The sequence below is a fragment of the Dermacentor variabilis genome, chromosome 3, assembly GCF_050947875.1.
Source record: "Dermacentor variabilis isolate Ectoservices chromosome 3, ASM5094787v1, whole genome shotgun sequence".
NCBI classification, from domain to species: Eukaryota; Metazoa; Arthropoda; class Arachnida; order Ixodida; family Ixodidae; genus Dermacentor; species Dermacentor variabilis.
The window spans coordinates 129,035,913-129,324,270 of record NC_134570.1 but is presented as its reverse complement, the minus strand read 5'-3'; the positions used below and the strand labels follow the sequence as shown (position 1 = coordinate 129,324,270).

The following is a 288,358-nucleotide window of genomic DNA, read 5'->3' as shown; positions in this document are numbered from 1 at the left end:
GGGTCAAAGGTTAAAATATCCACGTATGACGCTCCTCTTGCTCCTCGCTGCCCTCTTGGGCAACTCGAAGTAGTTTTTACTATAAGTGTAGGTAATTAATTAGCAATAATTTATTACATGGAAAAGCATAAACTTCAATGTGGACGTTGTAGGGTCTACTGACAAATGTCCCAATGATTATGTTTCCCGGTGATGGCTGCTGTGGTTTCAATATTTGTGGGTTGAAAAGAAAGCGCACGAGATCACAAAGAGTAAGTCGTGAATACTCGCTGGCGCGCAGCGACATTAGCGCCGCCAAACATTCCACGGACGAATGATCGCTTCTGCGTGCAGTAGTTGCTGAAAGATGATTGAAGCTGGTAGGCCATTCACATCAATCGGTTTTCATCGCGCTCTCACCAGATCTACCAGCGAAATGACTGGCTACGTGCGGTCTGTAGGCAGCAGTACCTACATTTCCCAGCAATTGAGACGCGACACTCGAATCCCATGGTAGCCGGCGCCTTTTGCCCCCGACTGTATGAACTGGGGCCACCGAGTTAATGTATTGGGGTACACAGTGAGAGCGAGAACCTTTATGACGCATTGTGACAGCATTTGGTCCCACGGCAGTCAGCTAGCATTCACCTCTGGCGCAGAAAATAACAAAAGAAGGTGGCAGCCGCTCGCTCCGAATATTGTGCTTCAATCGCTGAGCGCTGGAAAATTTTTGAAGTTGCTACGCGTCTTGTAGTATTAACATTAATAAAGTAACTGTTCATACGCAAGAGCTTCGTGTCCCTTAGGAATTGCCTGTCTTCGCATCCGGAAATGCAACGGCCCCTGTACTTGCGCTGCGAAGGCGAACTCTCAGACTTGTAGTCTCTATTTTTGCCACCTTATCAGGGCATCAGTTTCCTTTTAGAATATTTTGCTTCCTCGCACTTCCCAACTTTAGTTCATTGTGGTACATAACTGTTTGCCCTGCTTCTATGGTGAACCCAAACGCACCGGCATGTTCAAACTTGCCGCCACCGGCTGTTCCCGACGCGCTAAGCTGTGTGAAATTGACCATGACCGAAGATAGGGCTAGTTTCTAAGACATTGGAAATAACGAAACATTGCCAAGATAAATATAATTCCAACGGACAGAGAACGGGAATTTACAGACACATGTGCTATAGGCGAAGCAGCTCAAGAAACAAAAAAAAAAGGGAGACGTGCATCTCCTTTTTTTTGTCCATCATTTTAGAGTGCAGCCCTATGGCGCCCGTCCTGAGTTGGCCGTCTGCGCAACCGAACAAGCGAGCACAGCGAAGGTGGAAAGAGCAAACGCGGAGCGCAGAAGGGCATGAAACACGGCGATACCAAAGATAGAGCGCGAGGAGGAAAGCGGAGGAGGAGGGAGCAGCGAGACCTTCAGGGTGAAGAGGGATGTAGGGAGAAAGCGTGTGAATAAAATCGTAGTGCCGCGTTAGACGGGCTCTGCGGCGACGACTACAAGACTCCGCCAGAGTAGTGCACCGATGGAACGCTGAGAGCGCGTCGACCGATACTATATTTGGTAGTAAAGCACGGCATGACCGGAGGTCCGTCTGTGGCGGCTGCTGTGAATCGCGCCTCCGCGTCACCCACTCGCGGCCTCTCGCAATCACTCGATTAGCGAGTCAGTCGCACTACATTTCGCTCCGTTTGCAATGGGCCCCAAGAGACATGTCCGCGCCAGCCAATATATCGCGAAATAAGAACGCGCATAGATTTCGCATTAGGGGGTTAATTAATGGACGGCAAATTTTTTTACTGTACAACGAAACGGTGCAACCTGGGTCGAACCCGAAGGTGGTAGAATGTCTCGCAGCATTCTCGTAGCGTTCAGCTACGGTGGAAGGAATGGGGACTGAGAGCCGATTCCGAAAGTGGGGCTGAAGGTTAAAATGTCCCAAAACGTTCGCTTTGGTGAGGCCAATATGGAACAAACTGACTCTCCTTATTACGACCGAAGGAGGAAATTCATTAATTCTAGTGACCGAATTTAATCCAGAGCGCATACAAGTGCTCTACCTCGTGATGTGTGGGACGCGACGTATGCGTGCCAGCCATGTCAAAGAAATCTGAAGAAATGCAATTCGAACGTCATTGTGACGAAGTACTTGGGACGTCCGAAGTCCTTCATTATGCAGGTGACTTCATTGTAAAGGTCGCGCGACGCACAGCTCAAAGAAGAACGGAGACAGTGTTATTCCGTCGTTATACACGTGACTCCCTTCTATAGAGAGGTGCTCGACTGTAACAGGCGTCGGTATTAGAGAAGAATTCGTACGGTTTGAACATCGCGCTGCTCTGTTTGTTGAGTCAAGGGGCTCAATCGCACTTTGAATGCGTTTTAGAAGAAGTGTATTTCAACAAAACACGATACGAACACTGAGTCACAATGACAGCACAATTCCACCAGGACGATAATATTTACAAAGTACGAAACATTATATGCATGGTATTTTTTGAAAGAAGTGTTGCCATCAACATTCACTAAGATATAACGATATAGACACACGGAAAAGCAGTTACAAATATACTAATTGTCACATTACACAAAATGATGTTCAACTTGTGCAATTGGTTATGGTTATGTACAATGAGGATGTGACTTTACCTAATTTTGACGTAGTAGTTCTGCGGAAACCCGCAAGGTGGAGAGAAGTAATGAATAAAGGGAAAATGAGACATCCACCCGTTCGCAATTGCTGCGAACGGGTGGATGTCTCATTTTCCCTTTATTCATTACTTCTCTCCACCTTGCGGGTTTCCGCAGAACTACTACGTCAAACTCTTGCCTTTGCTTCGTGTTGTCGACAAATTCGACTTCGCTCTGCCATCTGCTAGCCGCCTGGTTAGCTCAGATGGTAGAGCGGCTGCCCCGGAAAGGCGGTGGTCCCGGGTTCGAGTCCCGGACCAGGACGAATTTTTCTTCAACTATGAGGCTTTTCTTTCGAGGAACCCGTATGGGTTTCCTTTGTAGCAATTGCTACGAACGGGTGGATGTCTCATTTTCCCTTTATTCATTACCTAATTTTGTAGCAATGCTTTAAGAAGTGTATATAAAAACAAGATCATGCATACGATAGCATGCGGAAATCACGGGCACCTACGTATTATGCATACTCAGTCACTACTTTTGATGACCTCACTACCAGAACCAGGCTCGTCAAAAATTAAGCCATACGCGTCCACTAGCCACCGCCAGCAAATGACCTGACCACTGTCGAAGGAACTCCTCTTCCCTAGGAGGAATAACTCCGCTGACAGAAACAAGAGTAGCTCAGAGTGGAGCCCCTTCAGGAGTGGAAACAGAACGTGGCAACGATGTCCCGGGGCAACTGCGTCGCGCTGGCTATGCCACAGACAGAAGGCCCCCGCAGGAATTAAAAGTCGCGCGAAGCGGCTACGCGAGCGGCCACCAGATGCAATAAAGCGGTTAACTCCAAGGCCACGGAAACCGGCATGCACGGCCCTCCAAAATACCCTAGCGGCGATGCATTGCTGATGCATATGTTTGTTGGATTCTTGAAGGGGGCATTTCGGACTCAGCGAAGATAGTGTTATGCCCCGCCGCTCTAGTTTATCACGCGTTAGGAGCACCTACCACAGCGGACGCCACATGAAGTCGCGTAGGTGGCCAGGCAGAAAGGACGCCCTTATCGCACCCCACGACACATAAATGGAGCGTGCGCCGCACGCTAGAGAAATTAGGAGAAGTAGTAAGGCTGACATTGCGTCCACAACATGGTTTTCGAGAACGTCCACATCAGAACTTAACTTTTGTGCGTGGCGATAAAATGCCACGACAGTGGAGTAAAATGCAGGTGCGTTTAATACTTGTGGTCCGCGATTTACGTGCACCCCTAGTAGCATGTAACGAATTTTTGTGCCAAGGAAATAGCAGACGAGTTCCCACGCGGGACACTGATCATGCTGCAGCAGGTGGAGCATAAATCACTGAGCAAGCAGCTCGCAGCAGACAAACACGGATGGGAACGCGAACTTGCCGCGAGAGCGGGGTTGCGCGAACGCCGCGGGAATTTCCACTTCTGTACTGCCCGACCAGAAGAGGGAATCAATCATTTAGTAACCCGTAATAGTGACTCTGCAACGTCACAAATGGCCGCAAAATACAGATTGTGCTAAGTACCTTCTTTCCAATAGGGGAAAATTATATGCTTGAACGTCCTAAATTTTTCGTCTTACATCGTCAGAGATTCCGCTGCACCATTAATAGGCGAGTTCACGGTCCCCACATACGGTCCATTGTGATTGGAGCCAAATTGAGGACGCGCCACCCTAAGTGTTACTGCTCATAATCACCGCACTGATAGTGGCAATCTTTGCAGTCTTCTGACAAATACTTCTTCTTGCTGTGATTAACGCGAAAATCAAAACAGTATACGAGCGCCGTTTCGGTAGTAGCGAACGTCTTCTAGCTCAATAGTCCCATGTACAGCCCTTAAAGAGCACCAACGCCATATGGAAGGTCATATTTGGCAAAAATGCGCCTTTTGAGAGTCAAAAAAACATCGCTGACCCTCATTTGCAAGAAGGAACGAAGGAATTTTATTGAAAGGGGTTGGGATGAAATGTTATGAGCTCTATGGGTGGGGCCCCAAGTCTAGGCTCCAGTGGTGGCTGTTGCCTGCCTGACGTGATCCAAAAGCACAAGCTGCATCTCCGGGTGAGACCTGGCGAGTTGTGCCTCCCATTGCTCCAAAGTGTTAGATAATTGAAATTTACCAAAAAAATATTTAAATTTGGTGGTCTATTTTGGCAGCCCCACGAAATGTGATATAGCGATGGTGAGCCGTCACAACACGGACAGGTGCGCCCATACAGCGTTGGAAAATTTTGTTTAATCTTTGTAGGTTTGGAAAAACCTCCGTTTGAATTCTCCGGAGGCCTATGGCGTCCTCAACTTCTAATGATTTGTGGGGGGCGCTGTATTTTTGTCGCGTGCCGGTCTGGTGAGCAAGAACTCCGCGAGCGGCCATTCGGGATAGGTCATTGTCCTCCTCGCTGAACTTCTCCTGGAATGTTTGGGGGGATTGACAGTGCTGTCGAGGCTCTGCTCGGTTTGTGAGCCCTCTAGCAAAAGCGTCCTCACTCTCGTTTCCCTCCAGGCCTGTGTGCCCGGACACCAGATCAACTTGTATCCATTTGTCAATATCCCGCCTAGTCAGTCAGTCCAGAACTTTACTGAGGTCCTGAGGAGGTTTAAGCCGTTGGAGATCGCACGCGGGGAGCTCCTTGAGCCGAAACCGTAGGCAATGCCCAAGTCGGGACGGGAACGTGGTGACGCTCCGACCGTTCTTGGGCCCTCTGGACGGCCTTGAGTTGGAGTTTGAGGTCCGGGCTTATGAGGGCTTCTTCCCATTCGGGCTCACTGGAGAGAGGGCCCTCTGGTAACGCGGTACATTGCCAAAGCATGTGCGAGAGTGAGCAATAGAGTTCTGGGCAGTCTGGGCAATTTGCCGGATTTCAGAGTTGTAGTGGCTTAGTAGGCCTCGTGACGGATACGAGTCCGTTTGCAGCATTCGAAACGCGGCCGCCTGCGCGCATTCGAGTTTGGCGTGCGGGAGCAGGTATTTCATTCTGCCTTTACGATAGCGTGATGTGATTTCTTGATAAGTGAGTAGCGGGTCATTAAACTGAATGTCCAGCCCCTCGGAGGCCGTGGGACTGTCGCGACGGGCAAGTTCTCGCGCATGGTCGTGGGCCGTTTCATTGAGGTTGGGTTTTTGCGGGTGAATGTCTTTCCCCATCTGAGCGGAGAACCAGGAGAGGCATCGTTTGCACTCTTTTGAGCTCGCTAGTAGTATATGCGCTACCTCTTTCGATACGTTGCCGCTTTCGTAAGCCCGAATTGCAGCACGCGAATCGGTGAGGACTTGGGTAAATGTGGGTAAATGTGGACATGGCTAAATCCCGCCTAGGAGATCTTTAACATTTATGGGGACGCGGCCGTTCAAAAAGAAACGGCACGCATCCTGCGAGTCGGAGATGATAATCGTGTGTGGTTCTTCCCTCCGTTCTTGCTCTTTGATCGCCAGGGCAATCGCAAAGCATTCCGCCTTGGCGATCGAGGACGTGTACAGGGAGGCACTGATGAACATTCTCCTGTCGCTGCGAAGTGCTGTTGCAACGACCCGTCTCCAGTTGTACCTGGAAGTGTCCACATACAAAACATTTGTTTTTTAGGTGTTTACGGAGCCATCTTACTCTCTCCTCTGTCCGCTTTTTGTTTTGGTTTGGGTCCATATTCTTGGACGGTAGTGTGACCGAGATGTTGCATCGGACGGGATCCGGGATTGCCACCAGTAGCTCGTCCAGGTTCGGGGGGCACCCTAGCGAGTATTTCTCTCCCCGCCCTCGCCTGGCTTAGCCGACTTCGCTGTGCGGTCAGTACTGCGGTCTTTAGCTCGGAGTAGGTGTTATGGAATCCGATCTCTAATAGTTTTTGGGTTGATGTGTCTACTGCTAGCCCTAGGGCCACTTTTTAGGCGCTCCTAATGATAGACTCGATGTTTGCTTCTTCACTTTTCATTAGTGTGTGGAAAGGTACACTGTACGTTATCTTACTCACTACAATGGCCTGTACAAATCTAATTGTGTCCGCCTCCTTCATTCCTTTTTGTGATACGTGATTCTTTGCATCATTCTGGCAACTTGTTTCGTCGCTGATTTTAACATGTTTATTGCGTGGTCTGTTCTTCCGTTACTGTGAACCCAGTAACCCAGAATTCTTGCAACGGTTACCTCTCTTATTTTGACTCCTTCAATTTGTATGTCGATGTCGCCATTATATTTGTATCTTTTTTCATGTACCCAGATAATTTTGGATTTATCTGGGGCACAAGTGAGCCCGCTGGTCCTGGAGAAAGTTTCAGCTGCTGTTGCAGCCCCTTGGAGTGTCTGCTCCTTGCTAGCCAGGCATCAGCGCGTTGCCCGATAAAGTGATATCATCCAAATATAAGGTGTATCTCAACTGCGGTACATCATCCAGGGCCCGCGCGAGTCTTCTCCTGGCGATATTAAAAAAGCAAAGGAGAGATGATGGCTCCTTGAGGGTACCTTTGTTTGGCATCTGAAAAGGTTCCGACGTGACTTGTGCTACGCTTATTGCAGCACTCCTCCCTGTTAGGAAAGCATTTATGTAATTGAAGATGTTTTCACCACATCCGATGTTGTTTAATTCGCATAGGATGGCCTTATGCGAGATATTGTCGAACGCACCTTTTAGATCAAGGGCTAGTAATAAATGCTCCCCTCCTTTGGGTACGGAGCTCAAGACTTCCTCCTGTAATAGGAGGAATGCGTCCTGAGTGGAGAGGCCACTGTGGAAACCCAGCATAGTGGCTGGGAATAGGCCCTTGTCCTCTGTGAAGTTTTGAAGGCGAATGTGAATAACCCGTTCAAAACGCTTCCCCTTGCACGACATCAGAGATACGGGTTTCTGTGCCTGCAAGAATGGCTTCTTCCCGGATTTCGGTGTCATCATTTTGACTTCTGTTCATTCATCGGGGATCTTCCCTTTGAGCCAATAGTGTTCGTTAAAATGGTTTGTCACCGCCTTCATGACCTTATCGCTGAGGTTCCTAATCATTGCGTTTGTAATTTGGACTGCACCAGGGGTAGTATTTCTTTTTGCCGCCTATCTGCCGCAAAGAACTCTCCGTTGGTTATTGGGCCGTCGAGGCTCTCGTTTATAACACCCGTGTAGTTAACTGGACTCTTGGTAGTATTGGTGTCTTCTCCGATGTAGGTGACGACGACGAAGTGTTTCTATCATAGAAGGCTTGTACCTTTGTCTCGCTTTATTTCTTTCCAAACTCTGGGAGCTGCCGCTCCGGTGTTGCGGCAATGGACGAAGACGCCCTCGAAGACCTTCCTGGAGCCAAGCCATCACGTGGGGTCGCGTCAAGGAAACGTGGAAATGCGTCAAGTGACACAGACAGCGAGGCAACCTAGTTGTACTCGGACAGCGTCGACTCCTCGGACGACAATTTCACGCTTGTCATGAGCCGAACCACAAAAAGAAGACTGCTGCGGGGGTCATTGTCGCCAAGTGTCTCCACCGTGAAGACAACACCACAGCGCTGGCCGTACACTATGCTCTTCATGCCTGTGGAACCAGTGTCAAATCTGCGACTCCTAAACAGGCAAGTCCTTTCTGCGTTTCTTGAGGGAATCACGCCAAACGAGATAAAGGACGTGAGAATAAACGCACGGAAGAATGTCCTTGCAGTAGATGTTCTACACCGTAGTGCACTGCAAAGCCTGCGGCACGTTACGGAAATCGACAAAGTGCAAGTGCGATCCATGATACCTACTGGCTACAATGGCACTATCGGCGTCATTTATGGTGTCGATATTTCTATAACAACCGATGACTGACCCATATTAATAAAGCCAACTACAGAAGGCACTCTTATCACGCACATCGCAAGACTTGGCAACACCCGTTGCTTGAAGCTGTGGTTTCATGGAGACCGCCTTCCCTACACGTCAACGTTTTCTACGTCCGCCATCCAGTCAGCCCATACGTACCGAAGCCCCTGCAATGCTACAAATGCTGCAAGATGGGACACGTAAAAGGTGTCTGTAGGAATAACCTCGTGTGCCCACGGTGCGCCGAATCTCATTCAGCAGATGCCTGCCTCGCAACTGTGTTAAAGTGCCCTAACTGCCATTGTACTCATGAGGCCTCATCCAATGATTGCCCGCGGGTGAGGAACGAGCGAGCAGTAATCAAACGTATGGTACGGGACCATTCAACACACAGAGAGGCTGCGGCTACTTTCAGGCGACGACCACATCGGCACCGAGGAGCAGCACGAAAAGTCACGTCTACTGAAAGATATACACCATCTTCCGGCAAAGCGGCTACCATATCAATGCCAACTTCCACAAAGACCGACAGTGCGAAAACGAAGACTGGGGCAACACTCTCACCTCCTGAAGAGTGGCCTACACTTCCACGAGCACAACCTGCCTCGGAGTCACATCAAATTGCGCCACCCTCAATGACCTCACGAACCGCGGATGGGACGACGACTGAGGATCGCCAAGTCATAGTGATGCTGAAGTCACTTATGGACGCCATGCGCACTCTACTGAGCAGCATGAAAATCCCGTCGGCACAGAGCGCACAGCAGGTACTGGACACCTTGAGTCCGGTGCTTGCGGCTCTAGGGTAAAACCACGGCCCGAGAGACTCCGTCGTTTCAAGAGGAAGTCAAGAATGCATCTGTCTTTCAGTGGAACGCCAGAGGGCTTAAGTCACGCATGTCCGACTTTAGACAGTTTGTCTTTACGCACCAGTTCCCCATTATCGTGATTTGCGAGCCCAACCTATCAGCTCCCATCAGACTGTCCGGGTATAAGTGCTTTATGTCCTCTACCCACGGACAGTGCAGCAAGGTTGTTGTGTTTATACGCCGTGACATGACTTATGTACATCACCCAGTACCTCCTGAAGAAGCAAATCAAAAATTGGAGGACGCTTAAGCTTCGCCTTCAAGAGTGGAACGCGACAGCGTTCCCGTCGACCCGCCAAGGGGTGTAAGACAATGGGCTACGGCGCAGCGACAACGCGCCCCGCATCGGACGCGGTGAGCGTCGAGCAACGCAGCGTTCGGCGCGACAACGAAATGTGCGCCTGAGCAAGCGACGCACGCCTGAGCCTTAGAAACAGCTCGTTTCTAAGGCAACACCGCGTTCACTAGAGGCGCTTTTGTACCGCTTTGAAGTATCGAACTCGTGGCTCAGTGGTAACGTCTCCGTCTCACACTCCGGAGACCCTGGTTCGATTCCCACCCAGCCCATCTTGGAAGTTGCTTTTTATTTATGAAGTTCCTGCCGTGATTTATCGCTCACGGCCAACGCCGCGGACGCCGACACCGCCGCCGACGACACCGGCTTTTCTGCGACACGAGCTCCTTAACGCTATCGCATTAATACGTTTGCCTAAGAGTGAAGAAGAAAACGCTCCCGTTCACAATTCTTGGAGCCTATTTATGTCCAGCAAGTTGTCTAGATTGTGAGCGCCTACGGGGAATTTTAACATCGACTCCACAGCCGTGGGTGCTCACTGGAGCCTTTAACGCCCACCATTACCTATGGGGAAGCTCCAAAGTTACCTCTAGAGGCAGAACGTTGGTGTCCTTTGCCTCTGAACGCGAATTTTGCTTGCCAAATGATGGAAGCCCTACTTATCTGCGTGGATCAGCGTATAGCAGCTGCTTGGACCTAACCTTCGTTTCACGTTCGCTTTCGAAAAGAGTGCACTGGTTTTCGGATTTAGAAACACGGGGTAGCGACCACATCCCAACCTATTGTAAGATCGAAGGTTTGACTAGCTCCAAGTCCTCCAGAACCGTCCAGCGCACCGATTGGCCTAAATACAAAGTAATAATGGAAGACTGTTGCGTGCCGGCACCTCCTATAACCTACAGGGCGCGATAAAGAATGCCATGCAAACAACCACGCATTTGGTTTTGAGGAGTTCTTCCCGCACCGATTTCGACATCGAACTAGCAAAACTTAGAGCATTCGCCGTCGTGCGGAGCGAAGATATAGACGCACAAAGTCCAATCATGATTTGAGATTGGCCAGATGAACACAAAAGAAAATACAGCGTCACATGAACAAGCTGGCTTCGCAACAATGGGCATCCTTTTGCGAGTCCCTGGATCCGCAAAAACCTTTGTCGATTATATGGAGGACTGTTCGTGGCCCTCGCACAACCTTTGGTCAGCGCCACCCGTTTAAATCTCTGGCACTTTATCTACAATGTAGAGATATTGACATCGCTGAATCTTTCTGCGGAAAGATTGCTGCCGAGGAAAATTCCGATGGAACGGGTACGGGAACGCTCGACCACCCACTGTTCTCACGCGATCCCCGCATGGAATGCCCTTTTTCTATGGAAGAACTAGAAGCTGCGCTGGCTTTGTGCAGGCGTTCTTCAGTGCCAGGACCTGACGGCATTACATACTGTGCCCTGTGTAACCTAGGAGACCAAGCTCGGAAGGCACTCTTGCTCCTGTACAACGACTCCTGGCAGACGGGTACGGTCCCGCAAGAGCGGAAGTCAACTCACCTCATTCCACTTCTCAAAGTTGGCAAGTCGCCTTTGGACATTTCCTCATACCGTCCGATCGCACTTGCCAGCTGTGTCGGAAAAACAATGGAAAGAATGATTTTAACAAGTCTGGAATGGTACTTAGAGTGCTATGAAATCTATCCACATGCTATGGCAGAATTTAGACGGGGCCGTTCGTCCACAGACAGCGTTGTTGACTTGTTAACATTTGTGCAACACCAAAACGCCTGTAAGCGGCTATCTGCTGCTCTGTTTCTAGATGTTAAAGGAGCTTATGATAATGTCACCCATGAAGCCATCCTTAGCCCATTAGAAGCCGTCGGACTTGGTGGTAAGATGTATATGTGGGTTTGCAACTACTTACAGAGGAGACCATTCTACGTGCACACAGAAAATGGCCCGATATCCGAACATTGCGGTAGCCGAGGAGTCCCTCAAGGAGGAGTGCTTAGCCCCACTCTTTCCAATCTCACCCTCAGTCGATTAGTTTACAATCTGCGAAGCACCGTACGACTTTCCATCTATGCGGACGACATCTGCATTTGGGCATCAGGTGTGACACGACTTCAGCTTCGCGCTCGGCTTCAGAAGGCAGCCACAATGACATCTTGCTACCTTCGTGCACAAGGACATGAAATTTCATGCGGAAAGTGCGCAATAGTGGCATTCACGAGGAAGCCAATGTCTCGTTACAGCGTATCTATTAACGGACAGCCTTTACCATACAGGAGAAGTCACAGATTCTTGGGAGTCGTAATTGACAGAGACCTGTCTTGGACTCAGCACGTCAGTTACGTGAAAACGTGGCTGACTGCTATCTGTCACCTGTTCAGGTTCCTTGCAGGAAAAAGTTGGGGAGTATCTATACACGGCTATGTTACAGCTGTACATGGCGTTGTTCGTTGGATTCCTGCGATACAGCCTGCCTGCGATATCCAACACCTGCAAGAATAACCTGCGTACGATTCAGATTATTCAAGCCCAAGCCCTTAAGATATGTCTTGGCTTACCACGCAGGGCATCAACGGCTGAAACCATTGCTCTTGCGCAGGATTACCCAATCACGACGCACATTACCGTTGAGACAATGCGTATGCATCTCAGACATTATGCTAGGACCCCTTCCCACCACTCGGTGAGCCTCACTGCTGCAAGGCCCTGCTCGACATTTAGCGGTATTGTCAGTGGACATCGTGCGTCGTTTACTTCAGGGTACGCACCTGCAGCCAAGCCAGCGTTTCCTCCGTGGTGTTTGAGCCGTCCACAAGTACATATAATAATTCCGAGACTACAGAAGAAGACAGATCTACCGGCCCCTGCTCTAAAACAGCTGAGCTTACTTCTGCATGAAAAGTACAGCAACCACGTGCACATCTATACCCATGGATTGACTACGTCGTGTAGTTCTTCTGGTGCCGTGGTTATACCAACGCGAGGGATGACACTGCGGTTCAAGACATCGCATGTCACGACCTCAACGGCGGCAGAACTAACGGCCCTGCGTCGAGCACTAGAATTCATTGATTCTGAAAGACCTAGAAAATGGGCTGCATTTTGTGATTCAAAACCGGCACTACAGTGCACGCAGTCAGTTCTCCGACACGGATGTCATGACCAAGTGACATACGAAGTCGTGAAACTTTACCATGATGTCCAACAAAAAGGTCACGCGGTCGTTTTTCAATGGGTACCTGGCCATTGTGGAATCAGTGGCAATGATTCCGCCGATAACGCTGCTCGCACAGCGCATCAAGAAGAGTAAAGCGTTCCAATTCCGCTTTCGAGGACTCACGCTGCAAGGAAGCTTCGACAGCTGGCACGCAGTCTCACAGTGACCGAGTGGAACTCTCCAAACTTACGACTTGCGCGACTACATCGACTAAACCCCTCCCTGCAACTCCGACCTCCACTCGGACTTCCTCGACGTGAAGCTACGCTTCTCTGCCGCCTTTGGTTAGGAGTGGCCTTCACAAAGGCATACTTTACATTAATTGGAGTGACTGATAGTGCAGCATGCGAGGTCTGTGGCCCCGAAGAAAACATCGACCACCTGCTGTGCCACTGTCCAAAATATGCCCCAGAGAGACAAGAACTTTCCAAAGCTTTCCAGAAACAGGACAATCGGCCGCTTTCTGTGCAGGTGCTGCTGGAACACCGCCCCCATCGCCCGTCGGCCCATAAAGCGGTGAAGGTGCTTTTGTGCTTCTTAAGGACGACGAGTTTGTGCGACCATCTGTGACTATTAATGCAATTTCTGTAAGACCACACGCGTCAGCGAACTCGCCGCAATTTCCTTCTTTCCTTCCGTCCTCTCTCTCCCTGTGATCTTTCTTTTCCCCTTTCCCATTCCCCAGTGTAGAGTAGTCAACCGGACGTAATTCTGATTAACCTCCCTGCCTTCTACTTTTCTCTTTCCTCCTCCTTCTCCGATGTATCTGTCTTTAAGGGCTTGTATTAACCTTATCCGTACCCGGAAACTCGTCCGTAATTCTCTGTAATATTTTACTCGTCACCGATTTTGATTTTTCTGGGTCGAGCATGTTCCTCAGGATGGCCCACCTTTTTGCAGTGCTCAGAGAGTCCTGCAGCGAACTGCAGAACTGGATCAATCCCTCGGATGCAATTTCGCTAGCGTATGGATTCGCCTCTTCCGCTAGAGCAGCAATACTGCGGAGGAGGTTCCTATTCAATCTCTGGTTTTTCCACCTCTTCAGCAGAATGCGCCCGCTCTCCCACAGGTGGGGCAGGTGCCTGTCTAATGCAGGCGTCTCTGCTGTTCATGCGAAGCGTTTAGATTTTTCCTTGTGTGACAATCTTATGTATTCTGACCAGTCTATCATCGACTCCGGTGCGGAGTTGGGTGGGGGACCGTGTCGTCTTAACCTTTCCCAGTCAGTGATCAACACGTCCCCTATGACCCTGTGTACTTTGGGGGTCGAGAGGGAAATGTTGATTATGTAGTGAGCACTGCCTAGATTCTCTTAGAGATTTGTCCACGTGGCATCCTTAACATTACGTGTAAAGGTGAGGTCTGGGAACGTGTCTCTGCTTACGCTGTTACCCATCCTCGTAGACGTGGTGGGGAGCGTAATTAGGCTCAACCCTAGTTTGGATACGGCGTGCTCAAGACGCGTTCACTTGGGAGAATCACTCGGATAGCCCGAAGTGGTGTTGGGTGCGTTATACTCTCCCAACGCCATAAGTCTGTCTCTGGCCCGAGCAATTTTGACGGCCTCCGTAAGGGGTTCTGCAAAGTAATATTTTCTATCTTTAGAAGGACTGTATAGATTTACTATGACTGTCTTTGCCCTGCGTCTCTTCAGAGGAAAGAGGCTAATTATTTGATGATTTATCTCTAGGCTTTCTATATCTTCTACCGTTGCTGCAATACTATTGCTAACCAGTGCGGCTACGCGGGGATAATTGAGATCTTGGAGACAGTAATATCCCCGTAGTTTGACCATCTTTGGGCCAACTTCCTGCAGGCGTATTACGTCTGGCTCAATCGGAGCCGAGTTTATGTGATTTTGGAGTGCTGCTGCGCGCTTGTGAAAAGTGCGAGAGTTCCAGTGCCAAATATTTCATTGTTCTGCACTTTTCGTATTATTTTTGGCCATGCCGTATGGGCGTATACGCGTCGTCGCGGGCCGTTATGATGATTTTTCACTAACCGGGGTGGAGAGGGGGCGTTTATGTATTGCCCTCTGCAATCCTCCCACGGCTTCGTTAGCGTACTGCCTCTTAATGCTGAGTTCTTCTCCGACGAAAGCTTTAACTTCAGACATTAAATCGCTTAAAAGTTTATTGAAATTTGCTATACCTTCCCTGTCTTCCTGAACCTGGGTCTGCACTTGCTGTATTACTTCGCTGCGTTGTGACGGGGTACCGAATGTGTCTTTGCCCATCCCGTCGTTCGTTTCATTTTTCTCTTCGTGGGTAGGACACTTTTGCGCTTCTTTCATACCGTCGTTAGGGTTGCCTACCGACCCTGAGTTTTGGAGTGTTTTAATGGCGCTTTCGAACTTTTTCTCCATTGATGAGATTGCTGAATGATACTCTCTACGTTCTGCGGCCATTTGATTTCTAAGCTGTTTAATTTCTTCTGTAATTCTTTTATTCTCTTCTATAATTTTCCTATACTGCTGGTTATCAGTTATTTGGGCACTGGCAGGCATTACCGTCACCCAGCTCACCTGGTTGGTTATCCTACCGGCGGCTGCTGTTTCTTCCTCTGCTTTCCCGACCTGGGGGGAGCTCTTCCCTCCGCTGCTACAAGATGTGTTCTTCAAGCTGGGTTTCTCGGGGGTCTCCTCGGGTCTATTGGTTTTAGTTGGTTGTTGCCGGCTCCTTGATCTTGACGGCGATCAGGATCCCTGCTGGCTCCGAGGTAAACCAGCGATGAGGCTTTTGCCAATGCTTCGCGAGCTGAGGGAATTCCCTCTCCGAGTTGGTCCATTGTGTTTTTCTTCGGGGCTGCACCACACGCGATATTCGGGGAGGCACGTTCTTCCGTTTCCTTCTGCACGATTTGTCTCCCGTCGCGTGCTCCTCACCGTATATGGCGCAGTTTGGGACACATTCGTGTCCTTGGTTTGGATTAGATGCCCCACACTCGGAGCACACGTTGGCGTTCGGAGTCTGGCACAGGTCGGTTCGATGTCCTGCTGACCGGCAGCTCTTGCAAACTTGTATGGTGGGCTTCTAGGAGTAACAGACTGTCTCTGCACCGATGAAGTAGACGCACCTCGGTAGTACGTTTCCCGTAAAAGTTATTATTGTTGACTTCAAAGAGCCCAGCATCCTGGCTCTCTCTATGTTCACCCCTTGAGTCCGTATTTGCAGGTTGGCCATAATTTCGCCCTGGGTGGTTCCGGGTGGTAGTCCGTGAACGATACCTCACAAGACGTCCTCAGGGTCTGCCACGTACGCGTCAAAGGGGTGAATCAGTCCTCTGATATTTAGCTGGCTGATCTTTCTCAGCCTGCCCGCCACTGGTTCGTGTGGCGAGGATATTACGATATTCAATCCGGGGTGGACTCGAAGTAAAAACTCTCTCCTCCAAAACTGTTCCGGCAGGCCTCTATCTCTGCCACAGAGAGCTCTGATCTGAGCAGATTCTTGACTATGAAGCCTTTTCGTGGTCGCAGAATAGCCTTTATATCCTCCTTTGGGAGGGGCGGCAGGCCGCGGCGTTTTCTACATCGGCAATCCCGCTTGGTTTGGTTCACTCCTCCTGCGGCGGCGGACGAGTTGGCCAGTGATTTTTCATTTCTCTCTTCCCTTCCCTTCTCGGGTTCTTTTTTCGCTCGTTTGATTTTTGTATTTTTTTTGTCTGCGTAATAGACCGGTGCACAAGCCGTCGTCCGTCAACGGTGTTGCGTCCGTCCACGCACAAGGGAGACCCGCGTCGGTGTTCTCGTTGGCGGGACCCACGGCAGCGTTCCTCTCGTTGTCGAAAGACGCGACACTCGACGCCCGCGTTTCCTCATTCCGCTCGTTGCCAAACGCTACTCGCTTCATTTGCGTGGTTCTGCGACGCCCGAGAAGGGCAGGGAAGCTCCTCGTCGACTTCCATATGATCGAAAAGTCGTTAAGCCTCTTTAGGCATGCAGTCGACCGCCGTTTTCCACCGCGCAAGACTCACTCGTTTCTTGACAAATACGTAGGTTTTCGCGCTCAGAAGTCCAAATGTGAGGCAAATATCGCTCACCTTTGGTTTCTTTCTTGGCGAGAGAATGTCGGAAAAAGTCAGTTTTATGGTTGTTAGAAAGTCCACGCACACACACTCGTCGCCGCACCCCGCACATACGAGCGTCTTCGCGCTGCGCCGCCGACCGAAGCCGTTGTTAGGGTTAGCTTTGTCACGTGGGTGGTCAGGCAGAAAGGACGCCCTTATCGCACCCCACGACACATTAATGGAGCGTGCACGGCACGCTAGAGAAATTAGGAGAAGCAGTAAGGCTTACATTGCGTCCACAACACGGTTTTCGAGAACGTCCACATCAGAACTTTACTTTTGTGCGTGGCGATAAAATGCCACGGCCGTGGAGTAAAATGCAGGTGCGTTTAACACTTGTGGTCTGCGATTTATGTGTACCCCTGGTGGCATGTAACGAATTTTCGTGCCAAGAAAATAGCAGACGAGTTCACACGCGGGACACTGATCGCGCTGCAGCAGGTGGAGCAGAAATCACTGAGCAAGCAGCTGGCAGCAGACAAACACGGATGGGAGCGCGAACTTGCCGCGAGAGCGGGGTTGCCCAAACGCCGCGGGACTTTCCACTTCTGTACTGCCCGACCAGGAGAGGGAATCAATGATGCAGTAGCCCGTAATAGTGACTCTACAACGTCACAAAAGTACCACACACGGCCGCAAAATACAGATTGTGCTAAGTACCTTTTTTCCAATAGGAGTAAATCATACCCTTGAATATACTAAATTTTTCGCCTTACATCATAGAGCAAGAAATTAAACAAGAGGGGACACTCATCGAAAACTGCAACAGGAAACACGTCACGCCTAGTTTCAACTCCATCCGTTAGTTGACACGAGCATCACAAAAAATGAATGTGAAATAAACTTACAGACAACGCTTTATTTTTTTTATTGTTTCCCACTAAAAGTGAAAAAGTTTTGCGTGTAAATGAACTTATACTTTGCTACTCATTTTTCTTGCGTTGTCTAGCAACAAGCTAGCGGCACGCCAGTCGCGCGTGCATACCTCATGCGCCAGACAAGCCGCAGCAGTGAGCGAGGCCGGCTGCGCATGTGAAGCTCGCGTGCTCGGCGACCCGTCTCTTTTGTATGTAGCCCGTTTTTTTGGTCTCCCACCGTTCTTTTGTGTTCCGTCTGTATTTAGACACGGCACAGCTGCACTACTGGACTACAGCAAGGTAAGGAACTTTGTTTGAAAGTCTGCAACGCACTTCAAGCACATTTAGGCTTACTGCGCAAAACTGTACCTATATTGTGACGCAGTTATCGAAAAACAGCTCCGCCGTCCAAGCCTAGTTAATTTGAGCTAATTATTCGTACTGGGAGATGTTTGCAACGCTTTCTGAGCCCAAGCATAATTAAAACCTATTTTGGTAGTTTTTGGGCGCGCTCGCTGCACCTGGCCTTGTGACGAAAGCACCTTGGCCATGTGACGCAGTTTCGCGTGTACTGAATCGTACCAGGACAAGTTTTGGCGCTTTCTCTGACCCCAGACATTATTGTAACTAATTTCGCTACTTTTTGGAGTACTTTTCAAGCACAGTGGCCGCGCTCGGCGTAGTAGCGCTGTTAGCGAAAAGCAGCTCGGCTGTTTGCCGCAGGTAGTTTAGCGTGTACTGAATATTAGTGGTAGAAGTTCGTGACGCATTCTCTGACCCGAAAAAGTATTGTAATTCATTTGGTAACATTTCGGGATATCTTGAGGCATGCTCGCCGCGCCTGGGGTTGTGAAGATGTGAGCAAAAAAGCAAGCCGGCCATATTGAGTTAGTTTTGCGTGTACTGAATTTTAGTCGGACACATTTGTGACGCATTTTATAGCCCTACAACAACATATACCTTATTTCGGTACCCACGCTTGTCGAAAACGCGACGAGCGATTGCCGAGAGTGATAACAGGGGAGTGTTGCTTGCGCCGGCACGACGCGTAAGAGATAACATGGAGGAGCTCAAGAACATGACATTTATGTATTCTAAGCGACTGAAAACAGGCTTTGCACCCACGAATCTGTCTTGAGTGCGACTAGAAGGCTTTGTGCGAGCGTGTAACGCGGTCTGGCTCAGCCTGTGTTGCAGCCACCTCTGTACTTGGCATACCATCGCGTCGACTGAGGACAAGTTGTTTTGGGAACGCGCAGTCGCCCGTGTATTTGTGCTCTTGAAGTGCAGGAAATAATGCCCGGGAAGGGAGGGATGCTTGGAAATCGGATGTTTTCTTCACATTTTATGGCATTGTTTGGGAGGAGTCTTTGCTACGAAATGTACGTAAAAGTGAGTTTATGTGTAATGCCGCTCATTCACCACTTACGCACGTTTCGCCTCTACACGCAATACTCCTGTCAGGTCTATATACCAAAATGATACGTGCATGTAATTTACTTTCTTTCAGCTGATGGCATCCGGTGGAGCTTCGTACGGCAACGACAGCTGCTTACCTGGTGCCACAACTTTGGATGAATGCAGAAGAAGCCCGGAACGAGCATTTATATGGAACAAAATAAAGATTTCATCATTTCAGAAGACGTCTTCCGTTTTCTTTATGAAATTGCGCCTGACAGATTCGGCGCAGTCTTGTAAAGGTCGTTCGCAATCAATTCTACTAAACAATGAAACGATTCCACGCCAAGGCCACGCGGGGTTCAGCAGAAGCGAAAAAAAAAAAATGCCGCGCCGAGCACCGGAGCCGGCGCGGCGTGTACCAACTGGCGTTCAAAACGCGCGCGCCCAAAACCAAAACCGGAAGGTGTTACTACCATCCGCTTGGTGTGTAACTGTCAATTTGGCCGCTGGGCTCTATGGGAGTGTCCGCTCTCGTTGACATTTCTTTCTGTATGCTTATATCGTCAGACAGTCCGATGCACCATTAATAGGCAAGGTGATAGTTAAAATCTTCCACCCATTGTCATTGGAGCCAAGCGGAGGGCACGCAACTCTACATGTTATTGCTCACAATCACCGCACTGACACTGGCAATCTTTGCAGTCTTCTGACAAATACTTCATGTTGCTCTGAGTAAGCCAAAAATCAGAGCAGTGCTCTACTACAGTTTCGGTAGTAGCGAACGTCTTTTCGCTCAATTGTCCCATGTAGAGCCCTTAAGGAGTACTAACGCGATGTGGAAGGTCATAGTTGGCAAAAATGCGCCTTTTGATAGCGTAGAAAAACACATCGTCAAAGCCGACCCTCACTTGCAAGAAAAATCGCATTACGTGAATATCACCATGTAGGTGTGATGTTGTGATACTTGCACTGACCCAAGTTGACGTCAAAAAGGGTTCATTGATGCTCGAGCGCCAGATTCCTGTGGGCTCCTGAGTCACGTGCCCAGTGGCACACACCTAACAGCCCCATGATAAATGCCCAATAGTAGGTATTTTATAAAATTTTTATACATCGTCGGTGAATTTTTTGTAGTCTTCCGCTGTTTAAATGATCATATACACGACAATGTTCACCGGCACATCAAAGTACATCTGGAATATAAATGCTGGAGCTACGCGTCTTAGCTTAGCCCGGTGAGCTCTGATGCCGAGGTGCACTTGAATCGCAATTCGCACTAGTTTCCTACATTATAAAGTACCTGATGCTAAGAATCTGGCCTGCCTGTACAAGCGGCGAACTTTTTCAAAAGGAGACATCAGGAAATTCGTTTACCGGCAGGTCAGGCCTTAATACCTGCAGTGCAAAATTACCGGAAGCTCCGTCAGCGCCTTCGTCCTGTCGTCTGCTTCACATGCCAGTGCTGTGACTTCTGCCGTTCGCGGCGCTATCCGCCAGCATGTCGCTGACGCTCCGATGGCGCCTTACGACGGGCCCCACGTGCCAACGGGTACAGAAATGGCTGTAACTTCTTTTGTCGAAACGATTCCGAAAGAAATTGTACGAGAGTTTCATCTACTTCTCATTATACTTTAGTTTACAGTGAAGCAGCAAATTTTTTAAAGTCCCGTTTGCTGTCGATAACTGGGTTACGGGAGGGAAGCAAACCGCCCTATGGTTGTAATAATAATATTGTCATTATAAATAATAATAATAATAATAATAATAATAATAATAATAATAATAATAATAATAATAATAATAATAATAATAATAATAATACCCCTATATGCATACACCCGTCGATTGAGGTAAAACCCGCCATCGCGTCTACTTTCGTCCTTCATCACGAGCGCCGCAACCACAGTTGAGGCGGCAGTATGGACGGCGACAATTCTGATGAGGAGGAGGCCTGGAATCGACATCGGAACGAGATGAAGAGGAAACGAATCGCCCAAGAAACAGACGGACATCGCTCCCAACGACTGGCTAAACGCCGCACCATAGCTAGACAGCCAGACTTACCTGGACTTGCCATCAGGATTAACCAAGGCTAACCATACTATGCCTTAGGTTTGGCTACGTGTCCCCTGGCATAGCCGAGCTAAGCCACTGCCAATTTTTTTATACGACGGCCTCCTTGCGTATTCGGCTTGTATCTTACTTCTTGATTTGTCTGTTCGTGGTAGCTCTCGCACTCCGCAGTTCATTCCCTGTTCAGATGACTTCACTTATTTACATTTAAATGGCTTGAAAACATCAATACGAGATTTTTACAACGAAGCTGTCTATGGCTAGGTCATGGTGCATCTAGTCTTCGTGGACATAGACCAGCTATTTTTGATATGTGGGCCGATCCCGAAGACAGTGCAATGCCGGGACGACCCGCTGCGGTGGTGAAGGAAGTCTTAAGTATTCTGCATATCTGGGCCAATTCCGAATTTTGTGTAATACCGGGGCGACCCGCGGTGAAGGTGATGCGGTCGTTAAGCACTCCCCGTACGAGGGCCAATCCCGATGATAGTGTAATGCCGGGCCGACCCGCGATGGTGAGGAAGCAGGCATTAAGCACTCCCCGTACCTGGGCCTATCCCAAAGATAGTCTAATGAGGGGCAACCCGCTTGCCGAGCTTAAAACAATATATGTGGTTTTACGTGCGAAAGCCAATTTCTGATTATGAGGCACGCCGTAGTAGAGGACTCCGCAAATTTCGACCACGTGGACTTCTTTAACGTGCACCTAAATTTAAGTACACGGGCGTTTTCGCATTTCGCGCCCACTGAAATGCGACCACCGTGGCCGGGATCCGATCTCGCGACCTGGTGCTCAGGTGCCCAACACCATAGCCATTGAGCAACCGCGGTGGGTCCCGCGGCGGAGGTGACGCAGGCATTAAGAATTTCCCGACGGGGGTTGATCCTGAAGCAGTGCGATTCCGGGCCGATCAGCGGCGGAGTCTTCAATATACGTTACATTTTTCTGGTGGAGGTGCGGGGTAGATGCTACCACTCCCAGATCGAACACCGCCCACAATCCCATTACGAAGCCCGGTCGAGCTGAGTGCTGTTCACGTACGGACAAGCCTTCGACTTCAAGAACTGCCAGCTGAGCACAAGTCTCTACCCAATCGAGTTAGAAGGATGAGTACATCTTGCTCAACCGCACCGACCGTGGTCTTCCTGAACGAGCCGCGGAGACTCACCTCCTTCAATGGGGACAGCTTCAAGGATGTTGAGGACTGGCTCCATCACTTTGAGCGTGTCGCAGAATTCAACGGCTGGACTCCAGAGCGCAAGCTACGCAACGCCTACTTTGCCCTCGAATACTATGCGCGAACATCGTTTGAGAATCGTGAGGCTGCCCTATCGACATGGGACGAATTCCGACGGCATCTAATCTGCACATAAGCCAGCCTCGATCGCAAGGAGCGAGCTGAATCTGCAATTCAGGCGAGAGTACAGCGGCCAAACGAAAGCGTCGCAATATTTGTTGAAGATATGTGGCGACTTTTCTGACACGCGGATCCATACATGCCGGAAGAAAAGAAGCTCAGAAACTTGATGCGCGGTGTCTAGTAAGAGTTATTCGATGGCCTAATACGCAACGCACCAAAGACCGTTGCAGAGTTTCTCGCGCAAGCCATAACAATGGAAAATCCACGGCAGCAGCGAACAAGGCAGTACAACCGCGACGTGTCGACCCTATCGCGTGGCCCTCTCGCTATGCCCTTGGACAATACCGACGCCTTGCTGGAGCTCATTAGGGTTGTTGTTAGAGAAGAGCTCCAAAAGTTTGAGGTGGCTCCGCCATCGGTACTGCGACTCGCTCTGGCTGAGCTCGTCCCGGAGGAAATCAGGCAGGCAATCCATGTCCCAGAGAGAAGTGAGACACCACAGCACTAAGTATGACAGCCACAGCCTCGCATGTCGTATGCGAAAGCTGCGCGAAGTTCGTTGTCCCCGATTTTTACGATGTGAGCGATGTCCCGGACTTTCATGGTGTTCGAGCTGTTGAACAAGCAACTGGCGACTTCAGGCCTCGCCGCAAGCCATTCGTTGCTGAAACACGACCAGCCCGCAGGACTGACGTATGGCGAACTGCAGACCGGAGGTCCTTGTGTTTTGATTGCGGTGAAGCCGATCACCTCTACGGGTCGTATCCTTACCGCCGAGCTGGGCAACGTGGATTTTCACTGAATGCGCCGTGCCCCCGCAATGGTGCACCCCCTAGAGATTGAAACCTACCTCACGGACGCCAGGACCTCGTTTGCCCCACAATTCCGTGACCCTCGGTCATCGTCACGCGCCCGAAGCAGGTCTTCCAGCCCCCTCTTCATGCCGAGCGCAACCAAGGCGTCGGTTCCCCAGCGCTGCCTCCCGGGAAAACTGAGTCGAGCGACCTGCGGAGGTGAGGTCGCTGACGTTGCGAGCGCTGTAGATCTTCCACTACGACAACCGCAATATGACATAATTGAGACCCAGAGAAAGCAGTGTAGTTTGGTGTCAATATCTTACGACGTGCGAGTTACCATAGATCACCACGATGGCACAGCTTTAAAAGACACGGGTGCGGACAAGTCTGTTAGGAGCCAGAATCTCGGGCGTATACTGAACAACGTTTCAACGCAATGGACCTAAACTCAGATACGTACTGCAAAAGGGCACCTCATAACTGCAATGGGCCAGTGCATGGCACGAGTCAACATTCAGGGCTTCATATACATCGGTGACTTCGTCATTCTTTCTGAATTTTCAAAGGACCTTATAGCCGGCATGGATTTCCTCCAGGCGAACGGTGCCATCATGGACCTGCAAGAGTCCAGAGTAAGCTTCGCTACTACGCAAGCCATAGCGAACAGTCATGACAACGACCATGACATCGCGCTTCGCGTAGCTGACGATCACGTCACGTTGCCACACAAGAACAGCGTGCTTACCCTTGTCCGATGCGACATGGAAGACGACGCCGAAGGAATTCCTTAGGCAAACATCCCCCTGCTTCTTGAGCGCCACATTTCCGCAGCCAGAGGGCTTCTTCAGGTGCGAAACAAATGTTCAGTGCTTTTGGTAACAAACTTTAGCAACGAGTATCGGCATGTACCGTGAGGAACGACAATAGCATTTCTTCGCGAAATTATTGATTTTACTGACATTGCCACATTATAAATCGTATCTTCTCAGCAATATGAGTTACCCAGCCTAAAAGGACGGATTCCTGTTAACGCTGCCATAAGAAAGAACGTCTACTGAGTCTCGTGAATGAATTTGCGGACTGTTTTTCAACATCGTCCAAAGTCCTGCCCGCGTGCATGACTAAGCATCGTATAATTACGGACAAGTCCGAACGTCCTGTCAGTCAGCATCCTCTAGCATGTCTCCGGTGGAAAAGGAAGCGATCAAGCATCAGGTGAAAGAGATGCTCCAAGATGACGTGATCCAGCCGTCCATAAGCCCGTGACCTCCCCTGATGTGTTAGTCAGAAAGAAAGACAACACACTACGCTTATGTTTAGATTACAGAATGTTGAACCGTGTCATGTTTATCATGTCATGTTGTCATGAATGTTGAACCGTGTCAGGAAGCGCCATGTTAATCCATTGCCACACATCGAAGACGCATTGGATCGTCTACAACATGCCAATCTTTTTCTTCAATGGATCTTAAAGCAGGGTATTGGCAAATCAATGTTTATGAACGGGAACGTGAAAAAACAGCGTTTGTCACACCTGACGGGCTTTAGGAGTTCAAACTTCTCCCATTCGGTGTCTGTTCCGCACGTGCCACCTTTCAGCGGATGATGAATATCGCGCTTGCTGAGCTGAAATGAAAAACCTGCCTTGCATACTTGGACGACGCCGTCGTGTTCTCGAGCGCGTTTGACGAATATCTCACACGACTCGAGAATGTCCTCGCTGTGATCCGTACTGCCAGCCTCACCACCAAGCCTGAAAAAGGCTACTTCAGTTTCCAAGAGCTCAATATTTCTTGGCCATGTCGTTGGTCCTAAAGGCGTCCGACCAGACGCCGACAAGTTAGCTGCCGTGGCCTAGTTTTCAACACCCACCGAAAAGAAGCCTGTCCAACGCTTCCTTGGTTTGAGTGCATATTCTAGGCGCTTCATTGAATATTCCTCAAGAATTGCTGAGCCTCGGAGACGGCTTACACGCGACGATGTGCCTTTCATTTGGGCGGACGAGCCGCAGCAGTCTTTCAATCGATTGCGTAAGCGCTTGGAAGCGTCCCCAATACTTTCTCATTGCGACGCAGACGCTTACACTGAAATTCATACTGACGCCAGCATTGCGGGTCTCGGTGTTGTTCTTGTGCAGTGGCTAGCTGGTGCAGAACGCCCCATTGCTTATGGAAGCCGCAATCTCACCAAGGCAGAGAAAAACTACTCAACCACCGAACAAGAATGCTTAGCGGTTGTGTGGGAAATTGGTAAATTCCGACCCCACACTTGTACGGTAGACCCTTTAAGTCTGTCAGCGATCACCACACCCTGTGCTGGCTTGCCAACTTGAAGGACCCTTCAGGCAGGCTAGCCCGTTGGAGCCTGCGCTTACAAGAGTACGACATAACAGTTGTCTACTGATCTGGGAGGAAGCACAGCGACGCTGACTGTTTGTCAGCGTCGTGTTTTACAACTCCCTACGGCGTCATCGGACCCTGACCATGACTTGCCATTTTTCGGCGTTATCGACGCCATAAAGATGGCTGACCACCAGTGCGCTGTCCCTGAGCTGCTGCCGCTGATCGAGGACCTTCAAGGAGCTGGAGGTGATTTACCCCGCTCGCTCATGCGCGGCTTATCAGCGTTCTATTTGCACAACAACGTCCACAACTGAAAAACTGCGGAAGCGGTCCAAATACGTACCTCCTTGTCATGCCGTCGGCGCTGCACCAAGACATTTTGCAAGCCTGCCATGCTGAGCCATGAACGGGACACCTGGGATTCGCTAGAACATTAGCAAGGATACGACAAAAATATTATTGGCCCCTGCCTTTTCCTTCTGTGCAACGGTAAGTGCAGGCCTGCCGCGATTGTCAGCGCCGCAGGAAACCACCAGTTAAACCGGCTGGCTTTCTCCACCCTGTGGACCCTCCTCAAGCACCGTTCCAACAAATAGGAATAGATCTACTTGGGCCATTCCCAATAACTTCTTCGCGCAATAGATGGATAGTCGTTGCTACCGACTACTTAAGCCGGTACGCCGAAAAGGGAGCTATTCCCCACGCAAACTCCTATGACATGACAAAGTACTTTGCCCGCCATATCGTCCAGCGACATGGTGCACCGTCGTTTGGTCTCATCACCGACCGTGGGGACAGCATTTACAGCCGAACTTATGCAGGACGTTCTCCAGTTGACCCATAGTTCTCACCGCAACAGCACTGCATATCACCCTCAAACCAATCAATTAATAGAACGTCTGAACAGAACGCTGGCTGATATGCTCTCCATGTATGTCGATGTAGAGCGCAAGACGTGGGACGAGATTTTACCCTGTGTGGCTTTCGCCTATAACACTGCTGTACAGGAGACTACACAGCTTATGCCGTTCTAACTTGTATACGGCCGCCACATCACATCAACATTTGACGCCATGCTACCTCTGGCTGATAATATCCCGACCAGCAAACACGTGGAAGAGATCTTACAAAGAGCCGAAGAAGCACGCCAGCTTGCTGGGCATCGTATGCGGAGCCAACAGCATACTTACACCCTTCGATACAAGCAGGGTCGACGCGACGTCCATTACAATATCGGAGTCCGTGTTTGAGTCCGGACGCCCATCCGTCGCCGTAGACTCTCGGAAAAGTTGCTCCGCCGGCAATTTGGTCCCTGCAAGGTTACACGCCGCCTCAGTGACGTGACCTACGAAGTCGTCCCCTGCAGTTCTGACCCCGGTTCGCTCCGTCGTCGTCGTAGCGCTGAAGTTGTTCATGTAGTGCGCATGAAACCATACCATGCGCCTACCTGAACGCCTAAAGGCGCCTGAGGAACTCCATTTCTTCTCGTCGCTGAAAGAAATTTATGACGCGACCGAGACGGTCACTTTTCGCATGGGGGCAATTGACACAATTATGTGGGGCTCCCGCAACGCAGGACGGCATGCGCAAATGTGGGCGCCTTGAAAGACGATGAAGCGCGTAAGCTGGAAGCCCTTCTACTGGCCCGCCATTAAAGATAAGCATCTATTTTGCAAGACTCCGTCTTGAATCTACGTTACAATATCTTAGATGTGCGTTAAGTGAGTGGGATAGTGAAAGCAGTTTTAACAAGCTGAGCTACCTCGGGATAGAGATCTCGCAGCTGCGCAGCGTTATCGCCCGAAAGCATCTTTAGAACATCTCTAAACGCATTCAATGGTGCATTGCTCTGCCTTGCTATATCTGTGAGCGTACTACGATGAACGCTGAGCCGTTCAGGCTCACAATCTTGCCCGTAGGACTTCAGCAGCTACCTTCAGTCACCATTCGTATTCGAAAACTGCTCAAACTATGTCATGTGCTCCCATATTTCTGGTGGATACCTGTCATCCATCGAGGAACCTACTGTCTTCAAGGCCTCGTACAACTGCTGGCGATTCATGTCCTCAGCCGAAAGAAATACGTGGAGTACAGATCCATTGTTATACCGTCGTGGAGCCTTCCTTCGTCTTGGCGGAGGAGCCTTATTTCTCTTTAACATTCATTTCCAATGAGCGCGCATCTACGTGTGTCTCGTTCCAAAATCGGCATAATCCACCCTTCCTAAGTCCGCTAAGAGTATCCCTGACGGACTTGACCACTTTTTCTGCTCCACCAAATCTCAATGCTCTTTCCTGCAACGCAGTACTTACTGTTCCTAATCGCGAAAACATGAGTGTCAGGAGCTTCCGGATGATGTATCGAACATTGACAGCGCTTTCAGAAATCCACTGCCTTTTGTTCCTGTGTGGTTCCATTCTTCAGATACTAGGCCATGAAGAAACGAGACCAGGTGGCTATGGTTCTGAAGAATCAATTTCGGAGAAGTAGCTCTTATTGTCCACCTCGTGGGAGGAAACTTCCAGAAATTTACGATGTCATGTTTATGAAAGGCCTGGAATATATGGAGGGTGTCCCGCGTAAATTGAACAAAACATATGAATAATACAGGTCTCTTAAGGTCTCTTAAGAACTGAACAGCGAAAGCCTTCTCTTGGTCCTCTCATCATTCACCTCTTTCTCTTTGCCTCTTCTCTTTCTCGCTTTCCTTCAGTCAGTAGTGCTCACTACGAAGCATTTCTTGCAATTTGAAATCAATTATACTCATTACAAGCCGTCGTTAGACATGTTGGTTATATCCTAGTTATTAGTAGTCTTTCTAAGTCATTTCAGTCATTATTAGTCATTATTGTTCATTATTAAGTATTCTAATTCATTTCTATTGAACTGTAGTCATTACAAGTCACTTGTAGTCATTTTAGTCATTACTACTCATTACAAGACATTTCTAGTCATTTATAATCAGTTGTGGTCATTACAATCCTTCGTTCGAGATATTGGTCATTTTGCAGTCATTAGTAGTCATTATTATTCATTACTGGTTATAATTAACCTCTACCAATCTCTATTATAACGTTATAATTCACTGTCACTATCAATCATTTTAAATTTTTTTTATCTGTTTTTAATCTGTCTTCCTATGCATGATGACGCTTCGGCGGTCACTCCGGCGGTCAGGTCTGCTGACAAAAACTTCACCATGAGCCTAGAAAGGCTTTCGTCTTAAGATAGGCAAATGCAACGTAGTTGGACACAATCAAGGTAATCTTAATAGTCGCTGCTTGGAGATACCCTGAGTATGTTTCTCGATCTGAATTATTAAATATTTCCTCTTATTCATTGTTGAACTTTTCAATATTATAATTACATGAAGGGTGTCAAAGAGAAAATTGTAGAACAACATGAGAAACTCCCAATACGGCTTTCTGTTGCTCAATACATGCTACATAAAAGTGTTATTCCTTGCGTGAAAGATGTCCGCGAATACACGCAAAGTGCCTTGAGCGACCAGCCTTTATAAAAATGAGTTAAGACTGTCTATAGCAAGTCTATAGACTTCTTGTAGACGACTTTGCCTTTCTATAGATTTGGGCTTTTGTTGATACAACGTCTACATACTGTCTGTTGACAAAAAGTGATAGGGTCCTCTTTTTTTTAGTCTACTCGCATTTTGTAGTCGATCGATAAAGAAGTCGATAAGTTGTTTGTTTCTTTTTGTCTACTTCCGGTTTATAGATTACCTACAAACGAAAGTCGATAAGATGCTTGCTTCTTTTTGTCTTCATCAGCTCTATACACTAGCCATAAATGAAAGTCGATACGGTCTCTACTTAGTTTGGTTGATTTTTTCTGCATAGACTGTCCACACATGAGAGTCGATGAGGTATTGAATATTTTTGCCTACTCCCTGACTATAGGTTTCCTTGCACACGTACACACTTATACATATATATATATATATATAAACAAAAGCTCGTCCACCAGCCGAAACATTAAAAATATATCGTGCAAAAGACAACAAATATTGTTCATTTCCCTTGAAGTTGTACCTCCAAAGCCGCCGTCATTATACAGGGTGTCCCAATTAACTACCGTGCACCAAGAGTTAAAATATGCAAACGCCACGTAGCTGGTCAGAACCAACGCAAAATTGCCGCGCGACTGGCCACTCGAGGCACATTGCATATTTTCGCGGGCCTCTTTCACGCTCGGAAAAGCACTTTTATGTAGCACGTGTTGAGCAACAGAAAGCTGTATCAGTAGTTTCTCATGCTGCTCTAGAATTTTCTCTTTGATACTTTCCATCTAATTATAATAATAGAGAAGTTGACTAATTAAGACTAGTTATCTAATCAGGAGTAATGCAAGAAATAATGTGGGTATCTCCAAGCAATGGCAAACAACGTTACCTTGGTTCCCTCCAGTTACGTAGCATTGGCTTCTTATAATGTTTGGCTTAAATTAAGTGAGAGACCCTCTATGCTTCATTGCAATTAGAATTCTCCATGGTTTCCTATATTACCGCGGATTAAGGCCATAGGATGGGACCTAACGAAAGGTGATGTTAACTTGAGCGGACAGCCCGTATACCGATTGTGGTATGGCGTGAGATGAACTAGAAATCAGCCCATACTCTAAAGGTTTTATTGCTTCAGGTTTACATGTCGTTTATAGATTGCCTATATAGAAAAGCCGCTGGAGTTGTATGCTGTTGAGATTGCTTAAGAGCCTATTTGTAGAGTTTGTCTACACATAATGGATGCCTCCGCATTTGCTTACCGCATGATATGACCTACGTAGGCGCTCTCGGCAATGCGAAAAGAATCTTCGCAGTTGTCATAGTTTGACTTTTTCGGCAGTAGAATAAAGTAAACAAAACGCCTATCCAATCGCGATAATAGATGTTATTAACGCCAACATTAGATACAAGTGGATTACAAAGAGGTATCAAGCTAACAGCACAGAGACTAGTAATGTTTGTAGCTGATAGCGTGGACTATTTCAGTGTACGATGAACCTATGTCGCGCATGTGGGGTACGCGTTCTGTGTCGTCGGATTCTCATACACTTTTCACGTTGTCTTCGTATCTCGACTGCATCACTAACATCGGGTGACTTTTCGTTGACTGATATCCTGCACAATGAGCTCATCAAAATTTCTCATTCACTTAAAATATATGCCAAATCCTCTGAGCCTATCCATTCCTTTGCAGGCGGCATGCTTGTGCGGCCGAGCCCATGCGTGCTCATTATTGCATTCATTGCTTTGACCTATCATCAGAACAGAAAATTTGCACTAACATGCGTGCAGGTATCCCATTTGCTGGTACGCTGGAAGATATGCCAGAAATGTCCTGTATTACTCATTGTCGTTGGCGATAATGCAAGCGCCTGATGGGCCTTCTAACGGCATTTCCAAACAGTGCATTCATCCAAATGTGCGTTCCAGTTTCATACGATGTAATGCAACGCGCCAACGCATTTCCTTCATCCATAAAAAACACTGAAACACGGAAAGAAAAGCAGCCCGTTTCGCGTTCAGGGCTCGCAGAGAGAGAGAGAGAGAGAGAGAAAGAAAATGAAAAGGGAAAAGGCGCTCGGATTTCTCGGAGTGCGCACACCCTCGACTAGAGGTGTACGCCGAGACGTCGGCGCGCCATTTAATTAGTACTAAAGTTTCTTTTTTAAGTCAATCCAGTGTCCTCTGAGATTTTGTGTTGTTTTGTTTAATTATCTTGCCTGTCTCAAGCCTAGAATCATGTCAAACCAAAGTAGCCCGGCTCCCCATGCGTCTGTGCCCGCGTTGTGGTCAAGTCGGCGCAACGTGGGATTTTGAAACTTCTCCTTCAAAAGTGCAATAAGGCCCAATGAGAACAAACAGCGGCCTCGGAACGTCGTAATCACGACTTGAGAGCCGTGGGCGCTGTAGCTGCTGATAGAATCGGCAATACGTCTGAAAGCGGCATCAACTTGAGAGATACAACTTGTAGCAAGACATAAATTTCTGACTGCGATGTGTTACAATATGCCGGTTACAATTTCTCGCATTATTCCGGCCTTTGCATATAAAGTAGTTATTCTACATTTGTACTTGTAAAAAAAGTATTTTTACATGACTGCTGTATGTTGCTCTTTCTTTGTAGCTTTCAAATAAAAAACTGAATGCAACTGACACCGATAGCTGCACTTAACTATAAAACAGTTTCGATGTGCAGATTAAGAAAAGAACACTTTAGTTCATTTTTTTCGAAGACAAGATACATCCGAGCGATGTCTGCATTTCTAGTAATCCACATTTCGTTCATTTAACCTGGTGACGACGAGTTAACAGAAAGGCTAAATTGATTTTCTGCCGCATCATAACATATCTCAGCTGAAAAAATATGTTAGCCTGCTGCAGAAAAAAAGGTATTTTGATTCTTTTTCGGAGAAAAAGGACGTTGTAAGGAAAGTTACAGAAGCAAAAGGTGATTAATGTTCAGAACAATTGGTTTCGCTTATTCTCCAGTCAGGATAATGTGCCTTATCACATCTGCTGATTGGCTAACCTATTAAGGGCTGAATCCAGCAAAGGTTTGTCATAGAAGAGCTCCCTTTTTTACGCAAAGCACATTGTGTAAACACGATCTTATTGAGCAAGGTTAGGGTTAAGGAAGCAAGGTTAATATATCTAGAGCGTGCCACGTGCGGCGGTGCTGGCTAAGCAATTCTAGAATTCACTGACTGTTTGCTCAATGGACAAATCGCGTAGAAACCGAGGCAATGCAAATCAAATAAAATTGTGACTACGACGCAGAAAACAACAAGTTTCTGCATATTCATGGAGGAAGGAACATGCAAACGCACTCGACATAGACGTTTTTAGATAGGTGCCCAACTTTCCTAAAATATGTCACCTGAAAAGCAAGACTTACTAAACATTTTGCATTTCTCTCACTTTCTACACCTCTGTATTCGGTCCTTTCAGCCCTTAGTATAAAAAGGCCGGAATTTCAACCAGTTTAGCAAATATGGATTTTGCGAAACAGTGTTTGAAATTTGTGGTCTCTGTTTCCAGGCCGCCGACGTGGACTAGAAACGACCACCGCGCCGCCGCCGCCGCCTGTCGAAAGTGACATGGCGCACACCTATACCCTCGTCGCCCTGAACGCCTGTGCATGCGCAATGGCAGCAAAGGCAGCGCGCCATCTGTCCACGTCAATTTGAATTCTCAGCGGCTGCGCCAGCTGCCAGGCAGGTAAACTCTTGTTGCTGCAGTGTGAGGTGTCTGCCTGTGCCTTGGTGTCTGTGTATTCGTATCTTCGTTGTGGCATCACACGTTAGCTACAGTGAACGGTAAGTTCAGTGCAAACAGACATTCTGATAAATTTTTGCATTGTAACAGCTGACTCGTTACATCAAAATAGGACGTACCCTAAAGCATCGTTTTAAATTTACGGAGAACCAACCCTGATTTCTATCAAAGAATTGGCTTAGCAGGCTTAAAGAAGGGCTTTTTTTGGCACGGTGTTGCACTACCTGTGGCATAGTGGCAGCGCTCGCTTTACCACCCTTACATGACAACGAACCGACAGTTTGGGCGCCACTTCTACAAAGAACAGTTCGGAACCCCGTGCAATATCTCAGACGACACCGTCTACGTCTTCAACCACAGGTGCAGCATCTTTACAAGGCCATGGCAAAATCGTAGCTCTCACCATACCAGAATTCGAGAACGCGCTCCTTACCACCGTGCCACCATGTGGTGCCACCATGTTGTAATGAACGGTGGCACCATCGGTACCAGCTGCACCACTCGTACTACCGCATGGCGGTACCGTATCCCCGTGCGTTATTTACTGCTGTCCTAGACGGCTATATTTTTCGGCGTCGGGCCAAGAAAATGGTGAGACAGTCACCAGAAATCGCAGCTTGGTTCAAATAATACTAGATGCATTAACAGTTTTTTTCATGGAAGGTGTGTAGCAACAATTACAATTTTTATAAGACAAAATTCCCAGCATATAGTCATCAGCGTGTCATATTCACATCGCAAAGTTTTCTAAAAATTATTTCTCTGATTGATCTGGTGGTTTTGAGCAATCAAAATTTACGAAAACTTACCAAACCAAAATTTACCAAAACTTACCAAATTTAACCGTACTTCAGAGGCTGCATTACAGTCATGCGCACTGTTGAAAATGAGCCTCACGCTGTTCAAGGGTTTCCTGTGCTCCGCAATTACGTTGAGTTTCCGCTTTCCCATACCATGTGCTCGCCATGCTAGCAACCCATTCCGCGAAGGACCTGATTTGCCGCTTACAATCTATCGTGGAATAAGCTGCATGCCGAATGCGCCATGGTTCACACACGGTTCACGAAGACACGAAGTTAACAGTGTCTTCCCATGCAGCTGTAATAATTTTCACTACAGCAGGAGACTCGCTTAAAATTTTGCAGATTTTATGCAATGTGGTTATGCTAACTTAAGCTCCACAAAACGCTTTATTATGTTTTAATGGTACTAGAGATTGAAACTATGCTTTCAGGTATAATACGACATCTGTTTATGCATGGTCATTTTTGCGCATGAAGGTGCTGAAGCGATGCCACATTTCTAAAGGGTATTTATGTTACAAGCACAGAGACAAAAGACATGTCTTACATGTGGTAGGCGAGCACTTACATATGGTTACTTTTCATAACAGCGTCACATGTTTGGTGTGTGTATGTGTGCGTGCGTCTTTGTGTGTGAGTATGTGCGCGTTTATTTTTGTGTTTGTGTATGTAAGTGTCTCTGTGTGCATGTGTGAGTTTGTGTGTGTATAGTATCTCATTGTGTTGGTGTGGGCGTGCGTGTGAGTGTGTGTGACCGTTTGTGCGTCCGTGCTTCCATATTCAACACCGTAGTTCCTTGCACACTGATGGTAAAGGGGGGAATACATTCCTTGAGCCCCCGCACGCTTGGAGCGTCTCCACCTCATTCATGCTTTATACAACCCCAGCCAGCACCGTCTCGGAACGATTATCAAAACATGACAAAGCCAACAGAGTGATCGGCATTACATTGGTCTCAGTGATGCTCTATAGGAGCATACTATGGAGGCAGTGCCTGAATATTGGGTCTAGTTCAAGAATGAACAGTTCAAAGCCACTTGAAACAATGGAACCGCACACGGCTATCAGACTTGGACAATGCGGTTCGCTCTAAGTGCTTCCGACGCGACGCCACGCGTCCGAGCTTGACACCCGCGCGCCAGTATCCCTCTCTTCCGCCCACCGTCGTTGCTATTTCCCACCTTTAGGCGAGCCTCTACAAGCCAAAGCAGCTCTACCCTGATAAGTGTCTTCACTCGCTATCGCAGCTAGACAGAGAGAGTTGCCTATCTGTCGCTGTATCCATGGCGCTTGAGCAACACTCCCTCGCATTAGCGCCTAGATACTTGAACAGCGTCCCCTCGGCCGTTTGCGTAGCCCTCTGCTACAAAGTGCGTGTCACTGCCCGGTCCTCTGTATGCCACTCTTGTTGCGTTAAGTCAAGGAGCAACCGACTGGAGACGATTCGCAGACACCATGCCTGTCACTCTGTACAACATGCCCGCCAGCCCGCCATGTGGCTTCGTGCGCTGTATTGCCAAGCACATAGGGGTCCAACTCAACGTCATCGACTTGGACTTCACAAACAATGAGCACCTAGGTGAGGACTACCTCAAGGTACGTGGGTGTTTTATGGAGCCTTGCGTTTTATTGTCGCAAAGCTTTTAATTTTCTTTCTTTGTTTTTTCAATGCTGGTTTACCAGGCACCAAGGGTCTTGTAATTTTAGCTAATCTTTAGTAAGAAATGTCGTGGCCTGCTTCACGCGAGAAGTTGGATGCTGTTGCAGGACGTTGCAGGACGGATATATATATAGATATATATATATATATATATATATATATATATATATATATATGTTCTGATCAAACAATTTGCTCTTATATATTCAAAGTTATTGTGCATTCTGTTTGTTCTTACGGAAATGATGGCTTCAAGCCAGTATTGACGTTAACTAACTTTCCTTGCGTGGTTAATGTTATTGCAGATTTTCCTTCTTGGAGGCAGTTCTCATGGTATATTCCCATTTTACACCGCATTCCTAGCGTTCTTAACTGCCGTGTTTCACTTGTGTATTTTGTTGAAACGCGGACATGTTATCCAGGTGTTTAGTAGGACATTTGTTTCATGAGGAAGTTTCGTTTACGCTCTAATACGAGTGAAAATCAAATACAGGAAGCAACAAAAATTTACCATTGTATGCGCAAGTGGAAAGCAGATAGCGTTGTTTACCTCTCGGGTACTTTTCTGAGAATGGCGGAAACGCTATCTTTAACTGTCAGCCAGTTTTCTATCTATTCGTATCTAGTTCTCGCTAACATACATAATCGCGAGGAGTTCAATAAACTCCACTATCAATCTGCTCGCTTCTTGCACGTATCTGCCTCTTGATTTCGACGTGTCATTTGCTCAGTTGTTATCGTAATTTACATGTACACAAGTCTAATTGTTATTAGTTAATCTTGAATGTGATTTAGGTCCACGTGCTTAACAACCGACTGCTTTCAAAATTATTACGGAACTCCGCACTGTAGCGTGTCTGATACATTGCGGTGCTTTATGCCTTTAAGCCCCATATTTTAAAATGAAATCTTCTCCGAAAAATGCGTTAATGTGTTTGGTAACCATTAATAAAGTACAGCTACCAACATACAAGAGAAAAAAAAAAGATTATTGTCCTTTCGAGTCAGTATAGAATTCGTTTGCTGACCACGGAGTCCGCTCGGTGCTTTCAATAATGCGCGACTACAAGAACTATTGGGTATACAGTCCCGAGCAGAACAATGTTGCGAACTCACAAATGCCGAAAAAAAGTTATTTTTTGCAGTCCTCGCTCACACCATGAAATCAAGCCGCATAGATGACATGTTCGTGTTAAACCGAATAAATCCACTGCCAGAATTCCACATTCAATGGCTATGCCAGAAGGAAATTAACATTATTTATTACGATTATTTCTAAAATGTTGCTACTTAAGTATGTGTAGCCTTCGATCTGCAATAAAGAAACATGAATGGTTAAAGTTATGCATTAGCCTTACACTATTCAACAACTGTAATAGTCCAGTGTGCGGCTTCGTAGCCACCTTTATCAGCGCATTTCTCGAAACCTGATGCACCGTTCAAAAATAGTTTTCTTCGAAAGCGAGCAAAATGCAGTAATCTTTTCTCAAAAAGTACCGCTAGTTTGCCATGGTCTCGTCGGAGTCGCCCTAAAAATGCATTTCAAGATAATCGAACGAAGCAACGGTGCAGCAGTAGCCAACTTTTCTTATTGCCAACAAGTCGACGACTTGAATGCGATATTTAGAACAACGCCAAGCGGCGATGCAAGTGAGAGTTCGGTCCTCACCCTCCTGTGACCGGGGACGCCTTTTGCACAGCATGGCGCACATCAGCACTGTCACGGGGATGTTTCTGTTATAGTGATCTCCACTCAAATCTGTAAATGCGCTTACGAAGGGTGTTGGTCTATCGGATTTTTCATTGCGAGGGACGTACATGACAATCACAAATCCACCTACACACACCTCGCTCTGCTGTATTGCATCATAATTTTCACTTTAGAAATGGCCGGCTCTTAGACGGAATACACACAGACACCCCTCCACTATCAACGCTCTGAAATTTTCTTTCGCTCTTGTTACATTGAGCGTGCGACAGCACCCGCACCATCCAGTACTTCTTTCTACTGAGAAAGGAGAGGGGAAAGGGGCATGAGAAAGAGTGACTGTGGAGCACGGCTGAAGCAGGTTACTCATACCTCGATGAAAATTATTCAATGTTGAAGCGCTTGTTGCTCCCGCTTTTCCAGGAGTTTTTTACTCACTTGCACAGACACTGCCTGAGCGGCCGTAGACCAACAACCACTGAACACGTTGTTGCTGGCCATTAGCTGTGTTGTATGGTTCGCCATTACGGGACTTTGTGTCCACCCCTGTGAGCAAGTTTGAGCGGCACTTAAGCGCCAGTTTTTGCGTGGTGCGCATTGCCATCGGTTCGGAACGAAAGACAAAAAGCAAGTCCTCCTCACTAGTACCTAGGCGCAGCCCCACGTTTCTCTCTTACAAGTTACACACGCGCACTAGCGCGAGGCATTGGCGGAAATGCGCATTCAGGTGAGAGATGCTTAACGGATGCTACAGTCAACGGCTTAGCGTGGCAGATTAGAGGAAGAGGCGGAAAGAAGTGTGCAGACCTCATGAAGATAAAGTGCAAAAATTGTGCCTGCCGTGATTACGAGGCTGGTGTCGTCCATTATGGGCTGCAGTGCTCACCGGAATTCTTCATTAATATCGCCTTTACGCACGCAGAATAACAAGAATGGTTATAGTTGAATTCCGCAGTTAAATAAAATCTAGTTCTGGTGTTTTCTGTACCAAAATGAATAACTTATTAGCGGACAAACTGTGAAGCATAATGCATCGATGAATCTGCAAATTTTGAACACCGCCTCAGACAACATGACAATAACGTGGCCCAAGGACAGGTAGCCTTTAATCCATTGGCCTAACACGTTGTTGGCAAGGGCCTCGTCATAGACTAAAAATGAACACAAATCATCGCTGCCGAAACGTCTTTATTTTGCAGCCTTTGTATTTATTTATTTTGTTTTACTGATTTATTGAAATACCTTCAGGGCCCGAGGGCATTACAGAAGGGAGTAGAATGCATGACAAACTAATGTATATAACACAGAAATGCGGCAATACAGAAGGCAAGAATAACACAGGAATGCGGAAACACAGAAAACAAAACCGAAACAAGTTAACTATGTTGCAGCAAGAGAGAGAGAGAGAGAAAAAACAAGGGTAGGAAAGGCAGGGAGGTCAACCAGAACAGCATCCGGTTTGCTACCCTACACTGGGTGTGGGGGAAATGGGAATGGAAAGAAGAAAAGGAGAGAGTAAGCACAGAGTACGTGTGGGAGGGACACCGTACACAAGGACACTATAAACGGTCTCTTAAGCCCGTGCACTTCAAGTACTGTACTAGTGCACGAATCGCTTTTCGAGCCAGTGATCGGTGTGGCCACGGTCCGAGTATCTTTGACTCGGTGAACGGTCTCGAGTCCAGTGGGCGTAAAGTTGCCCGCAGAGAGAGGCGTTGGACATCGTAGCGAAGGCAGGTACACAATAGGTGCTGGATGGTCTCCTCGCACCCACACGAGTCGCACATCGGGCTCTCGGCCATTCCCATACGGTAGGAATATGCGTTCGTGAACGCCACTCCCAGCCACAAGCGACACAACAAGGTTGTTTCGCCGCGGGAAAGGCTAGATGGCAGTTGCAGCCGTAGCGTGGGGTCCAGTTTACGTAATCTGCAATTGAAGGCACTTGAAATCCAGCGTTCTTGTGACTTCTTGCGCGCGAGTAGGCGAAGTTCTCTGGCAGCGTCCGACCTCGCCAAAGGTGTTGGACGCGTCTTGGTATCTTCGTGGGGACACCTGGCAGCCTTGTCAGCAAGGTTGTTGCCGACGATGCCAGAGTGAGCAGGAATCCATTGAAATATAATGTTGTGTCCTATTTCCAGAGCATGGTGGTGTAGTTCTCTGATGTCAGATGTCATCTGCTCGTAGGTTCTGTGGCGTAATGCGGACTTGATGCTGTGAAGGGCTGCCTTAGAGTCACAAAATACGACCCATTTCTCTGTTGGCTCTTCGGTGATGTACATCATAGCTGTATGGAGAGCGGCGAGTTCTGCCGATGTAGATGTAGTCGTGTGCGGCAATTTGAATTTAGCTGTAACGTTCTTGACTGGAACGACGAATGCGGCAGTTGAGCTGGTAGGTGAGGTTGAACCATCGGTATATATATATGTATGCGGTCATGATACGTCTGATATAGTAATAGGACCGTAAGTTGCTTCAGAGCCGGCGATGGACTATTGGACTTTTTTGTGATTCCAGGAATAGAAAAATTCACTTGAGGCTGTCGCAGGCAACACAGGGGAGAGGAAGGCTTCGCCGCCGGTGTAAAAGATGCCGGTATGTACTCTTCATGAGCGCTAATCACGCGTAAAAAGGTCGCTTGAAGTCTCTTGGCTGGTAGGGAGGCCAAGTGATGGCCGGGGATTTTTGACAGATGGCGAATGTGTGCTTTGAGAGATAATAATAATATTTGGGGTTTTACGTGCCAAAACCACTTTCTGATTATGAGGCACGCCGTAGTGGAGGACTCCGGAAATTTTGATCACCTGGGGTTCTTTAACGTGCACCTAAATCTAAGCACACGGGTGTTTTCGCATTTCGCCCCCATCGAAATGCGGCCGCCGTGGCCCGGATTCGATCCCGCGACCTCGTGCTCAGCAGCCCAACACCATAGCCACTGAGCAACCACGGCGGGTACGCTTTGAGATAGTCGACAACTACATGTGTTTGGATTATATGGTCTCCTGCGATGGCGATTGTTGCTGCTGTTGATGTGCACCGAGGTAGCCCTAAACACGTGCGTAGGGCTTGACCTTGTATGCTCTCCAAGGCGCGAAAGTTCGTATTGCATCCGTTTGACAACACTGGTAGGCTGTAACGTAGCAGTCCGAGAAACAAAACCCTGTACAGCTGCAACATAGAATGGACTGGTGTACCCCAGCTTTTTTCCCGCATAAGAATTTGAAGACCTGAGCAATGGCTACTAACTTCTTCTTCAGAAAGACGCAGTGAGGGCTCCACGAGAGGTTGCGGTCAATGATGATGCCCAGAAAGCGATGCGTTTTAACATAGGATATAGCTTGACCATTGATGGTAACAGGATACGATGACATTTGTTTGCGCGTAAAACCAAGTAATGACCACTTTTCAGTAGACACAATGAGGCCTTGTTCTCAGAGATAAGACGCCGTCATGGTTGCGGCCTGCTGAAGTCTGGCTCTTAGCTGAGGGCGAGCCACCGCAGAGGCCCAGATGCAAATGTCGTCGGCGTATATTGAGACATGTGCTGTCTGCGGTAGGTAATCCGCTAGTCCTACCAGGACGAGGTTGAACAAAATAGGGCTCAACACTCCACCCTGCGGCACACCACGGCAGATGTAATGGTCTGAAGTTGGGCCGCCTTCGGTCTGCAAGAAAAAACGCCTATCAGTTAAATAGTCCCGAATCCATTTATATATCCGGCCACCAATTCCAACAGCCTCAAGTGAGTTCAGTATGGCCTCATGGGCGACGTGGTCGTATACTCCTTTTGTATCCAGAAAAACTGCCGCAGATAGGCGCTTGAGGCTTTTTTGATTTTGGACCCATGTTACAATGTCAATGACGTTGTCGATGGACGTGCGACCTCGACGAAAGCCTTTCATGGCCTCCGGATAGATATTGAATAGTTCCAGATGCCATTCCAAGCGAGCAAGAATCATTCTTTCCATCATTTGCCCACGCAGCTCGAAAGCGCAATCGGACGATATGATGAGATCTCAAGCGGAGACTTTCCTGTTTCAGAAGGGGGATCAAGCGGCTCCATTTCCATTCTTTAGGAACGGCGCCGTTCTGCCAAGACTCATTGTAGTAGTAGAGCAGCTCATCGCGTGCGTCATGTCCAAGGTGGCATAGGGCTGCATACGTGATGCCATCAGGTCCTGGTGACGAAGAACGCGTGCAGGTCGCCAACGCAGCATCGAGCTCTTCGAGTGAAAATAGCACGTTCGTTTCTGGTACACGTGCCACAGGGATGTGGCACGTGTGCCAACATGCAAGCATGCAATGCTGCGTCAGTAATGATGACCACGCACCGAGCAACCCGTGCACAGAACTCTTCAGCCACTTGAAGTTCCCAGCGGAGTTGGTAAAGGGCCAGAGCAGCGAAAGGCTTCCTTTGATGCGGAGATGAGCGAAGACCCCTAACCATTCTCCATATGTGCGAGAGCGATTTTCGGGGATCAAGCGACTGACAAAGTCTTCCATCGCTTATCTTTCAATTTACCCATGCGACGCTGGACTTTCTTTTGTATACGTCGTGAAGCCCTCGGATCTAAGATGGACTTCGCGCGCCGATACCTCCTCTCCGCCTGTCGGCGTGCCGCACGCAGCCTCTCCAGCTCCATGTCCAAGTCTGTTCGCCTTGCTGACCTTGTAAGCGAGCAGATGGATGTTTTCAATGCCTCTGCGATTGCATCTTTGGTGGTGTGTGAGAGGCCTTCCCGACATGTGTCATCCATATCCTTCTTAAAAATTTTGACCAATCAACTGTGCGCAAGACAGTTAGGGAGCGTTGCTCAACTCCTCTAATATTTATGTATGTTGGAATATGGTCGCTTCCATGTGTTTCTGTCTGTAAACCATTGGACGCTCGAGGCAAAGCGCCGTGACACCAAAGTTAAGTTCAACCAGCTACTATAGGTCGTGCCTCGCAGAAATGTAGGGCTGCCGTCATTCACACAGCACAAATCATGGTCAGCAGCAAATGAGGCAAGGCTCCTGCCTTTGGAGTCAATTTTAGTGCTTCCCCATAGCTGGTGATGCGCGTTGAAGTCACCTGTGATAACCCAGGGGCCATTGTTCATTAGCAATATTTTCTTAAGTCGTTCGCCGTCAAAGTGACCCGCTGGGGATATGTAGGCTCCAATTAGTGTAAATGACACATTCTTCTTTTGGACATTTAGGCAGACATATTGGTTGTCGTCATGAGGCTCTATCGCGTTGGCGACATATGTCAAGTCCGTGCGGGTGTAAATGATCACTTTTGTGCTCGCACCGCATGTGGACGAGACGAAAGATTCATAACCGGACAGTCTGAGTGGAATTGATGTATTTGGTTCGCTAATGACCAGTATGGGGAAGCGATCTGCGAAAATGAATTGGCGAAAGTCTGATATACGGTTCCTTAGATCCCTGGCATTCCATTGAAAGATCGACGCACTTTTAAGTTCAGTGCGGAAAGGGACTATTGGTCGAGCCATGATGCTTAAACGATGCTAGGAAGCAGTGGATTTAGTGCGTCCAGTATTTGCAGAGCGCTTCGAGCTGCTGGTGTTTGCAGCTTGTTCAGTATAATGCGCATTGTATTAATTAGCGATTACAGCATATCAGCCACCTGCCTGTCTTGGTCGCACAAATCGCCGACAGTAGACGTCGGGGGTTGTCCAGCGAAAGTTTGCTGTGATTCTGTTGGTGAATGTTGTCGTTTCGGTAGAGCCGGCCAAGATTCGGCAGATGAGGTCTTCTCAGTGGACTTGCTCTTCGCGGTCCTTTCTACATTGTCTGACCTGAGCGGTGGAGGCGGAGGTGGTGTTGTGGGAAGTGGCATGCGCCTTCCTTGAGGAGCCCTCCTTGAGGAGCGCCGGCGACGAGAACGTCGCTTCCTGATTTTATCGGCGGCTTCGCGATGAGATGAAAGATCTCTCGCCATCTCTTTCAAGATGGCCGTTTCCTTTTTAATATGTGGGCATTTCTTCGATGAAGCTTCATGTGATCCTCCGCAGTTTGAACACTTCATTACAGTCGCGCCACATTTATCTGCAGCGTGTGGCTCTCCGCAGCGGGGCCATGCTGCCTGATTTTCGCAGACGCTGCTCACGTGTCCCAGTTTCATGCATTTGCGGCTCTTAAGAGCCGCAAAGACGCACTGCATGTCAGAAATGTCTCACCTTAACATGCGAGGGTATATACTTACCCTTGAATGCTATTTTCACGCAGCATGAACTGCCTAGCCGCTTAACATCAACGATGACCTCATCATTGGCTGGCTTGATAAGAATCTGCAAGTTGTTATTAAGGATGGCGACGTCTACGTCGTAGATAACGCTGGTGACTACGTCAGATCCCAGAGGGATGTAAGAGCGCACCTGAATGCCGTCGAGGTCCGTTACGCTGCGTAGAGTGGTCAAAGCAGCCGCATGCTGGACATCAACCGCCAGTAGATTTTTTCGGGTGTTCACTCGAATGTCCGATATTTCATTTGGCACCAGGGCTTCCAGTGACATCCACACAGATTGCCTGTTAAGTAGCTTCATGTTGACGGTGGGAAGCAGGGGCACAAATATGATGGTATTGGCGTCCGGCCCCTGCGTCTAAGTGTTTGCGTGCTTGACGATGAGGACGTCCTGGTGTTCCTTCTCTTCGCTCTGCGGCTCTGCACAAGCTGGAAGTTGTCATCGGGAGTGTCCTCACTGGTGAGAGAGCAGACATGGGTGTCCTCGCTGTCGGTGTCGCTCTGATGACCGATCCGCTTCCTGGAGGCGGCCGCCGCTGACGTGCGGGGTCGTCCACTTCCATTACGAACGAGCAGGGAGGGAGCACCAGCGGATGAACCTAGGTTTTCACAGAAATAAACCGGAGTTAGAAAGAACAGCGCTGTATCGAAAGACACTTCGTCGTCGTCCCGAAACTAATACGACGTTGCATAAAATGCATTTATGCATAAATGCATAAATGCATGTTGCAGCTAAATGAAAGATATTTAAACGAGATCTTCAATAGCAGATTTGAACAAGTCAGTGTCGGTAAATGCGGCAATTTAGGTGCGCAGGCAGTTCCAATCGTTACTTGTCTAAGGAATGAATGAATAAAAATAGGCGTTCAAGGAATGGATTTGCAAAAAAAACAAGAACTATCCCAAAAAGAAACAATGAAAACTTCTTAATGCGTTCATGACCTGACCTACGTCCGGTAATACTGCTAATAAAATAAATTACAACAATAAAACTCCTACTCATTCTTCTAGCACAGCAAATAGTTTGAATGACTACATCTACAACATGTACGGCAGTCGTCATATGACTACTACTTATGCCATTTATCGCTGTAATCATTATTTTTTTTCTCTTTCCGGTGACTGCAGATGAAGTATGTTCCATGGTTCTAGCTCTAAGGAATACTAGCACGGGCCTAAATAACATTTCTGTATATTATCCAAAACTCGTTGCACCACTTAGTTCTGATACACTTTCTATTATAGCTAATAATATTTTTAAATGTGGTATTTTTCCCACTTCACTTAAAAGGGCTAAGATTATTCCTGAACATTAAAAATTTGATAAAACGGAGGTGTTTAACTATTGTCCTATTTCTATTCTGTAGTCGATTAGTAAAGTTGTTGAGAAGTTATTTTCTAACCGCCTAAATATTTACTTAAAAAGTTTAATTTGTTGCATTCTTCTCAATTTGGTTTTCGCACAGGCAGTTCGAATAACTAAGCTTTAATATCCCTAACCGACTACGTGCATCAATTGATATACGGGTAACTTCGTTGTTTCGGTATTTTTGTACTTCAATAAAGCTTTTGATACGATTAATCATAACGTACCTTTTACTAAGCTAGAAGCCCTAGGAATTACTGGTCCAGTACTAAGATTCCTAAAACGTTACCTGCATGACAGAGAACAAAGAGTTTTTTTTGGAGGGGCTTATTCTGATACCAAAGTTATTAACCACGATGTACCACAATGCTCCATACTAGGTCTCTTACTATTGTCCATTTATATTAATCATTTGCCCACGTGTCTTAAATCGGCACATTGTGTACTATATACGCAGATGATACTACTATATGTCGCGTGACAATTCTTTAACAACCTTAATCCATAAACTAAGCAATGAGCTTGACCATATTATTGCATGGTGTTCTTCCCATCACTTAATTATCAATCCTTCGAAAACTTCGAAAGAAGTGCTCGCGCTTTGCCAGAAAGTCGACTACCACATGACCGAGGTTGAGAAGTTGAACCATATCCTAAAAGCATCGCGGACGATGCCTTCAATTTGCTCGTCTATTACGATGTTTATACCATCGACACCATCGTCAAAGAATGCCGCCGTTTCGAGGTAGCCAAGAGCCGCCGCGTCGTCCCACAGGCTTCGCGGCTCCAAAACAACGCTGCCACGTCCTCTTGCTCCGCTCTTACCGCCACACGACCATTTCAAGAGAATGTCACCCGTATCATTCGCCTTGAGATGGAAGCGGTGAGTCTGGTTCCCCTTCATCCACGACCCGCTGACTGTACCTTTGACCAAGCGGCCCCCACTATTTCCGTTATTCAAGCCGTTGTGCGGCAAGAAATTGCAAACCTTGGCATGCCTGACGCCTGCTCTGTCTCCCGACCTGATTTGGCACCCATTCCCACATCCACAACCTGTAATGACCAGTACTTCGCTCCCAGACCACGCAAACCTGCTGAATGGCGAACTTCCTGAGGACAAACCGATCTGCTTCCGCTGCCACCGCGCATGTGTCCCGCCACTGCCGCACCACCTGGTGCCACCGTACTGGAGCTCATTATCTGCTCCTCGCCCATACGCCGACGCTCGCCGTTATTCACCTTGCCGCCCGTACGCTACTTCTGATGCCCCTGACAGCTGCTCCTCCGTGCGAACGCCGTCGCCTCAACTCCGTCGCTCCCCGTCGCCGCAGGATCGCCGCATTTCCTCGCCAAACCGATGGACGGAAAACTAGGTCATGCAGCTCTTGGAGGTAGTGCTGCATCACGTTCGTCCTGCCCAAATCCTCCGTTGACGCTCCTCACCAACACCAACCTAATTGAAGTAGACGCAGATGGCTCTCCACTGATGGCAATAATTGATACTGGAGCCCAAGTATCCCTAATGAGCACTAACCTATGCGGTCGCCTGAAAAAAGTTCGTACGCCTGCCACCACTCTCATCATCATCATCATCATCATCTTCATCAGCCTGGTTACGCCTACTGCAGGGCAAAGGCCTCTCCCATACTTCTCCAACAACCCCGGTCATGTACTAATTGTGGCCATGCCGTCCCTGCAAACTTCTTAATCTCATCCGCCCACCTAACTTTCTGCCACCCCCTGCTACGCTTCCCTTCCCTTGGGATCCAGTCCGTAACCCTTAATGACCATCGGTTATCTTCCCTCCTCATTACATGTCCTGCCCATGCCCATTTCTTTTTCTGGATTTCAACTAAGATGTCATTAACTCGCGTTTGTTCCATCACCCAATCTGCTCTTTTCTTATCCCTTAACATTACACCTATCATTCTTCTTTCCATAGCTCGTTGCGTCGTCCTCAATTTGAGTAGAACCCTTTTCGTAAGCCTCCAGGTTTCTATATAACCTCCTATATGAGCACGACAATCAAAGCCACCACTCTAGGCGCACGCGTCCTCAATGGCGCTACTGGTGCCGTCAGGGATATGTGCACTGCTCGCATAGGAATTGCTGGCCACCAAGTTCCAGTCCTGTTCACCGTGCTGACCAGTTACCCTCATGACCTAATCTTAGGGCTGGACTTTCTGATGACGCATTCTGCCCTCATTGACTATGCCAGTAGTACGCTGTGCCTAGAGCTTCCTCTTCTTTCAGACGTTCACCCGAACAACCGAATACCCTCTACATTACAGCGTTTGTTTGCTTACCTGCCGAAGACCTAACCTTCGTCGAATTGGCCTCAACGGCAACCGTTGGCGACTATGTCGTCGCACCTATTGGTGATGTGCTCCTGTCGCACGACATCTCTGTCACACACTACGTCGCAACCCTTGCCGCTAACAGAATGTGTCTCCCCATTATGAATATTGGCTTGACGAAGCAAGTGGTAACTTAAGGCATAGTGTTGGCCACGCTCCGGTCAGTGACAGACGACCACGTCACTGCTTTTGCAGCCGACGTGTCTCCAGAACTTCCTAATTACCCCCAGGATGCCTTCAACCTCGACAGCCCATTACGTCCCACGGTCACTCCGGACCTCGGACCTGACCACGCAGCCGCCCTCTATCGCCTTTTGTGTTCCTACCGCGACATATTTTACACTGACAATCGACCGCTTGGTCTGACGTCCCTTGTTAAGCATCGGATAAACACTGGTGATACCACCGACCGTATCGCGTGTCCACGGCAGAGCGGCAAGTTATTCAGCAGGAAGTCAACAACATGCTCGCCAGAGGCATTGTTGAGCCCTCGTCGAGTCCTTGGGCGTTGCCGGTCGTGCTCGTCGAAAAGAAAGATGGGACGTGGCTTTTCTGCGTTGATTACCCCCAACTAAACCGAATTACTAAAATGACGTTTACCCTTACCACGTATCGACGAAGCTCTTGATTGTCTTCACGGTGCCAAATATTTGCGCTCCATCGACCTTCGATTTCGTTATTGGCAGATTTCTGTCGATGAGCAAGACCAAGAAAACACCGCTTTCGTCGCTTTCGTCACTCCACATGGCCTCTACCAATTCAAGGTTATGCCGTTCAGTTTATGCAATGCCCCGCCACGTTCGAATGAATGATAGGCTCTCTGCTTCAAGGTTTCAAATGGTCGCCTTACCTTTGTTATCTCGACGATGTCCTTGTATCCTTTTCTACATTTGAAACGCACCTTGAGCGCGTCGTAGCTTTCCTTGACGTCTTCCGCAAGGCTGGGCACCAATTAAACTCATCGAAGTGCCACTTCGGACTCCGAAAGATTACAGTGCTTGGCCATCTCGTCGATGCTTCCGGCGTACAACCCGACCCAGAGAAGGTTCGAGCAGTAACGGTTTTTTCTGTACTTCAGTGTCTCAAAGACGTCCGGAGGTTTGTGGGGCTCTGTTCCTTTTTTCCGACGGTTTGTGAAAGATTTCGCAGTAATCGCTCGACCACTCACTGAATTTCTGAAGAAAGGCGTGCCTTTTACGCGGGGTTCCCATCAGGCTGCCGCATTTTCACGCCTTATCACGATTTTCACCAATCCACCGGTCTTGGCCTCTTTGACCAGTCCGCAACTACAGAGGTCCGAACCGATGTCAGTGATTATATGATGGGCGCCGTCTTATCGTAATGCCGACACGGACCCGACCGAATTATAGCCTACGCTAGCTGGCTCCTGGCAACTGCACAACTATTCCATTACCCAGCGCGCATGTCTTGCTCTCGTCTGGGCTGTTTCAACGTTCCGCCCATATTTATATGGCAAGCCCTTCTCAGTAATAACAGACCATCATGCGCTCTGTTGGCTTTCGTCGCTCAAGGATCCTACTGGCCGACTCGGTCATTGGGCCCTCCGACTACAAGAATGTCCCTACACAGTGACTTACAAGTCGGGATGCCAAAACCAGGATGGAGATTGCCTCTATCGCTATCCAATCGAAGACGCGACCTCTACGTCGGATGCGGACACCGATGCCTGTGTTCTCTCTGTTTTTCCACTGCTCCATGTTGCCGACGAGCAGCGCCGTGACCCGTCCTTGCGTATCATCGTTGACCGCCTGGAATCGTCACTCGCCGATAGTTCCCTTCGCTTTTTCACGCTTCAAGATGGCGTACTCTACCGACACAACGTTCACCCGACGGCTTTGCATTAGTCCTTGTGATACCTAAACGCCTTCGCTCAGCAATTCTCCACAAACTTCACGACCTTCCCACTGCCGGTCACCTGTGTGTGTCACGTACGTACGACCGCATCCACCGACGCTTCTTTTGGCCAACGCTTGCTCGCTCCGTCCGTAGCTGCATGTGAGAAATGCTAGCCAAGCAAGACACCATCGACGCTCCCTGCTGGGCCACTTCAACCACTCAACATTCCCGCGGAACCATTCTTTCGGGTTTGTTTGGACTTACTTGGCCATTTGCCTCTGTCTACCTCTGGGAACAGGTGGATCGCCGTGGCCACGTATTACGCCACGCGCTACCCCATCACCCGAGCGCTTCCAAGCAGCGCCACAGATGTCACCGATTTTCTTCTACGCGACGTGATTTTATTACGTGGAGCTTCGCGAGAACTTCTCGCAGACCATGGCTGGACATTCATATCAAACGATATCGCGGACAACCCGCAGTCCTGTGCCACGAGGCACAAGCTATCTACGTCACACCATCCACAAACAAATGGCCTCACGGAGCGCCTCAATCTCACTCTCACAGACGTGCTCGCGAAATATGTCTCTTCAGACCACAGAGACTGGGACCTCGCTCAACCGTTTATCACATTTGCTTATAATTCCTGGCGCCACGACGCAGCCGGTTATTCCCCATTTTTCCTTCTGTTCGGCCTAGAACCAGCGCTGCCCCTCGACACAACCTTGCCTGTTCACGCGGCAGCGAAAAGTGAATATGCACTTGACGCCATCGCCCACGGTTTGCAAGCAAGGAAAATTGCCCGTGACCACCTTCTGAAATCCCAAGACAGTCAAAGGCGTTTGTACGACCGGCGACACCGAGCCGTGCACTTCCCACCTGGCTCTTTGGTGCTTCTATGTGGTCTCCGTCGCGGGAGGTCGGCCTGTCGTTACACAGGCCCATACCGAGTGCTTCGTGCCGTTACTCCCGGCACCTACGACATCGCCCCTTACGCCCATCTGCTTCCCAGTCCAGTGATACTGTGCAAGTTACACGACTGAAGCAGTATCACCCTCCCAGTGATGACATTTAGATGCTCCGGGACGTCGGTTCTGCCGCCGGGGGATTATCCTACACGCGCGCAGTATTTGCTTGTTTGAACGAGGCGCATGTGCGCCATCACTGGAGAAAAGAGGAAGAAGAAGAAACTGGGCTCGCGCTGTGAATCCAACCGGTCAGCGCTGCAAACGCTGTTGTAAATATAACCTGTAAATAGTTGCTCGTCTTACTGACTCGTCCTTCGCGTAACTACATGTATAACTAAGTTTACGTCATTCATGACACTACATTTGTCATTTGTATGTATTCACAGTCTTTTACGCACTGTAGGCTTGTATACAGACAACTTGTTTTCGTTGTTGTAATTTTTCTATGTTGTACTTTTGCGATTGTGTTTGTTTCTTTCAGTTCGCTTGCTCATCATTAATACATCTCTCCTTTGTTATTATTAACCGACGGTCCCGTTGCGGTCATTGATTTTGGGACCTTATTCTATATATTGTCTTTTACGCATTCATTGTATTTAGACAATAATAAACTGAAACTGAAAGTGAGACTCAGACGGGACGCCCACTTTATGAAGGTGATCTCTACGGGATGAAATCTACTCTGGCTCAGAAAGAAGGACTTCTTTAAGATGACGATGATGATAAATATTGTGAAAGAGTGAGAACCGAGACACTTTCGTTTGTAACGAAAGAAGAGGAAATTTCAACGTAGCTTTCATGGTGGACACACTAGATAGATGACAGTAGTTGTGAAGTATGAATCTGTGTTTTACTGTATGTTTTACCAGAATCTGCCTCCATTCAGTCTACTGACCACACAATACATAAAGAACGTGGCAATACGCCAGAAGTTTATCTAAGGATCAAGCGCTATATTGTCACTACCTAGAAAACGGCATTCTGTACTTTCACTCCATATTGAAGAAGGGACCCGTACGGGTCCCGTAACGTAGTTTTTTTCTCTCCTTTGGCTTATGTTATTTTTTTCTGGCAACAAGTCACAGCATCAGAGGTAAACGAGAAGCCTACAGCGTGCGGCGAAACGTCACGATTTCCTACTTCTACGTCACCACATACTGTGTCGCGACGTTGCTGCACAGGAACCTCATGGGTGAGAAAACGAAACCAAAATTGTCAGTAGGAAAGTTATTATATTAAATTATTTATCGGACTCAAAATTTCGCTAGCAATTTTCCTGTGGTGTCCAGGTCTAGGGCCTTCGTTTAACGCAAGAAAAGTATAGTCGGAAATATTAAGTCCGTATGCCTTTATTGGTTCATATTGATAAATTACCTGAGCATCCATCATTTGGAGATGAGTGGCGATGTTAATATGATTAGCATTCTTTGTTACGATGGGCCTGTAATTAGCTACGATTCGCAATGATGATATCTAGGACGGTTGAACTAACAAAACAAGCAAAATTGTGTGATATATTGTGTCAGAGGCCCCCTATGCCCATTCCAGAAGGAAGCACGTGGCGGGGTGCCTCTCCAGTCACGTGCTTTTGAATATTGCACTTGTCTTCGAACTCCTGCGTCAGCACCGTTATCATGTGCAGCCCATGCTCGATGAGTCAATTCATTTTGTAGAGGAAAAGACGGCCGGTGCACATTCCTACGTTTGTGTCAGATGTACACTTAGTACCCTTCAATACAATGTCATAGATTACTTCTCGGGGCAGAGCACACAAATCGCATTAACTTCGACACTCGCCTTTAACTTCGAGTTCCTACTCCTGCTTGCGCATATAAGCGCCACCTACCCATAATAATAATAATAATAATAATAATAATAATAATAATAATAATAATAATAATAATAATAATAATAATCAGCCTGGTTACGCCCACTGCAGGGCGAAGGCCTCTCCCATACTTCTCCAACTACTCCGGTCACGTACTAATTGTGGCCATGTTGTGCCTGCAAACTTCTTCATCTCATCCGCTCACCTAACTTTTTGCCGCCCCCTTCTACGCTTTCTTTCCCTTGGAATCCAGTCCGTAACCCTTAATGACCATCGGTTACCTTCCCTCCTCATTACATGTCCTGCCCATGCCCATTTTTTTTTCTTGATTTCAACTAAGATTTCATTAACTCGCGTTTGTTTCCTCACCCAATCAGCTCTCTTCTTTTCCCTTAACGTTACACCTATCATTCTTCTTTCCATAGCTCGTTGCGTCGTCCTCAATTTAAGTAGAACCCTTTTCGTAAGCATCCAGGTTTCTGCCCCGTACGTGAGTACTGGTACCCACCTACCCAAGTTATCCTCAAAGAACTTTATTGAAGAATGGCACATACCCAATACCACATACCCAATGATCCAAACTGGTCGGACACTTTATTTCGGACCCGGTTTTCTCGGCACAGCAGCCCTATGATCAGCCCAGTTGACTTTGACTACTGTTGTGATATTGTTCTGCGGTCCGTGGTTCGGAATCGGGTGTCACTTGAGGGTCGCTTATCTTTACCGCCGAAACGCCTAAAACATGGTAGCTGACCGGCGCTATACTGGGGCGTCACACAAAGCTGGCTAGGCGGCCCGACGCCGTCCTCCGTATCTATCGCCGAGAGTTGCTTGTTGGTGAGGAGATGAGGTGGTTAGGTTGAAGAAAACGAGACACGGTTTATTTAACATATTTATTCCACTTTCTCCAGCTATTGCACCACATTCTATGTCGCGGCATATTACATGTCTGATCACTACATGTCGGAGCATACATGTCAGCCCACACGTCACTGTAGCAAAGGTGTCCACTCTTAAAACAGTTGTTTTTCCTATGCAACGTGAGGAGGAAATCTGATGACTTTGACTCGGCCAATCATTATAGTCGAACTGTTCTCAAAATCCAACCCATGACTTCGCCCCGTTCCGGCGAAGTTCGCCTCTGATGTTGCACGATGGCAGCAGCATGCGACGCAACCACGTGGTGACTGGGGATCTGAAGTCGACGCTGTTCCCACTGTAGTCCTCGACGTTGGCGCCTTGCATGAATAAGTGTTCCCTTCGTGATGCTCAGCTTGCAGCGAGCTGGGAACCTTGGTCTTCACGGTTCTTACCGCTTAGACAGGACCATAGGGTCGTCGTCACCTCGAAGGGAGCTTCTTTGTTGACCCATCAGCAGTCGGTGCCCGGTCTCCATTGACGTTCAGATGGGTATCATCCCAGAATCCGACGTGGGAATCACCCAAGAAGTGCCCATTGCCATTTTGAGACATAACACTACCAATTGACCTAAGCTGGCGGGCGAATATTGGGAGACATTGACGGAAACAGAAGAAACAGACAGGCAGAGAGACACCGCAAAATGTGCGAAGTATCCTAACAATTCTTATCGCAATAATTATTTATGTTACGTATCAGTGCATTTCGTAGCTTACCACTAAAGCAAACGAGGACCTTCACTGCGAACGAAACACTATACATATGTAAGATGTTTCGATGAATGGTTGCGTTCTCTTCAAGATAGAATAAAATTCATCAAAGTTTATTCTCCCAAATTCAAATCTGCTTTTGTTACAGGTAAACCCATTCCACAAGGTTCCTGCCATTGACGATGAAGGCTTCGTAGTTTACGAAAGGTATTGTTCGATTGTTTTCTATTAACTTTGGTCGTCCATGTCATTCTTTAAAACGAAGAATGCTTCGATTTGGCTTCGCAACTTCGTGCCATGATAGTGTGTTTAAATTCAGAAAGGCCTGTGCAGTTTCATTATGAAATATTATAACCAAAACATTCACTGCCTGTCCGCATCTGACCAGGTGCAGGGATATCAAATTGTGCTCGCCAGAATATCTCAACTGAACGGCAGCAAGATTATAGAAGCGAAATTTTAATAAAATTCTGAGCTATTCCACGCCGTGGGTTCGCTCGCCTTGGGTTCCTGCAAACACCGCGCCGGGCTTGGTTCAGAAAGTGTATAATGCACATGGCAGGGACGCTGGAGACGCGTCTGCGGGCCCTTTCGTGCAAGAACTTCGTGGACGTCGCCACAATGCTCTCTGGTCGCTATCACAATGCCCTGTTGAACTTCCGGGCCTAGGGAGCCTACATGCAAGCGCTGTTTTAGGGTGGTGATAGCCTTTTTAAGGGTAATTGCCGCCGCCAGCTAAGTTGACGATAATATATAGGATACGGGACACAATATGGCGAAAGATCAGACGCCCGATCACATTTCCCGCAACCCTTGATGACAAATTAACCAATTAAAATAATTAACAATAGTTGAAATTGAACTAATTAACCTTTTTAATAACATTTGGCCTTAGCAGCCAGAAATATATAGCGTGTCTGAGCACAGTAAACGGTACGTCCGCGTTTTATTTCAAAAGGCAAGTAAACGTAGTATTTACCACAGCCCAGGCAAACCATCACACAACTTGTCGAGGAAATCAGACAACTCAAAACGCCACCACCCCACGACTCTAATCAAACCGAAGTAACATCAGAACCCATGGTAGTGGAAGTACCGGTCGTGGAATCCACGCGCAATCCGCATAAGAGAAAAGCCGTGACAAACACACATCCATCGAGCACGGACAGCGACATTAGGGAAATCAGGGAACTGCTCAGCGGGCTTGCAACTACCGTCGCGTCACTAAAGGAAGGGCAAGACAAACTTGCGACGACAATAGGGACCCTCAAGGAAGGTTACGACAGGGTAACGCTACAGATCAACCACATGATGGAGACGATCAACATCCATGGCGCAAGGCTCAACGCGCTAGAAATGGCAGACCACCCGTCTGTGACGTCACAGCCTACTATCACCAAGCTACCTCGAGCATTGTCGCTCGATAAACATAGCAACAACGTGGCCTCACAAAGGCCACCCAACGCCAACAACAAAGGTGGCTGTGCAAACTGAAACGTTTCGCCTTTGGCAATGGAATTGTAGGGGCTACGTCCCTCACAGAGGAAATCAACAAAATCTGGAGGAATGGAGCACTACCAGAAGACTGGAAAACGGCCCTTATCGTGCTCATCCCAAAGCCTGGCAAGGCGCCCAACATCAATAACCTCAGACCTATCTCGCTGACGTCTTGCGTCGGCAAGGTAGCCGAGCACGCGGTCCTAAACAGGCTCTCGAAACATCTCGAAGATAGAGATGTCTACCCCGCAGCAATGATCGGCTTTAGACCCGGGCTATCCACCCAAGACGCCATGAAGCTCCTCAAGCATCAGATCATTGACGCAGACACGAGAGACGCGAGAGTAATCCTAGGGCTAGACCTCGAAAAGGCATTCGATAATTTATCACACGACTACATACTCGACACGATCTCCAACCTCGACCTCGGCACGAGACTCTACGCTTATACAAAATCGTTCCTGAGCGACAGAACGGCCACCCTCCGTCTAGGGGAAATCAAGTCCCAGAAATACAAACTCGGAGGCAGGGGCACCCCGCAAGGTTCTGTCATCTCTCCGACGCTTTTTAACCTTGCGCTAGCTGGCCTAGGCAAGAAACTGGATCAAATCGCGAACGTCAAATACACGATATACGCCGATGACGTAACGCTCTGGGTCCCCGGAGGTAGCCTGGGATCAATTGAAAGCGCTCTGCAGGAAGCGATCGACGTGATCGAGGAATACCTCGCTCCCACCGGCCTGCGATGTTCGCCTGCGAAGTCGGAGCTCCTCGTCTACAAACCATCGAGGAGCGGTCCCAAACCAAAGAACGAAATCAGAGACACACACGTCGTTACTCTCAGAACAAAAGACGGAGGAACCATTCCACACGTCAGCAAAATCAGAGTCCTTGGGATGTTCATTGAGAGCAACGGCTCTAACGCCGCTACAGTGGAGAAGATCGTGACAAAGTCGAATAATGCATTGAACCTCATACGACGCGTAGCCAACAGACAACACGGCCTTAAGGAAGAAAATCTTCTCAAGCTAACACACGCCTTTGTGCTATGCCACTTCACCTACGAGGCGGCCATGCACAGATGGAAGGTAGCGGAGAAGGACAAACTCAATGTACAACTGAGGAAGCTAGTCAAACTAGCGCTGGGAATCCCCAAGAACACCGAGACAGAGCTCCTGCTGCAACTGGGGGTACACAACACACTTGAAGAAATCGCCGAAGCTCAAGAACGGGCTCAATGGACAAGACTCTCTGGAACCAAACCGGGTAGAGACATCCTAGCCAAACTAGGTCATGACACCACAGTAATCGAGAATCTATATCAAAGCGTTCCGACGGACACACGCAACTTTTACACGGTTCGCCCACTGCCGCGGAACATGAACCCGGCGCACCATCAACCCAGAAGGCTGGCACGCGGATCGTTCATCCTGCGCGAAATACGTGATAAGAAGATCCTAGCCTGTTTCGTTGACGCGGCACAGTACCCAACCAGGAAAGCCTTCGTTGCCACCACGATCAATAAGCAAGGTCAAGTGAGAAACGCTCTCACAGTCAAGACCCACAAGTCCGAGATAGCAGAACAGGTTGCCATTGCACTCGCGCTCACAGACCCGACTACCACCCACGTCTACAGCGATTCACGCTCTGCCGTCAAAGCCTTTCAGAAAGGAGCAGTTGCAAGACAAGCACTACAAATAATCAATAGATCCGCACCGCTGCAGCATCACACCATCTGCTGGTTACCGGCACACCTCGGAGAGATCGAGGACGCCCCTCGCAATCTCAATGAGATGGCTCACAGGAGCGCGCGAGACCTCACCTTCCGCGACGCCCCCTATTCTGGTCGTGACCATCCCAGCGAGAATCGGGACCCTCCCTCCACATATAACGAGATCATAAAGCACTTTTATCTAGACCGCAGAATATACAGCACACCTCACAATAAGCTCACCAGGCCTCAAGCCCTGACGTTCAGAATGCTTCAAACAAACACGTACCCCACGCAGAACAGACTACACCACTACATGCCTGACCTATACAAAACATCATATTGCGAAAATTGCCATAGAACACTAGACGTACATCACTTGCTCTGGCCGTGTGGTCGGACCCACGCAAACAAGGATCAAGACTCCGCCAGGCTACAAGACGCATTACGCAGCACGGACCTGGCGGAGCAGCTCTGGGCTGTCCAGCGAGCCCACGATGCGGCCAGGGAGTTACAACTCCCGGTCCCAACGTGGGAGTAGCCCGCTCTATGGGACCTTGCGCCCCGTAGCTCGCAGGACCTTTCTATAAAGTTACTCCATCCATCCATCCACTTCCAAAAACAGCCTTTATATACCATGTACAAGTGGAAGGCAACGGCAATACTTAATGCAGTACACTTTCTTGGTGCGATATAATACTACCACGAGTACGCCACCGTGCCTGATAACTTTTTTCTTTATACGTGACGCACGACATGCAATAGGAAAAAAATGTTGGGTGTGTAACAAGAAAAGGAAAAAGCAACTAATATTTTAAATATGTATGCAGGTTGCCTGCGCGCATGGGCATAAAACTAAATTATAGAAATTTAATAGATGGCGTGCCAAGGTGGGTGCATCAGACGGTGACAAAAACAAAGAAAAGCAGGAACGCGCCCTGACTTCTAGCGACATTGGAGACCAAAATGGCTACTCACCAAATTTGACGGTAAGTAGCGGTAAAAATTTTCGTATCGTCACCACCCTAAAACAGGGCTTGCATGTAGGTTCCCTACCCTGGCCATCAGCACAATTTCCTCTGGAGGGATCTAATTACCGGTCAGCCCCCTGCCAAAGCATTGCAGAACCTGCAGCGCCTACCTTGGTACTCAGGTGCAACAACCCCTTGGGGATACAGTATAGTAGAAAGCGAACGCCCTGATGAAACGGGACAATAATAGCCACTCTTAATTCGTGGCAACTCGCATACGCGGGATGATTGCGGTAGAAACAAATGCGCCGTCAGAGAGCATGATTCCATTGGGCTCTCTTCAATGATTGAAACGCTAATACTAGACATTGCAAGAGGTGCAGATAAACAACGCATTTTAATTCAAGGTAGGATGGGGCACGTATCTGCTACGTAAAAAAATTAACAGTGGGTATATTTTTACGTGTGGACGACTGACATAGGATGTGCAGACGCAAAGTAGCTCTAAAGCACCATGCACACCGTCAAGACGACAACACGCATGCGGCTTCAGTACTTAGACACTCCAGCCACGATGCGATACCTTCGTGGGAAGGAATTACAGTGCTGACTTCCTCGCAAGTTAGGAACAAAGACGCACGACAACTCCTCGAGCAAACACGTCTCGTTCGGTATTCTGTGTACTGCGTAGACAAACACAAGTGCTGCGCGTAAGGTAACGCTTAACATCACGTCACGACTCAAGACCACCGCCAAATATTGTCAGTGAACGACAGCAGGACAGGAAACATCGCTTACATCCATTCCTGCATTGCGTGGGATCTGCATATTAATAGCGATGCGCTTTTTAAGCTGGTGGTTAGGCCGGCGCAAGTGCGCAGAAAAACCTCGCCGAGCGATGATGTCATCACGCGCGCCAGCACAGATTAACCATAGCTTTGCCGCCCTGTACGGAGGCCGCGCATGCGCAGATGCGGATCTAAGCCGCGACGTCACCATGGGGGCATAAAAACAGCTCCGCTCCATAGCCGCGCCAATAGACCAGCCAGGTCTCCGACGAAGCGAAGTGAGGCGAGAGAAGAGCGTTACTCCCGAACAAGAGGAAGCGTGGCGGGAAAGCGGCCACTCCGCCACTCCAGATCAGATGCGACAACTTCGGTCCAATCCCGAACATCGCACCGGTGAAGCTTCTGCGAAACGCCAGCGAGTTTCAGACGCTCCGCAGTTACAAGTTATCAAACGATCGACTCGTGTGATACATTTGTAGACAGACTAGAGCACAAGTCTACCGAGGTACTTTTTGACAATGCAGAGGTTTCACTCGGGACAAGTGAAGAAGACGTCGAGGTTTACCGGATGGAGGAGCGGAGGAGAGACGGCCTGCGCATCCGCTGAGTTGTGGGCGGCCTTGGCATCCGCAGCCGCGTCGGTGATGTCATCTGCGCTCCCGAGGGGGGGAAGGGAGGGGGATGGGGCGTTAGGTGGCGAGGGTTATACGCGTCCGCGGCGTCAGCTTCAGAGGTCAACCCGCAGTAACCGCTTGTGTGACGTGATCACTGCTCCTGCAAGCGGCGATGGCGAGCGGCTACGAGTAAGACCCAATTTAACGCTCGATTGGGTGCTGCCGCCGTTGACGCTGGTGGCACAATTTCCCCGCGACGAAGGGCAGCTCTCGTCGCTGGTGGAACGAAAGCGTAAGAAGAAAACCGTAGTGCTACGCAAGATGTGCCGTCCCGCAACTAGGGCTACGATATGGCGCCAAAAAAGCGCGTCGTCTATATGGAAACATAGTGTGCTACTCACAGCGTTCTCTTCCTGAACGGTGTACCTAGATAATCACAATGCAAAATATTGACGTCCGAGATAATAACACGTATTGAATTGCATTCAAATTTCGCATAAGGGGGTACGGTAATCGCCGCTGAATTTTCCAGGCTCCCGTCGTTCGTTCACGTTCGTTCACCCTGTTTAGGCTGTGCCCCTCGGAAAAGTTATTCTCGAACAATTCGCACCTGTAGGCGAATAGATGCAGATGGGTAAAGTTCGCAGATAGTTGGGTCATACTATGACAAAGGTCTCTTATGAAAATTGGTTTTGCTCAGGTTACTTTATTGTTAGTTTGGCATAAGTTATATCTGTTGTTCACTGACGCCGTAAAGTCAGGCATTCATTCGCACAGCAACATGAACCTAACATACAAAAACGATTCAGTGGTTTCGAATTATAAAGGGAGCCTGGGTGCAATCGAGGCATGCCATTCGCTAGCGATACACTAGCATATGCGAACAGCGACCGACCGCGGACATCAGACAGGCGGCGCACAATAACAATGTAACACTTGATAATTGTTGCACCGATACAACAATGTCATAACAATTTTGTATAGTATGCTTTTTAATGTAAAAGTTTGTAAGTGTCTGCAATTCATCATTTTGTGATATACAAATGCCTCTCATAATATAAGATATCCCCACAACATTAAATTTGTGTTCTAAGTCCCTGCGGGCTTTCGCGGTTCGCTCTCAGCTGACCTCTTATTTTCGGATGCATAAAAACGAAGATGTTTGTACACATGTAATGTTTTCAATTCTTGTCTGATTTGCGGCCACATTATGTAGAGTATTATTGAACAATTGGCAAGATACTTTTAGTAAGGATTCCTTTCTTTCATCAAGCTGGTATTTCGCGTAAAAGAACATCTGGAGTAAAGAAATAGGAAAGCAGAAGTGGCTGCCAGTTTGGCGTGTGAAGAAGTGTTAAATCATGCTTATGAACTCATTTTGCAATGTTTGATTTTTCTAAGTTCAGTAGGGATAGCAGTAGCGGACTTCAGAACGGGGACGTGAAAGCTTTAGGGACAATCAAAAGCGAGAACTTAAGTTGATATCGCAAATATCGCCCATGCAAGGTCCAGTCACCTGGGTAAGCATTAGGCCATTCTGATGAACAAAGAAAACAAGTGATGTTGGAATATGACGGTGGGTCCGTCAATGTAAACGCTCATTTGTTCCTTTCTCTTCTTCCAGCTCAGCCATCGCCTACTACCTGCTGCGCAAGTACGCCCCCAAATCTGAGCTGTACCCCAATGAAATCAAGGCACGGACCCGCATAGACCAGGCACTGGCCGCACTTTCAGGCACTGTGCATGCTGTCCATCCCCTGGCAGCCGTTTTCTTCGTAAGTGCGCGTGCTTTTTTTTCGAGAGCTTGGCCGCGATGCTTGACAAATTTTTTCGGCACGTGATGAAAGTAGGCTGTGTTTTAATGCAATTAGCGTTTTTTGTCTACTTCTGCTATTTTCAGCCTATCTATCTATCTATCTATCTATCTATCTATCTATCTATCTATCTATCTATCTATCTATCTATCTATCTATCTATCTATCTATCTTATTACGGCAACCCAGTGGCCTAAGTTGTCTAATTGAATGGGCCACTATATATGTGCTCGTGTTATGTATGTGCTAGGTGCGTGTTCGTTGCGTTGTCGTCATTCAAGCCTTATCGTCCGACTTTCGTCATGTCGTCATCGCCACGCCACCGTAGTCGCACAGTCATCATAGATTCCATGTCACGCCCGCATCGTGAGATCATACGGGTGATTCCAACGTGACCACCCCAGCTTCATCATCCAACTCTCGTTATGTCGTCGTCACGCCATCGTCGTCATACAGGCTTCGTGATGTAGTTCTCGTCAGGTCATTGTCCTTATACACTCGTCGTCCTCTCATTGCCCTTATTCATTTGTCATGTCATCATTACTAGTGAGATGGGCTGTGCCATAATTCTTGATGACTAATCTCCTAAAGCGCTCCGATGGACTGATGTTTCCCAATTGTTTATTTTAGTCTCCTTATTTAGCGAACCATGTTTCGTCCGGTAGCTTCAGCTCGCTCTACGCAGCTCATTCAAATTCTGCTGGTTCTCCGGATCATGTGACGCTATAATGTAATCGAAATTCAGGCGTTAGGATTGTGCAAAAATAAAAGAAAAAGCGTATGCAGGTGTACTATACAAAAATAGAACGGTATATAAACGTAGCCATGAAAATCGGCAAAGAATGGGCCTAAATAAGAGCTTTATACTAATCATTTACTCAGATAAGTGGCCAAGCTGCACCAAAGAACAAATCGACATCAACCTTCGGTAACTACACACTTCCGCAAGTGCAACGGCACACAGGCAGCACTGGGAAGCGTGAAAGGGTTTTCTGCAAGTTGAGTCGTGAATTAGGCTTAAAGCTATATAGCTTTTGCCGCCGAAATTTTATCCTAGCAGCACAGAAACATTTACCTACTGTAGTCTATCTCGCAAATTTATCTTAACGGTTTCTGGGAAAGTAGCTAGTACATTTGAATTTTGGCAGCGCTTGCATGCAACCAGAACACTAGTTTCAGGCTCTTACGCTCATAAAACCACCTTTATCGCAATGTACACGCGACTTCTTGAAAATATCTATACATTCGTAGCAGGAAAATCTAGTAAATAAGTCGCACAATCAGCGGTGATCTTGACATATGTTGACGTACAGTTGACCGCACAGCACATACTATTGACTCACGGAGGTTTATGTCCCGTCGTAATGCTACAGCAAGACAATGAGGGCAAGGCTAACCTAAATCAAAGCACGTGATCTCATACGCGATTTCACTCCGGTTGGAATAGGGATGCTACTGCCAGCAGACACCGCAACAGCATCGTGCTAAGGCCGCCACCCAGTACCACTGTTTTTGACATCAGGAGGGTTTATGAGCTCGTTTAGGAGGAGGCGGGAAAGCCTGAGTGCATCAGATAAAAGGACATCCTGGGCGTTTCTCACGCAACTGCCAAGAACATCGCACCAACCTTTGAAGGAATGACCGCATGCTATGTAAATGTTGTTAAATGTTTTATTTTCTGTTAGGAAAGAAAGCTGACGAAATGGTGAGTCAAACATATTGGTGAGAATGTGCTGAAAAATACAAGAAGTAATGATGTATGCAACTTAGATGTGATTTACATGCAAAATGTAAAATACATTTTGTATAGCTCAGTTTCGTGCTTACAATACCGTACGGAAATCCATGCCGCTATAGTATCAGTGCTTCCCGGCAATAATGCGTTTCATCCAGTGGTAATGTTGTGCGGTAGTGTAAACATAGCCTTCACTATTCCCTGAGGCTATGTTTTTCTTCTTTTATAATATTTCACTTCTTTGTTGTATTGAAATGATAAGACTAAGAGAGCCTCTAACTTCTGCCATCTTAGCTTTATCGAAACCGTTTTCAATAGCAACGGTGCACTCAAAACAAATTCAAAACAATATTGTGAGCAGCAGATTTGTGCGACCTTGCAGAATTACACCCAGGTTTCCAGCGAAGGTGTTTCTTTCGAGCTCTTGCAGCAACAATTCCCTTTAACACTCATATTTACACCACATCTTTGGCTGCGCGTCTTTCGCGACATTCTTTTTTAGCTTTCTCTGTATTTATTAGGTAAATCACAGCGGGTGGGAAGTTCAGAACCCCAGAAAGACGACACACAGACTATCAGCTGATTTATTTGCAGGGAACACACGTACAGTCATGATTAAATGTTTGGGGGCCAAATGTGCCGCGATCGTTTTTTTTTTCGCAACCTGGGCATTCCGGCGGAAATCAAGAGCGCATGCGTACGACCAATGCATTATATTAAACCAATTCCAAGCTGCGGGGCTATGCTTGAACATTTTTTTTTTTTTGCTGCAAGTGCCGTGTTTTCCAAACTTTTGATCGCGACTCTTGAGGATGTAAAACATCTTGTTGAAGATGGAAAACAAGAATACCGACCAATATATCGACAGAGGTTTAACGTAAGCACTGAAAACCAACGTCTTTGCCTAGAAATAGATGGGAGGAGTGTTCGTATGTTGCTCTCTTACGCGGTCCATGAAATCCGCTTCAATTACTCCTCTATATTAAGTTTTTCCTTCAGCCTATCCCTAATGTTGTACTCGCCATAAAAGGAACGCAAACAGGTCATTCGCAATAATAGGAGAAGTTCCCTGCTTAAACTATTCTATGCCTGATCTGCGTTGCAGGCGTGCTTAAGCCTTCCACGCGTTAAGTCTGTGGGGTTATATAGCTTGTTATGTCTGTTTTACATCCTGTATATCATGTGCGTATACGTACCTTTGCACCGCGCCAATAAGGCCGTTGTAATTCATATGTCTGCGTGTCGTCTTTTTGGGGAAGTTCAATGTCTAATGCGCTACGATTTACCTTTAATGCAAGACTGATTGTATTTCCTTTTTACCGTATTCATATTTGGTGCCACATTCGACGCTTCTAGACTGCCACACAAATATGCGCATAACACTTGTATAACACTTCCTGATGCTGCAATAAGCAATTTACCGCAAAGGGTGGGAATAATTCACAAAGTGAAATTTGTCAGCACATAACCCTTAACATACCCCCCACCCCATTGCTTCCAAACGAGGACTCGGTCCACGTACACTTCTAATGCACGGCCTCAATTTTCTGAATTATTTGACCACGAGGTATTTTTTGTCGTTGTCATGACAGAAGGAGATGGAGGCGCACAAATGCGTGCGCAATTTACTCGTTGGCTGTTTTTAATATGACGTGTGTAGTACATACTATTGCTACATATAAAAATATATAACATAGTATAACAACGAAGTTGCTTTATCACATATATGCCTAATCTACACCATCATATTACGAAGAAACTCTCAAAGCAGTAATGTGAAGCACAATATCACATAAGAAAGAAGCAATCAAACAACAATGGGAACCACATAAATATTTCATATACGCCGTGACATTAGGAGTAAGGAATGTTCTTATAAACACAATCCATATTTTTTCATGAATCAATACAAGCCAATGATGCCACTGTCTTCCAGCCTTTTTTATGCGAATAAAGCGCACTTTTACACGGCCTTTGTTTTTCACAGCCCCAATGATTTCTTTAAGCTGAATGGTCTAGGGGTTAATGTCATAATTGTCATAATTGACGATTTAAGTTGGCGTCTTCGTGTGTCTTGATGCGGGCACATTTACATGAAAGCTTGTCAAGCTGCGATTCCTCATTCTTAATTTGGCTTTGTTGTCAAAGACCCATATCACCATCTTCTAATTCGAGAAGGTATGTATATTCTTCTAATTTGACAAGGTATATATATTTCTCGTTGTTGAAAGTCGATTATTTTTCCCGCTAACTTTCTGCGCAGCGGCCTGGCTTTTTTCTCAAGAAGACGCCCACAGCTGCAGAAGTGTCCACTTACGAAGAAAATATTCTGAACGGCATTCAGCACCTCGTCGGGGACAGCATGTATGCCGTCGGCGACAACGTCACCCTCGCCGATCTTACCGTACTCTCCCACCTCGCCATGGTTCTCGAGGTAAGGGGCGAGCAAGGAGGTTTATAATACCACGCATGAGGTTCAAACACTGGCGTTTCTGACTGTTTGCGAACTGTTGGTTTGAGTGACCCTTTTTTTTTTCTAGACTTGGCATTCGTTATTCGGCACTAAATGGTATTCACGGGTATTAAAGCTGCGTTACGATATTTTTATTTCTATTTGAAACAAGCGTGTTCTTTAGAAATTAGTATCATCTTGTGAGCGCGTTTTAGGCTTCCTTCGCATGCTACTCAGAAATCCTCTGAATTCACACCATTGAGCGCCTCGGTTTGTAAAGCAGAGAGAAAATATGTATCTAAAAGCAGGCAGGGTGAGAAGAGTTGCGTGGTTTGGGCTGGCTACTTTGTGCGGTGCAAAGAGTAAGAGAATAAAGAAGAACGCTAACGAAATAGACCAAGCACGAAGGCAATCGATTTGTAACACAGAGCATACTTAAGAGTGGCCCGTGGTGTTCAGAAACTTGAATAGGGGAGCTATAGTAGTCTGTGGTGGATTATATTGGGATTACTAGTCAAAAGCTCTCTGTCCTGTAAGTTTACTAACAAATGTCCCGTCTATCATGCACTAAACCCATCACTTCCACTTTCAACAACTCAACACTTTGGAACGCGCAAATCTTTTCACAAAAATCGGCTTTGATATGGCCGTGCCGAGCTCCTATGTTTCAAGCTCCAGGGTTATTTGGTGCCTTGCATCTGTTTTGTGTAGTGGTCTTGCAGTTGATATGCATCTTTTTATTACGTCCTATAGCTTCTTGCATACGTCATTGCTTTGTATCTTATCTTAGGTGGTATAATGCTTGTGCGGGTCAATTTGTTCCCTGTTTTAATAAAGCCACTTCTTTAAAAATTCTATACTGACTCGAAAAATGTCATTTGCGTAATTTCAAATTCAAGATCTTTACATTTCCATTGAAGCTGTTTTTCAATTGCGTTCGTGTTTACAGTGAACAAGTGGGCCACAAGCTACCAAAATCTACACGCTATCCTTGCTCACGATTGTAACTGAAAATTAAGAACTTTGTAATTGTTAGCGTATTCAGTAGAGGTGCTTTTCTCAATATTTAAATCACATTTTGTGTCTCCACCTTATATGTGATACCCTGTGGTACCAGGAGGCCCACGGTTGAAAGGGCTGCCAGCTATTGCAATCGCGTCTGCCTGATTTTTTTTAACAATGTAAAAAAAAACCTTACAAATCAATGTTCGTTCTACAAATATGTAATGAACATAAATTTTTGATATAATTGTTCATAGTTACGGTTTAATAAGTGGGAATTGTCGCTTAAGAAATGCTATACAGCATTTAGTCACGGATATATCTTTGAACCATCAATACATGCGTTTGAATCGGAGAAAAGCAGGAAAATATATCACGTTCACTGAAATCAAAATTATGCAGCACTCATCTCACTATGACCGTCGAGGGTAATGCGCTTAATATTGAATCAGTATAGTTACACAGCATAGTGCCACCGTCTAAACGAGTTATACAAGAGGCTTTTACAGCAGCGGGATTCGTCTAAAAACATTTGGCGACATCTAGCACCACCGCCACAAAGTCCGCGCGTGGCTTACGTAATGTATGGTGCGCCGATGCGCAGCGAGCGCTGAAAAGCTCGTTGCGTGGCCCGAATTGGCCCGAATTGGCAAGAGGTGCATTGAAGAGCGGCACTCAGCCAGTGCATTCATGGCGCAGCTCGCTGAAGCGTTGGCGTAAAAGACCTTCATTGAAAAGCGGCACGAACCCAGTGCATTTGTTGCGCTACCTGGAAATGCATCCGGTTGGTGTTCTTGAGGAACCCTTGCGACGTGCGTTCGATTACTCTCAGCACCGGAGAAATTTAAGGGGTATTATTCCTCATGGTAGAGTGGCACAATAGCGGTAGCACATGCCTAGTTGCCAAGTTGAGGCCAAAGACACTCACTGAAAAGTGGCACACGTATTCTGGTGCACATACAGCGGCCCACGCTCCGGCCTGAAAGAGATTACCTGAAGACCAGCGCGCACCGAGGCGCCAATGCCCAGTGCTCTAAATCGGTGTCAGAGTTTTTTTGAGCAGCGATAGCTACCCCGACCGGCATCTACAATGATCCATGTCTGCGCGAAATAGGGTCGTTGAATAGCGGCATGTATGTACACATTGCCACATACTCAGTGACTCCAGTTTACGGTAGCTTTCAAACCCTGTTCCCTCATGACTGCAGCGCGGTTCGCTGCCCTTTCGTCCATGGACTATCCAGCGATGCAGGTAGGCGGGAGAATGGTTAGATACAAACCCACGCAGATAGATAGACAGATAGATAGATAGATAGATAGATAGATAGATAGATAGATAGATAGATAGATAGATAGATAGATAGATAGTACCCTAAGAGTACGGATGCATTAAAAGCTAAAGCTTTGGGTTTATATATATATATATATATATATATATATATATATATATATATATATATATATATATATATATATATATATATATATATCATGTTGATATAAACTAAGCAACATTAAAGAACATACAAAAGGGTTTGGCTGATATGAATTACAAAGTGAACTTGTTAAGAACGGTGATTTCGTGAATCGATATGCACACTCTGTGTAGAATTACGATGTAGAATATATATATATACATATATATATATATATATATATATATATATATTCTAAGTCGTAATACTACACAGAGTGTGTATATGCCGTTAGCCGCTATTCCAAGTGCCCTAAGAACTTTTTGAGTTTACTTGAAATGTCGCTAATAAAGGCATATTAAGGTCCATGTTCGTTTTCTAGATTCTACAACACGCATCTCATATTAGAAGAAAGGTACCTAAAAGCGTTATATAGATTAGCTTTCACGCTTTGTGCTTCCATTATATTTTCGTATTGTTGTCATTCCGCGATTCTCGTATTCTGCCTATGACGTACTTGCTTTCCACTGTAGTAAAAGTACCACTGATCTCGCAAAGGAGACCGTCAATAACTGGGTCTTGCGTGTGTGTAGATAACCGAAGACCGTTTATGAAATACTTATTGGAAATTAGCGGTTCAAGTACTCTATTCGTCAGACCATGATTGTTAATGTTGCCTTTCTGGGAGACAGAAAACTTTACTACGAAAGACTGTAAGAAGTATTCCCAGCCTTTCTTCCTGTTATTCAAGTGGTACAGCTTCCATCTCCTTATCATCATCGTACCTTTCTACTTTCCTCCAACTCAGATCTCACCTTACCCTAATGCAGGATACCTTACCCTACTGTATTGCATACTTAGTAGCTATTCAAGTAGTGTGGTCATTACAATTATTTCTCCGTGAGTGTTTCTTTGGAGCTGTTTTCGATGTGTGATGTTCCTGCCGAATAACTATTTTATGCAATTGCAGCTACGACTTGTGGACGTAAGACTACGGTAAATCACGTGTTATTTGACGACCTTAATGCTCTCAGTGTGCAACGCACTAGATTCAAGTGTTCGCAGATGCAAGTGGTGTGCTGAGGCAGCTGGCTACGCAAACCTCCCAAATACCCCATATTTCGCCACATCCAAGTATGAGACTGAATTTACGTCAAAAAACATGGCGCATAAAAACACATTTCTTTATTCTGTGACAGGTTATTGTTGGTCCTGAATTCGAATAGTGAGCGATGTTTCTCTAGACATTCTGGCGTTGCGTGCTATATGTTAAACAAGGTATAAAAGGCACTCATTCAAGTGGACCACTAAGCTTAGATATTCTGATAAATTTGTGCCTCTTCCAGTTTGTCTTTCATCTTCGTATTGTAATAACCACTTGCTCTTCTTGCGAAATTTCAGATCGATTGCGTTGACCATTCCAAGTACCCGAAGCTTGTTAGCTACTACGAAAGCCTGAAGTCTCAGCTACCTTATTTTGAAGAAATCTACAGGCCCGTCATCTGCTACGTGAAGCAGCACTGGGCATCGCTGCAGTAAAGTACGGGAGTTACATTAGTGACTTAGTGGAGAAGAAAGTTGAACGCGTTCTGCCGCGAAAGCCGGTCAATAAACGACGCAATAAAATGCTCATTCCAATGAAGCTCCACTGTTCCTTTAAGTTTACTTCGCTTATGCACCGTGGACTTACATAGAAGACGTTCATTAGCGATTTGGTTATGTGGCGCACATAGCTCCAGAATTTCTAATAAAACCCTCCAGGCTGCGCCCACGCTGTGACGCACATTTTTTTTATTGTACCCTCAAGACCGAAGTCTTAAAGAGGTGAGTGGGTAAAAAACCTACACAAGTAAATAACAAAGCTGCAACAAATGATTTAGTTATTACAGCAAAATTAATTAGTTAGTTGCATCTGGGAGTGATGATATCAGATAAGGCCGAACGAAACTTTGCGTTGTCCTTGATTGCCACAACTGCGCCGGGAAGGTGATTCCATACCTGAGAGGTCTTAGGAATAAATGATTCATTACAGGTTTTGGTTTGGCATTGAATGATTCCAACTGTATGCCTATGATCAATGCGAGAGGAAATGCAGGTAGGAGATGATGCAAGATTATCGCGCAGGTAGGAATTGGGGAAATATAGTTTATGTAATAAAGCAATGAGAAAGTACTTACGCAGGGCTGAGAGAGGAGCAAGCAGCAAATTGTTTTTTATAGCAGTTACGCTTGATGTGCGGCTGTAATTGCTATGAATGAAATGTACGGCATTGTTTTGGATGAGTTCAAGTGATTGAATAAGGGTTTCGAGGTACGGGTCCCAGATGGACGAGGCGTACTCCGTTTTATTCCTGATAGGCGTTTTGTAAAGGATTAATTTTAGTGATGTAGCAGCAGCAGAAAATTTTCGGCAGAGATAACCAAGCATGTCATTAGTATTGTTAATTACCTTGTCGATGTGCAACGACCAGGGAAGTTAGTAGATTATGTGGACACCTAGGTATGTACAGCAAGTTACGAGCTCTAGGGGAGTATACTTAAGGTAATAGTTCGGCGGGGGAATATTGTTGAGGGTTACACGCATACATTTACATTTAGTTACGTTAAGTTGCACTAACCATACGTCAAACCAGTTAGAGATAGCGTTTATATAGACATAATGATGTGCGGCTCCCGCATCGCAGGACGGCGCGCGCAAAGGCTGGCGCCATGAAAGACGACGAAGCGCGTAAGATGCACGCTCTTCTTCTGGCCCGCCATTAAAGAGAAACATCTATTTTGTAAGACACCGTCTTCAGTCTGCGTTACATTCTTCTGGTGGAGGTGCGGGGTACATTCTACCACTCCCAGACTGAACGCCCAGTACGAAGTCCGGTCGAGCTGACTCCTGTTCACGTACGGACAAGCCCTCGACTTCAAGGACTACCACATGAGCACGAGGCTCTACCCAATGCAGCCAGACGGAAGATTACATTGGTTCCGTCTTCTTCCTCAACAGCACCGACTGAGGTCGTCCTTAACCAGCCGCGAATCCCCACATCCTTCCATGGGGACACCTTCGAGGATGTTGAGGACTGGCTCGATCACTTTGAGCGCGTCGCAGAATTCAACGGCTGGATTCCAGAGCGCAAGCTACGCAACGCCTACTTTGCCCTCGAGGACCATGCGTGGACATGCTTTAAGAACCGTGAGGTGGCCTTATCGACATGGGACGAATTCTGACGGCAGCTAATCAGCACATACGCCAGCCTCAATCGCAAGGAGGGAGCTGAATCTGAAATTCAGGCGAGAGTACAGCGGCCGAACGAAAGCGTCGCAGTGTTTATTGAAGATATGTGTCGACCTTTCCGACGCGCGGATCCATACATGCCAGAAGAAACGAAGGCCAAGAACTTGATGCGGGGTCTCAAGCAAGAGTTATTCGATGGCCTAATACGCAACCCACCAAAGACCAATGCAGAGTTTCTCGCGGAAGCCATATCAATAGAAAAGGCACTGCAGCAATGAACAAGGCAGTACAAACGCGACGTTTCGACCCTATCGCGTGATACTCTCGCTATACCCTTGGGCAATACCGACGCCTTGCGGAAGCTCATTAGGCTTGTTGTTTGAGAAGAGCTCCAAAGGCTTCAGGTGGTTCTGGTATCGGTACCGTGACCCGCTCTTGCTGAGGTCCTCCGGCTAGAAATCAGGCAGGCAGTACAAGTCCCGGAGCGAAGCGAGACACCACAGCACGGGGTACGGCAGCCACAGCCTCGCATGTCGTATGCGGAAGCTGCTCGAAGTTCGTTGTCTCCGACTTTTCACGATGCGCGTGACGTCTCGGACTTCAATGGTGTGCGCGCCGTTGAACAGGCAACTGGCGACTTGAGGACTCGCCGCAGGCCATTCATGGTTGAAACACGACCACCCCACGAGACCGACGTATGACGCACTGCAGACCGAAGGCCCTTGTGTTTTCATTTTGGTGAAGCCGATCACCCCTACAGGGCGTGTCCTTACCGCCGAGCAGGGCTCCGTGGATTTCCACTGAATGCGCCGTGCCCGCGCAATGGTGAACGCCCCCTGTAGATTGTAGCTTACCTTGCGGGCGCCAGGAGCTCGTTTGACCCACGATTTCGTGACCCCCATTCACCGTCACCTGCCCGATACAGGTCTTCCAGCCCCTTCTTCACGCCTAGTGTAACAAGGCGTCGCCCACCCAGCCCTGCGTCGCTCACCAAGCCCAGCGACCTGCCGAGGTTGCGAACGCTGAAGATCCTCCACTACGACGACCGCAATATGAGGTAATTGAGACGCAGAGAAAGCAGTGTAGTTCGGTGTCAGTATGTTGCGACGTACCAGTTACCATAGATGACCGCGAAGTCACGGCGTTAATCGACACGGGTGCGGACACGTCTGTTATGAGCCAGAATCTCGCGCGTGCACTGAACAAAGTTTCGACGCAATGGACCGGGACTCAGATTCGTACTGCTGGAGGGCACCTCATAACTCCAATGGACCGGTGCACAGCACGTGTCAACATGCGGAGCTTCGCGTATATCGGCGACTTCGTCATTGTCCCTGAATGTTCAAACGAACTTATACTCGGCATGGATTTCCTTCAGGCGAACGGTGCCATCATCGACCTGCAAAAGTCCAGAGTCAGCTTCGCTACCACAAAAGCCATAGCGAACAGTAATGACAACGACCGTGACATCGCGCTTCGCGTAGCTGAAGATCACGTCACGTTGGCACACAAGAGCAGCGTGCTTACTCTTGTCCGATGCGACATGGATGACGACGCCGAAGAATTGCTTAGGCAAACATCCCCCTGCTTCTGGAGCGCCACATTTGCATAGCCAGAGGGCTTCTTCAAGTGCGAAACAAATGTTCAGTCGTTTTGCTAACAAACTTTAGCAACGAATATCGGCGTGTACCGCGACGAACGACAATCGCATTTCTTCGCGAAATTATTGATGTTACTGACAATGCCACATTAGAAATCGCATCGTCTCAGCTATCTAAGTTACACAGGCTAAAAGAACGGATTCATGTTAACGCTGCCCTGCCAGACCCTCAGAAAGAACGTCTACTGAGACTCGTCAATGAATTTGCGGACTGTTTTTCAACGTCGTCCAAAGTACGGCGCAGGTTCATCACAAAGCACCGCATTATTACAGATGAGTCTGCACGTGCTGTTCGTCAGCATCCTTACAGAGTGTGTCCAGCGGAAAGGCAAGCGATCAAGCATTAGGTGAAAGAGATGCTCCAAGACATGGCAAGGTTGTTTCTTAGTTCTATCTTAAATCAGGGTATTGTGAAATCGAAGTTGATGAACAGGATCATGAAAAAAACAGTGTTTGTGACATCTGACGGGCTTTATGAGTTCGAAGTTCTCCCCTTCGGTCTCTGTTCCGCACCTGCCACCTTTCAATAGATGAGGGATACCGTGCTTGCTGAACTCAAATGGCAAACATGCCTGGTATACTTGAACGACGTCGCCGTGTTGTCGGGCACGTTTGGAGACTGTGCTCGCTGCGATCAGCACTGCCGGCCTCACCATCAAGCCTAAAAATGCTATTTCGGATTCCAAGAGCTCAAATTTCTTGACCATGTCGCTGGTCCTAAAGCCGTCCGTGCAGACACCGACTAGTTGGCTGCCATCGCCGAGTTTGCGCCACCCACAGATAACAAGGCTGCCCAATGCATCCTTGGTTTGTGCGCATATTAAAGGCGCTTCGTCGAGCGATTCTCGAGAATAGCTGCGCCTCTGACGCGGCTTACACGCGACGATGTGCCTTTCATTTGTGCGGACGGGTAGCAGCAGTCATTCAAGGAATTACGGAAGCGTTTGCAAGCGGCTCCAATACTTGCTCATTTAGACGAATACGCTAACACTGAAATCCATACTGACGCCAGCAATACGGGTCTCGGTGTAGTTCTTGTGCAGTGGCAAGCTGGCGCGGAACGCCCCATTGCTTATGCAAGCCGCAGTCTCACTAAGGCTGAGAAAAACTACTCAACCACCGAACAAGAATGCTTAGCGGTTGTGTGGGCAATTGGTAAATTCCGACCCCACTTGTACGGTAGACCCTTTAAGGCTGTCAGCGATCACCACACCCTGTGCTGGCTTGCCAACTTGAAGGATCCTTTAGGCAGGCGAGCCTGTTGGAGCCTGCGCTTACAAGAGTACGACATAACGGTTGTCTACTGATCTGGGAGGAAGCACAGCGACGCTGACTGTTTGTCACATGCACCACTCCCTACGACGTCATCGGACCCTGAACATGACTTGCCATTTGCCGGCGTTATCGACACCGTATCGACGCCGCTGGTCGAGCACATTCAAGGAGTTGAAGGTGCTTTACCCCGCTCGCTAGTGCGCGGCTTATCATCGTACTACTTGCACAACAACGTCCTTTACGGGAAAAAGTGCGGAAGGGATCCCAATACGCATCTCTTTGTTGTGCCGTCGGCGCTGCGCCGAGACATTTTGCGAGCCTGCCATTATGAGCCATGCGCGGGACACCTGGGATTCACTAAGACATTAGCAAAGACACGACAGAAGTAATGCTGGCCCCGCCTTTATTCTTCTGTGAAACTGTACGTGTAGGCCTGCAGCGATTGTCAGCCCCGCAAGGAACCACCAGTTAAACCGGCTGAATTTCTCCACCTTGTGGACACTCCTCAAGCACCGGTCCAACAAATAGGTATGGATCTACTGGGGCCATTCCTGGTGACTTCTTCACGCAACAAATGGATAGTCGTCGCTACCGACTACTTAACCCGGTACGCCAAAAGCGAAGCTATTCCGTAAGCAAATTCGTATGAAGTGGCCAAGTTCTTTGCACGCCACATCGTCCTACTACATGGTGCACCGTCTGTTGTCATCACCGACCACGGTACAACATTGAAAGCCGAGCTTATGCAGGACGTTCTCCAGCTGACCCATAGTTCTCACCGCAACTGCGCTGCATATCACCTTCAAACCAATGAATTAATGGAACGTGTGAACAGAACGCTGGCTGATATGCTCTCCATGTATGTCGGTGTAGAGCGCAAGATGTGGGTCGAGATTTTACCCTATGTGGCCTTCGTCTATAACACTGCTGTACAGGAGACTACACAGTTTACGCCGTTCTAACTTGTATACGGGCGCCACATCACGTCAACATTTGGCGCCATGCTACCTCTGGCTGGTAATATCCCGACCAGTGAACACGTAGAAGAGCGCGTACAAAGAGCCGAAGAAGCACGCCAGCTTGCTCGGCATCGTATCCGGCGCCAAGAGCATACCGACATCCTTCGATACTATCAAGGTCGACGCGACATCCATTACAATACCGGCGCCTTCGTGTGGGTCTGCACGCCCATCCCGGTCGCCGCGGACTCTTGGAAAAGTTGCTCCGCCGGTATTTTGGTCCCTACAAGGTTACACGGCCGCCTCAGTGACGCGACCTACGAAGTCGTCCCCTGCAGTTCTGGCCCCGGTTCGCCCCATCATCTTCCTCGCGCTGAAGTTGTTCATGTAGTGCGCATGAAACCCTACTATGCGCGTACGTGAACGCCGAGATGCACCTGAGGAGCTCCATTTCTTGTCATCGCTGATATAACTTTTTCATGCGACCGAGACGGTCGCTTTTCACGTAGGGGGCAATTGACACAATGATGTGGGGCTCCCGCACCGCGAGACGGCGCGCGCAATGGCCGGCGCCATGAAAGACGACGAAGCGCGTAAGCTGCACCCTCTTCTTCTAGCCCGCCGTTAAAGAGAAACATCTATATTCTGAGACTCCGTCTTCAATCTACGTTACAATATCGTCTTGTAATAATTTGTTATCAGATTTGTCCGAGATTTCACGGAGGATAACACAGTCATCTGCGAAAAGGTAAATACTAGAACAAACATCATTGGGTAAAACGTTAACGTAAATTAAGAAAAGAAGAGGGCCTATAACTGATCCTTGGGGCACACCAGAGTATACAGGATTAGTTGGGGACATATAATTGTTTGACACAACATACTGTGACCAATTAAAAAGAAAATGCTCAAGTGATGCATACAAGTTACGATCAATATTACGTTTACTAAGTTTAAATAGAAGCGATTATGACACGCTTTGTCGAAGGCCTTGGCAAAATCAAAGAAAACACAGTCTGGGAATGAATCTTTCTGGAGAATAAGATGAAGGCTGTGAGTAAAAGAAAAATGTTGAGTTTCACAAGACAAGCTTTTTCGGAAACCATGGTGTGCTTTCGGGAAAAATGATTTATTTTCTAAGCACTTTGCTAAATGTAAGTACAAAATATGTTCAAGAAGTTTGCAAGGAATACTGGTGAGGGAAATGGGGCGGTAGTTGAGGGGCGAGCTTATGAAGTGGGACCACCTTCCCCACTTTCCAATCTGCAGGTAGGTGATGGGCATCTAAGGATTGCTGAAAATTTTTAGAAAGCAGAACAGATGAAATTACAACAGTATTGTTAAAAAAATTCGCGTAACAAAGTCAGCACCGGGACTTGATGACAACTTCAGATGCTTAATTACATTTTCAACCCCATGAGGTTCAATGATAATAAAGTCCATAGGTGGGTAATTGCAACACTCTAGATTTGGAAGCAGAGGGTTACTACATACGACAAAGTTGTTACAGAACACGGAATTAGGGATATGGAGACATCCATCTTCGGGTACCGGGGAACCATTGGAATCAATCAACTGACTGAATTATCTTTGGAAGGGTTAATAACACGCCAAAACTTTTCAGGGTCATTCGCAAGCATTGTGGGCAAAGTGTGTACTTGGAATGCCTTTTTGGTAAGTTTTATAGCTTCTGTGTAAGTACTGTCTGCCTCCTTATAAGCGTTCCATTTTGATGCCAGTGAACTTATATTCGCTATTCGATACAGTCGTTTTTTTTTTGGTTGGAAAGCCTTTTTAACTTGGAATTAAACCAGGGTTTTTTAACATTGCAGGATATTACACTTGACGCAATAAACTTGTCGGTGAGCTCATGTATTTTATTTTTGAAAGCGGACCACTTCTCATCAACGGTGCGATCATCAAATTGGCTTAGGAAAGGATCGAGAAAATTCGCTAGCTTAATATTAATAGCGGCAATGTTTGCCCTATCGTAGTGGTAAATTACTTTTTTTCAACAATTGGTTTGATCAGAGGAGATAATATGTTGAAATAAAGATCCAGGTGATCCCTTAAGCCCGGTATGCATGAAACATTGCTAGCTATGTCAGGATGAGAGCATGAGTATAAGTAAAGGAGGTTAGCCGCGCTTTCCGAGATCCTAGTTGGTTCTAATACTAATTGTGTTAGGGAAAACACAGAGTACCGATCAAGAAATCGTTACTTTGGGAAGAAAAAGGATAACCGTGCGGAGGTTCAGTAGTCCAGCATGTGTTGGGGAAGTTGAAATCCCCCAATAATATAATGGGGTTCGAAGGATGCCCTAAAGTAAGGGTGTTAAGCACATCGTGAAGCTCAGCGGTGAAAGTGGATGGGTAGGATGGAGCGCGGTAGCAAACAACGATCGTAATTTTACGGTAACGGATATCCACGCACGCGCACACTACTTCCAGGTTACAGTGAAAGTGGACTTGATGACATTGCAGAGATATTGAAATAGCGAGTAATACGCCTCCGCCTTTGCGAGCGGTGCGATCGCAGCGGAAGATACGAAATCTAGACAAGTCAAAGATTTCACAATCTTGCACATGGGGCTGTAGCCACGTTTCCGTTAATGAAATAATACCAGCATTACAGCTATCGATGAATGATTCAAGTTCCTCACGTTTGCGAAAACGCTTCTAGCGTTTGCAACAAGCACGGAGGCTAGTGGCGCTAAAGATACGCAATTGCCCTTTGCGCATTGTTATGCAGTAGGATGATGACGCAGATTGTCAGGTGCGCTTGCGTGATCTGGAACGCTACTTTTAACTCGCTTAACGCTGTCACTTGTTGGATCATACATGAAACATCGTTTATCAATGAAAAGCTTCTTAAAACGTGCTTTAAATGAGGGGGAATCAGACTGGCTTTTAGCAAATTCGAGAAGCTCTTTTCGAGCGAGCATTGTCGCTGATGAGAAGTTGTCAGATACTGCAATGTTACTACCTTTAAGCTGGCTGCGCGACGAAAGTATGCTCTCCTTAATTTTGAAGTTTGATAGTTTCATTATAAACAAACGACGCTTCGTATTTGAAAAAGTCCCGCTTCGATGCGCCCGTTCAAATGAGTTTGGTGGCAAGGCATTTCCCATCGCTGACGACAGGGCATCCAGAGTTTTCTGTTCAGTTAAGAAAAGAAGAGGGACTCATGACAATCGGATATGCCGTAAAAAAACCAAGTCATTCCGCCTTGATCTGTTTCCAAAGTCGTCTAAGCGCGAAGCTATTGTGCCCTGCTGTTTTTCAACAGCTCAGCGCTTTCGTGGAGTATGGCGAAATCATTGAAAAATGTGTCTAGTGCTTCAGATTTATTTTCAAGTGATTCAAGACGGCGGAAAATATCGGTTAACTTGGCTTGATTTGCGTTTTGGCTTGTTTTCACAGCCTTCAAGTCTTATTTCAACTCGAACTGACCTTTAGTGAGCTTGACTGTCGTCTTCTTTATGTCTTTTAGAATTAATAAGACGGTGCTCATCTGATCAGAGTGGGATTCGGGGAGACTACTCGAGGCAGAATCATATTGAGCCAACCTGTGCCCCCTTGGAGGCCCCGGGTTTTCCTCGACATCACTGCATTGCAACAACAACAGCGCCACGTCGAGACAATCACACATAGTAGCATATAGGACAAGTGGGCATGGGAGCAGCAAAAGTGAGCCATTATGACTCCGTTAAGCATACAGGGTCAAATTGTTACGCACCTGTGGAGCGAAGTTGCGCATGAGACATAGTGCAATGAGTGCTGCTCGCATGCCCACTGAAGGGGTAGTTCAGCAAGCTGCTTTTGTAGGGGCTGGGAAAGGGCGGTAAATCAGCCGGTGACGTCGTCCCAGAAACGATGCGGTGTTCCTCTAGCGGTACATCGTGGAAGAATGGAAGATTATGGAGACCACACGTGCAGGTGACGGGCTCTTGACGATCTTGGACAGCACCGAAGCATATGCCCACGGTAGGGCAATTGTGGATGGGTGCAGAATATCAAACAAGGGCCAGCATCAGGAAAATATGTGATCAGATCTGACATAATATGGTCATCACAGGAAATTCACAGGAAACTGCCAACTCACGCATGTACTCCCTCGACCCTTTATTGCAGCTTCGGCTGGCGTCTGGTATGTTCTGGTCTATGTTCATGAGACGCAACTTCTCGGTCGTTGCCTTTACGAACGCATACAGTTTCCTTACTTATTAACTCAGGGGACCAATTGCAATGCATGCTCACTGACCTGGAGAGGCAAAGCAGAAGAGTGGGTCTTAAAAATTAATCTGCAGAAAACTATAGTAATGTTTAACAGTCTCGGAAGAGAACAGCAATTTACAATAGGTAGCGAGGCACTGGAAGCGGTAAGGGAATACATCTACTTAGGGCAGGTAGTGACCGCGGATCCGGATCATGAGACGCAAATAATCAGAATAAGAATGGGCCGGGGTGCGTTTTGCAGGCATTCTCAGATCATGAATTGCAGGTTGTCATTATCCCTCAAGAGAAAAGTGTATAACAGCTTTGTCTTATCAGTACTCACGTACGGGGCAGAAACCTGGAGGCTTAAGAGGAGGGTTCTACTTAAACTGAGGGCCACGCTACGAGCTATGGAAAGAAGAATGTTGGGTGTAACGTTAAAGGATCAGAAAAGAGCAGATTGGGTGAGGAAACAAACGCGATTTAATGACATCTTAGTTGAAATCAAGAAAAAGAAATGGGGGGGCATGGGCACGACATGTAATGAGACGGGAAGATAACCGATGGTCATTAAGGGTTAGGGACTGGATTCCAAGAGAAGGGAAGCGTAGCAGGGGGCGGCAGAAAGTTAGGTGGGCAGATGAGATTAAGAAGTTTGCAGGGAAAACATGGCCACAATTAGTACAGGACTGGGCTAGTTGGAGAAGTACGGGAGAGGCCTTTGCCCTGCAGTGGGTGTAAACAGGCTGATGATGAAGATGATGATGATGATGATGATGATGATGATGATGACTATTTCCAAACAGTCATGATCTGCAGTGCTTCGTGGAGCGTTTGTGATGGGTTCGAGACAAGACAGCATATTTTGATAAACTGGGCCTATTTTGACAATGAAAGACAGACATTGCGGGTTGCTTTAGGTCCACTGGACGACAGTGCATATGAAGAAGAAAAATACTGCTACCACGACCTCGACTATCACTTGTGCTGCGGGCCAGAAGAGTGCCGATGCACATTTTGAACACGACTACGACTGCCTTTACCTCTGCGATGTGAACACTATTACCTGCATATGTGCGTACGCCCAGCACTTGTTCTTCTTTTTCTGCCTGGTTCACATAAAAAAAGCCAAGCGCTCACCCACACAGGATCAATGTCTCGAGACAGCTGCTCCCTCGCTAGCAGAAAGCTGTTGCCGCTTGTAGCTTCATATGTCGCCACTGATCACAAGTTGTCGCTGCACTAGGTTATGTCTCGGATCCGGTTCCATATGGTGGCATGGTTGAGACTTCGGGTTAAAGAAATCAAAAGCTCGGAAGTTGGGAAATGGTAACCAACAGGTTTACTGGCACTAGAAAAAAAATAACCTATATCGTTGAATAGGACAAACAGAAAAAAGTCCAGTGTTTAGTAACGAGCGTCTGGATGAGCCTCGTTTCCATGGCTGCTAGCAGCTTTTCTCTCCTAACCGTCAATATAACACATCAGTTCCAGCCCTTGGTCCATAGCTGTGTTCAATCACACACAGTTCACTACCCACCAGGACGACAGCCAATCAGGAAGCACAAACAACACGGTCGCAGACGGAATGTCAGACCGGCAACTCCGGTCTAATAATTGAGAAAGGGTTGAGGGCGCAAAGGCTGAGAGAGGGTCTGACCGTGGGAATGGGAGAGATCCTTTACTTGCAACTAGTCTTCTCCGCTGCTTCTCAGTAGAGGTACTAGTTGGTGGCGGCTTTCTTCAGGGAAACATCCATGAGCCCTTCCCTTCGTGGCACTTCTTCTGTGAGGAGAGGAGGTCGTTACACGAAAATTAGTAGCACCCAGCATTGCATGGGAACTGTCTTCCGACTATTTCCACAGCGTAGTCCTCGCGTTCTAGTCTTGCGCGTGACAAACAGCATTTGTCTACCGCAGTCATAACAATAACCACTTGGCGAGGCCTGTAAGGTAGTGCGGGAGCAATACTGTGTTTGAATGTTCCAATGTTCTAGACCCCATCATAGCGATGTCAGAGAGATAAATTTTACAGGCCTTTAAGCAATGTGCAAGAAAACACGCATAGGCGCGAGTTATTTATATAAGCACTTACACAAAAACTTTGCCTCTTGTCCTTACTAGTGTAATACGCAGATCATCGCCCAGTTATTACGACAGGAAAACGCTCTTGCTTTGGCATGTGACGGTAATTTATTTAAAGCCTTGTTTATAGCGACCACTCAAAGTTTCGATTTCAGAGAGCAACGAGTGGGGACCGTACGTTTGTGAACACAGCTGGTCACGTGATAACACAAAACCGTGACACGAGTGCCGGCATTCCAGATTGAATGCTGCTGCCTGTTTTTCTCCATGTGTACGAACACACATACCGCGCGATGTCCACGCCGTCCTCATTTGATCGCTGAGCGGCGACAATTTTCGGCAGATGGGACTCGCTGCCGTATTAGAAGTGGCTGATCCCTTTAAGCATAGGTATCATCAAACCAAGTGCTTTTCCCATGTCGTCACCCTGCTTGGAGGACTGCTTTGCCTTGGGCAGCTGCCGGGATGCGACGCCACACGTCCAGGCTAGCGCAGTTTTGCAAACAGCTGGCTTGCCCATAGGCAAAATCGTATTTTTCGTTTACAGAGCAAGCAAGTAAGAGTGGCTGGTCTTATATTGAACCTCTCGAGCAATAAAATGCGATCTATCTGCCTAATTACTTTAGCGCAAAGCAAAGGTAAGGCGAAAATCTTTTTTTGTTTTTTTTTAAGACTGAAATGAGGTGAACAAATGCGACTCTCTTTAGCGCCGTCCACTCCTTGCGCCCAGTGGCGCGCGCCAATTCTGCAGTCTTTTGCCAATGAAGGCTATGGCGGCGAAACTTATGTTTTACTGTAACCAGCCCTGAATGTGTTGGGCAGACACCAACGACACAATATGCAAACGACATTGTTCGGGACTCGCCTTTCGCTATTTGGGGATGCAATACGATCAACGTATATAGTGCGGGAAATCTTCACGGGCACTACAAAAACAGTTGCAGCGACACGGAGAGCAGCCCACTGCGACTAACCGAGGAACACTGGGAGTTCGGCAATAAAGGGCTTGGTAGGGGGATGAGCGAGAGTACACGCAAGGAGCGTGGTAGCCAGCACAACCTGATTACGTAGCGCCGTCGTGGTTATGCTCTGGGCTGTTTACGAACCGGCCCTATTGATATCAATGTCGCGAAGTGATGGTCTTCGTTGAAGTTTTGAGCGTGAAATTAATGGAAAACCGCTAATAAATATGTGTTAAGCTATTTCTGCGTTTATTTTCGGTGTATACTCTATGTATGTCCACATAAATCAATCGGAACGTGTTTTGTTACGCGATGTTATATGTCTTAGCAGTGCTGTGTGTTGGGCGTTTCGGGCACGCGAACTTTGTTCGGTTATCTTGCACAACAAAAGGAATCGTTTCTTTTTTTTTCGAGGCTCGCCCCATAATCTTCTAGCCGGTAAGTTGTGTTTTTTTCACTGTTTCCTCACGTTCAACGCGTTTATACGAGCCCGACGCTGCTCCAGGCGTAGAGTTTCCCAGGAAAATTATAGCGCAAACCATGTCACTAGTGTATGCGGGAGCTGTAAACATGGTGGTTCATCCTGCATGTTAATGATGTGCAGTATATGTATTTGCATCAACTTCACCCTTCCAGCCCTGCACAACTTTCTGACTTACAAAAAAATTGCATTTCAAACCAAATGCTGCGTTATAAAAGGAACTATTTCGCAATATTTCTACATGTGCGCAGAGTCTCATTGCCTTCGGCGTTAACAAATTATAGCTCTGCTTCAAAATTTAGGCCGATACAGAAGGATGAAGCACAGGCATTAAAGCCGCGTAAACGTTTTACGAAACAAGCACGAAGATCAGGCAAATGCCTGCACCAAATATAATTCACATGCTGGCTGATCGGTCGCCGCACCAGAGCTCCCTCTACTAATTTTTTGTAGTAAGCTCTATGTTTCCAACTGCCCGACGGTCAGCTTATGCGTAGAGTCTTTCTCACGCCGTGAAAAAAAAACTGTAAGAATGAAACATGGACACAGCCAGTCCCGTCGAAAAAAAAATTGCGCTTACATTTAACACTGGAATAAGCTACATAATGCGTAACATTAAGGAAGTGCCATAGCGCTGAAATTAAACTAGGTGGCTCGCCAAGCGAAGCGCAATTCTTTATGTGGTTCTCTCACTTGAAAACTCAAAACTCGTTTAAAGCCTGGTAGACGCAACAATTTCAAGTAATTTTGGTACGTTAACTTTATGTGCGGAATTTTTTTTATTCTGTGTTAACAGTGCTAGAGAATTAAAATGAGCTTTTCGGGTAAATTCGTTAATGAGAATATGGAACGTTCTTTTTGTGCCATGAAGGTGCTGAAACGACGCCTCTTGTGTAAAATATTATTTTGCATTACAGGCACAATAGACCGTAATGCACCTATCCACTTCATGCGCTACATACCTGAGATTACCCGCCGTGGTTGCTCAGTGGCTATGGTGTTGGGCTGCTGAGCACGAGGTCGCGGGATCGAATCCCGGCCACGGCGGCCGCATTTCGATGGGGGCGAAATGCGAAAACACCCATGTGCTTAGATTTTGGTGCACGTTAAAGAACCCCAGGTGGTCGAAATTTCCGGAGTCCTCCACTACGGCGTGCCTCATAATCAGAAAGTGGTTTTGGCACGTAAAACCTCATAATTTAATTTTTAATACCTGAGATTACAACCTAAATTCGATTCCCTTCCACAAAACAAATGTATGATATGCGCGCGCGTGCCTCCATTTGTGCGCACGCGCGCTTTTGTGAGCGTGCCGGCCGGCGTGTGCCGGTTTCAGAACTACTATCGGAGAAATGCAGTGGCGCAACCATCACTATGTCGAACTCAGTGGGAGTGGGGACGTTCACTAGACGGTGTGCGAGCGTCCGGACATCGGGCCCACTTCGAGCTTTATCCGTTCGAGCACCCTCAGAACTATGGAAACTTGGACAATGTGGCTCGCTCCAAATGCCTCGGGATCGACGCCTCGCACGTGTGCTTGATATCGGCGCGCCAATATCAGTTTCCCGCCCACCGCTGCCGCAGTTTCCTGCTTTACCGCGAGCGTCTGCGAAGCGAAGTTCAGCTCTTCGCCGATACGTTCGTCGGCTCGCTATCGCGCGCAGAGAGAAAGAAAGTTGCCCACGTGTCTTACGTGTAGCTGCGTTCAAGGCCGTTATGTAACACCCCCCTCTGCAGTGGCGCCGCGCTTCGCGAAGTCTGTCTACACGGCCGTTTGTGCAGCTGTCGGCTATAAAGTGCGTGCCACTGCCGGTCGCCCTCTCTACCATTCTCGGTCCATTGAGCCAAGCGGAAACCCTCCGGAGACAATTCCCAGCCGCCATGCCGGTCACTCTGTACAACTTGCCAGGCAGCCCGCCCTGCGGCTTCGTGCGCTGTGTCGCCAAGCACGTAGGTGTCGAAATGAAAATCAAGAACCTGGACATGGCGAACAAGGAACACCTCGGTGATGAATACCTCAAGGTAAGTGAACACTTCAAGAAGCCTGTCGTGTCTTTTTCTTTCAATGCGTTATTTCTTTCAATTCATCAATCTTCTGCTAGCAGGAAAATGCTTTTGATCTTAGCGTATCATTACAAAGTAGTACTGCGGCTTATTTCACGTGCGAAGAACATGGACGCTTTAGCAGAATGTTCACCGGCTACGCTTATCCTTGAACGTCTGCCACCTAATCTTTATTTTGTGCACGAATAACTTCGCAATTCTCATTTTGAGTAATTGTGCATTGATTTTGTTCTTGCGGAGTTGGTGATTGAACCCAGTATTGAGTATAATGAAATTGTTTCGTGCTGTCGTTGCTGTTCCGTATTTTTCGGCTCGCTAGATAGTCCCGTGGTATTTTTAGTTGTTTCATAGTGGTTTTAAATGCTGTGTTCTCTTGTCTTTTACTGAGGCACGCTGGTTCCCCCCAAGCTTTAAGTAGCCCATTTTTCGTGGCGCACCATGGTATGAATCGGGCCTTGAGTGAGCATCCAAGGAAGAAGCAGAGAGAAGGAAGCGTTGTTTGCGCAATCCTAAAGCCGCTGGCGTTGTTTACGTCTCCGCTTTCGTTCTCGCACTGCCACAGACGCTATATTTATGCCTTAGCCAAGTTGCCTTTATCTAATCTTATCCAGTTCCCGCTAACGTACACGCCCGCGAAGAGTTCAATAAACTGCTCAAGCACTAAGCGCGCTATCTGCATATTCCTGGCTCTTGTTTTTCGCGTGTACTTGCTCTATTATTCTCCGCGATTAAATGTACTCTTCGGCTGTACCGTTGTTAACATACATAATGATATTGAGCAACACCTTAAGAGCCCAACATGCGAGAAATAAATCCGAAGCCCCCAACTGCACCGTATCTCATAGCATGGGCTGCTTCAAGACGTTAAACGTTATCGCATTTAACAGACTACTAGCGCCACTAAATCGGGAGTAGCTATAGTTGGAACTTGCCATACTCTGAAATCGCAATAAGCACGTAGGGATATGGAATAAATGTTACGCCCCAATCCGGCGTCGTAGGGGTGTTGGAAAGAAAGTCAGGCTTCACGGGGGAGCGTGCCTAATCAGGTGAAGTTACCGGACTAATGCCAGTGATTTCGGTCTACATGACCACTTTCAATTTCAACGTGTAGCTGGTCTTTTCAGAAAAGTGCCTTCAATTATCGGCATATATGTGGGCGGTAAAATTTGTAACTATGCAGTTACTAATGTAATTAAATTTACTTACAGAATGAACTGCCTTGTCTTTTTATTGTAAACTGTGGCCGACATGGCAGTAATATGGGTAGTGGCATAATTCCAATGTCCTGCAGGCTTTTTTTTACATGTTGCAATTTAAAAAAAAAGAACCCATTGTATACTCAAGCGGCCAGTGCGCTTCCTCATGTCGACAATTTAAATGCTCAGCTCAATGTGATGTCGACTTTTTGTATTGCATGGGCTATAATAAAGATCATTTTGATGAGTAGCTTTCAACTGAGGGAAAAGAGGACGGCACTGCACATATGTAAGATTACCTTCTGCTCATGGAGCTGGAATAAAGTGTTCAGGGGGGTAGTTTGTAGTGCGTGTTCTTATATAATATTGGGCAGGATAAGTGTCCTGCGAACAGACTAGGAAACGGCAAGGCGAAAGAGAGCAGAGTTTCGACCTTCAACTTAGTCTTTCATCCTCTCGGCTTCGTTTATTTCCCATTCTGTTCGCCGGCGCTCTCTTGCTCAGAATAAGTGGTATGAAAGTTGTGATTTTAGGGTTCCAACTGACTTTCAATTTCCTTCCCAGGTCAACCCTTTCCACAAAGTACCTGCCATTGACGACGACGGCTTCGTTGTTTACGAAAGGTAATGCCGGAGTGTTTTCGGATCGCTGGTCGCACACGTAACTGTTCGATCACACCCGAGGAAGCTTGAGTGCGGCTTGGTGACTGTGTTTGTTACAGTACGTTCGACTTCGTGAAGTTACCTACAGGGTAATTTCGACCTCTAGGTGACGTTATTTATTGACGTCTGACCACCACCACCATGGACATCATATCATGCTTGATTGAAGCTATAATAATTTGACTGCAGCGAAAAAAAAGGCAATACAAGCTATAATTTGTAACATTTTGATCTATTAGGTTGCGTGGGATCATTCTGAATAGACAAATATGTGGCGGGTGAAGTTCATTGCTCAATTTTGTTTCAGTCTAATTCATCAGAAAGCATGCGAGCGCTGGTGAGACGCCATGCAATCGTTTGGCAAATATTCTTACCTTTTAAAACATTTCCAATTAACTAAACGCCCAAGACTACCAGATTCTACCAGATTTTTTTTGTTATTTTTGAGCTGCCGAATGTAACGTTTCGTCGAATCAGTGCTCCTCTCACTCGCGCAAAGTTCACACGTGTAAAAGTGTAATCGTATCTCTCTATATTCAAAAACATTTACTCTTGCCTAATCAGTTCTGCGGAAAAGCGCAAGGTGGTGGAAGGTTCATGGACATATTTGCACCCCCCGACTGTAGCACGAATATTCGTGTAATACTCGCGGATACACCCTGGCGTATCCGCGTTAAAATGTGCCGCGTAAAATGTTCGAGGTAATGTGTTCCTAATTTGCAAAGTTCTTTTTTAGCCATCTAGGCAGGCGCATGTTAGTTCGCAACGGTCTCCGTCTTCCGCGGTGTTGGCAAGTTGATATAAACTAAATTCTTAGGCACTGGAGAGTCTTATTATCGACGAGACAATTTGCAGTTAACAATAACATTATGTGTAGAGATCACTCAATTGCTTATCTGTTGTGTTGTGATATTCAAAAGCCGTCAAGGAAATCCGAAGTTTGCACAGCACTAAATAAGATATTGAAATCAGTGCAGGCTTTAAGCAGTTCGCGTTCAGCTATCTTCTTGGTGTATTACACTTCAAGATGGCTAGCTTTTCTAGTGTTTTCAAGATTTGTTAATAGCAGAATAGCGTACAGGACATCTGTCACTGTTCTAGCATGCTTGATGTGAGCTAAACGCTACCTTGCGTATGCAAAGCGTTGGATAACTTTTAGTAGATAGATATAAAACCATCAACCCCGACTGTGCCATCTGAACCTTTTTAAGTTTTAGTAAATGCCCGAAGTCTTAAGATAAGTGTGTTTAGGTTTTTTTGTTTGGTGCAGTAGTGATAGCCGTAGCTGGATTATATTAGAACCCAGCTGTGACGACTTTGATATCATTGAGATAAGGCAGAAGCTTGTCTGCGCACGAAAATTTCGCTACAGCGACGTGTGAACGCTGACGGTAGGAGAAAGGCTATTCCGAACAAAATAGTAAGAAAAGGGCGCTTAGTTATATTGTGGCAGAAGCTTACTCCTCCTGCCTATTGGAAATCTTAAACCATGCAGTCGCTCAAGTCCGCCGTTCTTCTCTCGCAGCATAGCGATCGCCTACTATCTCCTGCGCAAGTACGCCCCAAAATCCGAGCTTTACCCCGAAGACGTCAAAGCACGGACCCGCGTCGACCAGGCCCTCGCCGCCCTTTCCGGTACTATCCATCCCCAGGCAGCGGCCTTCTTCGTAAGTTCGCATCTTGTCCTTTCAGATGTCGTACATAAACGCTTCCGTGTTAGGTATTTTGTTTTGCATTATGGTTCTAAAGTTCTCCTGCATTGTCCTGAGATGACATACACAAAGAAAACGCGAGGAGAGGATTTCAGCAGGCGTCCATGTGCATTTCGCACGTGCGTTAGCACTTCTATTTCGATAGGTGACATGCATTGTGAAATCTACATAATATCGGTAAGCAGCAGAAATTCTAAATGAGTATTCTTGCTTCACGCTTTGTTTCCTTCTGTTCTTTGTATACATGTAGAATGTGTTCTCTGAAGGTCACTAAAACAGTTGTTAATCGGTTCACTTTCTTGTGCGTGATCGTTATTTCTTCGTCTGTCTTCTGTTGCAACGATGCAGCGCCGCTTAGCATCAATGGTCAATTTGTACTAATTAGCCATAAATGTCAACAGCAGTTAGTCGAAGGTTGGGATATTTGTTGAGCCACCCACTAAGGCCCTCAACAGGGCAGATGTTCCTGCACTTCTTGCTCTTTTAATAGGCGTTCTATTTATGTATAGTTTATTCGCCCATTTGCCATTTCTAGAAACATGCGGCACATTGCAGTGCTGCAAAACAGCTGTGCAAAAAAGTTTTCGCTTGTGATTAAATACTATCGTGACTGCCCTTCAGCTGTTTCCGTCCAATTGACTCACTGTGAACAAATTCGTGAAAAAAGAATGTCTCCATGAAACCTCGTAGTTACAGCGCAATGTTACAGTGTAATGGAAATGGGATTGGGGGGGGGGGGGGTCGGCTTCAAATCAGGCGAACAAGAAACGCCCATTGCAAGTGTACGCTTGTTATGCACTCGCATAGACTGCAAAGCTGCACCAGAAAGGTGTTAACATTTTCCGCTAGGCGATTCCATACTTCCACCTCACAGCAGCGCACAGTTAGCTACGCTGGGCTTGACGGATTGGCTTGTCAACTGAGCCCCAGATTACGCGTCTACCCATAGTACATTCTTCCGCCCAATTTCTGTTCCAGCAGCAAACAAAATTTAATCTACAGAAGTCTGTGGTTAACATCGAACTTAGAAGCTTCTTGCCAGCCTCGGTAAAAAAGTACTGAGTAGGTTTCAATTTTGAAGGGGTTGTTTTAGCCGTCCATTTACAATAGCGCACATCACGCTATACCTAGTAATGCGTGAGAGCTGTAGTAAGATTTCGAAACGTAGCGAGAAAATAAAATTAGTGTGGGTATCAAGGCAATCAAGGTGCCTGTATTGAGTAGTACTGGTGCAAGAGAAATTGGTTTAAATATAAAAAGGCCCTACTTGAGCGACCTCAATAAATCAAGACCGAATTTCCAGGAAAAATATTTCTTTCGAACGCTTTCATGATATTTTAAATGATCCACTTTGAGTACAGTCATGCAAGTACACTGAAAAACGTCAAGTATAGCAATCATAAAATTGCCGCTTTCGAGTAGATGCACGACTGCTTTTTTGGCGCCTATGTTTAACGGTCGCTGTTTAAACTTTGCCTACAGATAAGCCATAACATCCAGATTACTTCGCTTGTTATAAATTCTGCGACATCAAGTTCTTCCACAACGACGGGCAAACAAACCGCATGGTTTATTAAACACCTTGCTACTTTTCAATGCTTAATTTTTAAAGATGCCTAAATGCTCATTTAGTCTTTTCATGCACGTTCATTTCCAATAATTTATGCTTTCTTTAGTAAGTACAAGTAATTTCCGCCATGTTGTCCTTGTGGTGAATGTTTGTTAGCTTATTATAACACATTATTGTAGTTTTTTTTAGCTTTGCTTGATTAGCAAAGCTATAACCAGATAGCTGATTACTATTTCTTGGATGACCTTGTATTCATTTGAGTCGCACGATATTTGCAAAAATGTGGCAACTGCTAGACCTCTCGTGCTTGCACGACACTCTGCAATGATGACACTGACACCATGTGTTGGATGAACTGCCTAGCGATATCGTCATGGCGATGAATACTTTACGCCACAAGCACTTTTTTTTTGACCACCGCGAACTTATCGTTGCCATTTTCTCTGTAGCGCCCTCGCTTCTTTCTCAAGACAAAGGCCAGTGCTGAAGAAGTGACAGCTTACGAAGAAAATGTTGTCAAAGGTATCCAGAACCTCATCGGGGATGGGAACTACGCCGTGGGCAACAAGCTCACCCTTGCCGATCTTGCAATTGTCTCGCACCTCATTCTGGCTCTCGAGGTAAGAACGCAAAGTTTTCTTTAGGATTCGTTTATTTCAATGAAGTTTCTCCCTTTATGTAATTAGAATGACGATCTGCGCAGTTCCTTTTACTTGTAGCTTGCTCTGGCATTCACTTTTCAAGGTAAAATATTGCTGCTTTAGAAAAGCTTTTGTTTGCCATTCTGGAAGCATTACGATATTTAATTTAAAAAGAGCCTAACTTTGTCAGCCCGTTATTTGATTTAATTCATTGCCACGTTTTGAGTAACAGAGAGGTAAGGCTTCATAGGAAAACATTCAGGTTAACCAACGCTAGCCATGGTTGGCAACCGTGTACTGGCGCAAGAGGAAAGCGGATGGAACGACAACTAAAGCGCACATACTTAATAAAGAGTGTACGAACTTTAGCCGTATAGCATGCAGCGTAATCAGTATGTTTGCATAGGCCCGTGCAACTCGGCAGCATGAGTGGCACAGACATAGCCTTCCGCGGAGAGTTACGTAGGAAGCACTGGCCTAGAGTTGTGAAAACGCATGGCTGTCATAGTCATCAAGCACTCTGAATATCATTTCCCTGTGAGTGCGAAAGTGTGCATGGACAGGCGCAAAGAAGTCTCTGAAAGAAATTGCAGGTATATCACCGTTCCGAGACCCTATATGCGAGGTTGCAAGTTGACACAGTGCCTTGCATGGAGTCTGTGTGTTAGTTGTCTTGTTTGGACGCGCCTTCTTACGGTTTGACTGTAATTTGCATTTTCTTCTACGAGTATTTAAACCCACTCCTGTAACAGTCACAAGTGGGACTAACAGTATATGCAATTAAATAAGTTAACAACATTGCACTGCTGCCTGATTCAGTATTCGGTTTGTATTTTCTGTGCTGTTTAATCTTTGTTTACGGTAGTTCTAACACTTGGCAGTTTGTTCTGTGTTCGCACGCAGCCACTTTGACATTTCTAAACTTATTTCAGGAACATACTTTTATTTTTATTTCATCTGTTTTGTATCGAAAATTCGGTTTTACTTGTGTGTTTGTAGTACAAAAATAGATGGGTCACAAGCTGCGATACGTATTTTATTATTCATTCTCGCCGATGGAATTAAGAATAATAAATGCTATTGTGTAGGACATTCTGTAGATATCCGAGTACACTCTGGCAAAAGAGTGGCAACATTACCGCATGTCTACTCGGCGTCTATTTTATACTATCAAGCACGAGGCAGCGGATTTGTGTTCATCTACCAGCAATTCGCTACGGCAATTTCAATCGCATCTACGAGCGTAGTTAACCAATAGTGTCTAAATACGTAATGTACCTTCATCGCTAGCTGCGCCAGTAAGCTCCCATGCACATCTGCACAATCCAGTGCAAACATCCAGTATTAGCTGAAAGCTACAGACTGCAACAATTAGAACAGATTTCCGGCTTTCTCCGTTCACTCTATTGCTTGTTTCTTTATTTGTGCAATTTTACAAATTCAGCCTGACGTTGTTGCATGCCAGTAGTGTGTTAAGTGCCGCTTTGCACATCCTGAAATGGACAGTCAGTGACTTATAGATTGGCGTGCGTTTACCATCGACCCCGTTTTAAGGACATTTTGGATTAGTGTTCGAAACACTCCCCGTCACACTGTGAAGGATACTGCGGCTTTTCAGATAGGCTGCAAACTTCGTATGCAACGGTAAAAATCGCTGTCAGTTCTTTTGCTATTTTATTTATGAGCAACAGATTCTTTCCTAAACGCCTTCGTTTTAATTTTTTTTACTCTCCCCTCTCTTTCCTTACCATCTCACCTAGTAACTTAAATAGACTAGCTAAGTCCGATGATTCAGCCCTCGTTTGTGTTACATTATATTTCTGCCTTTCCAAGTCTCTTCCACATTCCTATTGCAATAACCAGTTGCTCTGCTTGCGTCATTTCAGATCGACTGTGTCGACCATGCCAAGTACCCGAAGCTTGTCAGCTACTACGAACGCATGAAGTCGGAACTGCCTTATTTCGAGGAAATCTATGGACATGCTATCTGCTACGTTAAGCAGCACTGGGCTTCGCTTCAGTAAACTGTGAAACTTACGCTAACCAACTAATAAACGAGAACGTTCATGTCGTGACTGAAAAGCCGCCCTTAAACGGTACACTGAAAACCACGTTGCTTGAAAGCTTTCTTCTTTGGGTTTACTTCGATAGTGTATCGTGACTCCCACTGCGCACAAGCAGAAAGACCGCTGCTTGTCCTTTCTTTCTTTTAATAAATGTTTCCCCCCTCCTCTCCCATTGCCGAAGCCTTTCTTGAGTAGAACAGGCATGCAGCTAAGGCAGTTTGCGGTGTTCTAACTTGAAAAGCATTGTTTCGCCACTTCAACCACATCGCGTGGTGTATTTTTAGTACGAAAGCATTACTAGCTTACCAACGCGGATTTCGCCTGTCTGTTTGAAGCCTCTTCATAAAGCCCCATGCGAAGAGGCTGTTTCCGTTTCGTGAACACAGCATCTCCTTCTGTGCCCGCGAAGCGGCCAGCTCCCTCAATTTTCCTTGGCCAAGGCTCATTGGATCTGCCGAGCGTGACATCATTGAAATCTACTGATCTCCCTATAAAAGCAGCAGGCATGTCACGCCGTTTAATCACCCCTTCCTTGCGCTTCACCTTGAGTGCAAGCACGCCCGCTCGCGTATGTGCGAAATAAATATGGAAAGTGAATCGCTGAAGAACGACAGATTGCACAAACGTGCGAAGTGCACTGGCGAAAGGGATGAACGAGATGCCCGACCAGCTGGGGACGTTGCTATTCAGCATTGCCGGGAAAAGGGGCTTTCTCACGATATTCCGTTGTGGACACAGCCAAAGCATCTGAATTTTTGTACCTAACGTCTATCGCGGCAACTAACTTCGGTTCAATGGTTATGGGACACTGGGTACGTGCCACTCCTTAATGAGCCTCCTTCATGCAAACTTTGGTCAGTGGATATTTGGCGCTTTTGAATAAACCACTTACATGCCAACTTGGGTTGCTGTGCAAGTGCCGGTCTAAAATGAACCTGTTTCGCACCAACCTGGGTCAATAGATGTACGCCAGTCTTCAGTGAACCTCTTTAACACCGACTTGGGTCACTAGATATGCGGCTCTCTGCGCGTGCCAGTCTTCAATGGACCAGTCTACGCCAATTTGTCACGTCGTAGGGGCCGTCCTTCAATGCACTTCCTTGGATACAACTTCTGTCAATGTGGAACTTGGTAATCTCCGGACTTAAGTGAATACCACGCACAACGCACCGACGTCACAACGTGGGGCGCTAAGGTCGGCACTCTCAGCTGGCGTCTTAGTGCCGGCGGTCATAGGCGACGAGAGTAAAGATTGGCGGCGCGTGCTGAGTGCGCAAGCAAAGCAGGTGCAGTTCCCTTCTAGAAGACTGCTTCGCTGGTGCTTCTGTTCTGGCGCTATGCTGTGGCCCCTCGCGTCCTGCCCTCGTTGCCCCGGACGAAGGGATAATCGCAGCACCAACAAGGACCAGTTCGGCATCGCCAGCTACCAAGCTCTGCCTGCAGTCATGGACCAACTTGAAGAACAGTGGCGTCCACCAAAGCTGGACGACCCTTGGTGCTTGAAAATGTGTCCCTACCGTCCGCACAGCCCTATCGTGTGGTTCGCGTGCGTAGATGCACAAGTGCAGGTACATGGCGTGTCATCGCAGCTATGGCGATACCTGCTTCTCAAGCGAGAAATTCCCGCTGACGCCTTTTGTGGTCTTCACCTTCCACCACCAGACCAGAACATGTACTATGACCTGAAGATCACCTTTTTTTTCAACATTTTGACGTGCCAGTTCCCCATCAATTACGCAGCATGCCATAGTCTCTCTCAACGGCTGACGGTTCTGAAAGAGCGGCTTACACTAAGTCGTCCTCTTCGCTATTGGCGCCTCGTCAGAGCTCCCCCAATGTTCGCAAATCTTCCACCGCGCATGCACCACAGGAGACACTGTGGGGAGACAAAAACTTGGGAGTCGCTTAACTGTGCCTTTAAAAGTAGAACGAGATAGTACTACAGATCCCCTGACTGCTTCTCACGCTTCCTGGCAACTGCAGGTTATGCAACCGTAATCTTTACCGGGAAACGCTTGCGGCGAACGGTATGCACGGAGGCGACCTTTCCTGTTCTTTTTTCCTTCGCTCCGGCGCTGGCGCGGATGGTAGAAATGCGCCGCGCCGCGCCATTATTGGGAGAAAGCGGGTGATGCGCGCCGCTCAGAGAAGGATTGAAATGCTGCGCGTTCTTTGCTGATTGGTAGACATGTTTCGCTCACAGTTAACGAGCCCGCATAACGCCGCGCATGGTGCCCTCACTGGGCAATGGGGCTCTTACTAACGCTTCGATACGACGGCTGTGCCTCGATCCGGCGTCTTGTTTATCCCACGACGTGAAACAACTTCCCGCCCCACCAACTACCCAACCGGCCAGTCCTCTACTTCTCAGCAACGATACCTTGCGTCAACGCCCGAGCGTGCCAAAGCGCCGGCGTGCGCCTGACACGAGTCACGTGGCCTCCCTAATCCAAGCCGTGGAGATGATACAGTCGCGAGCCGTGCCTTGGAGGCTGGCGAGACGCATATCAGTGCGTGCGGCTGTTCCGAGTGAGATTCTGTGGCAACACTGTGGTGACATTGGTCCGCCAGCTATCACTTGCACTGCGTTTCCTAGCCACGCCGGTGTCCTTCCCGTGAAACCATTGTCTTCTACCCCAACTCTCAGTGCCCGTTCACTTTCTCGGCTTGCATGAGTGAGTGAGTGAAGTAACTTTATTTTGGTCCAGAGAAGACGCAGGGAAGACCCCGCGCCACCCGGCTAGTCCCACGTAGGGACCGCCAAGCCCATCTTGACGGCCCGATCGCGGGCACTCTGGACGGCCAGGGTTTGGTCGTTGAGTTCGGGGCTGCCCAAGAGCGCAGCCCACCTATCTTCGCTGAAGGAGGAGCCGATGGATTCACACTCCCACAACACATGGTCCAATGTTGCCCTTAGTCCACAGGCAGGGCAGTCCGCACTGGGATATCTTTCAGGGTATATGGCATGAAGAACCGCGAGGTTAGGGTATGCACGGGCTTGTAGAAGTCGAAGGGTAACCGCCCGCGCCCTACATAAGGCGGGGTGCCCCCTCCCGCACCCCATCTCGGCTTGCATGCCCCAAGACATTGCCTTGGAGCTTGCCCACACACATTGTGCCGTCAATGTACGCCAGAAATTTACGGAGTGCAGGTTGCACTAATAAACGTAATCTTTCTAAAGTTGCAATATGCAATGTGCGAAGTAGCGCAAGAGTGCGTCGTGGGCACACACACAAAGGCAACGCGTAGAAATTTGAGATTTGCGGTGACCAACTAAGATTACTGAAGAGAGTGAAGCGAAGATATTTGTACTTTTAAACCTCTGTACGAGTGCTGACCGTACGAAAGAAATGAAACGAGCCCAGTTGACACTTCCCCACAATGATCCAGAAGTTACCTTTAATACTTCTGGAACGTAGCCAAGAATTTTTGTTGGTCAATCACTGAATTGTGAAGATTATAAAATTTGTTATCGTTTACAGTATAAAAAATGCGTAGCAGCGCTAGACACGGGATATATGGAAATGTGCGAAGCAATGACTGTCAACCAAAGTGTTTTTTTTACACACACAGTAAACATATGCGGGTTCGTGAAGTGGGAAGGAGAGAGAGTAAGCTACGTGGCACAAAGGAAAGGCATGGCATTGAAAAACAAGATCATTAAATGAGTGCCGTCATCAATATGCAAAAAGCTGGATTACCTTGGTGTGGAGTACAGCGACTGCACACACACGCACCTGTGAGCTTTTTTTTCTTCAACGCAGTAAGCCTTGTATCTCTGATGGGCACGCTGGTTGCGATAGCACCTTAGTAATATAGAACCACTACTACTGCAAACGTTACGAGCTTTAATACAGGGCGCCAAGGCTGCTGGGACATTAAAAGTATTTTGGACAATGGCAGCCAACACACCTTGGTTAAGAAACATGTCTCCACAACAAATAAACCTCAAGATGTAAGGATAAATTGGTCTTACCGTCAGCGCTTTTGCTAACAGAAGTGGTGGTCGAAGTACTTGTGGAAGAATAGACGACGCAACCTTAAAACGTCAGTTCGACTTCGTTCATCACTTGATTGAAGCACTAAAAATTGCGTGGAACTATGAAGCCCTTGATCACGAGCCGAAACGCCGGTATTATGTCAGAGGCCTCTAGATTCATGGTTGGCAACTAATTAATGCCCTTTCCTTACCTCCACCAAGAAGGTTTTGCCTTAATTATTTTATCAGACCAGTTGTGAAGGACTATGCGAAAGGACGTCACTTGGGAATAGAAACACAGGGGTCGGCTTAAAATAAAAATTGTACGAGCTTGGACATATAAAGGAGACGCCAACAGCAATGAACACTTGCCTGCGTGAACAAAGTTGTATAATCTTTTTCCTGACATTGTAAGAGGAGACTTAGGCGCACCAATACTGCGGCAGCTACTGCTTGACCCTCGAATACGTGGTACATACAAAACACAGTTGAACCACAATATACACTACATATACAACATAGTTACAACAAAGTTGCGTTATCACAAGCAAGTCAAAATTACAAGACCTGATGAAAAAGACGCACTTAAAGCAATGATGCGAACATCAGTGTCACAATACAAATAAACACGCAAACAACGTTTCAAAGAACAATAAAGTCACCATATATAACTTTACACCAAAAAGAAAAATCTCCTTATAAATGATTTTCTCCACGCCTAAATTCCGCTGTATTGATGCTTTTTTATCGATAATAAAGGACAATTTTGCGTTGCTCTTGTTTGCCACAGTCTGAATAATGTTTGCGAACCAGAATTTCTACACTCGAATTCCGTTGATGACAATTTAGGTCCGCGTCCTGGCGTGTGACGGCGTCCGGGAATTCTCAGAACTGTAAGAGTTTCCGTAGCTTGAAAGCTTGTGGTGAATTCGGATGGTCGTTTCCGAGCGCTCTAGAGGGCTCTGAAAAGTGGCCATGCGTTCGGGTGGTAGAAGTCGAGCGCTCGGAGTACATTTTGATGAATCTTTCGGAGCGTCAGCCTCCAACTCGGAGCGTTTTCAACTGCTTTGACTTCGAAGTGAGAGCGTCGGCGTGACCTGGCCTAGAGGAGTTCCAGGTCACACCAAAGAGCTAAACATAGTCCGACGTAACGTAAGAGCGCACACCTTTTGTCACGTTGGGGAGAACAGCGTCCATAGTTGGACCGATGGTTCGACAGACTGGCGCTGCCAATGTAACCGGACGCTGCCAACAAGCTCCGACGCGCCCGGCGTCGAGCGGCGCTCGCGCGCACGCCGATAACATCGGTCTATAAACGCGCCTTGACCACAGAACACCTATATAAACATAGCGAAGGAAAACTGTACCTTTCACAGTGACATGACATGACAAGGACTTTATTTGAGTCCTGAGGGACTGAAATCTTGAGGAGCCAAAACCGAAGGCTCCCGAAGATCTAGTCGGTGGCTCCGCCCACGATTGTACCGGGAGATCAAGTCCCGCCGCAATGTCGAGGGCCTTCTGGACAGCCTGGAGTTGAATGTAGAGATTGCTGCTCTTGAGAGATTCCTGCCATTGTTCTTTCGTGATGGGTGGAGAGGCGTTAAGGGCGGGGCACAGCCAGAGCATGTGGTCAAAAGAGCATGAGTCATGACCACATTTGGGGCACGGCTGTGAGTGTTCAGTATCTATCTTGTTACGGGACCGAGGAGTTGGATACGAATGGGCCTACAGGAGTCTGAGTACGGTAGCTTGAGGTTTGTTCAATTTGGGGTGAAGGGGTGGAAATATCCTCCTGCCTAGTCGATAATGGGAAACAATTTCGTGAAAAGCACATAATAGATCTTTGTAGATGTTGACTTCGTTCCAAGCCTGGCTACCCGCGACAGTGCGGTGCGTGAAATTGCGCACTCTCTGGTGGGCCTCCTCGTTTGGATTACATCCAAGCGGGTTACTTGAGCTATCTAAATTGGCTGGGAACCGCGAGATTTGCTATCCTCCTTCGCTGCTCTCCCTAGTATTTGAAGTACTTTAATCACAATTATGTTCGCCCTTTCAGATATGAGGGCGGACGAGAAGGATCCAACCGCCATGTGGGAGTCCTAGAAGACGATAGCAGGTGCTTTTGAGCTTTGGAAAGCCAGAGCGATCGTCTCTTCCTCCGCCACATGGGCAAACTTCGTTAAACAGAGGCTGCATTGACCAGGTTGCCCCCCGCGTCTACCACCGAGACAGCGAACTTATCCCCACTGTTATGTCTGGCAGCATCGACAAAGAGGGCATCTAGTTTCTGCTGATTGAACTTTTTAAGGACGGACTTGGCTCTCCCGAATCTTCTACCCTCGTTATGTACTGGGTGGATGTTTCGCGGGACGGCGTCAATCATGATGCGAGTTCTGATTTGCCGGGTCAAGCTAACTTTGGTCACCGGTTTACGTCTGGGTTGGATTCCCGCTTCTTCTAAAATTTTAATCCCTGGCTTAGTGGATGAAAGTCTCATTACCTGCGCGGCTGCGTGAGCTTCTATTAGCTCATCGATGGTGTTATCGAGTCCTAGCTCCAGCAGCTTCTGAATGCTTGTGGACTGCGGAAGGCCGAGCACGCGCTTGAGGCCGGTTCTGATTAGGGAGTCGAACTTGGCCTTTTCTGCTTTACCCCAATTAAGGTACGGCGCGATGTAGATGACATGACTCAGGAAGAATGCCTGATAAGCTCTGAGCAAATTGTCCTCTTTGAGATGGCCTCTTCGATTTGAGACGCGGCTACATGTCTTAGGACATTACTAGCCTGTCCAGTGAGCCTTTTGAGGGCCGTCGAGTTACAGCCCTTGGCATCAATGAGGAGACCTAGAATCTTAACCGAGTCCATCCTCGGTATGGGATGCCAATTTTTAGCTCGAATTTCTATCGGCAGAGTTTCTAGAGGCGCGAGATTTCTGACCGCCTGTCTGGACTGGCAGTATAACAGTAGCTCCGATTTAGCGGGGGAGAGTTCAAGGCCCGTGTTTGAAAGAAAATCTTCGGTAGTCACCAAAGCGCTTTGTAGCGAGTGTTCGAGCATGGCTAGCGATCCGCCCGGCGCCCAGATCGGGATATCGTCCGCATAAATGATGTGACCCACGTTCGGGATTGCAGCGAGGCGAGTGGAGAGTTTGTGCATGGCTATATTAAATAAGAGTGTGGAGACTACCGAGCCCTACGGGGTGCCACAAGTGCCTACTTCGTAGGGTCCTCCCGTGACCATGCCTGGTAGGAGGTGTGCCTTGCGATCCGTGAGGAAAGATCTGGCGTAATCATGAAACAGCTGGCCCACGTCGAGAGACGAAATCTCAGTAAGGATGTGTTCATGCGCGACCCTGCCGAAGGCCCTAGAGAGGTCCAGTGCGAAAATCCCTCTCACGTCGCGAGTTGGGTCATCAAAGATTGCTTTCTTAAGCAAAAGCATAGCGTCCTGTGAGGACAACGCCTCTCTAAAGCCGATTAGGTTGTGTCTAAAGAGCTCCTTGTTTTCAATATATTTAGTGATCCTGTTATGTATCGCATGCTCCGCCACCTTGGTGATGCATGATGCAAGGGAAATAGGCCGCACATTATTTATATGTGGGGGTTCTCCTGGTTTGTGTATGAGTACAACTTTGCGGTACCCCAGTCTATCGGGACCTGTCCACTTTTTTATACCTCATTTATTTTGGCCGTGACTATATCGATTGCCCTATCGTCTAGGTTCCTGAGGAGTTTGTTCGTGATTCCACCAGGTCCCGGGGCTGATCTGCCATTTAGATTGAAGAGAACGTGTGTGATCTCGGACCCGGTGAAAGGTTCATCTAGATCCGGTGCCGAGAATCCCATGTAGTTCAAACGCTCTACCGGGCGATCAGCGTCTTAGGCGAGGGGGAAATAAGTACGTGCTAAGTCGTTGTCTAATTCCCTGTCGGTGAGACCGATTGCGGTTTGCTTCTTAATGAGCCTATCCGTTGCAAGGCTAAAGGTGTCCTTAGCCTGTTTATTGTTGGGGAGACTATTCAGTAAGCTCCATTTGCTACCTCTTCGCATACGCCCGTTCGTTTCGGTACACGTTTCATCTCATTGCTGCCGGGCGAGCTGGCCCGAATAGGTCTCAATCTCCTTGTTAAGAAGCGCAATTTTCGATGTGAGTCTATGATTACACTTTTGGGTTTTCCATCTGGCTGAGATGGCGTGTTTGGCCCCCAGAAGGTGAGCAAGTCTCGAGTCCATTTTAGGCACTTCAAGATCCTTAGTGATTTCTTTGGTTGCTCCTTTAACCACCATGTTCAGATTCTCTAGCAGATCTGCATACGTGTCGTGTGGCGGGACTGTTTGATTTCTGATTTTTCGATAAAGGTCCTAATCCACTTGCTCATATCTCGCGGGAAGTCTGGGTTTGACACGCAACAGAATTTCACGTATCTAGCCCCTCCTGGAGGTTGTCCCACGTGCCTTCGATGCATCGGAGGTAGGTGAGATCGGGAGTCGTATCTCGACTGACCTAATTACTGGATCTGGTGGAGAGCCTTGGGTCTGTGAGAAGTATTAAGCCGAGCTCTGCAGCGTTGAAGGCCAAGTTCGTCCCTTTTAAAATTTTGTAACCGTACCCCCATTCTGTATTGGGTCGATTAAAGTCCCCCGCAACAACAAGAGGCGCGTTTGTCGCCGCCCTAGACGTGGTGCCTAGTAATGTTTTGAAGTCTCTTTTCCTGTCCATTGGTGCGCTGTACACGTTGAGAATCGAAATGATAGAATTGATTGTTCTGTTGGATACGAAGTCAATAAACTGGACTTCGAGGCCCGCTTTGTACGCGCGGACCTCGTGCTCAATGAACCAGACATTCTTTCTGGTTAGGGTAGCGATACCTCTGCCCTTTTCTCTCCTGTATGCTGCCGTGTGCAAACACGAGAGGGAAATTTCAGCTGTAGATAGCGTTTCCTGTAACAATGTAACTTGCGGCTTTTCTGCAATAGACCTGATAAGCTGTCCCAATGGGGCCTTGCGCCTCTGGAAACTTGCGCAGTTCCGCTGCCAGGTTGTGAGATTGTTGCTGTTCGAATTCGCCAATTGGTCTACTGAGAATGATGAATTACCCCTTTAACCCCACTTTCGGGATTCGGGTTTGCCTGATTCTGCACTGTCGATCCCGTAAGCATGACTTTGGCTTGGACCTTGGGTCTCTCTAGTTGAGTTGAGATTTCTCGTCTCCATCCCGGGGAGCACTTCGATCCTAGGGTCATTCCTATGGTAGCTAGCTTGCCTCTGCTGTTAATTTTGGCAGGAGGATCGGCGGTGGTAGCTATGGCTTCGCTTGGCTCAGCCATCTCATCCTCCTCTTCTGTCTCCCTCAGCGGTTCTTGGTTGGGAGCTTTACGCTTGGATTTGCCAGCAAGTGGGCCTAGATCTTTAATTTTTGTCCTCATCGCGGTTCGAGATTTGCCCTCGGATGCTATTTAAGGCCTCATTAAGCTCTGCAAGTTCGCGCCTGAGCTGTTGATTTTCCACCTCAAGTGAGTGGCTTCGGGGATCATTCACTTGCTCTGACTGTGCCTCACCACTTGCTCTTTTGGCCGTCGTAATCTTCTCTCCCATTGACGGCGCTGTGCCGGAGCCCTTGCCTTTGTCGGCCCAGGTGGCCCGCTTCGCGGGCTGGGAGCGAGACCGGGACCGAGATCTCGATCTAGATACGCTGGATTTCCCGCCTTTCCCTGAACCGGTTCGCCTCCTGGAGCGAGAGCGCGCCCTCGATTGTGAGCGGGCTCGCAGGGTGGAGCCACCATATGCTGCCGCAGGTGTCACCGAGCTCTGTGCGTAGGAGATACTGATGTCATCGCCGCTGACCATCTGTGCTTTTCGCAACATTTGTCGTTGCCTTCGACACCGACACCGAACGATATATGGGATCTGGTAGCGTTGTTTGCATGTTCTACCCCTGGTGATATGGGGGCCGCCGCATGCTTCACATTTGGGTGTGCATTGATGCTCCTCCTCTTGTGACTCTGATGACTTCATTTTCCCACAGCCGCGGCACTTCTCCTTTTCCTCTTCGCTACTGCGGCACATGTCGTAGCGGTGACCCACGTGACCAGACGCGTAGCATACATCCACCTGCCGTTTGTACAGAAAGCATGGAACGAGGGCGGCTCAACACGTGCCTGTGTTGGGCACTCGCATGCCTTCGAAGGGTATAACAACTACTTGTGTGTTCTTTATTCTTCTGACTTCTAATGCCGTAGGGTTCCGTGGCTTCAGAATCATCCTCTTAAGGGCTCCTTCGTCAAATGAAGGGTCGATGATTCTTATTACACCTTTGCACGTGCCATCAGGGGCAGAAATGTAGGCTGACACCTCAAAGGCACCGAGTTTAGTATGTATCTTGCTGATTCTTGCATATGCCCTCGCGTTTTGATCGTGAGGGGTAGAGATAACCAAAATGTTCTGCATCTTGTTTGGGCACACGGTGTCCTCGGTAGTCTGCTGTTCCGTCAAGGCCGCCACCAGGGCCAGGGCCATGGCGATGAGTATGATATCCGTTTTCGGAACATCGAGACCTCCCTTGGGGCGCACGATGATGTTGATTTGGTCCTTGGGTAATTTCGGTAGCCTCGAGGCTGCCGTTACCTGCTTCATGAACCTTTTGGTCGGTGAGTTGGCCGTGCTGCTGCCAGCCGGCATATTCTTTGTGACACGTTGCCCGCCATATGACGGCGTACTCGTTGGTTGTTTTCGTTTGCTGCCGAGGGCGGTCGTCCATCACGCTTCATCAAGCTCCTCCGGAGCGATTTCCATCCCCTCGACGACTATGGCGCCGAGCATGGTCCCGGGCATGGAAAGCAAATGCAGATGAGACAGATGATGATAATTGTTTTGTGGCAATATACGACCCAAAGGGTGTCATGTTGTTCAAGAGGCAATGGATGTTTATGGGCAATGGATTATGAAGTTATACATTGGATTGCGTACATGTTCTCGCTGCAGCCATTATTATAGAGCCAGATAGACATGGCCGTGCTTCAGAATGATAAAGCGATTGATTCGCATATTCATTGTAAAATTCCAGGGGAACTAAAAGCTGTCATGGAGGATAACATGTCATGTATTAATTAGACAGCTTTTTCTGTTCATTCACTCACAATTTAATTATACCTTTATTCCGTCTGTTAGTATAACTTTGAGGGCCCCCTTACGGTCATATTGTGTATGTTTAGGCTAATACTACTTCTCGTTTTCATCAGAGAATTTAATGTTAATTGTTACCATAGCACTAAGCTATTTCAGATGAGTAAGAAATACTTATAAAGAAATGAACTCCTGCATAGACCACCTCACTCCCCCCGCGATCGCCACATCCCGGGCTTCCTAGAGAAATCAAGGCTTAGCGTAGTCTCAACTAATACGAGATAATTTCACGTTAAGCTTCGGCGACAATACATAATTCTTAATTGTTACTATAATTAACTGTTAATTAAATGTTAACTGTTAATTGTTACTATAGCACTAAGCTATTTCAAATGTGTAAGAAATACTTATAAAGAAATGAACTCCTGCATAGACCACCTCACTCCCCCCGCGATCGCCACATCCCGGGCTTCCTAGAGAAATCAAGGCTTAGCGCAGTCTCAACTAATACGAGATAATTTCACGTTAAGCTTCGGCAACAATACACATACCCAGGAATTCTGGACAAGCGTTTGGTTTCCTTTTTCGCCACCACGTGGCGTATCCACCTTAATGATTTGAAATTCGCGCCGTGACGTATGCCATGACGCACAACAAAAGAAAACATAATAAAAAGAAGCGCACCCTGAGACTGTTGCTTCACCTCGGTACTTGAAAACGAGCGCGCTCAAGTATCGGCCTTATCTGCTACTTGCCCGACTGGCAATGAATCGACGATTTTGTTAGACACCTTGCCAGACAGCTCGTTGGCATTCCGTGTGAGATGTCTGGCCGAGATAATGGCTCCCGCAAAGCTTCCCTTTGGTTTCCTTCGTTGTATTTTCCTATTATTTGTACACCACTGCAGCCGTGGGCTTCCATATAGTCAGCTTTGTGTTTCGTGGGTTTCCGGTAGAACCGGAATGATTGAATAAGAGGAAGCTTTAGCTAGGGCCTATCTTCGATGCCGGCCGCTCAAATACATGTAAAAGGCATGATTTTGTGCGAAAACAGCTCAATGACCTGAATGAGAATTGTTGCATTTAAGAGAGAACGTGTAGCATTTAAGAGAGAACGTTAAATTAGTGATTGCAGCAGAAATAATTTTGATTTAGGCCATATAGAAGTATTGACAAGACGTCGGAAATCAGTAAATCTGAAAAAAGAATAGAAGTACGAAGTTTACAAATCCGCTTGTTAGCATCAAAAACTGGTATCACATCTCTATATTGGAGCAGCTCAATCGGGCAAGTTTGACGTATGAATTTATGATGTATGTGAGGTTGTTACAATGCTTGTCAAGGTTTTGCGAATGCCACATTCAGGAATTAGTGGTGTACTTAAGGGTGGCATATGTTATATCATTTTCGTCCGCAATAAATGAAATATTAGGTGCAGCTTAGAGAATTGCGACATTATTTTTTGTTGGTGAGGTGCGGGGTTGTATACTTCAGGTAGCGCTTCTTTAAATTTCGCATATTTTCAGAATTTAAAAAAGTGGAAGTTAAATAAAAATTCGTGGTTTCTGCAATTTCATTTTAACGGTCTCTTGTGAGTTCAACATAACTAATTAATTTCGGTGCAGTGATTGTGAGAAGAAACCATTGTTCATTTCCCATGTAGGAGCTAAAGCTTCCGGTTAGGTTCGATTTAGAATATCATTGCTGAAAGAAGAAGCAAGACGGGTAGCGTATTTACAGTATGGGGGCCGCAATTCGATGGGGGTGAAAATGCGAAAACACCCTTGTACTTAGATTTTGGTGTACGTTGAAGAATCCCAGGTGGTCGAAATTTTCCTGAGTCCTCCACTATGGCGTGCCTCATAATCAGATGGTGGTTTTGGCAGGTAAAGCTCCATAATTTAATTTTTTGTATGTTACAGAATCAGGAGTAATTTACAGTAATTGGCAAAGACAATTACTGCAGTCTAGTTTCTGAAGCATTGTCTTCTTCAGTCCCAAGCTCCTGCTCATCTTCCTCAGCGTTGTGCAGAACTGTGTAACGTATTTCCACCTGGCATGGAAGCGCCATTCCGCTGATTTTTATGCTGAAACGGACTAGTAGCGTTTTAGGCAGCCGACAAGTACGGCGTCATGGGATGCCTGGATGGAGCGAGTAGTAGGTGCGGTCGGAGAGATCCCATAGGTTACGTCGCTTACCTGACAAAGGACCCGGTAAGGCCGGAATAGCGGGACATTAGTTTTTTCGAGCGGCCGAAGCGGCGGCTGGGAGATCGCCGAAGGACAAGATCCCTGGGAACATAATCGGCGTCCCGGTGACTAATGTCACAAATGCTTTTCTGCGTTTTCTAAGAAGCACAAAGGCTACGGTGAGCAACTAGGCATGTTTCTTGGGCTCGAGCAATTACATGGCGGGTATACTGAAACACGGGCTCTTGAGTAGTAGGCAGTATTGTAAAAAGGCAATACTGGATCTCGGCCGTACAAGGAATAAAATGGCGAGTAACCTATAGTGTCGTAGCGTGATTAATTGTAGGCGAATGTGACAAAAGTGAGAGCAATATCTGAATCAAGATGGTTTTCAGAAACACACATGGAGAGCTTGTCCGTTATTGATCGAATAAGATCGTTCGTCTGAGGGTGGGATGCTGTACGAAGTTTATGTTTGGTAGAACAGGAGCGGAGCAAGTAGACCACAACTGTAGAGAGGAAGGAGCGACCCCTGTCGGTAAGAAGTTGACGAGAAGCGCCGTGGTGAACATGATGTTGTGCAAGAGGAAGTAGGCTACGTCTGTTGGAAGGGCTCTGGTGAACCCGAACCAAGTTGTAGAATCAGTTGCGACGGCAGTCTATTTGTTGCATCAGCAAGATGTGGGGAAAGGGGCCAACAGTCGTACACCAACGCGATAAAAGGGTTCGGTAGGATTGCCAAGAGGTAGGAGTAAACCATCAGTGAGAACAGATGGCTTCTTCTGTAGTTGACGCAACTCACAAGAAGCGACGTAGCGGCGGGCCGATCGGAACAGACCAGGCCGTAAGAATCGTTGCCGGACACGGTCGCACGTACTGATTCCCCGAAGTGACGAAAAGTTGGTAGATCGTACAGCTTGGACAGAAGGATCAACAAGAGAAGGATCACATGATCTAGATGTGAGCTTGTACATGATGCCACGTATACCGGATCTCAGCACTCTTCGGTAGCGAGGTCAGCGAAGCACATAGCGAAAATGCAGAAGCAGAAGCATAGCACACAGGAACATCAGGAGCATCGTCTAGGTGGTAGTACTAGCAGTTGGCATGTTGGTGTAAACTCGCACAAGCAACCGTGTACGAGTATTCCTGTAGGCGTAGCGCCCAGTGACCTAGGTGACCGGTAGGGTCTTTGAGGGACGAAAGCCAGCAGAGCGCATGGTGGTCTTTCGTGAATGTAAAGGGCCGACCATACAGGTAAGGGCGAGATTTTGCCACTGCCTAGAGAAGTGCAAAGCACTCACGTTCAGTAATGAACTAATTGCACTCATCTGGAGAAAGACAGCTGGCGCAGGCAATGACGTGGTCGTGGCGTCGTTGACGTTCGCAAAAACAGGCACCGATTCCATGACCACTGGCATCAGTGCGGACTCCTGTTGGAGCAGTCTGGTCGGAGTGCGCAAGAAGGAATGGAAATGTTAGGAGAGAGATAAACTCCGAGTAGGCAGTTGCTTGTTCAGGACCCCAAGAAAATGAAACGTCTGCCTTCACAAGAGCAGAGGGCGGGTGACCTCCGCAAAATTGTGCATGCGGCGGCGGAAGTACGAGCACAGGCCCACGAAGCTCCGGATATATTTAGCACATTTGGCACGGGAAGCATCCGTACGGCACGAACTTTGCCCGGGTCTGGGCGCGCAACAGATGAATCAACAAGATAACCGAGGATAGTAATTTGACTGCGTCCGAAGTGGCATTTAGAAGAATGAATTTGAAGGCCAGCATTGAGAAAAGCAGAAAGAATGTGCGAGAGGCACCCCAGGTACGTGGCGAATGCAGGAGCAAAAATCAAGGCGTCATCTAAGTAACAAATACAGATGGACCACTTGAGGTCATGAAAGAGTGTGTCCATCATGCGTTAAAAAATAGCTGGAGCATCACATAAGCTGAAAGGCATGACTTTGAAATGATATAAGCCATCAGGTGTTATAAACGCGATGTTCTCTCAATCTATGTTGTCAACAGCAATCTGCCAGTATCCGGAACAAAGATGGATGGAAGAAAAGTACTTTGCACCGTGGAGGCAGTTGGAGGCGTCATCAACGGCTGGTAGAGGATAAACGCCTTTCTTGGTGATTTTGTTGAGGCGCTGGTAATCCACGCAGAAGCGCCAGCTGGCGTCCTTCCTTTTAACTAGAACGACATTGGACGCCCAAGGACTGAATGACAGTTCCACGAGTTCTCGAGATCATGTTCCTGACCTCCGTTTGAATTGTTTGTCGTTTGTGCAAGGACCACGACATGGTCGCTTGTGAATAGGGTGTGCGTCACCGGTATCAATACAGTGGGTCGTGAGAGAGGTCTGTCCTAACGGGCGACCCAAGTAAAGGATGTCGCCGAACGAGGAGAGCAGGTGGCATAACTGGTCGGCGTGGTGAGGCGAAAGTACGGGAGCAACCATGCTTGTTAGGTGAGGAAAGACAGCCGGCAAAGAAGACGTCAACAGGAGATGGCGTAATATCAGAAGTCAAAGTTGAAAATTGCGAAACTTTAGTGAACCGTCTACGAAGCTGGTCAACTCCCTATGCAGGCTCCGCTCAACCGACACCCCCTGTCTAAATTAGCCCGTGAAGGTATAAAGGTCGAGCCCGTGCCGAGGAACATCCACCCAATATATAACGAAGGTCGCAGAAGAGCGCGGGCTAGAGCCATCCTTCGACGAATAGATCCTTACGGGGCAGATGCATTCTTCGTTGACGCCGCCAAATATGGCAGCGAAGACAGGTTTGCAATCACGGTCGTTGACGCGCGCGGAACGCTTATCAGCGCCGCATCAATCTACGCCAAACACGCGAACGAGGCGGAGGAAACCGCGATAGCCTTGGCTCTTCAAGCCGCAAAAGGCCCGGCGTCCATTTTCTCTGACTCGCGCACGGCGGTCAGGGCTTTCTCGTCCGCTCTAGTTTGTAAACACGCAGCCAACATCGTTAACAGATGCTTTCGTATTAATACGCGAGAAGAAACTGCAGGTCATATCAACATAGCATGGTTCCGGACACACATGGACGATGCAACTAACCGAGCGGGTTGCAACCCTAACGAGCGGGCCAACTGCCTGGCGCGTGAATTCACGAAACGCGCCAGAGCTAGCAGTCCGGCTCTCCCGCAGGATTGCCCCTTCAAAGATAAACTTACAACCTTTCACGAAATTACGTCACATTACAGACAAAGCAGGAGAAAATTCCCTCCCCCCAGTCCGAAACTGAACAGGGCTCAGGCTGTTACTTTCAGGCTTTTACAGACGAGATCGTACCTCACCCCGAGAGCGCTTAGTTGGATAGACCCGAACTTTCCGCAATCGTGCTCCAAATGCGGTCACGCGTGCTGCTCCTTCGACCACATGCTCTGGCTGTGCCCGTACAACGCGGGCTCCGACTTTCATAACGAGTCCAAGTGGGACGCCTTGCTGAAGAGCTCGGATTTCACAAGCCAACTACAGGCCGTCCAGAGGGCCCGCGACGTCGCGGAGAGTCACCATCTCCCTGTCCCGTAGTGGGTGGAGCCACCAACTTGATCGGGGAGCCTTCGGGTGCCCCCTAATCAAGTTCCTCAGGACACTCTAATAAAGTTCTTGTCACTGTCACCACTTGGTAATGGTAGTGACGATAGCCTTACTGTGATTACTGTGATATATACGGGTTGGTCCGGTTACAACCTTAGACAGATGTCTTGGCCAAAGTAGAATCTATGCACGACCATTGTTGGTTAATTGAGTTACTTCGAGTGGTGTAGCACTCCAAACCAAATTCTTCATGCACAAACTCAGTGAACCATTTATTTTCTGGTTTTCAAATGTCCACATTGAAGTCTTCAATGATGATCACAAAGGTAGTGTCATCGCAGCTAACCAATGTAAAGTGCGTGGTAATGAACTTCTCAGTACCACACTTGGGTGTGCCTGAATATACATATATGGACAGTGGATATCATAATTTCGTCTTTCGTTTGTACGGCAGACACTGCACTCCACAGTCGGTGCCTCTCTCCTCTTACGAGTCATGTTGTATGGTTGTACATACATACATTTCCGCCTATGCATATGCGGCAATGCCTTCTGCGCGTGAGACCATGTGCGGTTCACAAATGATTCCAGCATGCCCATCGACGGGAAACAATGCATCTTTATTATTATTATTATTATTAGTAGTAGTAGTAGTAGTAGTAGTAGTAGTAGTAGTAGTAGTAGTAGTATTGGCGGAGCACTTGAAGCCTGCTTCACCTCCGCCGCGTGACAGCCCGATACTTCGCAACCTCCAGGATCGGCCAAAATTCTTGCTCCCTGACACGACAAATGCATTTCGGGGCAGAGGTACACAGCTTCGCTGTGAAAGCGCCTGTACAGTCAGTATTGCCACCCTGTATTTTGTCTCGATGGCACCATCACCATCGGCACGGTCCCGCTAGGAGCTACTAGCGGTTCGCGTTCGTTATCTTCCTTGCGTCTTGACGGCGATGACGCGCTAAATCTGCACTATCATTGCGTCGTGCACCCCTACTTCGCCCAAGCCAGCTTTCGGCGGCACACGTTCGCTTTTGTATTGACATCAAAGGTTTAAACTGCTTGATTTAGAAAAAAAACCAAACAAATGTACATCAAAAGTGCACTGGCCGCAGGGAACGTACTCACGGAGTGATGCTATTGATCACATTATCACAAAAGGCTGGGCTCTGTCAGGTCGCCCTTAAAGACGGTTTTTTTCAGCGTCAGTTATGCTTTCAGAGTTTATCTGTAAAGGATTTGTAAAATAGAAGCATGTTTATTAATTATTCGCTCAGCTAGGTAGTCTCGCGGACTGGCTCCAAGCTACGCATGTCCGTTACCCACCTAAGATCAATTATTGACAATTTAATTATCGTACCTTCGTTTATTACGAAAACAACTGCTCAGCTTACTCCGTATGTAGAGGCTACCAATTTCAACACTGGAATGATAGCAATAATGTCAGCAAGATTTACATTGCTCTATTAAAATTTGGCGCCGTTAAAAAGTAACTGCCTGGATATTCATGGTGCAGTACGCTTCTGTTAAAGCAGGTGCAAATGCTCCAACGGGTTTTCTTGTCGCAATTCAAGTTCATTAACTTAAGCACATGCGCTCAACAGTACACTTCTGCTTTTACTACGGACTCTCCTACGTTATACAAGAAGCACCTCAGCGCTACGGTATATCACACAAGGTGTGCGAGAACATTGTGCGCGCTCCCGATTACACAAATGAGCTTGGTGACATCAGGCTCGGTTTCCTGGCGTCATTAAGAATAAGAACAGCTGCCTGGCGGAAATCAATGCAAAATTATTATGGTGCATTGTATCAAATACAGTAGCGCGCACGTGTGTGTTAGAACAAAAAGTACTGAAGTATTGGAATGAGTGCTTTGCGGAATATATTTTAACTGGCTATTGTTAACACATAAAGAAAAAAATACCACTATTTTTTTTCTAGAAATATTGCTGATATACGTATGCAGTCAATGGAAACATGAGTTCCGACCTAGTGCCCGTGGTGGAAGCAGCCCCAAACCGCACGGCTACATTGGCAGACGAAATATTGGTTGATTAGGGTGAAAGTCTAAAGTGGCTCGTTGCAATGGCTCATACCGGAAAGAAGAACGACACAATCAGGAATGGCTCATACCCTCGTAAGCAAGCAAATATGCAATGGCTGAATATGAATGAAGAAACAAGAGGAAAAAAGAACGAAGGAAAGAAAGAAGGAACAAAAGAACGAAAGAGAAAACAAACAAAGACAGAAAGAAAGAAAGAAGGAAAGAAAGGAAGAAACGAAGAAAGAAAGAGAGAAATCTTATTTTGTTGTAGCGCGAGCTGAACAAGGTCAACAGAAAGGCACATCTGACACACACAACGCTAACTTTCAACAACAGATTTATTTCTCATTCTCGTCGCTATATATACACCCTCGAAACGTCATGCAGCCCGTGTGTTGTCCTTGTTCAGCTTGCTCTACAACAAAATAAAATAAGCCATACCAACAAGCCGCTATGGCGATCCTCATCGACAGAGAGAAAGTAAAAAAAAAATCATGAGCCAATCCACTCCGTGAAGGTGGTTGACCAGCGAAGCTGTTTGGCACAGGAGACCGAGGTGACATAATTTTGAACAAAAGGAACAAACTCACTTATTGTCCTAATGGGTCGTCATTATTTCCCTCGCAACTGCAGTTGATAATGTCAAATAGATGCACGTACGCCGCTGGGTTGTCGGTTGGGCCGGATCAGTGTGGCATCGCAAGGGATATATCTGCAACACGGAACGCGTAACCGCTCCCTTTTCGGTACCCACACATACGCAATGAAATCACCGATGACAACAGAGGCAGTGTCATCGCAGCTAATTCACGCAAAGTGAGTAGCCATGAACCTTACGGGACTATGAGTCGTTACATTTTTTATTGCTTACTGGGGTATGAACCATTGCTCACGGGGGTATGAGCCATTGATGATGGCATTTTTCGACATGCTGTTTTGTATGTCATATGCGTGATTAGAAAGAATTTAGGCACTGTTCGCTTCACTTTGCTGAGTGTATGTAGCCTCTGCCTTACGGGGCTATGAGGCATTGCATTTTTTGCTTGATCGGGAGTTTTCATATTGCTATACAATTTTGTCACTGACACTTTTCACCTAATTATAATATTTTAGAATTTGATTCATTAATTAAGGCTAATTATCTAATTATGCCGAAATAAAAATAAATATCTGAGTATCTTCAAGCGATGGCAAACATTACGTTGAGTCTGTACAGGTACGTTGCATTTGCATGTATTTAATGTTTGGCTCAAGTTACGTGGGACACCCTGTATATACGCATAGGTATATGCGAGAACATTGTGCGCGCTCCCGATTACATATATGAGCGTTGCTGACATCAGGCTGGGTTTCCTGGCGTCATTAAAAATAAAAACAGCTGCCTGGCGGAAATCAATGCAAAATTATTATGGTACATTATATCAAATACAGTAGCGCGCACGTGTGTGTTAGAACAAAAAGTACTGAAATATTGGGATGAGTGCTTTTCGGAATATATTTTAACTGGCTATTGTTAACACATAAAGAAAAAAATACCGCTTTTTTTCTAGAGTTATTGCTGATATACGTATGCAGTCAATGGAAACATGAGTTCCGACCTAGTGCCCGTGGTGGAGGCAGCCCCAAACCGCACGGCTACATTGGCAAACGATATATTGGTTGATTAGGGCGAAAAAATCTAAAGTGGCTCGTTGCAATGGGGGCTCATACCCGAAACAAGAACGACATAATCAGGAATGGCCCATACCCTCGTAAGCAAGCAAATATGCAATGGCTGAATATGCATATACATTGTTTGACTATGCGTATGACTTGCTGTTGAATTGACACCTTGTAATTATTCGTCTTTTCATTAATCATCATAATTCCCGATTTCTCTCTGCTAAACTTAAGGCCTAGGCTTTTCGCTGCGTAGCCACAAACATTCGCTCGTGTATAAATCACATTCATTCTCGATGGTGGTAGAATGTCGACATCACACATCATTCCGGGAACCTTCTGTTGCGCGATTTGTCAATTACTCATGCAAGATAAATCAGACCCTAATTCACTGTTCTGATTCCTGATGACGCCAGAAAACCAAGCCTGATGCCGCGAACGCTCAGAAATCTATTAGGGAGAGCAAATAATGCTACCACACACCTTTTGTGATGTACCGTGGCACTGAGGCATTTCTTGAACAATGTAGGAGAATACATTGTAAAGACAGAGGTGCATCCTTGGATTGCTTTATTAGATGCCTGCTGCACTATCATTATACAGGTGGTCTTTTTTGACGGCACCAAATTTTAAGAAATAGATCAATGTAAATCTTCCTGACATTATTATCATTAGAGTGTTCAGACGGTAACCTCCGGATACGGAGCAAGTTGAACAGTTGTGTGCGTAATTCACGAATGTATGTTGATTATCTTTTAAATAATTGATCTTGGGTGGCTAAAGCGAATGAGTAGTTTGGAGCCTGCCTTCGACATTGTATAGTTGAGCGAATATATGCTTATGAAACATGATCCTGTAAGAGTAAGAACAAATATCTTGCAATTAAGCGCTCTCTGAAAGCCTCGCTGACGCGGAAAAAGGTCGAGGGTAACGTCGACCTGACCGCTTCCAACCTTTTGAGATATTGTCATGAATGACACGGCTCCGTGAGCATGTTTCTTGCGGCCAGACGACTGTCGATTTTTATTCACATTGTTTTTTCCGAACGCAAGCCGTTTAAAGTTGAAATGTCAATATAGCAACAAACGTGCGCTGCCGAAAGCTCGATTGGTCACCGAAACGATACACGATCGAATGATAGTGTAGATTTTGCGCGTCGTTGCCTTCAAGACATTGCGCTGCCACCGACGGAAGCAAGATAACGAAGTTGAACTGCTTGGCAGCCTCTTACGGGCCGTGGTAGGCAAGGGCGGCATTACTGACATCGCAGGCGCTTTCTTTTTGCAGTATCATTCGTAGTTGTCTCGTGCATTTAAACACGGGCTTTAATGGTCTCCACATCGCGTTTGTTTCCAAGAGTAGGTGTAAGCAGGAAAATGTTCGCTCACACCCGCAAACACGCAAATACCCTCGCACACACACACACGCACTCTCTCTCCCTGGCACGAGCACACACTCTCTTCCTCAAACGCATTCACACGCCCTCTTCATCGTGCCCATCGTACGCACAGATATCCATGCGCACACAAACACGCACAGTTATGTCCGCAGGCATGCATGCTGAAACACGAACAAGCACGGTCGCACATGTGTACATTCACGCGCCGCCATGCATGCGCCGAAAGCACGCAAGCGCACACACACATGCACTAACACGCAGATGCAGGCATGCACACACGCCGCGAACGCTCACACACACATACGCGCACTCGCGTGCAAGCATATGTACATACGGAGGCACTAGCACGCGCACACACTCTCCGCTGGCACGCACACTCACGCACACTATCTCTCTCCCTCGCTTATACACACGCTCTCTTTCCCTCGCGCGCACACACATGCTGGAAACAGTGATAGGTGAGCGCGACAGTGATTATACGCCGGCTGTGCGAGATTGATAACACAGAACTTAGTTTAAAGGAAAAAAAAACTTTAAAAGAACTTATATTCTGGTCATGCAGTACAGTTTAACAAAGGAAAACATCGCAGCGTAGTACGCAACGTCCGCTTTGTCTTGTCTCTAAACAGCGTCTCTCTCTTTCTTCTCACACAAACACAAACACACACACACACACACACACGCGCGCGCGCACACACACACACACTCTGTATCCCTCGCACGCAAACGCACTCTCCCTCACACGCACGTACCCTCTCTCCATCCGTCATACGCATACACACACACACGCGCGCACACACACACACACAATACGCACGCACAGATATCCATGCGCACACAAACACGCACACATTTTTTCGCAATCCTGCATGCTGAAACTCGAAAAGCACACGTTGGCACGCGTACACGTACACACACGCCCACGCATGCACCGCAAGGGCGCGCACAAGCGCGCACACACGCAGGAACCCACATACGCTGCGAACGCTCACACACGTCGCGAACGCTGACACACGCATACACGCACTCGCGCGCATGCAAACGCAAATACGGAGGCACACGCCCGCACACTCATACACAGAGCGAACATGCGCATAGAACCATACCCAGGCACGCTCAAGACATGCACATGCAAACCACTCTGTACCATCTCGGCTGCTTCTCAAAAGCCTGCACGTGCAAACAGGCTGCATAACACTCCCTCTACCAATACCTTTTCAATGTCAGCTGTAATAAATCGCTTTAAGGTTTAAATTTGGCGCTTTTTTAAGCCAATGTGCCCTCTGGCGGGAGGGTGCAAAACGATTTTCTCCTTTCGTTGGACTTCACCGCCCCTGTCTGACTTTCTTTAACTGCTTTAACGTACCACCAATGTTCCGACTAAGTGCCAAAATGCATATGTTGCTAGAAGGGACTACCCTCTTGTTGTCGTCGTTTGAAACTTTTTGACCCTCGCCCTATATTCTGAAATATAAATTAGAAAAAAAACATTCCCATTGAGTCACACTTGTGCGTTGCTGTGAAGTTCCGAAGGAGAATGTCCAGAATTCCTGGACATGTGATTCTTACAGAACGCATCCGTGAAAACGCTATTCCTTCTACAGACTGGTGATTCCCTTAACCGTACGCGCTTACTGAATGAACTTGTTACAACTACACGTTTAAATACTCGGAATGGAACCGACTTGATCCGCAAGTTACAAATGAAGTTAGTTGGAATGCGTTTACAAAAGTAATTTAGGAGGTAATTAGCAATACCTACAAACCCTGTTTCATGGATCGCATGCTTTTAGATTACTCGTCCCTGTACCGAGTATGTATCTTGGTATGTTTAGCATTTCTTTCAAGAATTATCGTCAATTATGTGCACATGCTAGAGCTAAAGAAACCGTGCCACCAACAGAAACAATTGTAATTCTGTCTAATGCAGCTGCACAACGTACAATGGTGTAAACACAACGCATTGGTCGAATAGGCGCAGGAAGGCTTCACCATCAAATTTGAGTCTACGTGTCTTGCAGGAAAAAATAATATTTCGCTACATTTATGGATCGCAATGCATTGTTCCATAACTGCACGATGTTTCTTTCGTTGTTTTGTTCTGAGAACGTCGATTTGTTAACAGCCGTGCGTCATGTTTGATTTTATTTCCTGCAATACCAATCTTCTTACGTGCGACTATTTTCCATATGGTATGGTCTCTCTACGAGACTGACAGCATTTTAAGTAAATCAGAACTTGTCAGCTCACCGTTAGTGAGAGACGGGAATAACCAAATTAATTCCTATGAAGTGGCTCTCATTTTCTCGTCTGCTCTATTTAATTTAGGGCAGAGAGGGCGGTAGACGAGTGGTGAGGGAAGCGTTCTTCTTTTCTTTAATTGTTGGTTGACACACGTGACAGGGGTCTATTGCCACGCTGAAGCGAACTGACGCGATACATCTTTTCACATACCTTCACGCACACGTGCTCAATATGACCTCAAGAAAGTGACTATGCAAACGTGTTCTTCATTTATTTTCATAATATACCTTACCGAGTTAGGGGTGACCAATGAGCTTTTATCTTGTGTGACGTATTTAGCCGGTCATAATCGGCAACCCATCGTAAAGTTGCAAGAGAATATTTATATAGATGCAATTTGTTGCTACATACAAATAACACTGCTTCACAGCGCGTGCAGTAGGTAGAATTGTGCTGCTGAATATTCGAAGCACTGACAAGAAAAGTTATAATGTTAGACACATTACTGCTCAACGTCCATTATTGTGCAGCGCCATATGTTTAGACATATTAAGCCCTATCATATGCCAAGTAACCGCCATTTTACGTTCGATGCATATACGAAGCCGATGATTATTCTATTAAGATAGAGAGAGGAACAAGGAAATTAAGCTAAGACATACTGAGAGGTTTAACAATATCAATGTGTTGTTGGCCGCTCTGCACTTGGAGAATAAAAGAAAGGAGAAAACAACAGACGCGAAAGAAATCTGTCCTCAAAAATACGATGACGGCACCTTACAACGAGACGTCTTTATCTACCCCCGATGACAAAACACACACACACAGGGGGAACCGTGATTTTAAACTAAATATAGCTAACTAGCCTAGGTGGTCCTAACTAGGTCATTGGAGAACAGTGGTCTAGTTGGTCGAGCATAACACAGAATCCAGTAAGAAAAAAACTTTTCGAAGACACAACACTGGTTTGTCATGGGCCAGTTTCATCATCATTATCATCATCATCAGCCTGGTTGCGGCCATTGCAGGGCAAAAGCCTCTCCCATACTTTTTCGAACTACCCCGGTCATGCACTAATTGGGGACATGTTGTCCTTGCAAACTTAATCTCATCCGCCCACATAACTTTCTGCCGCCCCTAGCTACGCTTCCCTTACCTTGGAATCCAGTCCGTAAACCTTAATGAGCATCGGTTATCTTCCCTCCTCATTAGATGTCCTGCCCATGCTCATTTCTTTTTCTTGAGTTCAACTAAGATGTCATTAACTCGCGTTCGCTCCCTCACCGAATCAGCTCTTTTCTTATCCCTTAACGTTACACCCATCGTTCTTCTTTCCATAGCTCGTTGCGTCGTCCTCAATTTAAGTAGAACCCTTTTTCGTAAACCTCCAGTTATCTGCTCCGTACATGAGTACTGGTCAGACACAGCTGTTATACGCTTTTCTCTAAAGGGATAATGGTAGCCTGCTGTTTCTTGATCTGAGAATGCGTGCCAAACGCACCCCCCAGCCCATTCTTATTATTCTGAATATTTCGGTTCCATGATCGGGATCCGCGGTCACTACCTGCCCTAAGTAGGTGTGTTCCCTTACCACTTCCAGTGCCTCACTACCTATCGTAAACTGCTGTTCTCTTCCGAGACTGTTAACATTACTTTAGTTTTCTGCAGATTAATTTTAGACCCACCCTTCTGCTTTGCCTCTCCTGGTCAGTGAGCATGCATTGCAATTAGTCCCCTGAGTTAAAAAGCAAGGCATATATCATCAGCGAATCGCAAGTTACTAAGGCATCCTTCATTAACTCTTATCCCCAATTCTTCACAATCCAGGTCTCAATACATCATGTAAACACGCTGCGAAGAGCATTGGAGAGATCTTATCTCCCTACCTGACGCCCCTCTTTATTGGGATTTTGCTGCTTTCTTTATGGAGGACTACGGTGGCTGTGGAGCCGCTATAGATATTATTCGGTATTTTTACATACGGCTCGCCTACACCCTGATTCCGTAATGCCTCCATGACTGCTGAGGCACACTGGCATGGGCCAGTTTAGGGCGCCGTAATTCCATTGCTGTGAAATCGATGTAGTGTCATGGGAAATGACACGCAGTCTGTCCGATCTGCCCATGACCGTGTATACTGCTTAGCTACCCGATGTCAAAGGTAGATGTAGCAGCAAGACTTTTGACACGTGCAGTTGAGCTTACATTGTTCCAATTGCGTTCAATGTTCTTCACAAACGAGTGCATTTTTACCCTGAAGCCTCGTCCAGCAAAGGAAAGCTCCGCCTTCCACACGGTTTTCTACCGCATGAGTTGTCATTTACTCTCTATTGCGTGGAGTAGAATTAGCAATTAGACATTTTCTTCAGTAGTGGGAAATCAGTGCGCGTTATCTCGCCATATAAATGTCCCCTTACATTACCAGTACACTGGCATACGCACACATACGCAGAGGGACTGAGAGACACAGCAGTATTTATTTAGATTGCGTAAACGGTTTTGCAAGCTTTTCACACGCAGAAGCACAACGTTTAAAATGTTCGAGAATGATGATAAAGATAATTATTTGTTCTACATTGATGTTCCTTTCCTCCTTTAGATGTCTCAGAAAAAAAAAAAGACCAGAAAAATATTAGCGTTCTGGTCTTTTGTACTTCATCGCCGGAGGGCAGGGCAACCTGAATACTTGCAAACCATGTTTCGTGACGAAAACAACCTGCCCAAGAAGCATCCTCGCTCAACTCTGATATAATGGTTAGAGGCTCGAACAGTTGCTTCAATATTGGTCAAAGGTATTACACTCCATGGTTGCTTCCAATTTAAAGTTATGCTCTCGAGTTAGTGAAATCACTGCGAAAGAGGAAAAGTATGATCCACCCGAATTCTGGCACAAAGCTACAAAGGAAAATAAACAAAACCTCGCAGCTGAAGAAAAATTAGTCCTCCCCGCACAAACACCTTTCCGAGGTTTCCGCTCTACCATCTCAACCAACAAAGAGGCTAGCAGGTCGCCGAACAAGGGCGGATTAATCGACACCTGAAGGCACTGGGACGCTGAATATGCAAACTCCGTTCTGCGGAAGCCCTCAAGGTGAAGGAATGTATATGAAGGGGGAAAATTGTCATCCACCTGAATTGTAGCCCACAGCTACAAAGGCAATCCGTATGGGTTTTCAGTAAGAAAGCTTTGAAGCTAAGGCAAATATAGTCCCGGGCTGGGATTTTAACGCGGGATCAATGCGTTTCGGGGGTAGGTGCTAACCAGGAGGCTAGTACACTGCTGAGCTTGAGCACATTAGTCGACAACTCGATGCACTGGGGTGCCCAATACAATTTTTCCTTTACGCATAAGCTTCCTCTTCCTTGCAGGCTATCTGAGAACTCCTTTGCCATATGAAATCACAGTATAGGTATACAAAGGCCTTGGATGAATGCGTGAGACAGATTATGAATATTACATTTCACCGTTCGCTAGCACAAGCCAATATCAAGATGTTTGTCAGGATCATACCGTGCTTTGTTTTTCTAAAGATGTCCATTGATAACTCAAGCTATTTTCAAGTGCCAAACATTGCTTCAATAGGCGGTTGATTAGGATAGGTTTGGCAATGGTACACAAGATCAGCCACCACTTCAATGGTGATGTTCGAAAATATTGAGTGCATTGTGCCATAAAATTTCCTACGTGCATTCATCTGAAGCTATAGAGTGCTGAAAATTTTTTTATTAAACCGGAAGCAGAGTTCGTAACGACAACGACCAGCAAAAAGCCATAATTTGACTAAGTTGGTTACATGCATTATACTCACTGAGAGCACTTCAGCACTAAGAAAGGACTTGTTATGCACATTGTCAAAGTTAAATTTTTGCATTATAGCCTGCGCTGCAATTGCGCCCTAAAATAGACACAGAAATTAGGGGCATCATAATGATGCTTTCTGAATACTATCGAGACAAAACTTTTTAGTGAAGTACTGCCAGGATACGGTTAGTAAGAGATTGCTAATGATGCAACAAGCGCTTACACGCTAACGAGATTGTCAGAGAACAAATATTCTCGTGCACGATGCTTCCATCATGACATAGCATTTGCAATTTTTCATGCGGCTCTATCCTGCCAAGAAATGGCAAAAGATGAGGACATCTCTACTTTGTGTTCCTAAATTAAACGCAATAAAATTAATAGGTACGCCTATATATGGGCATCATTTCATTTGGTTTATGTGTTATTATTTTCAAGTATTGATGCGTCAGCCTCATACACGTTCCATGGGCTCTTTTGTAATTGTCTAAATCGTGTAATGAAGAATCCAATTTCATTTCTATTAGGAGAGCCTTGGAAATCAGCTTCACAGCATGGGTTCGGCATGTGAGCTGCGAGTGAGCTAGCAGTTAGGAAAGTTGGTCAGATATAAATGACGCTTTGGATCTTTAGAAGTGGCTACAGTTGTCATGCTTTTCTATTTGCTGTCTAGTTATTAGACCTGAAGGAACTTTTCGTTGCGCAATGAAAACCACAATGTCTTTAAGAATGAGTAAAACACATATTCTGTAGCATCTTCTGTGAAGAAAATAATAAATTAGTTCGACAGACCAGATCGAATAACATTTAGAACAGTGAAAATATTTTTATTTATTTATATTATTTTTTATTTTTATTTGCATCGAGATATTTCCGCAGAACACACGCCAGCGGAGTAGCATTACCTGTGTTTATATTCGGTGACACTGATAGACTTACACTACGTTGCAGTAAGTGAAGGAATTAATCAGGAAAAAAATTCCATTCTCCTGTTTCAAGTATAAAAGCAGGAAGGAAATAGGGTAGCAGCATGTGACAGCAAAATTACTCTTTAAACTGAGGCTGTAAATTGAGTAGGGGCAAAACTAGGTCTAGTTCTTCGTAAAGCCGAGCTGTGGATGATCGAGCTCTCATGAACCACATAAACATTAAGAAAGTCCTACATTCAGAAGTCACGCAATGCAAGCACGAAGCGAATCGCCATTCCAGTAATTTCGTTTGGAATCGCAGCGTATAGCTGCCAGCAGAAATGTACTTATTAAGTTTTGATAAAGTAAATGCGTTAATTGAAAACAAAGAAGTCTGATTTCATAGCTTATTCTGGTACCACTGTGCACTTGTCATGCCTCTAATACGGGGAAATCTCGCCTTGACCAAATTTCTCGAGCGCTTGTGTCGCGCTGTGCTCTTCATGATTTCTCCCTAGTGACACATTTCTACTGCTGCTTCTTTCTTAGATATTTATCTACATTAAACCTAAAAGAACAGCCCGAAATTGAATGGAGTAGAAGCATACCGGGGAGAGGGGGGCCGGGGGGGGGGGGCTAGTACAAAAGCTTCTAGTGGCAAATTAGGGAGGATGTTGTAGACTGCTGGTGGATATAGCCTTGCCAAGCATGCCTGCAATCGCTCCGCCTGACCGCCTCTTGTCAAAATAATTCGTAACTTTTCAGAAGCGCAGCATGAGATGGGCGAATAAACGGCTTGTAATTAATGTAATTCCACTGAGCATCATAGATATGGCGAGGTATTTTCTTCTCAGCATGTAAAAAGACCGTTGGCAGAAACGGAAGCTTTCTAGGATGTTTCTTTTTATGGCTAACAGTTTGCCGGGCACACGTTTGTATCCAATGGAAAGAAATATGTGTGTATGCATGCCTACGAATCGAATTGTCAGGTGATGTCTAGATATTTAGCTAAGGAAAAGAATACGTCTGTTATTCGACATGTTACTCGCGCGTGATATCCTCTTTGGTAGGCGGAATCTATGCTCCATTTCAGCGCGACACGATCGCATCATACCGGCTTCGAAAGTACGCTCCTTATTCCGAGGTGTAGTATATCGGCTTTAGGAAACATACTCGCGTTCTGCTGAATTATAGAATGTGCTCAGAGAAGTGTGCTTGACTACCGCGAAGTGCATACGCTCAGTAAATAAAGTTTCAACTTTAGCTTTCCGTTCACGCATGACAAAGACGTTCCTGCTCGACGCACCTCACAAACAGCATCGTTCCTAGGGTGACCTTGCGGCGGTGGATTCAATGAAAGCACCAAGCATGCATTTGGCAGTGATCCAAGTCTGGAAAATGGCTACGCGGCGAGTTGAAACTGCGTGCTCAATGGCTTAGTAGTAAAGGTAAAAAATGTATTGTGATTTGCTGTATTGTTTCCTTTGGCATTTCAGCTTATCCTGGTGAGAAATTCGACGGTCAGTCAGCAAGTTGAGGTATTAAGGAAGATGATAATCATAAAGATAGTGCTCGTGTCGCCATGTTGCCCTACGGCCTCTTTGCTCACACATACGTATATCGATTATCCGGAAGGATATTTGATGTAATGTGCCTCTTTAGACATACATGTACCAATAACTTGATTCCCCTCAAGTATGCGTGGCAAGTTTGTTCATCATCAATAGCCAATTCCAAAACTATTGATTTCGTGCTCAATGACTAATATTTCGCGGGCATTTTTACGCCATATAGCGACTCTGTGTATGGCGGGACACAATCAAGACTGTTGAGGAAGTGACGGCAGTCAATCAGCGCGTGGTCAAATGGCTCAAGCGTCTCGTCGGTGATGTTAGACGGTCGGCCACATGGTAACACGGCCCCATCTCGCCATCGCCGGTCACATCTCACTAGCTGTTGAGATAAATGTTCCGTCTGATGGTTTCGACTTGCCTCGCTGCTGTAATTAACATGCAGCACTGTAGTACCGCTCCGAATACCGCATAGCATTGAGTCCAAACTCAAGTCACTCATATTGCAGACGAATGTTGGGCGAGAAATACCGTAGGAAACTCCAGACGCCTTCAGTAAATAACTAGGCCCTGCCACGTGGTTGTTTTTCGCAACAATTTCGTGTCTCGCAAGTTTGTTGCTTTGTAAAGACTAGCCATTATGCCTGGAAACGCCGCCTAAAACGATCTCTTTTAAAGCAGGACCCAGCGGATGGTTGTAGCAGATTGACACAATTGAAAGCGGCCAGCCACAAGCACTCTCAAACAGTCGGGCATTGCACAATTGCCATACGTGCACGAAAGACGAGAAAGACAGTGTCGCAATACATGAGGCACGGCACTCGTTTGACGACAACCTATAACTTGAGACACCAGCAGAGGGCAAAAGAAGGGGACCGGATTGAGAGACACACACGTCGCCGTAGTGTGTAGGCACCGGATGTGCCTTTCTATCTTGTCCCGTTTTTTCCGTTATGGTGGGGTTACAAGCAATGGCAAACACGGCTCAAGCCTCTGCCTTTCGCCTAAAAGCGTTGCCCGAGACTAACACATCGTACTGGCGCTTGCATGTAGGAAGAGGACGGTAGCTTGTTCCGGCGGGGGCCTTGCTCCGGGAACCTTGCTCCGGAAATGCACACTTATCTTGGCTCACCAGACGTTTGGCTGGCGAGGTCAAACAGTTCAAGGACGTGCTAGCGCTTGAAAGGTGAAACTTCTGGAGAAACGCGTTATTCATCTCTTTAGAAGAAAACAAACAAACACACAGTTCGTTTGTCCTCGTGTCATTTGGGCTCCAAGAAGACAGTTTACAGCGCTAAAGTATCTCTGAAATATGTGTTACTAAGGCCGAAATAAGTTCCCCTTAAAATCTAATTTGTTCGCTTAACGAACAATGTGCACAGCTACGCTGAAAAATGGCAACAAAGGAGGCTTTCCCCGCACGTGCTCGCTCACCAGTGCCACTGCGCAGTCACTGATCGACAAGTGGGATGTGTAATATAACTTGAACACTATAAATGAAATGCGGTATACGGCGGATGTCATCAAGCGGTCATCCCGCGTCGTGTTTGGCACGGTGGATATGCTACAGTAGCTGAAGCCTGCTGTACCTATTTGCATTGTAATGCATAACGCAATTCGAAATGCTTACGCTACTGTAAGAATCTCAAGAAGGGCGATGCCGGGAGCTCTAAATTCAGCAGACGGGTCTGCTTGCTTTAACGGGAAAAAGCGAAAGCGTCTAATAACTTGCGATTGTCTTTTTGTGACACAATGCGCGAAAATAATTGCTGATTGCGGTGAAAAAGAGACACTAAATTACTTTAATCCTTCTCAGGGGTTAAGTGGTTTCTCTCAGCTGCCTGCGTTTCTTATGTTTTCTCTTTCTGAATAGATTGATAATTTTTTTAGCACAGCCGCGTTGTCGTAGTTTACCTCAGTACTTGTTTTTTGTGTGGTTTATTGTCTCCAGAAATTGAGCAAATATAAACTTTTTAAATTTCACCAAGCAATCAAACCGACCACAAAAGTATGAGGCTTCTATCGGATTCTAAAAGATTAGCACGATTTGTTACTAGTTGTGAATATGAGGCTAACATTATGCTCGGTCCGTTCGAGTCTGCTACTGCATTCAAACACGCCGAGATGGCACTTTGACAATGCGCGGTGAGCCGATATCAACGGGTACGAAGCGTCGTTCTTCTCTCATATTACCTTCCATGAATCGGTTTTCTCTTTTGCCTTCCACTCTCCCCTGTCACGTCATGCGCTCTCTACGGGAGCCTCTGTCTACCCCCATCAGTGCCGCGCCGACCGATTGGTGGAGTTGCTGTTGCGCCCATTGTTGCGTCAACCAGGCTTCTCTTCGTTCAATGTCTTTATGTGACACCTCATGCAGCAGCGCCCCACCCGGCACCGCCCGCTTCCACTAAGCCGCAGGTGCAGGTGGCCGCTATAAAGCCTGTCTCACTCAGCGGTCCGACTCTAACCGCTCTCGGTCGGATTTTGGGAGCGATCAACCCCTGGAGGACAAAGTTAGGAGCCATGGCCATCACTGTGTACATCTTGCCGGAAAGCCCACCTTGCGGCTTCGTGCTCTCGCTCGCCAAGTATCTAGGCGTGGAAGTCAAAATCAGGATTGTGGACGTGGCAAACAGGGAGCACCTCAGTGAGCAATACCTCAAGGTAAGAGCACTTCAAGGAGCCACGATTTTGTTTATTTCAAATATTGTAATTATCTCTTTCTTCGAGTACCAGGTTGTTACATTCATCTACTCATAAACGAAAACAAATGAGTCGAACTGTACTCGACTTAAACAGGCACCCTTAAATAAAAAGGTTGTGTGCCGAGAAATAAATCAGTGTAGGCTCCTTGCTTGCGTCACGATATATTTATTTTTGCGTTGAGAACATTTGCTATTGCATTTTATGTTGCTGTCTATTTGAACATTTTCGTAGGGGTAGTAATCTTAAACTTGTAGTGATGCTAAGCAAATTACTATTTACAGCGACGCTGACCCGCCACTATAAGTGCAAGAAAATTTTGTACGTGGATTTTCCCATTACCCTGAGGTAACTGAACAATGCACCCAGTTTCAACTGGGATGATTTAGTGAACACGTTAAATTTTATATGCGGGCGAGCACTGAGGCAGAAGCTCCTCAACACGTATTTTCTGTCTGATTAAAGGTGTTATATGCAACACGTAGACATTTTTATTTTTGTCGTTCGAGACACGCATGCGTGAGTGACTTAAAATTTGAAAAACATGGGTCGTATGTTGTAGGGGACGTGAGAGGAGAGTAGTGTGCAGGTTAATTGGGCACTCTGGACATAACATAATCACTAAATAGTTGTTTTCTTTCTCTGTAAACTCATAAAGAAAGTCACAGTTTGGGCTTAAAGACGAAGTATTGACAGCGATAACAAAATAATCGATAATTACACGAAATAAGAATTGAAGTTTTATACGATATCTAAACTACGGGAAACATATTTAGCAAGCCTGGTATCAGGCGTCTACAAACAAACATAACAAAGTGTGCTACCCCTCGCTTCACCTGTACCACGTCTCCAACATTGAGTACTCATGAAGCCACCAGCATTCGGGAATAGACCTTAAGCCTGGCGCCCGCCACTGATGACTTCCAACGTCCAGCGTGCGGGCCTCGCATATGCACGTATGAGCTAGCAGCCATGAGGAGCAGTGGGCTTATTTATGCACAGGCACTCTCGGGCTAGACAAAAAAACACACGCTCTCCTCACTCAGCAAGCTCCATCACATGACCTGGATTGTTAGGTTTGAGGGAACACGACTCACATCATGCCTAAATCCTTCTGGAATCACACTTAGCACGCATGGTTGAAGTGTGCCGTCTAGGTGACTCCGTACAAGTGCAATCGTGCTTGGGATTTTGTGTCCGATCATTGTAGAAATTGCTTATGGGCTAGCAGGTTAAATTAGAGGATGAATGTACGTGATGCCACATTTCAGGGGCGTGCAGGCCGTTCATTCTTCTCGCAATTGGGCACAATCGGCGGCGGCCGTAGTTCGCCGGCGGTGTCTGTATAATTGTTATCCCAATGAAAATTTCCGTTGCACATTTTAACAGCCATGGCGTAATGCTTCTGGGCACGGGGATGACGATTTAACTTCTACCCAAGGAGTTATTTGTCCTTTCGGATGATGCCGAATTTCAAGAAATGCACCCGTATATTGGGAATGGCTGCCGGCTGATGACAGACACTTGCTTGTGACAAAAGAGTTTCTGAATTTGGTCGCATAATTATATCGAGGCGGCCATGCGATAATTCGAGCGTACTGTCTATGGGAGCATGAGATGGGTGCATATTATGCGTGCGTATTTGTTTCTGAGCATTATCAGAATGGCCTATTGGCTAGCAGGTTAAATTATAGAGGGGATGGAATTACATGATGGCGCATGCAACTAATATAACCTATCCCAGACTTTCCAACGTTACATGGGCAAATTCCTGCTACCTGAGAACTTCTATCAGGAAAAAGGATTGCGAAAATTCCGGTGACACTTAAGCACTTCTTAAGAATTGTCGATGATAAAGCAGTTACGCACCGTTGAACGCCACTGAGCGGTCCTTCGAGTTATCAACTGCTTGCGAGCAAGTGAGCGCATTTCGACGCATAGACAACAGTTCCTAGATAGCACAAGGCCGGTGCACCTTGATCCGTGACCTCATGCTACCTTGACAGAGTGCTATATAATCTAATGAGGACGCTCCCTAGAAAGGCGTGGTGGTTTTTGCGTCGCCACCTTCGTCACTCCGGGCTTGGCAATGGAAATTTTGGTGCAGGTAGCATGATGTCATAAAGCAGAGTGCACAAGCCTGCCATCTAGGTGGCGCTGGCTTAGCCCAGGGAGTAAGACACTCGGCTTCTCAGGCTGGGGTCGTAGGCTCGAATCCCACTAAGGCCAACAAGTTTCCTTTCAACTTTATTGGGATTTTTATACAATACATGCCTTATAAGGGTTACCGAGCCGACTTGAAAACGCAATTTCGATCTTGCACGGATAAGGAACGCGCAGATCACACAGGCTTCGAAGAGCGATAGACAGAGAGTCGTTGCGTCGCGGCGACGCCCTCTTCCTCACGCAACACATGGCGCGCTGGCGAAGCAGCAGGTGTCCCATTTCGGCCGCTCTGCTTCGCCGAGGTGCGCACGTGACTTGCTGTCGCAGCCAATGGGAATTTAGGTGGCATTTGGCTGCTGCAGATGACAGACGTCGGCTTTTTCACTCAATGGCCATTTTGATGCTCTCGCATCAAAAATAAAAAAGAAAAACATCGATTGACTAAGCGACTCTGGGGGTACTAGTTAATGAAATGCCTGAGTAGCGAAGGTTAGTGCCATTTGTAGAAGTTTCAAGCGATTTTTACTACCTTTAGGCTGAAAAATACCCGGTATCACTGAAAACTGCCTGGCATCAGAACAAATCAGACAGCGTCGGAGTCACTGAGACGAGGTATATGCATTATTCCTCCCGTCAGGTTGGCGTGTTCTATGCCCAAGTATTGGAACCTTGTGCTCCTAAGGTTACGCCACGATAGTGCGTCGGGTATGCTCGACATTTTAAATACTAAGCTTCCTGTAGCATTCGCATTTAGAGAAAGATAGTATGTAGAAACATCTGTGAGGAAAAGAGGACGCACACTATTTATGCGATAATTCTAAATTAGCCGTTCGATTGCAGTGATGTCAAGAACTTTTTAAAATCATTATTGTCCCAAATGCAATTCAATTTCTTTTCGCAGATAAATCCATTCCACAAGGTTCCGGCGATGGAAGATGACGGCTTCGTTGTTTACGAAAGGCAAGGACCTGGAGTTTTTACCTCGCACTTCTGTAAACGGCAAGCGTTTGCAGAGAGGCGGTTGTTGTGCGCGATGCAAGTGCCCTTAGCCTTACGCAGTGATATTCTGTTTTATTATAACTTTTTCGAGGCCACAAGTTTATTGCCTGAATGCCACAGATCCTGCCATTTATTCGTAGAAATTGAATCGGAGAATTATGACTATCGACACTGAAAATACAGAAGCCTTGCAATTTATAATTTGCTTCCATGAGCATCATCACCAAACCAATGCAACATCTGACCTCACGAAATGTTTAGGCACGACAGAAATCGCCAATATACCTTCATGCAATGCAATGTCTGTTTTCATATATTACAGCGTCTACAAGCTGTGTGAAAATTAAGCACCAGTTCATACGGTGCATTTTGTGAGGCGGTGGCATAGCGAGGTCAGAGGAAGTAGACGTAATATATCTGGCGAGGGAACAATAGTCTTTAGAGCGGTATGCACGGAGAAGTTCGACGCATACCTGAATGCACTTGTAACCTTTGCGCCACATTGACACAATCCCATGCTGGCCGCAACCTAGAATGGGAGGCACAACCAGTGCTGCATAGCAATCTACACTATAACTTTAGCAATTGGAGTCATGATGGCTATTTGCCGCAATTTAAAACAGGAAGCTACGAATGTGGTTACTTAAATAAACCACTAGCAAATATTTTTTGCTGAAACAGACGGCTTTCTAGTATAGGAGGAGGAGGAGGAGGAGGAGGGAAAGATGGAAGGAAAGGCGGGGAGGTGAACTAAACGCACGTTTGGTTTGCTACCCCACATGGCATAAGGAGATTAAGGATAAAAAGAAAAAAACGAGAGGGAGCGAAGGAGGTACTTTAAGTATAAACACGCTCGGTTGTCCATGACTTCACGCCTACAATCGGACACTGAGGCCAGTGCTGCCAGTTCTTCATAGAACAAGCTTCGAGTTCAAGGAAAAAGCATCGAGCCATTTTTGTCATATTGAAAACTTATTACAAGGAACACGGTTAGAAGTTTTAATTCCCTATCATCATCAGCAGCAGCAGCAGCCTAGTTACGCCCACTGCAGGGCAAAGGCCTCTCCCATACTTCTCCAACTACCCCGGTCATGTACTAATTGTGGCCATGTTGTCCCTGCAAACATCTTAATTTCATCCGCCCACCTAACTTTCTGCCGCCCCCTGCTACGCTTCCCTTCCCTTGGAATCCAGTCCGTAACCCTTAATGACCATCGGTTATCTTCCCTCCTCATTACATGTCCTGCCCATGCCCATTTCTTTTTCTTGATTTCAACTAAGATGTCGTTTACCCGCGTTTGTTGCCTCACCCAACCTGCTCTTTTCTTATCCCTTAACGTTACACCCATCATTCTTCTTTCCATAGCTCGTTGCGTCGTCCTCAATTTCAGCAGAACCCTTTTCGTAAGCCTCCAGGTTTCTGCCCCATATGTGAGTACTGGTAACACACAGCTGTTATACACTTTCCTTTTGAGGGATAGTGGCAACCTGCTGTTCATGATTTGAGAATGCCTGCCAAACGCACCCCAGCCCATTCTTATTCTTCTGGTTATTTCAGTCTCATGATCCGGATCCGTGGTCACTACCTGCCCTAAGTAGATGTATTCCCTTACCACTTCCAGTGCTTCGCTACCTATCGTAAACTGCTGTTCTCTTCCGAGACTGTTAAACAATACTTTAGTTTTCTGCAAATTAATTTTCAGACCCACCCTTCTGCTTTGCCTCTCCAGGTCAGTGAGCATGCATTGCAATTGGTCTCTTGAGTTACTAAGCAAGGCAATATCATCAGCGAATCGCAAATTGGTAAGGTATTCTCCATCAACTTTTATCCCCAATTCTTCCCACTCCAGGCCTCTGAATACCTCCTGTAAACATGCTGTGAATAGCATTGGAGATATCGTATCTCCCTGTCTGACGCCTTTCTTTATAGGGATTTTGTTACTTTCATTGTGGAGGACTACGGTGGATGTGGAGCCGCTATAGATATCTTCCAGTATTTTTACATATGGCTCATCTACACCCTGATTCCGTAATGCCTCCATGACCGCTGAGGTTTCGACTGAATCAAACGCTTTCTCGTAATCAATGAAAGCTATATATAAGGGTTGGTTATATTCTGCACATTTCTCTATCACTTGATTGACAGTGTGAATATGGTCTATTGTTGAGTAGCCTTTACGGAATCCTGCCTGGTCCTTTGGTTGACAGAAGTCTAAGGTGTTCCTGATTCTATTTGCGATTACCTTAGTAAATACTTTGTAGGCAACGGACAGTAAGCTGATCGGTCTATAATTTTTCAAGTCTTTGGCGTCCCCTTTCTTATAGATTAGGATTATGTTAGCGTTCTTCCAAGATTCCGGTACGCTCGAGGTTATGAGGCATTGCGTATACAGGGTGGCCAGTTTCTCGAGAACAATCTGACCACCATGCTTCAACAAATCTGCTGTTACCTGATCCTCCCCAGCTGCCTTCCCCCTTTGCATAGCTCCTAAGGCTTTCTTTACTTCTTCTGGCGTTACCTGTGGGATTTCGAATTCCTCTAGGCTATTCTCTCTTCCACTATCGTCGTGGGTACCACTGGTACTGTATAAATCTATATAGAACTCCTCAGCCACTTGAACTATCTCATCCATATTGGTAACGATATTGCCGGCTTTGTCTCTTAACGCACACGTCTGATTCTTGCCTATTCCTAGTTTCTTCTTCACTGTTTTTAGGCTTCCTCCGTTCCTGAGAGCCTGTTCAATTCTATCCATATTATAGTTTCTGATGTCCGCTGTCTTACGCTTGTTGATTAACTTAGAAAGTTCTGTCAGTTCTATTCTAGCTGTAGGGTTAGAGGCTTTCATACATTGGCGTTTCTTGATCAGATCTTTCGTCTCCTGCGATAGCTTACTGGTTTCCTGTATAACGGCGTTACCACCGACTTCTATTGCGCACTCCTTAATGATGCCCATGAGATTGTCGTGCATTGCTGCAACACTAAGGTCCTCTTCCTGAGTTAAAGCCGAGTACCTGTTCTGTAGCTTGATCCGGAATTCCTCTAGTTTCCCTCTTACCGCTAACTCATTGATTGGCTTCTTGTGTACCAGTTTCTTCCGTTCCCTCCTCAAGTCTAGGCTAATTCGGGTTCTTACCATTCTATGGTCACTGCAGCGTACCTTGCCGAGCACGTCTACATCTTGTATGATGCCAGGGTTCGCGCAGAGTATGAAGTCGATTTCATTTCTAGTCTCACCATTCGGGCTCCTCCACGTCCACTTCCGACTAACCCGCTTGCGGAAAAAGGTGTTCATTATCCGCATAGTATTCTGTTCTGCAAACTCTACGAATAATTCTCCTCTGCTATTCCTAGAGCCTATGCCATATTCCCCCACTGACTTGTCTCCAGCCTGCTTCTTGCCTACCCTGGCATTGAAGTCGCCCATCAGTATAGTGTATTTTGTTTTGACTTTACCCATCGCCGATTCCACGTCTTCATAAAAGCGTTCGACTTCCTGGTCATCATGACTGCATGTAGGGGCATAGACTTGTACCACCTTCAATTTGTACCTCTTATTAAGCTTCACAACAAGACCTGCCACCCTCTCGTTAATGCTATAGAATTCCTGTATGTTACCAGCTATTTCCTTATTAATCAGGAATCCGACTCCTAGTTCTCGTCTCTCTGCTAAGCCCCGGTAACACAGTACATGCCCGCTTTTTAGCACTGTATATGCTTCTTTTGTACTCCTAACCTCACTGAGCCCTATTATATCCCATTTACTACCCTCTAATTCCTCCAATAACACTGCTAGACTCGCCTCGCTAGATAGCGTTCTAACGTTATGTGTATATGTACGTATACGTATACGCATGTGTACGTATACGTATGTACGTATATGTACGTTATACGTATATGTGTATTTTAATCTGTTGTGCTGTTAAACTGATGTTTATATGTATCTGCTGCCTGCAATTTTATGCATGTAATTGTTCCATGGATCGAAACTAGCATCAAATAAACGCAAAATAATGTCAGGATTCCTTTAAAAGGTCTGTGTCCTTTTGAGACATGAGTCGCATCATGCCTACAAGTCGCAATTTATTTTTTCAACTTAACATAAGGTGGCTACACGTGCACAACATTCTCCCTCAAAACGAACTGCTATATCGTCGTAGCCTGAATATATCTTCATCTTTGGCACCCACGTGGTATATCCTCCGTGTGTCTGCTCTCTTCCTCGTTATATAACTCTGGTGGAGGAAGTTTCGCTGCGGAGATTCCAGGCCCTTACTCCTTCAGCAACCGCCGTCTGAGCCCTAGCACCTGACGAACACGTGAAATGCCCAAGGTGATCAGCTCCGTGTCTGCAAAGGACGGTAGTCATTTGCTAGGGTCAGAAACACAAAAAAGTGCTTAGAGTTTCCGGGATACAGACAAAGCAGTTCACAGATTATGAACAGTTAATTAGCGACGATGAGTTCCTCAGCCATGCCATGCAGCTTTTTCACGGAGAAGGAATGACCAGACTGTTTATTGTTTTAAATAAAGTTGGTCTCTCCTTCTCTCTCACACATACACAAAAAAAGAATACCCAGTTGAAAAAGACAACAGGAATTCCTGTCGCAACTACAGAAATTTCTGTCGCGACTACAGAAATTTCTGTTGTACGACAGAAGTTCCTGATGTTTCTGTAGTTGCGACAGACATTTCTGTCGTTACGACAGAAATTCGGATGTCGCAACAGAAACATTCAGTCGCGAAAACCAAGAGTTCTGAAGTCTCAACAGAACCGTTCTGTCGCGTCAACAAGAGTTCTGAAGTCGTTACAACAGCTTTCTATTGTGACAGCGATTCTGACGTTACGACAGAAATTCTGTCGTCGCAATAGAAATATTCTGTCCCGGCGACGAAGAGTTCTGAAGTCGCAACAGAAACTTTCGGTCACAAAAAGAGTTCTGTAGTCACAACAGCTTTCTATTGTGACAGCGATTCTGACGTTACGACAGAAATTCTGTCGTCGCAATAGAAATATTCTGTCCCGACGACGAAGAGTTCTGAAGTCGCAACAGAAACTTTCGGTCACAACAAAAGTTCTGTAGTCACAACAGCTTTCTATTGTGACAGCGATTCTGACGTTACGACAGAAATTCTGTCGTCGCAATAGAAATATTCTGTCCCGACGACGAAGAGTTCTGAAGTCGCAACAGAAACTTTCGGTCACAACAAGAGTTCTGTAGTCACAACAGCTTTCTATTGTGACAGCGATTCTGATGTTACGACAGAAATTCTGTCGTCGTAACAGAAAGATTCTGTCGCGACGACGAAGAGTTCTGAAGTCGCAACAAAAACTTTCTGTCGTGACAAGAATTCTGTAGTCACAACAACAGCTTTCTGTCGTGACAGCGACTGACTTTATACGACAGCAATTCTGACGTCGCAACAGAAACACTCGGTCGAGACGGCCAAGAGTTCTGTAGTCGCAACAGAAACGTTCTGTCGCGACCCCAAGAGTGTATGAAGTCGGACCAACAACTTTTTATCGCAACAGGAACTCTCTGTCGGGACTACACAGAAATGTGCTACTTTTTGTGGCTGCGAGATAAGTTCTGACGCCTCGACAGAAGCGCGTTCCGTCGCGACGCTTTAAAATTGTTTGTCAGTTTCGCATTGGTGGTGTATACTGTACTTCTTTCTTGCACGGTATTCAATCGTGCTTCTCTGATGCCGGCAATGATGATAGCACCGACACCGGTATTAAAGTCGACGTGGCGAATTGTTATAATTCTGCCTTACGACGAGGCACTAGCAACGCCATACTGGCCTCATCAAAATCATACCATCTGCGGGAATGGCCGCGTATCCGTTTTACTTTATTTGGTAAGATGTGGCACAGAGGCCTGTGGAATTACATGTGCCGTTACACTGACACATTAGTTAATTTCCCAGAAATATTGCATAAGCTTTTGCGAAGCGAAAAGGAAGTCTTGGGTTGTTCCTTAAAGTTGCGTGAAAAGCTGTTTCGCTCTGGTCTCATTATTCTGGTACAGCGCAGCGGTGAGAAACCAGTATGCTGTCAGAAAGCACTCATCCACGAATGTTGATGTAGCTATTTTGCATTGAACACACGAATTATGTGCGCGCTCAAAAGTGTAAAGAAGGAGAGACAACTGTCGAAATTAGCAGTAACAAGCCCAACAGTCACCGTTGTCTATTTCTGAATTTCTTATTTAATATGGACATCGTATATCAATATTGATGTTCTAGCACTGCACGATGTACCTGTCGATGGTAACAGCACTTTTGCTCTTCTAAAGATGCGGCAGTGAACGCGGTGGAGTGATAGCGGATCTTGTCGCTTAAAATGCAAATGTAAACATCAGCACATCGTACTATTGACATGGCCAAAATGTACGCTTGAAAGACGTGGGTGGTGTGGTGCAGTGGTAAGGTGCCGAGCTCGGAATCGTGAGGTCGCAAGTTCGAGTCCACGACGGGGACGGTTTTTTTTTGTTCTTTTTTTTACGTTCCTTTTTTTTCTTTTTTTCTACTAACAAATTTACATAGCCTTAAGTAGGTCTCTGTCAATTTTTAATTAAATATTGATGAAGCACTACAGAACTTTCTACTACAGGACGTCACACTACAGACAACAGAACTACAGGCATCAGAACTACAGAAACAACGTCCCAAAATACGACAGACTGAAATTTCCTGTTGTGTTTTTCAACTGGGTACGGACATTTATTTAAACAATAAGCCATATCGCAAATTGTGCAATAAAAAAATAATAATGAGCTGCACAATCTGGTGGCGAAAAGCCCGCCGCCTGACAATGGGTTAGACAAATATTAGAAGTTTAGGCAAATAAAACGCGTTTTCGAATGTCAAGTAATTTTCAATTGAAGATGTGTGCTGTTTGTATCAGACATTTTCATGTTCTATAAGACAGGACACACAAGCGCTCACTGGCGTAATAATGGGGTTCAGATCTGAGCCGCTTCCTATCAAATGCCGATTTCCTATCTCTTACTCAATAACACAAAAGAGATGGATATAAATGATTGAATAGGACGCAAAAGAAAAACTTGAGCTTTAAAAAGTAGTGATGCACCCGTCATATTGGTGCTTCTCTCTGATCCACACTGTAGGCCATGCACACGCTCACGTGATCCGTTGTTGCCTCGCAGCTCGGCGATCGCCTACTACTTGCTCAGGAAGTACGCGCCAAAGTCTGAGCTCTACCCCGAAGACATCAAATTACGCACCCACATAGACCAGGTCCTCGCCGCCATTTACGGCACCGTTCATCCACAAGTGGCCGCCTTTTTCGTAAGTGCACATGTGGTTCGTAAACATTTCAAGCGATTTCTTTTTGCAAACTTTCGCAGCACCCATTAAAAATAGCCAAAGCTATCTATCGAGGAAACATCTCGTATATTTACACTAGACGCTGCTTGTCAAGCCAGTGTTTTCCAGAGGACTTCTCATATCGAGCAGCATGCTGTGCAACTGCCATTCCATCGTACTACACGTTCACAAATTTCCTGCGTCAGTGATGTCATATAATTGCCCCACTCACAGTTTTGGTTATTCAAAGCAATGTGATAATAATTTTTTAAAAGTAATTTGAAAATAATGATAACTGACTTTCTAGTCATTTTGCCCGAGTAAGCACCTGGTGATTAGATTCCTCAGGCATCGTATTGTGAAATACCCTGCTTCCTGCTCCACAAAATCAGCTGCACGAATGGCTTCAGGTTGCTGGTGGATAGACGAAGGCTTGCGGACTTGTGGTACTGGATATGCACCACTCTTCAATTTACACCCGGCCACAAAAGTTTACGGACCACAGGATCTCAGGAAACGCTCAATTCCCAACCGGCATGTAGCAATAGCCAGTAAAATTGTATGTGGCAATGGTGTTACCATATTCTAGTCGAGGTTCTAGATGCAAATACCAGGCTGCGTTGTGATGTTACGGAGATATTCAGCTCTTTGTCAGATTTCATGGTCCATAATATTTCGTGGCCGGGTGTACGTCTTTGACGCCAGCTTTGAGCATGAGTCTGTACTGCTCCACAATGAACCTCTTTTACGTTAAAGTGTCCGTGAAACATTTTTTTAACAACGCCAGAAAACGGGCCGATTTGTCGTAGATCCCGCTGTGAACACGTGAGTCAAATATTACTACACTTCATGCAGCACAGTATTTATAATCTCCTGTGAAACACAGAGAAAAATTGCTTGCTCTCGTATCCGCAATGTGCTCGTGCAGCGTCATCGAAAGCACCTGGGCTGCCAAGGTTATTACGTGATTTAGTGGTCACGAGAGCACTCACAGCAATACATAATTGCTAACTGTGAGCTAAGCAAGTGGAAAATATATATGTCTGCGATCCCAGAAAGACTGAAACATCATTTCGTCTTTGCACTGCTCGTGGCTGCGGTAGCCATGCGTGGACTCCGAGATGACAGCGACGTGTCGCGTACCGTAGTTCACCGCGGCCGCCACATGCTGTCGTGGCGAGTCCTTTCACCTCCGAGAAACTCACATTTAAGAAGAGGCATTGCTCTATTGGTTTCTCCGCTGTGTAGCTTCCAGCATGCTAGGGGAAGCGAAAAGTAAGAAAAAGTAAGGTATCGGTTCGATAAGTCTATGTATAGCTGGAGGATTCGATTTTTTTTGCTTTGCGCCATGAGATTCGTGAGAAGACGTCTTTTAATGGTGAGGCAATTCAGTGGTTAGTTAGTGAAGTTATTAAGGGGATATTTAACTTGCGTAAATGGGTATGTGCAAAAGGGTATGCGGCAATCTACAATGACAATGATCATCATTTAAATATCTTACATCCTTGATTCAATCCAACCAGCGCTAAAAAAGGAGCCCGGATGCATACACGTCTGGTCGTTGGCACCATGGTGTGTCGTTAGATTGCTTCAGTGCTGATTGTATTAAAGTCGACCGTCATTGTGAGGTTAGTACTGCCACGTTTTTTAATAAGTTCGCTAAATGGGTCTCAGGAACTAATGTTCTGAAGTTTGCCAAGCAAGAATACGCGACCAGTAGAATTATGCGGCTCCGACCCCTACGGAAACAGTATTGAGCATCGCACTGAGCACCGACACCGTGGCCACGGCGTGTGAGGGCGGATCCTAACGTAATGTTTTGGCAACATTATTACGTATGACAGCAGATATGTGACCCCATGAGATGTGACACGACTGTCTGGTTGGAATTGAAGCGTGCTACTCCGCACCCTTGAGTAGACTCGTTCATTACTCTTGGCTGCGTTAGGTGCGCGTTAGCAGCGTTATAGTTACGCAATATCGCTACGAGTGCGTGGCGATATGGTCTTACGGTGAATTATTTTACGCTGATGTAATACGTTGCAGTTGTCAGAACCAACATTACATTAATACTATTAACTTTCCTTGTAGACTCCTCGCATAGTTCTCAAGACGAAGCCCACTGCCGAGGAGGTGACTGCCTATGAGGATAACGTTGTCAGGGGTATCCAACAGCTCATCGGTGATGGCAAATACGCCGTCGGCGACAAGCTCACCCTTGCCGATTTGGCCATTCTGCCCCAGCTGAACTTCTCTCTGGAGGTAAGACGCATTGTGTCACAAGTACAACTGCATCTTTTCCTGGCGGTGATGTGCTTTCAGCCGTAAGCAATGCACGTAGCTCGCACCTATGTATATTATTGGGTGCAAAGTAGTACATAACGTCATATAAAGCACCATCACGAAATTTTATTTTGGAATGGTTCGTAAGCGTAACCATTCAAATTGCTCATTGTTAGGTTATTTCGCATCCTATTCTTGCATTGGTAACGTATGCAGCTCTAACTGGAATGCTTGCGAAAGGGACCTTTCAGCATATCTCCATTCAACGCCATAACTCCATAACTCCATTACGTGCCAGTTAGCGGTACGTGTCAAGGCGGCGCTATCTGCAGAAATATGTCCACCCTTCTATCGCATTACGTTAGGCTTCTGTACACGTCCAAGTTGTGCCAGGCTGCATTGCCTGGCAGATGGCTTCCTATATTATTGGATCTTCATATGTTGTTATATATGTTGTGTGTCCCGCGGCTACCGTAGACCAGACTGTTTAAAAAGGGCTAGATTATGGGGTTTTACGTGCCAAAACCACTTTCTGATTATGAGGCACGCCGTAGTGGGGGACTCCGGAAATTTCGACCACCTGGGGTTCTTTAACGTGCACCTAAATCTAAGTACACGGGTGTTTTCGCATTTCGCCCGCATCGAAATGCGGCCGCCGTGGCCGGGATTCGATCCCGCGACCTCGTGCTCAGCAGCCTAACACCATAGCCACTGAGCAACCACGGCGGGTTAAAAAAAAGGGCTACGAGATACCACGATGGGGCAAGAGGTGCTTTCTTAGTATTCACCTTGCCCACGCTGATGAATCTTTTTCTTATCATGGATGATAGATTGAGTCAAATTTAACTGCCTAAATTCAACAATTCCTGTATTATCGCGCATGCTGGAATTTGAAATTGTGCATCAAATTAGAAAACATCGTATTCGACAGTTAATAGCTCGCTCCATTTCCCAGAGAAACATTTTTTGGTGCTTTAATATTGTGGCGCAAGGCGAGAAAAAGAATTCAGAGCGATTTTCTTGGTATACTCGATTGTGGCGCGGAACACATTTCATGAAAAGGACAGAAAAATAAGCCAGTGAAGCGCCTGACTTCACTGTCGCTGCACTGTCTTGTTCTTCTTTTTTTCTGTCCATTTTCCCGAAGTGCATTTCGCGTCACAATCCAGTAAACGTAGGAAATCTAAGTACCAACTTAAGAAGTCTTTTTGGTATTCAGAGCGATGCGGACCCGCGCATTTCACGCGCGTGACAGCGGTGCTCTCAAAATTTGTTATAAAGAATCAATAGAACTCAGTGGCTCACTTCGAGAGCACCAAAAAGTGACAAGGCGACGACTTAGCTGTTGGCTGCTACTACTATACTGCAGCCAGTGCTCGATATAATGCGAATCGATCTTAGGCTCATTCCAGGCACATGCATGGCGGCAGGTCGGTAGGTAGATATGTAGGTAGTTATTTACTGTGTTGTCACGCTTCGGACTCCTCTAATAGAATAATAAAATGAAATACATTGACGACGCTGTAACTTGAACTTGGCCCTGATTCACAGTAGGCCGATGCAATAACCACTTTGTCACACTCGCACGCATACTCATCCCATTCGAACGATGACTAGCCTATTGTTTGAATCATTTGGCCCGTGCTTCACGTGCTACTTTATTGCATTCACTCCTTGTTACAGCTCGCACTTTAAGACGCTGCGTTCGAAAGCACAATCTTTCCAACGGGACTCCAATCCTCAGTACAGTCCTCTTAGCAGCCAACGCTACGTAGACACTGCGCCACGTTGTACCGCCTTCATTATCGGCGCAGGTTGAAGAGGTGTTACGGTTTGATCGCCGTAGATCAAATTCCATCGACGCTTCATTATATATATATATATATATATATATATATATATATATATATATAATGAAGCCTCCAAAGCCGAAGCATCGATTGCTATCGCGATCGATGCTTCGGCTTTGGAGCGAAACTGCGACTTTTTCGCCTGATGATCTCAGTTCAACTTGGGGCGAGAGGGAAACATGTGTTGGTGCTTTAGCAGGTTGTGACAGAGAGAGAGATGATGATGATTATAACCGACTGCATTCGTGTCGCCATGTTACCTTCCAGCCTCATTGCTCACATGTACACCACATGACATAGCCATGGGAACGTTTGACCATATAACCCGTAGGCACATTTGGTGTTTCTTTGGCTTACGCCCTCATTCAGTACTTGTGTCGAAGCCAACAATCGGTGCGCCGTAAGCTTGCATACAACGGCCGGAGTACAGATCATGTCGTCACAGTCACGCGATCTCCGTCCTCATTGTCTTGCTGCTGTCGTCACAGACGCGCTCGCGTGAGACACATAGCTGCTCCTCATAGACAAATATGTTGGTCCACATAGGAAATTTTTTGCGTAATTCCAAATGGTCGTCGGAAGCCATAGCGACTACCAAAAGTGATTCGCAGAACGTCGATTTCCACCCTGCGGTGGAATCAATTATTCATTAATTTTGCTTTAGACGCATTGCTTATCGCCACCGTAAGCCGATGCTTAATACTCTAGCAAAGAGCATGAGACCACTGCTTGCTCATAGCAGCATTGAGCAGCTACGCCATCGCCTTCTGACTTTTTCGTAGTCACTATGTTAGCCATCGGGTAGCGTTGATTCTTTGAAATCCATTTTAGAAGCACTCCTGTCGCACGCGCTAAACGAGCGGGTATGCTTGACTTTGCAATCTGATTAGCGTCTTGGGCCACACCTTTGGAAGGGGGAAATGAAATCTGGTGCAAAGGGGCGAGCTGGCAACCGTTGCAAATGGTGCGTTCAAATGCGATGTGCACTTTGAGATTGGCGCTTACGCAATTGTGCAAATAATTATAAATTTAGGGAATAAGTTTTGACGAATTAGCTAATGAGTAATAGCAGAAAAATTCACCAGGCTGCGCAAAGCGGCTGTTAACTTGCCACCATTGGTCTCATTGTCGTATCTCGAATTATGTTTTTAAACAGCTTGGGCCCACTTTAGCTTGGACCTACGTATCGTTTTCAAGCTGTATCCCTTCTGTTGCTCAATTTTGGTACGTGGCAGGTACTGCACAAGCAAGTTTTCAACGTTTTTTTTTTTTTTTTCAAACAAGTTTTCTGCAATGCTTTTGGGTGAAACCACTTGTTTCTATATGATAAATGAAAGTATTACAATTCACAATCTAGATAACAACCCTATGTCAATTTACCGCTTCTACCTATTCTATTTCTCTTAACTTATGGTAATTAAATGGGAGATGATCTCCGCGAAATTCTGGCTCGTATCCTTTCTGTATTTCGACTGTTCCAGAGATAGATGTTCAGATTTAACGCATGGAACCTGCTGTACTGAATATGCCGACACGCACGGGAAAGCGCATAGGCGAATGAATGGGGATATTGATATTAGTGGTATCAGCTTTAGATTTTTTTGTGTTTATGCTCCAAACAAATTATGTCAACGAGAATGTTTGTTCTTATCTCTAGAATATCATTTCTGTACTGATTGTGCATTGGTCTTGTCTGCAGACTAATTCTGTATGTAACGCGCACGATCACACGTCGTTGAAGACGAGGCACGATGCCAGCAGCGATGCATTCTAACGCCTGATATGTGATTCTCGGCTTGCACACGATTTCGCAGTGGTGTGGCAACTGTCTGAGAGCACAACAGAAGTTTACATAAGACTTTGAGATCAAACGCACATAAACATTCACAGTCTTACTTTACAAGCTTGCACGTGCATCGCGCTAGGTAAGGAGCTAAATAATGGCATTAGTACGACACTTGCAATACTTTGAATTGTTCCAGCGTTCAGTACTCATCTGGTCACCTTTATTCTGTGCCTTTCAAGCTCCCACCTTTGATTAAATTACACGATATTTTGCTATACTCAATTTGAGTCTAACTCGGAAGTTTCTTAAGGTTTTCCGCCTTTGAATGAGGTAATCACTTTCTTCTGCTCATTTTATTTCAGATCGGCTGCATCGACCCTTTCAAGTACCCCAAGCTTGTCAGCTACTACGAACGAGTAAAATCTCAGCTGCCTTACTTCGAGGAAATGTACAGACCTGTCATCAACCAGTCTAAGCAGCTGTGGGCAGCGCTGAAGTGATCTACTGAACTTACATTAAAGACTTCATAAAGGAGAAACATGAACATACACTGTATTGTGCCAGAAGAGCAGTCCACGATACCACAATATGCAGGCCGACTTCTTAGGACCCTGCAGAATACCTACTCAGTTTCCCACGAAGCTCGTTCCTTTGCGCGTTCGCCAGACACAATTTCTTTTGCCTTTACATATATCACACGCTTTAAAATGCTCCCTGCATACGACTGGTACGCTTCCAACCTAGGCCTCATAGGAAGCATTCGAGCACTTGCAAAGATTTTTTCCAAGGGCAGTATTTCATTCACATGCATCTTACTCCGACAGAACATAGGCTAAGTTATGTGCCGTTCGTGAAACACTCATAGTGCTCTAGAGGGCTTGCATACGTAACTTATTGCAAAATAGGCATTTACACAATACACTTCAAAATTTCGTTCCAGATCACCAATTTTCTATTCCAAACATTCACCAAACGCAAACTAGGGGCCTCGTTTAGTTCATCGAGGGCACCATAATAGGCTTCATATTGGGCACAGCAAAACTAAAAAAAACCTGAGCTTTATAATTACTTGTAAAGCTCCTAATTGAGCCTCAAACGTTAAGATTTAGTGACGCATTGCAATGCAAATGGCCCATCCTTGTGTTTAACATAAATTTTGTGCAACGCAGAGTTGTCTTCGGACATTGGGAAGCGTAGATGATGACAACCGCTTGACATTTTCTAGCACTAGCTCGAAGAATCTTTATGAAAAGTTGTCGTTGATCTTTGTGGCACTTGCAATATGCCACGGCAGCGTGCTCAATTTAGCATCTTTCGTAAAATAGGCTCATAAATCTCTGAAACACTTGAAAATATAATTTTTTTGCGATTGCCGCAATTGCCGCACACACTCTATACTTTTCCTATGCATTACTTATGACGTGTCTCATAGCTTCGCAAAATATAAGCAAGGTACGTTGTTTTGTTCACTTCATGAGGACTCTGGAGAAACTAACTACGACCCCCTTATGACTTATAAAGGTAGGGAAAAAATGAGGTTTTATTACACATTTTCAACATTTCTTACTAAGCCAAAAACGTGAAAATTGCGCCGCAAATTAAACTTAACATTTCCGTTATGTTCCCCGAATTTCGGATCGTTGCCGTGTAGTGTTGTTTAGGGCTGCGAGTAACATTGCTGATAATGGAACAATGACACTTTCAAACAATAAGACATCTTTTTTTTGCGAAGGAAGCTTTTAATTTACGCGCAGTTAACTTCTCGCTTAGCTTTTCTAAAAGCTTTCCCATATTTTTACTAAATTTTGTCTCCGTGCGCTTTTTACATACGGCGGGGCCGTGCGCTATATTTCGCGCCGCTCGTAGAACTGATCTGTGTATGCTTGCGAACGTGCAATTGCGTAATTTATTTTAACGGCCGTAATTACCTCATAAACTTTTAATTTCCCCGTCGCACAACCCACAAGGGGCCCTTATTTTTCCCACATAAACACTGAGTTACGCATAGCAATCCGATCATGAAAGCCACGCAAACTGTTCGGGAGCACTTGAATACATAAATTATTGCAAAAGCCACATTTAATCCCCAATATTTTAATTTTGCCTATGCATTACCCGTAATGACGCCCGTGTTTTCTAATTATGAACACGGTGCACATTTGAGTTAGCCGAGGCCACCGGGGAACCGATTACAAACATTTACAATTATAAGCAATTAAAAGGTCGAGAGTTCAGTATTTATTTGCAACACTTCTATTTAGGCCAGTAACATCGTTCGTGTTGTCCACTTCTCTTACCTTGTGTCCGTGTCTGCACGCCTTACCCCCTTCTGTGGATTATGATTCCTTACCAACTACCTCAGCTTTCTGTAGTTCTAACGTTAGAGTTTCGCCACAAGTGCAACTTAACATTTCTCCTATTTTTTCTTAAATCCAAGTTTATCTATAGCACAGTTCATTTAGGTATTTGGGAGACATTACAAAGTACCGCGGAATGACAGTCTGGAACGCTTGCATAAATGGCTCTCTACAAGGGTAGTAATTAGCCTATGCAGGTTATTAACTTATTTATTTATTCATTTATTTCAGTACGCTAAAGGTCCGTTAGGGCATTATATAGAGGGCGGGGAGAAAAAGTTTAAGCGTAAGTGTGATGTCTACAATGAAAATAATACATCAAGGCATTAGGAATAATAAAAAAAAACTGATCTAAACATCGAGCAGAACAAACAAAATAAGAAAAATAAAGAAGAAAAAGAGAAACGGAGTTTATATATTATTTGGTAGCGCGAAAAAATGCATTAGAACCTAAAATGCTATGGAGCCAACCAGTACCCATCAGAGCACGAGTCTAAGGATGCAATCGAATGATGATTGAGGTAAACAACATACGCAGATACATGTCAGATGAAACGGAATGAATTTTGAACAATATCAAGGACATGAAAACACTGTTAAATGAACATTGAAGCAAATGTGGGTTCGGACAGGTTGCTGCATTCTAAAAAGGTTAGCAGTGCGGCATGAAATGATGAAGATTCCGTGAGCGAGACAATGTTTAAAGGTAGCGAGTTCCATTCGGCAATAGATAAAACTAGAGGCGCATGTTCATAAGCGTTAGTCCTTGCAAATATAGGTCTTACTTTATGAACATGGTCTGTGGTGGTCGAGATGTGCGGGGCGTGAAGAATATTGGCTCGAGCTAATGCAATGTTGCTGTGGTGTTCGGTATTCACAAAAACTGTAATTTTTCAATAAAAAATAAACACCGTCCCTCACATAGTTCACTCAGGATAGCAGCTGAAATCAACTAAGTGCATCGTATAAGGCATAAAAATCAGAAGGCAAGTATACAGTAATTATATCGAAAACAGATTATTAGCCTGCACTCTTTAAACTTTCTGGCAACGTTACAGTTAGTTTGGCCTCTATTTCCCGCAAATATGCAATATCTGCCGCTTTAAGTCCTTTCAGTAAAGTGGGGTAACATTTTACGCGTTTCTTATAACACGTCTAGAGGGCGCCAAAATAAATGTTTAGCACTTTCTGCTTGACTGCTGTTTAATAGACAGACCCAAAATTTTACCTGAATATCACACTTAACATTTCGAAAGATTTCTACATAGCAGGAACATTGTGAGGAGCATGTTTTTTTCAGAAAACTGTGAGAAATATTATGTAAGGTTTTGGAGCGCTTCTAGTGGTACTGTAGCTTTTCTGTAAATGCACCTTCCCTGGCACCCACGTTTGCTTCAGCTTTCCTTCTTCACTGGCTTCTGGCGGGGTCCCTATTCGGAACACGTTCCTTAGGACCGCGTTCTATAGACAACCGCGCGCTTGCATATCCGTTAAAGGGCCCTTAACCTGGTTCGGTCATCCTAAATTAAACACCGCAGTGTACGCAATACGCACTGGCAATGGCGTCTGCCAAATACTTCACCAGTGCACGCTGCAAAACCAGCTGAAATTTCGAAAAAAAATGCAGCGCGCCCTTATTAAAAGAGCCGCGATTCCGGCCGGCGAGTCGACGTCTGACGCACATGTGCGCCTAGTTAATTCGCATTGTTTGAACGTCACTGATTGTGACTTGTAACTTACAGATTTATTCACCGCTAGAACAGTTATTTAGACCACGTACTGTTCAGACAAGTATTAAAACCCATAAACCGAATGCGTGCGGCACTTAGACTTCATTTTGCTCCATGCCCAAAGAAGAGGGACGTATTTCCTTTTTCATCTGCTGGTTACCCCGTCCTGCAGACGCGCTCGCACAGTGCTGAACTATCCGCCATTTTCTACCCTGTTAGAGCACGCGGTGGTGCTCCTTGAGCCACTTGCGTGTGCCTCTGTCCTCATGTGGCACTGCCTTATCGTACCGCTATTCTGGTGTTCTCGTGCACAGCGCCCTAAATTATGCGCGCAAAACAAGACAAACACAATAACGCGCGTGCGAGACTGTTGCCGGTGGTGCGCCGCGCATGAAGAACATGAAAGGAAAAACAAGGGAAAAAACATGTCGGGCCGGTGACGTTTGGGTTACGCAAACCTCCGTATTCTTTGTGGGAAATTTTCATAGTGGGCCAGTTGGTTATACCTAATTAAAGGTCTTCCTCAAAGCAAAGGAGGCACAGGACCTAAGCGAGAGAACAAAACGCGACACCCGAGCGCAAACTATCAACTGATTTATTTTTCAGAAAACGAGGCATACATATAGGTTAACCGCATGCGCATAGATGCTTTTCCCAGTCTACCTGTAGCCTCTACTATCTGTGATTAAGCTAATCTCTCCTATTTTTTTTTGCTGAGTGAAATAGCCAGCGCGCTGACACATGAGCCATTACAATTACACTTCTAGTTTCATTACGATTAAACTTCTAGTACATCGCGCCTTCTTGTCAACAAACTTCCTCCACTTCCCCGTGTATGTGTGTTCGTTGACTACAATGCAGAAGCAAGGTGATGGGCTCATGCTCAACAATGGCGTAGCGAGAGAAGTGGTCGTTCGTGGGTTTCTACGGCAGGTTGCAACCATGAGAGGCTGTTTGTAGACGAACGTGCAAGATGCTAAGGTGCGAGGCTTGGCGACAAGTGTAGTTTTTCAAGGTTAATATCAATGTTATCTGCGCCACATCCTTGCCATCGGATCTGTCAACAATAACTTACAGGTTTTTACTGAAATTGGCAAACAGAAGAAGCGAGGTACATTGAACCTCGTTATTAAGGCTTTCATTTAGGAAGTTTCCAACGTCAAAGGGACAGAACCAAATTTTCATCCACATGACGAGTCATAAGATGCCGGAGCATGTCGAAACGCTCCTAGAGAAAGACCCAAAATTTGCTGTTGAGCCACGTCCAGCTCCCGAAAATTTGGCTGCCTTAGCACTTTACATAGGCGGCAAAATGCCGGAGCAACAAAATGAGAAACGATTGGGCGACGCCATGGACTGCGTTCAAATTGCTCTAAAGAAACTGCCTAGCAAGCGGAAGCCATAAAATCCGAAGAGAACCATTCAATGACTCAAGTCTAACAAGTGCAAGTTGCTGCTTTCGGATAAAGCAGGAGTTTCTGATCTTGCAGGTAGAGCAACATCGCTATGATCCCAGAGCACCGAGGCCTTAGACAAGACTTTCAAACAGATGTCGGTGTTGAAGGAAACAATGCGCTCTGAGGAAAAACCTAGGGCTGGAAAGTTTTTCTCAAAAGCAGGTCTCCGGCAACTGGCAAAAGCAGTCAGAGCAAGTAAGGGATCAGCATTGAAACGATTCTTCTCCGCAAAACCCCTCAAAACAGGAATTCCTTTCAGAGTGATTGTATAGGACAATGGAACGTGGCAGAGAGTATGCGTCTCTCCAAGAGGATTTGGTTCAGCTTGAAATCAAGGATCATTTCCTGATCGCCAATTTTGAAGCAGTTGTAGCTTTTATGAAGATGAGCGAGCCCATGCGTGCTTTTCCTCTTGATGTCAAGGACATGATTAATAAGATACCACAGGAAATTGTAAAATTTCAGAATGAATGTGGAACTAGGTCGAAAAAGTTCATCGACCTCCTGTGAATGTACTTACAGTCACTCTTACAGTGCTACAAAATGCCAGACCTTCCTGCAGAACGATGGAATTTGTATCGACTACCGGATTGCCCCTATTCTCTTTGGCCTCTTTCTGGCCAGAGCAAAGGAGAAGTCGGAAGAGTCGCTAAGAACATTAGGGGTGACCAACCCTTTAAAGTACTTTGTCAATTTTGTTTCTTTTAATCGAGCGTAACTACCAGTGAACGGTGACGTAGGATGATGTGACGTGTCCCTGGCATAAGTTACACCGTAAAGGTACTGCGCGAAAGGGTAACTCGGAATGGTTGAATGGCGGAATCATTAAATTCATAAAACATGTCGGCTTCGAAAGATTTATTTTGTAATTTTTACAAAATTAAATGTAGGATAAACAGCCACCATGTAAAAACATTTATGACTCAAGTAGAATATCAGCAGCAGCTAGAATATAGTTACTTTTTAACGTTTTGCAATGTTCGTTAGGTATAATATATATCGTGAAATTTCGATCGGAGAAACTGCTAATGAATAAAGAACAGACGCATGCTAAATAGATCAGCGTTCCGTCATACTGCTTTAAGTGAATACAAAATAGGAGGAAATGCCGACTGACTAAAGCTTACTAGCGGCTTTCCTTCTTGGTGCTGCTTTATAATTTATTCTACAGACAATTTTAGCATGCTTGCCAAACGCACGCGAATGTGAACAGCAGATGTACAGAACAGCTACAGGAAGGCTAATAATATGGCCAGTTAGGAGTTACGTTCCTAACAACCTGTAGTCGTTGGTCAATCTATGTATTATTGAATTGAATAAAGGGTTTGTTACCATACCGGTGTTATTCTTATGAACATGCATTTTTTTTATTCCTGTTGCGCTTAATAGCATATTCAAGTGCTGGCCACTGATGGAGATAAGCTCGAATTGTATGGGCGCATAGCTGCACTTAAGACACAAGAAACAAAAAGAATAAAGAAAGAAAAACTAATATTCATTGGAAGGCGCAGAGGGGCCTGCCAAGGACGTCGACACCACATTTAGTTGGCAAGGGTCCCGCCTTTTCATCCTTTTTTTTTCTTTTGACCATGCATTAGCACATAGTCAAATTAGCCATGGGCATGACTAAGCGTAAGTTGGCGGTTTTCACTAGCAGTCCATGGCGCGCGTTCGCATTGTACCATACATATAATTAGCAATCAATAAATAACCCTGTAAATTAGACTTCCGTTAGCGTTAGTCACAGTGCTGGACCGTATAGCTACACGACCACGTTGTCCGAAGCAACATGGGCGTATACATATTTGAAGCGCTCAATCACGGTTGCTCGTAAGTTGAAAACTCTCTTTCGCTTGTTCTCCGTGCTGAGCCGTCTGCCCGCCTCTCGCATCATTACGAACTGCCTAAAACGTGGCCCGATAGCATTTGACCGGTGTTAACCCTCATACACCAAAAAAATGCGTAACCCTATCGTGTACGATACACGGCGCGTGCCTCCTTTCAAAGACGCCCCGGCACCTATGTCCAGACAACTCAACGCTGGGAATGCGGGTGAGAGGACGGAAAGGAGGAAACCAAGCGAGTGGGAGATGGGAGGCTGCATTCCACGTTGTCTGCGCCTACTACTTGGAGTTGGGTGCACTACAGTAGAAACTGCGGCTGCAGTCTACTCCACTCTGCTTCGTCGGGTCAATGACCACGTTAGTTCTTTCCTTTGACACGAATTTCACATGTTGTGAACTTGCTTGCGAATTCGCAGCCGTGGCCGGTGTGTTATCGCTCTTTTCATAAGCTCGATTTTTCCATATTTGGACGGCATGAAACTTTCTGCTAATTCATGCATGTGGAGGGGAGGCGGAACCATTAACAGAGAGGATTTTCATATATTTACTCGCATGTCTGCCCGTGTTTGGTTTCACAGCACGGTGAAGTTAGAAAAAGAAATGTTTCACCTGAGCAGTTTCTAGCTTGTTTTACTTTGAGTTCGCCTAAGGAGACTGAGTAGGCCGGCGTTATTACTAATTCAATGTTTGACAAGGTGCTGCAAATGCGAAAATCGCAGCCGACGCAATCGGTCCATGAGAAAGCATAAAGTCAAGTTCGCATTTGCGAAAATTGCACCGCGTCAAACAAGCATTAAGGCAAATAACAACAGTGATTTATTTGGGCCACCACTCTCAGCGTCGTTCGTCTTGGGGTGCCGAAGAAAAACCATTTTTGATCATAGCGCACAATTGTTAGTTGACATAGTCGTTCGGATTTCAGTACACTGATTCAGTTAGTGGACCGGGCAGTGTTACGCTTCTTTCGAGAAAGAAATCGCGTCGCTTGTGCACGTGAGTTCCAAGGAATGTACCTTTTCGCTGAATATTGCACGCTGTAGATGCAGGACGAGCACCCTAATCGAATAAATTTCAAGGTGTTGTTTTAAAGGCGGGTTTTCGAAATGATGTACCTTAAGCGTCAAGCGTAGAGGGGAACTGATTACCATTGCCTCCCCCGATAGGTGCCAAAAGAAAACAAGCGTATTAGGCGGACTCGTGAGTATTTTTGCAACGTTATTGCTATCCTGTATCTTACTGAGCATACTAGAGAGGCTGGGCGCTATCGCGGTAGTGTGTATCATGTTTGTGCTATCGTGCCACATGCTATCGCGCTTGTTTTTGTACGGATATCTGTTTTTTTTTGTTTTCTTTCTTTCCTCTGATTCAGTTCTTTTTATTCGTCATCACGTATTAAGCCAAGAGAGACCACTGCGCGAGCTGGTACGTATTCAAAACAAAGGGTACATTGCCGAAAATACAAGAATGGCACAGTGATTGTGGTGGCAGCTTTTCTGTCGTCCATGTATTTTACTCGGATGTTCTAGTGTTTTAGTTGGTTCATACTTGAACGGAGGTTAAAAGTGCGGCGAAATAACAAGGACAGCGAAAGAAACACACAACACACCACGAGCTCAGTGCTGCGCTCGTGGTGTGTTGTGTGTTTCTTTCGCTGTCCTCGTTTTTTCCCGCAGTTTTTGCCTCACTTCATGTATTTTACGAACTGTGCCATTTATCGGATCATATTTTACACCTGGCGAAGCATCTCTCGTTTGTAGCTAACCTCTCCAGTTAACATTAAACTGTATCTGCATGTGTCTGCGTGTGCGTGTTTCTGTCTGTGTTTGACGAGATGGGCCGGGTGTAATCACAGGGACCTTTCACCTAACTTCAACAAGTGCAGCCTTGGACAGCCCTGCACAGAAGCGGCTGTGAGAGAGCGTCCGCTTGCAGCTCAGCAAACTTCGGCTGCCTGTCTTGTACAGCGACCATGCTCTCCCCCTTGTACTCGCACCCGCGAGGAAAGGGAGAAAATTACCGTCCGCCGAAGCGACCTTGCCCGCTACGGCGGCACTTCGGCGGAAGCGGTGGGTGAGGGCGTCGCCGGGCAAGCCACGCCGACGTCCCCTTCCCCCGAGGACGGCAACGAGAGCCACAGCTCCTCTGGAACAGAACGAGAACGGAGCAGGCACCGGCTATCGCGCGGAACGCCAGCAACCATTTTGGAGCATTTGCCTCGTGCACAGCACCACCCACCCCAGCGCGATGCCTTACACCATGTACAACCTCTACGGCAGCCCACCGTGCGCCTTGGTGCGGATGCTGGCGAAGCACATCGGCGTCGACTTGGAGCTGAAGACCGTGGACACTTTCAAGCGCGAGCACATGTCGCCGGAATACCTCAAGGTGGGTTGGGTGGGTCGGCTCGCCGGACCAGTGGGCGTTGTCTGCGTGCGTTGGCATCGGTCAACGCTGATCATTGGATAATTTTAGATCAGGGGACGCAAGCGGCTTGCGAACGCAAGAACTAGGGGCGACGGTACTGTGCATGCGCAGCACCGTGGCCGCTAGTTCGTGTGTACGCAAGCCGTTTGCGTCCCCTAATCTAAAGCTATCTGTTGTTAACGGCCGCGGCGCTGCCAAAATGGCGCCGAGTGCCAAACTTGGCAGCGGTCCTTGTTTCGTAGGAGCCTGCGTTGGCCGACAGAAACACACAAGTGACGAAGAAGCCTTCGCGTAATTTCATTTAGTCGTGCATGTCTTGCACAAAATTTAATTCGTTTAAAACGTGCATTTATTGCGGACGCAATCACAATACATAATAAGTCAATCTAAGCCAACAATGAAAGTGCATTACTAAATTCTATGCAGCAAAACCTTCGCTGCTGTGTCAAACAGGGGCTTGCCATCTATCATCGCCTTAGAGTTGAAGTTTTTTTTTTTATAGCATAAGAAGCGACACATTTGCTTTGCTGTGTATTATATGACCAATACATCGAAGCTGGGCCCCTCCGATATTGACTTTTGGCTTCACAAGAGGTATTCCATTTGTTTATTTTGTGAAACTTGTCTTGTGAAAATTTACGCAAGGAACACTTGAACCCACGCTCATTCGGAGGCCATGAACCAATCCGCAAAGAATTTTCGCGAACTCAACAATTCCCTTGGCAAATCCACTTGTACAGGCCTTGCCTAACATTATGGCTAGGTGAAAGCGCAAACGCTACTTTCTAGCATATTTTCATTAGAAGCGCAACAGCCTACCGAAGCAAACGGAGCGTACGCTATTCAGCATTTACATCAAAGTAGTCGACCCGCAGGTGTGGTGCAGTGGCTTTGCGGTGGTAAGCCGAAGGACCGTGGCATCAAATTCCCGCCAAGAGGGTAGCATTTCGATGGGGACGTGATGCAAAAAAAAAAATGAAAGCTGTGTACCGTGTATTGGGTACGAGTTAAAGAACACCAGGGGCGCTAAACGTAAAGCTATTCCAAACTTTTCTATTCCAATTCTGCTATCAGCCCTCCATAATTGGTCAAAAAATTTTCGGGCCACCCGCACTGCGCCTGTCTGTCAAAATACGTCACGCAAACCGCGATAACTCCCCATCTAATATGACGTGTACACACCGATCATGCATGATCGAACCGAACGAAAGAAAAATAGTTATTTCTGATTCGACGCCTTTTTGCCAATAACCCTCTGCTATTGGTCGGAAATTTTCGGGCCGCGCCCACTTCACTTGCCTTTCACGCAATGTCACAAAACCACGAAAACTCACCGCGTCAAAGTGACAGGCAGGCGTTACAAATGCATTAGTATGCCGGACAGTGCCTCTCAGGTACTGGCCGCTCGCACCTGCCGGGAACATGCGTTTATTTGTGTATAATAAAACTTGGCGTGTCTATGTGATGTTTTCGAGCACTTTCGGCACCTTTTCGACGTCGCTCCGCCAACTCTTCTTTGCTGAGGATCCGTCTTAGCGGCATTTCTGACTCTCCGTTGCACGCCGCCGCGATTTTCGACCAGCCACCTCAAGCTAAAATAAGGCAAAACGGGCCAATCGCAGACGCCGGCACCACCCTCTTCATCCGGTTAAATATTTTCAGCGCGCTGGCTCGGCCACATAGAAATCCTCTCCCCTTTAGCCTTGTCGTCGCCTCGTATCACCCAATTAAATAAGAAAAACTGTTCAGTGCAGGCAATACTGTTCGCTTGGAAGGCAAAAAAAAAAGTGACCTCCTTTAAACGAGGAGTGCGGTTAATTCGGCTTTTCAAACAACGCTGCAGGTTACCTCCCGAAGCTTGTGTCGCTGGTTACGTCAATGTGACGTCAGGAGATGGAAATAAAAACAGATTGGAACAGTTTTACGTTATAGGGCCCCAGGTGGTCAAAATTGATTTGGGAGCCCCACTACGGCATACCTCATTCATGTCGTGGGTTTGCCCTATAAAACACCATAATTTGATGTTATAATCAACAAATTTGCTGGTAAACAGTCCTTGCATGGTAACACTAGTTCAATGCGCTATCATACGCACTGCTAGAGCGTTCCGCAAACACAGCTAAGAGCGCCGCCCAATCGCTAATTCTTTACTTTGACCATTGGGTTTTACATCGTAGGTGCGGACGCTCGTGGACAAGTCACAACAACACCTGACAGCACCGGCGCAAATGTAAAAGAATCTTAGAAGGCCGACCTAGTTGGTATGCATCATTCGTCTTAAACAAATCGACAAGCCAGTATGGCATGGATCGGCCAGGAGAAGTTGCAACGGTTTGCCCTTTGTTTCCATGACGCCGTCCTCACCTTTCACGGCTGTCCTAAAAGGAGCGCACTAAGTTTGCCATGGGAAATCTGACCTCATGATGTCGCCGGATATCGAGGCATTGACAGGTGGCCTGATGCCCGATTACTGTGGTTTTCATATGAACGCAAAGTTTCTACGGCAGTTTTTTTGTAAATTATTTTACTACATAGGAGTGACCGACGCTTTCAATCAATGTTAATTGGGTGTTTTAAATTTTGCTGTTCTCGGGTGTGCCCACGAGGCACGTGTTGAAGGGCGCCTGCAATTTCCAAGCGTCAACCTATTCCGACAAACTCATGTGCTTGATGCGCCGACTTCGTTCAAACACAGGCATATTAGTTCGCCGTTACTTCACTGTAGTGCGCTTGAGCTTTTAATTTCTTTCAACTGCTTTCGTTTGGTACCCAGCAAGTCCCGTGAGCCCTGGCTGGTAACTAGCTTTAAAGGTGACGTGCAGTGCCTCTCATTGGCAGCTCCTTCCCACAACAATCAGTCAACAACAATCAATCAATCAACAATCAATCATATGAACTTGTTTCATATGATTTTAGGATCCTCGCCAGGCCCAATCAAGTGGTAGGAGGAAAACTCCTCCCTCGCATGCAGAGAAGCCCCCGTTGCTTTGCCCTAAGCGCGCGAGCTGTTGCAGCACTTGAAATTTATAACTGCGATTTGCTAGATTGCTTTATTTTCACAGCTTAACAGCATTTGTGTTTCCAGTGGTCATTAAATGAAAATAAAAAAAGATGTATTTATACAAAGCTTGAAAATATGGAGATAACGTATTTTCCCCGTAGCGCCCACTTTTCAGACAATGCTCTGTAATGAGTATTTCGCAGTCTTTCAGGTCATCACAGCCGCCATCATCGTCATAATAAAGTCCGGTGTCTTGTTATGCGCTGTAAATTTGCACCTTACCGCGTACCTCTACCTTGCGTAAATTGTTGCATTGGAGGGACCGGAAGGTCCGTTATTGCATGACTCAGAGTGTCCTGGCGGATATACAAGCACCAGCAGGGACGGAACAACTTCAAAATTGTTGTAAAAGAAAGCACGTCTGCAGATTTACTTGAAGGGGCTGTGTTCTATAAAAGCATAACAGTCAGAAACGCATGTCAGTATATGATGCATGTTATTTTAAGAGAGGTAGCTTCTACTGGGTAAAAATTTCAAGCTTTAACACATTTTTTAAACTCGCTTGTGGTAGACGTCATAATTCTATTCCTAGAGCAGGAATATGCAAAGAGATGGACATTACCTGCATGATAAATCGAAGCGCATAATCACCTATTTGATGAAAATATAACAATTAGCCTCCTAATTACTTTACGGCTCATATTGCTATTTAGGAATTGTACCAAAAGCGTATCAATTTACAAAAAAAAAATTTGACTATTGCATGGTTTCGAGAGAGGCACCATGAAACTCGCGGTAAATATGCACTGTGTTTCCACTTACTTCTTTAACAAAATGCTCTTTTATGCATTGAAGCTCAAAATCGAATGGGGCGCCCATGTGTTTCGTCACGCATTTGGCAATGAACATCTGGAAACTGGCCTCATCATGCGAATTCTTGCTATATGGATACGCTTAGCAAGCTCACCGGGTACAATTAATAAATATTCATATCTGCCGTAAGGTAAGTAATTATTAAGATAACTAATGAATGCACGCTAATTAGTTGAATATGTGTTTGAATTTCTCGTGCAAGTAATGTCCAGCTTTATATATTCCAGCTCAAGCAATGTAATTAGGCTGTCTGCCAAAGGTAGTTTTCACAATTGCGGTGAGCTTAAGTGACCACTCGGTAAATAATGGTAGGCACACAATGCCTGCCACACTGCCAAATTAGGAATTTTAATGCCTCTGCCAGCGGCTATATGCTTCACATGCGCCTTTTTCTGTTTTCGGCTCTTAGTGTGTTTAGTTTTTTCGAGCAAAGTCAGTCGAATACTATCGTTCCTCCTGCTCTGCTTCTTATGTTCCAAAACGACTAGGTAATATGCAATAACATCGGGACCTAAATATTTATTAGGCATCACGTGCTCTCACCACATTTTGGTTTACTATTATAAAGGAGAGCACAAAGTGTCGTTTTCCAGTGCAGGACATTAAAAACATAATTAGTGGTCTCATTTATTCATGAGTATGTATTTTCACTAGTCGCAATACCCATAAACATATCTATACTGCTCACTGGAACAGCAAGGAAGCATTCGGGCCCTACAATGTTTATAAACAATCTGTGGAATAGCGCAAGCTATTCATATGTCATTATTTTGTGTTTCTTGCAGATGAATCCCTTCCACAGGGTTCCTACCTTCTCTGATGATGGCTTCATTGTATACGAAAGGTAAGATCCAACACATACGTCTTGGGGTATGTCGGTGGCCGCTAAATACTATTAGAGCTTCCAAACTTAACGCTCTGAAAAAAAATTTCCTAACAACGCTTTGGCTCAGTGTCCCTTATTGAAAACCGTGTGCAAGAACAAGGGAAGCAAGAAGTAGATACTGTAGGAGTGGCCGTTCAATATCTTCTTGTGTTTTTTGACCAGCAGTCCGCTTGACTGCATATTCTTGTTTCAATGTTTCATTAGGAATGCAGCGATATTCCTTCCTCTTCAGTGTAACCATAAAAGTGTTGAACAAAACTGTACGATAGAAACACTGAATTAAGCTGCATGGAACGGAAACAAACCACGGGCAGGGAATCACCGCAATGTCTCTTCGGCTGAATGTGGAGTTACCTTGGTTACGCGACTATGACTGCTGGCGATTATCGTGTCGCGGTTTCTATTACGTATTGAAATATTTTTTTTAACTGTATCGGGCTTATATTTGAATTTGGATTGTGAATTTTAGAAATTATATTGGCAGCATGCGTGACTGCAGGAAACATGAATACACGAACAAAATTGGGACAGAAATATTTTTCGTTCACTGAAGTGGTAATGAGCACATCGTAATTTAGTAGCCGCAGATGTATCTTCGTTTACTGGTTGTAAGCTTCCAAATGATACGCTACCAAAGAACCTGCAGCAGGTTTTTACAGCGATGCTATCACATGCCAGCTCACGCAGTTCGCATGAAGGTGGCTGGTCTTACGTCTGCCTCTGATACTCTGTTTGAATGCGTGATCTTTTCGAAGGCAGCTCTTAAGACCAAACTACACGTGCGCTTGCCGGCGTGCGAAAGCTGACGCCCACGCGCCTTGCGTTTGCCGCACCTCCTGAGTAATGGCGTTAAGAACCTACAACGCGCGCTCCAGCTCGCTTCTAGTTGTCTCATATTTTTGACTTGGTAGACATCTTTTCGTGTTTCTGTGATACAGCCAGAGCACCTATACCAGCGTGGAGAAGATTTAGAACGGTTTTAGAATCGCCTTTGTCGCCTAACGTACGGTAAACACAAGCACCTTTGCGGGACCCTTTGTGGGCGTCTCTTCAGCACTTTTAGTTCAACGTACGAGAACGCAAAGGCAAGGAAGCTTTATTGAGTGTGATGTCAAAACGTAATTTTTCTCAAAGAGAAAATACAGCAGCGTGGAGCTTTCCACTTCCAGATTCAGTGACCGAGCATGATGCAACACGTACGCGATGAAAAGCTCCGCCAGCGCCGGCACATTGACACGTCGACAAGTTGTCACGTTGACAAGCGCAGGCACGTCTTGACGTTGTAATTTGCGCAGGGTTCATTTGCAGCTTGTTGCTCTGATCTCTCCTAGGGTTTGCCGTCATAATCACTTTGTGGGATCATAGTCCGAAAAATGTTCTTTCTTCCTTTCTCGGGCATCATATTGCAGACATTAGCGGAAGCACCATATTATTGCATCTGTGGTAAACATTTCTTAGTCCACAACATGGGCACAATCACGCTTCAGGAACTGTACCTTAAAGTGTCCTTCACCAACAACCGGTGTGCGCTACTGCCCTTTTCAGAGATAGAACAAAGCTGCTTTAGGCAACCGTGATCTACAGTTCAGAGCGAAGAAATAAATGTGCTTGTTGATCTTTTCTGAAGCAGAAATACCACCACAATTTGGGGCGGACTCTTATTCGCCATCGGAGATGAGGTACCCCTAAACATGCCGCTTACATTTTCGTCGTAAAAGCGTCATCATATCTTAGCAACTAGCAAACACGCAATAACAGAGACTTGTATGTCCTCATTGAACAAACTGACGTCTACAGATGGAAGTATTTTACTCTGCGCGCTTTATTGGTTGCGTGCCGCCTGCCACAAGTACCACACGACACGCGCCGCAGACAACCATTGTACTGAGTGCAGCGCCATTTTGGAATCATGGTACGGAGCAGAGGGCAAATACGCTTCAGACGAGTCGCCCTTTTATGTGTTTCTTTATGGGTGGGTCGGCCACCATAATCCTGTTATTAGACAGTTGTAGCAGAGCGTTTGCTTTCGCTCCGCTCCGCACACGTTTCACGCGCACCGGTGGCTGCATAGAATGCATCGATTGCGCTTATCTAACAAGCGCGTCTCCCAGAGACGTACGTCACTGACGTGCTCTAAGGTTGGCGGTAAAACGATTACGAAAGCAACTACACGCTCCCTGACGCACCGCTAAATCGGGTTCCTAGCGGAACGTGGTCAGCGTCCCACGTTCCGCTGCCGATATGTGTGCTGTGCGCACGCGCGTCAGAGTTCCCGGTAGCGTTTTGCTAAGCGGCTGCGTGCGAATTGTTGTGATAGGCCGGTCTGAGCGGAGCGGACCGTAAACGGTCTGCTAAAACTCTCTATTGCTATGCGAACGCGTCCCGTTAGGCTTACGCGCGTCACAATCGCAGAAGGATCTCGCAAATTGCACGCGCAAGGCGCTCCTACCTAATGTTTCAGGTGAGCTTAGAGAAAGCGAAAGCTCATTTCAATAGTCCCTGGCAATCAACGCGAGTGAGAACGGAGCCACCACGAGAAGTCACGCTGAAGCGGGAGCCATGGGTGTCGCACATTGGACACCGCTACTTTCGAGCGTGCGTAAACATATCTGTGCTTGCGCCGCGCTTCGACGCGTACGATCTGCCATGCACCATCTGCGCATGCGTGAGGCTCGCGCGCACGCGTACGTGTAGTTCGGCCTATAAGCACCCGTCTCTGCGGTGAGCGGCGACGTCGGCCTCCACGCAACCGAACGGACGAACAAAAGAGCGAACGCGGAGAGGCAGATGAAAAAAGACGCTAGCCGCCAATGGCAGAGAGCAATCGTAGCGGCCCCTTCAGTCAATCTGGTTTCATGCGGAAGTGCCCGACCGCTCGATGCGTAGTCGTATCTTCGTCTCAGCCGGACCGCTAGTTTCGTGCTATCATCTGCTCGCATCAGCTATTGCTCGCGCTTGTTTGGTTTGGTCTCGCTTGGGCTTGTTTGGGTTGTCACGGTTTGCGATTGCTTGGTAATCCGATTGCATTTCCGACGTGAATTTTGTGGCATTTTGTGGAATTGGGTCAAACAGCATCAGCAATTTCCCTAGAACCTTCGACAAGTCATGTATAAAAGCCGACGTCATTGACCCGCGCATCAGATTTTCGCTGAGTGCCAACTCTGGCACATGTCTCTCTCAATTTCTTTGCCTCAATATATCGCGAAACGAAAACACGGACAGAGCGGCGTTCAAATTTCGCATTAGGCAGTCTTGTAATCGTTGGTGGTCTTTTTTCCTCCGCAGTTCGGCTATCTGCTATTATCTGCTGAGAAAGCACGCCCCCGACAACGAGCTCTACCCCAACTGCCCCAGGGCCCGTGCTCGTATCGACCAAGCTCTCGCCACGATAACAAGCACCGTTCAACCAAACTATTTCAAGTTCTTGGTGAGTTAAAATAGGCATTCTATCACGATTAGTGGCCTGAAGTATAGGGATACTCATTTTTCATGTTCTCTTTAGGTGCTGTCATCGGTCTGTGCTATACATTCTTCAGTTTTTTTGTCACTTTCCTTTGTTATACCTTTTAAAAGTTATTATTGTTTTCTTTGTTGTAGCCTTGGGATAGGTGATTAGTTTTGACTACGCATATAACATTAGGCATGAACTACTCGCACTCATGTTTCAAAATAATCTATTCAATGTTTTCTAACATAGAAACTAACGAAATAACTGTTCTCCTCCAAATAAGCAAAGGATAGGAAGTTTTCATACGGAAAAAAAGAACTTTTCATGCAATGCAAAAAGAAAATAGTTAAAACAAGCTTTGCTTTGAGCTTCTCGGCGAAATTCAACACTAAAACTTGTAACTTTTGCTTGTAATCTTACGTAATGTTTCTGGCAGTTTTGTAACGTAACATGCTTATCTTTTTGTCTTTTACGCTTTAAGCATGCACTGCCGTTTCCCTTGTACAGACCCTTTGACAGTTCCGGCGGCACGCAAATTCTTCATCCGCTTTTTCTCTTCTATTATCAACAACTTCTGATCTCCTTTCCATAACGGTTTATTTTTTATTTTTTGAAAGATAAAGCATAAAGCAACCATTCATTCTTGGAAAATGTGCCATTCGGTATTAAAAATGCTCAGATCCTATTAGTTCAGTTACTTTATCAACAAATACTGATCGTGTGGTTGGACAGATTCCAAATGTCCGTGATGGTTGGCTTCAATTTTTAACTATTCAGTACAAGCGTGATAGCTGACTCGAGCGAAATAAATATTTATGCTGCGAATATATGCGCCTGCGCTTGACTATCCTATATTCGATTCCATATTCTGTACTTACTCTTCGTATACTGTTGGTATTCGAAAATGATTACATTCACCCACCTCTACTGTAGCGTAATCGCAGAATTACCTGGTATATTCATTACCTTGCCTGTTCGTTGCTTCCTTGTAAGGACCCACACCATTTCTAGCTCCATACATGGAACATTTTGCTTGTGGATTTAGGATCAGTGTATACGTGTATACAAGTTGATCAGTGTATAGTGTATACAAGTTGCGGCCTGCACACATCTGAAAATTCTCGATTCTCGTAGCCGATTCTATCTGTTGTCTTAGTTGTCCCCGAATTTTTTTATAATCCGATTGCATGCAGGATGCGAATAGTGTTGTGCATCTAAGAAGTTGTGCGAGCGCCAGCGATTACGCTGGAACGCTCGATGAGTCAAGTGCAGTTGCAATAAAAAATACGCGAATAACGCCTTCGGTCGCAGGAGCGGCTGCGGGGCCACACCGCGGCGCTGTTATCTGCATCCGGTGCCCGCTTTGAGGGTGCACCGAGTGATGCAAATCTTCGCCCTCACTCTCGTGTGGCCGTCACGCGCTTCATAAATTTTAAGAGTGACGTTCGAATGTTTCGCAGCTGATGGCCAGTGCACAGGACGGCGCTTACATTTTGCTTTGTTCGCAGTGCTGATAGTAGTTCTCGGCACGACGGCGGCGGACGGCTTCCGGCCACGGCTGGCAGGTTCGGACGGATTCGGCAATGTGAGCCTAGTTGCACTTTCACCTTAAACGATGATGGAACATTAGTCAGGGCGGGCGTTGACACCAACAAAGTGGTGGCTGTTTACTTGGTACTGCTAGGCACCAATGCCTTTGCATGGCGTCTTTCGTCGAGACTCTGCATACACTTGCGCCGTCCGTTCAAACGCCAAGCACGGAAGCGCGGCACAGACGGGCGCGAGGCGCACGTAAACACGAAACGTGAAACCAAATCGGACGCTGCCAGGCACACGTTCCGTGCGCTTAGCCGAACGGCCGAACACGACCTGATGCGGAAAGGAAGGCAAGCGTAAAGTCCCCAAGTTCAGGGGCTTTGCGCTAGCGCGCACTGACGAACCCACTTTCCAGCTGACCATCAGCCGCGAAACAGCCGAACACCGCACTTGAAATTTCTCAAGCGCGTGAATTAACCACCCGAGAGCGAAGGCGAAGATTGGTGTCACTCGGTGCACCCTCAGAGCAGGCGCCCGATGTAGGGTGTTGTAATCTCGCCGCTGGCACGAGTTGTTGGGAACTCGGCGCTGACGCCCGTTGTTGCACCTGGGTCGCAAGCCCCAAGGGTAGCGTTGCCCTGGCGGCCTGGGGTACAACTGGAAGCATCCGAAGGTCCCGGCAAAGCATGAGTCGACTGGTAACAATAAAACAACTTGTTTATTCTAACATCGCAAAGAGTTGGCGGTCAGGTCGACCGAAGTAGAGAGACGGGAGTGCACGTTACTCAACAGAAGAAATCGGAGCCCTCTTGGCGTCCGGGGGCAGCTGCTTTTATACTCTCGCAGTTGAGGGCAAGAAGGAACCCCTCTATAGACGAGCACGTGACTGTGCCGCTCGGGAACAATGGGATAAGGTGGCGCAGCGACGTGTCGGCGCCACTCGGATCCCCCTTGCTTCACAGTTGTTGGGAGCTCCTCTCCCCGGCTGCCGCGCTTCGACAAGCGTGGGCACAATGGGAAGAGAAGGAGGAGCAGCCGTCGTGTCGGCGCCGCTCGGACCCCCTTGCTTCACAGTTGTTGGGAGCTCCTCTCCCCGGCTGCCGCGCTTCGACAAGCGTGGGCACAATGGGAAGAGAAGGAGGAGCAGCCGTCGTGTCGGCGCCGCTCGGACCCCCTTGCTTCACAGTTGTTGGGAGCTCCTCTCCCCGGCTGCCGCGCTTCGACAAGCGTGGGCACCAATATGCACATACACTCACACACGCACATGAAGACACGTGGCATTGGAACATGCCTGGACGCGCTTGGCAGGGAGGCGTAGCGGCGGCACCGAACGGGCCAAAATGTCTGCCGCTTTGAACGAAGCCCCGGCGTCCGTTGCATCCGCGCCGGCTAAACCGCGCGTCGTAGGCGAAACGTAACAAGGGGCTTTATCCCGATGGAGATAGCAGCGCCGCTTGTGTGGCCCCACAGCCGCCCCTGCGCCTGGAGGCGCATAAGGAAAACATGACCCCTGGCCGCCGGGGTGCACGCTTATTCGCTCTCGCCACAGGCCACTTCCACTAGCATGGCAACAACTAGGGCCGAGGGCTCCGACGTTGCCTCCGAGACTTTTTGTTTACGCTCCGACGCTGAGCTACCGTCGCGGTGAGCGCGGTGTAGCAGTGGGCACTGACCCCCATTTGGTGATAGGAGCACGCATCACTTGCTTTTTGGCGCATCCGAAGCACGTGAAGCTACTTGAAATGCTTCAAGAAACACTTGTGCAACGTTGCGCAATGGTTGTGTTCAGGCCTTTGACAACCCCACGCCTCGGTGCGGAAAGCCGCGTCGCTGCGTTGTCAGTGACGCTGGAAAAAAACATTCATGCAGAACGTGGACGCGCACCACAGCGACAAGGAAGAAGACGGCGGCGGCATGATCACGGAGCCATGTGTTGAGTCTACAGCAATAACGACGACACGGTAAGTCTTTCTTACAGTTCAGAGTGCTTATTTCCGAGAACGCTAGTAGATTAGGCAAGACTTAACGCCGCATACGTTACGCGGAGCGCATCCTTCTCCAACATAATTCAACGCCGCACACAGGTTCTTAGTGCATGCCACGAGGAACGATAAGCGCGCATATATTTGCAGATCTACGTCCATAGGCATTAAAAGCGTGTTTCAAACCATAAGCACTTTCCTGCTGTCCCGCTTAGCTCTGACACCCCATTCTTCGTGGGATATGATTTTCTTGTACCGGCTATGCGTGAAGGAAAAGCGCGTGGCCAACACGTAATTGTCTCATCTCTTATTGGAGTGAAGCGTAGATCAAGGGAGAAGCTCTAGTAAAACACCGAGCTTGCTACGATTTTTGAGTTATAAAAAAACAGAAAACTTATTTCTGATAGCTTCAACGCACGGCACTTATGTAATTCGGCGAACATGTAGTGTATTGCAGTTAAGCGAGTGAGAATTTACGCGCATACGCAGTGTAAGCAATGCTTTATAATACATACTATAAACCTCACTTCTCCGCGCGTCTAGCCTGTATTATCTCAGAAGCTCACCTGATGCCCCCGCGCTGAAGCCATACAGTGTGTTGCATTGATACGAAGAGAGAATTTGGGCGTGTACTAAGTGTAAGCAACATGTTATAAAAACTGGTAACCCACTGTTCCCACGGTTGTAGACTACATTATTAACTCTGATGCGCACCTGAGTCCTCCTTGGCGCCATTTTTTTTCTTTGCTTGTTATAGAATTTCACTGCAATGCATAGAAGTATTGTGGAGAAGGTATTCAAAGCAATTCAACATGATCAAATGGGTATAAGCCCCCCTCCCCCCCCTTCCCCAAGGAAAAGAAGAACAATACCTACCAGATCAAAATTACGCGTAACAGCTTCCATAAAATGGAAGCAGAAACAGGAGCAGAGTCTTCAGAAATTCCTCATCTCGTAAATATAGGAACATGTCTTGGCTTAATTGGCATTGTTTAGACACAATTTTTTTTAAACGAATGCTTATTCAAGCAAAGTATATAATCTGAAGAAGTGTAGAGGATTCCATAATGCCTTGTGGTAAAGAGCGCAAGCGGAAATACTTGGCCCACATCTGATACGCTAACGAGAGACCTCAGAGAAACCACCTGACAGAACAAAGCAAGTGGAGAGGTTATCCACTTGATGGTAGCATATTGGTTCTATCCCTGGTCTTATAACTCGGAGATCGCTCAACTTGTCTACAAGAAACCGTGTACTGACAGGGAAGCACTTCCTAATTTGCTCTTATTTCTCAATACATGCTGAAGTAAGCTTGAGTGCCTTGTATGTGTGTGCAGAAGTGCGTTAAATGAAGATGCTTTCATCCAAACGTATAACGTTGCAGAGCTTTGTCCTCATGAGCCACAGTAGACTTGCATGTTTTTATTGTGCCAAGAAGCCTACTTCGTGATTTAGAGTAAAAAGACGTACAAAAAGGAACGCATTTCATGATGGTGAATGTGCTTTTAAAAGCTTCTCCACAATACTTATATGCGCTGCGGTGACTTTGTATAGCAAGCGAAAAGAAAAATAATACCGGCAGCCGAAGGCCTCAGGTGCATACCTAAGATAATAATAGAGACTACAACCATGGCCCAGTGGGGTTTCCACGTTTTATAACAAATTTTCTCTTCGCTTCACTGTAACACACGGTATGCTTCAGCGCGGAGACCTCAGGTGAGCACCTGAGATAATAATAACGGCTATAAGCGTAGCCGAATGAAGTTTACAGTTTTTATAGTAACGCGTTGCTGTGTATGCGCGCAAATTCTCTTTCGCTTCACTCCAATACTCCCAATCCTTGGCCCCATTACACAAACGCCGTGCGCTGAAACCATCAGAAATTGCCGTTTTCTTTTTTAATAACTGAAGAATCGTAACAAGCTCGGTGTTTTAGTAGAGTCCCCCCCCCCCCCTTTGCTGTACGCTTTGTTCCAACAATAGACGAGACAATTACGTGTTGGCCACACGCTTTTCCTTCACGCATAGCGGCTATATACAAATAGCCCACAGAGAATGGGGGTCAGGGCTAAGCCGCACGCGCGACAGCAGGAACTTGCTAATGGTTTGAAGCATGCTTTGAAGGCTTCTGGACGCACATCTGCCAATACATGCGCGCTTCTCATTCCGCTTGGCATGCACTCAGTCACCGTGTATGGGGTCGAATTATTGGGAACAAGTGCGCGCTCCTTGTAACGTGTGCGGCGTTAAGTCTTAATTGATCGTACTAGCGTTCTCGGACATATGCACTCTGAATTGTAAGAAAAACCGTCTCGTCGTTACTGCGGTGACCTCAACACATGGCTCCATGGTCATATGCCGCCGCCGTCTTCTTCCTTTTCAACGTGGCGCGTGTCCGCGTTGCGCATGAGTGCTTTTTCAGCGTCGTTGAAAACGAAGCGACGTGGCTTTCGGCAACGACGTGTGGCGTTGTCAAAGGCCCACACAACCGATGACTTCCCTACACACGCCAAAGGGTTCTATAGACGACCCCTAGTTTTTATGGACACCTCCCCCCCCCCCTTGTATCTCTAAATTTTACTCATGTCAATTCTTCCATTAACCATCAGGGCTGTTTGGTCAAGCCCCGATAAAAGGAGCAGTGGAATACCATGCTACCATCTAAAGTGATGCAGAAAGATAAAATACACACCTGTCTACTTTAATTTACGTCGCTTTAGTTCCAACTACGGACAAATTTTCTCTGCAAATAAGAAGCCTCATACGAAGCTTTGGCTGCAGTGGGCGTCAGGTGAAAAGAAAAAGGAAGTAATATGGTTCAAGGCACGAAACTATAGATGTAGAATGTTTTAAAATACAAACAATGCTCATCAATACTGGAAACAAGTGCCACAGCCTAAAGCAAATTTGATAAAGAAATTAAATCTAAAAAAAAAAAACTGCGTGCAACAGTGGTGCTTCCAATATTGACCCTCTAATAAGTAATCCCTACAGGTGGCGCCACAGGCTACAGCCACCGGAAGATGTCCCAGAACATTTCTAGTCTGTGATGTTTACCTGTGTTTAGGCTTTGTTTACGTGGCTGGGTCTCAGCTTTTCTGAATAAGATGCCGCAGTTCTTTCGCTAAAATCTTTTCCTGTAGCGGTCCTTTTTCCTGTGCCCGCTTTATATGTGCTGCATAATTCGCATACTCCCTAAACATTGTTTCTAAATTTATATTTCGTCATTAGCGCTGGCAACAAGTTTGAAAATGTCCTCATACGCTGAAAAATGGTCAGACATTTAAAAACTGAATACTGTGCTTTTTCGGTAATTTCTTAACTTCTAAAAAAATATGTGTTTTTGTAGATTACATAGAAAACACTGCCTCCCAATTGTATATAGAGAAAAAGAGAAACATACGTCACGGGGACGAGTATTTGGGTAATAGGCGTCTATTTTTTAACTAGTGGACTAAAAAAGAAAAGCTTTGTATAGCTTATCTAGCCTCCCACCTCCCGAATTATCTAGAATTTATCTAGCCTCCCGAACAAAAGCAACCCAAAGAATCCCCTCGAGTACACTCAGGACGTTCTCTCGCTGTACTCCACGCTGTAACGAAATTCCACAGACTGGGAAGAAAGGAGTGATAACTTCCATTTTTGCTAGGATTGGTTAATCTAGCCCTGTTTAGCCAGGAGGGGATAATCATAGCACGGAGGTGCAAGCATGGACAGAAAACGAGACGGCGGAAAAGGAAGAACTTGAAACAAACAAGGTCTGCCGTGTTGCCGTTCCCCCGAGTTACACTTGCGTGTTGTGTTTTTCCATTAATTTATGGCGGCAGTCGCCGGATGCATAAGAAAGTTTCAGATCAGGGTCAACACCTGGCTCAAGTTCCACCGTACGGAACACCAGATATTTCACACAAACGCCGCAACCACAGCCAGAACAAACTGCGAAAGTGAACTCAGCGCCATTTCAACGCACCTCTCTCAGCAAGCATCCCAGCGAAGAGCAGAAGATGGTTGAATGCAAACGCGACTCTCTCGCCAAGGGAAGTGCAGACGAGTGACTTCTAACACGGCGGAAGAGTCCCTTGAAAGCCGTTTTCACAACATTGCCAGATGTAGGTTTCATACACCCCCTTCTAACTGAAATTTCATAGTCAGCAACAGTCCAAGACAGCTCTCCGGTGTCACAGACGCCGACACCCCTGGCGTACAGGGACGTACTTCGAGTACGTACTCTTCGAGTACTTCCCTACAACCGCAATCACCTGTCTACTAACACGCATTATGAGTTAATTGTCACTTTGAAACTGCCTGGTACCGATGGTCGTACCTGTGCAGCCGCGATAAGCTCTATAACTTGCGTCTTCACGTTTGTGCTGATGACTATAGCTGAAAGAAAAGACACTTTAGAGTTAAAACGCATGCTCGGTGATTCATAACAATCAGTTATTTTTCTGGCGAAATACCGCAGCTTCCGTACACTCTCTAAATGCACATCCTCTACTAAGCCGTGAAGGACGATGTAAGATAATATAATGAACACGCTGAACTACTAATGCGTAATGATTCCAGAACTACTTCCCTCGGAAGTCTGCCCGTCCGTCCATCTATCTGTAACGCCTGACACGATGCGCTCCTTAAAGGAACACTAAAGCGAGACAATAAATCAGTTTATACAAATGAAGGATTGTTTGAGAACCTTGCAGGCAGTCATTTCGAAAAAATAGTTTGATTATTAGATGAGAAAATGAGGGTCCAAGTATCAGTATTTTAATTTCGCGCCGAAACCCTAGCGCCGGTACGTCGGCGCGACGTCAGGGATTCCAAAGTATATTTTCGCATTTGGGCTGCGTTGGCTGAGTAAAGGTGCCGAAAACTTGTCATGTTTAATATTTGGTTTCTTTAGAACACAATGTAGTCAATCTGTACCGCTATATAAAATTAGTAGGCTCTAGAAGATGCCATCAAAATCCAAGACGTCACAGCCACCAGGTGCGGGAACTTAAGTAGGGGTCGCCACCCGTGTTTCGTTCTTGCGCTTTTTCTGGCTTACCAAACGTCTTAACGTAAGAGTGGTGTATTTGGTGTTTTAGAAAGGTAATTTACTGATGCAGAAGAAATCATTTTTCACTTTAGTGTCCCTTTAAGTATAGATAAGGTAATATGGGAGTATATCTGGGAATGCTTTTTGACAACGTATGACTACTAAATTTATGGTTATTACTATACACAATGAGCACTGACGAGGTATTACGAGTTGGTAAGCTTGTTAAAAGAAGATTAATTGCCATGAAATTTATTAGGCCTAGGACTTCGTAGGACTGTAATGAAGGTGAAGGAAGCCTAATGGAGAATAATTACGATGAAATTACTTAACCGAAATAATGATTAGATGAGGCTTACTTATAATATTGAAGCTAATAATGTTATTCCAGGTTTAAATAACTAGTCTATTAGGGAGCAAAAAAAGGCAAAATAATGAAACCTAATCAAACTGAATTAGGGGTGGCTAAGATTATAACGTACCATTTCGATGGCATGCCAACAGAATCCTTAAGTCTAGCCGGGATTGATCAGGTTAATAAGTGGCCTAACCTAACTACAGATATTCATCTTAGTAATTATTGAGTAACATAATTATTATTACTCAGACTAATTATGCGATAATAAAAGTTAATAAAGATAATTAAACAAGAAGGAAACCATGCAAAATCATCGTCATGATATGACTGGATGTGTTCGGATAGCTGAGAGACCTATGTTTGAAAGATGAGCCTCTGGAAAGAATACTTACGCGCAATCTGACGAGTCTCACTAGGGAGCTTCCGCAATAATTGTTTTCGTAGTGTTTCCTTAATGTTTTGTATAACGTCAGCTACCAGAAGAGCTTTGCTATCTTTTTTTACATGAGATAACATTTTGTTCGATAAATACTGGGGGCAGGAGAGTGTATATAGACAGCACAATAATTGTACCAGTAATATAACTAAGAACAAGCTGAGCTTCTTGTTCTGAACTTGGTTTCGGGCGGCACATCGCTCGTGGACCGTTGTCAGTTTTGCTTCCCTGCCCACATGCGTTGGTTATGAATAAGGACTGCTTTCAGAGAAGTGTCATATCGCACAAGATGTTTTCTGTATTGTTAAACTACTATTCGGCCGATGGTGATGCACGAATGGGATGGTGAAGAAGTTTACTGTTTCTTTACAGAGACCGCGTTTCTATGATTTGAAGAAGCCCACCGCTGAGGAGGTGGAACAGTTTGAGGAGAACGTGGTCAAGGGCTTCGAGCACGTGCTGGGTGAAGGAAAGTACGTGCTCAGTGATAAGCTTAGCCTCGCTGACCTAAGCTTGGTGGCTCACCTCACCCTTGTTCTTGAGGTAAGTTGTGATGCAAACTACCTTTTGCAGTCGCCTGTAACCTCCATATGCCGAGCCGCAATAACAAGGATTAAAATTTTATTTGTGCAGTAGATGTTTCTTATACACATATTCTTTATAATGTACAACGGGGTGGTACCAAACAACTCTAGCGGTGCATGTAAGCATGACACGATATTGCACATGCGGAAAAGCTGGACATAACTTGATTCTCTTTCCATTTTTGTTCGTTCATGTTGGCGATACACTCGTGGGCAGCATTCTTAGAAATACCAATATGGAAGTCGGCCCCAATTTACAACACTTCCAGTAAGCAACATCGAGAGGCTTCGCTCTAATAACAAGCGTATTTATGGCAATTATTGGTAACTTTCCTGCTGCAATATAGTAGTGTTTTATTACTGACCGAAATTCTATTAGAACGCCGTGAAGGCTTTTTGACTAAATGCCGTAAATACGCATACTAATAAAAGGGCGTAATCTCTCCATGTTGCTCACTGCAAGTTGTTGAATTTCGAGTGGCCAACTGAAGCATAATTCATCGAAACGCTGCCCACTGAGGTACGCTGGTGCGCTGCGGTAAAGTTCCATAGATTACCGAAGAAACAATGTCAGAAATTTCTGTACATGGAGAGCTTGCGGAAATTCTCTCTGGTCTTGCAGAATCGCGAACAAACCAGAACAGCCACCTACTAACCGGATTAGAATACCTGACTTTCCGTCCCCTGCAAGGACGTGTTGATCAAGATCTCCCGTCTGAGGGACGAAACAATTAATGCTTCAGCATGGAGGTCAATACGTCGAGCTCTTTTTTTAAAATACGGAGCTTTAGCATAGCGTTACGGTCCCGCTCTTGTCAGCACGAGCTGTCACAATGGCGAATGAAGTGCTAATAAAGGTATTGGGACGCAATGTAAAATAAAATATGGAAGGGAAAGAGAGACGACACAAAGAGCGCCATCTATTATTTTATATTGCGCCACAATAACCCTCTTAGCAATGCACCAACTCTCCCAACATAGTACCCTGCGAATGCAAGGACATTACCGGGCTCACGTAGGCTTACCGGAACGGCTCCTGGCCGGTACCCTGATTGCTTAGTATAGAAATGCCCAGGCTGCCAGGTGCGGTGTTAACTGGTGCGTACTTTTCGCCGTAACTGCAAGAAATGAAGTATCGGCACCACGAGCTACTGAGATGGCACCGAGTCGATAAAGTGGGCCAAATGTTAGCTAAAAGTTGCCACCGTAGCATTTATTGTTTGTGAACGCTGTGGCGTGTTGCGGCGCCATTTTGCAGAGATAGCAATTACGTGGATGCTCCAAGCGAAAGTTCGTGGCTGGCGTCGTCGTCGCCGTGATGTTTAAATATATGAAAGTATACTTGCATAACTAAATATAAATATTATGGCCCAACAGGCGTATTCAAATACAAGACCTTTCGCGCAAAAGGAAAATATTTTAGCCATTAGGCCATGAACGCATTTTTCGGTATTGGTTCTAAATGATTTTAGTATAATGCAGAGCGACCAATATGTACACCACATCTAGACAGAAAACGACTAAGTCACGCTATGCTGTCCGGTGGAATAAAGGTTCAAAAACCTGCGAAACAAGCGCCTGCCCCGGCATGTAGATTACAACATATGTAAGAATTCCTTGCATTCAATATGCATTCCGCAATTTCCAGGGCGCTGCTCCTTCTGGCCAGTATGAGCTGACTTTCGTGCTGCGTCACACCAATATGTCTCACCTGCGTGTAGTTTAAACACCGTTGTTGCCCATGCAACTCGTGTCTCGTACGCACTACGTAGACGATTCGACAAGAAATGTGCGGTACATTTCTAGTTACAACCACAACTCCTAGAGAGCAAGTGAGCTTGAAAGGTGAAATAATGTATAAAATAAAAGCAATAATTGTAGGAAGAATCAATACCCAATGATTCAAATGCACAAAAAATAAAGTAAAAATTTAAGAATGCATGCAGTTCTTCTCTGTAAGTCATTGCCGGACTGCAGAGCAAACATCCCTGCGGATAATGATTCATGATACATGTGAATAAATCCCAAAGCAGAGGGCCGAGACGAAACAGTCCAAGCGCGACGTTGAACCTTGCCATGACTGTCAATGATCCGTCCTGCATGGGAAACTGTCACTTATTTTAAGTGTTAAGCGCCAAACTTCCCCGGCTTCGGGCCTTTTCCAAAGGCTTAGCGGCGTCGAAACAAATAACCGTTTTCAATGATGACTAAAAGAAACTGCCTATACCTTCATCTCAGCATGAGATGACAGTGAAGGATGGCTGATTTACCATTTTGTTTTTGCTGTGACGACGAACAGAAAGAAAACTGACAAATTAGTATCGAAAGAGGCAGCCTGGGGATTCCATGCTGTTAGGCAATCATGGTAGACATCTACCGGCGCCCTGTAAACACCGCGCATTTACGATCGTGGCGGCTGGTATCGAATACGGTGGGACTGAAGCGCTAAGATAAATTTTGGCCACGATAGCACCCGCTGTGTTTTCGGCTGTCTTTCGCGATCGAACGCAGCCAAACAACTTCGCGCGCTTGCACGTCAGCTAACATTGAGTAAGTGAATTTCGTCAGAATTTGCAAGCAGATGCCTTCATACCTCTGGACTCCGATCTAGAACTTCGCCTTCCGTCCGATCTCTCACGATATGACTCCGCCCTTCTTGTTGCTATCCGGCTTGGAATAAGATTTCAAACAGCCTACTATTTAACGATTTGAATGCCCGTTAGCACAGTTTCTGAATTTGGCGAGTGCAGTGAAACATTGGTTCACCTTCTGTCCGTGTGTCCTCGCTTCAATCGGCAAAGAGCAGCGCTCTCAACCAAGCTGGACAAGCCTGCACGAACGTCACCACAAAGCACTAGAAAGACGCTCCTGCGTTTCTTAAGGCGCACCGTATTGCACGACAAACAGTAACTGTGCGCTGTATGAGGTTTTATTCTGGGTAGGGCATTGATATTTTTACAGATATGTTGCGCCTTCAAGACCGTGTCGACGCTTTCATTCTTTCCGTCTTTTGCTTTCTTTATTCTTTGATTCAAATCTTTTACACCTTTTTCACATTTCCCTGCTACAAAGTAGCGCCAACCGGAGATATCCTCTGCTGACCTCCCTCTCTTTCCCTTGCTTTTATGTGCAATTTCTGAATACTGCTTGGCGGCGGCTTTGTTGTCTTCAATACCACGCTGTGTTCGCGGGTTATTAGTTTTGAATGAAATTAGAGTTCATTGCCACCCCTCTTAGCTGCCGATAAGCTAAAGGTAGATCATTCACAAGCATTCGACTAAGTTAATCTTTTCCTTTGTGTGCACCATAGAAGCAAGTAAGAGTATATTGCGTTATCCTTATGCCAAACCAGCGTGAAAAGCACGAACCCCAATACTCGGCGCTTGCAAGTTATCCCTATTACCAAGATTTCGTCATAGTATGAATCTGCAACAAAACAATTGCTTTGATCAGAAACCCACTGCATTCTTTGAAGAAACGGCCCATCAAAGAATGATTTGCGGCGTTGAATAGCAGCATGCTTTGTTACACACAAATCTGTAAGCTAAGTGATACAGTCTGATTTTTCGAAACAAAAGTGTTATCACTGAATTTCTTGTGGCACACACACAGTGACTATTTTATATGACACATACATACATGTTTTAATGCACCACTTAATAAATTTGCACAATCGTATAAACACTGTTGTAGGCATGAAACTTTAATCAGGGAGTGCTTAGTGCCGCCTCAAATTCTATTCATGAGGCTGCGTTAGGTCCTATGCAGAAACGAACTGGTTATACTCGGTTGAGTCATAAACGTGGCTGCTCAAGGACACAATACTCACAACACTTCTTCAACGTTTAAACATTTTCTACATTGTCGTAATTCCTTACCCTACAGAAAACGCCGTTTTTCCCATAAATCCTACAAGCAATAACATGCTATGAGTTATGGGAAAAAGGTGTCTTCATATAGGGTCCCATATGTTTCATATCGGATTATTGGATATCGGAGTTATTGGGCATACGTTTTTTTCAATAACGTTGTCTTCATTCTCATTGAACAATACTGTAAACAGCAGAATACGTTTTCTTTTTCGATTGTTGCAGGGATAAAATATGGATGCAAATACACTTGTTGAACTACTGCAAATGCGCTTTGTTGTATATATGCGTATGGTCAGAAATCAAAAGAACCGCAAATTTTCTCGCGTAATCTTCTGACACAACAATTTCGTGCTGCTCTGTATTTTTGTTTTAATAGTGACGATGGCTCTTAGTAAAACGCTGTGATCATCAACTTTATTAGTTCACTTCGATGCAATGTTCAATTAAAACAGAACAAATATAGCTATATCATTTCGGCGTAGAGCATTAAGCTGTGGGTGTCATATGCTACCACCCGAGTTCCAGAAATTTTACAAGAAATGCAATAGCTTTGGCTTTGCATTCCAAGACATTGCGGGCACTTGATCAAATAATGTGTATTTTCCCGATCAGCGACTGCGCGCAAAACTCGGTATGACGTTAATAACGTAAAGCCCATTGATCCTCGAAGCAAAGAAATTAAAAAATGTGCGCCAGAAAGGTTACACATCAGCGATAGATAGAGATTGTGAGACCTGCTACTCTTCACCATGAATCTTGATAAATTTTCACAGCTGCACAGAGCGTTTTCAAACACCTTATGGTCGCAGGCAACCATAATGAAGCGCCGTGAGAAGTTTTGCCGTCTACTTATGAGGCGCCTAGAAAGCTTGGCTCCCCTGATTACGGCCCCGGTTATACACCTGGCGCGTCGGCAGATGGTTATACTGTTGCTTTCTAGTAAGTGCCATGGAAAACGCTCAACTTCAATACCGCATCTGATAATGTATAAAGGATAGCCATTGTTGAGAATCGTACGCAGTGGTGAACTAATGTATAGAACCCATCTCCAAATGAATGTTGACGTTAATGCGACTAGCCTTGAAGCAATGTAGGCAGACACCGCACTACCGCTGCAAAGACGACTCATCTGTGACACGCATGCGCAGCAGAGTTCTTCGCTCGCGATCCCTTCGGGACACGCCACGCTACCTCAAGGCGCCGCCGCGACAGTTGCGTGCGGAGGATGCGTGAATCCACATTCAGACAACATTGTCTGAATTTGAACGATGCGAGTTTGATTTCGCCGCAGAATGAAAAAAAGTGTTTAATGATGTTTTGGCTATTGAAGAGTGACTCATTACCACTGAGACATACATTCCCATGAACCCAAGCAGGCTTAAAATAGGTTGATGGAAAGTTGGCAAACACCAACTGGCTCATAAGCAGGGAACGTCACAGATGTTCATTGAGGAGTTGCGCTTGCAAAGTGGCACATATCCAGGTAGCAAAGTTGGCGGGAAAGCTACTCTAGATAGATAGATAGATAGATAGATAGATAGATAGATAGATAGATAGATAGATAGATAGATAGATAGATAGATAGATAGATAGATAGATAGATAGATAGATAGATAGATAGATAGATAGATAGATAGATAGATAGATAGATAGATAGATAGATAGATAGATAGATAGATAGATAGATAGATAGATAGATAGATAGATAGATAGATAGATAGATAGATAGATAGATAGATAGATAGATAGATAGATAGATAGATAGATAGATAGATAGATAGATAGATAGATAGATAGATAGATAGATAGATAGATAGATAGATAGATAGATAGATAGATAGATAGATAGATAGATAGATAGATAGATAGATAGATAGATAGATAGATAGATAGATAGATAGATAGATAGATTCGGCTCTTTATCTGCCCAGAACGTGCCCATACTTAGGGCACCAAATTATTGTATTCATAGCAACGCGTTATGGCCAGAAACATTATGCCGATTCGTCGTTTCATTCGCAGGTGCCTTTCCTGGACGCTGGGAAGTACCCAAAGCTCAAGGCTTACTACGATCGCCTGAAGGTGGAACTGCCTTACTTTGAAGCAGTGAACCGGCAAGGAATCTCCGCCTTGGATTCTCTTTGCGCCGGTCTTAAGTAGATTCCTGCGGCACTAATGTCAAAGCGTTGTGAAAATAAACACGTGAAATAAACAAATATAAGCACTATCATATTCCGGTAAGATAGGCTCTGTTTCAAGTTTCATCCACGAGCATTCCAAGAAGTTGAAATAAGTTTCAGCAGCTGTTCCTATTAAGACTAATTCCAGGAAGTTGGGACTCATGAGTTTTGGTGAGGGTTCGCAGGGGTATGGTTTTATTGCGCTAGAGTACAGGCTTCGCACTCAAAGTTGGAGAAGAAAACACATAAACACTGACACAACCGGAAACATCAAACATAATTGCATCGGTAGGCTGGGTGAGCTTTATATAATCACATGATGCGACGTACATGCGGTTAGGTTACTGCCGGAAAATCTCGGCAGAATATATCTCGCGATGAATTTTGACGTTAATGCAAGTGCATTGAAAAAAATGTAGTGATACACCGTATTGCCGTCCGGCTCTCGCCTCTGGATATGCTGCGTCATCTAAAGCGGGAGACACCGTTTGATTCGACGTCCCATGAGGCGTCCGACGCGCATCAACGGCAGCCGGAACCGAGGCTTTTTGCCCCGACCAGACGGCTGGCGTGCGACAAGCTAGGCGCGTTTTCATCGTCCGACGCGTCCGCAACCGCACCGTCATTTTGGCCGCAGCCACTGAAAGCTCGGTTCGCATGTGACGTTCTCTGACATTCCCTCCACTAAGCCGGTGCCGGCGGGCCGGTTTCTCACAGCTTTCTTTTTCTTTTTGCCGACTAAAATTGCTTCTTGACATGAAATAATTACTAAGCCAGTAAAATAATCTCAAACACGCGCTTGTTATGCAAAGCCCCACATAAGTGCACAAGTACGAAGCTACTGGTGAGATCGGGAGCCGCGATCCATGGGCACTTCACAGGTACAGACGCACACTGTCTGCCTTGGCGAGGCAGCTCTCTTCAGAATCAGAATGACCCGCCGTGGTAGCTCAGTGGCTATGGTGTTGGGCTGCTGAGCACGAGGTCGCGGGATCGAATCCCGGCCACGGCGGCCGCATTTCGATGGGGGCGAAATGCGAAAACACCCGTGTGCTTAGATTTAGGTGCACGTTAAAGAACCCCAGGTGGTCAAAATTTCCGGAGTCCTCCACTACGGCGTGCCTCATAATCAGAAAGTGGTTTTGGCACGTAAAACCCCAAATATTATTATTAGAATCAGAATCGGTTTTTAGTGAGATGGTTAGTTAGATTACATGTTTTTAATATTTAGAAGGAGGTCCCGAAGTCAAATGCTGCAATGGCACCTCCTTTACAAAATAACGTAATAAAACAAAAGTACAGCAGCTTCAACAAATCGTTAACATAGAAAAATTACAGGTTTCAGTATGAATAGCATGATTGAAGAATTACGTATGCATAAATATCATAAAAAAGCACTGTAGCACAATCTCGTTGACAACTGATAAAGTAACAGCGTAGGTGATGTGACGAACACAGTGTAATTTGCTAACTCGAATCTATATGGGAGGCAGAAACAGAAACCTAATGGTATGGCACTGAAAATTAAATGAAGGCACGCTGAAAGAATGGTTTTGAGTATGGACAAGGCATCAGCATTCGACAGAATGTAATTTTTTAGTTGTTTCTTGAATTTTAATTGATTTTATGTACAATGGCAGTGTGTTCCAGAATGCGATAGATGAAAAAAATGACGTTCTGTTTGCCATAATTAGTATGTATTTTGGGTAAAATGAAGTTCCTATTTATTGCATCATGTGTAATTGATTTGACAGAATAAAAAGGTACCTAGGTTATGTTTAACAAGTTGTGTGACTGTAAGAATGTGATTGGTTCGTAAAAGATATGAGGCGTTGTTGTTATATGGGCTAAATGTAATTATCCTAGTAGCCTGATTCTGTTGTATTTGCAATGAGTTTAAATGGGTTAGGTAAGTATTTCCCCAGCAAGTAACGCAGTAGTTAATGTGGGGATGAATAAATGAAAAGTATAATGATAGTAATATTTAATGGTCAGGTATGTTTCGTGTTTTTAGAAGTACCCTTAGCCTGTAGGTAATCTTCTGTTTTAGTCTGGTTAAGTGTTCAATAAATTTAATATGTCTGTCGACTTCTATGCCAAGATAATTACATGAAAAACTTGCAGGGATAGGACCTGCGCCCAAAAAGATAGATAGATAGACGGCTGGCACGATTGCCCTTTGCATCGACGGAGTCGAGTAAACTAATCGCACATAACTACAGGCGACAGAAGCGTGCAGTGCCAATCGTGTTGGCGAAACTAAAACGCCTTTCGATGAATTCGGACTGGATTGCGAGCGCCGTCAGCTGCGGCATCCGCTGAGATAGGCCTTCCAGCCCTTTCATTGGCTCTCACCGGAGCCGCCAGTGAACAACGTGCACTTACATTGTCAACTGTTTTGTTCCAGGCATACGCACGTCTTTACTGACAGTGTTCGCGTACATCGAAACAGCCTTGTAGAAAGTGGTTTATTTTGCAATGCTCGACGAGGATAAGAAGTCCATCGAGAGTGCAAGCTGGGGCGATAGATCTGGGCGGATCTTACGCGCCACTCGCTCGTACGGATGCACGTCTCCAGCACCGTGAATCCTCGTATGCTGCACGCCGGAGTATGCGGCCCCGCACGTCGAAGCGGACGCAGGAACGTACCGTGTGTCGCCCGCTTGGCGGCGCCACCGAGAATTCCGCGCGTGGCGTGAGGGTAAACATGCAGGGTGTCCCAGCTAACTTTAGCCAGAGTTTAAAAATATCCGAATGATACGTACCTGGACAGAACCAAGGTAACGTTGTTTGCCGTTGCTTAGATAATTGAATTATATTTTTTTTCAGTCTGCCTAATTAGATAATCAGCCTTAATTAATTGAGCAACTTCTCAAATATCTCACGATGCGGCTTTCTGTTGCTCAATGCGCGCTACATAAAAGTGTTTTCCCGAGGGTGAAAGAAGCTCGCGAATGCAGGCAAAATTGCCGTGTGACTGGCCGCTCGAGGCACGTTGCGTGTATTCGCCGGCTTCGTTCACGCTCGGAAAAACACTTTTATGTGGCACGTATTGAGCAACAGAAAGCTGTGTCTGTAGGTTTTTGTATGGCTCTACAATTTTCTCGTTGGCACTTTTTATCTAAACAGACAATTTGAGTTGAATAATTCATTAGGAATAACTATATAACTAGGCGTAATGAAAACAAAATAATATGAGTATCTCCAAGCGGCGGCAAACAACATTACCTTGGTTCTGTCCAGCTATGTGGCATTCGCAAATATTTTTAAACTCTGGTTAAAGTTAGCTGCGACAACCTGTATATTCGCAAAATATTACATCAAACTGTATGACCGGGTTCAATTGCGCCTTACACTAGCGAAATTGGGAATATTATTATTTTTTCTCATTCAAGAACATCACGTGTTCAGGGGCACATACACAGCGGCGCCTACCCTCTGGCCCAAGTGGGTTTTCTAAAGGTTCATTGAAGAGTTCGAAAGCAAACAGCGCAGTAATCGGGATTAAAAGAGAGATACTATATGGAGCGCCGACTATACCAACTGAAAGTCTATTACCCGTATGGCGGCCTTCGAACATTTTGAATATGGTTCGACTTCCTTTTTTACCTGTTGTTTAGCTCTTCTTCAAAAGTTCTAATGTACGAAAAACTCAATTTTCATCCATATTGACCTTAGTATAGTGCGGCTTATACACAGTCGCAAAAAATCAATGAAGAAAGTTGGCGACAATGCGGTTCATTGAATAGCGGCACACTCAGTGATCCGAGCTGGCATCGCAGAGGGCCATTTAAGAGTGGCGCATGCCCACTTACCCAGGTTGGCTTGAAGAATGTTTAGTGGACAGCTGCAAGTATCCAGTGGGACATTCCCAATAGATCAAGTGTGTCCAACGGTTCATTTCCAAGCCGGTTCGAACAGCATAGAAGTTAAATGTTCTATGCTTTAGACCCTGGACTGGTTAGTGACCTTAGTTGGAGCAAAAATTATGAAACAGAAAGACAGACCGAGAGATTAACGGACGGACGGACAGACGGACGGATGGATGAATGAATACTGGAAAATTTGTGAAATACCTAAATAATGCTAATCTGAATAATACAGTTAGAATGTTGCGCTTGTGTCTGTCCCTTGAATTCTTTTTGCCCCTGGTTTGCGACGAAAGGCTGCCCCTCATAGATTACAGATACGAACTCGTCCAAACAGCCCCTTTCTGAGTTTTAAATGCAGCAGGTATAATCGGCCTGCTTTTTCATTTCATTTTCCTTCATTCTTTCGAGTTCTTATGAAGAAATGAGAGATAAGTTAAAAAAAGGCAAATATCGTGAAAGTGGGTTTAAGAATCTCTCTAATACCACCAGTATCTCGTAGGATCAAGCCCTACGGTACTATTGAAAGTGGGTCATCCTGTGCCAACTGTCCCAAAAGGGGCATTCGATTGCGTGTGATTCCTATGAAATATTTTAGGCAGTTCAGTATTGTACAAAACGTTAGTATATGGCATGTTTATTGCAGAAAAAGAACTTCCCCAGCTCAAACCCGCTGGAATTTTCACGTAAGGCACGAACGTTACGTGATACAAAGCGCATTTGAAAAGTACCTTAATTCACAGAGAAAGCAACACTAATTTGTTTTGGAAAAAGAAAAGATGCCTTGCACCTAAATATGCATTCATCAATCAGCAGCAATTTCTCCATTTTTATAAGCCGCGAAATATAACGAACGTCGTTCATATTTGGGAACATTAATGCAACCTCGGGAAAGCGAGTGCTAGTTTCGGTTTCAAGGAACATGCTCGCTACAAGCGGTTGGCGGACATTCTAACTTGCTTTCTTTTTTCTCTTTGTGAAATTTTAAACGGGCGATGCGCGGGAAGCGGTTGTCTTCTTGCCTCCGTCGAGCTTACCCCCGCTCACCCTTGTCACTCGCTCAGCGACATCACAAGTCGGATAGCTCTTCGTCATCTGCTTCGATTTTCATCGCAAGTATGAAGATGGGAAAGGTAAGGCAGAGAATGTTGATCTGGCGTGCAACGAACGGAAGACGCAGGAAATCAGGTGATGTGATGCATCCTCTGTAGCGGTCACAAAGCACACTCCCGAGCTCGAGATCGCTATTCATTTCCGTGAACTTCTATAGAAGTACTCCTGCTCCGAATTCCACACAGACGCGTCAAAATCACATGTCGTCGTATCTTACGCTACTGTTCGTCCCTCTTTTTCTTAATCTGACGCATTGAACCCCCAAACAAATATCTTCAATGCAGAAACATATGCAGTACTGTCTGCGGTAAAACATATAAAGAAATTAAAACGACCGAGCAATCATATTCACAGACTCGTTAAGTCTTGTAAAAGCGTTATTGTCTTTACAAAAGCATAGAAATCCTGTTTTTATTGAAGTTTACTCACTCTTATGCAACGTTTGTTTATCACGTAGGCACGTAGTAATATGCTGGCTTCCTGGCATAGAGGAATAGAGGGTAATGTGCTTGGCGACGAAATCGCCAAATCAATAGCATCGCAGGGTATTCGTTCTGCTGCCGTCCCTACCACAGACATGAATCCTTTCGTACGAAACAAACTGCGAAGCCACTCGCAATGCTTGTGCGACACTGAAACAAGTAATAATCTTCGCGTGATTAAGCCGAAGCTAGGTTTCTGGCCCCCAACTACAGAAGAAAAAAACGAATAACAGGTGTCCTATTGACTAGACTCAGAATAGGACACACATTTGGCGCTCATAACTTTCTCTTGACCAGTAACGAGCCTAAAACCTCTGGTATATGTGCTGACAGGCTGACCATCCTCCAGGTCTTCCTGGAGTGTCGCGAAGCCGAAAGAGAAAGGAAGACACTTTTGCCTTTTGCATACCGCTATTGTGTCCCTCTTCATCCGGCTATGTTTCTTGATGAAGAACCGCTTTTTAAGACCAAGGTAGTCCTCGCTTTCTTGAATGATGTTGTGTTTCATGTTGTAAGGCCACTAAATTCGTAGCACATCCTCTTTCCAGAGTACGCCGCTATGATAGTTCCTTCGTATAGCACATGCCTCTAGGCCCTTGTGTTTCAAGGGCTCTGTCGAAAGAGTAGCGCTCTAACCAGTTTTAACATCTCGCATATTTTCTATATCGCATCATTCTTTCGCAGCGCATTTTAATGCTCACAGTACGCGTCATTATTCGATTACATAATCTTATTACACGCAGATATTACGTAACTTACCGCGACCATCTTGTGCCCCTTTACAGCCACGTCTCATTAACTTCACAGAACTCATCAGACCACTGCGAACTCATTAACACTAGCATGGCGCTCCTTGGCCATATCTGCCCTTGCACCATTAAAGATCAAGCATTCATTTAGGAAACCAAGTCAACCAAGCCTTAGGCAAAGATGGCTAGAGCGGGACATCACATGTGTTCGCGGCTACGTGGCGCTCAAACACCGGGAATTGCAGTTCTGCGAAGTTTTTCATGTTTTCTAATGACAGAAGGTAAGCACAAGTATTTCAGTTTATTTTCTGAGCAGGTATTTATTTTGCATGAGTAAAAGAGTTCTGTGCAAGCCTGAGTAGATTGACATAGAAACAGTGTCACTCGACCTATTCGTCATGAGGGCAGCACATCTGATATAGGTGAAATACGTACACTGACGAGATTGAGTGTGTGTTTGTTGGGCTATACATATTGTGCACTCTTTATTTTTTCAACACATGCAGCCAAGGCTTGAGCAACAAAAAGAAGACACTGCCGTGATGTCTTATCAAATTTGAAGAGCAATTGGCAGAAGCATACGCAAACGTAATTTATTGTGCTGTTTTGATGTACCATTCCTAAGGTTGCGTACTGAAGAAGGTTAAACCTCTCTATTCTATCAGAATTTTGGAGCTTAGACCGTACCATGCGCTCAGTTACCTTGCCTCAGGCTCAGTTTCACTGTGTGCAAGTTTTTGAGCACTTCTATTATAACGAGGAGCAACGTTATTTGTTTTGGCGGCAAAATGTATTTTAGAATACCGGTAATACAAGTATACATTATTTAATGCTAATTAAGTACGAAATGGCAATGCCCCTTGCGATGAAGGGTGCTATTAAGTATTTTTTTCCTAATGAGTGGTTGGTTCTTTGTGTTGCTGTTGTATCAAAATAGCGTCCTAATACTCGTAGTGTTTTTCAGTATATTTAAATACGACACAGAGTATGACGACAGGCAGATTATACGTGCTTGTAAGCGCTATAGAGATATGCTCCCTCACTCGGCATGTAGTTGAAATGAGAGCGATTATAGGCTGCTGCTTGTTTATGCAGATGCATGAGCCAGGTTAAATTCTGTGGGTCCTTACTTGTCATTCTTTCAACGAAATAGATGTATTGTACTCTACCTTCTTTCTGTAAACCACAAAATGCGTCACCGTCATAACATACATTACTGTCAAGTTCTGTGTGACCAGCCCGTGATGGTTAATTTTCACATTGGTTTGGATCTTCTGGAATCTATGTTCACTCATTATGTACAAACTTCCGTGGTGAATGAAAATAGTTTCTGTAAATTGGCACTTTCGCACTGCGTGAAGGTCAGTCTTTTTCTAGTACACAATGTCTGAATGAAAACAAAAACGTTCAGCGTCTCTTTGTGTTGAGTTTTGGCTGACTGAGAAATCGGCCAGCATTGCTTGATACACTCCACAACGAATGAAACAAAATTTAACAATTTATGGTGCCAGGAAGTTTTCTTTATACTCCTCCCCACATATCTGTGGACTAATTGAACTGTAGCCCCAAACTTGACCATAAGTTAGGAATTTCAAAGCGACTACTTGCACGAAATGACGAAATGTATCACATTAGCATTACCTGGTAGTGAACGACTGTTTGCTTATAGGTAAATATTTTTCATTCTAATTGCTTGGCACTGATGTGTACGAGCGCAGCACCAGTGCTATAAAAATGAATAGAAGCTTCCAAGGTAAATGCGGCCGAAAAAAAAAAGCACTTCGTTAGCGCGGCACATTTCAGCGGGTTGTGCTCCGCGATTTCACCAATGTCGCCGCGCGGCCAGCGGAGCTGTAAGAGAGCACGAAGTGAGCCCGCTTGCATGCGAAACGGGAAAGAAGGGCATCGCGGCAAGCAGCCTCCTCTCTGCGGCACTCCCTCTCGCTCTACCTTCTAACCTCATCAGTGACGTCATGGGGGCATGTTTTTGTGAATTATTCCCAGCTGGATATCCCGCAACTGCCAGTGGTGGAAGCGGCGCTGCCGCCGCATATAGGCACGGGACAGAGTGTCCAAAGGGACGTGTGGGAGTTTCCGCACCCTGGTTAAACTATGGCTCTATGCACAACCTAAATTTAAATTTACCAATAGGCGAAGAGGTGTAGGTTAAGCAAAAATTATTTTTGCATCAGCGTATTGCGCGAAATCGTGTAGGCAGGAAAAAAAAAAAGCTTAAGAAAGTGATCTTTGGCGTCTTAGCCAACCACTGAACACTGAGCTAGGTATTCCTGGTAAAAATGCACCAGAAAGCGCATGTGATGGCTCATTGCTGTGTCTTTAAAGGGAGAAAACTGTATTAGAATACTTGCGGTTCTGAGTTAAAATATTTCTTTCGAAGGTGTACCTGACTGATTTCGAAATTTGCGTCGTGATTCGTCGTTACAACAAAGCCTATTGTCGCAAATCTGAAAGCCATTGACGCGAGCGTTCGTTTATCGACTGAGAGTTTTATAGGAAGCGCGCACTGCGCAAGTTCTTTTTTTCTCCGATGCCAGGGTAACTCTTAGTCAAGCAGAGCCACCACCCTATGTCGCTCTCGGTTGACTACCTGCTCGGCGCCTTCATGTCGCGCCTTCATGTGTACGTCATTCCATTCCGTGAAGACAAAAGAATTCAAAAATGACAGTTGACTACTGCTAATCATTCAGACATATCATAATGGCAGTAGTGATAAAACTGGAAAATGGATCAGCCAGCCATCTCTATAGGAGGTAGAAAAAACAAAATAAAATAATCATGAGCAATAATACTATAACAAAAAGCGCAGCGATCATGTGCACAATATAGTTCAAATGCAATAAATAAGTTCAGCAAAATCCGTTTCCACTAAGGAAGGAGAAGGGAACATGGCTATGCTTTAAAATTTCTGACTTGAACATGTATGTGTTACGCAGAACAGGAAAAATACATAATAAGCAAGATGGAAGTTTTGTGCATAAAACGCGTTCAGCAAGGTGGGAAATCTGCGACGTTTCCTTTGTTATCCATAATTTGTACCTTTGTGGCACAGGTCAATTCTCATAGTGACGTATGCTATGGGTTATGGTGCTCCTCTAAGGCTTGCAAAAGCGGATAAAAGCGTTTTGTTTTAGTTGTTTTATAAAGACGTGAAATAACTGATAAGAAATGAATAATGACTGTCACATCGAGAAGTTTTTGAATATTGTTTGAGGACGCCCAGCGCCCAGCGCAAATAAGGCAGCATCTTTTTTTCTGTGTAACAAAGATGGTTAGCATTAGGTTAGGTGAGTGACGTTAGGCATTCAAGGCGTCGAGTTTCGTCAAGTTGTGGTAGCTGGAGCTGCCAACTAAATGCAAAAGAAAGTAAAAACGCATGGTGTCAGTCGCCCAAAGAGTCACAAATGTGCGATCACAAGGTTGATACGAAACACGCATGCACTTGTCGAAACGCGGGTAGTTCTTGTTCATAGAACACTGCAAACATTCACAATATTCTGCGTACTGTACGTGATTTAATTCTTCATGTACACATCTGTATATCTTGGCCGGGCTAAGTAATAAGTAAAGAGGCAACTGCGCGTCCTTTGCTTTTGCTTCAGTGCTTACGTGTGCGGCCGGAGTCAGCACAAGACGCCTTTGAATAATCCGTGAATTGTTCCAATAAAGTGAGCAGATTGTACGTCAAACCCACAGTATATTCATTCGAATGATGCTGTACCTTAGTGAAAAAAAAATGAGAAAGAAATCTTTCATTTATTTAGAGGCACAAATTCCTACCGGTTAAGCACAAATGTTGGTCCATGTGTCGGAAACGCGCTTGAGGGTATGACCTATCTCCGGATGTATGAATGTGCGCCTGTCTTAATAAAAAAGAAATGTTCGCCTGCCGCACTGGATTGAGAGCACGGCAAACAGGGACGAATCAACTGGGGCGTCGTCGGGTCGACAACTGGCGCAGGGCTCCCTCAGCGGAAGTCAGCCCTGGTCACGCCACTCTCTACTGCAGAATATTCCACAGGTTTTCAGTGCCTTTCCAGGTCTCACTTTCCAGCCGACGATAACGTTTACGCTCACGTTACGGCAGATTAGGGAGTTTTGTCAACTGCTCTCCCTATCGGAGACTGTTCTCACACGGCTTTTTGCGAGTAAAGAATAGTTAGTTAGAAGAATAGTTACGGCGGTGACACTGACGAAAAGTCGAGGACGACAATGACGATCGAGCTGTATGCGATTGTGACGAGGGAACCTTGCTTCTTCATCAGGATGCTGGCCAAGCATATAGGCATTGACGTCAAGCTGAAGGCTCTAGATTACGGCAAGCAGGAACACCTGTCTGCCGAATACGCCAAGGTGAGTGTTTATCTAAAAGAAGCCACCTGTAGTAAATTTCACTGAGCAAAAAGAAAATGTAAGAGCGTTCTTTAAATGCCCGCGTCTTACTGAAAAACAGTGCGAAAGAAACATCACTGGTCAAATTCGTCGATTACGATCTCTTCAGTCACAACCGCTAGAGCAATGTCGTGGAGATGCAAGTGGCTGAGATGCTAAATCAGAAGCGGACGGCGACCAACTTTCAGAGAATACGTGTGGGCAAGCCGACGTAAATCAGGTACAACGACACACATTGTTTCAAGTCGGAATGAATTATAAAGACGTTATCCAACTCTAACTATGAGCCTGATTAAATCTCCTGCAGCACGAAGGCCTCTCCCGGTAACTTGCAGTGGGGCCGGATTATTTAACACTCCATAACACGTTTCATCTGCGACCAAAGCCATTCGGTGTCACGGACGACTTGTAAAGGCTCTGCAACTTGTTCGCCAGACCTGCAAATGCAATGCAGCCTTGTGATCACCCGCCGAAATGAGATGAGGCTTTATGTCTTTTTACAGTTTGGTTACTGAAACGCTAAAAATTTTCACGCACTGCAGCTTGTAAACACTTTTCAAATATTTCACTTTTACTTTCTTTACTCATTTCGTTCCCCCAAAATACTAGTCTGTCTAAAAGAGGGAGCAGAGTCAGGCAGGCGAAGACTTTCACGCAAAAATGAATGCACCTAAAAAAAACAATCAAACAGCAACCCTGGTTAAGCCTTCTTTCAGGATATTTAGTTACAAAAGTAAAGTACGTGACAACTGCAAGTCATTACTCTATAGTTGTAGCGAAACGGTTTGGAGAAGGCCGCTTGATCAAGCTGCATGAAGTAGTTGCTTTTGCAAATGATGACGTCAACGTCAAAACAGTTGTCGCCGTGGAAAAAAAAATAACCAGGCCTGCGCGGCACAAGCAACAGATTCACAGCGTAAGCTGGAGGACCGGCTGCATGGGCTCCAATTTCGGCAGCACGCACCGGAGTCTTCGCTGCGAACTATGTTTGGGTCGTTTTAACGAGAACGAACTGAACTGTCTGTCTGGCGACGACGGCGAGCTGCGGCTATTGCTGCTCTCTGCAGAGAAGTGTTCGGAGTCCCAAATTCCCGGGTCACAGCCACGCGCGTAGCTCTATGATTCGCTCTTTCAGCAGTGGTTCGTACATCGCAAAGAGGCGCCAAAACGTTTAGTGAACAGTAACCACAGGTCTGGACACTAGGCGGGGCACATGTCACATCCCGTGACACGTGGTACCATGCGATGCAAGAGCGACGCGATGTGAGAACTGGTGGAATACAACGCAACTGCAATGCAAAGCTGGAACGCATTGACGCTACGAAGCGCGCATGCCACATCGCGTGACAATTGGCACGATACGATGCTGGTGCTGCTGCTGATGATGATGATGATTTATTGGCATCCCATTTGATATGGGGCGGCGGCAAACATTTCATCCAGCCTTTCGATTTATTCAGGTATGCTACAGATCCTTTTCGTTCTAATATTTTTGTATACATCTCCTTCATTTCATTTTTGTTCCTCAAAACTTCTCTATCTGCCTTTTACTGCTACCTAAGCAACTTCTACATGGCGTGCCACCTGGTACAATAACATGCCACAGCAATCCAACGTGTGCAAGTATCGGCGCTACGCGCGTCTCAGATCGCGTGACTGCTCGCGCGCCAGGACGAGTCTATATGGCTCGTTTTCGCAGCAGATAGTATATGCTGGCATGACTCTATAATGGGGTAGCTGACTTCCGTGCAGAGGGCCCAGTTTTGATCCCACCGAGAACTCTTTTCTCTTTTTCTCTCTCTCATTCCTGCCCATAGCTGCGACGGACGCCGGTGGCGGCGGAAAACATCGGCAACTAAATGATCCCGTAATAGCTATTGGAATGAGTTGACACCAGCTTACCCTGTAAATTACAGAACGTGATTTGGCTTGAAGTGCCTTTGAAATGTATTCGGCTTCAATTGAAGAGTATTTTGACGCGTCCATATTTATTTCACAGCCAACTCGTGGAGTGCCACTATTGGTTTTCTTTTTCTATACTTCGATGGCGTCCAAGGTGCAACTGAGCTGTAACAGTCATAGAAGGCCGTGCATCAATTTTCATAACCACCTGAATGAAAGGGCTTTGTTAAACGGCAAACAAGGGTGGATGTGGGATGGCTATTTTTCTTGCGCGATCATGTGAGAAAGAGCAAGACTTTTCGGCAATTTTTTCGATAACTAGAGCATTTCTCAAGAGCACGTGCCTTGCAATGACAATTGTAAGGTAGTTTTAGCGAGCGCGGCCGAACAAATGCAGAGTATTCTTAAGAACGGAAAAGTCTGCCACTTAGATTGCGCATACAAGTCCTGACCTTTTCTTTCTCGAAGTTTTTACAGGCATGTAAATGTCTGATTACTTATACACGCTTCAAAGTTAGCGGCGGAAAACTACAGAGAACTACTTTAAGGGAGTTGTTAGGGTCGCACTCGCGTGCTTTCACGTACGTGGCCCTCATGCATCAGGATGAAGGCGACAATCGCCTCCCTCAATTTGCATTGTGCCAACACTTTGATTTTAGTCTCAGAGGGCACGTCGACGCATTTGGGTATTACGTGACGCTCACAAAGTGCCGCTACATTAGCGCGCATAGTAAAGCTGCTCGATAGCGCGCTCCTTCGAACCAGTTGCCAATTTATATTTCGCAGAGCAGTTAGCTCTGGAGAAACGATATGGCGCTCTCGGCGGAACACCGCACGTTGCCACAGCGAAAGCGCACGAACACGAAACCATTACCATTTGTGCACAGCTAGCGTGCAGCTGTCGGAAATGCAGCAGGGTGTTCACTAACGCACTGTGCTCCATTCAAGTTGCAAAATGTGAATCGATAGAGGCAAGGCGTGTGCAGTAGCTGGCTGCAAAAATAGTGACTGATATATTGCGTAACAGTGAATCTGTGCTGCCAAGTCGAAGGATCGATGCCACATAAGGACTTCCTGTGTTGCCGAGCCTTCTCGATGAACGGCTCTCATTGACGATTGAAAAAAAATTCGCTCTTCGTCAGCTTTGTATCGGCCACCTCCAAAGAAAGGACTTCAACTTCGGCAAGAGTGAATGCTGCTCGTCACACAGTTATAAAGTGAGTAGCGCTGCTTCCTGGCTTACTAAGTACTCCCATCGTATCGCCCACGTATCAAGAACATGTGAATGGGCGCACTTTTTATTCAATGCGCTGAAGCCCGCGTTAAGGCTTACATATATGGTACACAAATGTTTGAAGCTGAACCTGTCGTGACGGTCCACAGGGTAAGCGAATGACGAGTGACTAACGATAGCACGTCTTTGCTACAAGCTATAACAAAGTACAGAACATCTACGTTCCAAATCTTGTGTGCGCGGCAAGAACAAACCTACAACAACTGAGCACACCCACGAGTAATTAGGCAAAAAATGAACAACGAAAGTGTGATCGCACCAAAGAAGCTTACTGAGTAAGAAACATGACAAGCCGTTGTTTGAAACTGTTTGCCAATAAAGAACGTAAAGCAAAGCACACCCGTCAAGACTTAATTCGTAAGCGGAAAGACTGTACAACTTGGAATATCTTTCTAGCCCCGCTTCTAGTACCAACAGCTCAGTATACGCTGGTCGCGCCGTTTGGACAAGCCGTGATGAGCTCCGAAAGTGCTTACATCTCCTCTGTAGCCGCGACGAAAGCTTCGTGTCGTCCGCCCAATCACCGTCTACGATAGCCACCGAAACAGATGTTTGATGAGCGACACTGGCAACATGCACATCCATCCTAAATGCGAACTCAACGGAGGCAGCTGAAGAAAAGAATGGATGCGTCACCACGTGAACAAACAGGGAGGCGCTCAGGGCTCCTCTTTGCCATCAGCGCCGCTACATGGATGGATGGATGGATAGATGTTATGAGCGTCCCCTTTGGAATGGGGCGGTGGGTTGCGCCACGAAGCTCTTGCTATTATGCTGCCTAATGTCTTACCTAGGTTAAAAAAGGGAAAAAAAGAAAAAAAAGACATTGTGAACTCCCACAACCAAATTTGCTACGTCCTACAGTGCGCAGGAAGTAGCGCCATCTATGTGCACTCAGCATGCTGGCTTGAGCGAGCTCTCCGTGTTTCAAGCCAGGAGGTATACGCTCGGCGACAATTTTTGGTCATTGTTTTATTGCCTCACGTAGTTTATGTAGTTATGTAGTATGACATGGCACCTTTGAATTGGAAAACAGTTTATTTATTTATTTATTTATTTATTTATTTATTTATTTATTTATTTATTTATTTATTTAAAGATACCTTACAGACCCCTGGAGGCCTTGTGTAAGGAGGGGACAGTGCACTCAAATGTTATACAATAATTAGAATAAATATGTGAATACATATACAAAAATAGAAATGTGTAAGAAATGCGCTAACACGCTGTAATCTGGTGTTAAAAATTGCACAAAAGACAAATCGAATGCTTTTGAATGCGAGAAGTCAGTGAACAAGAAACTTTCACAAAGTAAAATATAACCAATAGAATTACAGAGCGAGCGGGATAATATTTTGCTGTAATAAAACAGTATTTGAGGGGTAGTAGCCCAATAGTAATGGTAAACTCAAGAAAAAAAATAACACGTTAGGTTACATAGAGTTTGAAAAATGCGTTGCTAGAAGATGCCGGAATTTTTGCTGGTTACTCTCATAAGCGATCGCGTTAGGAACATTGTTCCAAAGGCGAATGGTTCTTGGAAAAGCGGAGTAGTTAAATGAATTAGTCTTTCCGTAAATGCCCATGAAATTGAACTGATTGTACAGCTGGTGTGACCTGTAATGAGGAGTTTGAAGAGCCACGAATGATGGTGCTGTACTATGGACATATTTATGAAATAATGATAGGAGGGCTATATCACGACGATGATGCAAGGGCTGTAGTGAGAGGTCGAGTTTAATTTGTGTTATGCTTTTGTTATAGTCACAGAAACGTTAAATAAAACGCGCAGCCCCGTTCTGGATAGATTCGAGTTTTTCTATCAAGTATTTCTGATGGGGAGACCAGACGGAATTCGGCATATTTAAGCTGAGGTCGAACGAATGTTAGATAGGCTAGTTTCATCATCATCATCATCATCATCATCATCATCATCATCATCATCATCATCATCGTCGTCATCCTGGTTACGCCCACTGCAGGGCAAAGGCCTCTCCCATACTTCTCCAACTACCCCGGTCATGTACTAATTGTGGCCATGCTGTCCTCGCCCACCTAACTTTCTGCCGCCCTCTGCTGCGCTTCCCTTCCCTTGGAATCCATTCCGTAACTCTTAATGACCATCTGTTATCTTCCCTCCTCATTACGTGTGCTGCCCATGCCCCCATTTCTTTTTCTTGATTTCAACTAAGATATCATTAACTCGCGTTGTTTCCCTCACCCAATCTGCTCTTTTCTTATCCCTTAACGTTACACCTATCATCCTTCTTTCCATAGCTCGTTGCGTCGTCCTCAATTTAAGTAGAACCCTTTTCATAAGCCTCCACGTTTCTGCCCCGTACGTGAGTACTGGTAAGACACAGCTGTTATAAACTTTTCTCTTGAGGAATAATGAGGGACACACGCTGTGAATAGCATTGGAGAGATCGTATCTCCCTTCCTGACGCCTTTGTTTATTGGGATTTTGTTGCTTTCTTTATGGAGGACTACGGTGGCTGTGGGGCCGCTATAGATATTTTTCAGTAATTTTACATACGACTCGTCTACACCCTGATTCCGCAATGCCTCCATGACTGCTGAGGTTTCGACTGAATCAAACGCTTTCTCGTAATCAATGAAAGCTATATATAATGGTTGGTTATATTCCGCACATTTTTCTATCACCTGATTGATAGTGTGAATATGGTCTATTGTTGAGCAGCCTTTAGGAAATCCCGCCTGGTCCTTTGGTTGACTAAATTCTAAGGTGTTCCTGATTCTATTTGCAATTACCTTAGTAAATACTTTGTAGGCAACGGACAGTAAGCTGATCGGTCTATAATTTTTCAAGTCTTTGGCGTCCCCTTTCTTATGGATTAGGATTATGTTAGCGTTTTTCAAAGATTCCGGTACGCTCGAAGTCATGAGGCATTGCGTGTATAGGGTGGCTAGTTGACCAATGTCTTTCGTATAATTATGCAACTTGCGTCTTATGTACCCTAATGATCCTGAAGGAATGGCGCATATGTATTCAATATGTGTTGACCACACAAGAGTCGAAGTTAGGTAAACACCAAGATATTTATATTGAGTATCATGCAAAATAGTGATGTTATTTATGTGATAAGAAGCATAGACTTAGTGTTCTTGCGGCTAAAAGAGATAATCTTACATTTAGAAACGTTAAGCTTCATTAGCCAAGTCTTACACCAAAGAGAAATAAGTTCCAGATCTTTTTGGAGGACTGCATCATCATCGGCAAATTTCATGGAAGCATAAAGAATGCATTCGTCTGCAAAAATGCGCACGTGTGAGGAAATGTTAATGGGTAAGTCATTAATGTATATCAGAAATAGTAATGGCCCAAGAAAGCTGCCTTGTGATACACCTCAAGTAACGTGCGAAAAAGGAGACCAAAAATTATTAACTGCCGTGAACTGCTGACGATTAGAAAGGAAATTTCGAATCCATGTTATTGTAAGAGAATCTAATTTAAGAGCAGATAATTTCAAAATAAAACGGCAATGTGCTACGAGGTCAAACGCTTTTGAGACGTCTAGAAAAGCCCAATCAGTTTGGAGATCCTCTTCCAGGTTAGCATGCAAATCAGTTGTTAATTGATCGTATTGTATTGATTGTGTTGAATTGAATCAATTGTGTGCGACATATGCATGTATGTATGTTTTATTTCCACAAAAACTAAATACAGCCTTGCAGGGGTAAAGTGGGGGAAAAAGCTGCTCATAGCAGCTTGACCAGCCCCAAATACCCGTAATACAAAAAAGGAGCAGCAGAGCGGAAATACAGTTTTCCCAAGTATTTACAAATTCAAGCACTACAATATAACATCCATACGCATCGCAAATAAAAAAAAAGAAAAGAAAAGAACAATAAAAGCACGATGTGAGCAAGCAAGCAAATAACGCACAATATCTCACTGCCCTTGATAAGCATATAGGCATTGTACAACTCACATATGAGAGAAAAAATAAAAAATATCAGTAGGTGATCGACTTGGAATATCCATTTTACTAACAATAAGATAATTTATTAACCGAAGTAGCCTGGAGCACAGCATTTGTGATCCATAGTTCGTGCGCAATTTTGGTACGTGCCAGTTCACTGGCTTTCTTGTACTGCATGGAGTTTCGTGTAGCTTCAGGTTAGCCATAAAAGTAATGTAGTTCATTTTTTTTCAATGAAGTGAGTTAAGCCGACATTGCGGGATTTTCTGCAGGTGTTAAGGCGGATGGAGCAACCAGCGCGATGTGTGCACGGGTGTTTGAGCGTACAAGCAAGCCTCGAATATCAGTTATGCATTTCTGAAAATTTGTTTCATCACTGTGACCTCACTGCAGCATTCTTACTGTAATTCTAAGCGGTTGTTTAGCAGCAATGAATAGTTAAGAAACGCAAGACGATCCTATCAGCGCAAGGACCATTCTGCGGTGGAATAAGTTGTGCTGCTTACTTTGACAAGAGTTGAAACTGTTATCTTTTGATGCACTGCGTGACTGCTTCTTTTGTTCGACGAGGTTTACGCCCACGAATAAGATAGTTTTGGTTACTAAAAACAGCGTACCATACTAGTCGAGCGACTGGTTGCCGACTGCCGGTGTGTCCCAAGCAGTGGTAGAAACTGGGTTATAGATGTAGTAGTTTTGGTTTATATAGCTCATTGTCCGAGAATGCGACACGCCCATGCTAGGTCTTAGTGCGGCGTCAGTCAGTCTCCATTTTCTCGCGAAAGAAATAAAAGCCAATTTCCTTTATTTAGGTCCTGTTCGTACGCTCCTTTACGAAGAAATCACCCGTTTTATGGAAATCGTGCACTCACAAATAACCCTGGCATTCTTTTTATGCCGCCACCCTTAGATATCAGTGCTTCACAGGAGGAAGAGGCAATGCCGAACCACAAAGAATACATGTATCATGCTCGTTTACCAACCGCAGTGATCGCTGTATTGAGCCATGCCACCGGCCCGATACAGGAGGCTAACGGAGACATAGCACAGCGAGACTTGAAATTTGTGATAACGATGCCGGTGGCTGTCGCAAATATTTTGTAGCCATTTGCGCTTAGATTTGCTGGGATTGTATTGGGTTTTCCGTACACAAGCATTCTTGCTTTATTTTATACACTAAGCGAAGGAATAGTCCAGACCTTCTAATTCAGGCTCGGAATTCGGAGACGCTGCTGCTCTTCGCCGGTTGAAAGGGAATGCAGCCAAAACAGCGCACAACGCACACACACCGCGGCTGATGATGAGCGTCACATGTTTGCGCATCGAAGAGAAATTTCCGCATACTGCAGTTACCGCACAACGGAAAGGCTGCACAAACGTACTTCGGTGCCCTCGTATGAACTTACATCAAGTAAGTTACCCGAATAACGAGGTAAAACATCTCCAAATTCAATGAATGTCCGCCATATAGATATTTTCATCGGGCAAGGAGGAAAGGGCGAGTGGCGAGCGTTTCTTCCTCTCTGGCTGCGCAGCGCTGCTTGAAAGTGTTGCCGTCGCGCGCTGTGGAACAATTTTGGTAGGATCATGGCCAGGTAGGCCGGATCGGCCATGACCGGCCGCATCGCAGCCGGCGTAACAGCTAATATATGAGCCTATACTAATTTCTACTTGCTGTGAGCTTAGTATGAGGAAATGGGAAAGGCGGAAACAATGGCAGCAAAATATGGCAGCTTGTGAGCGTTGGTTGTTCGTTCTTAAGTAACGGAGTACGTCTGTTATGATAGGGAGTTATTAGTGGTGAAAAAGATCATGCATCCTGGGAAGGCACCAACCGGATGCATTGCACAGGAGCGACAACGTGATTTCGTGGTGCTTAGCCAGGGTCTCGCGTATGCAGATGTACCTTGACTCCGATGGCGTTCTGCGCATTCCCGTCCCCACCCTTTCTCTTCGCCTGGATGCTTTTGCCAGATATCGAAAAGTCTCACACTAACAGTGCTTTCAGTTTACTTTAATTGTGCAATGGACCAAACGCGCAAGGAATGGCATTCTTTCTGTGTGTGTCTGAGCTAAATGTTTAGCCGGGGAAGCAGCGAATTCACAAGTGTGACGACGACTGTGCATAGCTCGAACGACGTCTCGCCCCTCCGGTATCGCGAAATTTTTTAACGGTGACCCTATTTGGGTGAGTGTTTCTGTATGGTGAGGACGCAGTTGATGAAACAAATAAACGAAGTGCCGCGGTGTCGATGTATGGCTTCGCTGATGCGAAGCAGATCTACGCCCCGGGGCTATAGCAGAGTTCTCGCCGTCGATGCAGATGGCATCGTGCTTTCTACAGGGTATTTGCTGCAAAAGTTCTATGGTCTTATACTCCACGGTTAGAAAACAGTTGTAAAATAGTAATTGCAATTCTGCTCGAGTAAATGCCGCATCTACGCTACCATGACTATATTACTTTTTAGAGTGTGGCTGAGATCAGTATCTCCCAGAAATGCAAAGAGCGTCTTGTTCGGGCGCAGTAAACTATCCCCGTTGCCTTAAGGTACGTACAGTGCGGTGCCCTGTCAAAGTGAACATGTGGTTGTAGAGAACGTGCGAAAGTTTTATACTGGCAAGTGTCCAATTGCCGGGTTTTGCAGCAGATGGATTGTGGTTTGTGGTCCTGGAACCTTTTTACACTCCCATGGAAGCGCTGAGTAGCTGCAGCAAGCATTTCCAGCAAGATCGCAAGCAACATGAAAGTCGCATGCTGGGTTGTTTCGTTCAAAGGGGTCCTGAACCACACCTCGCGCTTGGTGAAAAAAAAACTAGCTAGGGTTCAACGTGTCTTGACCTTAGTTATACGAGCGAAAGCTCTGTTAAGCAAGATTAGACACGGTTGTTCAGTGCTTCTTCCCGGCGAGCTGTATCGGCAGGGTGCTCGGACTCAGCCTGGCGAGAGCTGACGCGCTCGCACCGGCCTGTGCGTCATCCTTGGCGGGACGGCGACCAAACGCTGCCGAATAAGTTCTTAACCCTCGCCTAGTGACGTGGTACAACAGCGGAGAGGCTCGAGCGAGCGCAGCTGCGACGGCTCTCCGCAGCGGGTTGCGTGACATGACGTCACACCTTAACAATTGCGCCATATTGCGCGCCAGCGCCTGAAGGTCAAACGCGCGCCGAGATAGACATTTGGGAGTTGTTACTCAAGCTTCCGCAGTAAAAACAGTCTGCGGACAGCATGCGCTTCTGTGAACAGCTCAGCCAAGTTTTGCTGCCGTAGGTGACGCGTACAGCTGGCAAGCGGAGCGCGAAGTCACCGTTCTCTCAAGGGCTCTTTTCAAGGAAACTTACTCCTCATTATGTTCTGTGGGCTTTATTTCTGGGCTAATAGCTGATGTCAATCAAGAAGGGTGTTTGTATGAGTGCGCTTCTTCCTACTCTTACTGCGTATATTTTTTGACAAAGTTCAATGAATAGGCTGAAGTATGCGGAAATAGGCTTTCGAATTTCGATAATTTTTACGTACTTACAAAAGAAGCCGAATATCGTCTGCTCATGTTCACTCGGCCACGGAAACCCGCGTAGGAATTTGGCCACCCTGCTTATCGGTGTCGTAGCCTGCTGGTCTCGCTAATACGGACCAGTTTCGAGCGCTGAACTTGCCTCGAACCTCACGAAACTTTTGGTTCACCAAGCGTACGCGTGTCAGCGCGCGCTGACTACTGGCCGCTTCTGGTTAGACACCTTGGTTGACTTCATCATCAGCCTGGCTTTGCCCACTGCAAGGCAAATGCCTCTCCCATACTTCTCCAACTACCCCAATCATAGACTAATTGTGGCCATGTTGTCCCTGCAAACTTCTTAGTCTCATCCGCCCAACTAACTTTCTGGCGCCCCTTGCTACGCCTCCCTTCTCTTGGCGTCCAGTCCATTACCCTTAATTACCGTGGGTTATCTTCCCTCTGCCCATACCCATTTTCTTTTTTTTTATTTCTTTTTTTCTTGGTAGACTTATAGCGCAATAAAAATGCGGAAGTTTGCTGTGGCAACTATCTTTCGGTCTAGCTGGTGAAGGACAAAGCCGGTTCCAACGATGTACCATGGCCAGACTGAAGTATATGAGTTCGAGCAGGCTCTAAGCCCTGTTGTGCTTAAGGCAAACTCTGCGCATTCGCACTGCACTTGCATGTAGCTGCACATCATCTAGTAGCGTAAATACCACTGCCGCCACGATGTGCTGCCACGAGTCCACTGGCTAAGCGCACTGCGGCTCGATGAGGACAACCTCGTTTGGCTTACGCTTGGCTTGACGCACCGTAGGCGCCAAAAGAGGAAGTAGTGGCGTCTACGCTAATATCAGAAAACGAACTTGAACTGCGCGCCGCTGTAACATGTAGAAGGCGAGGTTTTATGGGCACGCCCCGCTCCTCGTTAGCCTTTGTAGTGCACGGCATTGAAGAACGGAAGCACAGCGAAGAGCGTGTTTGATTGCCAATAACACCACGCGTGCTGAACTCATTGAAGTATACTTTACAGCAAAATATTTCTCAAACAGCCGATTTTAACTTCAAATACATCTCCTCAATGATAAAAAGTGGTTCAACGTTCTTCAAGGCCGCTTTCAGGCTCGGACCACACGCAGCACCGGCTGCCTGCCGCAGGCGTGCGTTCGTCCAAAAACTGAAAACGTCGCACACTTGGGTACAAATTTCGATTTACACTGCCTGGTGTAGTGGGAAAGATTGCAATGTTGGCACACTGGTGCAGAAATTCGGAGTTACACTGCATGCGCGAAGCCCGTGTATATCGAAATTTGCACACCGGTGTGAAATATGCGCCATTTTTCCCCCGATCGCACGGGTTCGACAGGCGGGTGGTGCGGCGTGCGCCTTGAGCATCAATCGGCGTTTAACAGGGTACCACAGTGCACATGCTACAACTCTCAGCAGCGAGAATTAGGGCTGCTTAAGTTAGGCTAGCTGTCGATATGAATGAAGATATGTATCATAATTATCAGTGTCACTATGAGTGAGAGTGAGTACGCGTGACTGCGAGTAAATGTGGACGGATCACTGGAGGCGACAGTGAGTGTTATGAGCGCTGGTCCAGTTGAATGAGCCTCTGTTCGAGCTTTCACACTTAACCGTAGAAAACAGCTTCATTCTGAGGTCCACAGTGTGCGACATGGTTCCTTGTGGGTGTGAGGCCCTGCTGGATCCCGTTGAGGATCTTGGATGAGATCCCGGACTTCCCCAAAGACATTTTTATATATTATCCCCATTAGTAGTACTCGTCCCTTTGTGTTTCCCCACCTTTACCATCTTGTTATATAAGCATAGAACAAGCGCGAACCATCCTCTCTATTCGCTGCCTGTCTGTGTAACTGGAACAAATGGGAAGGCGAATATTGGAAGTCCTTTGATATAGTCAAGTTGATATAGTTAAGGAACCGTTGATATACGTGTTCAACTACATATTAGAAACATATGTATCAAAGAGATTTAAAATTATGACCATTCAGGTAAGAAAAAAAAAGAACAAGATAGTTTACGAGAGCAGTAAGCTTTGTGTATTTCAGAAGTTCCTAAAGTTTACGTGAAGGTTACATCAGGAGAATCGAAGCAGTAAGCATAATTAAACGGTTAAACGCAAACAATGTGACTACTGCCTTGCTTCACACATCGTAATTCCATCAATTGAACTGATTGACTTGAAAAGACGAATTTTACGCGAAGGAAAAATTATAAAAAGGGAGCGAAAAGCTTTTTCGTGACATTTTACTCACTTGCTTCTGGACATTTGTTTCAATCGCAACTTCCAAAGCGATCACTCCTAAAGATATATGTATGCCGTTCGTCTAGTGTAATTTAACGTAATGTGTTTCTTAGTTAATGCGGGAGGTTTTTCTTGAATGCAACTGCCTCAGTGCGACTAACAGCACTCAAGAAAGTAAAACACGAGCTGCTGGTGGCTTTGCGGAGGTGGAAACTTACTGGAACGACGTGCATGCTTTTGCCTTCTTTTTTCAGATAAGCCCTTTGCACAAGGTTCCAGCAATCAACGATGATGGCTTTATTTTGTACGAAAGGTGAGTTACCACTGGAAACATTCAACTGCTTAACTTTCTTGTAGTTTCATTGTAAATAAATTTGAAAGAAGCAAAAGTATTTTGCGGACACACTTGTTGATGTAAGGCGGAGGACGAAGCTTTTTAACCATCAAGAAAACTACATCTCCTAAAATGTAATGACAACATATCATTCTTACCATTACTAAAGTTCTGTCTAAGCTTCCCACAATTAGATGGTACTAGTTCGTATCTACTTTAGATCGAGTGTAATGAGAGAAAATAAAGCTTGTTCATAATTTACGAACTTGTTTGATTGCTAACTATCTGAATCCTTTAATAACATCATAGGAATACCTTTTCAGAGCAAGGAACGCAAACTTTATGGGGATGATTAGTCAAAAAAACTACCTGGTTAAACCGACCGTCTCTAATTCCGTGCGCTGGTGATCATAAAACACTACCTCCATGATCCAGAAAGGGGCTGACAGATGGAATATCACACTGCAGTATAAAGTTTGTAAACAGAGATATGGTGCCTCAGAAAGGCTGGCCAACATTTAGATAGGAGGGCCTATCTTCGTCATACACGGCCTCGTCATCCTCGGCATGTTAGTTATAAAGGGTCAGTGCAGTGACATCACGTGCATTCGTCGTCGGTGGCGGCTGGATATGAAGAAACTTCAGAGGTAATGAGCGATGTCACCCGACATCTGTGAGCACCGTTCCCAAGACGAGGGGACAATTTATTTTGTTGGTGCATCTTTATGTTTTCGCGTTTTTGTTTCTGCCGGGGTGATCACTGATAAGCATTTGGAGAAAAGAGGGTGCACGTAAACAACTTTGGGAGATTAAGAATGACGTCGTCTTTAGCGAACCTAGTTGCTGACCGGTAGAGTTTCCTCTTCTGCCCCACCCGTTTTTCAGCACTGCCATCTGCTACTACTTGCTGAACAAGTATGCTCCGGCGTCGCCGCTCTATCCGAGGGAGGTCGAGAAGCGCGCTCGTGTGGATCAGATCTTGTGCACTGTGGCCAGCTTTGTGCAGCCAGTTGCTTCATCCTACATCGTGAGTGACGAGGTGTACAGACTAAGCGAGACTGCATTATGTATGTGCGAGCGAAAGGAATGAGGTGGATCTGTATACTGCTCCGTTTTTTGTTAGTCACAATTAACCATTAACAAAACTATAACGCCAGATGAAAGAAAAGAGAAACTAAGTATCTTTATTTCAAATGTAGATATAATAAGGCAAGTGGAAATGTCATGCCGAGGAGGATGAAAAATGCATGAAGAGATAACTTCCTGCTAGTGGGAGCCGATCTCACATGTCCTGCAAACGCGTCCCGTGCTGTGCTTTACGAGTTAACCTACCGCGGCAGCTGTCGCCCCGCCCGCTTACTTGTGTATCTGCGTAACGTTAATTTATTTTTTAATATTTTGTTGCTTTCTTATCTCAATTGCCACCAATTCATTTAGAATCGGTCCAGGGTTTACCTGAGAAAAGCAATTTTGCGTATTACATGTATTTGAATAGGCCGCGTCAGAGTTGGGCCTGAGCAAAAGTTTCCTCTGAATTATGTTCCATTGTGCGAGGATTGTGACTGCTTTAGCATTTCGGAACCCTCGGAGGCCTTCATTATTTTCGATCTCATGAAGTGCATTTTGTGTGTTACGCCATGACTAGAGCACGAAAATAAAGACGAGCCATTGACATCGGAAGTACACATAACAAGAAATTTGTATGGCCATTACTGCCGCTGACGGGCCTCGCCGCTGCATTCGCAGCACGACGGCATAGACTCGCAATCTAGCCACTGATACCACATTTATATATAGTCACGTAGACACAAATGTTGCGTTCCTTTGGAAACGGTGTATCGCAAAATTGATTTTCTGCTCTTCGCGGCACCGTCTCACAAGCCCGGATGAAGATTTGCTAAAGAAATACTTTGGAAATTTTCTGAAACCATGGTGCATTTGCAGCAGTATTATTGCAGGGAAGTACAATAATGAATTCGTGTTGGGACTGGTTACGTCGAAATAGGTTGGAACATATCGTTAGATGCTGTCCCAATAATGTGATCGGTTCAAGTGATCGGTTCAGTGCATGTGAGGTGGTGCAAGGAGACAAAACTTCCTTGCATATTAACGAAACGCGTTAATGATGTCCTCTATGAAAAGCTCATGGATAACACAGCAAGACAATAAGGCAAACGGATTGCGCGTAGCTCATTTGCAAGGGAAATATTTATTGCAGAATCCCACACACATTAATAACCCTCGCTGTTTTTCGTCTCGTTTTCGTCTGGTACCGGCCGTTAGATTCGCCTCTCCAGAATGGTGACACACAAAAAGCCCAAAATATTAACCTCGTTAATTACGCTAAATTCTTGAATGTTCAGTGGCGAATCACTGAAAGGCGGTCCGCATAAACAAACGCCTTCGTATAGTGACCCGTTTGATAAAATACGCCACACAATGGAGCATTGGGAGGCGCACCTAACCAACTCAGACCTGGCGGGACAACAGCTCTTCATAAAACAGGTCACGCAAGCCGCCGAGGCCGGTAAGGCCATGAACTAAACGGCGTCCGAACATTCAATGACCTTTTAAACAATAAAAGTTGAACTCCCTCTCTCTCGTATTCCGACCCAACGAAGAAAGCGCTTCTTTGATGTGGTACGAGCAAAAAAATTGTATTTTGCGCTCACAGTTATAGAAAAAAAAGAAATAACCACTGGAATTTTATTATAGATGTCGGATAAAGGCCGCATTCCTTTTAAAACGCTCATGCGACTTTCTTTTTTGCTGCCCTTCACAGCGAGGCAGTATCGTCAAGCGGAAAAAACTGACAGGAGACGACCTAAGAACGTTCGAGGCGACCGTCCTTTGTCCCTTGGAACAGCTGGTCGGCGATAAAACGTTCGCTGTCGGTAACGCGCTTACAGTGGCTGACATCCGGCTTGTCTCCATCATGGCATGTTTCGTGCCCGTGAGTATACGACATGGCGCAACCGCCATCATACCGGCTTTCCGCCCAGTGCAGCATGTGCCATGAAGGATGAAGGGAAATGTTATATCTTTCAATGTGCTCTTTTAATGGAAAGCATTCCTGTCCAATAGGGCACAGTTTTTGTGGTGTGTCTGGCATAGGGCCTCTTTCGAGAATAACAGACTAAAAAACAAAGCAAACGCAGTTTGGATAGTCATCTTTCATGACTTTTACCCAAATTAAAAAGCGTTGTGCCCCGAAAGAAAGTGCGTACAAAGGCAAAATTAACCGTGCCTTCAATGGGCCTCTTGATAAGAAGCTGCATTGCATCAAATTCAGGGCTTTCTTGCTTTATAATAAACGTTGCAATTGTAATAGTTCGAGAGTGCGCTCGAGTGCGTTGCCGCTCTGCTTGGCTTCCTTCCATAACGCTCTGAATATGCACATTGCGATCGCTCTGAATTAGACGGCTGCGAATTTCTACCAATGCCAAGCGCGACGGGGCATGTGTGATTACTTATATCTATATGAATAATTACAACAATCCCATACAAAACCAAGCATGCTTTGCATTAGTACATGTCAATTGCACTTTATTCTCACATTCTCTTGATGGTGCTCATTTCTCACGATATGTAGCTTCCTTTCACATAGCCGATTGAAGCTAGTGAAAAGTGACACTGTCGGCTGCTTGGTTGTAGTGAGCAAGAAATAATTACTGATTTTGTTGTAGTGATAAAGAGGTTTCCTCCACAGTATGGCACTCGTTCACGTCACAACGTGCTATAGCGCCTCTAGCAGGTTATATTTGAGGGCAAGAAATTTGAGAGAACTTGTACGACTAATTCCCTTGCTTATTCTTTAGCTACTGCTATTTACAATCGCACAAAAAGAACTACCGAAAGAGTGAAAGGCTCGCGTATGACTTCGCACTTTTGAATTATTCAGCAAACAGAACCAGCGTCAAAGAATAGCGCTACAATTAAAACTAAAAGTAGCAACAATGTGTATCGAAGCAGGAGGACACAAGTAGAGCTTAATGCACAGCTTCAGCTCAGCTAGCAAAAATTTACAGCGAGGCCCACGTAGCGATATTTGCAGGTGGCCAAAGGTGTTGTCTGTGGGCAAATGCAGAACATAAAAGCAACTTCAAAAGTGTTTATAGAAAATGGAGGCTGCACGCTAGCCATGGTAATACACCGGGCCGTTTATGTTAAGCCAGTGCACTCACTCTGTGCAAGGGTAAGTTGTAATACCATTACTGCGGAATACTCGCAATTTCAGCAAAAGTTGCACGAAAAACTTCTGAGAGCTGAGAGGCCTTTGTGGAATATTATAGGGGAAAGTCAAGCTAGCCAAGAGTGTTTAGAGAAAGAAAACTAAAAAAAAATCAGGTTGTAATTTGACCCAAAATCTCAGACGCTGCCATCTATAACGGTCACAGTATTGCACTGAGCATGGTTCGGAATGTCGTGCGCAAAGTCATACAAAAAAAAAAAAGAATGATGCGCCTCACGACAATTCGCTGTGCCACACGTTGATTTATCTTTCTGTCTGTCTGCTTAAGCTTTTAGGCTAAATTTTTATCTTCGGTTCCATCCAAACGAAGCACCATTTTATCACTGGAGCTGCAGAAAGGTTAGTTCGTGTGCTGTGTCGAGGCGCGACCTGATCTGCTCAGCGTGTAGGTACGGGGAAATCGCAAACCTCTGATGTACCTGCGATCTGGAAACCCGGTAATGCTTCTAACCATGACAGTTTTATTTGAGTATTATAATTAATGCTCCTGACACGCTCAAAAGCGCGAATTGTATGAAAGAATTCCCATCGCGGCACTAGTCTCACCAGGTATAACCAATCAGTTTGTACGAATATTCGAAGTTTCGGAGTGAAATTGAATCTTAATTGCTATCAAATGCGTATACTTGTGACAAATTTACTATTAGAAAGTTTTCATGTATTGGTTCCTGCTTGAATGTAAGGAATAACAACATTTAATGAAGTCTCTCGGGGGAAGAATCGTTACGAGGGAGAACTATTACGAACCATTTTACTATAGAAGAGCCGTGGCTGCAACACAGATAACTAATTTATGAGAACAAGCAGAAGGTGGAAATACTGGTGAAGAATCGGCAGTCACTAAATAAGCGTGTCTTGCATTTAGGCAGCCGCAAGTCTGTCGTCGCACTGTCGTCTCACTGTCATCACTGTCGTCAATGTAACTGTGCAAAAGTTTTTGAAAATGTGGCGATTATTGGCAAGGGAGACGAAAAACGAAAATACTTGAGTCGCTTTACTTCAGTGTACGAGAGCAAGGAAAATGCGTTACTGTATCTCCCATGTCTGTGAGCGATAGAGAGATAGCTTTACTAAGAGGCTGAGCTTTAAAGATAAGAACGTATAAAGTCGGAATAGAGAGGGCAAAACGGTGTATTTATAGATACAAAGAATGCTGAACCTTGCTCAGGGCATTGAGCATGTGTTCGAAGTTTTATGTTCGAAGGTTGATCCGTTTTTTCAAAAGATATGTCATTCGCTACTCCAGAGTTGTAGTTTTCTTTTATTTCCGTCACGTTCCCGTCTCAATATTTTCTCCTGGTTTTCTGAAGTTTCAATATGAACCAACTGTCCCAGCAAGCAGCATTTATATTGCCTCGATTTCGGCGAAGCAGCCAATTGCTTGATGAGTCTCACCATGATTACATTACATAAGCGGTGGTGTATGTCTTTCGATGAACAAAATATTTTAGGTTCATCTTGTGAAATTCTGTTCCCTCATTTGAGCACGGGCATTGCCATTGTGCACCAGATAACCAAAAGCAGTTTCAGTAGTTTCTCAGCAAAGTTTCTCAGTTTAGCGGACGCCTAGTTGTAAAGGTGGTTACGTGCATGTACTAAAAACAAGACTTTTTTTTACTAAAGATAATATATGCAATATAATTAGCATCGATTAATTTAGCCGTAAGAAAGTATTAACTTCTGGATTCGAAGATTGAAGGTCGTTCTTTTCAATGTTTGTATTCGATTTAATTAGGAAATTTCACTATTAATACACCCCTAAAACAACTTTGAATGCGTTTGAGCTCGTTTGCTCGCACTTGCAATCATGAACATTCTGTATTTACGTGGTGTGCTGGTGACGCCCGGTATGCTAAGAAAGCTTCTGCTAGCAGCCATGCGAATCACAGCCGCAACATACGCGCGCATGGATATTTGAGAAGATATAGCTTCCCATTTGTGAACAGTTCGGAGTGAGAGACATTGGGAATGCTTTTCCTGAATGTTAGAAAACATCGTAATATAAAGGCGCACTTTCATATCTCTACAAGGGAAAAGAAATGTCCATAAAACCACGAACTATCTCAACATTTGAAATTAAGTTTCGTTTTTATTTACCCCTGTGGATCATTTACACGTGGTCTCATATGTTGCTCGGACACCGAACAACCCACTTCACTAACTGTGTTTTCCAGGTGGATATGTAAATGATGCAACTAAACAATGCCAATGTCCCTACATTTCAGCTTCCTGTCGTGGACAAGTCTAGGTTCAGCAAGTTGGTTTCCTATTACGAGCGAATACAAGCCCTGGTTCCAAGTTTCCACGAGGCATGCGGCTGGATGCTTGAACAGCGGACTAAGGAGTGGGAAACATATGAATAAACTGCATGGCGCCACGAAACCACTGCATTGGTTGCGGTGCTACTATTCGACCAATCCTGTCCTTTTGGAAAGATTGCTTTTGGCTTCAATGAAAAATAAAAAGCACAGGAACTGAGCAGCTTACTTAAAACGTTAACGTCTGGTTCATCAGCATAGACTTAAAGAGTACCGTTATAGAAGTATCTGAAATTTCTTGTTCCCGTGTATATGTGAGTGCAATGAGGTGGCCAAGATTATGGGCCATTAATGGGCGTCTCTTGTGTGCCGGGAAGCATTTTCTCTTGTAGTCGTGAGCAACATGACAAGGAATGCCGAACTCGTTTTTAAAGAAATGATTACTCCTGACACAAGGGATGAAATCTGGCATAATAAATATAACAATTCACTTGCCTCCTAAAGAATTAGTATCATTGAACACTTTTATGCTCGACATAAGTCTTTAGGCACTGCGGCCACAAGCACTTGATTTCATTCTTTCCTGTCATTTTACTCGATAGGGGTTGGGTGAGCCTTTACAGCATCACCGATGAAGTATGAGATGCAACAGATTACTAATTTTCATCAATTTCTACTGTCAATTGGAATCATTAAGTAGACGGCGCCATGGTCTAGGCGCTAAAGCTTTTGCAGCGTATGACAGAAAAGCACAAAGAATCTGAACGGAGAGCTCAGCTTTAGGTGGAAAACTGTGACAAGAACTATTGAAAATGATGCTCAAAGTCAGCCATAGACTTCATGTGTAACTTGGTGCCTATCGTCATGCAATCCTTCAATTACGAAGTGTTATGGGCACATCAGCGGAATCTAGAACTGTCAATCTCGCGCCCAACCATAAACCATTTGGTACCACAAGACAGTACATTTTGTTCTGATGTGATAATATCCGTGCAACCCCCATTGTCGTTAGCATTCTTGCTCAAACTTCGTTTACTACACATCCATCCTACACACATCCAGCAGCCGCGGTCGAGGGGGAGGCCCGTTGCGGATGGCCCGCTTTCAGCTGGTGCGTGATGACTTCCTCACCTCCTCCTTCCTTGTGCCTAACGTCACCGTCACGCGCGCCAATTGATTAGGTACCTTGCTCCTCTCCTCCGCACCTGCGCTATCCCTCTACCCTAGGACAGTGAGTACTTATCAGGGCACATACTCAGTGACCCGAGCTTACTAGGAGGCAAGACAGAACCCAGTAGGTACCCAGTGGTTAAATAAGATAAATAGGAAAGTTGAACAGGGCGGCAAAAGAAAAGAAAAGATGATTGCGGCGTTAGTCATGTGTCCCCTTTTGTGCCCTGTAACAGTGGTATAGTTTATCAGACTCCACTTAAGTGCGGGAAAACTTACATTTGAGAGAGCGGCCAGGTGTTTTATTATTAGACTAAAGAAATAAAAACAATCACCTAACAACCCTAATGCTTCACATCTATTGTTACATTATTTCGTTTTCAGTTGTAAGCCTTTGTTCGAAGACAAAAAAATCCTTTCAAGACACAAATGCCAAACCACACGGGAACTTATCAAGGCATTTCACAGCAAAAGATTAGGAGAGCCTTGCGCTAGCCACGCATCATTGTCGCTGTTTGAAGGCGAATTTCAGTATCTTCACAGCACGTGTGTTAATCTCAAGTAGTGTCTTTTTTGTTGCTTTCTTTTTTGGCTTCCCTACCTCTTGATATGTACAACTGATGTCCTTAGACCTAGTCCTGTTCATATGCTGCGGTATTTGCTATCACCTATGTATATGTTGTTAGTTTCAATAAAAATTTTGTTGAGAGTTAGCACTCGTCCTGTCTGCTTCTAGTCTCTCTCCGTGCCACTTCACGCTACAATCCAAGATAATGTTCTCTAGTTTATACGGCGGATATAGCTGCCATCCTTATTTCGCATAGCTCTCTAGTAATTTGCTAGCGCAACCAATGCTTCGCCTTTCGTGCGAAACTGCGACTTTTTGTAGTTGGCTACAGCTATAGGCTAAAGATTTACTAGTGTCACCCGAAAGGGTGACGCATTATACAACCGCATTCGCCACTTACAAGAAGTAAAGTTCTTAGTTTTATCGGCAGCATAACATTCACCAGTACATATTCACTTACTAATTAAACTGACAAGCATGGCGTCACGCGCACGATGCCAAACAATAACATCTCTCCCTCGATGAACACGGGCATTCGCTGCTATAGTACTGGCAGAATGAGGAGCGTAAGCAGCAGGGAACGAACTCTGCGTACTGCCAGTTCATCTTGCCTCTCAAACAATGATTATGCGTCCTCCAAGAGTAGGCGAGAGGGAAGACCCCGTGCATGAAGTCACCGGCATTAAAGGTTTGCACTTTTCTCTTTAACCCCCCACAAGTGACCTCCTAGGTAAGGCGTGTGGGGTCCTCAGGTGGACGGACACAGACAGGGAGGGAAAAAAATACAAGGGGCGCTTGGTTACCCCAAAGTGGAGCAATGCGGAAGAATTGCGACCACCGTGCGATGATTAGACACTATGCCAGAACGCAAGGTGGTGGGTTCGACTTTCAACATTGGTCGCGGATGAGCGTGCATTAATTAAGGCTACCTTATTTCACTGTGCCTTATTCAACTTCGCCTTAATTAACATCAAGGGTCACGGCTTTGACTCCAACCAAAGGTCGTAGGCTCAAACGGCAGAAATAACTATCTCTTAGTTGCCTCTGAAATAATTAACTTCGTTTATTAACAAAAAATTTCGTGGCTTCAAATCCAGACAAAGGTCGTGGGTTCGAGCGCCTTAACTCCATCTGAATTAACTTCGCCGTAATTAACACAGAAAGTCACGGGTTCGGCTCCCACAAGATGCTGAGGGTTCGCTGACTTTTTGGACCATCGGTGGTCAGGCCAACGCCGACAATTACGCCGTATTTTCCGAATCATCAGCCATATAACACTTACGCATTAAAAGAAAAGGTAAGGAGGTTGATTAGGCTTTCTCGAGGTTTCTGCCGTACATATGAGGAGGGTGATGAGAGAGAGAAAGACACATATTGAGAAGACAAGCCTATATCATTCACGCGAACGAAGCGAAGTGTAGCATATATACGTCAGCCACGCAAGTTTGTCGCCTACATTTACCGTAGAAGAGCTTGGGTGGTTTTCTGCTTCTGTAAAAGGCCGATATCCTACTATTTCCCAAAGCATAGTGGCGAGCCTGTGTTCTTTGTCGAAGCCGGAACAGTGGCACAGGAAATGATCAATGGTCTCTTCGAGCGTTCACCTAGCACGCGTGAGTAAGTAAGCCATTCGAATGGGATACCTATATAGGTTAGCGAGGCGATGCGTAGCCAAGGCTGGGCTACGGAAAGGATATAGTTAGTACAACCTACTCTACAGGAAAAGCACTCCATAGTATTGATGCGTTCAAAGCGGCAACCGCAACGGCGCTGCCATGTTGCTACTCTGTGTAGTCACGCAGGCACAGAGGATGAGATGCGATTTAGATGAGACGCGCAATCAACCCCGTTTCAAGCCTCATTCACAATGGTGGTGCAATCTAGTTCAGGCGCATGCAAACGAATCCTTTCAGGCCCTGTACATTTTACGCCAAAATTTCATATATAGCCATCAGATCTTTCTGAAAGGTATATGAAATGAACCTTACACATTGTCAATAAGTAGTTTTTATGTGTAAATCCTTGTTTTCGCATAAGATTTTGAATACGTTTAGCTTTACAAAAACTAGTCGTAGCAACATAGTGACGATTTTACAACTTCCACTTTCTTGGCCAGGATGTTTCTCTGGATTTAGTACACTAAATCCATTAGGGATGGAAACGGGCGCTCCGTTTCCCAGCGCGCACAAGATCTCGCGACTTTCTATGTTGGGCGTACAGTTATCTAGTGGACATAACAACGCCGCGCTTCTAGGCTCACCCGCGGAAGTTTTATTGCGACAGCAATTATGTGGAGACTACAAGCGCATTTTCGCCATCGCGGTTCGTGTCGCCGCGATGTTCCGTATAAAATTCAAGCGCGATAACATCGTGGCAAGGCGCCGTATGCTATATATGCCAGTGAGAGCGGGCGAGGTTGAGCCGACCATGGTGGTAAGATCTCGTGCACGCAAGGGAGGAAGGCCTGGAGGAAGCGCACCGTCGACCATCGCGCGAAAGGCAGAGAGGCTCGGCGATATGACGAGAGCCTTAACAGAGACTTGAGCGTACTTGGAATGAAGTAAAATTACCGCTTTAAGTGCTTGTTTCGCATAGGTTGTCAATGTAACCTATCGATCAACATTTCAAGCTTCGCTTAACGTTGCTCCCTACAACTGCGCTGCATATTCCGCACATTTTTTTTTTCAAAATGTATACATGCTTAGTTTGTATGGAAAAGGAAACATTGTGCTCTAGCTATGTCACCGCTGGGGCGTGCAGGTAAGATAAATAGGCAACGAGAAGCAGCAGATGTGCGCCGCACGACAGCGGAAACGAGACATCCTGCGCTGTGCTCACGGAACCCACAACCATATTTCTTTTTTTTTGTGCTGTGAGAGTCCTATGTTTCCGAGCCAGATAAGCAGCACTAGGGCTTTTGCACAAAATTGCAGTTTTATTCTTGGAAGGAAACATCGGCGCGTTACTAGCGAGCCTACATGCGAAGGTTTTAGTGATGGCATTAAGTTGGGTGCGTGCGCTATGTTTGATAGTTCATTTATTTTCCTAATTTCACCTTTCTCACCCATAACCACCCTTTCGAAACAATATCTCATTAGAAACTTCGTTTCTTCTTATAATTACGCTCGGGTAGCATCTCTTCCGACCGCTGGGCTCTTGCGAAGATTATACAAAACACGTTTAGGCAGAATTTGTTATTTATTTATTATTTATTAGTTTAAGGTGTTAGTTATTATCTAATCGGTGTCCATTCCGAAGTAGATATTTCACTGCAGACTCCATCAAGGGTCTAGAAGAATGGTGACCTCGATAGTTAATTCGATTGTTATGAAGTGAAATATTAGTGAACCCTTAATGTATCGAAAGATCCGCAGCGAGACTTGCACACACAGTATAATTAACTCTGATGCTTAAAGTAACCGTTCTTATTTGTCTTGCAATAATTGGCTTCGAAGAACGGTTAGATTGACCGAGCGCAAGCTAATGACCAGTTAATTCCTAGATGCCTTGTATAATAAATATCGCTAACTTATTATGAAGCGAGTATTCACTGTCGCCAATGGAAGCAATAATGTATAATACTGATTTGTGTCGTTCAAAACTGCACCGAGCCTCCTGGATCATGGTGCATTAGAGCAAATGTGGCGCTGTGTTGTTGCTTTTGAAGTGCTATCAACGGGTTTACGGTCAAATATGCCGCTTATTTGTTAATTATTCATTCTACAGCGTAGTAAGGAAAGTTCAAAAGTTGATTCTGCACTGTAAAATAAATGACATCATTAAAAGCGAAAACGGCGTAAATCAGTCTATATCTCATTCTTCTGACCAAAAAGCATGTAATACTCTGAGTTATATAGCGATTTCTACCCTTATTCACTTATGAAGGTGTAAATTATCGAGTAGTGTAATTCTTGTATTTCATTACAAATAGCATATACCAGCACCGCAATACTTAATAAGAGATTCGAATGTTGGAGGAACACTTCTCTTTATAGAAATGAAGGTGCACATTCGTTCTGCAGATTATTATAGATGTTTCTCGGAATTATTGCAGTTTCGCCTGACGGACAAATCACTGACTGCGATAGCAGCGTGGTTACTTATATGGCTCAATTTTAGCACCGCTCTTCCAGTCATGTGCCCACGCAACCATGGCGCCTCTGATCACGTGATAAAGTGCACCACGGATTCCCTAGTTTTCGAGACGGATCTAGGTTTGATTGCGCATTCTCGTCGATCGGCTTAGCTTCCTTCGCGAAGAACCGACCGAACAGGCAACCGGAACCTCAGGGAGGAAGGTAGCTATAGCTTTATTTAAATAAAATTATTATGCGCTCGATAGCGACATCTCTTGCAACGAGGGTATTCAGATAGCCGTTGTTGCTTGATATCACAATTTTACAGAGAACAGTGTCGGGCTCCGGCACATGTATAGGACGTGCACACATCGGCTATATAACTTCATTCATTATCTCGATGAGAAACAAACTCGTTCGCGCCAAACATCTCACTCTCGTCACAAGTTCTGGCCTTTCAGCTGGTTTTACTTTACGTTAGAAACGCCATTGCCAACCAACAACCACCCAAAGCGGTTCTTGGTTTTTCGTAGAATGTTAAAAAATGAGCAGTGTGAGTGCTGCTTATTAAAGTGGAAAGTTGGGCGATTTGGTATGCATTCATAATGGTAAGAGCGCGAACAAAACGAGGAAGGAGTGAAAGGACATAGGACGAGCGCTGACTCACAACCAAGCTTACTGAAGCAGCGAGTGTCGTCTATTCCTACTTGTCTCCACTGTGTTCGTGTTTGTGCGCTGCTTCACCAGCAAGGTACTATAATGAAGCATCGAACCTGAGATATTCCGCAAAATTAAGCATCTTCAAAAAACCAATACGTGGGAGCTTCCTCAGAGTAGTGTTTTCGGTCAATCAACAGTAAATACTCCTTTGCATCCACTTCATTGCTTTTTCTTATCATTCAGCGTCCAAAATGGGGAGATCGCGATTAAACAAAGCAATCCTGGAATGCAAATTATTGGTCATGACTTAATAAGAAAAAAATTAAAATGCGATTGATAGAGCATATAATTATGCAAAATTATTCCACATTTAGGTTGTTAAAGATGAAAAAAAAACATTATATTACTAAAGCATGTAAACTATTAAACCAGAAATATTTAGACAAATGTCTGAAATAAATTATTGTTTAAGCTCACTCCATTGTCTTCAAGGCGCAAACAAGGATACAAATAGCATTAACAGCTTTGTCGAAGTAGCATACTACGCAGTGTAATTATCATTTACCACATTTGTTTTACGCGCCCTGATGTGCACTGAGATGCCGCCATTCAATAAAGGTTTGAAGTCAACCATACCACTCTGGTAAATCTAATGACTTTCTGCTGCGGAAGTTTCGTATTTATATATTAGGTGCACAGCGATGTGGCCAAAACAGTATTCTTAAGCGGGAACCACAAGAAATTACTAAGCTGTTAGGTTTAACTTCTTTGTAGCTATTTTTAATGCTGTCTTTACAGATTCAGCGGGTACGTTTATTTAGACTTATGTTGTCGAGAAGGTTACATCGAAATATTTATTTTATGAATGCCGCACAGTTTCGGTTGCTGTTGCGGGAATTACTTCAATTTGAAAGTATGGGACTGGGAGTGCTAGCCATCTTTGACAAACGCTTTACAGCGGGGAAGTTAGAGAAGTACAAATAAAGGAGCATTTGCTATTTCGAAGTGTTACAGATTCTGATCTTCCAGGTTATTCTTCATTTGCTAAGCATAATTTGAGTAAAAAATAATATACTACATTCTCACTTCTCTCATAGTCTTCTGGAGCATCCAGAAACAAACTTCTTGACATACGTGAAATTTTTTATCCCCCATAGTTTCAGATTGAGGACAACCGAAGTAAAGCTCTTCATATATTCACTGCGAGAAGTTACAGTGATACCTAAATCGCGGTATTACTCATCCTTAGCGCAATGCCAGGTAGAAATGGGATGTGTCAGAAGGGCCGTATTCAAGGCAGCGTAAACAATACAACGTCAGGGGGCTCAGCACATGTTCAGTTTGTAAGCAAACCCGCCGTGGTTGCTCAGTGGCTATGGTGTTGGGCTGCTGAGCACGAGGTCGCGGGATCGAATCCCGGCCACGGCGGCCGCATTTCGATGGCGGCGAAATGCGAAAACGCCCGTGTGCTTAGATTTAGGTGCACGTTAAAAACCCCAGGTGGTCAAAATTTCCGGAGTCCTCCACTACGGCGTGCCTCATAATCAGAGAGTGGTTTTGGCACGTAAAACCCCAAATATTATATTATTAGTTTGTAAGCAGACAACTTTTCTTTGTGCAACACACATACGAAGAACATGTGGCATGTGAGGCTGCCGCAGTGAGGTCAGGAGGATAAGGAGGTGGCGGCGTACTTCTACCTCTGAATTCTCCTTTGCCTGGCGGTATGTTGCAGCCTTAGTCGTCAAACCAGTCCGTTAATACCTCAAGCATTGTTCGGCAATTTGAAATGTGGTATGTAAAATATAGTATGTACGGATATGGTGCAGGGGAGATTCAATTATTTAGGACCGTTTTCTGGCGAGCCGCAATGATGTCGCATTCCTGGTGACATCAACGCAACGAGGAAACATTAAAAAATGAAACCCTCCCTATAAAGCCATTGGTTCCCCAAACAGCTGTAGAGGAAGCAGGCGGTGCAATGAACTGACTGCACATGCACAAAATGAACTCAAGTATAAAGTACGAGTTAAAAATACAGCAAAACGCTTGGCGTGTGCTTTTTTTCAATTGCACCTGTGGAAACGTACGTGTGGTACGAGCCAATCTCGAATGACACACGTGGCGAACAGTCGTTGCTTCCCGTCACTTCTAGAGGGCAGCTGTGCGGCCAGTAAAGTGTAGTTTGAAGGCAGACACATCGCTGACTTCGTTCTATTAGCTCAGAGAAGTGCGATCGTAGTGCAGTCTGAAAGAATAACAGGCCAATATGCCGGTAGAATTGTATCTGTTTCAGGGCAGCGCGCCTTGCACATTCGTGCAAATGGTGGCCAAACACATTGGCGTTGAGTTTACCCTTAAGGAACTTGACTTTATGAAGCGTGAACACGAGGCACCAGAGTTCACCAAGGTATGTAGAGCTTCCTTTGAAATGATGATCTTTATATGATGAGTAGTGCCGAGAATTAGGCAAAAGAAAAACAGAGAATAACTATTACAAAATTATCTCTTCTGCTCATCGGTGGCAAACTGGAAATCTAGCTCGACAGGAATTCTTTTTTGAAATTGTGGTGTTTCGCATACCCTGAATTCATGGCTACTCCTTTCTCTTGTTCAGTAATTTTATTCTTATAATCCTTTGGTTTCCAACAAACACATGATCAAGAAGCAGGCCTTGCATAATACGTGAAGCCAGAGGGAGCCGTGGAGAAATAAGACTCATATACCTCTGTCTGTATATTTCTCGCTGTATTTGTCAGCAACGTGAACTACGATATCCAACTCGGCGTCATGCGAACAATTAAGATACAGAGCAATTTTCATCGTGATTCAGGCGTGCGATTCTTGGCTGGCTGAAGTTAGCAATCTTAGCGTAAACACATATGTTTCTCTCACTGCATACCATAGCTTCATATGAAAAGTTGCCTCCACGGACACGCATTTTTGAGCGTATTTCCGAACAGAAAATTGCGCACTCAATATTCTGAGAATTCTGGTTCGTAAGACTTTATATATTACGCTTAATGTGCCTAATATGAATTCATCAGTTCATCCAACAATGCATTTCACTTCACCTAATTCGCTCTTCAAGCGAAATATAGCAGCTTAGAGCAGAGGCGTACTTATTTTTATGTTTTTACATTTGTTGGCGTAGAAGAAGAACTGCATGGAAGTAAGGCCGTCCGTCGTAGTATCGAGTATGGCGGACGCCTTGAACACATCGATTTTCAGTGGCAGCATACGCACACGTCCGTAGTGCAATCCGAATCCATTCTATAGGCAAGAAGCGTTTACTTCCTCCTTACTGTGCACCCGCGAATGCGCGGAGGACAGTGCCATCTGGTGGTCGTGCAAGGAACCCAGCGGCGCGCCACGGTCGCGAAACCTGGATAAATTTGCAAAAGAAAGCTTGGCTGTCAAAGAAGCAAGACAAAAGAGCGCGTCTGGCATCATAAATCAGCAGTCATGTTAAAAAAAAATACGGCAGAACACATCTCATGATGGCTGTCATCTGTTATCCGATTACGATTCAAGCAATGTAGCCACACTGCGTAGTGCTAAAGTCTAGTTTGTTTAAAATCTGTAGTGGCAATCCTGAGACTTATTTTGCTTCGGCGGCACGCTATATGCGCTCTCTCTGGAATAGGCCTACTTTGCTATAGCACTCGCTTGCCAAAGTTACTATGAGCCCGAATGCATGAGAACGACGCAGTATAACCACGGTGAAATGATGAAGCAGACATTACGCAGGTGAAAAGGCAAAGGTGGTATGACGACGACGGCATCACGACAATGAGATAAGGATTTTGAAATGAGGATGTAAGATGACAGTGTGACGAAGACGGCGTGAGTAGAACGGAATGGCGACGAGCGTGTGGCGACGATGGCGTTGGATGACCGCATGACGAATAATGATGAAGTTGGAACAACCACGACGGCACCACGACAGCTGTATAACGACGATGCAATGGCAACGATGACATAACAACGGTGTGATGATAGTGGAATGACGACGAGTGTATGATGATGGTGGCCTGACTATTTTCAAAGAAAGTGTGCATAATGACGACGGCATGAGGACAATGGCATGACCACGTCGTCATGACGACAGTCGAATGATGAAGTTAAAGTACGATGTAACAACCACGGCGGCATCAAGACAACGCTGGAATGACGAGGATACAGCAACAACAATGGCATGATCACCACAAACACATATCTTGTGGCCCAAGCAATTCGACAACTTTGAGCATTTGTTTCGCGTAGAAGGAATAACGACGATGGCATCACGACAGTCAGATGACTAAACTGGAAGTACGATGATGGAAGAAGCACGATGGCATCGCTACCACGAGCACACGCTTAGTGACCCAAGCTCGTAAACTACTTTGACCTTCTGGGTCGGCGTAAATAGACAGATAGATAGATAGATAGATAGATAGATAGATAGATAGATAGATAGATAGATAGATAGATCGATAGATCGATAGATAGATAGATAGATAGATAGATAGATAGATAGATAGATAGATAGATAGATAGATAGATAGATAGATAGATAGATAGATAGATAGATAGATAGATAGATAGATAGATAGATAGATTAGAACACCTAGGTTAGGCAAGGAATGATATTGCAATTGAGGCACGTGCTTGCATTTACCCCGAAACCCGGCAGAATGTTTGAATTCATGTTTCGAGAATGCTACAGAAGTTGCACTGACATGCATATTCCTAAGCTTGTTTGCCGTTACCAACTCGCCAAGCTCCCTTGAATGGCAAACGCAGGACCCTTGATGATATCGTATAACTGTGCCACTAAATAATTTCCTCCTTTCCTCTAGGTCAACCCATTTCAAAAGGTCCCGACTATAAACGACTCCGGATTCATTCTTTACGAAAGGTAAGCTGGACAAGACCCACACATGTGGTGAGCTGTCATGAAAGGGCACGTGTAATGATAGGGAGTTGAATTGCGCGCACTTGTGGGGAAGCTAGTGTGCTTTTCTATGCTCTTCTGCTCTGTGTTGTGAATTCTCTTCGTAGTGGTGCTGTTCAGGCACTTATGCATTTGCCTCTGTGACGGTAGATCGGAAGAGGCATAAGGCAAGCGCATTTAGAAGGAGCCATAAAGCTGATTATCGCCAATAGTGCATGCCTCGACCGATTACCTCTAATTTGCACGAAAAGAATTGGAGAATGAAACTATTGAACTGCTTGTGCTTTGTGGCAAGGTTACGTTTTGTAGAATGAAATACCAGCAGTCATAGTGCCATTTACACGTTTAAATCACCATAACCTTGCGTAGAGTTAACGAAACGTATGAAATAAACAAATAATTGCAAGCAGCTCCATTCTGAAGGTCGTGTTTGAGCGCGGGCCTAAAGCTTAAGTGGCTTGTGGTAAAAGAAACACGCATAAAGTTGCAATGTATTAACTATGCACCCGTCTCGTATTATTGCAGCTCTGCCATCGCTTACTACCTGGTGAACAAATACGCGCCTACCTCGGAGCTTTACCCCAAAGATGTGCAAAAACGGGCACGCGTGGACCAAGTCCTTTCCGTTGTGTCGACGCACATTCAGCCAAAGTTCTCGGCATTCTCAGTGAGTTTTATATCTGAAATTTGGTGTGGCACTGTGCGCTATACAAGGCTTGTAGAGCCCAATTTCTCGAATAACATTTCTTTTGTCTTCTCCAGAGTGCTATGTTGATAAAAAATTTCATACTGCAAGGGAATCTGCATATACGGACGGCAGTTATAAAGCCGCTCCATTGCACGTTTTACCGGCTCAGTTATTTATTTCGCCTCCTCGTGGTTTTGTTATTACAAGATCGTATGACAGGAACATTTGTGCAATGCAAGAAATAATTTGCCTCTCATAAGGTATCAAACACAACGCCTTCTATTGAGCGCTAGCACAAGCGATCACCTCAATGTTTATCCCCTTGCACACGTCGAATCTATTACAGCACAATAAAGAAATGAATACAAAACGTCGACGGCGCGTACATGCTTTGAAGGTGATTGGCGATGGTGATGCGATTATCAATCTTTCTTCTTATGTATGTGTAAAAGGTGATGCTATGTTTTGTATGTTATGATCATTATTGTTATGATTATATTAATTATTCTTATTGTATCCCTCTGCCATCCGTGAATCACGACGCCTCATGGGCACATCATCAGGTGCACGAAGTTGCCATATTGATGCCATTCACAATGCTGAATGGTGCCACGAAGCAGTAGATGCTGTTTTTATCAATTCACCCCCGTTGAAGCTTCGTAGCAAGACCTCCTGTCTCTGTAGCCTGCGTGCAACTTTCTTGCAATAGGTACTCACCAAGCGACCGCCCTCGACGCGCCGTGTTAGTTGCGGATGGGGCATTCGCAGTTTATAACACTTATTGCTACATATCGCTCGTGTCAACTTGGCACGCCCACCCAAGGTGAGTGGGTAAGAATGAGCGCATGCTAAAATCACAAGCGCATTGGCACGTTGTATGTTCAGGCACATACACAGCGGCATACACCCCGTAAACCTAGTACCTTACTAAGCGAGACAGCAGACAGCAGCAAGTAGTCTTGTCGAGAATAAACCATATGACCACTATTGTCCACCTGGCAGAACAATACCCAGCACACACCTAGTGGTCCAGTCCGCTATACAATGTTCGTACTGGGTATGCGAAAAAAAATAAAGAAAAAGTCACAGTTTCACCAGAAAGGCGAAGCATCAATTACAATAGCAAGTTAGCAGACATCTATACCAAGTAAGAGTAGTAATTTCACCGGCCGTATATACTTGTAAACACTCGATTACTAAGTTACTTAAGAAGCATGGTGTCACACGCGCACAGGCAAACACAGCTCACTCAATGAGCGCTGACACTCGCTGCCAAAAGCGCTGGCGTGAGGAAGAGCGGCAGCAGCAGTGAGTAAATGACCTACGTGCTGCCTGTCACTTCAACATGAACTAAGCGACGAGCAGACGACGCAGCGCACACGACGCTATCAGCCCTCGTCATACCTAGATACTGTGCTTATCGCACATCACTTTCAAGATAGAGCCCGCGCGGCTGCGCTCAGCCGCATCATCCGCAGCCGCCGGCCGAGTAGAACGGTGTTATCGCACTTGGACTTTATGCGGAGCATCACGGCGACAACGACGGCGGAAATGCGTATCGAGTGTCCATATAACTGTTATGGATATAAAACTTGCCGGAAACTAGGTGAAGTTCCCATACAGTGCCAATCACTTTGAAAACAAAATTACCCGAAACCATTTTACAGCGAATGTTGGCGTTATTGTGATTGACATTGAAAGAACGTATCGACACACTGTATCGTAACCGCGAAAACGCACCGAGTATAAGGCGTGTATGCAGCCGGGATGATTTTTGCGCTCCTCTCTAGAGACGCTAGGTAATGTGGCGCTGCCACTACACGGCGCAGCGTCCTCACAAGGCGCGTGCTTGAATACATATTTAGACAATATTACCTCATTATTTATGCCACCGGCTCTACTTTACCTACGACCAAGGACATTTATGTAATCTTTCTTGATTGAATAGCACTTTACGCAGTGGCACATTTCCAGTGAGCAGAGTTCACTGAAGTTCACAGATAGTTTCACTTAGGCGCCCATACCCAGTTACGCGTAGTTTGTGACACAAACACGCGTAAACGACGTTAATTCAAGAGCACGCATACCCAAGGTCATAAGTTGGGGTGAGACAAGTTTGCTGAAAAGTGTCCTATGCCTTGTGGCACAGAACGACTGGTACTTGCCAAATGGCCCAACATTGGGGAAAGTAGGTTATACTGAAGAGCGGCACATACCGAGTAATCCAAAAGGACATCACCGAGGTGTATTGAAGCGTGTCACGTACATAGTTTCACATACTGAGCGACCCAAGTAGGGGTGAACGAGGTTCATGGAATAAGGGTATATAAGCAGTGGCTCACAACGACTACCAGGTTGGTGTGAAGTGGGTTAAACGACGAGCGGCACATATCCAAGGTGACGTACCCGTGGAGAAAATTGGCCGAACGACTGGTTTCACAGCTGGCTCTCTCATCACACGAAGGCGATGCACTAACTGCTAGGCAATGGACTACCCAGTGAGCCGAATTGGCGGGAATATGATTGGGCACAGACAGACAGACAGACAGACAGACAGACAGACAGACAGACAGACAGACAGACCATGGAAAGTGAGTGAAGTACCCCAATAATGCTTACCACAATAAAAGCGCTTGATTCAATACCACAGAAAAGCTCGATATCTGCAGTTTGTTTCGCACTTATTGCGAAACCCTTATTCAGACGGTATCTGAAATACAGCTATCCTGTGCAAAGTGTAACCTCACGCAATGCTTGTGACCCCCCCCCCCCCCACCGGACCCAATATTATTTCCGTGGATGGGTATGTTTATGCACTACACCATTTACAAGCTTTGCCAAAAGGAAAATGTCAATTCAGGCGAAAAACAGTGTTAGACCTCAATGCAGCAGTGTCTCGAGGACAAAGGCAGTGCATGATGCTTGTAGAGGAGACATAGCTAAACTGAAGGATCGTTCCTCTTGTGTCGGAATGGCAGGTGCCAATTCTGGATGTGTGGCCCAGAATGCGCACTTACGCATTTGCGCATAATCCAAGGCACACACCAAATGGTGCAAGAAAGTGCTAGCGCAATGACAAGATACTTTGGACATCCAGAGAAGGTGCAGGGTATCATGCAGGATTTCTCTAAGATATCTGCCTGTTTTAGAGATACGTACGAAGCGGCCTTGCATGCAACGTTTTTCATGTCGTGAAAACCGTTTCATTTCAGTAGCATAAGTTTCATGAATGTTGACAGGCAGTGCCTGCTAGCTTCGCACTTGTTACGTTCCACTTCTCCATTACAGCTACTAGTATTCTGCTGCTGAAAAATGCAGGTCATGGTGGTTCTAATTTCAGTGATGGAATCGTGTACACACTTGAACACGTCAATTCGTGAAAGCAGGAAGTTGGGAACGGCCCTTGGCTAGCTGGTCAGAATTGGTTGGCAAGCGGTTATTGGCGTAGGGTTTGCAGATGTATTAAGTGCGACGTCTGGAGGCCGGGAGCAACCTCCCCTTAAGCTCCTCCTTCGACTTCCTTTGCCGCATTTAAATTACTAAGCTTTGTGGACCGGGGAGCAGTCAATGGTGGTATTTGACTGCATATTGGACACTCCGTAGCTGAAGAACGATGTGCTTACTGTTAATGACACGAAACTGCGTAAAAAGATGCCAATAGAAAGACACGCGGATCACCCTCGTTTTGGACGTGTATAAAAACGTTGCTCAATCTCGAAGATAGTACACCTTTGCAAAATGCGAGCCGATCCCGAAAGCTTCGCAATTCAACGCACCTTCGCAAAGCGCATAGATGCCACGAGGAAAGAATGCGAGAAACTGACGCGCGAAGCACGCGGCAGGCGTTCAAAGAGCAATTTCGCCACACCATAAACATGGGTGATATCGTGACCTAATGTTTAGAACATTGGGCTGTTGTGCTAGAATGCGGAGGTTCGATCGCTCTATCAGCCCGCATTTCTCTTCATCGTTGGGTGCTGACTACACCCACTTTGGGGATATCTAACAGGCAAATCGAGATGTGTTGAGCGTACGCGGGCACTGTCGCAGTGTGAACGAAATGACATCTTCGTAAAGAGACAGGCGATATATAAAAGCTGCGTTTATAAAGTAAAGTATGCAAGGTCAATTGTAGCGCACATTCAGGCTGACACAATCTAAGCATGCTTTCGCCTATTTAGACAGCTATGGGACTGAGTTGTCGCCTAGATTTTACGCTACGTAGTACCTAAATTTATATCCACCTGCCGTTAGTAAGTTAAATCTGCTTGGTTAAGAAAACACCACATGCCCAAGAAATATAAAATGCAACTGGCTATTCAGGATGTGTTTTTTCACATTACGGCTGAACAATAGTTTAGGGAGCCTACAGAGGTCATATTTTCGAGAACTTCAGTAAGGATCCTGAGAGTAGAAGTTCCTTGAAAATTTTGTTTTTTTTCGCTGCATACATTTCATGGAAAGCAGGATCGTCTTTATGCAACTATTTTGGCTGCGAGTATGAGAGAAACTGACTGAATCCAAGTATTTTTGATCATCCTCATTAGGAGCCACCTAAAGTTTATAAAAGATATAACTAGAAACTTGCCTGTTACACTTGCAATTCTGCATTTGTCTAAGCATTCGCACATGCTCCATCATTCACAGGTACAAATTGAGGGCAAAACCAGGTGGAATAGTTCCTGCAGATAGAATTACTACATAACAGAATGTGCGCCATAGTGGCTTTCTACCGATATCAGGAGTTGTGCACCGTAATTTTAACAAGCCGTAGTAACAGAAGAGCAGCGTGCTCCAGAGAATGGTGATTTACTTTTTCTTTGATATGGTTGTACTAATGAACATTTAATATACCCCATTGCATCGTAGACTATTGTCCACATGACATGGCGAGAACACTTGAAAATGAATAAAGGACGCAATTCAGTGTCATCAAATACAATGACCAACGCATTGCCCTTGAATCTACATACCCATAAGTGCCAAATATTTTTTCTCCCCAAAACATGGATGCGTTCTATCTTTCTTTCCTTTTGTTGTATAGATACCATCATTCAGAACCAACAAGATGCCAAGTGCCGAGAGCTTCAAGGAATTTGAGGAAGGTGTGGTGAAGGCTTTCCAGCAAGTTATTGGCGACAAAGCAACTTTTGTAGCGGGCGATCAATTGACTCTCGCCGATATTCGCCTGATTTCTCTTCTAGCCTGCATTGTTCCGGTAAGCAGTCTTCACTGCTTTCCGCTTAGATAAAAGAACCATTTCGCATTATTACTGCAGTGTTACTTGCATGGTAAGGCCTATTTATTTGTTTGGTGCCTAGGATACACCTACATTTTGTTTCATTGCTCCGCATTACTCTCTACTGTGAAGTTTGTTATTAGCATAGAAAAAAGAGAAAAGAGTCCTTCACGTGTAGGCTGTCTTATGCAAATCTTAGGCAGATATGGTAAGTTAGTGTAACAGAACAAAGGAAAAGAACTACGGAAACAAACTGGTATATTTGTCTCAAGTGTCCAACATTTACACAGTGGCTGCAGGGCTGCTGAGAAACCTATGGTTAAAGCTGGCATGCACAGAACTTTGTCCTTTATCTAGAGGAACGACCTCTCTGCGTTGTACATACAATCAAGAGACACGCAATACACGATGCCACGCAAATTGAACGCAGGTCTATCTTTATGCTAGCGATTGCTGCACAAATTAGGACTCAATTAGAATTTGTTGCCTTGAAGACGTGCTTCAACCTAGTTTCCGATCCCCCTCCCCCCACAAGGCGGTTTCACAAAACGGTCTGTGACATTTTCACTGTCAGCTACTCCCTCAAGACCTTAAACATGGAATTGCGTCTCTGACACCTTTTATTCGGTCTTTTTCACATTCTGTAGAAACAGCTACGTGCCAGCGACTTTTATTGCTGCTTTTGTTTGCTGAAAGGTTTATTCAGTGTTTTAGGGAAATAAAATGACAAGAAAGTTCCCTTGCTACTTTTCTGCGGCAGCCTGATAAAACACCAAGGCACTGAATGAAAAATGAGTAACGCGAGAAACATATTCTGGTGCGACACATTTATAGTATCTATTTATGTGAGCCTTTGCGAGGCTATTCCGTTATATTAGGGTAGCACTGCCTATCTCTGGCTGTTCTGACGCCTGACGTAGAATCAACCCAAAAATTTAGTCTAGGCATTTTCGCAGTCCGCAAGTTGTGGAGCGCGGAGAGGGGCGCGCGTTGCCCAATTAATGCACCAAGGAGCATGCACCTCCGAGCCAGTGGATGCCATCCAGTTGGGTGGTAGCTGCGCCTGTTAGCCGGTGAAGCGAGTGGAGCTTCGAACTTTGTTGCGGGTGATGTGACCTTCAGGCACTGGGGACCCGCCGTCCCCGTAATATCGTATAGTCAAGTGAAACACCTGCAAATGAAGCCTAAATACAAGGGTAATACCCATTGGTTATATTTAAACTCCTAAGTTAGCTGACCACTTGACACGCCTCACAAAACCAAGAAATTTATTTCTTTTAATATTTGATAATCTGACTATTTCATACATCCGACTGATTTTTTACTAGTACATAGATTCAGTTCAGGATTGTTGCATTATTTTGCTGTAGTTTTAGGCAGAAGGAACATTTTCTTGTGCGACCTTCTTGGCAGATTTTTATAATGTGCTTCGCTGTAAAACATAGCCAGGAACGTATTGAGTGAAGTATAGGCAGGGTCGACGTGTCAAGCTCTGTGCAACCTGGTACATCTGGCCTCGAAAACTCCAAAAACGCCATGAAGATCCAACACACTGTAGCAATCGCTGTAAGCGAAGTTTTAACGTGTACTGGGGCGCTATAACGTAAAACTATGCCAAATGTTTGTGTCCTATAATTCTGTAATCCGCTCTCCGCGATTGGCCAAACACTTCTTGGCCCACCCCCACTTCACCTGTCTGTCACGCGACGTCACGAAAACCGCGATAGCTCCCCATCTGATATGACGTGTACACACTGATTATGCGTGATTTGACCGAAAAAAAGGAAAATTGTTATTTCTCATTCGACGCCTTTTCGCCATTAGCCGTGGCCTATTGGTGAAAAATTTTCGAGCTGCACTAACTTCACCTGCCTGTCACGCGCCGTCACAAAATGGCGAAAGCTAACCGCGTCAAGGTGACCTGTACGCATTAAAGATGCATTAATATGCCGAACAAAACTCAATTTTCTTCTGAATAGGCACAGGCTGCCCCGTTCCGAAAGGAATAAAAGATGGCTGCCACCGACCGCTCAGGCGCTGGCTACTCGCACCTGCCGGAGAGCATGGGTTTATTTGCGTATAATACCACTTCTTGCGTTGCCGTGTAATGTTTTAGATCACTTTCGGCTCGTTTACTACGTCATTCTGCCAACTCTTTTTTGCTGAGGATCCGTTTTTGCGTCATTCTTAAGCTTGCGTTGCATGCTGCCGCGATTTTCGACCAGCCACCGCAAACTATGTATGGGAAAGCGGACCAATCGCAGACGCCGGCACCACCTTCTTCATCCGGTTATCGACTTTCGGTGCAGTGGCTCAGCCCTATCGAATTTCTCTCCACTTGAGCGTCCTCCTCGCCTCTTGTCCGCCAATTAGATAAGACAAGCCGCGCTAGGAATGTTAGATAAGACAAGCCGCGCTAGCCGTGTTAGGACTGTTATTCGTTTTTGAAGAAAACAAAAGTGACCTCCTATGAACGAGGAGAGCGTTTGATTGGTCTGTTCAGACAACACTGCGGGTGACCGCCCGGTGCTTACGTTGCCGTTTACGCAAATTTGACGTCAGGAGATTGGAATAAAACAAATTGGAATAGTTTTACGTTGTAGGGCCCCTGTACCGGCCGCACCGAACTGGGCGCTGGCGCATCATGCCATCGGCTTGCGTACCCGTCGTCAACAGTCCGGCCCCCGGGCCTGACGACATCAGCGCCTGCATCAACCGGTTCGCGCTCTATAGTACCTCTATTCTCGCCTTCATCTTCCCAGCATCGCTCCTCTGTCCCTCCTCACCGTTCCTACACTCGTCTGCAAAGCCCAGTTGCTCATGAAACCGGCCTAACGCCAAAAAAGAACACTTTACTGTGGTAATACGTCGACTGTTCAATAATTTACGCCGGTTTTCTAGTCATCCATTTCTAGAGAAAAACTGTTCACTAAAACAGGTGCGGAGTGATTCGCACGCGTCATGTATATCCCGGCATAGGGCAACAAAAGCAGTGACAGTCAGCGAGCTAAAATTGTATGAAGTGTGCCGTGAGAAAGGCCGAGTTGGGTTTTCCGCTCCTAAATAATTGTTCCGATGTGCAGTGCGGAGACATCGATCACTATAGGAAAGTGCGGTCAATATTACGGAAGGGTTGTTAGAAATTTGTTAGGGCATTGTGAACCGGGTGCCTATAATGCCTGCCAAGTGCAGTGTAAAAAAATAGTGACTTTTTTTTAGTTGCGTAATTTAATTTCTTAGTCGTGAATTTGTGACTTTAAGCAAAGCACTTTCTCTGCTCAGCAACCGGCACCTCCATCTGCAGCAGACATTATATACGTTTGGCTGCACTTCAGTGCTTGCTGTAGGCTGCATGACGGCTTCGACTCATTCATGGATAAAAAAAGAAATCTCAGTGACTCGTGCGGGACTGTGTGCACGCGCAGCGAATAAGTCGCAGCATTTTTAGCGCAACTTTTAAACTTTGGGCGGTAGCAACACGTGCATATCCACCAAGGCTTCTTAGCAAAATGTTTTCTGTCCCGAACGCATTCGCAGTTTATGCTGGCAAATAAATAAATCAGTGCGTTTATAGCAACCCCTTAGACTAGTCTGTTTATAAGTTTTTGTCAGGACAATCTGAAATACTGCGCCGGGCTGATCTGGTCAATATCAGGCGCTCTTGTCTCAGCTGACCATTTCTGAGCGCCCAGCCAAATATTGGTCGCTTCACATGCGAGCCATCCTGATGCACTGTGATTTTAATATGTGAACACCGTAGACACACCGCGATACGCTGTCACCTTGTCACCGACAATTTCCGCCGTTCTTGTTGGTCATCGCAGGCTGAACACTGTAACTGCTGTGCGCATTGATGAGATCAGACAAAGGATAACCGTGCCGTCACTACGCGGAAGGTGCAGGGACACCGCTTTCTAATAAAGAAATCGCAACGAGCAATCGCGACCGACGGACGCGCAGTGGCTTCGTTCTTTATGCGTACTAAATACATTTTTATTTTTACATTTCAGAGTTTACATACCACTACCCTGCGTTTCTCAGCAATTCCCCGTTACTTGCCAAGTGTAGATTGGTTGGGATATATTAGGAAACGACGGAATGCTATTAATAAAAATGATGCGCGCATAAGTAGTGGGCCTGCGTTTGAGCTCTTGCCGAACAAGATGCTCACGACGCTTGTTTCGGGGGCTTCCGCCACTCTCTAAGCGTGCCTAACATTTAAGTCAGGCGCTAGAACTCCATTTTAGATTAAAAGTGGCTCCGAGCAGGGATTCTCTTAGATCAAGAAAAGCGACCAGTCGAAGGTAGGGCAAACATTCTTAGCTCTAAGACTGCGCTATTCGTTTGTTTCGTTGGCGTTTATTTGTGTGCACTCACACACGCTATGATGGATTGGCCAATATTAAAACGGAAATAGAGGAAAACGTTTAAGCAATAACTACAGAGCTACTAAAATGTCGCGGTCACTTTTTACCTTTGTTGTTCGTCGTACTGTCCACGGTGCTATATACTTGATTTGCCATCGAGCAATAATCGATAGGGTGCTCTTGGAAAGCGGTTTTGTTATAGCAGGGCAGCAAACACTAATTATGTTAAATATTAATGCTGTCGTGGGTGATATTGTTTTTTTTCAATTGGTTGTATTTTGCAGCTCAACGATCTCTTCGATAGAGCGAAGTATCCCAATGTGGCGGCCTACTACGACCGTGTGACAGCGAAGATGCCGTATTTCGAGGAACTTCTGCGGCACCATATTGACGAGCGTTCCAGATTCTGGTCAACCCTTCAGTAGTTCGGAACAAAAATAAAGCAAGTGACTACCTTCCAAAATGAAAACGGAAAAATGATGCTGGATAGTGGTACGAAACTCTTCCTTAGGTGGGGATGAACTAAGCCGGATATGTGTAGAGCACTGAAAATAAATATGAAGAAATGAAGGGCCCAAACATTGCACTGTGCTCATTTTTCACGAACTGTTCAAAGTAGGTGAAGCACTTGTGAATAGATGGGTTAGTTACGCTTCTAACTCAGGGTTGAAATTCTCAAATGGTATATTTAGAAATATATCTTTACCGGGTAGCCTAGGCTGACCTTATGTTTGCTTTCACCGTGCGTCAGCGCCAGTTCTTACGAACAATTTTGGCTTATGCGGTCTTTTGTGAATGAGGGCCTAGGTTCAGCAACAGTAAGACCGACGCTTTCAAAATTTATGTGACTGGGCTTTTCATAACGTATAGACACGTGTCGTCGAGTGTACAGCCTTGGAGCACGCAGTGGCACCTTGTGTTAACTGACTGATTTCGTAGCCATGTTGGCGTTGGCGAATGCTTTGTGTTTATGTCAGGAATGGAGTTGCCGCTAGGTGTTTTTGGGTAGGCGTGGTCTGCAGAGCATGATGTGACAACGTCTAAATCATTATGTATCCTTCTCTGAAATGATTTAACTCGACGTGGCCGGAGGTTCCTTCACCAGTGAGGCAAACAAAGCACCCAGAGCGTACGTGCGAGCGCGCTTGGAACTCTAAAGCCAACCACCGACGCTGGTTGTGTATTTATTCACATTCATTTGACGATCGCACTTGATCTTGCAGAATTCAGTTCACCTAGACTGTGATTTAGCAGCAATGAGTAGCTCAGTGAACATACGATACGATTGTAACAGCGTGGGTGCCTAACTGCTGTTGCCTTCGATACGCACTCAATATTTTATTTCCCAATATATTGCGCGACTAGTTTGTTGCATAAATTAGGTTTTTGCCGCCCAATAAAGTACCTTTGAATAGCATTAACAACGTGTCTTTAACCACAAGGTGAACAAATTCAACTGTTTTTAGCTCTTGTTCGGCCCATTCTCTCTGATGCAACCTCCCAGCTTGCGGAAAATGGTGTCAACAAGTAATCAATGCATTCTTTTTATGTGGCGCTCAAAAGAATGGCACAGAGGCAGTGATGTGTTTGATTTTTGTTGAGCAATATCATTATTCTCTGTGTTGAGCCACGCCATCCGACTCACGCAGAAGGCCCAAGGGAAAGTTCACAGAGTAGATTTGAAATGAATGAAAATGATAGAAGCCGGCAGCTGACGCAGTCATGCTGAAGATTGCATCTAAGATGGTTTGTGGTTACACAGAGTTGGCCGTATACGTGATCATTGCCGGAAATTAATTAATCAATCAATCAATCAATCAATCAAGCAAGCAAGCAAGCAAACAAGCAAGCAAGCAAGCAAGCAAGCAAGCAAGCAAGCAAGCAAGCAAGCAGTTTGTTCCAGATTCAACAAAACTGAGGGCATCCAGACAAAAGCTGCAAAAGCCACATCAAGTGAATAGGCGATGAGAATTTTCTTGATTTTCCTCATGCACGCTGCTAGAGCACAGACACTGCTGCTATTCGTCGACTCAAAATGAATACAGCCGAAATGTACACAACTACACGCGTGTAGCACGTCTGCGTCACCAAAATTTCCACATTGTGTAGTTAATGTTGCAGGGGAGAAATACGCAATGGTTCCCAATGGTGCCAGCTCGCACAAGCCAAAAAAGATCAACGGCTCGCCAGGCGCTGGTTACGAGACATTCTCTAGTCATCTGAAGAAATGTACTCAATGTAAAACCCTTTATGTTCCCGCGCCCTATTTAAGGGAGTTCCACGATTTGAAAATGCCACGAAATGTAAGGACACGTGAAATATCAAGATAAGTAATACGTTGCTGGCTAGTTCTGCTGAATGTTGCCCTAAAGCGAGGCGCATTGGATTTGGTTGGCTGTGAAATCTTGCTCGATGCTAGACCTCTCAAATTCTTTATGGCGAATCCTCGGCCTCACAGTAAGGGAACGGTTGTAGCCCAGGTGAGTCCGTGAGTCCGAAGCCCATAATTCTAAAATTCAGTCGCCGCGAATATGCCCAAAGTCTGATTCACGAAGAATTAGGACTGGAAAATAATGCGTGCTATTGTATTACGCGTATTTCCTGCTGTTCAAAGCTGCCCGCTTTTGAATAAAGGTAGCTATTTCAAGCATTTACTGAAGTGGATAGAAAGTGAACAGCAGGGCTTTTTCGCGTGACCTCTGATACGCCTATTCGAAAGCTGGCCAGAAGCTACTCAGAATGACAGAAAGTTAGCCATACTTCCCTTATAACCAACCTTTATATAGCCTTCATTGATTACGAGAAATCGTTTGATTCAATCGAAACCTCAGCATTCATGGAGGCATTAGGGAATCAGGGTGTAGAGGAGCCGTATGTAAAAATACTCAAAGATATCTATAGCGGCTCCACAGCCACCGTAGTCGTCCATAAGGAAAGCAAGACAATCCGAATAAAGAAGGGCGTCAGGCAGGGAGATACGATCCCTCTAATGCTATTCACAGCGTGTTTACAGGAGGCATTCATAGACCTGGATTGGGAAGCATTGGGGATAAGAGTTAATGGAGAGTACCTTTGTAACTTGCGATTCGCTGATGATATTGCCTTGCTTAGTAACTCAGGAGACGAATTGCAATGCATGCTCACAGACCTGGAGAGGCAAACCAGAAGGGTGGGTCTAAATATTAATCTGCAGGAAACAAAATTAATGTTTAACAGTCTCGGAAGAGAACTGCAGTTTACGATAGCTAGCGAGGCACTGGAAGTGGTAAGGGAATACATCTACTTAGGGCAGGTAGTGACCGCGGATCCGCATCATGAGCTTGAAATAATCAGAATAAGAATTTTCTGGGGTGCGTTTGGCAGGCACTCTCAGATCATGAACAGGAGGTTGACATTTTCCTTCAAGAGGAAAGTGTATAGCAGCTGTGTCTTACCAGTACTCACGTACGGAGCAGAAACCTGGAGGCTTAGGAAAAGGGTTCTGCTGAAATTGAGGACGACGCAACGAGCTATGGAAAGAAGATTGATGAGTGTAACGTTAAGTGATAAGAAAAGAGCAGATTGGGGGAGAGAACAAACGCGAGTAAATGGCATCTTAGATGAAATCAATAAAAAGAAATGGGGCATGGGCAGGACATGTAATGAGGAGGGAAGAAAACCAATGGTCATTAAGGCTTATGGACTAGATTCCAAGGGAAGGGCAGCGTAGCAGGTGGCGGCAAAAAGTTAGGTGGGCGGATGGGATTAAGAAGTTTGCAGGGACAACATGGCCACAATTAGTACATGACCGGGGTAATTGGAGAAGTATGGGAGAGGCCTTTTCCCTGCAGTGGGCGTAACAGGCTGATGATGATGATGATGACTTCAAGCTGGCCCAGCCGACATATATGCGTACATACAGCAAGATGCCTCACTCAGTTAGGCCCATACACTCTTGCAGCGTTAAAAAAGCAAAATTTTTTGTTTTAAATACGATCGCAGATATATAAATTTATGAAAGAAGAGGACGATGGAGGACATGAGACACGCCATTTTAAAGAAAGTGAGCCAACGACCGAGTCGGACGCTTCTCCGATTCATTGAACGCTGTGCCTCACTCTAGGGGCCGAGTCCCTTTAAGTGATGACTGAAGTTGTGCCAGAGTACTTCAGAAAAATGAGCTATGGTGATGTCTACAAGGTGATTGATGATGCACCGACTCGAGTTTAACTGCAAGGACAAATGTGCACAACCAAGGCGGCTTCGGAAGGAAATCTACGCCGCGTTAGCCCAGGCCGAAAGACCCGAAACGGACATCTGCGTATTGAAGGAGCGCCTGCGAGCTCTGCATACTGGCATGAGGCAAATTTACGTTGCCATAGACGCGGTATTCTTGGGCCCCTGAGTGGAGACTTAATATGAATGCGTCGTCGACTACAACATTACAGCTGACACCAAATTTGGTAACCTCAAACAATGCTTACGCAGCCTTCCCAACCTGGGTCCGTCAATCACATACATAATATCGAGACAAGAACATCGTAATCTGCAGCTCACTATTCGCCTATCGAAGTTCGACGGCTGACCAACCGACTGGAGGCTGTTCTGGGAATAACTTAATCCGACAATTCGCGGCAAAATATAGGTTTTCCAGAAGGACAAGCTCGTTTATTTAACATTGACCATGACTGGCGATGCAGCAACCACTATCGCTGAAATACCACCAAACGCGAGCTACTTCAACGATGCCAGCTAAATATTACTGAAGCGTTTCGTCAAGCAAGCTATAATAATTAAGAGCCAACATTAGCCAAGTGAGTGATCTACAGGCTATCGCAAAATTCACCGGCACCCACACCCTTCGAAAATTCAACGAAACGGTACGGTCTCAGATCAGCTGCCTCAATACAATTTCAGTGTCGGGAAGCGAATGCTATTGCATGCTGCATATCATATTGACCGCAAATAAAGACGGGGACAGCGGAATGGAACACATAAAAAACACGTGCGGTAACTTTATTCTTTATGGCTGTAACTTTATTGTTTCTTGTTTTTGTTTATGTGTTCTCTTCTGCTGTTCCGGTCTTTATTTGCCGTCAATATGATATGTAGTAAACACCAACTAGGCCAAACTGAAGTTCTTTTGTTGTATGCTGTGTGCGATATTGTTGCGCTGTCTTGTACGTCACATGACGCTCAAATACCACTAAAATCAAGTGAGCCGTAGAACAAACAAAGGTCAAGACGGCTTTCAAGTTGGACAGAACAGCGAACCCGAGAGAAAAGTCTGGTCTCCTTGTTAAAGTTCAACGCATCTGAATTAGAGTCCCGGTTCCTCGCTGTCTTTCACGTTTCCGTGAGAAAAAGTCCCTGCCAGAATTAGTCGGCTGGAGCCTCACATACACTGAGTGGAATGATACATGCGAACCCGTCCATCTGAAAGGAGTCATTACGCCGTACCTCTACAACAAAAGCTCTAACACCATCTAATAACTTCGTACCATGAGTGAATCATGCTTACTCTGCAAGTTACCTGCTCACGTGACAGAACTCTCCCGATGCCTCCGCTAGTCACAGTACAGGGCGCAGTACAACTAAAGTCAATGGGAACTCGAGCTTCGAACCGCCTCGTGTACTTGCAGGCTGCTGTGGCATGGGCTACAGGAACAACACATCGGGTACTTGTATCGCTTCTATTCGACGGAGCAAGCCTCCGAACCTTCATCAGACAGTAATGGGCGAAGAAACTAAGCTGAACATTACTGAGGTGTGAACGCTTGAAGGCTGAATTATTTGAGTAAACAACGACTTAAAGACCCTGGACCGTGCCATAGTCATAGTGAGCTCCGTTCACTCAATTATAATCTAGGGTCATCGAATCACTTGTTATGACCGAGATGTGCGAAAGCAGCGGCCTCGTCCGAATGGAAAATTCACGCAAGAGTTGAAGCTCCGAGAATAGTACTGCGCTAGTGTAATTCAAGTGAAAGATGAGACTCCCTCGACATTATTATAGGCCTTGACAACTATTGGTCCTTCTTAACTGGCAAGGCGTAGAACACTGAGCGCCGACGAAACGAACTTTCGATAAATACTGTGTGGAGAATTAGCTACATGCCCAGCCACCGTTTAGCGCGTCAAGTCCTTAGGGCCTAGAGCGACGCAGGCCATGTATGTAAAAATAAAAAAAAGTTGCAGTTTCCCCCGAAAGGCAGAGAGTCGATTCCGATAGCAAATTAGTAGACAGCTAGCTATACGAAGTAAGGATAGTAGGACCATCGGCCGTATAAACTAGTAAACATAAGCACACGAACTAAATTAGCAACCATAGTTTGACACTTCCACAAGCAAACATGAACACATCTCACTCGATTACCGCGGAAAGTCGCAGTCAAAACGCTGGAGTCAGGACGCGCGGCAGCAGCAGCCAGTGAATTGGCCTTCATGCTGCGCCTCGCATCAAAGAAAACTAAGCCGCGAAAACAAAGCGCGCGGCGGACTCTCACCCCGTCGCAGTTGGCTTTCAAGATACAGCGTACAGGGTGGTCGCATGCGGCCGCCCAGGCCACCTGTTATGAAACGCCGCCCCCCCACCCCCAAACCACCCCCCGGATCCTTCCGCACAACGAAAGATGGCTCGCTTCGTCCCCGCTTTCCTCGATTGGGGCGTGATATTGAGCCGCGATAGCAGGCTCAATATCAGGCTCACCTGATAGCAGGCTCACCAGATAGCAGGCTCACCGGATAGCAGGACATTAGCCTCACCGGATAGCAGGCAAGCAGGCTCACCCTCGCACGCTTTCATTCCCACATAGAGCATATGGCGCGCAGCCGCGATATTATCGCCCTTTTACTTTATATGGAATCTCATTGCGAAGGGGATGGAAGAAATGCGCCTAGAGTGTCCTCATGATTGTTATCGCAACAAAACTACTTGGTGGTGTAGATGCTTGGTGTAAAGGCGGGCGAGGACACGACCAGTAAAAATTATTTGAGGTACCCCAAGGAGACACTTAGAATGAATGACTGTGATTACGTTGAATTCTTACCGTGGACGCCCACAATTATTTCGGACGACCAGAGAGAAACAGCTAAGAAACCTTTGTATCTGCTGATGCGGAAACTTCATCAGAATCCGTAACTTCTGCGGGACTACGGCATCGCCAATCAGAAATACGTCCCCGATGGTGCGGCGGAGCTTGCCCTTGACAGTTACTCACGTGAATATACCGGTCCATTCTACTACATGCCGCTACACGCAGTAATCCGCGAAGATCGAACGAAGCTACGAAGTTTTCGGGGCATCCTCTCACGTCAAGGACAAATTTTTCTTCAACTCCAGCTTGATCTTAAATCCAAACCCTAACGCTAACCTCATTCGTATTCTTATATGGTTTATGAAACGTGCCACTGCTTTCCTAGGTCATACGAAAAAGAAATCTCTACAAATCTCCGTAAACAAACAGGATCGAGATGTCTTGAGATATTTGTTGCTCGAGAAGTTACGGACTCCTCAACAGCCCTTAAGACTAGCACATAGCGCATGAAGAGCGCCGTTCGTAATGACGTGCAATTCCTTTCTTTTATCAACCGCTATTCAGCATCCTCTTCAGCAGATTGATTTGACCTTCCCTATTACGGTTAAGTGGCTCAGAGATTCAAGTTGCCTAGATGACATCTTGACTGGGAAGGAAATGGCTGAGGAAGATTTATGCTCTGAAGTAGACTGGTGTCAGCTTAAGACTGCGTCTACAACGATTGCGAAATAGCAGAACCCCTCAACATCGCACATTTTTCGTTAGCAAATGCCTGATGTCTTTTCGAAATACAAGAACCGAGAAGGAGAACTCAAAGGCATCGAAGCTGCTTGCATTACGGACGCGACGAGCAGTGGCTCGACCTAGGTTTTGGGAACATTGCTCCAAATACCAATAGAAAGTAAGAGCTCCCTTGACTCCAAAAATGCAGCTCCACACCGAATCAAAACCCGTGACCTTGTTCTCCAGCGCGACGACCCTTTCAATCTTACAAGCCGCAAGAAATCTAACAGCTGGGCCTTGCTTGTGAATTGCATATAGGACGAGATGGAAGATCGAGACCAGGTCTTGTGACAATAAGTGGAGGCACCAACATCCCGAAATCGGTGCAACACTCGTATCCCCTATAGGCTGCTCATGACTTCCCCCTACGGCAGGCTGCTGAAGCATTAAGGAAATAAGTGGAAGACGACAGAAGGCACCAGGCTCGTGGCGCGCGATCTTAGACAAAGTAAGCCAACGACCGCTTTCGACGGTTCTTATGGCATCTTCGGCTGTTCGTGTCGAAACGCCCTAGACCGCTCTCGTCAGCGGCGTTGTCTTCTGCTCGTTAAGAGAGGGTGCGCACCTTGCGTTCGGCTGGTTCTTTTCGATCACTCTCCTCCATCTTCGAGCGCTGTGAGGCACTCCGAGTCCTGTCGTCGGAGCGGCCATCGAGATTGAAGCGTTTCCCGCAACGTAATCACAGCACAGCGTCCTCGCTATTGGCGAAGGTCCACGGTAACCTAGGCAACCTAGGCCACTTCATGCTTGCGTGTGTGACGAATTCTCGTTCCACCGTTGCATGCACTGATTTTTATGGCAGCGCCGGGAGCTTTGGACAGGCGGAAGATGAGACCATTAGCAGTAGTCACGTGGTTATGAATCTGCCATTTGCTCCTCCGAGAGCGAGTCATACCTTTGTCTTACGCGCTTGTCCTCTACCTCCGAGTTCGTGGAATGACGGATCTGCCCAACGGTACTTTGGGTGATGGAGGCGACCAGTCGAAGATACCGCTAGTTTCCACAGGTGGTGGTAACAACTTTATTTCGTCAACACAAAAGATCTGGTCGATTTTAGTGGGCTTGCAGGTTTCGTGAGGTGGGCGTCCGTTCAGGCCCTCTGGTGCCGCATGCTATGGTGGTGAGGTCCTGTCTTTCGGCGACCTCCAAATCCCAGATGGCCTGCAGTTGAACTGCTGGATTCGAATTGGACACTGCATCTTCCCGCTCTTGCTGGTACAAGAAATTGTTGCGTTCTCATAAAATGTGCTTTAAATCTGCTTCTGTGGTCCCGCAGAGCTTAGATTCGGGGGTGGAGACTCCTGGGTAGGCCTTGGAGTATATAATAGGGTTTGGGAAAGTGTTTGTTGCTTCCTTCATGATCAAAGAAGAAAGGCGCAAAGGAACAGCGACAAGGTACGAAACACGGACGAACGCAGATTATGATCTCAAACACCGTGATGGGTTGCTTTACTGTGTAAAGGGTATAGTGTATCACATTCCCCTTTCTTGCGGCAAATGGTACATCGACCAAACAGAACGGTGTTTGTATACCCGCTTAATGGACCACAGAGCTTCATTGAAAGGGCAGCCTTCGTCTTATCTGCGCCTAGATTGCAAAGAATGCAAGTGCAAAGAGAGAGAGAGCAAATGATAAAGGAAAGATAGGGAGGTTAACCAGGACTGAGCCCGGTTGGCTACCCTACACTGGGGAAAGGGAAAAGGGGACGGAAAGATTAAAAGAAGAAAAGAAAGTCTACTGGGTACATCGTTCGGTCACTCAGTTCAGATCACAGACGCTGAGTCAATCCAGTAGCCTTCAAATATCGCAGCAGAGCTTTTGTGGCCTTTCGTAGCTGCGATATGCGAGGCCGTGGTCCCAAGATCTTCTTCAAGGTGAACGGTGTTCTATCGAGCTGATTGAGAGCTGTGCAGAGGTCATGTCTTTCGTTTTGAAAAGATGGGCAGTAGCACAGTAGATGTTCTATAGTTTCCTCGGCACCGCAGGCATTACAGTCGGCGCTATCCAATCAAAAATCCAATCAAAAACGTATATGCATTGGTGAATGCGACGCCCAAGCGTAAGCGGCACAGCATTGTTTCCTCATTTCGCAGAAGCCCTGGTAACAGCCGCAGTTGCATAGAGGGGTCCAGGGAATGCAATCGTTCTTGGGTGAATTCAGGTGTGTGGCACTTCTCTAATGTCATACGGTGTGCTACCTTGCTTAGGTGTTGGCTACGTCGGTCCGCGATAAAGGTACAGAAACAAGGGTTGCTCCTTCGTTTGCTTTCCTAGCAGCTTCGTCAGCGAGGTCGTTGCCGGAGATACCGCAATGGCCAGGCAGCCACTGAAACACGATGTCGTGTCCTTTCGCTATCACACAATGGTGTATTTCTCGTATCTCCGACACTAGTTGTTCAAACGACCTACGACGAAGAGATGACAGAAGACATTGTAAGGCTGCCTTCAAATCGCAGAATATTGCCCACCGATTAGCGGGTTGTTTGTTGATGTAATCAACGGCACCTCGGAGGGCAACAAGCTCCGATCCGGTCGATGTTGTCATGTGAGAAATCTTGTATCGTACGCTAATTGATCGTGGTGGTATAACAACTGCGCCGGTGGAGCTGGTCTGAGTGGAAGAGCCATCCGTATATATGTGGACTCGGTCAAGGTAGAAAGTGTTCAAACAATCCAGAGCTGCTTGCTTCAGGGCCAAGGTAGGCAGGTCGGTCTTCTTTCTTATCCCCGGAACCGTGAGAGGCACTTGAGGTTGTTTTAAGCACCACAAAGCTGAGGTTGAACGTGCTGAGGGTGTGAAGCCCGATGGTAGACAGGCACGATGGATGCTGACCTCGTTGGAGAAGGACGCCTGTGGTCGTCGTTCTGGCAGGCAGGCAAGAGAGCGTGATTGCATGCGTGAAACATGACGAACATGGGCCCTAAGCGTGTCGATGCTAATGTAAGTCGTGATCGGATGGTCTCGAGCCAATATAATGGTTCCTGCTGTTGAGGCGCTCCGCGGAAGTCCTAGGCAAACACGTAGTGCCTGTGCTTGCACGCTCTGTAGTTCTCGAAGATTTCACTTGCATGTTTTAGCAAGCACGGGAGAACTATATCGTAGCAATCCGATAAAAAGTGCTCGATATAACTGTAGCATGGAGCCCACTGACGATCCGCATGTTTTCCCGGCGATAAACTTGAAGACATGAACAATAGATGTGAGCTTCTTCTTCAAGTGGGCAACATGAGGGCTCCAAGAGAGGTCCCGGTCCACAATGACACCCAAAAACCGATGGTTTCTCTTGTAGGAGAATAGTGCAAAGAATTCCTAAAAGGAGACAAGGTGTTGTCAACATAGAAAATCAGGATAGCGAGGGAGATTGCTGAAGCATTCTTTATTCATAAGTCCAGTGACGTGCGTGGCGAGGCCATCAATTAGTCTGTGCGAACTAGAAATTAATTTTTGACGACTAATCTTTCAGGTGCCACGCGTGTTTATGCCAGGGCATATATTTGGCCTATTTTTTTAAAAAGAAACCTTGATGGTGATCTGCGCTTGTCGGCGTTTTCTATCTTTGTACTTTTTACAGGCAGCAGCCGCGGACCCTGCTGGATTGAATGAAAACGTGTGGCAATGCCTTTCCATAGAAGAGAACATGGTAGCAACATGCGAAGGATTCAAAAGAATAAAACGCTAAAAGAACGACCCTCGTTGTCGTCCCTAGAGATAGCCCGGCTGATTAAAGCTGTGAACTAAGCGATCAAATATAAGGCGTAACGCTTTGATTAACCACTAGTTTACGCCTCTAAATACGCGAAACCACTTCCTTAAGTTAGCAAGAACAGCGTTCCCTTGGTCTTTGCGTTATGAAATGGTACGGTGTATAGCAGACATTAGCAAGTACAGTCATAGAAAGTTGGTGGTTGCGCCCGTATACTGCCTCTATATGGTGGCTCCGTAGTTGACGTGGCCGGATCTGTTGTCCCGACGCAGAAACTTATTGGTTGTCCTTTCGTGGCACACGAGGCCCAGAAGCATCATCGCCACGAGGAAGGCCAGGGCTGCAAATGACCGGAACAGGTTGTCGTACGAGCCCCTTGTGTCCCGAAAGTAACCTGCAAAAAAAAAAACCAAATTCACCGAAGATTATGATTCTCCTAATGGGAAATTGTTTTCGTTTAGCGATATATTGGTTGGAACGGAAATTCTGTCTCGTACCGCACGTAGGAAACGGAGGGATGTGTGACGCGGCTGGTCTGTCAAATCGGGAGATTACGACAGGCAGCGAGTGGATGACGCGTGGGCATGATTCCCAGCAGCCGTCGCAGACAGACCGCCGCTCATGCAGCGCATCGTATCCATATATGGTATAGTGCGACGCGCTCGCCGCGTGCCATCGGTCAACAGATGAAGGCACTTGGTACCGCTGCTCTGGCGCCATCTCGTAGCGGTCTTCGCAAGTCTTGCACGGTACTACGCTTTTTTTGTTCACGCTGCACCCCCCGTTCGCTTTCATCTTTCTGTGTCCTCGTTCGCTTGGTTATGCCGAGGGACGAAATCGGTACTCGCCGCAAAAACGAGCGCCAAAGAGCTGAGCTCTAAAGGGTGAATCATATTGGGACATAATAATCTGGAAACGTAGACCCGTGAAAAAAAATTCTGAAAATTGAATAGCCGGAAATTGCCTTTATAGAATAAACGGACGCCGGAAGGCTAGTTTCATGAAATTCGCCCAGCTGTTTACTGCCACGTAGGCATGCCGTATTGCCTTCGTCGATCTTGCGTCTCATGCTGCGTACCAATTTGCTGGCTATTCCTTTATGCATATTTTGCTATGTACAACGAAGAGCACAATAGGAATGAATGAAAATAAACTTTACTTCGGGATGTAGCCTTAAAATGTATTTTACCGGAAAAGTTATGGGAAATAGCAAGAATTCAATGGCACGCTCCGTCACACTCTGAAACGAAGGTTGACATGTCAGATATTACGTCCAGCAAGACTTTCCGCCATGTAGCTGCATAACTGCGGCACGCTTTTAACAGCTTCTGTAATTAGTAACCTTGAGTGACAATCACTGCAAGGTCCGTTTTCATACTAAAACCTCCGCGGGTATCCGAAACCAGAAATACAAGTCATAAAAATTGCGTAAAGGGAAACCCTGCCTTTTGATGCACACATCGTTACATCTGAACAAGTTAGTTCGGCGTTGCCGCCATTCATGAATTCAGAGATTAGGCTGTCAAAAAATGTACACATGTAAAAAAAAGGGGGTTACACCAACCGGTTCAATGCTCTGTAGCTTTAGGTTTTACGTGGTTTAGCACCTCACAGGGAACGAGCAGCGCTATGTGGAATATTAGTCTTTCCTAACACAGTAGAAGAACTCGGTATCGCTCCAGCTCTGGCGCGTTTGTCAGGCGAATGAATTTAGTCATCAAAACTTGCAATCTCGCCCCTGGTGCGTCTTATATTTCGTTAGCATAATGTCACCACATTGCCACCTGATCGGCCGCCAATGGGATCACAGTTACGCGTTCGATAACGAAACAGTGCCTTAGACGCGCAACAGTTGTCTATGGCCAATATTTGCGGCGCGCAACGCCCCTAAAACATTTTAATTACTATTTACAAGAATTACCTGTTTATGCGGGTGGCGCTGCGGTTTCATCACGCTACACAATTTCGAGGACGACTAGGTTTGGTGCTGCACGTACCTAATTTTCCAGATCGAAAATCACGCACTCTCGTAGTAAACATGGAGATCAGCTTAACTTGGGTCTTGACACACATCGGCCCAGTGTTATTAGTGTATAAGCAACTTCAACAACACAAGCAATTTTGCTCGAGGTCTCCCGCAGACTTCCGGTTCACAAAAACTGTCATCGCCCGACGTAGTTAAACCCAGTACTGGTCTTATTTATCGAATTCACCTATACGTATAGCAATTTTCAATATACCCCTGCAGATGTGCCGGACGCCCACTCTGTCATCTACGGAATTGCGCTGCGATACAACAGACGCTGCCGAAATATCCCCACTGCAACAAATACATTTCTGGGAGGAAGCGATTTCTTTATGTAAGAAAATGTATCTATTTCGTGTTTTCGGCAGTTTTCTCACTCAAACGAATGTGTTAGTCGCCGAACGACATCTACCCCTTCGAGACGCGCGTACTATGGTGCGAGACTTTTGTTGCGTCTGATCCCTGCGTTCGGTGGCGGCGCTGTCGCATGTTCCTCCGCCCCTAGATATGTTTTTGCCCCCTGTCAAAGCTGTCGTAATCCACTATTCTTCAATGGGAGATATACACTTCAAGGCCCTATACTTGCAAATGTATTTGCGACTACTTTTACTCCTTGTTGAGCTTCGATATTGACTGGCACACAACGACACTGCTACTATTGCTCGGATTGTCATCGACAGGTCTGTCATCGACAGGTTTTACTTCATGAAAATTTGGTCGCACCCATTTGCGACGACTGCTCAGTCATGAAAGAGGCACTCATTCCCACAGGACACATGTTTGATGCAGCTTTCATAACAGCCGATGTTACGGAGTGTGATGGTTCGCCTGTTTATTTTCATTGCTTCTGCATCCAAATGCAGTGTGCGTCTCTGGATACCTTATAACTCTACATTCGCGAGCCGCGAATGCGCGCTAGTATACTGAATGTTATGCAGTGGCGGGACTTTTCGGTTTTTCCATGTCACGTATTCTGTGCCCCTAATCGACTGTTTGCTTTACGTCGAAGACACGTGCTCGCTTATCATATTGCAGGCACACGTTCGAATCCGCGTAGAGAATAGAGTCTCTACATTTGTTGTACATGCTCATTGTATCGAGGTCAGGTAGTGTGACCACAGTAAGCTAGTTTGGCGAAATAAATTCTGTTGCACTTGATATTACACTCCGAGTTCAATGTTTTCCATTTCGCTATTCGATGTGAAGCGATAAGTCGGGAACCTAGGAAATAAAGATTCGATAAGGCTTTATTCCATCCACCATAAGATTAAAACATTCATGATGCGATGCATTGCGCACTGCAAGCTTAGCAGATAAACTTATTGGTTGCACTGGCGCAACTCATGACGACGAATGTTTCGGCTTTTTTCTCTGGCGTAAGCCAACAGTAGCTTCCATGGCTGCGTGGAGATATAACATCTGTGATGTACAGATTTATTATTTTCACCTGGAATATGCAGCGCTTTGATCACGCAAATATTGAGAAAAAGCATCGGGAGCTGTTTGTAGGCAATCTTCGTGCTTGAACGGCTAATTTCCATCGCTAGATACCAATGCTTACAAATTACTTGCGATATACCAACCTACTCTTAGATAAGTTTAGTTTTCCATCGCACTACTCTCATTACGGATGTAGCGATAGAAGTTCTATTAGCCACAACATTTTACCTACCTATGATCGCAGGGTTTCCCAGCAGCAGAGGCAGCATTGCAAGTCCCGTGACGCCTATGGCCGCCGCAATGTGTTCGATGCCAAGGTAGTCCGCCACTAGGACGCCTTTCATGGTCAGAAGGCAACCAAATTGTGCCGCAGCCACGAAGCACACCATCCAGACGCCTGCAACCGAGTGGACGTGGGGCAACGCCATGCATGCCAGCGTTATGAACACGTAGCACAGCGCCACCAGTGCGCTACGGCTCAGGTAGCCCCGGTCTGCTGCCAGTGGCAAAAGTAGCCTCCCGAGGAGTCCCGCCAGCGAGATGCATATGATCATGTGCTTGGCTTGGGCGACTGTAAGTCCTTTGTCTATAGCATAGTCCACGATGGTCGTCGACAGAAGCATGTCGCCGTAGTCGCACAGCACAAACGACGGAAGGAAGGCGTAAAAGATCGGGGCCTTCAGAGGTGCGAAAGCTGCGCAGAGTGACTCTGCGCATAAACTCTGATTCTCGGACGGCTCACCTTGAGATTGGCCACTCGCCTTGACTTCGATTTCCACGGGTAGTTGAAACACTGTTTCTGCGTCACACACATTTTTTGCCTGGACAAGAGTTTTGTTGCAAGCGAAGAAAAGGTGTGCTTTATTATTAAATGAGAAACAATGCATCCTTGTAAACAGCAACACAACATTTTGTTACCACTTAGGTCCCCTGGCACATTGACTAATTGACTCAAAATTACGTATTGTTCAAATTAGGATCGTTATAAGGTAGCTGAAGTGGTTTCCCAATCGAAAAAAAATTCTAGTTGCGAACAGGTGACTGCATACTTTATGATTTGCCATTTGCCCAGACAACCCTTCCTAGACAATAAGACCTCGTTGGCCGAGTTGTCTAATATGATGGGCTACTAGGAAAGCACTCGTGATGTCATTCGGATCGTCGCAGCATCGTCATACCATTATCGTCGCATCAGTAAGCTCATACTATTGTTTATAAGTGTATATATATATATATGTGTGTGTGTGTGTGTGTGTGTGTGTGTGTGTGTGTGTGTGTGTGTGTGTGTGTGTGGGTGTGTGTGGGTGTGTGTGTGTGTGTGTGTGTGTGTGGGTATGCCTTAAGAAAGAGATAGAAAGTAGAAAGGACAGGAAAGGCAGGGTTGTCAACCAGATGAGCACCCGGTTTGCTACCCTACATTAAGGGTGGAAGAAAGGGGAATAGAACGAGGAAAAGAAGTAAAGCGAGAGCCTTGAGTCCGTCTATAAGGATGCAGAGGGATGCTATACACGTTCTCCTAAGCCGGTGCACTTCGGGTAGCGTGCTTGCGCACATATCGCTTGCGCCAATGATGGGTGTGGTCACGGTGCGAGTATCTTAGACTCGGAGAACGGTCCTGACAATGACACGAAGGACAGCACGACAAAAATTATCTGTATTTTTTAACTGAATGAAAGAAATTGAGAATAAATGGAAATGAAGATTGATGAAAAAGCAACTAGCCGCGGGTGGTATACGAACCGAACTCTTCCTCTCAGGCACGCGGTACTATTGCCTATTGAGTTATCATGGCACTGTTTTCCTGTCCACCTTCTGGTATAGTTATGTTGATCTACTAGAATTAACCCTGTTTGTGTTACCCAGAGCCACCATTCACGGCCTTGGCGGCGGATGTGGAAGGTCCTTTCTGCCACAGGCGTCAAGTGAGCTCCTATGATATGACTAATAAAAATCGGGCATCTCGATTTCTGTTCTTCTCGGTCCAAATTATTCCAAATTCGTCATATCATTATCGTCATGCCATCGTCGTCCCGCTATCGCTTCACCATCATCATGACTTCAGTAATGTCCTCAGATTGTCTCCATTCCGTCAACTTCACACGCCTTCGTAATTCTATCGACGTCGATTCACCTTTGCCATTCCGTCGTAACATGCCCTGGTCATTCAATCGTGATTATTACTTTGTTGTCATGCCATCGTCATCTTGGCGTCGTTGTCAGACAGGCGTGTTATGCATCCGTTGTCAGATCGCTGTCATCGTGCCACCGTAGCCGTGTCATCATCATCGCACATCACATATCCTTGTCATACAGTATTCAAGATCACCATTGTCGTTATACAGTCGTCGCCACGCTGTTGTTCTGCCATCGTCGCCGCTTCAGCAACGTCCTCCCCTTGTTGGGATTCTGTCGTCCTCATACCACCGTTGTTGATTCACCGATGCCATTCTTTCTTCGTTATTCTATTCTAATTATGCTTTCGTTATGGATTTGTGATGCTGCCACCGTTGTCATGCCACCATCATAGTCATGCCGTCGTCATCATTCCATCATGGTCGAGCCATTGTCGTCATTCCAGCTTCGTCATTCGGCTATTGTCTAGCCATCGTCGGCGCACACCCGTCATCTCGTTTTCCTCACGCCCGCGTCTTCCCGCTGCAGTCCGTGTACCATCGTCATCATTTGGGAGTGATCTTCTCATTACAGTCATGCCATCGTCGTCATCTCACGTTTGTCGTTTCACAAATGTCATTTCTTTTTCGTCATTCTGTTTTCACAGTGTTAGCGTCATACAGTGGTCGTCATGCCGGCATGCTAACCGGCGTCCTAGGCAGGCGACTGTGATAGCAAAGTGGGACTATGCTGAAGTATACCGCAAATAGCCGAGGCAAAGGAAATCTAAAAAAATATGATTATAGATGTTAACCGAACGTGACCATAAGGAGTACGGCCCAGCCCTACATCGTTCGAATTCTATTCGCATTCGTGTCGACAGACATCGTGAGATTTGTTCTTTTTTTGCCGCTTTCAGGCGTCGCTCCAAGCCTGTAAAATGTAGCGGCATAGACGGCGATTCAGGCTCAAGTGATTCAGGTTAGATGCCCGGTGTTTTATCTCTATTCTACCACACTGATAATACGCTAGATCAAAGGAGCAGTTGGCTCGGTGGAAAAAGGCAGTCAGGAGAAAGAATTGAGTGTTGTAGAATGCTCTCACCATGTCCGTAACACGGACTACGCAGTCTGGTTGGGTTAATGTTATATTGCAAGGGTTATGTATGCCATTAGTGCTGTAGCCAGGAAAGAAGAGCGACGGGGCCAGACACGTTTAATAGTCTCTCAGATGTGTTCTATATCTGGAAGAAGTAGAGCACGCGCTGCCAGATCGCTGACCACGTGCAGTCACGGGGAACTAGGTGTCCCCGCTTTCACTAGATGGCAGCATATACAACATCTCCCCAACAGAGCAAGCGAAGTTGACTGCAGCAGGCGGCTTCACACACCTCCCACTTCTAGTATGCATGTGGGAAGTGTCTTGGCAACCCGAACGGGCGTCTGTTACACCGTCACTGACACAAACATTTTCTGCGTTGGTTTTAGCAGGGGAGTAGCGAATTAGCAGTAGCGAATTCCTGTGTACATAACCAGTTCCAGTGGTAGCCCAGTAGGACCGAGGCTCATCGGCTGGGGCTTGAGGTCTGTCAACCAGACTTCGTTCCCGTAGAACAGCTGCGGAAGGTCGCGAACTCCATGACGTCTGTCGAAGTCTTTCCTTTGACGTTTCCGGTACGGATTCTAGAGCTTCCGAATGCTCTCTTGATCTGGCAGTTGGGATGCAAGCTTGGTGGAACTAAGAGGAAGCTTTGTTCTTAGCCGAAAACCCATCAGTACTTCCGCATGGCTATGCCCATTCTTCAAATGAGTCGACCTGTAAGCTAGAAGCGTCACATAAGGGTCTTTCGTCTTTGCCATGGAAGTCTGGCTGATTTTTACCGCAGCCTCAGCAAGTCCATTGCTCTGAGTATAGTGAGGGTTAGAGGTAACGTGATTGAAGGAGTAGTCCTGAGCGAAGAGTGAAAACTCAGTCGACGAAAACTGCGGGCCGTTGTGGGAAACCACTTCATCAGGAATCCCATGGCGTGCAAAAAATGACTTGGAGTGGTTGACTGCAGCTGCGGACGTAAGCTTCTCGAGACGAGCCAGTTCAGGGTATCTTGAATAATAATTTATTGCTATCAACCAGCACTGGCTCGTACAGTTAAACAAGTCCATTGTGATAAGTTGCCAGGCACTTTCTGAAAATTCGGAACATTTTAGTGCCATTTTCCCGTTGCTTGTTGATTCCATGCATTGCTGACATTGGTTCTCCAGGGACGCGACATCAGCTCCTACAGCGCACCACCAGACACAATTCCTGGCTCGAGCAAGTGTCTTTGTTATGCCGAAGTGTCCGTCATGCAAGAGTCGTAGGACTTCGTTTTGGCAAGAGGCAGGGGCGACAACGGGAACAGCATAGAGGAGTAAATCGTTCTCCAGAGTGAGCTGGTGTCGATTCTCGTAGAAGGGTTTTAAGTGCACTAGAAAATCTCGCCCGTTGGGCCACTCTTTTTTCTTGTTCCACTGGCGAAGTTGTGCAGAAACATGGTCTGTTTGTTGGGATGCCTGTAGCCATAGAAGGCAGTGCTCCTTTACGGGAAAAGAGGCTTTCAAAGGGCATATGAAAGCTTCCTTAGAGCTCTGTGTTTGCTATTTTTTGGAGAGTCGCTCTGGAAACAGTGTCTGCGACTAGAAGGTCTTTGCCTAGAACGTATGCAATCTCGTACTGATATCGCATCATTCTCATTTGGGAGTCAGGTCGTCAACGCTCTTCGAAGGAAAGATTGGAACGAACGGCTTATGGCCTGTCTCTAGGTTGAACAGCTTGCCGACAACATAATCGCTGAACTTTTCACACGCCCAGGCTAAGGCGAGAACCTCTTTCTCGATTTGAGCGTAACGCTTCTCGGTCTCTGAGAGTAATCGTGAAGCAGAAGCGATGACAGAAAACTTGCCATTCGTTTGCTTCTGCCGGATTAATGCACCAAGTTCGAAGGATGATGCATCTGCAGTGACGATCATTTCTCTCGATGTATCGTAAACTACAAGGACAGGGTGAGACGAGAGCACCGACTTCCATCTGTTGAACGCCTGCTCTTGAGGAGCATCCGAAAGAAACTCTTGCTACTTTGACAGTAAAAGAGTAAGGGGTTGCAAGACTACAGAGAGATTGGGAACAAGTCTGGCGAGGTATGTTGCCATTGCTAGAATTCACTACAGCTCGGTCCTGTTTCTTGGGCTTTCCATTTTCATAACGGCTTCATCTTTCTTTTCGGCGGGTCGTATGCTGTCTTGGTCTAGCCAGTGTCCAGAGAACGTGAGGCGCTGGACATTAAACAAGTATTTGGTTTAATTTATTGTCAGTCCAGCCTTGACGAGCGGCTGCAGCCCATTTCTGAGTGTCTCATTGTGCTCATGCTTATACGAACCCCAGATAAGGATGTCGTCCATGTCACAGGCAACCCTACTGACCCCATGTAAAATGCATGACATTTGTTTCTGGAAGCGTTCAGGCGCAGACGCAATTCCGAACGGTAACCGGTTGAAATAGAAGCGTCCAAAAGGTGAAATGCACGTGGTGAGCTTTTAAGAACCTTTATAAAGTAGAATTGGCCAAAATCCAGGTTCAGCGTGCAGTTTGGAGAACACTTTAGCTCCATGAAGAAGTCCGAGAGTGTACTCCACGGAAAAGATAGGATGCCATTCTCTCAGAACGTGTCGGTTCAGTTCTGTGAAGTCCACGCAGATTTTCACGTCTCCGGAGGGCTTCGAGACGACTACCATTGGTGCGCACCACTCAGTCGGCTCGTCAACAGGTGATATGACGCCGAATTTCTACATTCTTTGTAGTTCCAACTTTGTCCTTTCATAAAAAAGAATTGGGATGCGCCTCGAAGAGCTGAGCGGGGCGCGAAAGGTTTTGCTCCTGCTTGCAGCTGAATTCGGTGTTCCTTGTGCAGCTTGCAGAGCCTCTGGAACTACGCTGGAAATTCTCGTTTCGGATTCACTTTCTCTGCAATGGCGTTCACAACTGTCAACATACGGAGTTCTTTGATCGCGGGCTTGCGTAGCAACGGAGTGCCGACCTCATATACGACGTAGGCATTCTGAGCAGTCGTACGGTCGCGGCAGATGAACTCGAGTCTTGCCACTCCTGCAGCTGGAAGAAGCGTTCCATCTGGACCATGTATCTGGCGAGGAGAAGCTGACAGAAAAGGTCTGTCCTTGAGCGCCTGGAATACTTGCTTCGGAAGACTGCTTCGTCGGCGCCAGTGTCAATTTTGAAATCTACTGGACTGTCGCCTCCCACGTTCCAGCATCCGACATCTTAATTACTCTGAAGAATGCTGCTTCTAAATTGATTTGTTGCGTTTCGACACAATCCAAGCGCCGCGACATCCATACGGAGGCGTAATAACCCTTTTTCCCGCTATTACTCCACATTTCCGAGCGTGCTGGGCACAGAGTACGAGGATGACGCTCTTGACCGCACCAACGGCATGGTTTCTGCATGCTGTTTTTACCGGAGGAGGAAAATAGCTTGTTTGCCCAATGTGAATGGCTGCCGCTTTTGTCCTGTTTCGAAGTACGCCAACTGGATTCGGGAGTGGACGCAACTTTGTTCACACATGGCACTGCCTGGTGGAGCTCGACTTGTTGCTGACGGACGCTCTCGATCTGGCGGACGGACTCAAGAGCCTTCTGAAGAGTGAGGTCTGCTTGGAGTGCAGGTAGCCGCTTATTTTTTATCTCAACTACCAGGCGGTCGCGCACGAACTCTTATCAGAGAGCTCCTAACTCGCAGTCTCTCGAAAGTGTGTGAAGCGCAGTAACGAAATCTTCGTCCGACTCACCGTCTCGTTGCACTCTGGTGTTGAATCTGGCTCGTTGAAAGATTACGTTGTGTCGCGGGATAAAGTATTTGTCTAACTGTTCCACGACTGCATCGAAATTCTTGAAGAGAGAGCAAAAATGGCATACATTTCCTCGGCCCACTCGCCCATGATGTAGAGTAGCACGTCTACTTGGTGCTTCTCGGGCTGTACTCACAAGCCTGAAGAGGTTCGCAAACGTTCAGATCTTCGTTTCCACTTCGGTCACTCGTTCGGCAACGAAAAGGTGATGGCGTCCAGCGGTTGAATTAAGACTGACGCCATGGCCTCGAACGTTAAAAGGGGTCGCCTTGCTTAAGCACCGATATGTGTGTATAGGAAGCAGCTCACCGGCGTTTCGTTGCTGCCATCGTCCTTCGCACGGAGGAGGACTAGGAGCCGATGTCCGCTGGCAGAACCTGTTCTTCTGACACCCTGTTGTAGCCAGGTAGGAAGAGAGAGACGGCCAGACGACGAGTCAGATACGCACACGTTTAATAGTCTCTCAGACGTATTCTACATCTAGAAGAAGAGAACGCGCTGCCAGATCGCCTACCACGCGCAGTCACGGGGAACTATGCCTGTTCGCTTTCACTAGGTGACAGCATATACAACATTGGTTCTGTGAATGTTCACATAATGTAACGGTTATGTACGTCATCAGTGTGTCTCCCAACTGCCGTTGTCGCAAGTGCTACCCAGTCGTGCTGTTCAACCTGCTGACGCGACAGAAAATATGTGCTGTCCCTTCAGTGTCTCAACAAAGAGCAACATTATGCCAAATATAGAAGCAGATGAAATCTCTAATGCACTCACTATTCGGCATATGGAGGCACTTGAGGTTGCGATGCATCACTGTAGAGTTCTGCGGCCATGACCTTTCAGCGCGTGACCCTGTCCCTTCGTGTTACTGCGCTGGCTCACAATTTGCAAGGCAGTACCAACATGCCCAAATTTCCAGCTTGTTAATGAGTCATATTACCCCTGACGCGTAATGTGCGTCAGTTGTTTTCGATGCAGTTTCCTGCGTTTTCAACTTGTTCTAGACGAACTATAATTGCCGCCTAAATAAGATAATGTTTAAATTGAATATTTTCTTACTAGCGATACCCACTGTCGAAGCTCTAGCCTGAAGAAGGTCAGTGATGCAGACAAATTTTACTTTTAAACACCGCCAGCCCATCCACCGTGGATGGCGAAGCCGTTCGCCCGTATGCACAAATATCCGCAAATATCACGCATATATCAAGGAAATATGCACGCCGCAAATATCAAGTTACCTTTCGGCATCGAATGAGGCAAAGGATCAGGGGAAGCGCTGAAAACCTCTGTTGTAGTGAGACAATCGTGAAGATTGTTTATGAGGTGTTGTCTGGTGCTGCTTCTCAGCTAAGCAACTGCATTAGGCCTGGATGTGCCCAGCTAGTGGAACTATGAGCGGCAGGTACACGGCGGCGAGCCACTGCTACAGTTGTCGCGAAAACTCAGCCTACGCCTACGGTAGGGGCCCTTTACGCTAAACCTTTCCGTTAAAAAATCAAGCAAGAACCCATCTCACGATTATAATCGATGGTTATGCCATTAGCATTCGATCAATGTAGCGACGCACCCTATTTCTGATGTCAACTTTATTTAACATCTGTAGTCTTCATTCACAGACTGCTGCTGTATCAGCTATCTGTGGAATACATCAATAGCGTCAGACTTGACGGCAGTGACGATGACGGCAGGACGACAGCGATAGGACGACGACTGCGTCATGGCGAGAGCCGGACGACAAAATCCAGCAAAATGAATATCATCATCATCATCAGCCTAGTTACGCCCACTGCAGGGCAAAGGCCTCTCCCATACTTCTCCAACTACCCCGGTCATGTACTAATTGCGGCCATGTTGTCCCTGCAAACGTCTTAATGTCATCCGCCCACCTAACTTTCTGCCGCCCCCTGCTACGCATCCCTTCCCTTGGAATCCAGTCCGTAACCCTTAGTGACCATCGGTTATCTTCCCTCCTCATTACATGTCCGGCCCATGCCCATTTCTTTTCCTTGATTTCAACTAAGATGTCGTTTACCCACGTTTGTTGCCTCACCCAATCTGCTCTTTTCTTATCCCTTAATGTCACACCCATCATTCTTCTTTCCATAGCTCGTTGCGTCGTCCTCAATTTCAGCAGAACCCTTTTCGTAAGTCTCCAGGTTTCTGCCCCATATGTGAGTACTGGTAACACACAGCTGTTATACACTTTCCTTTTGAGGGATAGTGGCATCCTGCTGTTCATGATTTGAGAATGCCTGCCAAACGCACCCCAGCCCATTCTTATTCCTCTGGTTATTTCAGTCTCATGATCCGGATCCGTGGTCACTACCTGCCCTAAGTAGATGTAGTCCCTTACCCCTTCCAGTGCTTCGCTACCTATCGTAAACTGCTGTTCTCTTCCGAGCCTGTTAAACATTACTTTAGTTTTCTGCAGATTAATTTTCCGACCCACCCTTCTGCTTTGCCTCTCCAGGTCAGTGAGCATGCATTGCAATTGGTCTCCTGAGTTACTAAGCAAGGCAATATCATCAGCGAATCGCAAGTTGCTAAGGTATTCTCCATCAACTTTTATCCCCAATTCTTCCCACTCCAGGCCTCTGAATACCTCCTGTAAACATGCTGTGAATAGCATTGGAGATATCGTATCTCCCTGTCTGACGCCTTTCTTTATAGGGATTTTGTTGCTTTCTTTGTGGAGGACTACGGTGGCTGTGGAGCCGCTATAGATATCTTCCAGTATCTTTACATATGGCTCATCTACACCCTGATTCCGTAATGCCTCCATGACTGCTGAGGTTTCGACTGAATCAAACGCTTTCTCGTAATCAATGAAAGCTATATATAACGGTTCGTTATATTCTGCACATTTCTCTATCACTTGATTGATAGTGTGAATATGGTCTATTGTTGAGTAGCCTTTACGGAATCCTGCCTGGTCCTTTGGTTGACAGAAGTCTAAGGTGTTCCTGATTCTATTTGCGATTACCTTAGTAAATACTTTGTAGGCAACGGACAGTAAGCTGATCGGTCTATAATTTTTCAAGTCTTTGGCGTCCCCTTTCTTATGGATTAGGATTATGTTAGCGTTCTTCCAAGATTCCGGTACGCTCGAGGTTATGAGGCATTGCGTATACAGGGTGGCCAGTTTCTCTAGAACAATCTGACCACCATACTTCAACAAATCTGCTGTTACCTGATCCTCCCCAGCTGCCTTCCCCCTTTGCATAGCTCCTAAGGCTTTCTTTACTTCTCCTGGCGTTACCTGTGGGATTTCGAATTCCTCTAGGCTATTCTCTCTTCCACTATCGTGGTGGGTGCCACTGGTACTGTATAAATCTCTATAGAACTCCTCAGCCACTTGAACTATCTCATCCATATTAGTAACGATATTGCCGGCTTTGTCTCTTAACGCACACATCTGATTCTTGCCTATTCCTAGTTTCTTCTTTACTGTTTTTAGGCTTCCTCCGTTCCTGAGAGCCTGTTCAATTCTATCCATATTATAGTTCCTGATGTCGGCTGTCTTACGCTTGTTGATTAACTTAGAAAGTTCTGCCAGTTCTATTCTAGCTGTAGGGTTAGAGGCTTTCATACATTGGCGTTTCTTGATCAGATCTTTCGTCTCCTGCGATAGCTTACTGGTTTCCTGTCTAACGGAGTTACCACCGACTTCTATTGCGCACTCCTTAATGGTTCCCATGAGATAGTCGTTCATTGCTTCAACACTAAGGTCCTCTTCCTGAGCTAAAGCCGAATACCTGTTCTGTAGCTTGATCCGGAATTCCTCTAGTTTCCCTCTTACCGCTAACTCATTGATTGGCTTCTTGTGTACCAGTTTCTTCCATTCCCTCCTGAAGTCTATGCTAATTCGAGTTCTTACCATCCTATGGTCAGTGCAGCGTACCTTGCCGAGTACGTCTACATCTTGTATGATGCCAGGGTTCGTGCAGAGTATGAAGTCGATTTCATTTCTAGTCTCACCATTCGGGCTCCTCCACGTCCACTTTCGACTAACCCGCTTGCGGAAAAAGGTGTTCATTATCCGCATATTATTCTGTTCTGCAAACTCTACTAATAATTCTCCTCTGCTATTCCTAGAGCCTATGCCATATTCCCCCACTGACTTGTCTCCAGCCTGCTTCTTGCCTACTCTGGCATTGAAGTCGCCCATCAGTATAGTGTATTTTGTTTTGACTTTACCCATCACCGATTCCACGTCTTCATAAAAGCTTTCGACTTCCTGGTCATCATGACTGCATGTAGGGGCATAGACTTGTACCACCTTCAATTTGTACCTCTTATTAAGTTTCACAACAAGACCTGCCACCCTCTCGTTAATGCTATAGAATTTCTGTATGTTACCAGCTATTTCCTTATTAATCAGGAATCCGACTCCTAGTTCTCGTCTCTCCGCTAAGCCCCGGTAACACAGTACATGCCCGCTTTTTAGCACTGTATATGCTTCTTTTGTCCTCCTAACCTCACTGAGCCCTATTATATCCCATTTACTACCCTCTAATACCTCCAATAACACTGCTAGACTCGCCTCACTAGATAGCGTTCTAGCGTTAAACGTTGCCAGGTTCAGATTCCAATGGCGGCCTGTCCGAAATGAATATATATATATATATATAGAGAGAGAGAGAGAGACAGAGAGAGATGACGTTACTGAAGTGATGACAACTGTAAAACAACAACAGTGTGACTATGACGGTATGACGTCAATAAGATAACGATGAGTTTATGACGACGACTGTATCACGAAGCCTGTAAGACGGCTATGGTGTGACTACGACGGCATAAGGAGAGCCCATGGCCGTGCCAGAACAAATACATGACTGTATTGCGACAACACTGTCACTACAACGGCATCACGGCCACGAGCAGATTCTTAGGGGCCCAAGCTATCGATAACTCTGCCGCCTGGGTCGGCGTAGAAGGCCTGACGACGACGGCATAACGTGAGTCATCACCAAGCGGGAATGATGACGACAGAAAGACTAGGATGATCTCACGATTGCTAGCGCACACTTAGTGACCCATGGTGATATAACAGCTTGGGCTACTCGATTGCCATAAGAGGCTAGAAAAACAGATACATGGATAGATAGATTAGGTAGATAAACAGTGTCGACAGACAGACAAACAGACAGACAGACAGACAGACAGACAGACAGACAGACAGACAGACAGACAGACAGACAGACAGACAGATAGATAGATAGATAGATAGATAGATAGATAGATAGATAGATAGATAGATAGATAGATAGACAGACAGACAGACAGACAGACAGACAGACAGACAGACAGACAGACAGACAGACAGACAGACAGACAGACAGACAGACAGACAAACAGATAGATAGATAGATAGATAGATAGATAGATAGATAGATAGATAGATAGATAGATAGATAGATAGATAGATAGATAGATAGATAGATAGATAGATAGATAGATGATCGGCTAAAACGGCTGAGGTTGGCAAGGAATATTAATCGCCACAATATTGGTAAGCTATTTGGCCAGCAGGGTTAACATTCTGTCCGGAACCTCCCAGCCTCCTGCGTTTTCAATAAATTTAAATGTTTGAATTACGACGTACGTGCCCCTCGAAGAGCGTGCACTCCCCTAGTAATAAAAAGAAGCCCGTTTTCAACAGATCCGTCTTTACTGCCGCCCGCTAATTGCATCACAACTGCGCCCGTTGTCGTTCACGTTTGTATCATTGCCGCTGGCATCTGGCCGAACACGCACGAAAAACAATGCCTCTTGCTCAAATCCCTTGAAATAAATGCAATAAAATCAGCCTAATTTCTGCATCTCCCTATCAGATGTGCGCCTAAGAAAAGCATGAGGAGCTATCAGTTCGCGCAGACTGGTTGACATTTTAAGCCACTGTAGATGCCGAGCAGCTGCAGCCGCCTGGAGAGCCTCGAGCCTTTCTGGGTGCTTCTTGCTTAAAAGTGTGGGGAAAGCGGGTTTCACCTTCAGTTGTGTCCTATTGTCGAACGCTTCCGTATTGCTCCCGTGACCCGTATATTGCTGTTGTTAAGCTGCTGAGGCACCGGCTTCGTTTCCTCTGTTGCACCAGCTGGTGTAAGCCCCCATAATGCGGCAAACCAATAGCGTGCCACCACGGCGCGAACAGTAGCGCTCGTGACGGAAGCGTTTTTCTTTACTCAACTATGAGTTTTAGGGCATACATGTTATATTATAGTGGGCTAAATAAATACTATAGGCGAGAAATTATATAAATGTGCTTCATTCATATTTTTTAAGTCATTCAGCTTATATTTAATGTCAGGAAGCTGTTCATGATGTATAAGCCATGATTTCACCCTTCGAGATAGTCACATCTTAGGTACAACATGTCCGTTTTAAGAGTTTTAACTTCAGCAGCCTAACTTACTACAGGCGCGAGAAAGTTGGCCCCTTAACACATTGCCCAATTTGCAGTCTTTAAATTTCACAACTTTTACAGAAGTATTTCACAGCTTAAAGCCATTAGTAGCATACATGTGTTTAGATCAACAGTTCAGGCGCGATAGGCCTCGCATCGACCTCATCAGGTTCACATAAATGCCAAGTGCAATGAAATTTCAGTTGGGCAAAATTGGCCGTAAATACATGACATACCGTATCAAAGTAATCTTCGCAAATCCAACGGGCAGCAAATTTTTTTTTATTTTATCGTTAGCAGCCTTTAAATAGCGCCTCAGCAGACGACGCGAGCAGCTGACGGTAAGCGGTAGTGATGCGCATATGCTGAAAGTCGTAGAACCTAACACTACTGCTGATCTTGCAGTTTCGCCTAGGTTCCCAGGGCAAGGGCTTAAAGGCCGACTGCAACGAAATGTTCAACTGCGTAAAAAGCCCACTTTCAGATAATTTAGGCCGGCAGTAGTTTTGTGCAAGATCTTACGCTTGAAATACAGGTCAATGCGTCACAAAGAGCTTGCAAAAAATCGATGCTTTTCATAGCGAAACTGCAAAAAACGCCGCTATTATCACTCGGCTGAAGTGACGTACAGTTAAGAATATGGAGAAATAGCGCTCGTGCTGTCTGTTTTCCTTGCTTATATTCCGTTCCAGTGTATTAGCAAACAAGTCGTGAACGTCTGCTAGCCACAATGTTAGTATACTTTGTTAGCTGCTTCGGACGCTGTGACAACGCCGTTGCGAGCCCGCGATGTTCTTTGAATGCGAAAGATTATCCGAGTCCGGCCAGTTTTCTCTATCTGGGCGTCTGCATTCAACAGCAGGGCCTCCGTGCGTTCTGCCTCCGCTCAAAGAAGAGCGTATTGGAGTGGCCAGGCTGAAGGTGCGGTGTAGTCCGGCTTAACGCGAACGCGATCCACGCGTGGCGCATTAACGCTACACCGGCAAAATTTGGACGTTCTACATTATACTGGTTGGCGCGGGAAGAGAATATCCTATCTCTCACCGGAGCAGATGGAACAGGGTGCATCGCGCGCTAGCTTGGCTTACCAGCAGCAGGCTGTTCGGGTTCACTGAAGCGACCGTGTTGTGTTTGCGCCGTCGACACACAACGAAGCGCTCGCTAGCCGCACACTTTTCCGCTAGCGATGCGGAAGCAACGAATCAACGCGCTGCTGTGGGTCATGTTTAAAGCGCAGGGCAAAATTTTAGCAATCACTGCGTCTCCGGCATGACGTATCCGTTTTCACCGGCCGCTGCCTCGCACGCTGGAAGCGCCGGACTTGTCAGCCGATCAGGCAACTACCACCATCTGTAGTAAAGGATGACAAGTAGCAGAGGCTTGGCATGACCGGACTGCACGGGCTCGCCCATTTTGCTCTGGTGGCATTGCTATCCTGCATGGCTGGCCGCCGCAGCTACACCATAGCCGCCGCATCGCGCTCTCCTTCGTGACAAATGCAGCGTACGGTTCCTGCTCGTTTCTGGCCCTGTGTCAGAAAGGATTTCGTTCGTCTACTTCGACGCGTCCGATGTGGTGACACACGAAATTTATTGAAGATGAAGCACTGACGAATATGATAGCTAGAGAATATCGCTCTTGAACAAAACTTGCTGCTGAACGTTACCTTTGGTTTTCGGGCACCATTTTGCCATAGAGTACTTATGGTCACCCAAAGAAAGCGTCTGTCAAGCAGATCATGACGGAGAAGTGACTATGTTGTTGATATGTAGCTAGTGCAGCTTCGTCAACTGCGGTTTACATGCATTGTGCCCGTTGGCTTGTCCGCGTCGCACTTGCCTGTTGCGCCCTGGGCACGATGGCCCCGGGGGAACCCTTTCGCCCAGAAAGCTGGGGCAGGAAAGATTTGTTCGGCCTTCCTCTACTCAGTGTTGTGTATTGCACAGCCACCGCTCGTGTTCGGGTACGTATTCGAGCACCCGATGGTCACGCAACGCACCGGCATTCTTGCAACAACTCAAATCACGAATGAAACACGAAGAACGCACACCGAGAAAGACGCCCGTTAATTGGAAAACGATGAGCGAGCATTGCGCCTGGCTGCCTAGACGCAACATGTCGCAACTGAGAGATCAGCAGTTGCGCACGGTTCTTTAATATGCGCCATATGCGCATCACTCTCGCTCTGCCGCCAGCTGCATGTGTCGTCTGCATACACGCTATTTAATAGCTGCTAATAACAAAATTAGGCCATTACCGGCCCTACGGCTTTGCCAAGATTACCTTGAAAGCATACGCCAGCATTTAGAGTCAATTTAAGTCAAGTGAAATTTCCTTGCAATTGGCGTTTAAACGGCTACTACAAGGATGCTGTGACACCTACTCGAACACGAGCCATGGCTGCGCAGAGAAAGGCAGAACACATATTAGCTATCCCAGATTCTAGGGCGAAATCGCGCACCCATGTCATACGTCTAAGTCGTACGTTATTTCCGTCGAGTGGTAATGGCGCTGTATTAATTTATGTTTCTTTAGTTATTTTGCAGATTCGGTGTGAGAATCATTCCAGCGTATATTGGCAAGTGCACTGGTAGTTCAAGTGTGAAATGCCACACGGATGCTACTGTATGTTTCAATTACCTGAAACTGGGATTTATTTCGTTTCAGTTGACATTTAAGCTACATTGCCACTACATGTTTCGCGAACTATTATTAATAGTTTTTTCTACGGGACTGGTTCAGTAATCCGGTGAGCGATGAAATATATCCCTTAACACTCTGAACAAGGTGAACAATAAAAATTCAGTGCACATGTGCTTTTTTTTTTCGTGCAATAAGTACCTATATATTGACACGAGTACTTATCTGTCTTTATTGGGTGACATGTTTCACCACCTAACAAATGTTATCGTACAGCGGAGAACGCGCCTGCATGTATCGGAAGCTTCCGGAATGTTATCAATGCTTCCATCCGCTGTCTGTGACCGAACCTCGTGTAATCTGATCGCATGTGTGCGCGACGCGAATAATGTAGAACTTTGTAGAAGGCACGCGAGTACCAGCGATTGCTATGGAACATTCGACGACTGATTTAAAAAAGCGGACGCGCTTGACCCGCTCATCAGATTTTCGACAATCGCCGACTGTGTTCGCCGCTGTCGCCGTTCTTTGAGTGTAGCCTGTTTTTGAGGGCACGAGTTCGCCCAATAAAACGCTAGCTTCGTCTTTATCAGTTTGGCTGCTTTCTTCACAGTCACTACCACGTGACAATAGCAGGACTGCAAGTGTTGGTATTCGCACTGCCATATTACACAGCAACGTCATTTTCATCACCAACCTATCTTTTGTCCACTGTAAGACGATGGTTTCTCGCGACGACCTTCACTATCGCTGCCTTGCGCTTGCTCAATAATATACATTAAGTGTGCCTGCAGATTAAACGTGAATCAGTATAGACACCGCACAAAGCCACTAAGAATGGTGGAAGAAAGAGAGGTCACAAACTGAAGCCAATGTTGGGGCAAGGCAGCTTGTCTTCGTGATGGGCCAGACAGAGTGAAGTCCCCTTATGAAAACCTTGAATCCAGTCTGAGATAACCTTTATTTCACTACTGTCACGCTACTGACTGCTGCACTGACTACTACGTGTCTGTCGTCTTCAAAGGTTCTGTCTTTGAATTTCCGTTGAAAGAAGGTAGTTATTATAAAAACGTGTGAACCTACCACGGTAAGTAGAAGTTGGCGGCTGATTTTCCTCCTTGCAGTGGTGCAGCAGCGGATGGCTCTCGGATTGCTTAGGAGCATAATGAAGACCATGACATTCATAACTATCCCGCCGAGCAGCAGCATGCCGCCTTGGAAGCCGTAAGTATTGAAGAGGATGGTCAGTATAGGAGGGAACACCAAACCCGAAAGGGACCAGCCTACAAACTTGAAACCAGTGGCTACTCCTCGATACTTCATGAAGTACGTAATGTTGTAAACCGATAGCATTATCACCATGGTCCCGGAGCCCATAGCTGAAATGTGAAATGAAAATATCTCCATTAGTTAGCGATGGGCAAAATTAACCATCTCACCGATAAGCATAAATTACAAGGCGTTAAATCAGAAGGGTAGAGACGAGAATAAGGAAGTTCTCGTGCTGAACACGAGGCCGCAGATTTTCTTTGTGACGGCACACCTCATGAATTTATCGCGAACATAAGAATAAATCATTCTGGTTATCGCAAATGAAAAGTGTGAAGTACTGAAGAACCGGTCCACGTATATACGCTGTAATGCCGGCGTGTGGCTCCTTGGCAGCTCATTTTACTGTGCCTCTATGAGAAATGGCCATTAGGGTACCTCCAAATGTAGATTTGCAAGATTTGCTATTATAGTGCCGACCAATAGAGTACGAAAATTATTACAAATAGCCCCGAGTGTTCTAATACGCAGGTACAAGTTCTTTTTTTTTTCTCTTGACGCTATGTTGTGCACACGTAAAGTACGAAATTGGCCTCGTCGCCCTTTTTAAATTTTGTAGGCGCTAATGTATAAACCATACTATGTGGATAAAACCGGCTTTTGAATATTACCTTCTTTACTAACCAAATGTGCTTTCCAGAAAGTGAGCTAACGCTAAACACGCGGTAGGGGAAAAGCACAGCCATATGTGGACTAATCAGACAATTCGGCGAGCATTTACCACTGACAAAGTTGTTAACTAAAGAAGCAGGCATAGCTTGGACAAGTTTGCGTGCGTTATTACCTTGATTTCATTCTCTTCATTTATTACACCACATCACGGGGCTCTACGGCATTACAGCGTGGGGGCGGGAACGCTGCACAATACAAATCCGTACATGCCCTATCAGTACCCACTTGCACCTACATGCTGGATTGGCCCGTCAGGGAATAGTTTGCACCATATTAGAAGTCACCGCAATAGCGGGACTTAAGTATGACCTACTAATGTAATCCCCATCTGGAGCTGTTTAGTGATGGCAACAGAAACTACTTCTTCCTACCAGCAGTTAGATCACGGACCATCTCCATAATACGAAATTCTCTTTAAGCTTTTACGCATCGTAAAATTATGACATCGTAAAACATTGTAATCAGGTACATCCCGCTCTGACTCGCGTACCAGTGAACACAAAGCAAAGAGGTGCCTCAAAAAAAAGAAAGAAACAAAGCAGGTTCCTCAACACGAGCCTGAGTGAGCACTCGCGAAAAGTACAACTCCAGAGCCGCGGAGCACGGCGGTCCTTCAGTGCAAGTCCTGTAGCTGCGCACAGGATACTAAAAGCTGCACAGTGCTAAAGTCTTTTAAGAATTTTGTACGCTCGTTTGGTATTTCGAGCATACAATATTTTTTTAAAGGAAGAGCTGGTGGTACAAAGCCTAACCAGAAATAGCTAAACAAAAATAAACAGCAATCTTAAATGGTTATTGAAATGTGTTGGGAATAAGTGCACTAGTGGTGCGTTGACGAGGGAAGTTATTCACTTATGAACCTTTCTTAATTTTTTTAGATTTCATGTATACCCCAAGGCAAACACCGTTTCCCGATATTTGCACCTTTGCTTTCATTTTGGTTGTCTTTTGATTTTCATATTTTGCGAGCGTTGTCTGTTAGTATCTACTGCTATACGCAAGCTAAATTATTACCGAATGAGGAGTGCGCCAAAACCCTTTTATCTGCGCTTGGAAGAATATGTATCTTACACAAGAAATACGAAAACGAACACAAAGGAGACGGCAGTTTGCAAACATGTTGTAGTGAAGTGGTTTCTAACTTGCGAACACTCAATCTTTTCGCGTAATATTGATCGATATCCAATGATGGATACACACCTGTGCATATCCAAATGTTACAGGCCTTATAAATGCCGCAGATATGTTTTGTAGTTCAGGAGATTAACTTACCGTAAATTACCCCCATGGTTACAGATATTGCTTGGATATTAGGAGCGAATGCGGACAGTACAAAGCCCATCCAAGAGAATAAGCCACCTATCAGTGTGAGGTTGTGGACTGATACAGTTCGTTGTAGAGCTGCCAGAACGAGACCTAGCAGAAAGGCGAGACAACAAAGTGGCTCATGTAAACAACATGAAGAAAATGCGAACACAATAAATGATTGTTATCGGACATTGTCCCGTATATGAAACATTCCTTAGGTACCGTATAATATTACTCTGAACATAAGAGCATGCCGAAATTCCGTCAGTATATGATACAGCACACATGCCCATGGACTGACGACTGACGAAGTTAAATAGGTAATTTGAGGGCGTTACCGAAACGTGAGTATTCTCGTTGCTGCCTTGTAGTGTAATTAGAAAAACTCTGTCAAAAGGTAGAGTTAGGGCAAAAAGGAAATGAATGAATGAATGAATGAATGAATGAATGAATGAATGAATGAATGAATGAATGAATGAATTTATTTCTCCTGTTTACAACAGAAAGGAAGCAGAAGCTAAAGGCCATGTGGCCTGACAAAGGCCACTGCTCCCACAGCAATTCGGCACGCAGGCCGTACGCAGCAACATGTATCATACATACATACTGAAATCAACTGGATAGTCGCGAGACAAGAGTGTTTTCGTGAAACAAAACATGCATACAAGAAATATGAAAAACCAACAGGATAATCAAAGTACGATGCATTTTGTTTGAGACCAACCACAACCAGAAAACAAAAGAAACAAAGGCTGACAATTTAAAGTGTGCTTTTAACCAGACGAACTCAATATCATTCAGGATGAGAAAATTTTTGAATGATTTATTCGAATATTCTATAATTTCATCTTCAAAATCCCGTAGGTGATTTAGTAGTGAAGGTGTCTGGTAACTGACTAGTTTTCCGTAATTGGCTCTTATTTTTGGTATTCACATTTTATGTTGTCGAAGGCTGTAATGCGGATTGGTGGGTACATTCGGGATGTACTGCGATTTGTTTTGTTTAATGTATTGCAGCAACTTGTAATAGTACACCTGGTTTGCCTTTAACATAGAATGTTTCATAAAATATGGTGTGGTTCTAAAGTTTGGTATAGGCCCATAATATCCCTCGATTGCGCGTAGGACTCTTTTTTGTAGCACTAGAAATTTAATATAATTCTTTTGCGAAGTAGTGCCCCAAATTAAGATACAGTAGGCTAATCTAGAATAAAAGAGTGCCAAGTATAAAGAACTTCTCAACCATGGAGGAACCAGAGTACTCAGTCTGTATAGGCAACCAATTGTTCTGCTTAGTTCGATAGCAGGCTTGTCGATGTGCATGTTCCAGGCCAAATCCTCTTGGAACCACACTCCTAGAAATTTTTGACATTTTACCTGTTCTATCAGCCCATCTTCAAAAAGAGTAGCCGCATTGCAGTTACGTGGTTTATTAGTAGGAGCAAATATCATATATTTTGCTTTGGAGGAATTCATTTGTAACTTATTATGTTGTAACCAGCAAGAGAGTTGCTTCAGGTAATTGTTAACTTTTGATTCGAGCTCTAATATAGTAGCAGCTTTAAAGAATATGTTGGTATCATCTGCATACATAACTAATTCGGGAGAGTCGGGGATGTCACACAGATCGTTAATATATATTATGAATAGAAGAGGTCGAAGTATTGATGCTTGTGGAACAACCGTTACGATTTCCGCGTAAGAAGAAACATCATTATTTATACGGACATATTGATAGCGATTGGTTAAGTAGTGTCGTAAAAGTTCCAATACGATACCTCGTACACCGCACTGTTCCAATTTGCAAATTAATAAACTGTGGCATACTGAATCAAAGGCTTTCCTGAAGTCTACAAATAAACCTAATGTGTACATTCTATTTTCAATATTTGTTATTATTTTATGTTTGATATTAAGAAGAGCTGCTTCACAAGATTTATTTTTTTGGAGTCCATACTGCATGTCACTAATTACAATATATTTACTGAAAAAGGTTTGTAGTCTAACATAAATTACCAGCATCACAAATGTTAAAGTAATAATGAAACGAATTGGTACGTCCGGTTGGACACAACGGTTTATGCAAAGATCTGAAATACCTCAATCGCACTTTCTCCCAGTTTTTATAGCACCCTGCGTTTTATGCACGGCCAGGGATCAACGTGATCACGAAGATTTGCTCTTTTTAAGCATTCGGCAAAAGCACAGATCACGCTTTGGCGATGAACACGGGTGTTATTCGTTCAACCCGGGTTTCCAATTCATCATACCTATCACGTGGCAGGCAATGGAATGAATACTGGCGGGCCAGGACGCTTCCTGGCGTGTCGCTCCGTAGTGGCCCATGTACAGGACGTAGAAGAACCCGTGGTTGGACACGCCCACCGTACTCAGGAACGCCGCGGCGGCTGTGATGAGAGGCACGCTCCATAGGCTGTCCAGAAGGTGTGGCTGGGCCACCCTGGGCGCCGCGGAAGGTGAACGCGACCTGTCGCACATACTAGTCTCTGTCGTCCAACTTCTGCAATCACCTGCGTAAAATATCGGCGGTCGTTATTGCTCACCTAGCAAAGTGCGCACTTGAATGGAAGCCATAATAGCTGTCTCTCGCAATGATCAAGTTGCATCGTCAAGTACGGTCTGCTGTTCCAAACCGCAAGTCCACGGAATGCTCTCCGACTGTACAGACCACACGGCTAAGTCTCTTATAAAACAGTGAACTACGAGGGAAACACCTTAAGAAAACTTAGTTCATTCGGTACACTGAGCCTTGTAAGTAGCGAAAGCACTTACCATCTCAGGGTCGGGTCTGACATTCTGTCGAGGGTTCGTTGACTTTCGTCACACCAACACAGGATTTTCTGCCTGATTAGCCAATAATGCTTTCGCATTAAAATTGACTTCTGGGGTTGTACGTGGCACAACCAAGATGTCATTATGAGGCATGTGGTAGTGGAGACCGCAGTTTAATATTGAAAGCTTAAGGTTGTTTTTTAGTGTGCACTGAATGCACGCTACATGAACTTTCTTTCTTTTTTGTTTCGAACGCATCAGATTAGGGATGCCCAGTATGGGGCCAAACTCGCTACTTCCACCTCAGCAGCGCAGTGCGTAGTCTGTGGGGCTCGCGAAGACTCGCAAATGCAGCCATGCTTAAGCGTGTCACGCACATGTTCTTGTATTACACTGGTATCATGCAGCGCAACATGATGAGATCCTAGGTCCACGCATGATGTACTACTGAGTTTATCTGGAAAGGAGATTATGCATAATCTGCATGGCTGAAGCAGTCCTTTTAGAATATCCAGCGCATCACTCGAAAAGTGTGCTCCATAGTTTACGGTAAGGTGCGTAGCAGGACGAGTTACCACTGGAGGTGTCATTTGAATCAATGCGGAAAACAACGACAACGAAACAATAACGGCAAAACTCAGCTCACGATGTCTGCGATCGTAATGTGTTTAGTATTCGAGCAATGTAGCATCGAACCATATTCCTGATGTCACATATATTTTACATTATTAGTTGTCATGCTGTTACCTCCGTTGCTTGGGTCATATGCGACATGTTCCAATATCGTCAAACTTTGCTATGGCAGTCGCCTGTCTAGATCGCCCGTGAGCATGTCTGCATGACGGCGACTGTATGACACCCATGCACTGACGATAGATTGACGCAGGAATGACGTCAATGAAAAGACGAATCTGTTACGAAGACGGTGGCGTGACGACAATGAAATGATGATTCTTAAATAATGACGATGGTATACCGACGACAGCGTTACGACAACATGGTGACACTAGGTGGTGACAAGTGTATCAATACGATAGCGTCATGACAACCAGATAACGGAGCTGTAACGAGGACAATGGTAAGACTATGACGGCATGAAGACGATGGTATGACCATAGATACGTCCACATGACGATGGCATAACAACGCAAGCATAATCACAATTGAATAATGACAGCACGCTTAACATGGAACGCAAGAAAAGAAATGACGTCGGTGGATTCACGAAGGTGATATGACGACGACGGAGTCCATTCGAGCAGTACTACGCCGGTATGACGGACCTCGTCAAGGAGGACGTGGCAACTGATGATGCTCAGAGCGAATTCGTCGAGTTCGGCACACTTGTGGCGCTGTTGTACGACGTGTTCCGGATATACAAGAACGTGACGACTTCGATGACACTCGACGCAGCCAGTACGACGGATAATTCGACGAACACGGCAGTCGACCAGGTGTTTTTGACCGCCTGGACGTTGACCTAGTGCGACGAGATGGCACACATGTTTCAGGAACAGGCAACAACGTTGTTTCAGGCAGCCCGCGAGCTTGTTGCAGCTCATGCAAACACGAGGGAGCAGACGATGATACGTTACATGGAGGTGCCCCCGCGGTTACTCGTGGACATTTCGGTGCAGAACTTCAGAAAGGTCGGCAGTATCTTTGATTGTCCAGTTGGCAGTGCCTACTGCTCGTTCTTCTTCAGTACAATTAATTGTACTGAAGAAGAACAAGCAGTAGGCACTGCTTAGAGAAAGACGACGACAACGTGTGGTTGGAAGCCTTGTGCCTGTGTTGCCGAAGCTCTGTGCTTTCTCGCGGCGGCGTCTGCTATCTGAGCGCTTTAGCAATCGAACTATAACGCCTCTTGACACAGCAGTGGGACGAACTTACTGAAGCGGTGGAAATGGTAAAATCACTGTGCGACAACGACTTTATGATAACGATGGCACGACGAGGCTATAAAGACAACGGCGTCATCACTGACGAAGCGGCAGTGATGACAGCGGCCCGACCACTATGGATGGATGACAACGATATGAGAATAAATGCATCATAGTGACTGCCTGACGACGATCACACGACAACAATGAAATAATCGTGATTGGATGATGACAGCCGAATTACTATAGGACTAAGAAGAACTGACATCGATGGAACGAAGAAGGTAGGATGACGCCGACAGCCTGACAAAAATGGCACGACGTTACTGAAGTGATGACGATGGCAAAACGAGAGCGTGACGATGACGGGATATGATGACAATAGTATGACGATGGCAGTGTGGTAATGACGACATGACAAGAATCGGATGACGAATTTAGAATGATGACAATGGAACAACGGCGACGGCTTCACGACGACAGGATAGTATGATATCGAATGCCTGAAGATGACTGTATGGAAAGGACACAATGACGACGATGTCATGACCACGGTATGAGGTCAATGGAATAAGACGTGTATGATGACAATGACATCATGACGTATGCATCACGAGGCCTGCACAGCGGTGATGGCGTGACGATGGTGGCATGACGGCAGTCGGATGACAAAGCTAGTATAACGACGATGCAACGAGCACGAGCACATTCATTGTGGCCCAAGTTAGTAGGCAACTCGACCCACCGGGTCGACGTACGTGGTGTGATGACAGCCGCACGATGAGCATAATCGCCAAGTTGGAATGATAAATAACAAGGAAGTCTTCAACGACCTCGCAGGAAGTACGACTACGAGTACAACCTAGTGGCCCAAGGTAGTAGACAACTTGGGGCACTGGGATCGCGTAACTCAACAGAGAGACAGACAGACAGACAGACAGACAGACAGACAGACAGATAGATAGATAGATAGATAGATAGATAGATAGATAGATAGATAGATAGATAGATAGATAGATAGATAGATAGATAGATAGATAGATAGATAGATAGATAGATAGATAGATAGATAGATAGATAGATAGATGGATAGATAAGCTCAGAACGCTTGAAGTAGGCAGAGAAGGCCAATCGTAGTAAAATGGAATGGCATAGGACGAGCGCTTTCTAACTCTTGATGTTGATAAGGAAAAAGAAACGCAAGAAAAAGAAGACACGATGTGCGTGCACGCCATTAGGTCAGATGGAATAGATTACCATGCGATTGCGTCTCACAATCCAGCAAAGAGATAGAAGGCTCCGATGAACAGTCATCACGCATCCAATGTTTAATACATCACAGGGCAGGAACGCTGAAAATATACACTGTGCGGCAGCAGACTGGGTGCTCCCACCTGATGATATCAAAGGGGAGACCACACCGATAAAGGCAGAGGCTTCACCAATGTGTTTGCGTCTGCGTACTGTTGTCAGATTTTTTGTGATGCTGACGACAAAAACAAATGGGTCGGCCGCTGAAACGGGAAACAAGGCTTCGGGATGATATCGCCTCCTTTACTGTCTTCGACCGCAGCGAAAATTTTACGAAGCTCTGCGGGCACACAAGTGAACAAAAATGCATGCAATACCGCAGCTTGAGACACAATTGTATTGAAACCACCTTGGGAATCCGAAATATCATGTGGTGTGAAAACAGGCACAGCAAACGCTGCATACGACGGCGGTCAATTTCTTGACGGCAAAAAAAGAAGTTTTTGTGCCTTGGTTAAAATAGTTGATTGCACTCAGGCCCTGGGTTGCTTGCAGGGGCAAACCTGGAGTAGTGGCCAAGGAAATTAGGGTAACCTCTGCTCCTCTACACGAGCCGCTGCCGAGAACATGTCATATAGGTCTTTCGGCTAAAATGAAGTAAATAACGACTGTCTTTACGAGGATTTTGACGTGCTCAATACTCGCACGACCTGTTTCGCCTCCTTACCATTGCAGGACAACATACGCTTTCGAGACGGTAGGAGTAGGTGAGCCATCTCTGCGAAGAATGAAGAATTAAGAACGTTGACAGCTACTTGCTTGTCATGCAACATTTTGGCACTACATATATTGAGCACGTAAGCGTCAACAAAAAAAAACAGCAGTTTAGCCACTAATTGCAAAGAAATGCGAGAGATACCAACGTTGAAGCTGTAAATTTACTGTTTATTCATACCAATGCGCCCACCGCGGCGTAATATGCTCCTTCCTGGGACGCATAAAGGCTAGAATTGGCGCCCACCAATCTGATGCCAGTAGCGAAAGCCACAACGTCGCCCACACTTCGAAGGGAAACGAATTGCGCGTCTTTCGCGAATAAATATCTTCTACCTCTCCACGCGGTGGCAACTCATCTGTAATTGACCATGGCAGCCCGACAGTGGCGGCGCTGACGGCGCGAACGGGCCATGGGAGTCTTTGTTGTCATCGCAATGAGAAAATTGGCAATTTGGCTCCAAGCGTAAAATACTGACAGCGATATCACGGGCTTAGCGTTGTGGTTGAAGCTCTCGTACCATGTTCCAACCATACAAGGGTGCGACATATTTACACGACGCAGAACGCATGGCAACTGCAGCTGAACAGAAGGAGTAATTCCAGGCAGCTTCCAGGCGTCAAGCAACGCTGGCGCAAGGTCTCTGGATAACATCATTTATTTAGGAACCTTACGCTGGCGTGATGAGTAGCGCCGCCAGTGCTATTCGGGGTTTCGCACCTCGATTGTGATTGTGCGCGACATGAGACCTACGGAACCCACCAGCCTAAGTCGCAGCGACCCCCCCCCCCTGCTAGCGTAACACTAGCTGAACGTTTAGTGCAAGCTACGCTCACACCAGGGCGTACTGAAACTCAGGAGGAACGCTAGTGCACTTAAAGTGTGCATCATCATCTTCATCATCATTTATTAACCCTTAAGGACCCTTAACAGGGCATTACATAGGGGGGGAACACTATTGAAATAACATATGAAGGAGCGAATGCTATACAAGAATGAATCAACTACGTTACAAGTACTGGGCGCGCACACACAGAAAAAGGATACAGTAAAGAGCAGTGGAAAACACAAGGCAAAAAGAAAAGGCAAAACACACATCCTTCCATAGAAGGCTGGGATGGAGCAAGTAATTAGGAATAAGCTAACAAACGAAGATATACTTTGTAATAAAAGATTGACACTCAACCGGACATTGAAACACAAGACAAAGTATACCAAGCATAATGTAAATCAATTGGACAACGCCTGTATCGTAAAAATGGTGTGAGAAAACAAAAATGCGTAGTTCAAGTTATTTAACAAAAAGCTCAGTTAAGGACTGCCTGAATTTTTCTTAATTTCTCTCAAGAGCAACTGCTTCGGGAGGGCAATTCCAGTCTTCAATGGCTGTGCGAAGAAACGATTTATTGAATGCAAGAGTCGAACCATGAAGGCTTTGGACGCTGTTAAAGTTGAACAGGCGGCGAGAAGTTCGAGCGTGTGGCAGTAACAGTGTACAATGCAGGTTAGAAAAGTTGTGATATTACTTATGGAACAGGCTGAGACGTGAGATTCTGCGTCTTACTGCTAGAGGGGGTAGTTCATGAGTTGATTTAATGCGGGTAACGCCGACGTGTGTATTATAGTTCGATGAAATAAATCGGGCAGCAGGAGTTTGGACCAACTCGAGAGAGGTAATTAAATAACCTTGGTAAGGGCTTCAAAGGGGAGAGGCATATTTGAGTTTGCTCCTAACGAAGGTTTCGTAGGCTATTTTCCTGATTTCCGGGGGGGACAGACGTAGTGTTCTTTTTAAGTAACCTAGCGACCTTGAGGTATCAGTTACAATATTCCAGATATGCTCTGACCATGTCAGTTTACTGTTAATGAGGACGCCTAAATATTGCTAAGAGCTAGCATGTGATAAAGCTGTCGAATTAAGGGAATACTGAAAAATCAGATTAGTTTTTTTTTTGCGTGAAACAACCGTGCATTTGCAGTTTGTGTATTAGGCTCCATCAACCAACGCGAGCACCACGTTTGAATGAAGTTTAGGTCGCGTTGTAGTAATGATTGATGACTACTGTTTGAGATTCGACGATATACAAGGCAATCCTCAGCAAAGAGGCGAATAGATGACGTTATTCCAGACGGCAAGTCATTTATGAAGATAAGAAAGAGAAGCGGGCCAAGAACTGATCCCTGAGGGACCCCGGATACTACTTGTGCTGCTGTTGAAAGCTTACTGCCATTGACTGTGAACTGAGATTGTGCTGTTAGAAAGCTTTTGATCCATGACAAGGTAAGCGGGTCGAGATTAAGACAACTGAGTTTGGCCATGAGACGACGATGAGTAACACGATGAGCCTTTGAAAAATCGACGTAAATGACGTCCTTCTCAAAAAAAACGAATCCAAGTTCAAGTTAAGGTCTGTAGTGAATACGAATAATTGTGTTTGACATAATAAGCCGGGGCGAAAGCCGTGCTGCTTGCGGAAAAAGAAAGAATTATTATCGAGATGACTGGCAACGTGGGAATATATGATGTGTTCCATTAGTTTGCATGCAACGCATGTCAGAGATATAGCACGATAATTTGACGGGTCAGAGCGGTTGCCCTTTTTGAAAACCGGGTTTACTTTCGCAGTGTCCCAGTCGTGCGGAATTTCACCTTCTAAAAGGGACTGCGCAAAAACTATCTGCAAGATGCGACTCGACACGTCCTGAGTACTTTTAAGGAACTTTGCAGGAATATTGTCAGGTCCCGGAGCACTCGAAATTTTTAATTTGTTAAAGAGGCACAAAATACCTTAAACTGTGATGACGACAGGTGGCATTGCACCAAAATTTGGTCTAGGCAGGGCCGGTACATCATGAACAGGTTCGGAGGTTAAAACAGACGAGAAATAGGAGTTCTTGACATTAGCCCGCTCATCAAGTGGAACGTCAGAGCCGTCTGGATAAACAAGCGCAAAGTTATGGGATTGATTCTTTGGTTTTAAGAAGTGCCAAAAATTTTTAGGGTTAACACCAATGATATTTTTTAGATCCTCATGACGAAATTTGCGTTTCGAGTGCCTCAAAAGACGGGCATATTCGCGCAGGCAATCTGATTATTTCATCCATTTAGATGCTGAGTACGATTTCTGAGCGACACGATACAATTTTTTTTTCTTGCGCGATAGTCTCTTTAGCGAGTTAGTATACCACGGCAGACCTGCATCGCCTCGAATGCGAATCCGAGGGACGTGTTTGTCAATTCAATTTTGAATTTGCTGTTTAAACAGCAACCAGTTATCTTTAACTGATAGTGAAGAAGCAGATTGACGAAAACATTCATAGAAAGATTCTACTTCGCAGTTAATCGCAGAAAAGTTGGCCTTGTTGTAGCTCCTGATGTATTTTTTTATTGGCTGTTTCTTTTAATGGAAAAAAATAGGTGGTATGTTACGGCTTTGTCATCTCTTAGTTCCATGGGAAGGGACATTGATGAAATTAAGTCAGCGTTTGAGACCAAAACAAGATCGAGTATGTTAGAGCACTGAGTGGGCGAGTGGACAGTCTGAGTATGGTTGAACAATAGGCTTAACTGAAGGAAGTCTTTGGATAATCGTGAGGATGCCGTTGAGTTCTTCCAGTCAATGTCAGGGAAGTTGAAATCACCACAAAGGATGTAATTGGCCTTGGGGAACCGGGAAGTCAAATGAACTAAAACCGAGTGTAAGTCGTTAGCGAAGGAGGGCGATAACATGCTATAAGTATATTTGTACATGTTTTGAGGGGCAGTTTAACACAGACAATCTCTATGCTGCAGTTAATCGCAACGGAACATGAGGCTATATTGGATCGAACGAAAACCAATACACCACCGCCCTGCGTGGAGTCCTATCGTATCAATAAGTAATGAATGAGGTGGCATCCTGCAATACTTCGTCGCTTTCGATGTCCGGAGTTAGCCATGATTCGGTAAAGACGGCGAAGTGGATTTCCCTATCCTGAAGAAGAGCTTCCACAATATCATTTTTTGGTAAGTAACTACGGACGTTTGAAAGCACACCCTGCATAATGTGATAAGTTGCTTCAAAGACAGGAGTAGGAGAGTCATGGGCGAAGTATGAAAACGGGTGAGTGCAAGCACGTGTTGGTGCCTAGGATTTGAATTCGATAACACAGTCAGTTTGAGCATTGTAAACAAAACGCTTATTGACTATGATAAGCTTATCGTACCTAATCTTAAAATCAAGGCTTCTCTCCGGCGCGCAAAGGTAAAGTTTTTCCCTAGCTAGGCGCACACGTGCGGAATAATATTCGCGTATGGCAAACGATGTGCCTTTTAACTTCCCACCACAGGAGAGGATTTGGGTTTGGGACATGTGCACAACGCTAATGTCAGCAGCGGAAAACAGTACTCTGGGCCGCTGTCTTGTACACGTTCGAAAAGCCGACGTTCGACTTCACCTCACGCGATTGGACTAGATTGGCCTAGGCCGCGATATCAGCGCAGCCTGGACAATCGCGCGAGGCGAAATCGAACGTCGACTTTTCGAACGTGTACAAGATAGCGGCCCTGGTCTATTCCGTAACTGAGCCAATTTAGCGGAACCTTGACGGTGTGTAAGCTTCGCTTCGAAGTTGTTTCTAGCCAAACCTAGCCCGCATATATTCAACTATCCGCGTGCGAGCCACGCATGTGCTGTCGATAGCAGCATAGCGTAGCGGCCGCGATGGCGGCAGCTATACGCCTCGTCCGTCGTACAATTGCTAAGCAATAACTTGTACCATGGCATGGGTGCCAGCAATGCCCATGCACACAGGCGGCGACGTGACATTGTATTCGCAGGCAGCATTGTTATTCGGGTGCCCCCTTCCTTTGGAGGATAACATGGTAAGGTGCTTTAGAGACGTTTAGCTTGTCTCGTGTGCCCACCTTTGAAACGATTGAGCAGATAAAAAATGTTTGAATTAGGAACTCTTGCGAAGTTTAGTTCTGTATCTTTTACATCCTAAATAATTTTCGATAAAAATTTACGGCGCATTTCTCCAATTCAGAGCTCCGCCATTGTTGGCGTTCGCTTTACGTATGTACTATACAGTTCTAAGGACTTCCTTGTGAGACAGGTTATCAACTCTGGAAAAATGCTTTTGCTACCCTATAAAAGAGATATCAAGAATTGTCACGAATTCGGTCAGTAAATGATGACACAGCAATACAACTTCAAAGCTGCAAGAACCACTTGTTAAGTGCTAGTTGTTGACACTAGTTTGCAGTGAGCATTTATTATAATTGTAACCATAACTGGCATTTGAATATATGCTGCTTTGAAAGCCCTATATGCATATGTAATTTACCTTATGTAGGAATGGTCGCATTGACCATGCTGTGAGATTGATTGATGGCAAGGTGAATTACTTGAGACCACCTGTGAGGTAGAGCAAACGTCAAGGGAATAAGAGCACCGAAGGAGAATATAGACGTGTTCACTACGAAATTAGATGAAACCGTGTGATAAACCACCTCATTTTTCCTTCTCATAATGTAATTCATGCTGCGTGCTAAAAATACGTTTAGGAAGCATACATGTGTCATACAGAGAATAACAAAACGATGCCCTCTAAAACTGTTTTCAGGAATGCCTCCTGTACTGATATTTTTGTTGCTTTCTAGACCAAGAAAGTAACCTTAGGCAGTTACGCTTATTGCACACAAGAACAAACGCGCAGGTGTGATATAGATGTGAACTGTACGAATATTTAATCTCTGCTCGATGACCACAAAATGTGGAACCTACAAAACTAGCCACCACCAAGCAGACATGCGGTTCAAAAAAGTTGCGTGATGATGCAAAGACACATGCCTATTTTTATGCATAACTCAACATTTCTGGCTACCTCTCTGCCTTTCTGCAAATTATTGTTTTCTCTCACACTTTCCAGCACTCTCCTCGTACACTAATCTACAGCGCGTTTTCCTCCATATTTATTTGAAATATGGAAGGAGAACTGAACTTGTCGTGCAAATCAGATTTGTGGCGGTTGCCGTAAATTTAGACCTTCCATTTATGTTTCTAATCGATTAAAGCAGCAGTGTAAATAATTTTCTATCGTACTTCAAAAGAGACTACGACTTCCAAAGCTCCCGCTTACTGTTTTTACAGCATATACCCCTCAAACGCACCTTTGGAGCCTTTCATGACATTTTGTGGATGGCGCCGCCGTCGTTTGATATACAGGGAACAATGGCGGTAAAAGCAGCATCCCGGGCGACAATAGTTGAAAAGAAGGGCAAAGCATTTAGCTGGTGAGTCTCGGACGATGTGCACTCGTGAGGCAGCACTTCGTACAAACAGCTGCTGTCAATATTGCCCTCTGCGAACACGAGCTCTTCTCTGTAGAAGCGCTCGATCTGTTGCATTTATACATGTGTCTTCGTCAATCTGCAAAGCAAATTTTTATTTTCCTCTGTTTGGTTTTTTTCATTGTGACTCAGGCCTGCTTGTGTGCTTTTGTTCCTTTCGGAAGTGAAGTGCTCGAGGCATGGCTGATGCTCAGTGGGCAGCTTCCATTCAGCTCTTCAAGGCTTATCATAGGCAATTCAACATTTCAAATCAAACTAAACAAAAGAAATACGCGAGCTGCCCACGTATAGAACAGCGGTTCGTCCGACCACAGCCTACACTAGTCTCCATTGAGCTCGCGTGCCTTTTACGGTAAGTAAGCGTAATGGCGGCCTGGATACGGACAGGCCGCCATTGGAATCTGAACCTGGCAACGTTTAACGCTTGAACATTACCTAGTGAGGCGAGTCTAGCAGTGCTATTGGAGGAATTAGAGGGCAGTAAATGGGATATAATAGGGATCAGCGAAGTTAGGAGGACAAATGAAGTATATACAGTGCTAAAAAGCAAGCACGTCCTCTGCTACCGGGGCTTAGCGGAGAGGCGAGAACTAGGTGCCGGATTCCTGATTAATAAGAATATAGCTGGTAACGTGCAGGAATCCTATAGGATTACCGAGAGGGTGGCAGGTCTTGTTGTGAACCTTAATAAGAGGTGCAAATTGAAGGTCGTACAGGTGCGCGCCCTTACATCCAGTCATGATGACCAGGAAAACGAAAGCTTCTATGAAGATGTGGATTCGGCGATGGGTAAGGTCAAAACAAAATGCACAGTACTGATGGGCGACTTCGATGCCAAGGTAGGCAAGAAGCAGACTGGAGACAAGGCAGTGGGGGAATATGGCATAGGCACTAGGAAGAGCAGGGGAGAGTTATTAGTAGACTCTGCAGAACAGAATAAGGTGCGGATAATGAATACCTTATTCCGCAAGCCGGATAGCCGAAAGTGGACGTCGAGGAGCCCGAATGACGAGACTAGAAATGAAATAGCCTTTATACTCTACGCTAACCCTGGTATCATACAAGATGTGGAAGTGCTCGGCAAGGCGCGCTGCAGTGACCATAGGATGGTAAGAACTCTAATTAGCCTAGACTTGAGGAGGGAGCGGAAGAAACTGGTACATATGAAGACGATCAAGGATCTAACGGTAAGAGGGAAAATAGAGGAATTCCGGATCAAGCTACAGAAGAGGTATTCGGCTTTAAGACAGGAAGAGTACCTTGGTCTTGAAGCAATGAAGGACAATCTTATGGGCATAATTAAGGAGTCTGCAATCCGTTACACAGGATACCAGTGAGCTATCGCAGGAGACGAAAGATCTGATCAAGAAACGCCAATGTATGAAAGCCTCTAACCCTAAAGCTAGAATAGAACTGGCAGAACTTTCCAAGTTAATCAACAAGCGTAAGATAGCTGACATAAGGAAGTATAATATGGGTAGAACTTAACATGCTCTCAGGAACGGAGGAAGCTTAAAAGCAGTAAACAAGAAACTAGGAATAGGCAAGAATCAGATGCATGCGTTAAGAAACAAAGCCGGCAATATCATTCCTAATATGGATGAGATCGTTCGTGTTGCTGAGGAGTTCTATAGAGATTTATACAGTACCAGTGGCACCCACGACGATATTGGAAGAGAGAATAGTCTTGAGGAATTTGAAGTCCCACAAGTAACGCCGGAAGAAGTAAAGAAAGCCTTGGGAGCTAAGCAAAGGGAGAAGGCAGCTAGGGAGGATTAGGTAACCGCAGATTTGTTGAAGGATGGTGGGCAGATTGTTCTAGAAAAACTGGCCATCCTGTATACGCAATGCCTCATGACTTGGAGCGTTCCGGAATCTTGGAAAAACGCTAACATAATCCAAACCCATAAGAAAGGGGACGCCAAGGACTTGAAAAATTAATGACCGATCAGCTTACTGTCCGTTCCCCGCAAAGCATTTACTAAGGTAATTGCAAATAGAATAAGGAACACCTTAGACTTCCGTCAACCAAAGGACCAGGAAGGATTTCGTAAAGGCTACTCAACAATAGACCATATTCACACTATCAATCAGGTGATAGAGAAATGTGTGAAATATAACCAACCCATATATATAGCTTTCATTGATTACGAGAAAGCCTTTGATTCTGTCGAAACCTCAGCAGTCATGGAGGCATTACGGAACCAGGGTGTAGACGAGCCATATGTAAAAGTACTGAAAAATATATATAGCGGCTCCACAGCCATCGTAGTCTTCCATAAACACAGCAACAATTCCAAATATATAAAGGCTTCAGGCAGGGAGGTACGATCTCTCCAATGCTATTCACAGTACGTTTACAGGAGGTATTCAGAGACCTAGATTGGGAAAAATTGGGGATAAGAGTTAATGAAGAATACCTTAGTGACTTGGGATTCGCTGATGATATTGCCTTGCTTAGTAACTCAAGGGACCAATTGTAATGCATGCTCACTGACCTGGAGAGACAAAGCCGAAGGGTGGGTCTAAAAATTAATCTCCACAAAAATAAAGAAATGTTTAACAGTCTCGGAAGAGAACAGCAGTTTACGATAGGTAGCGAGGTACTGGAACTGGTAAGGGAATACATCTACTTAGGACAGGTAGTGACTGCGGATCCGGATCATGATACTGAAATGATCAGAAGAATAAGAATGGGCTAGGGTGGGTTTGGCAGGCATTCTCAGATCATGAACAGCAGGTTGCCTTTATTGCACAAGACAAAAGTTTGTAACAGCTGTGTTCTTACCAGTACTCACGTACGGGGCAGAAACCTGGAGGCTTACGAAAAGGGTTCTACTTAAATTGAGGACGACGCAACAAGCTATGGAAAGAAGAATTATAGGTGTAACGTTAAGGGATAAGAAAAGAGCAGATTGGGTGAGCGAACAAACGCGAGTTAATGATAACTTAGTTGAAATCAAGTAAAAGAAATGGGCAAGGGCAGGACATGTTATGAGGAGGGAAGATAAGCGATGGTCATTAAGGGTTACGGAATGGATTCCAATGGAAGGGAAGCGTAGCAGAGGGCGGCAGAAAGGTAGGTGGGCGGATGAGATTAAGAAGTTTGCAGGGACAACATGACCACAATTAGTACATGACCGGGGTAGTTGGAGAAGTACGGGAGAGGCCTTTGCCCTGCAGTGGGCTTAACCAGGCTGATGATGACGATGAAGCGTAATGATTTCAATACAATGACAAGCGACCCAATGGTAAGGACAAATAAGCATCTCAAGGAAAGATACAGCCTTTCTACGCGCAATCGGCAAACATCGCAGATCGCTTTGATGATGAGGCCCGCGCGGGCTCGCACTTTGGCCACGTCGCAGATTGCTTTCAAGACACACATACGCCGGCAAAGCGTCCCTATGGTGTGCGCCAAAGGTGTTTACTACGGCGTCCGCGAGATCTGTAGTAGACGCTGCGAGAGAGAGAGAGTGTGTGTGTGTGTGGTTGTGAAAAAGAAGAGGCGCTATTTTCTGAAGAAGGCGCCGCGGTTGTCTCCATTGTCTCCACTCTGTGCGGAGCGGCGGGTGAGGAGTAAATCCAGGCACCCTAGCAGCCGCGGGAAAAGAGCACGCTTCCTCCCTCGCCTGACCCCCGTGGCTCGCGTGCGACAGGAGAGGGCACGTATCCGGGCCGCGTTCCTCGCTCGCGCACACGAGATTGAACCACATTTACCGGCTCACTCTCACATGCTTTCACTCGTGCGGAACCGCACGGCGACGCCGACGCCGACGACAGAAATGCGTCTGGAATGTCCGTGTAATTGTTTTCGCAAGAATAACATCATAACGAGGAAAATAAGAAAGAAGAGAGCTAGATGCGGGACAGGTTACCTAAAATTGGTTGTGCTCGCGTGCTTTGGAACGTTCCACGCTCCTGCCTTTTTTCGTTTCGGCTTCACTCAGCGCGGGTTTGGTTAATTACCGAGTATTTTTGTTAATTTTTCTTCCTTTTTCATTTCTTTTCTACTTAAGGTTGCATCAGTTTTAGTGCAACGATACATCTGAAGTCTCAATGATATCCAGGAACTTTCCCGGGCAGGGGCGTTCCGCCTGGACAGCCTCCCCCAAACCTGATGAATTACCTTCGGAGACCTCTCTCCGCAGCGGCGTGAGCACCATTCGCGTCGCGTGGTTGCCCTGCCCTCTGGTAATGGCTCTATCAGGCTGAATAACCCAAAAAAATTTCAAGAGCAACTTTATGCCGTAACTACTTACTACCAGAGTATCAATGATGTCCGGCAGCTTGGTCGCGGTGTCATAGTGTACAGGTCACAAGGCTAGGCTTGCGTAGTGGCTCTACTGAAGTACTTATTATTTGCCTCGGTCCCGGTGAGTTGATTTATACCATCGCATCTTGCATGCACCAAGAGACTCGAGTGCGGGGTTGATCCTGAACTAAGAATATCTGTAACCCTGAAAACATCGCCATGGCCAGAGCTTTAGCACTTTCGCGCTGTATTCACATCGTAGAAAACATCAGGGTCCCCACTGAGTCCACAACTGCGGCATTATTGTTACATCGTGGGCATCAGATATCAAAGCATGGCCTCTTGCCTTCACGACTTAACCTCTTGCTTCACGTCCCCTTCATCGCGGTAATCGCAGGAGATTCGGTCATAGGGCATGTAGGTGCAAATCTGGATTGCGCTATTGCACGTGTGGAGACGGCGACTGCAATAGCGACTGCATTGCCAAACATGAGAAGGGTTACCTCTCTGAAGGTTCACACACAGCGGTTTTCGGAAATTAACCCTTTCATGCGCAAGAAATGCTTTGTGCTCGCAGTTAATAATAAGAGGAGGTGCTCTAGTGCAGATGCTATGACGGCTGTCTAGCAGAGGACACACGGATACGCTGGAGTTGCCGCACGACAACCTTCTAGCCCGAATGTGACCTTTGCACAGACAGTTGAAGCCGCAGTTAAAAAGACAATGACAAAAGCGATGGACCAATTAGTAGCCAGCCTCTCAGAATGCTGATCTCAGGTAATCAGTGCTCAGTTGACTAAACTAGTAAGTATAACTACATCTCATCCTATTGTAACTTCTATGCTACTAACATTAGAAGATATTGTACAGGCATAAGAATGGTGTGATGCGTCGTATGGTAGAAGCATGGCATATCTATAGTAGTGGAAGTGCGTGCGTGGGTCAGCCTTCGATTACTTTACATAAGGAAGAGATTAAGTGCCTTAACATTTATCTCTCACGTAGACTGGCACGTGTACCCGACTGACACGTGGTGTTACCATTCCTGAGCATGCGCAGATGAGTTTTGTGTCTTTTCTTTTTTCGCCTCAGTGCTCCCTTCAGTTGATAATCGGCGTTTGTGTTGTCCACTTCTCTACTCTTGTGTCCTGTCTGCACGCCTCACTTCTTTTTTGCATAATGAATCCTTACCAGCTAGCTCAGCTTTCTGTCGTTCTGAGCAACTATATCAGTGGGATCTGCTATAGCATACTCTCTTGAAATTTTTAGTTACACAAGACTGGCCTAGCACTTTCACCTATTTGGCATACGTGCAAGGAAGATGAGACCATGAATGTTATTTTGAATTTGTCGTGGGCAATTGATTAGCTTAAGGAAACTAGCCCTTAAAAGACAACTTTGCCTTCATGTATGAGGTATAACTCTTCAGCATGTCCTATGTTTAGGTGCCTGTAAGCTTGGGCACAGCGATAGGAAGGTTAGCGCTGCCATCCTAAATTTCCTTTTAGGTTCAATGAGATTGAAACTCTGAATATAAAATTTCTAAGCCTCCTTCTCTATCACTCAAATTGAAGTCGAATTTTTTATCTTCATTGTTATGATAGAATTTTCATATTTAATATATCAGGCGGGCTCTCAAATCTCTGTCTTTCGATTCTAAATTAGCCAGTTTATATTTGGCACTCTGACATCTTACTTTGACCTACCCGATCCTCGGACAATCCTCCAGAGTAGGTACGGGCCCGTGTATCCCAAAGATATACACGTGCATCTAGATAAATATACAAGGAGGTAGAAGAAAGGAAAGGCGGTTAGAGAATGAGGTGCAATTAAACAGAGAGGGGTGAGCATGCGGTTAGAGAAACGCTCCTTCGAGGCATAGAAGAGCCGCCAGCGATTGAAAATTTTGTTGCGGAAGGCTTCAACAGAACTAAATCTGAAAGAAAGGCAGCGGGAGTCAGCATGATCATACATCAAGAAACCAAGTGGGAAATATTAAATTCAAAGTGTGAAGAGAACCTTTGGTTATCATGCAAAGTGAGTGGGGAAAAAAACTTGGCTGGTCATAAAGTATATATGGAGGGGAGACAAATTACAAAGAAAATTACAAGAAAGAATGCCCACATACCCGTCTGTATGCCCCGTTTATATGGTGATACCGACAACAGGGAGTTAATGCTAGGTCTCTGTGATCAACGTAACCTCATTATCGTGAATGACCAACGTCGTTATCATGAACGAACGTGGGTTGACCAGACCACGTGGGAAGTAGGAAGTAGGCAATCGACCAATCATTAGTGTGATGACAGGTGGAGCTTATAATAAGTTGAAAGAAGTGTTGATTGACGAGGAAGGATACAGCAACCTGTAGGGAATGACTGTAAACGCATCATTTTGAAAATCGGATATGCACTTGCGAAGGAGAACAAGGAGCAATGAATGACTGGTCCGAATCTGAAAGCTCAACACATAACAAATATAGTCACAAGAAAAACAACTTCACAAATGGTCAATCAAAGAGGGGGAATATAGTGAGCCCCTAATTCTAATGACGTGAGAAATAAGGAAAGACAAGCAACATATTTATTGGAACGGAAAATGTAAAGAGAAAAGCTGGTGGAACAAGGACATACGGGGAAAGATTGATGAACGGGAGGAAGCATCACGAGAGCGCAGGAACGAAAAAAACAGCGCGTTTTCCGCATCCATAAGTTTGTAGAAAGTGGGAAATGTACCGCGAGAAAAAAGCTGTTGTTCAAATACTGGTTTAACCAAAGAATAAAGGTAAATGTGATGTTAGTCGCCAGAAACACGTGAGAAAAAGAAGGCCGCATGTAGAATATTTTGGAACCACATTAACCTATTAGGTCCAAAGTTTCGACCTAATAGAGCTTGACGTAGACGAAGGCGGATACAAACTGGGAAGGGACGTGACATCAAATTACATCCGAAAGTAGCAGCCGAATCATTTGAAGGCAATAACGAGATGGTTTATGAGAATAAAAGTGCGTGAATGGGAACCAGATTGAAAAGCAGGTGATGCTAAAAGATTTTAAAAGGATGAAAGGCGAAGAGTACATTTCTATACGGGAAACCGCAGAGTGAGACGAGGTTCACGTTAGGTCGGTTAATGAACTAGGAACAAAAAGTAAGGAAGCTCTGTTTAAAGCAGTAGCAAAATGCTTTCAAGATAGACCAATTCCCGACAATTGGAGACGAAGTAGAATGAACTTAAACAGCTTGGGGGCAAAAATATAGAATTCACTCATCTATAGAGCCTTGAGCATTACATCGGTAATATACAGCTTCGCAGTGCATGCGATTAAATCAATACTGTTAGTCTGGGCAGAACATAATGGCATTTCGGTAGAACTTCAGACTGGCTTCAGATTCGTTAGCCGTCTGGATGATGACATATTTGTTCTTACTCGGTGTATTGGCATCTTCTGAGAAGAAATGAGGCCGTTATATGCGGCTTTCTTTAGACATTACCGGAGAGTATGGCAGTGCAGAGCGCAAGATTATTTATTTATTTATTATTTATTTATTTATGTAAGATATCCTCGAAGGGGAAGGCTTAGGAGACAGCTTTATACAGTTTTGAGGGAGATTTTCCGTCAATATACCGTTTCCGTTGAACGGGAAGCGAAGTGGAGTGAGGAGAATGTTAATATCACCAAAATACTTAGACAGGGGGGCCTTTATCCCCGCTCCTGGTTATGATGTACATGATAAAGAGGGAAAGGGCACTATCAGAAATCACTATCGGGTTTAAGCTCTCATACAAACAAGCGGCACGATGGGAAAGAGCGTCTAGGGTTGGTTTATGCGAACAACTTTAGGTTGCTTGGTAACACGCAAAGTGATCTGTAACGTCTGGCTAGCATCTGTGGAGAGGAATGTGAGTATACAGGATTGAAATTTAGCGTTAGAAAATTAAGTGTTAGAGCGTTCAATGAAAAAGTGTACAGACAGTGTCAGTACAGGGCCTAGAAATACCTCGGGTAAAAGAAAACACAATGATGTAGGAGTAAACGAAGATATATATATATATATATATATATATATATATATATAGATAACAGGCTGCTTTAATAATCACCAAGATACAAATAACCATGGAAATCGTAGGAGCAGCGGCGTCCTCCTCTTTCTCCACTCTCGCTTCCCGCGTATCTTAGTTGCAGTGACCCATTATATATATATATATATATATATATATATATATATATATATATGTGTGTGTGTGTGTGTGTGTGTGTGTGTGTGTGGAAACACAGGAACAACAATACTAGCTTAGGGGGAGAGAAATGCGATCATACTGAAACCCATAGCTTTATGGGGACACAATAGTGCCCCGGGTTATGTGGAAAAGTGGAAAAGAGCGAAGGTTCTAGGACTTACATTGCGAAATACAGTTGTTTGCTTGAAGTCAGGGGTACATTCAGGACCCGTTAGTAACTAAAGGTCAGTAGGAGGAGTCGCATTCGGCGCTCGCGGGGAGACTACAAATGAAGCTATGCAAGGTTACACGGGCTGGACAAATATTTAAGTGAGGGAAGCTCAAAGTAAAATTGATTTTTAACAAGCACTCATGAACATGAAAGAAAATAAATACATTGCCAGAGAGTTCAGGTATTTGTGCAGGAAGAACATTGATTCACAATGGCTTAAAAGAATTAGGAAGCTTACCAGCAAGTATGCGACTTGTATGGTGAGCAACATGGCAAGAAAGGAAGTCAAGCGGAAAATCATAGAAGCTGAGCTAATGTCATGGGTGGCGGCAAGGGAAAAAAAACCTGCTGTGAGTAACTACCTAAGAAGAAAAAAAAACGAAATCAGGAAAGAAACAATTTATGATAACTCTTTGGGAAGCCCTACTTTTCGAAGCGAAATCAGGGTGCCTTAGAGCACGGACTTAAAAAACGATATACAACAAAGACGAAGAAAAATGTGCTTGCTGCGGTAAAGCTAGGGAAACGATGCAACATGTTTTGTTAGAACGTGCAGATATCTACCCAGCTGTCGGCTTAGGCTCCTCTCGCCTCTTTGAAGCCCTTGGGTTCAGAGATAGCAGAGCGAAGGTAAACATGTCCTCGACAGAGATTAGTAAGAGGCGATTGAAGGTTTGGGAGCAGGAGGGTAGGGAGACCACAAACAACGGGGGCCTACAAAAACAAAGTTCCCAATAGTGGTTCAGAAAGTTTGATGCTGTGAATTCTTTGTGTGTTTTTTTTTTAAATTAACGATAGGTAGGACATTAGGCAGAATACGAACAAGAGTATCGTGGTGCAACCCACCGCCATGTTGCAATGGGGACGCTCATAGTATACATCCATCGCCACTCATCTGGTAAGCGCGCAGCGGCACGTCAGCTGTTTTCCCGGTCAAACTGCCCCACCCACACAGCAACAAAGCTCGGCGACTCCTCGGGGGTCTGGCCACGGGACCCGTCCCCAACAGACGATGCCAGAAATGCGGAAACACTGCTTTCAAAGATGAGCAGCCAGCGCCTTCCGGGAATCAACTGACACAGCACCGGTGCCTTTGGTGCCGAAGGAGTGCCGCAGTTTTCTTGATCAGATGAAAAGAGATAACGAAAGAAGAATAAATCCGCTTTGTTCCTGCCAGGGCCCCTGAAGAAAAATTTGACTTTCTATCCTACGCACATATGGCACGTTTTATTATTATTACTTTGGTGATGGTAATAAATGCGGTGTAATGGCGAGATGGATTACTCGTGATCTTGATGACATAGCTGAAATGTTGTCTTTGTATCAGCCCCATTTTTTTGTGTTTCCAGGAAGTACATCAAGATTCCAAACAACCAATGTTCTCTGGTAGCATGCAATCTCCCTAAAAAACCGTGACGATGCTTTTGCCTTGTCCATTGGCGTATGACTTGTTGCGGATAAGTTCGTTGCTTGCCAACATTTACCTTTTCAAATGCTGATCGAGGCCTGTCTGTGTGAGCAATTCTGTTTAAAAAGTTTGCTAACTATTTCCTTTATTTCCTAACCAAATAATAATGACAACAGTAAAATATAATTTTACAGCCTCATTGACCGACTCCCGCAATCTCACATTACCACCGATTATTGTATTATTCGCAGCAGCCCGTCGGGAGACTCCCGGTCTTAGAGAAGTCAATTAGCAGAAAACTTTTTCGTAACCTATTTGTCTATTCCTTCTTTATTTGAAAAATTACAGTTACGAAATGGCTAACATAACTCATATTCTTCAATATAGTTAGCCACTGGCTCTGCAGCTCTTCTTTGTTACTTGGAAAGGAATGTCATCCAAACTTATCAAGGCATAACCACTTCTCCATCAAGCTGAAACTAATAATGCAACATGAATGTCAATCACACGGCTCTTAACGGAAACTACTTGTAGCGGTGTAAAGAATTAACCTTCTCAGCACTATATGTTACCAACAATTTTAGTACAGTGGCGCAGTACTATATTTTACTGTCTTTATTATTAGTGTAGCACAAATATTTGTTAGACAAATTGTTTCTTCTGACAAAGACAGGTAACGAGGTGGAATTATTATTACAATCATGAAAGAATGAGTCAAAATAAAGCATGGGGCGTACTGCGTGCAGCTGAGAAAAACGGAAAATATTATCTACTATAAGCACGTCAATTCACAATAAATAGGGAGGTGACTAAAGGAAAGGAGGGCAAGCTGGGAGAGGTTCCTTTCGAGTTTAATTTATGACATTCAGAGACAAAACTATAGTATGGACTAAGAAGGCTTAAACGTACCAAATAAATGCGTCTCCTCTGGTGCCGTATGAGTCTACATTTGTTGCCGTATGAGTCTATACACATCAAGACTGTGAAACGTGTGATTGCCACTATGTACCTTGAACTCGCTCTTAAACAGAGCAAGTGAACAGATTTTGAAGTTGAGGAAGGCTGGCTTTCCTTGGCTTGGTTTTGAGCGCAGTTTCGGGGGCGTTGTTGCAAAAAGGTGAAAAAAGAAAAAGAAGACGCAGTGAAGAAGTTCAAACGTTATAAAACAAAGCTAGACCGATGGTGATACCGTATTCCCATAAAGTGGCGCATAATCTTATACACGTCGCAGTGAAATACAATATTCCTGTGGTTTTTTCTGCGCTCCGCAAACTTGCTACTTTGTTCTGCCTGATTGGATCTGATGACTCTAAGAAAGTAGCGTGTTCTGTCACCCACACAAACCCTTTTGTGCAGTGCACCGTGCACCGCATACGGCTGAAGTGTGGGAAAGTGTATATCGGCCAAACTGGCCGATGTATTAATGAACGCCTACGGGAGCACATGTTTTCGCTGAAAAATAGTCATGGCTCAAACTTGCCGCTTCGTTGCAAGGCCTGCGGAATGAGAATAAGCAAGCACGTGAAGCAACACTTCATGATACAATAATCATGTTTAACACAAAATATTTACGTAAACAACATAATGAATATTGACACCACTGCCCGAGTCATCATATACGCTGATGACACTAGTCTGTTCTTTACATCTGATTGGGCGAGGGACCTGTTGGCTCTTGCGAACGCTGTTTTAAGCGAACTTAATCGAAGGAGTTCATTGAATTCACTGTGTATAAATAAAAAGAAGACAAAGGCTGTACTTTTTCAACCTAAAAAGAAAAATGTCCACATTGACGGCCATTTGCAAATGGGTTCCTCGATTATCAACTTTGTGCCATCCATTAAATGCCTCGAGGTCGTATATCAAGCAAACTTACTTTGGAATCTTTATACAGACTCAGTTGCTAACTAAATCGCTCGTGTTGTGAGAATACTAACGAAACTTCGATTTTTTCTTCCCTTGAGTGTCAAAAATCTACTTTATAACTCTCTCTTCCTGTCCCACCTGAATTACTGTCATTTAGTCTGGGGAAACACCACGATATCTAACATCACAAAACTTCTATTGCAGAAGAAAGCAGTGCGCGCTATCGCCAATTCTTCACATGACGCTCATACGCAGCCTCTTTTCAGCGCCCTTAATTTGAAACCGGTCACCTCCACATATCGTAGTATTTTACTCAAGCGTTTCACTACTGCGAAAAAGCAGAACACGAACTTTTTCGAGCATTTATCTCCATTGACAATTAATTCTAACATTCCAACACACGTCACAGAGAAACATGATAGGTTCCTAAAGAGCGCACTAACTACGGTCAACAAATGTTACGCCACGCACTGCCATCATTGTTAAACTCATTAGAAACTCAATATACACCTATCTCTCCTTTTAGTGGGCTCATTGTGGATTACATTTTCTTGCTCTGGTATAGATTGACGCCACGAATGCTTAACCAATTTTCTCTGCTTGTAAATAAATTATTATTTATAGATCTGAACTTCAAGGATTTATTATTTGTATCATTTTATACTATTCGCTTTCTGTAATATAATTCCTTGCAGCATTTTAGTGTTGATTTTTTTACCCGTATGCATTTCTGTTATACAATGTTCACTAATGTTCACTTTTTTTTCTCGTTTATCCATTATTGTATGTTTGTGTTCTCTTTATTGTGCACAGTGCTATTTGTGTAAGGGGTAGACGCCCGTCAAGCCGAATTCATTTGGCTTTCTGTCTGTACTCCTGTCATCTATACATGTATAGATGCAAATAAACTTGAATTGAAAACAAAAAGATACGGCGACGCATGACCCGTTGGAGGTCATCCATATTAAGAAAAACGGGAAGGCCTGAGTCAGCAGCCCGTCTTTGAACAGTTGCACAAATGAAGGCATGTTTTTAGATAAGTTCAACATTTTAGTTAATCTTCTGGCCCCCTTCGTATACATCTTCCATGTTCTCGCGCGTGCGCATTAACACGTTCAGTGCTTTCTCTTTC

General features: G+C 45.7%; 7 protein-coding genes across 7 annotated transcripts; 6 read left to right on the top strand and 1 right to left on the bottom strand.

Annotated features, from left to right (window-relative positions):
* Positions 1-35,119: 35,119 nt before the first annotated feature.
* On the top strand, positions 35,120-69,052 carry LOC142574174 (glutathione S-transferase 1-like). Its single transcript, XM_075683324.1, has 5 exons — positions 35,120-35,389; positions 53,564-53,622; positions 60,621-60,771; positions 64,809-64,979; positions 68,816-69,052. Exons 1-5 carry the CDS (start codon positions 35,249-35,251, stop codon positions 68,951-68,953), a joined length of 660 nt encoding a protein of 219 aa, XP_075539439.1. The 5' UTR covers positions 35,120-35,248; the 3' UTR covers positions 68,954-69,052.
* Positions 69,053-84,017: 14,965 nt separating this feature from the next.
* LOC142576280 (glutathione S-transferase 1-like) lies at positions 84,018-92,366 on the top strand. The gene is made up of 5 exons (XM_075686334.1): positions 84,018-84,302; positions 86,108-86,166; positions 87,731-87,872; positions 89,937-90,107; positions 92,015-92,366. The coding sequence occupies exons 1-5, from the start codon at positions 84,162-84,164 to the stop codon at positions 92,150-92,152; spliced, it is 651 nt and encodes a 216-aa protein (XP_075542449.1). The 5' UTR covers positions 84,018-84,161; the 3' UTR covers positions 92,153-92,366.
* A 32,711-nt stretch (positions 92,367-125,077) lies between these two features.
* Positions 125,078-142,319, top strand: LOC142574173 (glutathione S-transferase 1-like). Its single transcript, XM_075683323.1, has 5 exons — positions 125,078-125,337; positions 128,444-128,502; positions 135,715-135,856; positions 137,966-138,136; positions 142,156-142,319. Exons 1-5 carry the CDS (start codon positions 125,197-125,199, stop codon positions 142,291-142,293), a joined length of 651 nt encoding a protein of 216 aa, XP_075539438.1. The 5' UTR covers positions 125,078-125,196; the 3' UTR covers positions 142,294-142,319.
* An 8,931-nt stretch (positions 142,320-151,250) lies between these two features.
* LOC142576279 (glutathione S-transferase 1-like) lies at positions 151,251-175,851 on the top strand. Its single transcript, XM_075686333.1, has 5 exons — positions 151,251-151,566; positions 156,265-156,323; positions 159,651-159,792; positions 169,536-169,706; positions 175,642-175,851. Exons 1-5 carry the CDS (start codon positions 151,426-151,428, stop codon positions 175,777-175,779), a joined length of 651 nt encoding a protein of 216 aa, XP_075542448.1. The 5' UTR covers positions 151,251-151,425; the 3' UTR covers positions 175,780-175,851.
* A 10,250-nt stretch (positions 175,852-186,101) lies between these two features.
* Positions 186,102-206,274, top strand: LOC142574741 (glutathione S-transferase 1-1-like). Its single transcript, XM_075683762.1, has 5 exons — positions 186,102-186,383; positions 199,580-199,638; positions 200,545-200,686; positions 202,442-202,612; positions 206,137-206,274. The coding sequence occupies exons 1-5, from the start codon at positions 186,243-186,245 to the stop codon at positions 206,272-206,274; spliced, it is 651 nt and encodes a 216-aa protein (XP_075539877.1). The 5' UTR covers positions 186,102-186,242.
* Positions 206,275-214,804: 8,530 nt separating this feature from the next.
* LOC142576278 (glutathione S-transferase 1-like) lies at positions 214,805-228,433 on the top strand. The gene is made up of 5 exons (XM_075686332.1): positions 214,805-215,053; positions 217,488-217,546; positions 218,108-218,249; positions 223,315-223,488; positions 228,161-228,433. The coding sequence occupies exons 1-5, from the start codon at positions 214,913-214,915 to the stop codon at positions 228,299-228,301; spliced, it is 657 nt and encodes a 218-aa protein (XP_075542447.1). The 5' UTR covers positions 214,805-214,912; the 3' UTR covers positions 228,302-228,433.
* A 10,613-nt stretch (positions 228,434-239,046) lies between these two features.
* On the bottom strand, positions 239,047-264,727 carry LOC142574172 (monocarboxylate transporter 12-B-like). The gene is made up of 5 exons (XM_075683322.1): positions 264,478-264,727; positions 262,172-262,315; positions 259,982-260,277; positions 243,079-243,667; positions 239,047-239,774 (listed from the first exon to the last, which is right to left on the bottom strand). The coding sequence occupies exons 1-5, from the start codon at positions 264,704-264,706 to the stop codon at positions 239,602-239,604; spliced, it is 1,431 nt and encodes a 476-aa protein (XP_075539437.1). The 5' UTR covers positions 264,707-264,727; the 3' UTR covers positions 239,047-239,601.
* Between the last annotated feature and the right edge of the window lie 23,631 nt (positions 264,728-288,358).

Bases quoted from the DNA above. Each gene is read 5' to 3' on its own strand.
- LOC142574174 (XM_075683324.1), top strand. From the start codon at position 35,249: ATGCCTGTCACTCTGTACAACATGCCCGCCAGCCCGCCATGTGGCTTC. The intron at 53,623-60,620 runs GTATTGTTCGAT...CTCTTCTTCCAG, and splicing joins GGCTTCGTAGTTTACGAAAG to CTCAGCCATCGCCTACTACC. The intron at 64,980-68,815 runs GTAAGGGGCGAG...GCGAAATTTCAG, and splicing joins ACCTCGCCATGGTTCTCGAG to ATCGATTGCGTTGACCATTC.
- LOC142576280 (XM_075686334.1), top strand. From the start codon at position 84,162: ATGCCGGTCACTCTGTACAACTTGCCAGGCAGCCCGCCCTGCGGCTTC. The intron at 84,303-86,107 runs GTAAGTGAACAC...TTTCCTTCCCAG, and splicing joins TCGGTGATGAATACCTCAAG to GTCAACCCTTTCCACAAAGT. The intron at 87,873-89,936 runs GTAAGTTCGCAT...TTTTCTCTGTAG, and splicing joins CCCAGGCAGCGGCCTTCTTC to CGCCCTCGCTTCTTTCTCAA.
- LOC142574173 (XM_075683323.1), top strand. From the start codon at position 125,197: ATGGCCATCACTGTGTACATCTTGCCGGAAAGCCCACCTTGCGGCTTC. The intron at 128,503-135,714 runs GCAAGGACCTGG...GTTGCCTCGCAG, and splicing joins GGCTTCGTTGTTTACGAAAG to CTCGGCGATCGCCTACTACT. The intron at 135,857-137,965 runs GTAAGTGCACAT...CTTTCCTTGTAG, and splicing joins CACAAGTGGCCGCCTTTTTC to ACTCCTCGCATAGTTCTCAA.
- LOC142576279 (XM_075686333.1), top strand. From the start codon at position 151,426: ATGCCTTACACCATGTACAACCTCTACGGCAGCCCACCGTGCGCCTTG. The intron at 151,567-156,264 runs GTGGGTTGGGTG...TGTTTCTTGCAG, and splicing joins TGTCGCCGGAATACCTCAAG to ATGAATCCCTTCCACAGGGT. The intron at 159,793-169,535 runs GTGAGTTAAAAT...GTTTCTTTACAG, and splicing joins CAAACTATTTCAAGTTCTTG to AGACCGCGTTTCTATGATTT.
- LOC142574741 (XM_075683762.1), top strand. From the start codon at position 186,243: ATGACGATCGAGCTGTATGCGATTGTGACGAGGGAACCTTGCTTCTTC. The intron at 199,639-200,544 runs GTGAGTTACCAC...CCCGTTTTTCAG, and splicing joins GGCTTTATTTTGTACGAAAG to CACTGCCATCTGCTACTACT. The intron at 202,613-206,136 runs GTGAGTATACGA...CCTACATTTCAG, and splicing joins TCATGGCATGTTTCGTGCCC to CTTCCTGTCGTGGACAAGTC.
- LOC142576278 (XM_075686332.1), top strand. From the start codon at position 214,913: ATGCCGGTAGAATTGTATCTGTTTCAGGGCAGCGCGCCTTGCACATTC. The intron at 215,054-217,487 runs GTATGTAGAGCT...CCTTTCCTCTAG, and splicing joins AGGCACCAGAGTTCACCAAG to GTCAACCCATTTCAAAAGGT. The intron at 218,250-223,314 runs GTGAGTTTTATA...TTTGTTGTATAG, and splicing joins CAAAGTTCTCGGCATTCTCA to ATACCATCATTCAGAACCAA.
- LOC142574172 (XM_075683322.1), bottom strand. From the start codon at position 264,706: ATGTGCGACAGGTCGCGTTCACCTTCCGCGGCGCCCAGGGTGGCCCAG. The intron at 262,316-264,477 runs GTATGATGAATT...CCTTTCTGCTAG, and splicing joins CATTGCCTGCCACGTGATAG to GTCTCGTTCTGGCAGCTCTA. The intron at 260,278-262,171 runs GTAAGTTAATCT...TTCACATTTCAG, and splicing joins AACCATGGGGGTAATTTACG to CTATGGGCTCCGGGACCATG.